We start from the raw sequence: 288358 nt of genomic DNA, 5'->3' as shown, positions 1-288358 counted from the left end.
ACAGCTAGAGGAGAGAGCTGACTCTTTTTCTTCCCTCCTCCTTGGCTTTCTCTCAAAGTCACTGTTTTGCTGCCAAAAGCTGGATGAGGAGGAGATGGGAAGGGGGAGAGTGATTGCCACTGGCTATGTACCACAAAAGCCCAGCTTCTCATTCACTTCTGGTGTCGTGCCTTTGTGTGTGATAGAAACACAGAGCAAGAAGGGTATTCTCAGCACTAAGGTCTCTGTAAACAGGACCATGTACTAGAAAACACAGAAGGCTCGAGTGAGATGCAGCCTTAGTGTCAACCATGAGGATGGGGAGACCAGAGCAGCTGTGCAGTCTCCTGGGCTCTCTCTCACCAGAGCTTGGATTAACTCCAAGTCTCCTGGCCACCAGTGCAGCGCTCTTTGAACTATTCCACTTGAGTTCCCAGGACAATCTCAATTTTTCTATTCTGTTTTATTTGCTCCCCAAACATGTATTTGTACTTGTAGTACTATGGGTGTCAATTCTGGGTTTGTGAAACAAGCAGGAACTCAGAGGGCCTGCCCCTTTGAAGAGCTGAGTTGGCTGGGAATTTTTTAAGGTAGGCATGTGTAGCCATCAGAACTAATTAGGTTGCAAGTGACAGAAACTGAGATTAAATGAGTTTAAGTAGAAAGGTAAGTTATTGGTTCAGGCAACACATAAGTTGAGACTTCAGGCATGGCTGGATCCAGGGCTCTCTTCTCTCCATCTCTCAGTTCTGCTCTCTCTGCCTGTTGGCTTCTCTCTTTTGCTGCTGTTGAGCTTCCTCTACATGAATGGGTGTGTGAGTTGAATAATAGGCCCCAAAGATGTCTGTGTCTTAATACCCGACTTGTGAATATGTTACCTTATGTGGTAAAAAGCAATGTGTGATTAAGTTAAGGATCTTATGATGGGGAGAGTATCAATGGATTATCCAGGTGAGCCCAGTGTAATCACAAGGGTCCTTATAAGAGTGAGCAGGAGGGTCACAATAGGAGATGTGATGACAGCAGAGGTGTGTGTGAGAGAGAGAGAGAGAGAGAGCGAGCGAGCGAGCGCACTTTGAAGATGTTAACTTGCTGGACTTGAAGACACAGGAAGAAGTCACAAACCTAGGAATGGAGATGGCCGCCAGAACCTGCAAAAAGTCAGGGAGTCTTGTAGTCTCCCCTAGAGCATCCAGAAGGAATGTGACCCAACTGACAGCTTGATTTTAGGACTTCTGAGCTCCAGAACCATAAGATAATAAATTTTTTTAAAATATATTTATTTATTTATTTGCCTGTACCGGGTCTTAGTTGTGGCACATGGGATATTTAGTTGTGGAATGTGGGATCTAGTTCCCTGACCAGGGTTCAAACCCAGGCCCCCTGCATTGCGAGTGTGGAGTCTTAGCCACTGGACGACCGGGAAAGTCCTATAAGATAATAAATTTATGTTCTTTTGAGCCACTAAGTTTGTGGTAATTTGTTACCACAGTAATAGGAAACTGACACAATGGGCTTACCTCCCCAGGTTTTCATCTTCTCACATATGGATCTAGTAGTCAGTCCACGGGGGTGGGGAAGTTTCTTTCTCCCAAAGTCCCCACAGGGCTCCCAGAGGAAGATTCTCTTTGGTCACAGTCAGGTCACGGGGCTGTCTGTTGTCAGTACCAATCACTGGTGCCAGAACAGGGGAGTGAGAAAGTCCGCCCAGCCTGGGTTACCTGCCTGGGTGGGGATACTGAGCAATGAGCCCTCTGAGTCACTTACAGTGGAGAGAGGAAGGCCTGCTGGACAAACTAAAAAATAACACATGTGCCCTACATTTGGGACTATTTGGAAAGTGATGTGAGGAGATGAAACCAAGGGCTGGATTAGGAGGTGCTGACCATAGCAGAGAGGTGAGTGAACAAAGTGGGGGGGACGATAGAATTGCCTGGAAGGTTCTGGACCCTTCAGAACCACATGGGAATTTTGTTGCTACGTCACAGAGTTGTCAGTGTGATAGTACTGGAAAAGAAGATTCGGGGTGTGTGTGTGTGTGTGTGTGTGTGTGTGTGTGTACACACACAGGAGGTAGCAGAGTGCAGTGGTTAAGTTCTGAAAAGTCTGGGTTCCTTATTTCAGCTCTGCTACTTACTGGCTGAGCAACCTCACACAAAGTCCTTCATCTCTCCTAAGACTCAGACTCCTCATCTACCAAATACGGACAACAGTCATCCCTACCTCGTGGGACCACTGTGAGGAGTGAAAGAGATCACGCATGTAACATGCTCAGCAGAGCGTCCAGCCACAGTAAATTCCACATTAATGGTACTTGTTATTATTATCTTAATTAAGGGGAAACACCTTCAACACATGAAAGATTTTCAGGGGACAACTTGCTTTGTGCGGTCCTGGAGGGCAGAACCAGGGCCAAAGAGTGGAAGCCATAGTTCAACACAAGGAAGCACTTTGTCTGGAGTCTTGGAAGAAGGGCCAGGCTGCCTTCGGAGATGGTGAGCATCCATCCCTGAGGTGCCCAGGTAGGGTGGAGGACCACTTAGAGGGGATGCCATGGAGGGGATGTATTTTAAGTAGGAGGTTGGTGTGGTCACCTTTTAAGGGCTCTTCTTGTTCCAAGAGCCAGCCATCCCTGAGGGGAGCCTTCCCCATGTGAGTTGGGCCTCTGTGGTTTCAGAAACCCTCCAGGATCCATTGAGTCCACACATATTTGGTTCTGACAGTCCCGGCCTGGGATTACTTCCAGGCTTTACACTTGCAGCCCCAGAACTTGACTCCATCTCCAACTTGTTCAGCTGCAGCTTAGCGAGCAGAGGAACTGATCTGTATTCAATAACCACCTCAGGAATCATGTGTGAAAGGCTTGGGAAAGTAGCTTCTGTCTTGTGGATAAGATCCCAGTACCCCCCCAGGAGAGCTGAAAATAACAGCATTAACAGTCTTTGACCACTTCTAAATTGCCTGGCACTGTGTGAACTCTGGTATCAACTAGAATTCAGCATGGCAAAAAAGCCAAATAACCATAGTTTACACATAAAAGTTTCATTTTTCTTAGGTATAGAAGAAGTATGGACACAAGCAGTTCTGGGTTGATGTGATGATGCCATGCAATTACCAGCGACCCAGAATCCTTCTACCTTTTTCTCTTTAGAGCAGCATTTCTCCAAAGGGTGTTTGCTCTGATAAATTTGGGACATACTACAAACTATAACCCTTCTTTTTTTAAAAATAATTTTAATTGGAGTATAGTTGATTTATAATGTTGTATTAGTTTCAGGTGTACAGCAAAGTGTATAACCCTTCTTTAGAAATCACAAATGAGCCCCAGAATGCTCAGGACCTGCACTGCTTCCTGGTGCTTTCTTAGTGTCTTTTTTTTTTTTTTCTTTTGGCCACACCGCATGGCATGTGGGATTTTAGTTCCCCGACCAGGGATCAAACTCGTGCCCCTTGCAGTGGAAGCTCGGAATCTTAATCACTGGACCGCCAGGGAAGTCCCTCCTGGTGTGCTTTTTTTTTTTGTGCGGTACGCTGGCCTCTCACTATTGTGGCCTCTCCCGTTGCGGAGCACGGGCTCTGGACGCGCAGGCTCAGCGGCCATGGCCCACAGGCCTAGCCGCTCCGCGGCATGTGGGATCCTCCCGGACCGGGGCACAAACCCGTGTCCCCTGCATCGGCAGGCGGACTCTCAACCACTGCGCCACCAGGGAAGCCCCTGGTGGGCTTTTTTATGAATAATTTTTTAAAAGTATTTGCTTTTTTAACCACACAGTTCATATTTGCTATAAAAAATGTTCTTAAGTATAAACAAAGCTGAAAAAAAGAATAAAAAAGAAATTGTCCATATCTTTTCACTCAGAGAGAACCCTTATTAGGAAGTTGATATGTTACCTAGATTAGATATAAAAAATATACAAACATAAATATTTACAAAAATGGGATCATTCCCACATACTATTTTATAACCTGTTTATTCTATTTAGGAAGATATCATGACCATCTTTCCATGCTGAGAATTATGGTCATAGCATCAAATTAATTCATTTGTTTATTCAACAAAATAAAAAAATTTCCACAAGCATGCACCCCCGTAACCACCACTCACATACTGAACATGTCTGGAACCCCAGAAAGTTCCTTCCTGCCCTTTCCCAGGCACACAGAACCCTCTGAATGGAAACCCCTTTTGGAGCACGTGGATTTTGTTCACGGCAGTGAGTTTTGTCTCTAGAACTAGACAGAATTTGAGCTCCTCAGCACAGCCCCTGCTGGGCTGGGCTCCCCTCTGGCCCTTAGGGACAGGGCAGGCTGGTGGGCACTACTGATGACTGCGGGTGCGCCCCCTGGGACCTCCAGACACGTACCCTCCCTGGGGGCACTGGAGGCAGAGGCGTCCTGTGCTCCCAAGTCAGAGAGCACGAAAGCTCTCCTCGCGGCGGCACCTCCTGTCCTGTCTGGCCTGGGCAGGCCTCAGTGGAGTGGGCAGGGGAAAGGGGCCCTGAGCAGGAGGCAGCAGGTGAGAAAGAAAGGATTAAAGGCCTGAGTCAGGTTCCCCAGGTGAAAGGGAGGGGCACAGGGGTAATGAGTAGAAATAATCGCCAGTTCTGAGGGGGGGGGCTGGGGGCACGACTGAGGACATTTGAATATGGACAGTATATTAAATTATGGTACTGTATCAAAGGTAAATTTCTTGATTTTGACCATTATACTGTGGTTTTGAAAGGGAAATATTCACTAACACACTGAGGGATACTGTATTTGACTTGACCTCAAATGGTTCAGATAAAAATCGGTGTGTGTGTGTGTGTGTGTGTGTGTGTGTGTATTTACAGAGCAAGAGAATGGTAAAGAAAATGGGGCAAGATATAAACAAGTGGTGAATCTGGGTAAAGGGTTTCTGGGAGTTCCCTGCACCATTCTTTCAACTTTTGTCAAGTAAGTTTAAAATTATAACACCAAGGGGCTTCCTTGGTGGTGCAGTGGTTGAGAGTCTGCCTGCCAATGCAGGGGACACGGGTTCGTGCCCCGGTCTGGGAGGATCCCACATGCCGCGGAGCGGCTGGGCCCGTGAGCCATGGCCGCTGGGCCTGCGCGTCCGGAGCCTGTGCTCCGCAACGGGAGAGGCCACAACAGTAAGAGGCCCGCATACCGCAAAAAAAAAAAAAAAAAATTATAACACCAAAATCACAGAACATAGCGGTGTCTGAGACCTGCCTGAGTTTCAGATGTTTCCATTCTGACACTGGGGAACAATGTGATCTTGGGCGGCTTCCTGTCTCTTTGGTCCTAAAGTTCTACTTTGTAGGGGTGAAACTGGACACCAGATGGTCTTTGTGTGACAGATCAGCTCTGCCTTTCTGGAAACTTAAGGCTCTGGGTTTGTACTGATAGAATCACAGGATTACCCAGGTGACCCACCAGGTGACTGATGGGTGTAGGGTCCCTCTATCTTAATCTTCCCATTTTTAGCAGATCACCTGGGGCATGGGGTTTGCTTCCTGCTGGGGAGGATGAGAGGAGAAGTGATTTTCCAGTGGTTGCCTTTCTCCCAAATTTAAAGTAACAGAAAACTTATAAGTATGGAAAATAGGGAAATGACAAGCAAGTAGCCAGGCCTCTACAATCCCACTACCCTAATGTTGGCACTTATTCGACAAGTGCAGGCTGTTAGAATAGAAGGGAATCCCTACTCGCTGTACTGCTGGGGAAACTGAGGCTCAGAGGTGGGAAGTGACTTGCTCAACATTCCATAGATGCCCCCTAGTGGCAGGGTCAGGATTAGAGACTATGTGTTGTGAATTTCAGACTAACCCAATATTGGTGTTTATTATTATCATTACTTTTTTGGCCAGGCCTCACGGCTTGCAGGACCTTATTCCCCCGACCAGGGATTGAACCCGCGCTCTTGGCAGTGAAACCACGAGTTCCTAACCACTGGACTGCCAGGGAATTCCCCCAATATTGGTGTTTGATATATGTTATTTTTTTCTAATTATGTAGGAAATATAAAATATGGAAAAGTCTGAGAGGCCACATCAGATGGATTTGCTTGCTGGCTTTCTTGCTCTAAGAATCTCCAGATTCCAGATGGAGCGTTCCTCTCTGCATTTGGGTCTCACACCTGGCCCTTCCTTCATCCAGCAGCCTGGGCGGGGTGGGGTGGGGCAGGGTGGGTCGGGTCAGGGCAGGGCAGGGCAGGACTGGGCTGGGCAGGGCAGGGCAGGGCAGGGCAGGGCTGGACTCCATTCCTCAGCAGGGTGTTAATGGCTTCCAGCTGACCATCAGTAAAACACTCAGGCCCTGAACCTTCCTTGATGGTTCCTTCTCATCTCCCCCATGGAAAGTTGGGCTGGGGCTAGCCCATGGGCTGGATGTTGTACAATATATGCCACTCACAGAGTCTGGCTTTGGGGGATCAGGAAGATAAACCATCTGTGCATCGTTCTACCTGAAATTTCACAGTTAATGTTTCATTCCTTTAACTTAAGCTTTGGCCAAATTCCTCCAGTAGCCAGGTCCACCTCTAGAGTTCATAAAATGGGGGTCATTCTGTTTGTGGGGAGAGGAGGTATCCTGCTCTTCTTTTTCTCACTCCCCAGAAACCCTTTCATGCATATTTTCAGTGAACATCTGTGTTCTGCTCTGGGGCCATCCCTGGATGGGGCTTATTGTGATCTTGAGGTTGGTCAAAGTAAGAATGCCTGAGGGCAGATCCATTTAAGTTGTTTTATAAAATAAAACAAAAATAGCGATGAACTTAATATTTATTGAGCTGTTATGTTGGGCTAGGCACTCTGCTAAGTGCTTGAAATGCATCACTTCTTTTAATGCTCACAACGGCCCTATGAAGTATATATTTTCTTCTCCCTGGTTTATTCTTGTGGAAAAACTGGCTAGAGAGATTAGATTACACACAACTGGAAACAGTAGTAGGGATGGGGTCAGGGATGCAAATCCAGGTCTGGCTCTGGGAGGAGGGGTCACCGTTGTTATTGGGGATTGGCTATCCTTCAACCTCTAGACCGTCTCTATCGCTATGTCTGGCCCTGGGCAAAGGCGCCATCCCTTCTCCCTCCCCAAAGCCCCACACCCTGCTCACACTGCTGCCAGGTGAGACTGGGAATCGCCCTCAGAGATGATCCACACCAACCCTCGTCCTCACTTTTCGTAGAGCTGAGGAAGCTGAGATGGGAGGCAAGGCCACTGGGTTGCACAACTCCAGGGGCATCCTTTCATTGTCTTCCATGTGCATGTTACTTCCTGGAACTGTGCAACACAGGGCCTGTGAGAGAGAGGCAGGGACTAGCCCAAGGCACCCGGACTAGAAGAGCCAGCCCTTGAACCCAGAGCCAAGGCCTTTCCTGGCAGTCAGGGTGGTCCTTTCGGTGTGTTTTGGGGAACGGGGAGGGTTAAGTCTTGCAGGGATGTCTGCCCTGGAGGCAGGCCTTGGAGGCTTGGTGTCCACTCCAGCCATTCCTCAGGGCAGCGGCCCCCAACCTTTTTGGCACCAGGGACTGGTTTCGTGGAAGACATTTTTCCATGGACTGGGGGTGGGGGGAGAGGGGATGGTTCAGGCGGTAATGTGAGCAATGGGCAGCGGCAGATGAAGTTTCGTGACCACCGCTCACCTCCTGCTGTGTGGCCCAGTTCCTACCAGGCCGCAGACCCGTAGCAGTCCATGGCCCGGGGGTTGGGGACCCCTGCCATAGCAGGGGAGGCCTTCTCTGCAGGAGGATCCACAGCCTCCTGTATTTGGCCCCAGAGCACAGCTGGGAGGCACAGGTGCCCGTGTGCAGCTGTGCAGCTTGACGGGGAACCCTTCTTACCCCATCCTGGCAGCTCTTCTGGAAGGCCCAGCAGACAGCAGGAAGTGGTCAGGCCTCCTCCCAGAGCCAGCCCCTGGCCTGGTGCCCATCCTTTCACTTGCTGCCAGTGAGCACAGGGCACAGCAGGTCTCTCCTCCCTTACAAAACCTTCCAGGATGCCCCACGGCCTGCAGGATGGAAGAGTCCAGACACTTCTGCCCACCTTCCAAGGTCTGCCATAACCAGGTTCTACTTTTCCAGCTGCATCTCAGGCCACAGCTTTCTTTGCACTCCATCAACCCCAGACCACTTACAACTATCACCAAGCACCTTGAACTCTCCTGTCTCCTGCCTTATCTGTTTGTCCTCAGCTCCCCAGACACCTTTCTCCTTTTTTTTTTTTGTCTTGCCTCCTACATTATTTAATAAAGGAGGTATGAACAATTTGTTCCCTATATTCAGCTTAAAAAATTCTGGAGACCAGAGTAAGCTGAAAGCATAGCTTTTTATGGGACTGCTTTTGGTCCCAGAAACTATTTGAGAGACCTTCCTTTCTCCTTTCTAATCTCTTGTTCTTACCCTGCTGAAATCTTATCCATCCCTAAAGACTCTAAGAAGTGTTATAATCAGAATTAACTTCCCTCTGGGTTCTGAAAATATTCAACTGACCACCCATCCATTCATCCATCCATCCATCCCTCCCACTGTGTCCTATGCTTAAAGATTAAGTATTTAATAAATACCGCTTGGACACGGCCGTCAATTAGCTGTAAGTCAGAAGGCAGATAACTAAGCAAGGAATGTTGTAAGTGCTGCCCTGGGGAGAGACAGGTCCTCAGCAAAAGCCTCACAAGGAGATGAGACAGTCAATTCTTCTTTAATAAGTAAAGGAGATCTACGTGGATTCAACTCCACACTACATTTGGAATTAAAAGCATAGCTGTTGGTGACAAGCAAGTTGTCCAGCATGCACTGTTTATCAGCAGCATTATTGTGTGTCCTTAATAACTCCCCATATTAATGTTTTGCTTTATTTATTTTGCTGCATGCTTTCTTATGCATTCTCATTTGGGTCCCACGATAATCCTGTTATAGATTAAGACACTGAGGGTCAAAGAGGTAAAGTGACTTGCCCACACCACACAGCTAGTAAGAGGCAGAGCTGAGACTAGAACCCAGGTGTTCTGATTCTAATCCACTGGCTTCTCATTTCCATCTCAGCTGCCTCCTCTTGAGCTTCTCGCTTATATCCACTGGCTCCATTTACCGCACAGCCAACACAATGGACATGGATGCTCCCTGCCTTTATAAATGTGGAAATTACAGCCTCTCACCTCTAGCTTATTGAGGTGGTCAGCCATACTTTGGCTGGGTGACCTTGGGCAAGTAACTTAACCTCTCTGGGCCTTGATTTCCTTATTTATAAAGGGGGAAATCCTTTCTCCATATATATGTTCCATATATATGTTCATTAACTACTTTTAACTCCCTTTGGAGGAACTAATGATTTAATATATATATATAATTAATAAATAAAATATATAAGTAATATATAAATATAAAATGATGATTTAGAGCTTAGGCTCTGGAGTCACACAGATGTAGTCACACAAATCCCAGTTCTGCCACTGACCGGCTTTGTGACTCAGAGTCACTTAACCTTTCTGTGACTGGTTTCATGTCAACAAAATGGGGATAATAACCCTGGCAACTTCCCAGGGTTTTTGAGGAGAGTAAATATTACATGAAAAGAATTTAGCTCAGTGCCTGGCATTTTATTTTATTATTATTTTTAATTTTAAATATTTATTTATTTATCTTTGGCTGTGTTGGGTCTTCGTTGCTGTGCACGGGCTTTCTCTAGTTGCGGCAAGCAGGTGCTACTCTTCATTGCAGTGCGTGGGCTTCTCATTGTGGTGGCTTCTCTTGTTTTGAGCACGGGCTCTAGGCGTGCAGTCTTCAGTAGTTGTGGCACATGGGATCAGTAGTTGTGGCCCGTGGGTTCTAGAGCGCAGGCTCAGTAGTCATGGCGCACAGGCTTTGTTGCTCTGAGGCATGTGAGATCTTCCCGGACCAGGGCTCAAACCTGTGTCCCCTGCGTTGGCAGGTGGATTCTTCACCACTGTGCCACCAGGGAGGTCTTCTGCTTAACTTTCTGTTTTAACATTTTACCATTCTCTCCTCCTCTCTCCTCTATCCCTAACATGTAATCATCTAGCAAAACTGTCCAACTTGTCTTGTTTTGGTTGGTCAATGAAAAGACATTATCCTATTTCTTCTTTTCTTCAATAAACATCCCCTAATAAGAGCCCCTACCACATCCCAGGTGCTGCAGCCAACAGAGCAAAAAAGACCAAGAGGGTCCCTGACCTAGTGGGGAAGCAATGAATAATGAAATAAGTCCATATGTAATTATAACCTGGAAGTGCTCTCTGGATGACACAGCAGAGGCAGGGGAGAGCTCAGGTATCTTAGACTGAGGTCTTATGTAGATGTGGTTTGGCCCATGAGACTGCAGATGGGGTGCATTTCACATCGGGACAAAATCAGACAGTGGAGGATCCCCATTCCAAGTGTGCCCAGGTGCCTGTAGGTGTAGCGAGTGTGGGGATGGAGGAGGGCCATGCTCAGTAGGACAGCTGCTGTGAACGGGGTCTGCTAAGTGACTGTGATGAATCACCCGGCCTCTCTGATCTGCTTAGCTTATGTAATAGGAGCAAGAAAACTGACTTCCCTCGGTCCCAAGAGGGTCTGCAGAGTCCTCTGACATGAGGGAATTATTCATGTGTACCTTCATTTATTTGTAAAAGATTCCTTGAGTGCCTACCTACTCCATGCTCTGTACAAGAAGAAGATGAACCCATGGGCTCTTTTTTTTTTTTTTTTTTTTAGATGTTGGGGGTAGGAGTTTTTATTAATTTAATTTATTTATTTTTGCTGTGTTGCATCTTCGTTTCTGTGCGAGGGCTTTCTCTAGTTGTGGCAAGCGGGGGCCACTCTTCATCGCAGTGCGCAGGCCTCTCACTATGGCGGCCTCTTGTTGCAGAGCACAGGCTCCAGACGCGCAGGCTCAGTAGTTGTGGCTCACGGGCCCAGCTGCTCCGTGGCATGTGGGATCTTCCCAGACCAAGGCTCGAACCCGTGTCCCCTGCATTAGCAGGCAGACTCTCAACCACTGCGCCACCAGGGAAGCCCCGAACCCATGGGCTCTTGAGAGGCTCATCATAACAGCAAGGATTTATTGAGCTGTTATTATGTTTCAGGCACTTTACCCATATTGTCATTTTATTGTCATAAGACTCTTATGGCAATAGTTCTTACTGTCCCATATTTTATAAGCATGGAAATTGAGGCACAGAGAGGCTGACTGACTTGTCCATCGTTCCCAAGAGTTTGGCCATAATCACTACACCAGTGATTCTCATGGAGTGGCCTGGGGAACCCTGAGGGTCCCAGAGACCTTTGTTCATGGTCCAAAAGGTCAAAATAATTTTCTTTATTAATAAGAACTTGGTTGCCGTTTTAACTCACATTTTCTCATGAGGGCACAATGCAGTTTTCCAGAATCTACATGACTTATGATATCACAGCAAGCAGCTGGGAGAATCCTGGTATCTTCTGCAGAGATGTGCAAAAATGCAGAACAATGCCACTCTCCTCACTACTTTTTTATTTATTTATTTATTTATTTATTTATTTATTTAATTTATTTTTTTGGCTGTGTTGGGTCTTTGTTGTTGTGCACGGACTTTCTCTAGTTGCAGTGAATGGGGGCTACTCTTCGTTGCGGTGTGTGGGCTTCTCATTGCGGTGACTTCTCTTGTTGCGGAGCATGGGCTCTAGGCATGTGGGCTTCAGTAGTTGTGGCATGCGGGCTCAGTAGCTGTGGCTTGCAGGCTCTAGAGCGCAGGTTCAGTAGTTGTGGTGCACGGGCTTAGTTGCTCTGCAGCATGTGGGACCTTCCCCGACCAGGGTCTGAATCCATGTTCCCTGCATTGGCAGGCAGATTCTTAACCACTGCACTACCAGGGAAATCCATTAATATTTTATCTTGAAAACATTTTTCATAAGGATACTTTTTGTGAATATGTGATGGGTTTACTGTTATTTTTAAAATAAATTACTCCAGATTGGAAGAATCAATATTGTGAAAATGATTATACTACCCAAAGCAATCTACAGATTCAATGCAATCCCTATCAAATTACCAATGGCATTTTTTACAGAACTAGAACAAAAAATCTTAAAATTTGTATGGAGACACAAAAGAACCTGAATAGCCAAAGCAGTCTTGAGGGAAAGAAATGGAGCTGGAGGAATCAGACTCCCTGAATTCAGACTATACTACAAAGCTACAGTAATAAAGACAGTATGGTACTGGCACAAAAACAGAAATATAGCTCAATGGAACAGGATAGAAAGCCCAGAGGTAAACCCACGCACCTATGGTCAACTAATCTATGACAAAGGAGGCAAGGATATACAATGGAGAAAAGACAGTCTCTTCAATAAGTGGTGCTGGGAAAACTGAACAGCTACATGTAAAAGAATGAAATTAGAACACTCCCTAACACTATACACAAAAATAAACTCAAAATGGATTAGAGACCTAAATGTAAGACCGGACACTATAAAACTCTTAGAGGAAAACATAGGAAGAACACTCTTTGACATAAATCATGGCAAGATCTTTTTTGATCCACCTCCTAGAGTAATGGAAATAAAAACAAAAATAAACAAATGGGACCTAATGAAACTTAAAAGCTTTTACAAAGCAAATGAAACTACAAACAAGACAAAAAGACAACCCTCAGAATGGGACAAAATATTTGCAAATGAATCAGTGGACAAAGGATTAATCTCCAAAATATATAAACAGCTCATGCAGCTCAATATCAAAAAAACAAACAACCCAATCAAAAAATGGACAGAAGACCTAAATAGACATTTCTCCAAAGGGGACATACAGATGGCCAAGAAGCACCTGAAAAGCTGCTCAACATCATTAATTATTAGAGAAATGCAAATCAAAACTACAATGAGGTATCACCTCACACCAGTTAGAATGGGCATCATCAGAAAATCTATAAACAACAAATGCTGGAGAGGGTGTGGAGAAAAGGGAACCCTCTTGCACTGTTGGTGGGAATGTAAATTGATACAGCCACTATGGAGAACAGTAAGAAGGTTCCTCAAAAAACTAAAAATAGAACTACCATATGACCCAGCAATCCCACTACTGGGCATATACCCTGAGAAAACCATAATTCAGAAATATACATGCACCCCAATGTTCATTGCAGCACTATTTACAATAGCCAGGTCACGGAAGCAACCTAAATGTCCATCGACAGACGAATGGATAAAGAAGGTGTGGTACATATATACATTGGAATATTACTCAGCCACAGAAAGGAATGAAATTGGGTCATTTGTAGAGACGTGGATGAATCTAGAGACTGTCATACAGAGTGAAGTAAGTCAGAAAGAGAAAAACAAATATCACATATTAACGCATATATGTGTAACCTAGAATATGGTACAGATGAACCGGTTTGCAGGGCAGAAATTGAGACACAGATGTAGAGAACAAACGTATGGACACAAAGGGGGGAAAGTTGGGGGTGGTGGTGGGATGAATTGGGAGATCGGGATTGACTTATACACACTAATATGTATAAAATGGATAACAAATAAGAACCTGCTGTATAAAAAAAAATAAATAAGTTAATTAATTACCCCATAAAGATTTAGAATATTCTTCTCAGTTTTAATTTCTAATAAATTAAGAGTATAAAGGGGCCCAGAGACCAAAAAGCTTGAGAACCACTGTACTACACTAAATAGAAATGCTCCCCAATCATTGTAACGTGGGAATAATGCTCTAAGAGAGGCCTGTTGGAGGTGTGGTTCCAGTGTTGCTTGCCAATATCATTAGCATTATTAAGAGACAGATCCCTGGATCATGCGACATGGTGTGGCCTGTGTGAGAACCAGCCCCATTCCAAATCAATGCCTGTGATTCAGAGAGTCTGCCCTTGTGACTTGCAATATGGGAATTAAATTTTAAAACCCTCTTTGTCTTTCTCTTTCTACAGCTTCCTCAGGGCTATGGCTTGTCTCTCTTGATCAGCCACCCATCCAGGGTCTAAGATGATTTCCCTACTCTTTGAGATGCCCCCCACCTGAGCCCTGCAAAATAAATTTTGTTTCCTACACAGCTTATATTTTACACAACATGCTCGCAAATATTCCCACTAAATTTGGTGACCATCCATCTAGTTGCTTTCACTTGATAAGGTGACAAATCAAAACTGAATAATAAAAATGATGACAACAGTAATATCAGGAGCTCAGTAAACATTAATGGCATGGAGACAAATGCCAGACCATGGCAGATCTGAAGAGAATTCCGTGAAAACTTTCACAAAATCTGTGTAAGTGTCCCTTGTGGGGGTATCTGGTCTTCTGATGACAATCTTGATATTATCTTTTAGATTATTCTCTCTACCTGGAACTCTGCAGGAAGCTTCTTGGAGGAATTCCAAAGGACATATATTTGAAAAGAATTTCATTCCAGAGATATTAAGTTACGATCTGACATGAACACGATTCTAACCTACAGTGTTTCCATAAAGGTTTCTTCAACAGACGAGAGCTAAGTTTTTCAGTCACACTGGTTAAATTACTACACTTGTACAGGGTGTGTTACGTCTCTATACAGACTCACCACAGGACATTCTATATCATGCCTGGCAACTTGGCTTCATCTGGCTCTGCTCTGAATTTTGTAACTCATTCAGAGGCTTGCCTAAGGGCTGATCTTGTTTTGGAAGCTTGTGATGGCACGGTGTCAAAGGAATGAGCTTCAGATTTGACCTGAAAAAATAGTGCAGACCACAGATTTCAGCTCCTGAATCAGGATATTCCTGTGTGATCCTGGCTGAACTGTTTGACATTCTAGAGCTTCAGCTCCTCAGCTGTCAAATGGAAAAAGACATCTACCCTTCTTAGCCTTACAGCTTTGTTCTGAGGATCAAATGAGGTAAAATACTTTGAAAAACAGAAAGCTCTTGTCTCTCTCCTGAGGCCTTCGCACATGCCATTCTTACCTGGAACCAGCTCCAACCCCGCCCTGTAGCTGCTCCTAAGCTATGGCTTGCTCTGGCCCAGTCATGCCGTCCTGCCCTGCAAGTCTGTCTCAGGACCTTCGTAGCTGCCATGTCCTTTGCATGGAATGCTCTTCCCTCAGGTACTGCGTGCCCGATTCCCTGATTTCCTTTAGGTCTCTGCTCAGATGTCACCTTATCAGAAAGCCCTTCTCTGGACACACTATACAAACTAACATCCAACCCCCAGGAGTTGGATGTTATTCCCCTTACACCACACCCATGTTCTTCAGAGCATGTGTGCAGTTTATAGTTGTTTACCTGTTGATTATCTGACTAAAATGTCAGTTCGATGAGAACAGGGGCTTTGCTTTGTTTGCTATAACCCTAAAGGTTAGAACCTAGCATGTATGCCCTCCTCCACCAAAAAAAAAAAAAAGAAGAAGAAGAAGAAGAAAACTCAGCAGACAGCCATATCAGGGTACGAGACGGGGTGGGCTGGGTGGAAGAGACTCCAGTGGAGCAGACCAAATAGAGTAAAGAGGAGGCCCCATGTTCCCTCCTGCTCAGACCCCCACCTCTTGGCTTAGGTGTATTAGAGCAAATCCTTAGCGTAATTATGGTTATTTCAGTTGTTTACTCCTTGTTAACCACCCTCTTTGCTCACTTAATTGGTCCAAAGCCTGTGGGAGGAGTAACTAACTGTGCAGCAATTTGGCAGGCAGTGAGCCGGCAGCGGTGTTGTGATGGCCCAGTGAGGGCTGCACTGGCACTAACCAGGCTCTGGGTGCTCCTCCTGCAGTAATGGGGTTCAGATGTAGCCCACAGCACCTCTGATGTCCTGGCAAACACCCTTAGCGGGACTTGCTCAACCCCAGCACCTTCACTCTGGGCTTCTCACGGGGGTCTGAGTGGTTGCTCAGATTCCATGTTCTCTGAGCATCCTACCCAAGTGGGCAGAGTAATTCACATCCCTGCTTCAGGGGGAATAAAACCCAAGCTGCGTATGCATGGCCTGGCTTCTGCTTGCCTGGCCACCTCACCTCACACGTCTCTCCTCCACATCCAACTCCTACTTCCTCTCCTGTACAGGTCCTGCCTCAGGCCCTTTGTGCTGGCTGTTTTCCCATATCCTCACATGGCTACCTCTTCTTATCTGTGTATCAGCTTGTGTGATTGACTGGATGACTTTGGGCAAGTCCTGGTCTCTCTCTGTATCTCCATTTCCCCATTTGATAAATGGGTAGATGGATTCAAGGTCTATGTTCCTCTCTAAAACACATGTCTGAGCACTGTGCTAGTCATCTAATGAGGCCACAAAAATTTTTGGAGACTTTACTGCGTACTGGGTTCTAGGGGCTAGGTAGATAGTGGTGAAAAAAGAAGATAGAAATCCTGCCCTAAAGGGGCATACGTTCTAGTGGGAAGAGATTGACAGACAATAAACATAGAAACAGGTAAATAAGATAACTTCAGTTATTGTAAGTGCTGTGACAATAAAAATAAAAGAATGTGATGGAGAATGAGTGATGGGGGTGGGCTTCAGTTAAAGTAGTCAAGGAGGGCCTCTTTGAGGTGGTGACTTTTGAGTTGAGACCAAGACAATAGTGAACTGGGTGAACATTCCAAGAAGGAGCAGTAATTTCAGGGGCCCAGAGAAAGGAACAAGGTGTCATCTTCTAGGAGTAGGAAGAAGCAGGGAAGATGAGCAGTAGGTAGGAGATAGAGGATGAAGGTTTTGTCTAGGGGCCGTGGTGCCTCTGCACCTCTATGTGTTTCATGCTAAGGGCCATGGGATGTCCATGGAGGGTTTTGGGAGAAGAGTGACTTACACCTTACAACCAATCATTCTGACTGCTCCTCTGAGAACAGACGACAGCAGGGAAGCAAGAGTGGAGGCGGGGGAACGGCCATCTAGGGGATAAAAGGCAGCAACAGGGTAACTCCCTGGTGGTCCAGTGGTTAAGACTCCAAGCTTCCAATGCAGGGGGCGCGGGTTCAATCCTTAGTCAGGGAACTAAGATCCCACAAGCCGCGCGGCCAAACAAAGAAAAAAAAAAAAAGGCAGCATCAACATCTAGGTCAAGGACAGAGAGGCTGGTCAAATTTGGGGTGTGTGTTTTGGAGGTAGAGCCGGGAGTGCTCACTGATGGACTGGATAAGCTCGTGAGAGAGGGAGAGGTATGTGGGATACAGTTAATACATGTCTGATGAATAATAAACATAGCTCTGTGATCCCTCCGGGATGCGAGTTTGCCAAAGACAAACTCACATCATTGGGGTTTAGGCACATCTAAAATGATGACAGAGTGAGCTTTGTATTTCCCACTTGTCATCGTCCTTGAGGGCAGGAACCATGTGGGTTTTGTTGCTTTACCCGGGGTGCCTAGCACAATGCCGGGCACAGAATGGCACTTATAATAGTTACGAATAGTCCCTGGAGCGTCTATCTTCCAGCTACTTCACAGGGAGCCTGGGCCAAGAAGGCATTCCTGGGCTCACAATCCACATGATACCTTGTAGTCCTATCGGTCCCTTGATTAACCAATTCCAGCAGGTGAGGCAACTCTGCCACATAACCACTGCCAAACACAGGTCACCCAGGGCCCTCTTCCTGTCCCAGGCTCCCAATTTTGATGCAATCTGGTTGTTTTCCCAGCTCAAAAATATGCCCACTGCTTAAAAGTCACTAATAGCCTGGACCCCCAACTTTCTTCTTACCCTGTGCGTCACACACACGTTCACAGAGGCCTTTGAGAGACCCGGGAGTCTGTTTCATACTAAGGGTGGAATTTCAACTGCATGGGGGAAATGTTAGGGGCAGGGGTACTTTGGGGAAGGGGTGATCTGTATTAATCCAGGCTTCTTTTGGCTAAGGAGCACCCCACTTTGTCTATGACTGGGGCTGGTACAGGACAAATATACTCCTTTTTCTGAAGGTCCCCCCAAGATACCTCCAGAGGGGGAGAGGGCTGCCCCAGAGAGCTTCTCAGGGAAAAAACTCCAACCCTTGCATTCTTTTTTTTTTTTTTTTTTTTTTTGTGGTACACGGGCCTCTCACTGTTGCGGCCTCTCCCGTTGCGGAGCACAGGCTCCGGATGCGCAGCCCCCGCAGCCATGGCTCACGGGCCCAGCCGCTCCGCGGCACATGGGATCCTCCCGGACCGGGGCACGAACCCGTGTCCCCTGCATCGGCAGGCGGACTCCCAACCACTGCACCACCAGGGAAGCCCAATCCTTGCATTCTTGGCTCAGCCTGACTATGCAGGCTTAGCCCTGTTCCAGGGCTAATAAGAAAGCACAGCCCCAAGGCACTGGGGCTTGGTATTAAATTTTTAATAGCCACAGTGGGTTTGATCCCATACTACTGGGAGAATTAGTCACTGCAAGTTCAGGTGAGGAATTTATGGACAGGCCTCAACAATCTGCTTCTAATTTGGGGATGGAAATTCTTTGATTCAAGAATCCCAAGAGGCAATATGGTATAGACAAGGAGGCCTAGGTTCCTACTGTTCAACAAATTTTATTCATCTATGGGTCTGGTATTGTGCTACTCCAAGCTCCTGCCTATGAGTCTAAAGCTGTGCGATCTTGGGCAAGTTCCTCCCCATCTCTGGGCCTCGGCCTCCTGACTTGCACATGATAGTGTGGGACTCTTCCCAGCTCTAATGCCCTGTGTCTGGGTCTGTGAAGGACAAATGGCATTTCTAGCTGCAGCTGATCCCTGGGAGGCCTCCCTTATGGAAAGTTGGCTTTGGAGGCAGAGAAATTCCTAGATGCCCAAGCATGTCCTGCCCTGCAGCCCTGCTTGCCCTCCTGCTGCTTGGGGAGGCATGGAAGGGGTTAAAGTTGGCTCAGCCAGGCAGCGGGAGACTCACTCAATTCCCTCCCTCTTCAGGTCCTCCCCTCTTTTTGTTCTCAGGGATTTGCTCAGCTTGCTGAGGTTAGGTAAGCCTTCTTGCTGGGCAGGAGCCATGCCCCTCTGCCTCTCTGCTGTGTGAGAGCTGAACTGTAGCAACTTGCCCTAGCTCTTCCCCCAGGCAAGAAATCTGAAGCTACCACAAGGGGTGGAGAAATGTTGGAACCTGAGCTAGTGATTCCAGCTGGAGCCAGAAGTAGCTTTAGAGATTATTGAGTCCAACTAACTCCTTTCACAGATGGGGAAACTGAGGCCCAGAGAGGGGACTTTTCTTAGGTTCACCTAGAGAGTGAGGAACAGACTCAAATGCAGGTTCCCAGACTCCCAAGCCACTGGGCTGATTTCTGGAGTTTGGTGACAGTCTTTGGGGCTGAAGGTGTCATGAACAGGTCATGTCCGGGTGGGGGGCAGGCAGAAGGAAAGCAGAGGGGGCATGATTCCAGGTGTCATGAAAGCAGGAAAAAGGGCTTCTTCGTTGATGCTTCTTGGAGCTGCCTTCTTGACACTTATCCCTGCCTCTACCAGGTTGCTCCAGGCACCCCAAATGTCTACCCCTCCAATCCTCCGATTGCAGTAGACAGGTGTGTTTTTACTAAGAACCCAGTTTGTATGGAGGTTCCTTTGTTTACGGCCCAGTTTTGTAAACAGACCCCTGCCTCAAGCCCCAGCTTCTCTTCTCATTAGCTCTGGGACCCTGGGCAAGTTGTTTAACTCTTCTGACCCTGAGCTACCTGTCTGAAAAATGGTGGTGCTAATAGTTCTTTAGCTTCACAGCATTGATGAGAAATGAACAAGATAATGTAGGGCCGGGCATAAAGTAAGCGCTGGAGAAATCACAGCGGTTACTATCACTCCTCAACTTCCTCCTCTTCTCTAGAATGGACCTATTTCTTGTCCTGCCCTTCTCACAGGATAGTGTGAAGCTCTAATAAGACAATGGAGATAAAGGAGCTTTATAAGGACAATATGCAACCAGTGGTCTCTCTTGGTGGTCCCTCTAGCTAGATTGTCCCATGGCTCTGGACAATCCCTGGGTTGACCAATTGTCAGTCAGCTCAGGATGTGGTGTAGGGGAAACACCAGGAAGCCAGATGCACTGGGATTCATCCGAATCACCTGTGAGCTAAATGGCTCTCTCAGATAGTTATGCCCACTGCAAAATGGGACCAGAATCCCTGCATTTCCTAATTCATAGGTCTATGGTAAAACTGCAAAGCTTTAGGCCTGCTCTGCATTCATCCCCCCTTCCTCTGGTTCCACATCTGATTTTCATGAAGGGTCCAGTCCACTCTAACCTCCAATTTTAACCAGTGGTTTTGGGGCAGATGACCCAACCTTTACCCCAGGGTTGGGGCTGAGACATGGCCTTGCCAATCAGAACCCTGAATTCCCTATGGTCACCATGATTGGCTTGGGGATGGGCCTGTGACCCAATCACAGCCAACCAACTTTCACCCTGGAACTTCTGCTTGTAGTGACAGGGAGAAATGACTCACTCTCTTTTCTGCTAGACCAGGGGTGGGGTGAATGAGAGCTTGGAGCTCCCAGGCACCATCAGGTGAGGAGAATTTACCTGATTATTAAGCAAATACAAAAGAAAAAAAAAAAACACAGACAGAAGGTGGAGAAGGGCAGTCTTCTGCTAATGCTGTTTGCACATTTGGTCCCAGACTTACCTAAAGCCAAACTATTCCTGGGCTTCTCAGGAAAATGAGTCAATTGATTTCTTTTATTATTTCCCTTCCTTCTTTCTTTCTATTAATTTTTCTATCTATCCATTTCTTGATTTTTGCTTAAGCCAGTCTAATTTTGGTTTCTGTCATTTTCAATCAAAATTTCCTAATTGAGACCAAAAAAAGAATGATGATAGTTACTGGGATAAACAATGTTAGCTGCTGACGCAATATCTATTTTTCCCTCTTCTTCGCTAACAGAACCCTGGATAGAGGATGGGAACAGGGAGAGATGGCATGGTAAGTCCGAGGAGAGATGTGATGTTTGGTCTAAGCTAATCATGACACCCCTGTTTCATGTTTCTCAGAATCCCTTGTACTGACAGTGGTCATGTGACCCAGTTCTAGACCATGAAACAAGGAGAACTCTGCTGGGAAAGGAAACATAGGGAAAATAGACATAGCCAGCATGACTCTATCTCCCTCTTCCTGCCTTGAAAGAGGATGTGATGGCTGGAATTGCAGCAGCCACATTGTGACCATGAGGCAGAGGCCAAAAGAACTGCAATGACACCAGTCCTAACATAATTGAGCCACTGAACTAATGCCAAGAGCTCTCTACCTGTGTTTTTCTTGTAATAAAAACAAACACCTATTTGTTTAGGATACTGTTAGTTAGATTTTCTGTTACTTGCAGCTCAAAGTGTAGGAACAAGTCATCTTAGTCATGCAGAACTCAAGCAGCTACCCAGCAATGTCACTGACCCAAAACTCAGACAGGAATACTAGTTAAGAATAAAACAAATAACCCTTATTGAGTAGCTACTATTCCCAGGCAGTGTATAAAGTGTTTTTATTGCATATAACTTTACATTTAGTTGCAGTAACCTTACAAGGCAGATACTATTATTCATCCCATTTTATAGATCAGAACTGTAGAAATATCTTTTTAGGCTCATATGGCTAATACATGCTGGGAAAAAAAAGGCTTCTGAGTAGCCACAATGAATTCTACCATGTATTTCACTCTTAGGAGAACCCCTTGCTTAGACAATATATGTTCTCATTTTCTACACAATGTAGATGTGCAGTTATCCAACAGATTCACTGTTGTAAATAGAGCGAGAAGGGTCCCTAAAATAAGTGTCAGCTGATACTTCTGCAATGAATAAAGAAAAAATATGAAAAAGAAAAGCCTGGGGATTTCCCTGGTGGTGCAGTGGTTAAGAATCAGCCTGCCAATGCAGGGGACACGGGTTCGAGCCCTGGTCTGGGAAGATCCCACATGCCACAGAGCAACTAAGCCTGTGTGCCACAACTACTGAGCCTGCGCTCTAGAGTCCACAAGCCACAACTACTCAGCCCATGCACCACAACTACTGAAGCCCATGTACCGCAACAACTGAAGCCCATGTACCGCAACTACTGAGGCTGTGCACTTAGAGCCCATGCTCTGCAACAAGAGAAGCCACCACAATGAGAAGCCTGTGCACTGCAACGAAGAGTAACCCCTGCTCACTGCAACTAGAGAAAGCCCACACACAGCAACGATGACCCAACGCAGCCAAAAACAAATCAAAAAAAAAAAAAAAAAGAAACGCCTGGCTCTTGCAATGCAGGGGCAAATAGCCTAACATACCTTCCCAGCCCTCGAAGACATTAACACTCAATTCAATCATTAATGTTTTATAATGGCCCTGAGTCATCAAGTAAAGATGAAGTCATGCTTAAGCCTCTTGTTTGGAAAGGCAGGGAAGCAGTAATACTGTACATCTAGGGAAGGTTCCCACCTGAAATACTTAAATGAAGGTTGTAGCACGTTAATCAGCAATACCTTTCCCCTCATGCCTCCCACCCCAACTCTCCCTGGAAAAATCAACTCACAGAATGCTTCCACCCCAAGAGGCCCAGAGGCCAAGGTGGTAGAGGACTGCATTTTTCATCACCATTTTCCCAAAATATTCCATTCCCAAGCCTATAAATGTCAACCAGTGGGCTTCTGGCAAAGGGGATCTTAATCATAACGTCTGGGGATTCCCGACGGGCACTCACAGCAGAGAACACAGCAATAGCGTGAAGACTCAAAGAGCAGGACTTGGTTGGGACCTCTGTTCACAGCCTGAGCTGGGATCAGAGGAAGTTGTACAAGGAGTGGGAGAAGGAACCGAGAGAGGCAATTAAATCAATCCAATGTCAGGATGGACAGGGGTCACTGAGCAAAGGGCTTGAAAGTAAAAAACACACCATGCTGGACTTCCCTGGCCGTCCAGTGGTTAAGACTCCGTGCTTCCACTGCAGGGGGCGCGGCACTGCCAACAAACAAACAAACAAACAAACACCACACCATGCTGAGACTGGATGTGGCCTCTGAGGTCCGTAAGTCCAACTTGCTCTTTTAACAGGGAAACTGAGGTCCAGAGAGGGAAAGAGACTTACTCAAGGTCACACAGCAAGGTTATAGCAGAGCTCAGAGCTTTGTTTCATGACTTTTGACCAGGGCAGAAGGGGACACTGGACAAAAGTCTGAGCGTTGGAGAGGTCAGCTGACACGTGTCCTGAGCTAGGAATGGGATCAACCTGGCTGAAGTCCTTCTCACAACCCCCTATTTGGGACTTCTGGAGCTTCTCAGGGAGCTGGGCCAGGTGGGAGCCTCTCTGAGATATTAATTCAACAAATGGTATTGAGTATCTATTATGTTCTCAAAACAGTGAGAAAAATAGGCAGTGGTGCCTGTCCTCAAGGGGCTAACAGTCAAATGCGGCGGTTGAGATTACCAGTGTAGGATCATGTGGCAGGAGCCAAGCTTGGGGTCTCTTGCTTGCTGCACTAAGACAGGTTACAGAGGGAAAGACAGACATGTAGATCCACACAACAGAGACACACTGGCACAGCTGCAGAGTGACCTACCCATTCACACACAGACGTAGACACTGCACACACACAGAGACACAAACACATAGGTGGGGGTATAGACAGGTGTGCCCAGAGACACACATGTACCTATCACACGCAGACACATGCACACATGTACACACATGAACACACACACACACACAGAGCCTTCTCATTCCCCCATAAGCATACTGCAGAATCAGCAACTCGAGAGATGACATCTACATATTTCCCTGGAAAAAGAGACTTCTTCAATGCTGCCTGACCCAAGACCAGGGGTGCCTGGTTCTCCATGCCCCCACCTCCCTGGCTGCTAAAGGTATTTGCTGAGTAGAGGCTGGAAACCAGGATCCGAGCCACTCCTGCCTGATTCACTCCTCTCGGGCTGCAGAGCTTCCTCTTGCCTGCCGCTCCCCAGGGCTCTCAGCACCTCGACTTCTGCCCCTGACTCATCCTGCCTTAGCACAGTACACAGGCCTGTGGTTTGCTCAAGTCAGGGCACAACCCAAGGTGGGAATGGGGTGATCTTGGCGGGGGCTGGGGGTCATTATTAGGTAAGGGCCCAGGAGGAGATAAGGCTGTGGGCTGTGTGCTCGCAGGGAGTACAAGGCGTGGGTATCAATCAGTCCTGCTGGAAAGCCGGCTAATGGGGCAGGGAGGGGGACCTAGCAGTAACCCTAGGATCATCTGCAGTTAGGATACCCCTCACGCTGGAGCTACGGGGCCCCACCCTGCCCCTCGTCCAGTGGCATTCTTTGCCTGGGGCCAAGAGTCTGTGGAGCCAAGGGGATGGCTTGTCCCAAGCCTGTGACTCGCCCCCCCCACCCAGTTCCCTCTGTGTCAGGCCTCTGCTAGGTGCCTTCCTCCAATGGCTGGCAGTGCATCCCTAGGGAGATCTAAGCAGGGGCCACGTTGGTGCTGTTTGCTGGGCAGGAGTTAGGGTGGTGTGGGTGGACCTGGGGCTGGGAGGTTGTAATCATCTTCCTTGTTCAGAGGGAACAGGTAAGAAGGGAGGCAGGTGGGCTGGAGCCATGGGGCCTTGCATTTGGACTATTGCTTGTCGCTCCACACTATTAAGGGTGGGCCTGAAGTTGGTCACTCCTGGTTCAGGGATGTGGAGGCCTCCCAGAAGGGGTACACCAGGCTGAATATCTATTCTAAAAGCAAGAAGCATGGGGCTTCCCTGGTGGCGCAGTGGTTGGGAGTCCGCCTGCCGATGCAGGGGACGTGGGTTCGTGCCCCAGTCCGGGAAGATCCCACATGCCGCGGAGCGGCTGGGCCTGTGAGCCGTGGCCGCTGAGCCTGCGCGTCCGGAGCCTGTGCTCTGCAACGGGAGAGGCCACAACAGTGAGAGGCCCGCGTACCACACACACACACAAAAAAAACTAAAAAAAAAAAAGAAGCATGAAGCTGAGTGTCAGAGAACCTGGGTTCTGGCCAAGTTCTGCCTAAGAGTTCCACTGGATAGGAGTAGAGGCCCTGGGGTCAGCTACTCTGGGGATTTCTAGCTGGGTGACCCCAGTCAAGATCCCCTCCACGAGCCTCAGTTTCCTTCTTTGTCACATGAAACCAATAATTGTCTCTACCTCGTGCTGACTGATTAGCATGACCATCTGTGACCTTGATAAGTCCCTTGCTTTCTCTGAGTCTCAATTCTCTTTTAGGAAAGGGGGGAGGGGTTGATGATGCTAAATTCAATGATCTTTAAAGTTCCTTCAGATGCTCTTAGTTCAGGATTAGGCCCCAGGGAGATGCCTCTCAGTGCCCTGCGCGCCCACTGACAGAGAGCAGCAAGCACACGGGACGTTCTCCAGCACCAGCTCTGTGCTCTAACGGATGGTTTGAAACCGCAGAGCTTCATCAAAGGGCTCAGAGAGGAAAGTGGTTCTCAGAGAATCATACTCCCCATCCCAGGGCCTTTGCACATGTTCATTCCTTTGCTGAGAACACTTGTTGTCTCCCACTTCTTACCAGTTAACTTCCACTTAGGTTTCAGGTTTTAGATCAAGTAACCTTGCTCAGGAAAGTTCAGACCATCTGTTACAGGTTCTCCTTGTTCTTTGGATCCATTCCCATCTATAATCATATATCTATGCAGGTGACGTTAGATGTCACTTCCTCTAAGAGGCTTCCTTTCAACCCTGTCAACGTCTAGTGCCCTCCTGCTGTGCTCCCAAAGCAGCTGCACTTTGCATTTCACGTTTCATCTTGGAATTCTTTGTATTTCATCTTTGAGGAGTGGATGAAATGTCGTCTCGTCATGGAGGCACCGGATCGAGACAGGCTCCCCTGCCGCATGTTCCCCTAGAGCTTCTTACTCTCCTTTCACAAAATGCACTGCACCTGTCAAACTTGTCATGACTTACTGAATGTCTTCTCTCACCAGAATAGGAACTTCCTGAGGCAGGAACACACTTGTCCTCTGCACAGCTGTACCCCTAACATATAGAACAGTGCTTAGCACATTGAAAGAATTAGAGCAATATGCCTACCCTTTCCCCTCTGCAAACACACACACACACACGCACACACACGCAGACCTGCTTGTATCCTCAGTGTCTATGACAATGCCTGGGAAAAAGTAAAATTCTCAGTGAGCACTTGTTGAATGAATGAATGAATGATTCTCCTTTATTGGATTAGAAGCTCTGGGAGCCAGGAATCATGTCTTCAGTGATGTTGTTTTCCATCTCCTTGTGAAAATGGGATCAAATGAGATCCCCAGAGAAATGTCCCTGTTATAGGATCAGATCTCCTGGCTTCCACTCCAGGCAGACACATCAGGGCCTCCATTTCTTCACTTCTCAACTGTTTACAACCTGCCCCATTCTCCCATCTGGTCCCAACCTTTCTTTCCAATCTTCATTTCCACAATCTCCCCTCAACCTTGGGTCTCAGCCATGGGGCCCCTCTCATGGTTCCCTGAAGCCCCCTGGTTTTCTGCATTGTCCAGTAGCTACCATGGAGAGCCTCATGAGAGAAAAGATGCACAAGTTCAATGGCATAGGGGGAAACTTCATTGAAACAGTGATATTTGATGCTGGCCTTGAAGGGTAACTAGCTAGCTAGCCAGGCTGAGACTGTGAGGGGTAGAGTAGAAAAGAGCAAGGGAGGAAAGGTATTTCAGGCAGAGAGAATGGTCAGTAAAAGCTCAAGGCAGAACCAGCTGAAATGTCCAGCAATGTGGCTACTCTCCTAAGGACGCTGGGGTCCAGTATTATGGGGGTAGCAGAATGATTGGTAGGGGCTGGAAGAGAACCCGAACCTGGTAGCATTTTACAAAAAAGTAGTATTATCATCAGCAATAGAAAAACTAAGATGTGACCTTTGCTTTTAAAGAGACCATTGTGTAACCGTCCGTGGGACCTTGCCTTTCTTAGGCCTCAGTTTCCTGATCTACCAGATTAATGTTTTGGTTGAGGTGATCTCTCCAACTCTTTCCAGCTCTGAAGTCCTGTGACTGAAACTAAAGTCTTCTCTTGGCCTCTCATTCCTGTTTTGGGCCAGCCCCAGGACTTGTGACCAGATATGAGGTCAGTCGCTGATTTCAAGACAAATGAGGCCTCAGTCTGTGCAGCTGGTGCCCATTTCCTGTGCCCAGGATTTTACTCTATGCTTCGTGCGGCCGGCTGTCATCACGTCCATGGCGTCACCTGCTCCTACCAGCCTTTCATCCTCAGGGCTCCTGGAGCATCCCTGGAACTTGGCCAGGGGGAAGGTGGCACAGCAGGTCAGGGAGGGTAGGTGGGCAAGAGGGATCCTACAGAGGGCTGGCAGGGCATTGCGGACACCCTGATGGTCCTTGGCTCGATGGCTAGGTCCCGTCTTTTTTTCCTATACCCACATATGTTTTTTGCAGCCAAAAAATGGAATGAGTCAGACCTGGCTTTGAATTCTCTTCTTGCCACTTACTAGCTGTAGGCATTTGGCCTAGTTTAGTTGTCTGTTTATTACTTATTTCATTTGTCCATTAGCTCAATTTACTTGTCGATGCATCCACACATGCATTCTTCAATAAATGTTCAATGAATGCCTACTATGTGCCCACTCAGTGCAAGTGATGCAGTGGTCAACAAGCTGACTCTGTCACTGCCCTCATGACAGTGTGACAGGAGCGTGGGCCTGTGTGTCCAACACAATAGTCACTTACCATCCATGGCCATAGAGCACTTGAAATGTGTTTACTAAGATTAAGGAACTGAATTTTTAATTTTATTTACTTTTGATTAATTTAAACTTGAAAGCACATACTTGGTTCACTTTTAAGTATGTTTGCTATAACTCAGGAATGTGAAGCTACTTTTCCAAATGTAAATTTTGTGAAATCTAAACACAGCACAAACACTGTTGATGAAAATTTAGCATTTGAATCAAGATGTGCTGGACATCTATAAGAACACATTGGATTTTAAAGTGTTAGTAAGGAAAAAAAGAAGGGAAAAATATTCCACTAGTAAATGTTTAAATGTTGATTAACGTTGGAGAGGATAACATTTGTGATATATTGAGTTAAATAAAAGTATATTACCAAAATGAATTTCATCTGCTTCTTTTTACCTTTTTAATGTGGCTCCTGGAAATTTTACATCATATATGCAGCTCACATGGTATTTCTCTTTTTTAAAAAAACAGACTATTTATTTATTTATTTACTTTTGTGCTGCCTTGGGTCTTCGTTGGTGCACGTGGACTTTCTCTAGTTGCGACGAGTTGGGGGCTACTCTTCAATGCGGTGCGCCGGTTTCTCATTGCAGTGGCTTCTCTGGTTGCAGAGCACGGGCTCTAGGCGCACCAGCTCAGTAGTTGTGGCACACAGGCTCAGTAGTTGTGGTATGCAGGCTCAGTAGTTATGGCACACAGGCTCAGTAGTTGTGGCTCGTGGGCTCTAGAGCGCAGCCTTAGTAGTTGTGGCGCACGGGCTTAGTTGCTCCATGGCATGTGGGATCTTCCTGGACCAGGGCTCGAACCCATGTCCCCTGCATTGGCAGGCAGATTCTTAACCACTGTGCTACCCGGGAAGCCCTCACATGGTATTTCTATTGGACAGTGCTGTGTTAGGCAATTAAGCAATGTGACATAAACTGACAAGACTGTGGTGAGCATTAAATGAGATGCATCTAAAGTGCTTAGTTCAGGGTAAGTACTCAGTCAATATTAGCTACTTCTGAACATCAGACATTGGGCAGTACCCCCGCATCACTGCTTTCCCTCATCTTGACACTGGTGCCTTCTTGGGGCCAAGATCTGGTTCCCCTGGTGGAGGGTGACTTTTTTCCCAGGAGTCTCTTGGGCCTTCCCTGCAAACAGTGTCTTCCAGATCCCACCTCTCAGCCCTTCAGACACTCTAAGACATACCTGTTACACCAAGGCCCCACTTGATGCCCTCTCTGTCTTCCATCTTCCTCCCCAGGAGTGCACACTCTCTGCCTTACCTCTAAATCTAACCCACTCTCCAGAACTTTCCAAGTCACTTCCAGATCTCACAGACTGATAAAATTCCCCACAATTTTGCGGGCCCAATACAGGATTTCTTTTCTTTTTTCTTTTTTGGCTAAATAAGGTCTTTAAAAATTACTGTCTTCTATCACCTTATTTCATAAAAGAAAGAACACGTCTAAAACTGAGACCTTTTTTGGGTAGAATTTGACAAGCTAATTCCAGAATTTATATGGAAATGCCAGGGACTCAGAAAGGCCAAAACAATCTTGAAAAAGAAGAGCAAAGTGGAAGGACTCATACTCTTCCATTTCAAAACTTACTACAAAACCGTAGTAATCAAGACTGTATGGTACTGGCAGAAGGACAGGCATATAGGTCAATGGAAGAAAACTGAGAGCCCAGAGATAAACCCTTATATTTATGGTCAACTGATTTTGATAAGGGCACTGAGACAATTCAATATGGACATAATAGTCTTTTCAACAAACGGTGCTGGTATAATTGGATACACAATGCAAAAGAATGAATTTGGCCCCTTATATATCATCATATATGAAACAGCTCAACATGAACCATAGACCTAAATTAAAGGGCTATAAACTCTTAGAAAATACAGGTGTGAATCTTTGCAACTCTGGATTAGGCAATGATTTACTAGATATAACACCTAAAGCATGAGCAATAAAAGAAAAAACTGATAAATTGGAGATTAAAATTTTAAACTTTTGTGTTTTAAATGACACCATCAAACAAGTGAAAAGACAACTCACAAAATGGGAGAAAAATATTTGTAAATTGTATATCCAATAAGAGACTTTTATCCAGAATATATAAAGAACGCTTATAAGTTAACAACATAAAGACAAACAACCTAATTCTAAAATGGGTAAAGGATCTGAATAGACATTTCTCCAAAAAAGATACACAAATGGTCAATAAGCATATGAAAAGGTGCTCAACATCCCTAGTCATTAGGGAAAGGCAAATCAAAACTCCAGTGCGATACCATTCACACCTACTAGGTTGGCTATAATCAAGAAGGCAAATAATAGCAAGTGTTGGCAAGGATGTAGAGAAACTGGAAACTTTATACACTGCTGGTGGGAATGCAAAATGGCCGCTTTGGGAAACAGTTTGGCAGTTCTGCAAAATGCTAAGGATAGAGTTACCATATGACCCAGTCATTCTACCCAAGAGAAATGAAAACATATGTCAAAAAAGAACCCCCCCCCATACATATGTGCATAGCAGCATTATTCCTAATTCCTAAAAAAGTAGAAAAAGCCCAAATGTCCATCAACTGGTGAAGGGATCAACAAAGTGGGGTACACCCATACAATGGAATTTTCTTTAGCCACAGAAAGGAATGAAGTACTAATACATGCTACCACATGAATGAACCTCAAAACCATTATGCTCAGTGAAAGAAGCCAGGAACAAAAGAACACATATGATTCCATCTATTTGAAATGTCCAGATTAGGCAAACCTATAGAGGCAGAAAATAGATTAGAGCTTGGCAGGGGCTGGAGGTGAGGCATGGGGATTGGGGAGTGACTACTAATGGGTATGAAATTTGGGGGTGGGGGTGATGAAAAGGTTCTAAAATTATATTAGGGCAATCGTTGCATAACGCTGTAAATAAACAAAAAGCGATTGATTTGTACACTTTAGATGGGTGAATTTTATGGCATGTAAATTGCATCTCAATAAAGCCATTAAACATAAAAGTCAGCTCTAGGACAGATGGCATATTGGTTAAGAGGGCAGAGCGCTGTGTCCCAAGGGCCTCAGTGTGTCTCAGCTCTGCCACTTTTCAGCTGTGGAACCGCAGAGAAATTAGTTGACTGTGCTAAGCCTCAATTTTCTCAATTATATGGGGGGCGTTTTGAGGATTAAACAAGAACATCTGTGTAAAATGTCCAGGACACAGCCAGTGCTCAACAATCACCAGGCATTTTTGTTCTTAGATAGGTTTTCATCTCTGATTCAAGTACAGTCCTTTAAATGAAATAAAGTAAATTTTTTGAAAATCTCACTGGCTTATCCTGCTTTTTCTCATTTTGTAAAAAACTAATGAAAGCCTCTTTACCAGCTAGCTTCTCCCCCAACACCCCAGGCAGCAGGGTGTTGCTCACCCACAGCTGCATCCCTCTCTTTGAGAAGGAGACTGCCAGGGCTGGAAGATCTTTAGGGATCATTTACTCCAGTCCTTTCCAAACATGTTTTAGAAGTGGAATCAGTCTTCACATGAAATTAAAACACTAATAACCATGATAGTAGCTAACGATTATCGAGCCTTTACCATAAGCCAAGTTCCACGTGAAGCATCTCCTGTGCATTATCTCTTTCAATAACCCTCGGGGTACTCAAGGCCTGTTAGTAAGTAGCAGAGTCCTCAACTCAAGAGCCTATTAGTTTAATACAAAACACCTGTACTCTGAATCAGGGGCCTGACCACAAGCCTTTGCCTCCTAGCTCAGATCCTAGACAGGGTACTTAACAGCTCAGAGCCTCAGTTTCCTCATCTATAAAATATATATGCTCATGATACAAATACCATGCAGGGTAACTGCAGTAAGCACTTTGCACACATTAGCACACATAATCAACCAACATCGTGGGAGGGTTCAGTGTTTCTTTTCATTATTACTACACATACTTCCTCATGAAGAAACCCAGAGTGTGAAGCAGGTTAAAGTAGGCGGTTCTGGTTGAAAACAGTGAGGGCCCACTTCTATCCGTCCTATCTTCTGCTGCCCCTGCCCCCAAGGCAGCCCTAAAAACCTCTCTCTGGGACTCCAGGGCTCCTTGAAGCATAATTTGAAACTATGCTTCTTACCACAGCCTCGTTAATTGCACCGATGAGACACCTGAGGCCCAGAGAGGGCAGGCTACCCACCCAAGTTCACACGGTCACTTGGGGCAGAGATTGGACTACAACCCTGGCTCCCTGGCTCCCGACCCAGTTGTTGCTGAGGCAGTTGGGGTCCCCAGGTCTCCCTGCTGCCTGAGAGGAGGTTGTGTGGCTGCCAGAACTCCCGGGTTGGGCTCCCTGCCCTCCCCCAGTCTCAGGGATAATCCTTTAAAGAATTAAGTGCCGTAATGACGGGGCTGAGACAGAGGTTTTGTTACCTTTTGGGAACCGAGTGGCACCTTACAGGGTCTCATTTACTGTCAGTTGCATACGCAGAGAGAAACCCTCTCGCTTTTCACACCTCCATCAGAATCTCCTCCCAACCACCTTCCCCTTCAATTCACGGCAACCCCCCCCGCCCCGCCCCGCGCCCCACCCCTCTCCTGGCGCTTCCAGCTAGCACAGCAAATGGCACCAAACAAGCAAAAACCAGAGCAAAACCCCAAGCAATAAATAGTGTCAAGCTACCTTCCAGCGTACGGCTCTCCTGTTCCGAGTGGAGGGAGGAGTTGAGTCTTGGAGGAAGCACAGAACAAGGCCTGGCTGCTGCTTTTCCTTCTGCCTGGAATGTTCCTCTTTGACCTGCGTGGCTGGCTTGTCATCACTCTTGGTCCCCTCAGGGGTCATCTGTTCAGAGCGGCCTTTGCCGGCCACCCCACCACCGGCGTGATGCCAAGCCCCTCTGGCCCTTCCTCTGCTTTATTTTCTTGAGAGCTCACAGGTAGCTCCCATCATCCAACTGATTGATTTGCTGATGTGTTAATTCTGTCTTCTCCGGCAGTGGAAGCTCCGGCAGGCAGGAAACGTGTCTATCTCACTCACTTACTGCAGGCCCAGCACCTAGAGCAGTGATTGGCATCTGGTAGGGGCTCCACAATACGTGTTAAGTGAACGGCAGGAGGAAGGAATGGGAGAGCAAAGTGCAAAGAAGTGGGAGCTGGGAAAGGATTCTAGTTCCACGTCCATCACTAACTTGCAGTGGGACCTTGGGCAAGTTTCCTAGCCTCTCTGGTTAACCTCCTTTTCTTTAATTGCAAAATTAAAGAATTAGAGGTAGCATCTCTTTCAGCTGTGTGCTCACATCTCTCTATAATGATTTTCACACTAACGTATAATCTTGCCTCTAGACATCTGTCTCACCCACTAAGCTCTATGTTCCTTGGGGGCAGAGACCAAGTTTTAGTTTCCAGTCTAACCTAGCACAGTACTAAACATACAGGGGAGCTAACAGTGTTGGATGAGTGGATGGATGGGTGGATGGATGGATGGATGGATGGATGGATGGATGGATGGATGGATGGAAGGCTCTCAGAAGTTCCTGCCAGGCCTAGAGACTTAGGGTTCTAGGGTTCCTGTAAGCATGGGCAATTAAAAGAGGAAGTAGGTATCCAGGCCTTTGTCTCCTTTGGTGTCTTAGCTTGGATGTCCTCCTCAGAGTGTTCCCAAATCCACTTCCGGGGGTTCAGGCTGTTCCTCCTCTCCCAATCCCTAAGGCAGAGAACTATCTGCCCCACCAGAGGTAAGACTGTGGAAGGAGTGGTACAAAGGTGGCATATGACACTGTCTCATTAAAGAGTACAGACAGGGCAAGTTATCTCATTATCCAAACAGCACAGCCTGTAAAGGTGATACAGCAACAATCCTGTGGACTGGGGGGACCTAGAGCACAGGCTGGCACACTTTTTCTGCGAAGAGCTGGACCGTAAATATTGATATTTTAGGCTCTGTGGGCCATACTGTCTCTGATGTAATGCCTCAACTCTGCCATTGTATCATGAGAGCAGCCATAGACGGTACCTAAATGAGTGAGCACGGCTGTGTCCCCATAAAACTAGGTATGGACACTGAGATTTGAATTTCTTTTAATTTTCACGTATCACAAAATATTATGCTTGACTCGATTTTTTTCAATTATTTACAAATCTGACACCCATTCTTAGCTTGTGGGCAGTGCAATGGGCTGCACTGGGCCATGGGCCATAGTTTACTTGCCCTTGACCTAGAAGGGAGAGGACAGTGTTAGATGGCCTATCTGGGGGGCTTTCTGGAGGAGGGGCCTAGAAGCCAGGGAAGGAGTTGGATAGGAGAGCAGTGGTGGTTCAAATCCAAGGTGAGCTAGCAGGGCACACACTCAAATGCTAGCAGAGGCCAGGGAGACCTAGGGGATGAGTGAGGCAAGCCGGGAGGGACTAGGGGAACTCACATACTTGTGTCCCATCTAAAATCTGCAGCATCTGAGCTCCAGTCCTTTGCTGCCAACATGCCCATTTTTCAGATGAACCAAAATTTCAAGAGAAGCCTGGATTTAAAAAAACTCATTGATAAAAATGAAAAAAACCTAGATTGGTTTAAAAGAATGTGAGGAGGGGTGATTGTGGCTCAGGAACCATTAGTTTGTGACTCTCGGCTTTGGATGTTTATGGAGATCATTCAAACTGGAGTGAGGGGGAAAGCTTCTTAACTTGGGAGTGTGCCTCCAAGGAGAGGGGACTGAAGTCCACTGGATAAACAAGGCCTATACTCCTGAAGAGTCCATTTTCCTGAAACATCCTGGAGGAAATCATTGTTAAAGTGCAAACATATTTGGATAGATTGCAAAAATCACATGTTTTTTCTTTTTTTTAAATTAAAACATTGTTTAAAACTTGGCATTACACACAATAAAGTTCACTTATCTTAATAAGTACAGCTCAGTGAATTCGTTTTTCCTGTTCCTGAACTTCATGTACATGGAGTCATACAGCATATGCTACTTGGGGTCTGGCTTGCCTCTCTCAGTGTGTTGTCTGAGATTCATCCATGTTACTACGTGTAGCAGTGGTCTGCTATTTTTTGTGCTCATGTACTATTGCTTAGTTTACTGATTTTACTGTTACTGGACATTTGGCTTGTTTCCAGTTTCTGGATTCTATGAATGACATCGCTATGACCATCCCTGTGTGTGTCTCTTTGTGGACATAAGCACTCACTACCCTGGGGTATGTGCCCAAAGTGGACTTCCTGGCAGTCTGTGTCTCAAAGGAAAGATATGCTTGCTGTGAGTGATTTCAGACTCTGCCCCCATGCCCTCAGGGGCCCAAGCTCTCTCTCCTTTGCAGTTAGGTGTCCCCAGTGGAAAATTTGAGAACAAATATAGGGGCAAGAGCATGGAATGAAGAGCCAGAAGACAGAAGTCAACAGATGGTACCATTATTAGCATCCTTTTGCACTGAGGCTCAGTCAGAGAAGTAAGCTGATTTGTCCGAGGTCAGGTAGATATTAAGGGGAGACCCTGGGTTTAAATCCAGATTCATCCAACTCCAGAGTCATATTTTTAATTGCTCTGCTCTTAAACCTGGGAGTGGGCACTTGTATTTTCACCCACTCAGCGTCCATTCCTCTCCTTTTGGTAACAGCGCCACAGTTATCCCTTGGGGAGGCATCCAGGGGCTATCTGATGCAGTCTTAGTGGGCTGTCATTCCAGGTACCCTCCTCCCTGGGCTAAGGTGTAGGACCAGCACTAGGGTGAGGGGAGTCAGGTGTCTAAGGCCCCCAGGGTGCAAAATTTAAGGAGGCACTCACTCTCAGGGTCACACAAGTGCAGAATCAGCCTCGCCCTCATCCCAGCCCTGCAAGGGACCCAAGCTCAGCCAGCCCAACCCACCGGCAGCAATCTGGATCTTGAGAAGACCAGCTCACGGAGAGGAGGGGCATCCTTCTGGTGGTGACGGCCTGAGTGGGTTGCCCATCCACTCCTGGCTCCTGTCTTCTGGGAGGTCTAACTGTGAACCCTACACTCTCATTTTGTGTCACTCATAACTGGGCATTAAATCCCCCTTCTGCATAAGTAAGGCAAGGTTGATTTCTGTGGCTTTTAAGGAACACACTACGCGCTCTGGGGCATGTTGCCTGACGTTTCTGAGTCTCACTCCATCTTGGAAATGGGGATTCGATGCTTAGCACTCCAGCTGGAAAACACAGCAAATCCCTGGGTAAGGGACACCTCTAGGCATTGCTTCCCAGCCTTGGCTCCACACTGGCGTCACCTACTGAGACTTAACAGTCCGACGCCCAGGGCTTGCAGACATTCAGGATCTCTGGGGTGGGCCCACATAACAATAGTTTGTAAAGTTCCACAGGTGATTCCAGGGAGCAGCAAGGGCTGAGAACAACTGCTCTCAACAACTTGGGATTTCTGTGGGTAATTAGCAGCTCTACCTCCTCTGCAATGCTCCTGTGGCTCCTTGCCTGGGACTTCAACAGCACATTAGCGTGGCCCCCATCTGGGCAGCAGGCAGATGGGAGGAGAAGCAAGAACCTCTTATCTCCATTAGGCCTCCCTTATTCCTGGGTTTTCAAGGATCCCAGCAGCAGCCTGGTGAAAGCCAGAGGGCTTAGTTCAAAATCCTCGGGCAGTTGGAGAGGCTTGTGTCTTAGAGCTGCTGAGGAGTCTGCAATCTCAGAGCCTAGGGCCATGGAGAGGTCATTTGGACCACTTCCTTGCAGGAGGCACTGGCAGGGGTGCTGGAATAGGCAGCAGGAGAGCTGGGTTCAAGTCTCAATCCTCAACATCAACCAGTGAACCTGGGCAAACAGCAACAGCTGCAAAATGAACAGATATTTCTTGAAGAATCATTGTGTGCAAGGCACCAAGCCGGTATCCTCACCGGGCACATCAAAGGACACTGATGTAGAGGATGGAAGTGGGACCCCAGAATCTGTACTTGTCAGGGGGCATCCAAGTGATTCTGATATTGGTGGGTTCTGGATACTGACCCTGAGGCTGAGTAATCCAGGTGATTCTGAAGAGGGAAGCAGAGTTGAGCGTCACAGCAGAAGGTGCTCTCTTCAGGAGGAGTGGTGGGCTTTGGATGGTGAGACAAAGTGAGTAAAGCGAGACACTGACCTCACGCAGTCCCCAAACATCAGGCCCTTAGTTTGCTCCACAGATACTTGATAGAGTAGGTCCTACAGCTGTGTAATATACATTCCAGCTCCTACATCTATTCCTCCCCCAGTCTGTTAATGTGCCAGTTCTGCATTGTCCTCTTTGTGTATCTAGGACCGAGAAATCCTTTAGATTTGCTTATAACCACATCCTCTGGCACTTACATGCAGCTTTATGCAGTTCTCCCTCTCATCTACTATTTGAGGCAATTCTTATAATTTCCTGGGGAAGGTGACAGGTTGGACCGATAATCCCTGCTTTCAGCACATATCTCTCATGGTCACATGGTCAATAAGAGTCAGTAAGCAGAAGGGCCCAAATCCAAACTTGGACATTGGACCCTACATCCAGTGAGCCTAGACTAAGATTATCTGTCTCTCTGCTTGCTTATCCATTTGTCCATCATCCATCCATCCATCCATCCATCCACGTGTCCATCCAACCATGCATGACTAACTTACTTTCATCTGCTTATTTCTGTCATCTATTTAATATACTCATATATTTATATTTATCCATTTAACACAATTTGGTATCTATTAACAATCTGTTTATTGCAAATATTTATCAAGTCTGTCATGTGTCACACTCTCCCTATCTCCTGCTTTCACTCTCCACATACCTCATTTTCCCTCTGAATGCTTTCTCCTCTGACCTCTTTGCAGGACCCTTAGTCTGTGTGACCACAATCTCCATTTGCCTGTCTCTTAACCCACACTCTTCCCTGATCACCTGTGAGCCGACCCCTTGTCCTTCCATGACTGCCCCGACCTGGTTCCATTCCTCCCCATGCTAGACTCCAGGGAAATACTGATTGACTCGATGACTGGACCCCCAGGTGGGCTGTCTGCAACTCGAGGGCAAGGACGATGTCTCTTTCAGGGTTCCCTCCCCATCAGTTCTCAGTCTAGGGCTATGCACACGCTATGCATTTTGTTCACACACTGGTTGGCTGGAATCTGCACTCCTTGGGAGTTGGAAGGGGCTTTTCAACTATTATTCATTCAACAAATCTTGCATAATTTTTCTTGCTAGATGCTCTAGCCAGGCATAGAGATTAATGAGTACAACCTTATGGACAGATGGGGACAGGGAAGCCCTGAGAAGGATAAGGGCTTCTTCATGGTCCCACAGCTGTGACAGAATCTTGAGGACAGTGAGGAAAACATCACTACTCTAGACCCAGACAGCTCCTGGGTCCCCCACAGAGCCAGATGGCATGTGCTAGAAGGTCCCCAGCGAGGAGGTATTGGGAAACCCTGGGCTGCTTCACCAAGTCAAACCAGTTAGCCTCCATCAAGAGCCATGGGGAGCTGCCTTCCGGGTGGCAGGGAGAGCCTGAGTCAGCCTTGCCTGCACAGATGACATCAGGATGACCAGGGGCTGGCAAGGGAGGGAGGGAGTGGCCCTGAGAGCTCTAAGGGAAGGGAAGTAGGGGAACTTAGCTGGATCCCAGGGTACCACACCCTTGATACGGGATATCTGAGCAATGGAGTCCAGCTCCAAGTGCCAAGGACACTCTAATTAGGCTGGACCTTCCCTCATTACTGGAAATATCCTGCTCTCCCTGCCCCTACCTTATGCTAAAATTAGACTCATAAGATGTGATGTCAGAATTCATCTAGCTCAGAGGTTCTCAAACTTGAGTGAGCCCCAGAATGAGCTCCAAGTGTGAGGTGGAGCTATGTGTACTCCACAAAAAGACCTCAATACACACCACTGACTAAAAAAGTTGCAGAAGGACACACAGCATACTGCTTTAACAACCCCCATTCCCACCCCCTTGAAACAAGTAAAATACCCAAATGCTATATATTTCCTACTGGTATGTATATACATATATATTTTAAATTAATTAATTATTTTTGGCTGTGTTGGGTCTTCATTGCTGCACATGGGCTTTCTCTAGTTGCGGCGAGCAGGGGCTACTCTTTCTTGCGGTGCACCGTTTTCTCATTGCGGTGGCTTCTCTTGTTGCGGAGCACGGGCTCTAGGCATGTGGGCTTAAGTAGTAGTGGCATGCAGGTTCAGTAGTTGTGGCTCACAGGCTCTAGAGCGCAGGCTCAGTAGTTGTGGTGCACGGGCTTAGTTACTCCATGACATGTGGGATCTTCCCAGACCAGGGCTCGAACCTGTGTCCCCTGCATTGGTAGGTGGATTCTTAACCACTGCACCACCAGGGAAGTTCCCCTACTGGTATATTTATGTGTCAATGTAAGTATCTCGAAACGTTACACACCTAAATGATTATACTGTTTGCCTTTGGAGAAGGTATTGGTGGTGGCGGCAAAGAGGGCTTTAGCCTTAAATGTAATGTTTTATTATTTTAGAAGGAAAATATACCATGTATTATTTGTGTAAATGCAACACTTTACCCATTTTACCTGGTTGGAAGTCTGAGAATCTGCATTTTAGCAAAGTTTCTGTGCTTCTGTGGAGCTGATCCATGAACTGCACTTCGAGCAAAGCTGGTCTAGTCCCATCATTGTACAAATGAGTAAGCTAAGAGTCAGAGAAGGTCAGGAATTTGCCTAAGACCACACAGCATGGTAGTGACTGAGTTGGGACTTGAGCCCAGGATGTCTTACTGTCTTGTACATGGTGACATGAGAAGGAAACGCATGAGGAGAGAGAAGATGGGGGGTGGGCATGGTTGTCCACAGGCAGAGTGTGAACAGATGGGGCTCGGTGTACCACTGAGCTGGCATCGTTAGCAGCCTCTGTGAGGGACAGGGGTACAGGGATGGCGGTGGGGAAAGATGGGGAATTATTATCCATCTTTCTAACTTTTCCGTGAGCCACCATGTTCTCAGCTCCTCTTCCTTTCTGGATTTCCCTGCTCTTGTGCATCTTGCCTCTGAGGCCCTCCTGTTTCCATCAGTGGCAGTGGCTCCCCTTTGGACAGCCTGGTTGCTAGGTAACCTTGGGCAATTCTCTTCCCTCTCTTGACTGCATCTTCTTCATCTCTCATCTATACAGTGGACGGAATCAGAGGCTCCCAAACCTGATTTTGCACCCTCTTGGAGGCTCATTTAAAAATGCAGGGGCTTCCCTGGTGGTGCAGTGGTTGAGAGTCCGCCTGCCGATGCAGGGGACACGGGTTCGTGCCCCGGTCTGGGAAGATCCCACATGCCGCGGAGTGGCTGGGCCCGTGAGCCATGGCCACTGAGCCTGTGAGTCCGGAGCCTGTGCTCCGTAACGGGAGAGGCCACAGCAGTGAGAGGCCCGCGTACCACAAAAAAAATAATAATAATAAATAAATAAATAAAAATGCAGAATGCTGGGCCCCTCCATAATGCGGGCAGTGGGACCTGGAACGTACATTTTTTAAACAACCTCATCGCTCTGTCCCTCCATGAGGCCTACAGAGTCTTAAGTTAGAAAACCGCTGTGCTGCTAGTCTTTTTCCTCATGAGCAGCTCCCCTAGCACCCCCAAAGGAGCCTTGGGCCTTGGGCGGCCTGAGGTCTGGCCTGTGAGGAGCACCTGCTGTGCTGAGGGATCCAGAGCGCCAGCAAGCCTGGTCCCCAGGAGACCTCTCTCCTTGCCACCCTCTGTCTAGTGGTTCCAGATTTCCTCCCTCGGGCTGGCCTCTTCCTCGCCTGGGCAGAATGTCTGGAATGTGGCTGCCGAGGGAGATGGGGCTGGTGGGGCTTCCAGAGCTGCCTCCGGAATTCAGGCAGCAGAGAGCAGACTCCTGCCCCTGAGGGCCCCTACCTTGCTGGCCTGGAGGTGACCCAGCAGGACCCGAGCACCTGAGCAAGCGAGGAAGAGAGGGCAGTGGGGCCCTGAACAGGCCAGGAAATCTCTCCAGGCCTCAGTTTCTGCATCCGTAATCATGTCCTACTCTCTACACGTGTGGCATTCTGGCACTCGCAAAACAATTTCACATCTATCCCTCCTCTGCACCTATCACATTTCATTAGCACTATATGAAGACCTACTGGAAATTCATAGATGAATTAGACACCAAACTGATCCAGAAAACTACCACTTTTCGCCTCAGGCACACTGCTTAGTTTTACTGATTCATTATCTTACTTAATCCTGACAATCCCTGCAAGATAAGAACCCCATTCGGCCACCCTCCATTGCCACCTCCATTTGGGAGATGAGGAAACTACTTCCCAGAGAGGTTAAGTAACTTGTCCAATGTCACACAACTGCAAGATGGCAGAGCTGGGTTTGAATCCAACTGTCTAACCTCAAGTTCAAACCGCCCCCTGTGCCCCACTCCCCTGACAAGTACAGCAAGGGGGAGGAGGACCACACAGTGGTATCCTGCCCTGACCTCACTGGCAGACCAGAACACAGCAATCTGTGCTCCACAAAGAGCACAGAAGCCCCAGCAGTTCATGGGGAGGTGTGGAGAGGGAGGTCAAGAGACGATCCTGGATTGGGCAACCTTGTGATGGATCTGGTAGGTGCGGGCGGGATGGCAATCCAGGTAGACACACAGCATGAGCCAATGGAGGGTGATGGGCTGAGGTTGGCTGATCTGCAGAACCTGCTACCTCATCTGCTTGGCCCAGTGCGAAACGACCATGGGTGAACCTCATTCAAAAGTTACTGGGGGGCTTCCCTGGTGGCGCAGTGGTTGAGAGTACGCCTGCCGATGCAAGGGACACGGGTTCATGCCCCGGTCTGGGAGGATCCCACATGCCGCGGAGCGGCTGGGCCCGTGAGCCGTGGCCGCTGAGCCTGCCCGTCCGGAGCCTGTGCTCCACAACGGGAGAGGCCACAACAATGAGAGGCCCGCGTACCGCAAAAAAAAAAAAAAAAAAAAAAGTTATTGGGGGCGAGGCTGCGGCGCACAGATCAAGGATTGAAGAATGTCCTGAGTTCCCTTGGGGACAGTACTCCTGAGGAACGTCATCCGGCACATAGACGCTCACAATAAGGCTCAGGAGGAATCAGATATGTGGAAAACAAGAGAACTGGAGAAACAGATGGAAGATGCATACCGGGGGACCAAAAGGAAAATGTTACCCAGCAGTTCAAGCCGGATGCGTAGTGATGGTTTTGATGAAGAAAGTCAAAAGAGACTATTGGGGGCCAAAGAATGAAATTTCTGGGGCACTGGATGATGATTTTCTTAAGCCTAAATCCTGGAACAAGAAGTTACATGATTATGAAGCTAACATGCCAGACAGATGGGGTCACAGTGGATATAAAGAGTTATACCCTGAAGAATTTGAAACAGTAGTGATCAGCAAGATATTACCAATGGGAAAAAAACATCTCCCCAGGTAAAAATCATCTACCCATGAATCTCACAAACACAAGAAGTCAAAGAAATCCCACAAAAAAAAGCAGAAAAAAATGTCACACAAAAAACAGAAGAAAAGCAAAAAGGAAGCCACAGATATAACGGCAGATTCCTCAAGCGTGTCCTCAGAAGAAACTGGGGCTTTTAGTACCAGGAAAAGGAAACAGCCACATAAGCGCAAGAAAAAATCCAGGAAAAAGTCTCTCAAGAAATCTGCTTTATTCTTAGAGGCAGAAAGTGACACTTCCCAGTCAGATGATTCTGCATCGGTCAGTTCTGAGGAAAGTGAGGAAAGAGACACAAAGAAAACCAAAAGGAAAAAGAGAGATTTAAAAAGCCCACATCCCTATAGTTAACAATGAAATACAGGAGAGGACAAACAAACACACAAATTGGAAAGTGGCTACAGATGGAAGGTCTGCCGAGAGTTCAGAGGATGACTTAATGAGAAAGAAACATTCTTGTTTCCTGCATGACTCTGGATATTTACAGCTCTTACATCTTGGGGATTTGCCAGTGACCCTATTGCTCAGCACAGGGGGCCTGAGGTCAGAGCTGTCCTGTGCCATCTATGTACATTCTGACAGACTTCTTGTCTTCTATTTTGGCCTGTTAAACTTGATCCTCTAATTGTTAATAGGGAATCTGTTATTTTGTTACGAAGGTTTCTTGAAGACATTATTATTTTCTTTTTTTTTGTACTTAATCACATTTAGTGTAGAGTGCATATGCAGCCAATTAAAGGACCCAGAAAGCTGAATCCAATAATGACCTGGGTATACCAACTGGAATGTTGAGTTTGGGGAAAGCAAGGGCTGGGGTCAAGAGATGGATTGGAACTAGTGCTGAATACAATGATATGATAAGGGAACATCGTGTTGCTCTTGTCTGTTTACATAGTAGGTGCCACAACTTGACTTTGTCTTTAGCCTTGGTGCTTTGACCTTTCTGTATTTCGACCCCACAGGTGTGGTCCAGTTTACTTAATGAGGAAATGAGCATAAGAACATTTTCTATTCATGATAACATCCATAGACAGCTGTTATTGGAAGAGACTAGGAGTTTTTGTCAAATTTCCCTGCTGGACAGGGTCTGTGGCTACACTCAGTATATCCCTCAACATGGTAATTGGATCATAAAAGGTTTTCTAGTTCCATTGTTCATTGCCTAAATGGACTTGTGTTCAGAATTATTTCTTCAGTTGTCTTAGGTTAAGTTCTCAACCAAATGAGGAAGAATTAGGCATTAGTTGTGCTAATGGTGCTCTGAACAGGATTCAGGGCAGCAACAGCTATTTAAGTGTTGTCTTCCTTGTTCATTTCTTAATCTGTTAATGAACTTTAGATTTTTCCTGAAACTAGGTTGAATCAGTTCCAAAATGAAACAGGCTTCTCGGGGACATATCCATTTCTTCCTAGTCTGCCTTTGGATTAAAGCACCAAGCAGAGACCTTGTTACTTCCCTTTGCCATATACTGTGATCCCTACTATGTTAATTCTTAAGAAACCAAAATATCACTGGAAGAAGGCTGGCAGAACACAAGTGAATTTTTTTCATTAAGGCAGGTCAAGTGACATTGTTTTTTTCTTGGTTGTCACTTCATGGGTGGAGTAAAAAGCTTGAGAGCTCAGACTTTTGGTCTTGGTTCTGCCATTCATTGGTTATGAGGTCCAGAGCAGGTAAGTCAACCTCCCTGGCCTTACTTTCCCTGTGTGTAATACAGAAATACTTCATGGTAGCATGACAGTGTACGACACTAGCAATAGCCTATAACTATGACCACATTCCACGAGGTGGTAATATTTTGCAGTTCTAAACTATTAAATTTGTTCTCTTTACAGAACAGATTTCCAATAAAATGCTTAGTCATAAAATTAAAAAAATTTTTTTTAAGTTATTGGGATTTGTAAGACAGAGACATCAGAGCACTGAATCAAGAGCGGGGCCTATCTAGATATAGGCAGCATGGCCATGGATCCAAATCCTGTGATTGGATTGGAGCATAACAGAGGGTGGAGGTTAAGAGCACAGGTTTTAGATCTAGATAAACTTAGTTCAAATCCGGGCTCTGCCATTTAAAGGTATGAGGACCTTGGACAAGTCCCTTTAAACTCTGAATCTCAGTTCCTTCCTCTGCAAAATGAGAATGATAATAGTAGTATCTTACTAGGAGGATCTCTTTGAGGATCAAATGAGATGATGCTTACTTAGCCTAGTACTTAATAAATTAGAACAAATATCAGTTATTCATATATTCACCACAATTGTTATTGTTGTTGTTACTATACAAGAGGGAGAAATGGGAGATGATGCTGGAAAAGTGGTTCGCGGTTGTGGAGAAGGGGACATGGGAGGGATACTGGTTCTCAGGGGGGCCAGGGCCACATCAGAGCCCCCCGTCTGGGGGCAGGTAAATGTGGGGATTACATCAGAGGTTCCATTTCCCGTCCTCAGAGTGGCCCCCCATCTCCCGGCTTCCTGTTGTGGTGACCTAACCAAAGCCATTGAACCAGCCAGCCGGGCTCTAGGAGCTCTCAGCGACACCCTACCTACCAGCACCAGCCTGAGGCAGGCTGACTGAGGGCTGGATTGGGCGGATGAGCTCATCCTTACTAGCCTCACTAACCAGGCCGGACACTTCTCCTGGTAGGAGCCTGTCAGAACTGCCAGCTGGGGGTCAGGATGAGCTGGAGGGCCTGGTGGTGCCCAGATGCCCATGGCCAGCAGGTCTGCTGAGTGTTTGATTACATTCCCGGGCACCCCAGGCAACACCAGGGCTGGCGGTTCCCACTCCTGCTGGGTCCCGTCTGTCAGCCACACAGCTGACATCCCCAGCTCGGCCCCCTCGGCCCACCTGCCTTCCACCTTCTGCTTCTTCCTCTTGGCTGCAGGCTGCAGCCCTCACGGAGCCAGGTGGCCTCATCCCCTGATGACTTCATCCTCCTTAAAGGCATCAGGTCCCTTGGACAGCCAGGCCTCTGGAGCCCTTCCTGTCCACAGGTCCACGAACCAGACTCCAGGGTCTCCGCTCCGTACCCACTCCCATCCTGCTATATGTGACTCTCCCCGGGAAGTATGACAGAAGGGACCCCAGCCCTGGAAATGACAGCTTGCGTCTCATGTTCATTGAACATGCTGTCTCATTGTAACCAGTCCATCATCCAACTGTCCCTATAAGCTGAATCTTTTCTCCAGACTGGTCCTCCAAGGTGGGCCACACTCACTCCGCACCTACTCTGGGTATGCAACTCATGTGGGCCAGTGATGTAGCAGTTCCCTTTATTAGGGTGACGGACGGTTCTCATTTCCCTGAAAGTCCTGCATCCCCGGAAGCCCCTCAGTCCCGTGCCAGCCAGGATGTTTGTCAGCCAATCCTGCACATGCGTCTGTGATGCGTTGTCTTTCATGATTCGTGTCTATGATTTTCACTGAATTAACCTGAGCCTTTAGCCTGCCCCAGAAGGAATCCGAGGGATTCAGTCTATTAGAAACGAAAATAATACTCTCTGTGCTTCCAGAATCCATGGACACCCTGAAACTTGTCATCTGGTTAGAATTTTCATCACTGCTCAAGCCCCTCATTTATACTCTCTACCCCATGGTGAACATGGACAGATTGCTCTAGGAAGGAAAACCTAGGAGGGAGGGAGGAAGCGCTCACCAGTCCCGCTTTCCTCAGGCAAGTAGGAGAGTGGACAGTGATAATTTGCCAGGTCTTTCTCTTGAAGTCTACAACATCCTATGTCAAGAATGTTAGAGCTTTAGAATACTAGAGTTAGATGTCAAAGATCAGAGTTCAACACATGCTTCAATGAGACAGGGAAACTGAGGTCCAGGCAGGGGATTCAGAATCAGATGTAATTCTTTTAATGCCTACGATGTGGCTGACACTGCGGGGAAAAACTGATGCCCGGGGCCCACTCCCAGGGAGTTTGATGTAATTGGTTTGGGGGGGTGGGGCCTGGGCACCATGATTTGTAGAAGCTTCCCAGGTGATGCCAGTGTGCAGCCTCGGTTGAGAACCCCTGGGTTAGACAGAGATCCATCCCTGAAGAGCTTAAACCAGAGTGGGGCGGGAGGTGATGTGAAAAGAGGCACCCACAAAAGTAGAACAAAGCAGAGGGGCACACAGGAGGTTCAGCCACAATGATGCGGGGAGGAAGGGGAGAGGCGGGTAGTACAGGCCGGTGGTTAAGAGGGTCCAGACAGAGCAGGGCTTGCAACTTAGCTTAGTCTAGACCAGTGACCTTGGGCAAGTAATTAAAGCTTTTCTGAGCTTCAGTTTCTTCATCTGAAAACTAGAGAATGATAACAGCGCTTAATCCATTGTGGTGGCGTTCAGAGAAACGAGATAATCCCCGCAGAGTGCTGAGATGAGTGTCTGACATAAAGATTAGCTGCTATTATTATTATTATTATTACTTCTCACTCAGGTCAGGGCCATGGTCTGGGGGAGTTCACAGAGGGGAGCTGGCATATGGGCTGTACCAAGATGAACAGGTACCATTTTTGATGTCCGGGAAGCTGTGAGCAGGGGCTCAGGAGTGAGAAGTTGCAAGCATGCTTGGGGGTCAGTGAGGCGTGCAATTTCCCTGGGGGGCTGGAGGCCAGAATGTTGCCCAGTTAGGTCCTGGGACCCACAGAGTGGGGGATCAGGGCCTGGGGCAGGAGTGGTGGAGGAACTGGGGAGGAGAGGACGGATGTCAGCAGCGTCCTGCGGTTCTGCGATCCATCCCAATCATCATTGCTCCCTTACCCCCAGGCTGCAGACATCCCTGCACTGGACAGGCTGGAGGCCAGCCTTGGCCAGGATGGGGAGCCCAAAGGCAGATAGTCACACATGACTAGCCAAAGGGGCCGCACAGCCACCTTCCTCGGGTTAATGCCTAATCGGCCCAGACTCGGAGACTTGGGTGGCTATCAGCCGAGTGGATAATTGCCCAGGTTAGCCTTCCCGTTGGCGTTGATCACAGCAGTCCCCCTCATGCTGTAAACCCCTAGGCCTCTCATGCAGCTTGTAGGAGGGAACACCTGGGAGACTCTTCCTGTTAGGGGGCCCCTCTAGGTGTCTTGGGCAACAGGTGGAAGCTGCTTGACACCTGTGGTCATCCCTGACTCCGGTGACAGATCCCTGAGGGCATGGCCCACAGTGGCTGCAGCCACTCCATGAATGGATATCTCCTGAGGGCTGGGAAACCACCAAGAGCCTCATTACTCCTCCATAAACAAGACCAGAACTTTAATGGTTCCACTTAGCCATAGGGTCCAGACTGAACTTTTAGAAAACCAAGTCCTAGCCAGAGAATCAGGCCTTAGGTTTTGTCACAGGGCAGAGGAAATAGTTCTGTTCTGAGTGGCCCCAGCAGTTTTGAGCCCATTTAACAAATGAGGAAATAGAGACAGCAAACTGACATCATTTGCCTTGAGTCATATAGTTATAATAATAGTAATAATAAAGATATGTAGACTTCTTGTTTATTAACCAGATTCAAGGGCTGCTGCTCAGCTGAACATCAGGTAGAATTGCTGAGTCAGAACTGACTGCTGGAAGAGGTAGTGAGCTCCCTATAATTAGAGGTATGCAAGCAAAGACTCATTTATTTGCCAGGGAAGCTGCAGAGGGCCTGTAAATCTGGGGGCTGGGGGAGAGCGGGGGGGAATGAACAGGATGGTAACAGAGCCATTTTCAGCTCTGTGGGGCAGGAACTATTTCATTTACCTCTATGTCACCAGTGTCCAGTACAGTACCTGGAAAAGAGATGCCAGGCACTGTGCTTTGCACTTTATACACATTATCTGTCTCACGATTCTGCACACCCTTATGAAGTAGGGATTCCTGCTACCCCCATTTCACAGCTGGGGAAACCAGAGCTCAGAGAGGTTAAGTCACTTACTGAGGAAGGCACAGCTAATAACAATGAGAAGAAGAATTACCTTTTATGTGGGACTTTCTCTGCCAAGCGCCTTCCCTCAACTGTTATCTCATTTAATCCTCATAACAACCTCATGAGGTAGCAAGTTATTAACCAGACCTTGTGGGGAGGGGTGACTGTGGTCGTTCATCCAGATCTGCAGCGTGGGGAGGAGAGAGGAGAGAACACTGGCCGGAGAGCTGAGCGACCTGTGTCCTTTCCCAGTGCCTCATGGTCTCTTTGTGTCCTCAGGCAAGTACAACCTGTCCAGGGCCTCAGTTTATCCCTCTGTAAAACCGAGAAGGGAGGTGGAGATGGGCCCGATTTCTCAGCAACTCTCCAGCCGTCATTTTCCATAACTTGATTCCCCACCGTGAGTTCTGGGCCACAACCCAGTTGGCTCCCTCCCTCCACTCCAGAGCTGGCAGGAGGGGATGATCCGCCTCAATTCTCCCACCTCCTTTTTCCTCCTCCTCCTCCTGGGCTGGGACACACCTACTCCAACTTTCTCAGCAGCCTCTTTGAGTGTGCGCCTTCCTGCTCTGAGACTCTGCACCTCCCTCCCGAGCTTGTCAGCCTGGGGCTTGTGAAAGGGGCTCCAGACCAGCAGCCCACCCCGGGGCACCCTCCCCGACCTGAAGGGCACAGGTAAGAACTGCTGGAGGATGGGAAGTTAGGGGGTGGGAGTTGCAAAGTTCATCCATTCTGGTCCCTGAGCAGGGGCTCCTGGAAGGTGGCGACAGAACCAGGAGATGGCTGGGGCAGGCACGGCAGGGGTAGGACAAGGACACCTGGGTCCTGGTCACCTAGGTACACTGAATGAAGCCAGCCCAAGCCTGGGGGCTGGGGATTGGGGCCCAGGAATGGACAAGGCTAGGGCTTTGATCTTTGGGAGAAGCCAGGTCACATTTGCATGTATGGAAAGTTGGGCTCCTTTTCTTGGAAGAATGAAATTCCCTGCTCGGGCTCTCTGGGGCTGAGCCTTCAAGGGGATGTGGAGACAATTTCCTCCTTGATTTTAGGAGGAAGGGCTGGGGCCAGGGAACCGAGAGGTGATGAGTTCGCACGGGGTCCCTAAAACAGACAAAGCCACCTGGTGAGGGGGAGGGAGGGCGGGAGGGCCCGAGGGAGAGTCAGACAATCTGGCTGGCTCTGGCTCTCGTGCGACTCTTTAGAGGCACCCAGATTAGAACCTCAGCTTTCCTGGCTGTCGGATGGGGGTGCTCACTGTCTCCAAGGGCTGCAAAAGTCAGCGAGCGAGTCTCAGAGGACAAGGGCAGCGCTGGGGTGGGTGTGGGGAATGGGAGCAGCTCTTGGGGGAAGCAGGAATCTGACGCCTATCTGTGGGGGAAGGAGAGCTGGAGTGGAACGCTGAACAGAGCCACCAGGCCAGAGTTCAGCCCTCCACTTGGTTGGGGGGGTGGTGCTATTGGCCCCGGTGTGGGAAGCAGCAGGCCATGCTGAAGTTGGCTAAGGGCTCAGAAAGGCTGCCTCTGTCCCCAGGTGCACAGCACTCAGGGGCAAGGCCTGGGCTCAGGAGAGCAGGGAGGTAGAGAAGCAGGCTCAGAACGCAGCATTTCCGATCCTTCAGCTCCTTTTAAGATTGGGGTGCTGAGCCTGGGCAGGTGAGCAGTGCCCTCCACGCAGAATCAACTAACAGTTTTTATTACAGTTGATACCCACTGGATGCTTCCTGTGTTTGGGGATGGGGCTGAGTATACACGGTCATTTGAAAATGTTGGGTTTTCAAAGCAGGCAGGGGGAAAAGAGAATTTCATTATTCACATCCCTGTAACTCAAAGGCAGTGTGGCCTGAAAGAGTTTCATACTGCTCTGGGCCTACCTATTTCCCTACATTTTCAGTAATGGTGGTTGGATTATTGTTAAGATCTGTTCTTTTTTTTAATTAATTTTTTTTATTGGAGTATAGTTGATTTACAATGTTGTGTTAGTTTCTGCTGTACAGCAAAGTGAATCAGCCATACATATGCATATATCCACTCTCTTCTAGACTTCGTTCCCATATAGGTCATTACAGAGCACCTAACAGAGTTCCCTGTAAGATCCATTCTTAATGGATTGACCCCAGCAAGGCTGCTGGGTAGGCAGAGCAGGAATGATTGCATTTTGCAGGTGAGGAAGCTGTGGAACTCAACACCCTGGTGCGGGAAGAGGCAAGCTCGGGTTCGCCCCAGGGCTCTCCACGGAGCACAGGTTACACTTCTGGCAGGAAGGGGCTGAGTCCATGAGCTGGCCAGGGTGGTGGAGCATAACAGTGAGGCCCCGTCAGCCACACGCTCTCTGGGTCTCAGTTTCCTCATCTGTAAAGTGGGGAGGAACTGGAGGGAGTCAAGGTTTCCCTAGAACTTCCCTGTCTCCATGACTCTTAGTGGTCTCCTTAAGGACTCAGAGAACCAGACCCAGAAAGACACTGACACTCTTCAGCTCCTACATGTCAGCTGTGCCTGTGCTTTCCAATGGGAGGGGCTGCCAGGCTCCCCCGCCCCAGGCCTCTGTGAGCTGGGCCACCACACTCTGCTGCCTGCACACTCTTCCCCGGGTATGAATGAACTCACCTCGGCCTGGTGGTTTTCCTTCTTGTTCTCGCCAAGTACGCGAGAACCGGGGGTAGCCTTAGTGGAAACCAGTGTGTGCTAAGGATGATGGGGTGGCATAGTTGGGGACCTTCCTGTACCTGCCGGATGGGCCCTGCCTTTGGGGTTCCGTCAGTAATGTGTGCACAGAGCCCCTGAAAGCTTCCCTTGCTTCCTGGGTCCCCAGCACAAGCTGAGCTAGCTCAGAAGCTCAATGTTACTGTTTCTATGACTAATGGAACTAAATGCTTACATTTATAATAGCGGTTTCCAGACAGGTTTAAAATGAAGAGTGTGGGTCCAAATCCTGGATACTATCGGTTGTATGACCTGGGCCTCAACTTCTTTAAACCTCAGTCTCCTCATTTGAAAAAATGGGGTGAATGGTAGTTCCTTTCTCAGAGACTGATGTGAAAATTAAATGAGATAATGCATGTAGTGCCAGGGCCTTGTTTATGCTGGTCACAGTCATCAATTATTTGCCTCCTCTCCGCTTCCCCTGGGGTGGAGATCATCTCACGGCACCCTGAAGTGTTCCTTCCTAAGTCAGATCACAATTGTAATTCTTAGTTATTTGCATATATTTTGTTTGATATGGTCTCTCCTACTAAGTGCTGCTCACTGCTCCGGAACCCGTGTCTAGCACAGCACCTGGCACGTAAAAGAAACTCACTGCATATATGTTGAGAGAGTGAATGAATCTTCACTTCTAATTCACAGATGAGAACTGCTGCTCAGAGGAACTAAGCATTAGTCCAACCCCATCATAGATAAGAGTGGAAGGGTCCCTAGAGATCATTGAATCAGACAGGTAGAGACACGGAGGCCTACTTAGAGAAGGCTGATAACTTGGCTGCGGTCACACAGCAAGTGAGTGGGGAAAGCAGGGCCACAGCGCAGGTCTTTTCACCTTCCTTTTCCTCTCTTTGCCTCGCCCAGCTCAGGAGAGAGTCCTGCTCCCTGTGTGGGTGGTCAGCCTCAGAGGCCAGTGAATGGCCCCCACACCCCCAGAGGCAATTTGGGATCAACAACAAGATTGATCCCTAAACTGTAAGATGCCTTTCAGGGGACAGGGGACATAGACCTCATCAATCAGACCCCTCCCCCAACACCTACCAACACACACACACACACACACACACACACACACCTGCACACCATTCCCTCACTATTGCCAGAGAGTCAGCAAGAATCTGCAACTGTACAAGTGGAAGGTGCTCAGGAGTTCCCTGATGTCTCCCTTCAAGAATTACTGGTTCTGGGCTTCCCTGGTGGCGCAGTGGTTGAGAGTCCGCCTGCCGATGCGGGGGACACGGGTTCGTGCCCCAGTCCAGGAAGATCCCACATGCCGCGGAGCGGCTGGGCCCGTGAGCCATGGCCGCTGAGCCTGTGCATCCGGAGCCTGTGCTCCGCAACGGGAGAGGCCACAACAGTGAGAGGCCCGCGTACCGCAAAAGAAAAAAAAAAAAAGAATTACTGGTTCCATTTTACAGATGGAATCATCGATTTGGAATTATTTGCCTAAAGTCAGTAGCCAGTTTGCAATGGTGTCCTGGGTCAATGCGCAGCCCTGAACATGGGATTTAAAGGTTGAAAAGAGAGCTCTGATGTACGGAGCCCCCCGATGTGCCTGTCACCAGGTTAGACTGTGTCACATATACCTTCTCTTCTACTCTGCACAACCGGCCTGCGGGCCTGCAGTCATGATCCCCTACCACTTCTTTTTGTTGCTGCTATTGTTGTTTTCAGTGTGGATGTGAATAGAGACTCAGAAAAGCTAAGCCACTTCCTTTCAGTCGCACAGCTTCTGTTTTCTCAACAGGTCTTAGTTCAATAGACACTTAGCACTTACGATGTGTCAGGCCCCCAGAAACTCACAGCTGGTAGAGGCAGCTAAGTGGGTGGTTTAATATGTCGAGGTAGGTGGTAAAATAGAGGCAAACTGGGGCTAGCAGTGGGGCCCATGGAGCCATACATAGATAGCCCAGTTATGAAGTTGGTGGAGGAAGGCTTCTAGGAGAATCTGAGACTGAACATCAGTTTTGAAGACTGAATGGGGCTTAAAAAAAGAAAGAAAAGTGGGAAAGGCAATTCAGAAAGAAAAAGTAGCATATGCAAAAGCATAGCAGTTAAAAGAAAATGGCATGTGTGTGCAGAAAACTATCAGCTGTGTGGGGAACATTTGGAGATGTGCTCTGAAAGGCAGGATGGGGTCAGGTCACTGAAGGCCATGTGTGCCAGGCCAAGGAGTATGACTTTAAAAAAATATATATGTATATAATTTATGTATAATTTTTTATTAATGAGAAATTATAGAAATACCAAAAGGAAGCAGAAGAGTATTAAAAAAAATCACTCAGCTTCAATAATTATGTTTCCCCTATACCTCCACCAACTCTTCCCTGATCAGATTATTTTGAAACAAATCTCGTATACATAATTGCATCTGAAAATATTTCGATATACGCCTTTAAAACGTTAGGATTTCAGGGAATCATCATAGAGGCATGGCTTTTGTTTTGTAAATATTGGAGGACCACGTTGAAGAAGCTTAATTCAAAGAGTGTCTTGGTGGAGCCAGAATTTAAGGAGGGGTCAGAGCAGAAGGTGATGATATCTTGTTGTCTCCCCCTTGGCCAATCACAGTGCCCGACTGTCCACCACTACCCAATGATTGACAAACTACCTCCTGAATGTGGTGATGCCGTAAGCATTTTCCAGTTAGGAGCTTGCAGAAGAGACAAATGCCTTCCCTGACCGCCTTTCTCCATTCCTGAGACTTGTGGGTCACTGCAAGGTGACCTGGAATGGCAGGTAAATGGCAGCTGCCCATCTTCTGGCTGAGGGCAGAGAGCCCACAACAGAGAACTCTCCAAGTTCCCGTTCAGCTCCAGTGCCCACAGCAGTTGGACTCGGTGCCAGCTGAGCAGGACTGTACATGCCAACTGTGGGGTAACGTCAGCATGTATGTGCCTGTTGGCCCACATGTGCTCACGTGTCCCAGGTCAGAGCTGCTGTCTGTCCCTGCAGCATCCCCTTCCCCCTGGGTCCTCCCAGCTAATGCAAGGTTAGACGGCACAAAATGCATCACTGAGATGCTTAGACACTTAGCCTTGGGAAGCGGCAGACCTTCATACTAGTATGGCACCATGGCTGGGCGCACCAGCTCTGGAGCCAGGGTGCTGGAGATCTGGTCCTGGCTTTGCCGCTTTCCAGCTCTGTGAGCTTGGGCACATTATTTCACCTCTCTGAGGGCTGTGGGCTGGATAATGTTATCTATCAATACCTTACAGAGCTGCTGTGAATGGATCCATACGAAGCTCTTAAGCTCTTAGCACAGCAGTCAGCACATGCCAAGAGCTCACGAAACGTTAACTACTATTACAGATTTGGGGGCTTCCTGAAGTCTTGGGAATTGACTCAGAGAATCACAGCATCTTGGAAAATTCAAATCCTAGAATCTCAAGCTCTTGGAAGCATGTAATTAGAAGAACTCTATTGCATTTCTTGTATAAATCTCTACTCTGTGTAAAGATTGCTCTTTACACGGTGTCTCTGACAGATGGTTGGCCTGACTTTTTTTTTTCCTTTTTGTAAACATTCAAAAAGAGGGTGTATCAACTGTAAGTTACAGCTTGATGAAGTTTTACAAAGTGAATGCAAACGGTGGCAAACCAGGAACCAGAGCAAAAAGCAGACATCACCAGCACCAGTGCCCCCTCACACACTCTCCAGATGCCCCTTGTCAGTCACTGCCCCCCACCCTAAGCATAGCTATTATCCAGCCAGTCCGGCTGTTCTCAAATATCTTCTGGAGGGGTTGTGGACCATTGGTTAGGAGGACTCTAATTATTAGAGAGGTTCCGTGTGTTAATCTGGAAGTTGCTAAATTAAGCTTTACCTTTAAATTATCTTGCTTTTAGTGTCTTATTTCAGTGGCAGCCTAGTTTAGAGCTGAGCATCCCAAATGCCTAGGGCTGTTTTTAAAAATACAGCTTTCTCAGCCCCATCCTGAGTCTACATCATTGGAATGTGTGGTCTGGCGGTGGAGCCAGTGAATCTGTATTTTTTTTTTTTTTTTTTTTTTGTGGTACGCAGGCCTCTCACTGTTTTGGCCTCTCCCGTTGCGGAGCACAGGCTCCGGATGCGCAGGCTCAGCGGCCATGGCTCACGGGCCCAGCTGCTCTGAGGCATGTGGGATCTTCCCGGACCGGGGCACGAACCCGTGTTCCCCGCATCGGCAGGCGGACTCTCAACCATTGTGCCACCAGGGAAGCCCGAGAACCTGTATTTTTACAAGCTCTAAGGGAACTCCAGGTGAGGTCCAACTGAATTTGGGAACCACTGGACTAGCGATTCAGAGCTTCGACTCAACTCAGACCATTTCTTCCAATCCATGCTCCACACTTACTAGGCATTGACCTTGGACAAGGCACTTGGACTTTCTGACTTTTCAGTTTTTTAATTTGTTAAAATGGAAATGATATGATAGTGCCTACCTCCTTGGGTTATTGAAGGCTCTGAGACATCCCCAGGGAAAGTGCTCACTAATTGATAGGTGCTATAATCAGCATCGCTATTACTGGGAAGAGACCATCTGCGGTGTAGCCAAGGGAGTGTTGAATTTGGTATCTGAAGCCTTGTGTTTGAGTCCTGGCTGGGCTGCTTGCTAGACCTTGCTAGCTTTGGACAAGCCTTTTGACCTCCATCTCAGGGCCTCAACTTTCCCATCTATAAAATGGAAGTACTTCTTGCTCTACACTTAGGGTCTTTGAGGGGATCAAAAAAGAAAATGGGCCAGAAAACTGCTCTGAGGACAGAAAAATGCTGCATGAAGCAAGCCCCAATGAATGCGAACTCAGCTGAACCTGGGAGTCCAGTGCAAAATGGGCTGCCATTGTCCTTGCAGTTCTGGGGAGGGCGGGCCATGTGGGGGTGGGGACAGGAACTGCTGAGGCATAGGTTTTCCACAGCCCTGGTAGGACCTGGCATGGCGCCCGAGCTCTTGGGTTCTGAGAATTGTCTCCTTCCTGGTTCCTGGGACAGGAAGAGTCCACGATCCCATAGCCATGAAATCCCATGCAATTTGCCACAGTCAGAAGTCACCTGGAGTTCCCTTTTATTATCTAAATGCTTTTCCTTTTATTAAAAGTCTTCTTTGAAGTCCTTTACTAGTACTTTTAGAAAACTTTTAAATTAAGTATAATATGAATACAGAAAAATGCGCAAATCCTAAGTGTGCAGCTCAATAAACTTTCCAGAAACTGACCAGCTCCCAGATAAAGAAACAGAACATTACCACCATTCCAGAAAACTTCTTTGTGCCCCTTCCAGTTACTAACCACCCCTCTTCCCCTGCCCAAGGGTAACTTTATCCTAATGTAATCCATAGATGAGTGTTGCCTGTTTTAAAGTTTTACATAGTTGGAATAGCACAGTATGTACTCTTTTGTATATAGCTGTTTTCACCCCACATTATGTGAGGGGGATTCACCTCTGTTGTTGCCTAGAGCAATACTTTCATTTTCTTTGATGTATAGTATTCCACTATATGACCAAGCCACAATTTACTTAGCCATCTGCTCTTGATGGACATTCAGGCTATTTCCAACAGAGGGTTATTATAAATAGTGCTGCTCTGAACATTCTCCTGTGAATCTTTCATGAACATATGTACACACTTCCGCTGTGTAAATGCCTAAGAGTGCAATTATTGGGCCCTTGAGGTATGTGTGTGTGGCTGGAACCCTTAGATTTTCAGTTCAGTTCTATTCATTGCAAGGGGAACATTGTTCACGGGGCTGTGTCTCTATCTGGGACAGACCTGTCCGCAAAAAGGTAAACAGTTGTCTCTGGGGTTTGAGATGCTAATGAGTGGAGACATTTGCAGACTCAGAGACTTCCAGACAGGAATCAGGTCTGTTGTTTCCCTCTTCTGTTTGACTTTAGAGATAAGCTTGTGGCTGCTTTGCCCGGGAGCCAGTGTTCCTCATCTACAGGGGAAAACACACCCTCCGAGTTCTACCACAGCCCTATGAAATCAAACTTCTTAAGAATGAGGCTGTGATTTTTAACACACTGACATTTGAGAAGCAGTTGTCTAGCCTAAAAGAGTCATGGAGATTTCAGTCTTTTCCTAACTTCCCCACCTGCCTCTCTCCACCAGGGCCAGGAGAAGGCCACATAGGCAACATCAACTTTGCAACAAGGCATGGTAGAACACAGGATCTTAAAGAAAGCGATTACCACCTTCAGCGGATCCCAAACACCAGTCACAAAAATCACCCCGGGAGCTTGTTAAACATCTATTCCTGAGCCCCACCCCTAAGGATTTTGTTTTTGTTTTTTTGTTTTTTTGTTTTTTTCCATTTTATTTTATTAGTTTCTGCTTTATAACAAAGTGAATCAGTCATACATATACATCTGTTCCCACATCCCCTCCCTCATGCATCTCCCTCCCTCCCACCCTCCCCATCCCTCCCCTCCAGGCAGTCACAAAGCACCGAGCTGATCTCCCTGTGCTCTGCGGCTGCTTCCCACTATCTATCTACCCTACGTTAGGATTTTGATTCAGTAGATTTGGGGTGGGGCTTGGACTATGTATTTGTAACCCCTACACCCACCTGCTTCGGGAATTCCCAAGATGTAGCCCCTGGTTCAATTCAATGGCCAGCCCTGTCTGATGAGAACACAGCAGGCCCAGCAGTTCTGTTGTGTCTGCCAGTGGCTGGGTGGAGCACAGAGTTACCATGGGTAAGAGGAACCGGTGTGGACACAGCCCAGGGGGCTTGAATGCGGGACTCTGGGCTTGAGCTGGAGTACCCGGCAGAGGTTCATTTGCATCTCATTAGTATGCATCTTGATGCTCCCAAATCATCCCTAACCCCTCTCTTGCCTCTGGCCCTACAGTTCAGGTTCAGCCAGCTCCACAGCAGGACCGCCAACCGCGGAGGGAGCTGCCTGTCTTGCCCCACCGCTAGAACCAGCTCCTCACCTGCCAAGCAAGGCCTGCCTACTTGCCAGCTTTGTCCTAAGTTGTTCTGCTCAGAGAGGATTGGACTTGGATGGACAGACAGCACTGCTGGGCTGGGTTCAGCCAGAGGGAAAGTGATGGAACTGGAGAGGAAGGCTTTGCTGAAAATCTGTGTTTGCTGGTGGGAGAGGACATATGGTTATATGATCCCTGGTGTGGGGGGAAGGATCATAAAACTCTCCCCCTCCCAAGAGCTCTTTCCAGACTGTGGGCACCGGCTGGGGGCAGGCCAGGGAACTGTTAAGACACCCAGGTGATCTGAGTTTTAATCCTGCTTTGGCCGCAAACTAGCTGTGTGAACTTGGAGCTTGGGTAACCTCTCTGAGTCTCATTTATCCCTGCTGCAAAATGAGGATAATTACAGGGTTGCTGTAAGCCAGTTTAAAAGTGATAATGCATGCCAAGTGCATACCACAGGGCCTGGTGCATAGTAAATGTTCCGTAAACATCAGCTATGACCAGGGCCTGTGCCTCTGTAAACATTTCCTACTCCCCAAATGTCACCTTCTTCAGAGCATCGTTTGACAACACCTCAGTGGAGGCAGGAGAGCAGGGACTAGTCCCAATTCCCAGATGAACAAGTGGAGGCCCCATGAAATGAGGGGGTTTGCTCAGGGGTCTCCGGCTTGATCCCCTCCCAGGCCCCCTGATATATTACTGAGGCCCCTCGGCACCAAAGGAGTGCTAAATGCTTTGCATGCATAAGCTCATTAAATCCTCCAAGTAGGTAACCGTTGCCAGCCCCATTTCACAAATGGGGAAACGGAGGCTCGGAGAAAGGAAGCCAGGCCCCCAGATGAAAGCAGAGGCCGGATGGGGGGGCAGGTCTGACCCCGAAGTCTGGCTCCTTCCCCTGCACTCTCCTGAGTAGGAGACCCTGCCTGTGTGGGTTCCTGAGGAGCCCCAGGTTGGGAGAGGAGCCGGGTTGCAGGGAGCCACTTGGCCAGTGCAAAGTGTCCAGGATGGGGAGACCGGGTTCTGGTTCCAGGTGCGCCACCAACATGTGATGTGACTTAGTACATAGCACTATGGGACTTCCCTTCTTGGGGCATAGTTTTCCGATCTCTACAAAATGGAGATTAGACTCCTAGCAGTTTGTAAACTGTGTCCTAGGGAGGCTTGGGAACTTCACAGGGATGCCTCAGAAGGTGAAGGTGGGAATGAATGGGAACGGGGCTCAGAGCAGCAGCTGGGTTTCAATCCAGTTTCCATAATGATAACGATCGTTTTTAAATAACAGCCAATATTTATTTAGCGGTTGCTAGGTATCATGCACTGTGTTAACTGCTTAATCTGAATCATCTAGTCGAAACTTCAGAACTATCTGAGGTGGGTTCAGTTAGTATCTCTCTTTTAAAGATGAGGAAAACAGAGGCTCAGAGGTTCGGTTAGTGATCCAAGTCATCCTGTTGGAACTTGATGTCTAGATGTCTGAAAACTCATCCATAGTTCCTGGAAAGACACAGGATTTCATTGGATCAAAGAGTTTCAAGGAACGCAGAAGAGGAAAGACCCCGCCAGATGAAGTCCATGAAGCAGGGACATTCTGGCCTCTGCAATCTGTTCTGCCCTCTGAAAGGAGCTTTCCGGTCCTCCGGGGGAGTCTATCTCTTGACTTCAGAACACAACCTTCCAGGCTTGCAGAGAGCCACCCCCAAACCCAGGCTTTCAGGGCAGCCTCCTCCCATACAGGGGGCCTCCTGGTCCCTGCCTGGCCAGAGGCTGCCCCACCAGGAGGAGAGACTCCAGGGTTCCCCCTGGCCTTCCCATAGGGCTGAGTTCACACTGTGCCCTGATGGATCCCAAGGCACAAACACAGAACTTAGAGGAGGTGCCCTGTTCCTCTTGCTTTGTTTCCAGAGCTTCTAAATGATAAACAGGTTCATGCCCTGCTGAACTGGAGCTGGTTTTGATCTTACAAACCTCTCTGGACAGAGAGCCCTGGAGGAAGTGGGGCAGGATTCGCCCTCCATCCAAGCCCTCTGATCCTGGGATGCCCTCTGATTTAGGGAGTTTTCAGCTCCAGATGCAAAGCTCATGGACCCATATAGGCAATCCCAAGACGAAGAGATCCCTTGCTCTCTCTGGGGCTCAGTGAGTGTCAGGGGCTCCAAACTCAAATGTCTACAGCTGGCAGGAGCCTCAGGGGTGAAGCAGGCCCAGTGTGTGAACAGGAGGCCATCCTGGATTCTATTTTCTTCACAGTTTGGAAAGAGGTGTAGGTACAGACGTGTGTCTCTTCTATTAGGAAACTACCTTGGAGATAAATGGTAGCTGAAATGGCCTCCACATCTGGGAGAGCTTGGGTGGGGGGCGGGACTAGAGAGCCTAGGCCCCATCTAAAGGGGGCAGCAACCACTCAACTCCAGCCAACCATGCCATGGGTGGACACAGACAGTGCCCTCCACTTTGGTAAACAGAAGTTGGAATCTAGATTTTTGGGTGAAGCTTCCCACTGTTCATATGGTAACTAATTAAGTAGAATACCATCAAACAACAAAACAATGTATTATAGGCCCAACAAAACTAATTGCAGCTGGACAGCTTGTATACTACCTCTTGGCCACAGGGGATGGTCTTGAAGGGCTCTAAGATTTTACGTCCAGCAGCACGACCCTCCCTCCTTCTGCTCCTTATAGAACCATCGTGTAAATCCTGTGATGGGATCCCCCCTCACTACAGGTCTTTTCTTTGGGCTGAATTGCCCTAGGCCACCTCCCTGATCTTGCAGTTACCCCTCTCTCCTTGCTCCCTCTAGTCTGTCTGCGGTCTCCTTGCTCCTGCCCCAGGGCCTTTGCACTGCCTGTTGGAACTCTTTCTCAAGATGGCTTTGTGGCCCTCCCTCTGCTCAAATGTCACCTTGTCACGTAGGATTTCCCTGACCGCCCTTTCAAAAACAGCGCCCCCTCCATCACTCTCTAACCTTGCCTTGCATGATTTTCCTTCATATCACTTTTCATCACCTGATGATAGTGTATATTTTTAAATTTATCATCTCCCTCTCTCTGCCACTAGAATCCAATCCCCACAAGAGCAGGGACCTCACCTGTCCTACTCTCTGTTCCAGAATGACCTCACAGGGTAGGCCCTCAAAAAAGAAGTATTGAGTGAGCGAGTGGATAAATGACTTTGGCAGAGGAAGTCCAATAACAAAACACTTTCTCATCATCTTCCACTTTGTCTCTTTTCTTCCTTAAAGCCCAGGTGCCTGGAAGCCCTGTGTTTCCTTCAAATGTCTATCTCCCCAGGGTCACATTCTGACTTTCAAGGGCCCTAGTCACTTTAGCTTTTGTGGGCCCCTTCCTCCATGAAAAAAATTAGAAATTATATTTAAGGACAACATTGGTATAAAGATGAATATATGGGCTAGTGGCTCCCACACTGGACAGCTCAGACATAGAACATTTCCATCATTGTAGAAAGTTCTGATGGAGAGTGCTGCTCTAGAGAATCAGTCCCAGCCACTCCAGCCCCCTCTGAGTCTCTCTTCTTGGAATATGGATTCCTGTTCTGGGTCAGTACTTGAATCCACCACCTATTAGATGGGTAAATCCAGGCAAGAGCCTTCCAATTATCTGAGCTTCAGTTTCTCATTTACAAAATGAGAATGATAATAAGTGTCACGATAAGGATGAGGTTGATACAATAACTAACTGGCACTGAGTGTTTCCTGTGCTGGAAATGTACCATGCATTGACTCCTGCAGCCTTCTCAACAGTTCCATGAGATAGCTGCTACTCTCATTTCCCTTTTTCTGGGATCAGAGAGGTTAAATAACTGCCCAAGGTCACACAGCTGTTGAGTAGGATTTGAAAGCAGGTGTATCCGATTCTAGAGACCACTTTGTTACTATTAATTCTACCCAATAATGGGTCTTCTCCCCAAAGACCAAGTGAGAAAATGCATGCAGATGTGTCTTGAAAACATATAGATTACCATCCAGATGTAAGACAGTATAATCTTTGTCATCAATAATAATAAACAGAATACTGATAAAAAAGGGGACCCCAAGTCCCAGCTCCCTTTCACCCATGCCCTAGGCGAGAACTTCCTTTTCAGTCGTTTCTCTTCCCCTAATTCCAGGCTTGGGTAGGCCTTGCTTTTACAAGCAGCTCTCCTGAGACTGCCTCTCAGTCCACTGGTGGTTCCAGCTGCCTTTTACCACGCCATTATTGGTCCTAATAAGGTGTTACTCTGCGTCTTTCCTCTCTATGCTTTCTCCTATCATATTATCTGTCTTTCCTCCAGTCCTGGGAAGTAGGTAGAAGTAGCTAATATTATCTCCATTTTACAGACAGGTAAATTGAGGCTCAGAAGAAGTTCTGTGGCCTTCCCAAGGTCACATGGCCCATCCAGGGCTCAAGCCTCTGGTCCTTTTCCTGATCGTACCCAGTTCTTTGATTTGTTTTTGTTACACGAGGACCTAGCAGCGGCTGCCTACAAACTAGCACATGACTCAGTGTTCATCCAAGTTTCTTAGAAGTAAATCAGTCCCTCCTACCAATTCCTGAATTCCAGTTGGCTTAAACCAATAGAGCTGGTGTTCAAGCCCAGTCCACACTAGAGCGGGAATCTTGAATGTGAAAATTCCCCTTTTGATCTGATGTTAGATTACTCTTCCTAGCATATAGTTCCGCTCTGGTCCTGCCTCTTCTCTAAAACTTTCAATGGCTCCCAAAGACTAAGTAGAAAAATTATTTCAGTAGCTAAAGACTTCCTAACAAGCAGGTACCTGGAAAGTCAACATTCTTTCACTTACGGTTTTAATCTGGCTCAAAGGCACAACCCCTCCTAATTCCTGCTCCCTGGTCCCACCCTCCCCAACTTCCCAGCCTTCGTCATAAACAGAATATATTTAGGATTCTTTCTTGAGAGCCATAGGAACCAGCCCTAACACTGGATGCCTGGGACAGAGATGGGGGATGGGGGTGGGAGGTCAGAAAATAAATGCTGAGGGCACCCAAATCCATGGTAAATTCACATTCAGATTTTTGGAGGAGAGTATGGACATTCTCCAATCCAGAGTGATGAATCCAGTGACTCCTTCTTTCATGAAAGACTCTCCAAACTTTGAAAAATATCTTCCCTCATTGCTTCTCCCCTCAGTCTAGGAAATCCGGAGCGCCCAACTTCAGGAAATCCGGCTCTCTGTTATCAGTACAGCCACCCGCTTCTGGGTGGCCTTGGGTGTGCCAGGCAAACCTCAGTTTGTCTTACCTGAGAAATGGGAGTAAAAGGAGAGATGCGTTTCCTAGGAGTATTCTGTGGCTATTAGTTAATGTCTGTGTTATGCCTAAGAAAAGGGAAGCTGCTGGGCCACGAGGGAGAATGTCTTTGCTGATCTGTGCCTGGGTGATGGGAGGAATTTCATCGTCAGAAACAAAGCCTGGGGACTTCCCTGGTGGCACAGCGGTTAAGAATCCACCTGCCAATGCAGGGGACACGGGTTCGATCCCTGGTCCAGGAAGATCCACATGCCGTGGAGGAACTAAGCCCGCGTGCCACAGCTACTGAGCCCGCATGCTGCAACTACTGAAGACTGCGTGCCTAGAGCCTGCGCTCTGCAACAAGCAAAGCCACTGCAATGAGAAGCCTGTGCACCGCAACGAAGAGTAGCCCCTGCTCGCCACAACTAGAGAAAGCCCGCGGGCTGCAGTGAAGACCCAACGCAGCCAAAAATAAATGAAAAAAAAAAAGAAACAAAGCCTGGCATTTTGAACAGATTCGGTAGGAGCTTCCTTAGTGGAAGTTTGACTTGGCTTTGAATTCCTTCAAGTACATCTGCTTCCCCGTGGAAGGGATAGAATTACCGACAGTGTCACAGGCTCCTAGAACTAAAGTGCCTGAGCCACTGCACATGGACCATTACGGATACAGGTCACAGAGCATCAGAATCACAGAACATCCAACCTCACCGCTTAGAACACGTAGGCAGGGCACAGGACGTTAGCATAGCAGAGCCCCCGCTTGGCAGATCTGGAGGGGCTCTTAGTCCAGTTTTTCAAACCTGTGCTTCCCAAGGGAGTGAGGGACAAACCTGGGGGCATGGTCCTAGGCCTCGAGCCCGGCTTTAATAGTGCAGCTCTGCTTGTATCTGTTTATAGGCTGTGTTTCCAAGTACAATTTCATCAGGAAAAAAGAGATTCTGCCCCTGGAAGCAATAGAGGGGTCTGAAATCACAGATCCATTCCCACCCCTTCCCCCAACATACACACATCATTTACAGATGAAGAAGGAGGTCCAGAGGGCTTAGGTGACTGATTTGACCAGTCACGGGAATAAGTGACTTTAGACCTAGGTCTCCTGAGAGCCAGGTCAGCTTACTACACTGACCACTGAATAGGCATCGGCGAATGCTTTTCCGGATCCACAGCCAGAGGCAATCCCACAGGCCTGCACAAGCCGAAGAACCTACCTGTATAAGATGGAAAGGACTTTAGAGCTCTCCTTGTTTCCCCCAAGGGCACCTATCCCGCTAGAGTAGCATATCCTTCCCGGGTGGCCACACAGAATCTGCTTGGATTCCCCCAGTGACGGGGAGCTCTCCACATTGTGAGATGAGTCGTTCCAGAATTGCACTGAGATCACTAACCAAGAAAATGAGGATAGATCTCAGAGCACTTATCCTGCCAGTTGTGTTCAAACTTTTATCAATGACTAGGATAAAGACACGGATGTTACAACCACCAAGTTTCTGAATGTTAGAATTAAGATTCTGGGATGCTGGGGCAGTGAGTGAAACACAAGGAGAAATGAATCACAGTCTCATTAAAATCCTACGTCATTTAGTTGCAGAAGATCAGCCTGCACAAGAACAGATTGGGGATGACGTGAAAAGACATCTGAGAGTTTTCATTACCCACAAACTCAACAATCAATAGTCTGAGCTGGCTGCTAAAAAGTAATAGTACTTCGTAATATTTTTCAAAAATTGTGTCACACGTCTTGTTCAGCATTTATGTACATTAACTCATTTCATTCTCAAAATGGTACTATGAAGTCAGGAAACTAAGAATCAGAGAAGGTAAGCCGCTTGCTCAAAGTCACACAGCCGGAAGCTTTGTCCTGTGAACCACCTTCTGCTGCCTTCCCCATGCATGAAATGGGGCTGGGGGTTACATGGAGACAGAGTTTGATTCACACATATGTCCTAAAAGGGTCCATTCACGAAACCCCACACCTGCACTTGCTCACACCCGTGTACACAGAAGCCCCACAACTACCAGTTTATTTACTCACACAGTACGTATTCTGCCAAGCAGGCGGACACAATTAGCATACCCACACAATTATTCAAAATTGCCTCCTGTGTGTGTGTGTGTGTGTGTGTGCTTTCTTGCAAATGTGCACATTCACCCACATGCAGATTTCTCTCTGAGTCTGGGGAGCCAAGAGCATGAGGCCCCACCCCGGACAAGCGCCTGCTCGCAGCTTCCCAGCAGAGCCTGCGGCTGGGCCAGCAAGCTTAGACTTGACCAGGGACCAGCAGATTCCTGCTCCACTGGGGCGCAGGCTGGGCCTTCTCCAGGGGGTTCAGTCTACCCCACCCTCACCCCGACCTCAGGCTTTGATTCTGCTTTGGCTTTGAGACTAATATTTATTGAGTGCTTTTCTATGGGCCAGGCACCAATGCTAAGCATATTAATGTACATGATCGTATTTCATCTTCATAAAACCCCAGGAAAGCAGTACTGTTAATAGCCCCATCTTACAGATGAGGAAACCAAGGTTCAGAGAGGTTAACTTCCCCAAGGTTTTACAGTTAGCAAGTGGTGGAGTTGGGCTCGAACCTAAACAGTTGGATTTACAGGTGAACACAGTTTCTCTTTCTGGCAGCATGGTTGGGAGGAAAGAACCTGGCTCTGGTTCTCACCCTGTCACTTTGGGCAAGTCCCTTTCTTTTTTGGGGACTTTACTTTCCAGCATCAAAAAGGAAGGAATGATCGCTAAAGGTTCTTTCAGCTTTCACTCTGTCATTGCTTTCCCTAAGTCCAGATCCTTTCATTTTTCAATTAGTATTTATTGAGCTCTGTTATGTACCAGGCACTGATCTAGGCACTGGGAATTCGTGCATGAATAAGATCAAAAAGCTCCTGTCTTCATGGAGCCTAGCATCTAGGGCAGAGGACAGTAAACAAATAAATAAGAACATATTGGGAGGTAACAAGTGCCATGGAGAAAATGGGGTGATGTGATAAAGAAGGGCTTTAGGAAGGAGGCTACATCAAACTGGGGGTTAGGCGGTGACATTAGAGGTGAGAAATGGATAATAACAAGGAGCCAGCCATGGGAGAATCTTAAACAGAGGGAAACAGCAAGTGCAAAGGCCCTGAGGCAGATCCCAGTTTAGTATGTTTGCAGAGGAGAAAGAAGGCCCTTATGGCTGCAGCTTGGTGAACAATGGGGAGAGTGGTGGGAGGTATCACTGGAGATGCAGGCAGGGCCCAGATGGTGGGGAGCCTTCCAGGCCATGATAACAAGTTCAGATTTTCATCTAAATGTTGTGGGAAGCCACTGGAAAATTTTAAGCAGGGAAGTGATAAGAATTGATCTATGTTTTCACAAGATGTTTCAAAATAGTGGTCCTAGGTGGCATGAGGTGGGAGGGTAGCCCAGGGAACCCATGTGCCCCTGCACACTGTAAGCCTGTTCACCTGCCCAGGTGTGGTGTCAGAAACAAATATCAGACACAGGCCCTTCCCCCAGCAAACCACTCACCAGGTCTATGGGTCCCACGGCTTGAACACAGCCATGGGTACCAAACCCCTACACAAGGGTGCACCCCCTTTGGCATCTTATTGCCCCCGAGGGAGATCCCATCCCTGCTCCCTTCCCTGCAGCTCATCTTAAGGACTCCGGCTCTCAAGGCGCCCCTGCAGCTGCTGAGCGGAGTGTCTTGTTGGGACCTGCCCTCCACGGGTGCTGACCTGGTGAACAGGAAGCTTTCCCCAAAGCAGAGCAGGCAGAGCTGGGAGGCTGCATGCACCCTGGGCTCGCCGGGCCAAGGAGTGAGTGTGGACCTGGGACCGGGGTAAGCACTCATTTCCCCCCTGGATCTTCAACTTCAAGAGCAATGCCATCCTGGGGGAAGGAGTGGGGTCCAAATGATTCAGGGGTGTCCTCGTGCTTGCAGGGGATTGTGTCAGGGATGGGTGAGTGTGGCTTTTGCCTGTGGCCGGGTCCTTCATGGGCTGTGGTGGCAAGCAAGGGGTGAGAGCAAGGGGGCAGGAAGGTGGGGAGTAGACAGCATCTTTTTCTGTCCCTGGCTTTAGGACCCTAAGCATAGAATCTACCTCCATCCTGCCCCCTCTCTTCTGAGGTGCTGGGTTTAGGGCGCCACCAACAGGATCTCAAGCGAGGGATGGTGGTAGGGAGGCTGGAAGGAGGAGGCCTATTCAAATTCTTTTCTGTCACTGGCTTTCAGAGGCCAAGTTAGGTTGGCTTTTCCATTTCTGCCTCCACCCTCCTTCCCATGTTGGGATGCAACCCACGAGGTCTTAAAGAACCTGCATTTGGTTCTCTCAGGACTCTGGAAAGACAAGGATCCAAGCCTCTCCCTTTCCCCCTTGCCTGGAAGTTTAACTCTTCCTTGCCTTTGAAGACCAAGGCAACTGGAAAAACAAGTTTTGCCTGTTTCCTCCAAGAATGCTCGGCACATCTGGCTGGTAGCCATGAACTCCGCGGAGTCAAGACTCCCAAGGGCAGGCTGGCCACCAGCCTGGTGTACGCAACCTCACACATTGCTTCTAGAAGACCCGGTGTGGCAACCGAACTCTGCCCTCCCCGGTGCCCCTCCCCATCCTTGGCTCTGATGAGTCTCACATTTTGACCCAGGCTGGAGTTCAGGGATGAGACATTCGGGAAGCAGCAAGGGAGAGGATGCGGAAGAGAAGCAGCTCTTAGAGGGTGAAGCGTTCACTCATGGTTAGTTCAACAATCTCCAGGGGCTGGTTCTTACCTGGCCACCCACCTTGGGACTTGGGGCAAGACCCCTCCCCCACCTGGGCCTCTTATTTCCCCATCTATGCGTGAGAAGAGGGATCTGAGCTCCATCATCTCTCAGGTCCATTTCAGCTCTGACATTCCAGGAAGGGAGGGATTTTCTCTGTTCAGGGTTACAAGACGAGTCAGAATCAGGCTCTGTCCAAAGGGACTTGTGGTGGGACAGGTGTAGGTAAGCCTGGGATGGGGGAAGCAGCCCTGGCCTGTGATGCAAGGAGCTCCAGGTCTAATTCTTGCTTTGTTTCTATCTAGCTGTAAGGCCCTGGGCAGGTCCCTTTGCTTTATGAAACTTAGATTCCTATGACTAGTAATAGCTAATATTACGTTAAAACTTACTATGTGCCAGGCACTATGCTAGGTCATTTACCTTTGTTATTTCACTTAATTTTCACAACAATCTAATGAGGTAGTTAATATCCTTATTCCTATTCTACAGAAGAGGAAATCGAGTCTCACAGAGGTGAAATTGCCTGCCTAGAAAGTCACCCAGTTAGTAAGTGGTGGAACCAGGCCTGACAGCCTAGCAGCCTGATGCCAGGCCTGTGATCGTGGTCCCTTTGCTTTTCTGCAGCCCCTACATATGCAGACACAGCTCAGTTCAACTGGAGCTGAGCCCTGATGGAGGAGTCTTGTCAGAAGTACTTAGGGCCAGACTGCTAAGCTTGGGTACCTGGTCGGAATGATTTCACCATCACTGGGGAGACATTGAAGGTTTTGGGAAAAGGAGGGAAGTGGTAAGGACAGTGTTGTATCTGCCGGATGCCCTTCAGAAAGCACTTAAACTAGTCTGTTATTCTTCAAACACAAGGTTTCGCAATCTCAGCCCTACTGACTTTGCTGTGGGGATCTGTCCCGTGCATTGTAGGATGTTCAGCAGCATCCCCGTCCTCCATCTACTAAATGCCAGTAGCACCTCCTGCACACAAGCTGGGGTAGCCAAAAATACCTTCAGACATTGCCAAATATCTCCTGAGGGGCAAAACCACCCCAGTTAAGAACCACGGCAGTAGGAACCATTTCTTTCCTAACTTGTACCCTTTCTTTTTCTGCCCAGGGTTTCGGGAGGTTTTCCATCATGATTATTGCCTTGCTGGGGTTTGCCATTTTCTTGCTCCATTGTACAACTTGTGAGAAACCCCTAGAAGGGATCATCTCCTCAGCCTGGCGCTTCACACACCCCCTTTATAATGTGACCATCTATGAAAACTCTGCTCCCAAGACCTACGTGGAAAGCTCTGAGAAAATGGGCATCTATCTCACAGACCCCCAGTGGGCAGTGAGGTACCGGATTATCTCTGGAGATGTGGCCAACGTGTTTAAAACAGAGGAGTACATGGTCGGCAACTTCTGCTTTCTGAGAATAAGGACAAAGAGCAGCAACACAGCCGTTCTGAACAGGGAGGTGCGAGATAGCTACACCCTCATCGTCCAAGCCACGGAGAAGACCTCGGAGTTAGAAGCTCTGACCCGCGTGGTGGTCCACATCCTGGACCAGAATGACCTGAAGCCCCTTTTCTCCCCGCCTTCATACCGAGTCACCATCTCTGAGGACATGCCCCTCAAGAGCCCCATCTGCAAGGTGAGCGCCACGGATGCCGACCTGGGCCAGAACGCCGAGTTCTATTACACCTTTAACACAAGGTCGGAGATGTTTGCCATCCATCCCACCAGCGGGGTGGTCACCTTGGCTGGGAAGCTCAACGTCACCTGGCGAGGGAAGTATGAGCTGCAGGTGCTGGCTGTGGACCGCATGCGGAAGATCTCAGAGGGCAATGGACTTGGCAACTTGGCAGCACTGGTCATCCACGTGGAGCCTGCCCTCAGGAAGCTCCCGGCCATTGCCTCAGTGGTCTTGGCTACACCAGAGAGCAGTGATGATGCCACCTATGCCACGGTGGTGGTAGATGCAAAGAGCTCAGGTGCTGATGTGGACTCACTGGAAATTGTTGGTGGTGACCCTGGAAAGAACTTCAAAGCCATCAAGTCTTACGCCCGGAGCAGTGAGTTCAGTTTGGTTTCCATCAAAGACATCAACTGGATGGAACACCCTCATGGATTCAACCTCAGCCTGCAGGCCAGGGGTGGGAGCAGACCTTCTTCTTATTCCCAGATCAGAGGCTTTCACCTACCCCCTTCCAAACTGGCTTCCCTCAAATTTGAGAAGGCTGTTTACAGAGTGCAGCTTAGTGAGATTTCCCCTCCTGGTAGCCGTGTGGTGATGGTGAAAGTAACCCATGCCTTCCCCAACCTGAAGTATGTTCTAAAGCCATCCTCAGAGAGTGCAGAGTTTAAACTGAATGCCCGCACGGGGCTGATCACCACCACGAAGCTCATGGACTTCCATGACCGAGCTCAGTACCAGCTACACATCAGAACCTCACTGGGCCTGGCCTCCACCACTGTGGTCATTGACATCATGGACTGTAACAATCATGCCCCCATGTTCAACAAGTCCTCCTACTACGGCACCTTTGATGAGAACATCCCTCCAGGCACCAGCATTTTGACTGTTACGGCCACAGACCAGGATCATGGAGAGAATGGATATGTCACCTACTCCATCGCTCGCCCAAACTCTGTGCCCTTTTCTATCGACCCTTACCTGGGGATCATCTCCACCTCCAAACCCATGGACTATGAGCTCATGAACAGAATTTACACCTTCCAGGTATGGGCATCAGATTGGGGATCCCCATTTCGCCAGGAAAAAGAAGTGTCTGTTTCCCTTAGGCTCAAGAACTTGAATGACAACAAGCCTTTGTTTGAGGAAGTCAATTGCACTGGGTCTATCCATGAAGACTGGCCAGTAGGAAAATCAGTAATGACCGTGTCAGCTATAGATGTGGATGAGCTTCAGAACCTAAAATATGAGTTTGTGTCAGGCAACGAACTAGACTATTTTCATCTAAATCATTTCTCTGGAGTGATATCCCTCAAACGCCCTTTAAGGAACCATACTACTGGTCAACCCATCAACTATTCCCTGAAAATTACAGCCTCAGATGGGAAAAACTATGCCTCGCCCATGACTTTGAATATTACTGTAGTGAAGGATCCTCATTTTGAGGTCCCTGTAAAGTGTGATAAAACGGGGGTATTGACACATTTCACAAAGACCATCCTGCACTCTGTTGGGCTTCAGAATCAGCAGTCCAGTGATGAGGATTTCGCTTCCTTAAGTGCATATCAGATCAATCATCATACCCCTCAGTTTGAGGACCACTTCCCACAGTCCATTGACATCCTTGAGCGTGCTCCTCTCAACACCCCCCTGGCCCACCTGGCAGCCACCGACCCTGATACTGGCTTTAACGGCAAACTGGTCTATGTGATTGCAGATGGCAATGAAGACGGCTGCTTTGACATTGAGCTGGAAACAGGGCTGCTCACTGTAGCTGCTCCCTTGGACTATGAAGCCACCAGTTTCTACAACCTCAATGTAACGGTGTATGACCTGGGCACTCCCCAGAAGTCCTCCTGGAAGCTGCTGACAGTGAATGTGGAAGACTGGAATGATAATGCACCCAGATTTCCTCCTGGTGGGTACCAGGTAACCATCTCAGAGGACACAGAAGTTGGAACCACAGTTGCAGAGCTGAAAGCAAAAGATGCTGACTCGGAGGACAATGGGAGGGTTCGCTACACCCTGCTAAGCCCCACAGAGAAGTTCTCCCTCCATCCCCTCACTGGGGAACTGGTTGTCACAGGACACCTGGACCGGGAATCAGAACCTCAATATATACTCAAGGTGGAGGCCAGGGACCAGCCCAGGAAGGGTCACCAGCTCTTCTCTGTCACTGACCTGATAGTCACATTGGAAGATGCCAATGACAACTCTCCCCAGTGCATCACAGAACTTCACAGGCTTAAGGTCCCAGAGGATCTGCCGCCAGGGACTATTCTAACATTTTTAGATGCCTCTGATCCTGACCTGGGCCCTGCGGGAGAAGTACGATATGTCCTGTTTGATGATGCCCATGGGACCTTCCATGTGAATCTCATGACGGGGGCACTCAGTCTGGAGAAAGAGCTGGACTTTGAGAGGAGGGCTGGGTATAACCTGAGCCTGTGGGTCAGTGACAGTGGGAGGCCCCTGGCCCGAAGGACCCTCTGCCGCGTGGAGGTGATCGTCCTGGATGTGAATGAGAACCTCCACCCTCCCCGCTTTGCCTCCTTTGTGTACCAGGGCCAGGTGCGGGAGAACAGCCCCTCGGGAACCTCAGTGATGGCAGTGGCTGCCCATGATGAGGACAGTGGCTTGGACGGGGAGCTCCAGTACTTCCTGCGGGCTGGCACCGACCTTGCAGCCTTTAGCATCAACCAAGACACAGGTACTGGAAGTGGGATGGGATGGGAGGGCCAGGTGCTGGGAGAGGATGGGCCTAAGGGAATCAGGCACTGTCCTGAGAGAAGTCAGGCTATAGGCTAAAAAGAACAATAAATAGGGACACTCCTTCCTGTCCCTTTTATTTTTAATTTATATACATATATATATATACTATATATATAGTATATATATGTATATATACATATGTGGGTGTATGTATGTATATCCATTTAAGTTGAATCAACCATCTCACACACACTTGTATACATACACACACACACAAAAACATATATTACATATATATGCTTATAAAAATAATGTATCATAATTATAAAATTTTTATATATAATTTAAAAATGAATGTTTCTCTGTGTCCCATCTCCCCAGATATAATCTCTATTAACAATTTGTCCTATAATCTTCTAAATTTTTCTCATTGTATCTGATATATTATCACTTTTCATTTTATTATTATGAAAACATAATACAACAGATACTAATTCTGAAACTTATTTTGTCACCAGGATATCTTATATGTCAGTACATATAAATCTTCTTCATTCTTTTTTTTTTTTTTTTTTTTTTTTTTTTTTGCTGTACGCGGGCCTCTCACTGCTGTGGCCTCTCCCGTTGCGGAGCACAGGCTCCGGACACACAGGCCCCGCGGCCATGGCTCGCGGGCCCAGCCGCTCTGCGGCATGTGGGATCCTCCGGGATCGGGGCACGAACCCGTGTCCCCTGCATCGGCAGGCGGACTCTCAACCACTGTGCCACCAGGGAGGCCCTTCATTCTTTTTTAATGGCTGCATTTGTTCATATACTTTTACCCATATGCAGTGAGTCTCCACAGGAAAAACTCTTAAAAATGGAGCTCTTGGGTCAAAAGATAATATTAATAGATATATAATATCCATATATCCATATATCCATCATCCATAGATGTATAATTAATATCAACGCTAATAGATATTTTCAAATTGTCCTCCAAAAAGGTGGCACCAACTTATTTATTCCTCTGAAGCTCCACAGAAAATAAGTGCAATTCAGCAAACACTTACTGGGCACCCTCTACTTGTGAGGTCCTGAGATAGGCACCTTGGGAGAGATCCCAGGTGAATAAAAGTAGGTCCTTCTTGATGGGATGATTTCTCTCCAGGGTAGAGGGCAGGGTGATGTGGTAGAAAGAGCATTAGATTGAGAGTCAATTCTAGACCCAGCTCTTCTGCTTACTTGCTACATGACCTTGGTCAAGCCATGCTCTTTCTCTGGGCCTCAGTTTCCCCATCTGTCAAAGGAGTAAGGTTCCTTCAGCTCTGAGATGCTATGGCTTTGAGTACAGGCTTTGCCCTCTCATCTGGGTCTTTCCAGCTGAGTGTGACCCATAAGAACTTAGGCTACAAGCCTCTTCTACTCACTCTTGGACCCTGTTCGACTTCTAGAACAGTGCTAGTTCATAATAAGCAATTTGTAGATGAGTGAACCAATGAATGAAGCCAAGTCTCTAAAATCATGAAGATGAGGAGAGGCGAACAGCAATTTATTTATCAAACCCCTACCCTTGAATTGGTATCTATAAGGACTTGAAGCTTGAAGGAACCAGTCTAAGGAAAAATGTAAGGAAATCCCACTTAGAGAATGTGAAATGAATAAACTGGACTCGGCTTGAAGTAGTCAGGAGAAAGTAGGTCAACTACCATGGTCTTCTGGAAACCCTGCATATGCCCACATGCCCAAGTCATGGGCCTATCTTAGCAGAGAAAGGCTGTGAGAGGTTCTACAATAAGGATATGAATTTCCCTGTGTTTAACTCAGCAGCTCCCATGCATATCAGCCACAGTTCCCTTTTCTCGTGGAATACTTATTAATATCCTTTCCACAGTACCATTTCAGGATTGTTAGGTAAAGTGCTTTCTAAAGCTACTTTGAGCTCTAAAATATTTTGGGTTTGGTGATTGACTATCCCTAGGAATGATTCAGACTTTCGCACCCCTGGACCGAGAATTCATGTCCTGCTACTGGCTGACAGTACTGGCAGTGGATAGGGGTTCCACCCCACTCTCTTCTGTAACTGAAGTCTACATTGAGGTTTTGGATGTCAATGACAACCCACCCCAGATGTCCAGACCCGTGTTCTACCCCTCCGTCCGGGAGGATGCACCCCTGCACACCTCGGTGCTTCAGCTGGATGCCTGGGACCCGGACTCCAGCTCCAAAGGGAAGCTGACCTTCAATATCACCAGTGGCAACCATATGGGATTCTTTGTTATTCATCCTCTCACAGGTAAGGACCTCAGAAATCTGGGAGCATAGGATTATCTACAACAGTGCTTCTCAAAGTGTGGTCCTAGAATGGCATCATGAGCATCACCTATGAACTTGCTAGAAAGTCAAGTTCTCAGGCCCCATCTTAGACCTACTCAATCAGAGATCAGGGTGGGCACCAGAAATCTGTATTTTAATATGACATCCAGAGGATTTTGATGTGTGCTAAGTTTGAGAAGTGCTGCTCAACAAAGTCCATCTCTATGCGAGAATAAGAATATGTCAGTTTTCTTTCCTTGGAGCCTAGGGAAGCTAAGCAGGTTCCCTAGGTGGTCAAGCTGGGACTATTTCAGACCTCCAAGTGCTCCCAACTGACCATTCCTGAGAATCACAAGCCACAGGTTGAATCTCTTAACTCTAGTCCCAAACTGATCTCAAGCCTGCTCACGGCACGGTGGCCATACAGATCCACTTCAGAGGAACCAACCATCTCACAAAGGTCTATCCTCAGTCCAAGGCCATCTTGGATGGTTTAGAGGAATCCAGAGGTCATTGGCTTGTAGCCGTGAACCAGATGTAGCCCACAAAGCTGTTCTGTTTGGCCTGCACAAGCTTTAAACAGTGATTTTTCAAGTTGTTGCCAACATTTAAAAAGTTGGAAATTTTGCAAAACATTCCAGATTTCTGGTTGTTCTTAAAATAACTAGAAGATCTGGCCACATGGACCGCACATCCCACGGGGCCACAACTGCCCGGAGCTGACAGCAGCTCCCTGTGTACAGCAGGTGTGTCCTCTGTGCCCACAGCCCCCTCACGCCCGACTGTGTTATTTCCGCCTGCTTCCTGCAATTACGCTGCCTGCCTGGCTCCCAGGAGAAGGTGAGAGCCATTTCCCACTGCTGCAGGTATGGCTCCAAGGCCACATGTCCCTCTTGACCATGAACAACAACCCTATTGCAGAGAAGGCTGACATTCTCTCCTTCGAACCCAACTTCCCATTCTCCAGCTCCAACTGACTCTTGTCCTGGAAGGACAGAACTCTGGCAAGATTGGAGGAAGGAGAAGGGGAGAGAGCTGGCAGCAGCTTCCTGATCCTTAAGGCAAAAGGGAGTCAGGAGGAGCGATGGGCCTGGGGATCCTGAGGCAGACAGTGGGCGGGGGATACAAGTGCCCCTTTGCCCTGTGACATCTGTTTGGAACCTTTGACCTCGGGGAGTGGATTAGTCCTCCTAGAAGGAGAATGCTTTTCTCTTGAAAAACAGGCCTAAGCTGGCTCTCTGCCTGGGCCCACTCTGTCCCTCCCTTTTTGGAAGAGGGAAGAGATCTCTCACCTAAGGCAATAGGTTCTCTACTTCTTCCAAATCCCTGCTCTGTTCACTATCAACAGTTCCCTGACACCAGGTCTGGCAAAATGCCCCAGAGGGCAGAGAGCTCTTAGTCTTCCTACAGTTGAGAAGAAATTTTTATCAGCATGAACATTTGAAAATAAAATAATAAGTCAGCAATGATTCCTCCACCCACCCACCCACCTTTCTTATCCACATTATATTGTCCTACTTCCATACTTGGATCCCTTGGATGGCTTCCCTATGCCCTTAAGATAAAGCCAGACCCTGCCGTGTCCCACAGACTTGTGCCTGACCAGGCCCCTGTTTTCCTTTCTGGCTTCATCTTGCCTCTCTTGCTCTATCACTCGCTGGATCCAGCCACATGGCCTGCCTTGGTCCATGCCCTCTCCTGGCACAGGGCCTTTGCACATGCTATTCCTTCTGCCAGGAGTCTCTTCTCTCTGTTTTCAGGCTAACTCCTGCTCTCCTTTCAGATCTTGGCCCAGCTGTTCTTTCCTTAGAAAAGTTTTTCCTGACACTATAATACATCTCCCAGCAGCATCTACTTTTTAAAAACACTTATCACTTAGAACATTATATTCATTTATGTGATTATTCCATTAATTATCCATGTCCTTCACTAGACTTCTAAGGCTTTCCAGAAAAGGAGCCTTGATTTTTTTTTTTTTTTTTGCCCACTATAATATAAAGTCCCGGCACACAGTAGGACCTCAATAATTGGGAAATGAATGAAAGAATCTCTGCCAGCATCCACAATCTTTTGTTAAGCCCAAGACTCATTTATTCAGCAAACGTTTAAAGGTGTCTGCCCTGATGAGGCATTTAAATTACGTGCTGTAGAGAGAGGGGAAGATATAAAACATAATTTCAGGCCTTGAGGAATCCAATTCATCAGGACCATGAAGATCTGGATGTAAAAAAAAGCTATAGAACCAGTGTAAAGAGTACCACATTGGGACTTCCCTGGTGGTGCAGTGGTTAAGAACCCACCTGCCAATGCAGGGGACACGGGTTCGAGCCCTGGTCCAGGAAGATCCCACATGCCACAGAGCAAGTAAGCCCGTGTGCCACAACTACTGAGCCCACGAGCCACAACTACTGAAGCTTGCGTGCCTAGAGCCTGTGCTCCGCAACAAGAGAAGCCACCGCAATGAGAAGCCCACGCACTGCAACGAAGAGCAGTCCCCGCTCGCTGCAACTAGAGAAAGCCCACGCACACAGCAACAAAGACCCAACACAGCCAAATTAATTAATTAATTGATTAATTTTTTAAAAAAATTATTAAAAAAAGAGCACCACATTGTTAAAATATGAGTAGATGTGGTGCTGTGACTGTTTAGAAGAGAGAGGAAGCTGCTCAGTGTGGTAGACCAGCAACAGCTTCATGGAACAGGGGTGGCTATGCCGAGCTGAAGGATGTGGAGGATTTGACAAGCAGCAGTCTGGCAGGGCACTTGGGCAAGGACCGTGACAGGAGAAATAGCCAGGAGGGAAAAAGACGCAGGTCTTGTTGAAGACAGAGCAAGTATGTCCATTTTCTTTTTTTCCTTTTAGTTTTTTCTTCTTTTAAAAAAATTTAATGGTGAAATAACTGTAGACCTACAGGAGAGTTGCAAAGAGAGTTCTCATACACCCATCACTCAGCTTCCCCTAATGTTAACCTAGCACATTTATCAAAACTAAGAATTAATACTGGTGCAAGGCTATTAAGGAGAATACAGACTTTACTAAGATTTCCCCAGTTTTCTCTGCTAACATCCTTATTCCCATCCAGGACCCCACACTACCTCTAGTCCTCACGTGTCCTGCCTGACCATTCCTCAGTCTTTACTAGTCTTTTATGAGCAAGTAGGCCCATTTTCTAAAGGCATATCCATTTCCACCACTTATCAAATGTAAGATCTTGGGGAAGTTACTTAACTGCTCTATGTCTGAGTTTGCTCACCAGTAAAATGGAGATAGTAATAGCTACCTCTTTGGTGGTGGGGAAGACTAAATGGGTGAGTAGATGGAGATATATAAGGAGCTTTGAAGAACGCCTGGACGTGTAAGAGCTCAGTGAGTGCTGGCTCTTATGATTCTGAGGAAGGGCAGAGGGGGGAGAGGAAGCTGGCAGGGTAGGTGGGGTAAGACCTAGATGGCAGGGTAAAAAGAGTAGAAGGATCTAGAATCCATTAGAGGTGGAATCAACAGTAGTTATAAAACCACTGGATGAGGGAAGGGAGGGAGAGGGAAGGGGCTGAGATGGGGTGATAGGGGGACATTTGTTTGGAGGAGAGAAATGATAAGAGCTGAATCAGCTGAATGCCCACCTCGTGCCAGGAAGGGTCCTTGGTGGACCCTCACACAGTCCCTTGGGGTGGTTCCACCATGTCCCCATCCTACATGGGCACTCCCTGGAAATCCTGACACCAACCTCAGAGGGGCGACGAGGCTGAGAACACGGGCAATGGCCCAGGAGGCCAGGCAGCAATTCCAGGGACACTGGCCCTGAGAAGATAGGGGGGAGGCAGTGGTGAGAGAAGGGAGAGAGAGAAAAGAAAAACCAGAGATGGAGAAAGAGTGACAGATTCCAAGATGCAAAGAGGGGGAAGGGAGAGAGGAAACTCTGGGAAGGCAGAGAGAAGGAGAATGGTGAGGGATGAACAGAGAGAGGGGAGAGGGGATGAAGAGAGAGCAGGACTGAGCCAGAAGGAAGGCTCCCAGCCAGGGCCCTCTCATCCCCACAGTCTTCCTGGGGGGCACCCGGATGCTGGGCCTTCCCCATGAGGCCCCTCAGCTTGGGGACAAGCTGGGTGGGGTAACCTGAAACAATATTCACTCTGTCCTAGAGGAATGCATCTTCCTCTGTAGCTGTGGGGCTTTCCAGGAGCCTTCCCGAGAAGGCTCCCATGCCTGCCTTCATTGAGGGAAGAAAAGGCGGGAGGACAAGAAAGCAGGCACATGGCGCAGACAGAGGTCACTCCTCACACCACACTCCCATTTCCAGCACTGGAGGCCTCATCCCCAACACCGGATGCCCGTTTCTCTCATGGAGCCCCCATCCCCACACTTCATTCCATTACTCCATCATTTAATTGCCTAAACAAGATCAAGAAACTTACTGAAAGTTTTTAGAACACCCACTGATCCCCTACCAATAGCTCTGCTTTCATTGAAAAGAGACCTCCCTACCCAGCTAGGACCTCTCAGTCTATGGGCATGGATGCCCCTCTAGGCCCCCAAAAATCTTGAGCTTGACTTTCCTGATGCTTGCAGAGAACCGGCACCTTCTCGCCTTTATGGCCTCAATTTATAGCCATAGTGTCTAGAAAATGAAAACCAGAATTACAGACCACTAAGTTCACCTTCCTGAATGTACAGAGGAGCACTCCGCTGGCTCATCTGTGCCAGCCCAGTATGGGAAGAGCCGGCCCTGGGTCTCAGATGAATAAGAGAATTACAACAAAGGAGTAAAAAGCCACCCCTCTGTGATTTCTCGTGAACTGAAGGCAGTGACTGTGATCCCTGTTATAACTCCTGATGAGCTGCCTTTTTCACTCAACAAGATACTGTGCTCAGGACCCTCCTCATGGTGAAAGCAGGAAGTAGGCGGGAACCTCCGCTCATGCCATCACCTCAGCTGTCCTCTCCCCTTCCTCTCTTCCCCTTCTTTCTCTCCAGAGTTCCATTTCCCCTTCATGCTCTTGCTCTCTAAAGATGAGAAGAATTCTGATCTAGGCTTTGAATGTAACCCTAGAATTTATCCCAGTAAAATGGCCCTGGGCAGAAGACCTACATAGACATTTCTCCAAAGAAGACATACAGATAGCCAACAAACACATGAAAGGATGCTCAACATCACTAATCATTAGAGAAATGCACATCAAAACTACAATGGGGTATCACCTCACACCAGTCAGAATGGCCATCATCAAAAAATCTACAAACAATAAATGCTGGAGAGGGTGTGGAGAAAAGGGAACCCTCATGCACTGTTGGTGGGAATGTAAATTGCTACAGCCACTATGGAGAACAGTATGGAGGTTCCTTAAAAAAGAACTACCATACGACCCAGCAATCCCACTACTGGGCATATACCCTGAGAAAACCATAATTCAAAAAGAATCAGTACCGCAATGTTCACTGCAGCTCTATTTACAACAGCCAGGACATGGAAGCAACCCAAGTGTCCATCGACAGATGGATGGATAAAGAAGATGTGGCACATATATACAATGGAATATTACTCAGCCATAAAAAGAAACAAAATTGAGTTACTTGTAGTGAGGTGGATGGACCCAGAGTCTGTCATACAGAGGGAAGTAAGCCAGGAAGAGAAAAATACCGTATGGTAACATATATCTATGGAATCCTAAAAAAAAAAAAAAGTTTTGAAGAACCTAGGGGCAGGACAGGAATAAAGATGCAGACGTAGAGAACGGACTTGAGGACACGGGGAGGGGGAAGGGTAAGCTGGGACGAAGTGAGAGAGTGGCATGGACATATATATACTACCAAATGTAAAACAGATAGCTAGGGGAAGCAGCTGCATAGCACAGGGAGATCAGCTCGGTGCTTTGTGACCACCTAGAGGGGTAGGATAGGGGTGGGAGGGAGAAGCAAGAGGGAGGGGATATGGGGATATATGTATATGTATAGCTGATTCACTTTGTTATAAAGCAGAAACTAACACACCATTGCAAAGCAATTATACTCCAATAAAGATGTTAAAAAAATAAATTAAAAAAAATAAAATGGCCCTGGGAGCCTTTGCTCCAGTCTCCCTCCAACCATCTCTCCCCCAGGTCTCCTATCCACTGCCCAGCAGCTGGACCGAGAGAACAAGGATGAACACATCCTGGAGGTGAGTGATGCAGCTGAATCCATTCACTAGATTTGAAAACCTCCTGCAGGAGGCCAGGCTGGAGCCAAGCCAGGCCTTGGGGCCACATGCACGTTTCCAGGCAGTGGCTGAGGAGGGTGCTGACTCAGAGAGGAGTTGTTACTTAAGCTGAGCCTTGCTGTGGTTAGTGGTTGAGACTCTCAGGGTCTTCGCTGGCTCTTGAGCACTGTGAAGGGAAGGAATCTGAAACCATGTGAGGGCTGGACAGGAAGCACTGATAGATTAGCAATGCCTGCAGTGGGTATAGGAAGACGGAGCAGTACACGTGGGCTATGCACTTGTCCGGTGTGCTTTCCAGTCCATCCCTGCACTCTAGAGAGAGTCGCCCAATGTCAAACACTAGGTCAGTAGCAGAGCCAGGAGGAAAACCCTGACCTTTGTCCTCTAGCTCTGTGCTCTTTCTAGGACGTCTCTGAAATCACATAAGCATCACTGATGACCATTCCAATGAGAGGTGTCGGTCTTGACCCAGAGGGGATTAAATCAGAAGGAATCTAGTTATATCCCCTCCTGCACTATCCACAACTAATGAACAGGCATCTCTTCTAGTCTTAAAGATGTCAGCTGGGAGGGACACATATTCCTCAGCAGGAATTTTGCCTTCTATGCTCCCAGGCTCTGGACGTTCCCTTTGTATGAAACAGGCATTACTAGTAAGCAGCAGCCACACAGCCCTCTAGGGACTGAGGCATTCTCCACAGTTCAATAGAGGCATTTACCTTTAAACAGCAAAATATATTAAGAACTCAGAATCATTTAAAGTGGAAATGCCCCTTCTCATACTGATGCATGGGATGATTTGCCCCTACCTGAAACAGCCCGATTCTGAAATTGTTTTCGTGCCTTTACTCTGTCTCTTGATATCATTTCATGCATTGGGTGGCATGTCTGACTCCAAAGGTACCGCCCATGCCTCCATTAACATCTCCTCAATTATTTTTTTCTAACCTCCAGTAGCTTAAGGAAAGCGAGAACAAAGCTTACCAGAATTACGAGCAAATATAAAGTAAATGGTCTCCGAGAAATGGCCATTTGCCTCCTGAGTAGAGTTCTAGCTTTTGTCTAGAGCCTCTGTGACTCTTCTTCCACTTCTTTCTGGTTTCTTTCTCTGTTCTTGCTCGCTTTCCCGTGGGCGAGGTTACCAGAGAGCTGGGTTCCAAGAAGGTAAGGTTATGATAATAAAAATCACAAGCGTATACCAAACAACAGATGGACTGGTATTTCCAGGCTTTTGAAAGCAGCGGTAGTGGCAGAACTGTGTTGGGTGGCGATACATATTCACTGCCTTGCGTTTGTCAACTCACACTGGATTCTGTCCCCAGGTGACTGTGCTGGACAACGGGGAGCCCTCCCTGAGGTCCACCTCTAGGGTGGTGGTACGCATCTTGGACATCAATGACAACCCCCCTGTCTTCTCCCACAAGCTCTTCAATGTACGCCTTCCAGAGAGGCTCAGCCCACTGACCCCTGGGGCTGTGTACAGGCTGGTGGCTTCAGACCCGGATGTGGGTCTCAATGGCAGGGTCACCTACAGTATCGAGGAGAGTGACGAGGGGGGCTTCAGTATTGACCCGGTCACAGGCGTGGTGTCGTCCAGCAGCATCTTCCCAGCTGGAGAGTACAACATCCTAACGGTGAGGGATGGATGGAGGCCGTGGAGGGGGAGTGGCGTACCTGGTCAGGGATTTTCTTTGAGGATACAGGAGGAGGGAGACAGCCTTCAGGCTTGACGGAGGTAGTACTCCCCTCCGTGGCTTTCTCCCAGAGAAATTGGGAATCCCGACTTCAGCCAAAAGATCAGAATTCTGGGCCTTTCTCTTTGAGGGCAATAAGGTCCTTGCCTGGGAAATCCACCCTATTTAGAGATAAAGATTTTAGTGAGAGGAGCAGGGCTTTGAAATCAAGATAAGCCTGGGGTCCAATCCTGGTACTGCCATTTTACAACTGTGTGGCCTTGGACAAGTCACTTAAACCTCGTGAGCCTTTGTTTCATCATCTGTAAGATGGGCATAAGAACATTTTCCTCGTAGAAAGCCAATATAGCAAGTGGCTAGGGCCTGGGCTCTCATGTCAGTAGCCTGAATCCAACCCCAGCCTCACTGCTGGCCGGGCAGACATCCCAGGCAGGTGAATTCACTATGCTGAGCCCCGGTTTCCTCCTGCAAAAGGGAGGTGATAACAGTACCTCTCTGAGGGCTGTCAAGAGGATTAAATTAGATATTGCACACAATGCTTTTAGAGCAGGGCCTGATAATAGGGAGTGCTCAGTAAATTCTAGTTTATTATGATGATGGCTGTTGGGAAGGGTAAAGGGCCCATGCATGGAAAGTCCAGTTCAGGAAGTAGCACACAAAGCCTTCAGATAATAGTGGCTTTGATTAATTTTTTACTACCTATGAGTTTCTGGAGCACAGTTCTATGTTCTGTTCACCACTGTGCCTGCTGCAACTGGCTTGGTGCCTGTTTACGTAAGCTCTCAGCTGTGTGTTGAATGGATGAACCAGTGGACGAAAGGCCAGCTCAGTCAGTCACAGGGCGCTCTGTCTCCTGGCCTGGCCACCTGGGTCTTCTTGTTTCTTAATCCCAACCCTACAGTCAAAGCCTCAACTTCTGGCCTCTTTTCAGGTCAAGGCAACAGACAGTGGGCAGCCACCGCTCTCGGCCAGTGTCCGGCTACACATTGAGTGGATCCCCCAGCCCCGGCCCTCCTCCATCCCACTGGCCTTTGATGAATCCCACTACAGCTTTACAGTCATGGAGACAGACCCCGTGAACCACATGGTGGGAGTCATCAGTGTCGAGGGCCGACCTGGTCTCTTCTGGTTCAGCATCTCAGGTGAGGGCCCAAGGGTCCCATCCTTGTAAACCAGCCCTAGTCCTTAGGACACAATCCTTCTGAGCCCTCTCAAGGTCACACTCCGTGGCAGCTGCTGTTTTGGCCATGACTGGTGATTGCCTCTTCTCTGGTCCTTTGGGGCAGTGGGTAGTCAGACCATTGCTTCTGCCAAGCTTTCCTTCACACCAGCTGTGATCTCAGGTGCAACCTCCACGGTCTCACTGGTAACCCCAGCCAGAGCCAGACAGGGCCTCAGTTATCCCGAGTTCCTGGGAGAACTAAGACAGTGGTCCAGAGAGACCCAGAGGAGAAAGCACAAGTTTTATGTTTCCTCTTCTGACTCAGTGTGAACATCAGTATAGAGCTGACTTCAGTGACCATGAGCCCAAGGCCAGCTGTACCCTGGGGCCCTGCTTAACGTTCTGGTCCCAGGTTCCATCCTCAAGATCAGGGAAAGGGTCTATTTTCTTTTTTTTAATTTTTTTGCGGTACGCGGGCCTCTCACTGTTGTGGCCTCTCCCGTTGCGGAGCACAGGCTCCGGACGCACAGGCTCAGTGGCCATGGCTCACGGGCCCAGCCGCTCCGCGGCATGTGGGATCTTCCCAGACCGGGGCACGAACCCGTGTCCCCTGCATCGGCAGGTGGACTCTCAACCACTGCGCCACCAGGGAAGCCCAAGGGTCTATGCTTGTAGTGGGAGACACTTGGGTCCAAGCTCTCATGGCCTCCTGTGAAATTCCTTTCTGTTTCTAAATCAAGATTTTGTTAAAACATCTTGGGGTGGGGCGTGGTTCATAGATTCCTTTGGGAACCTGAGGAATGTTTAGGTCCTCTTCCCAGAAAGATGCATGCGATTGCACGCGCGTGGACACACACACACACACACACACACACACCTGCATGCAAATTTAGGGGTTTTATAGATTCTCTGAAACCCATTCAGGGATTCCAGGTCAAGAATCTCTAATCTAAGAGCTTCAGTACCCCCTGAACCATGAAGTCCTATTACAGAGATTCCCAGCCTGCTTCAGAGGTTGGATACCAGCCTGTCTCAAGCTTTTTGACCTCCTAGATTCACTTCCAGTTCTGATTCACTGCTCTTTTTAAGTATCTGACTTTTTTTCTTATAGGACATTTAGAAAACACAAATGAGTACAGAGAAGAGAATAAAAATCACCTAAACTCCTACCAATCCGAAGATAATCCCCTGTTATCATTTTTATGTTTCCCTCTAGTCTTTTCCTTTATACACCCATACACTTAGGGTTATATGAAAATATTGTCATATAACCTTTTAAGATATATCATGAACATATTTCCATGCCACTAAACAAATTTCTACGAGCAGACATTTAAATAGCTGCATGCTAATTCTATATTTTGGATTCTCATAGTTGATTAAAACAATTCCCTCTTGTTGAACAGAGTTACTTCCATTTTTTCCCATGTCTAAGCTGCTTTAGACTATGCAAACTACCTGTAGGCCATGATGTAGAGCTCCATTACTCCTGCATGTTTCAATTCCAGTAGCAGAATACATTCTAGCGCAAATTTTGGTCTTCCTCTGGGACTCTTCAGTCCTTCTAAGTGTACCTCTTCCTGAATCATCACTTGGATCTTCAAAATAATTTGACAGTAAGTTGAGAGGATCAATTACCACCTCCTCTCGATCTGCCAGCCACATCCCATAGTACTTGTGCTACCTACTGCCTACATCACTGAGGTCGTGTGTGCTTTCCTCTTACCACCCATCCAGGTGGGGACAAGGACATGGACTTTGACATTGAGAAGACCACAGGCAGCATTCTCATCGCCAAGCCTCTCGACACAAGGAGGAGGTCAAGCTATAACTTGACCGTGGAGGTGACCGATGGGTCCCACACCATTGCCACCCAGGTGAGAGGCCTCACTGGGAACCCTGAGTTGAGAGGAGATGGGAGGCCTACTTGGTTGGAAGGCAGCTGTGCTCACCACTGTGCCACCATTGCACACTGGGGCCTCTTTAGTTGGGATGAGGATACAGAAGGCTCTCTGTGCATGTGGTGTACCTCAAGGAACACTGAATTTGGAATCAAGGTTCTGTGCTCTAGTCTTGTCTGATCACTCTCTATGTGATCTTGGGAGAATTCTTGTTCCCACTGTGGATCTCTAGATAATGAGGGGTTTTGTTTAAATGAGCAGGTTTTAATTAAAGGTAGAGTGCCACAGGGGCTACCATAGACATAAGGAATGATGGTAAGTGGGGCTCTGGATTTCTACTCTGGTTTCAGCCAGTTTTATTTGTTTCATATACTGGAATTGCACCCAAAAAATTGCTTCTGAAGAAAAGGCCCTTTAACAAGAATTTTGTTTTTGAAAACCACGAAACTGCATACCATCTGAAAGCCCTGTGATTTTGAAATCCTATCATTCATTCAACAAATATTTATCAAGTGACTGCTGTGTGCCAGGCCCAGTTGTTATGGTGGAGAACCAGACAGACAAGGTTCCTGACCCCCTGGAGCTTACAGTCCATCTTCTCTTTCATTCTCCTCCCTAGGTCTACATCTTCATGATTGCCAATGTTAACCACCATCGGCCCCAGTTTTTGAAGCCTCATTATGAGGTCAGAGTTCCCCAGGACACACTGCCTGGGGTTGAGCTCCTTCGAGTCCAGGCTACTGATCAAGACAAGGGCAAGGGCCTCATCTACACCATACACGGCAGCCAAGACCCGGGAAGTGCCAGTCTCTTCCAGCTGGACCCAAGTAGTGGTGTCCTCGTAACTGTGGGGAAATTGGACCTGGGCTCGGGGCCTTCCCAGCACACACTGACAGTTATGGTGAGTTAACTGAAAACTGGGTAAGGATGTGCTTGCACACGATGTGTGGGGTGGACATGCTTGGAGGTGTGCTGAAGGCTGCTGAGCCAGCTGTACTGATGCTCATAATGATAATCCATGAGATGAGTTGTGACATTTCACAGCCTGCCAGAGGCACCTTCCATAACGGATGCCTGGGAGTAAGGAAAGAGATGGGACAGCTTCCAAAGAACCCCCTGCAAACTTGGCTTTTTCTGGGCTCACTCCAAATAGCCCCCAAGAATTCTCTCCTTGCTCCATGACTGCACGATCACACAAACTCACATAGCGTCAGAGCTGGGAGGGACCCAGAGACCATCCCACCCAGAGCAAGCAGGTATATAGGGAACAAATGAAGGAGGACTTGACTCTTAGGGTCACGTGCCTGCAATTTTATGACCCTGAGAGTGAGAGCTTCCTTAAATGTATGCCCTACATGCCTCATTTGCCTCGCTCTAGTCCCAGCCCTGGTCCCACCCATTTCTCTTATCTTACACCTGAGGCCCATAGAGGAAGAGAGACTTGCTCACCATCATACAGTTCTTTACGATGGAACCCAAATCAGAGCCAAGCCTTCCCGACTCAAGGTTCTTAAGTGTTAGTTTATCATCCTCTGGGCACTTAAATATATATTAAAGGCTCTGAGAAGTCCTGCAGCAAAGAAAACTTCAACTCCATTTTAGTGCAGTGCTCCCTAAATTTATTTGACCATAGAATTTGTTTTTTTCCTGAATAACATGTTGACATCTTGAAGAACTAATATTCTCTGAGAACCAATTTGGAAACTACTGCTTCTCTGCTTATTTCTGCCTTTCTCCTGAAATGGAATTATCCTGAAAATAGCTAAGCCTAATAATCACGAATTGACAAATTTATTTAAGAAGAAAAAAGAACGTAACTGAGAGCAAAATTTAAAGGAATAGAGAGTTACAATTGTGTGCCTTTTTCACTGGCATTCTCTGTCATCGACCTAAATCTAACCGTCCCTCCTCCCATTCCACTTGCTGCTCATCCCATTGCACCCTTGGACCCACAGGTTCGCGACCAGGAGATGCCCATCAAGAGGAACTTTGTGTGGGTGTCCATTCACGTGGAGGATGGAAACCTCCACCCTCCTCGCTTCACCCAGCTCCACTATGAGATGAGTGTTTCTGACACCACAGCCCCCGGAACAGAGCTGCTCCAGATCCGAGCCATGGATGGTGACCGGGGAGCCAATGCTGAGGTCCACTACTCCCTCCTCAAAGGTGAGAGGCCTGAGTTAGGGACATGAGGGGAGGGACTTTGGCAGTAAGGGAAAGCACCAGAGGCATGGATCTGCAAGTTATTCAAGTGCCAAGCTCGCTAAGCTTTGGCAAATTATCATTCTAAGGCACTCCCTGGGACTATAGTGACCTAAGTTAATGCACTTTCAAAGGTGGAAAGAACAGTAACAAAGGATTACTCAAGTTATGGGAGAATTTACATAGAGAATACATATATATTCACCAACAACCACACATGTAAAGGATGCTTATGAAGTTCATGTGACATTTTAAAAGATAATATCTTTGTGTATGTACAATAAAAGGGACCTATAAATACTTGGTAAGATATATGGCATAGTTTTAGGAGTATTTTCTTCTAAGGCCACATCATGATTTCATATCTATTATACATATTTTTTATCTTAAAAATAGGAATATTACCTGTGCCAGAAACTAGTTGTAAAGATTAAAAGAGAAAATGTATGTTAACACATGCTGTAAACTGTAAAATATTATACAAGTGCCAGGGGTTATTACTATCATTGATATGTGTTAATTATAAGTAGTTAATAGGACAAAAATGATAATATCCAGTACCCAACTAATTAATCACGGTTAGATTAAGGTCGATGACAGAGAATGCCAGTGAAAAATACACACAACTGTAAGTCTCTGTATTCCTTTAAATTTTGCTCTCAGTTATGTAATGTCTGATAATTCATAACTGATATTTAATAATTATTGTTATCTTTAATATTCATTAATACTTCATAGAGCTAGCTGCTGCGGACAATCAAAGATGAGAGTGACTTAATCTCTGCCCTAGAGGGACATAATAATGTTCATTTATTGCTTGTCAGTATCTTATATACTTTAAGGATTCAGAACTTTTTACATTTTCTTTTTTTGAAGAAATGGAAGTTGTTATAACTTGTCATACGGCAGAAATCTATTCATCCCTGAGGAATAATAATACAAATTATAACCCATTAATTGCTTACTTTTTGTGACTTATGAAGTATAATCACATCTTTTATCTCACTGACAACCCCACTGATATTGGTATTAATTTTATTTTACAGATAGGGTTAGTTTTAAAATATTCTTCTGATTATAGAAATAACACATGCTGGTTCTTTAAAACCTGGAAAAACCAGGAATGTATGAAGAAGAAAATAACATTCAGCCATGGTTCTCATGACCTAGAGAAAATAATTTCATGTATTTCCCTCTTATTTTTTTCTATGCATCATTCTGCAGTGGTAAGATCAAAATGAATATACAATTTTGTTCCCTAATTTTTTCTCTCAGCAGTAAAATAAAAAATTATGATTATGTTAAATAGTTTACTTGGCTACTTTTAATGGAACTACTTTTAAATTGCTGTTTACTCATTAAAACCATGTTCTTTGACCGAACTTAGGATTTGTATCACAAAGGCAAATTGGGAAATCACCTTACTAGTCAGCTGGAAAAGGGCTTCCATGAGTGGGAGAATCAGATGGAAGGTTTTGTGGTAAACCTGGCTATTTACTTTGCCACTGGAATAATAAAATATCATAAAATATGATAAATGAAATAAGAATAGTAATAAGCAGTACTCCTCTGAGTGAAGGACCTGTACCCCTGAGCAAAATTACTCAGGTGTATGTCATGGTATTAAATAGGTAATGGTCTCATCACAAGAAAAAAATGTATTTGTAACTATGTCAAGTGACGGATGTTAACTAAATTTATTGTGGTAGTCATTTCACAATATATACTTATACATATATCAAATTATGTTGTACACCTTTAATGCAATGTTATATGTCAATTATATCTCAATAAAACTGGAAAGAAGTACCAGTTATGCAAGCTAAATGCGTTCTAGAGACCTCTGTATGACATTGTGCTTATAGTTAACAATACTGTACTATAACCTCTAAAGATTCAAGAGGGTAAAATCTCATGTTACCTGTTCTTACCACAGTATTAAAAAAGGAAAGGAAAAAAAGGATAGTTGCAGTCCAAGTAAGGTCAGACTCTAAAAACTGTGATAACTTCGAGCATTTTTTTTTAGGAAAATATGATTAGTTTTCAACATTATCTTTTGTGAACTATGTAATGTCACATAAACACAACTTTCCTCAAAACTTAAATTTGAAATGGTATTATGTATTTATCTAAATGAACATTAAATTTTAAAAGGATTACAAAAATGATAGGTAATCAGACATGGAGAAATTACTCCATTTTCGATTCTCATTTGGGCTTCCTCATAAGTCAAGGGAGACTCCTTTGGGTACTAGAATCTCTTCAGTTCTCTAATACTTGCTACTCTTCGCCAAAGAAAGCCTGTAGTTCTCAGGTCCAGACCCTTTTAGCAAGCAATAGATTTGATCCAGATTTTAAGAAAATATTTTCCATTGACTGGTTTTTACGGTAACCTCTGATTTATGACAAGCAATAATGGTTTTCTTTTTAAAGTACCAATATAAAGTTGCCTGTTAAAAATATTTTAAATTTAAAAAATAAACCAATTTAAAGGAAAATATCCATTAAATAATGACATAAATCATATACTATACTATTGTATAGGTAGTGGCTGAATATTAAAAAAAATTGTAAAGGCGGTGTGAGAATGCCTGAAGTTTAGGAAATCCAGGTGTGGTGGAAAGGGCATTTGATCAGGAGCCTCAAGATCTGTGTGTGCTATCCAGTCCCTCCCCACTCAACCCGTTGCCACTCACTCCTAAGCCTGACAATGGACTTTCCCACAATAGACTATACGAGGACTAGACGAGGTGGTTTTTCCAGTCCGTATCAGTTTTGACAATTTATGACTCCATATTTACAATTTTCATCTATCAAGTATATAATCAAAGCTATTACAAGTTATGTAAAGAATGGGTTAAAATTCTAAATAATGTAACTGAAGTTTGTCCTGTAAAAGTCAACACTGAAATACAGAGTGGAGTGTGCTTTTCCTACAAAGTATGTCTCCTTTCTTTGCTCCAAAAACCTACTACTGCTTTGGTTTATAGCTTAAGTTGCAGCCCAAACACTTAGTGATCATTGAAGCTTCCATTTATGGAGTACTTAATATGAGCACCACATAAGGAATTTCATAAAGTATATATCTACCCTACACATTATATCATAATTAAATCCAGGGTGGTGCAGGATGTGGATTTTGCCCTGTCCAACTTTTGTGTGATTGCCTTTTACTGATCTAGAAAGCCTAGTTGGTACCTCTTGAGGGTGTGGTAAACTTCAATTTATCTTGTCTTTTGTTTCAGGGAACAGCGAAGGTTTCTTCAACATCAATGCCCTACTAGGCATCATAACTCTAGCACAGACACTTGATCAGGCAAATCATGCCCAGTATACTCTGACAGTGAAGGCAGAAGATCAAGGCTCCCCACAATGGCATGACCTGGCTACAGTGATCATTCATGTCTACCCCTCAGATAGCAGTGCCCCCATCTTTTCAAACTCCGAGTACTTTGTAGAGATCCCTGAATCAATCCCTGTTGGTTCCCCAATCCTCCTTATCTCAGCTACAAGCTTCTCAGAAGTTACCTATGAGTTAAGAGAGGGAAACAAGAATGGTGTATTTTCCATGAACTCATATTCTGGACTCATTTCTACCCAGAAGAACTTGGACCATGAGAAAATTTCATCTTACCAGCTGAAAATCCGCGGCAGCAATATGGCGGGTGCGTTTACTGATGTCATGGTTCTTGTTTATATCATTGACGAAAATGACAATGCTCCCATGTTCTCAAAGTTGACTTTTGTGGGCCAAATTAGTGAAGCAGCTGCACTGAACAGCATGATAGTGGATGAAAACAACAACCCCCTTGTGATCCGTGCCTCTGACAGTGACAAAGAAGCTAATTCCTTGTTAGTCTATAAAATTTTGGAGCCAGAAGCTCTGAAGTTTTTAAAAATCGATCCCAGCATGGGAACCCTAACCACTGTATTAGAGATGGATTATGAGAGCATGCCCTCTTTCCAATTCAACATCTATGTCCACGACCAAGGAAGCCCTGTCTTATTTGCACCCACGGCTGCCCAGGTCATAATCAATGTCAGAAATATAAATGACTGTCCCCCCAGGTTCTCAGACCAGATATATGAAGTAGCAGTACTGAAGCCCATCCACCGGGGTATGGAGCTCCTCGTGGTGCAGGCCAGTGACGATGACTCAGAAGTCAATTATAGCATCAAAACTGGCAATGCTGATGAAGCTGTTGCCATCCATCCCATTACTGGTCGCATATCTGTGTTGAATCCTGCTTTGCTGGGACTCGCTCGGGAGCTCATCATCAAGGCTTCTGATGGCCTGTATCAAGATACTGCACTAGTAAAAATTTCTTTGACACAAGCCCTTAACACAAGCTTACAGTTTGGCCGGGATGTCTACAGGGCAACAGTGAAGGAGAATTTGCTGGACAGAAAGGCACTGGTGATTCTTGGTGCCCAGGGCAATTGTTTGAATGACACCCTATCTTACTTTCTCTTGAATGGCACAGATATGTTTCATATGGTCAAATCAGTAGGCGTGTTGCAGACAAGAGGTGTGGCATTTGACAGAGAACAGCAGGACACTCATGAGGTGGCGGTGGAATTGAGGGACAGTCGGACACCTCAGCGGGTAGCTCAGGCTCTGGTCCAAGTCTCTGTTGAGGATGTCAATGACAATAGCCCTGAATTTAAACATCTGCCCTACCACACAATCATCCAAGATGGCACAGAGCCAGGGGACGTCCTCTTTCAGGTATCTGCCACTGACCAGGACTTGGGGGTGAATGGTGCTGTCACATATGCATTTGCAGAAGATTACAGATATTTTCGAATTGACCCCTATCTTGGGGACATATCATTAAAGAAACCCTTTGATTATCAAGCTCTAAATAAGTATCACCTCAAAGTCATTGCTCGAGATGGAGGAACCCCATCCCTCCAGACTGAGGAAGAGGTACTTGTCATTGTGAGAAATAAATCCAACCCGCTGTTTCAGAGTCCTTACTACAAAGTGAGAGTACCTGAAAATATCACACTCTATACCCCAATTCTCCACACCCAGGCCCGGAGTCCAGAGGGGCTCCGGCTCATCTACAACATCATGGAGGAAGAGCCCTTGATGCTGTTCACCACTGACTTTAAGACTGGTGTCCTTACAGTGACAGGCCCTTTGGACTATGAGTCTAAGACCAAACATGTGTTCACAGTCAGAGCCACAGACACAGCTCTGGGGTCATTTTCTGAAGCCACGGTAGAAGTCCTGGTGGAGGACGTCAATGATAATCCCCCCACTTTCTCTCAATTGGTCTACACCACTTCAATCTCAGAAGGTTTGCCCGCTCAGACTCCTGTGATCCAACTGTTGGCTTCTGACCAGGATTCAGGGCAGAACTGTGATGTGTCTTACCAGATTGTAGAGGATGGCTCGGATGTTTCCAAATTCTTCCAGATCAATGGGAGCACGGGGGAGATGTCCACAGTTCAAGAGCTGGATTATGAAGCCCAACAACACTTTAATGTGAAGGTCAGGGCCATGGATAGAGGAGACCCCCCACTAACTGGTGAAACCCTTGTGGTTGTCAATGTGTCTGACATCAATGACAACCCCCCAGAGTTCAGGCAACCTCAGTATGAAGCCAATGTCAGTGAGCTAGCAACCTGTGGACACCTGGTTCTCAAAGTCCAAGCTCTTGACCCTGACAGCAGGGACACTTCCCGCCTGGAGTACCTGATTCTTTCTGGCAACCAGGACAGGCACTTCTCCATTAACAGTTCATCGGGAATCATTTCTATGTTCAACCTTTGCAAAAAGCACTTGTACTCTTCTTACAATCTGAAGGTAGGTGCTTCTGATGGGGTCTTCCGAGCAACTGTGCCTGTGTATATCAATACTACAAATGTCAACAAGTACAGCCCAGAGTTCCAGCAGCATGTTTATGAGGCAGAATTAGCTGAGAATGCAAAGGTGGGAACCAAGGTGATTGAGTTGTTAGCCATAGACAAAGACAGTGGTCCCTATGGCACTGTAGAGTATACCATCATCAATAAACTAGCAGGTGAGAAGTTCTCCATAAACCCCAGTGGCCAGATCACCACTCTGCAGAAATTGGATCGGGAAAATTCCACAGAAAGAGTCATTGCTATTAAGGTCATGGCTCAGGATGGAGGAGGACGAGTGGCCTTCTGCACTGTGAAGATCATTCTCACGGATGAAAATGACAACCCCCCACGGTTCAAAGCATCTGAGTACACTGTATCCATTCAATCCAACGTCAGTAAAGACTCCCCAGTCATCCAGGTGCTGGCCTATGATGCAGACGAAGGTCAGAATGCAGATGTCACCTACTCAGTGGACTCAGTGGAGGACCTGGAAGAAGAGGTCATTGAAGTCAACCCAACCACTGGTGTTGTCAAGGTGAAAGAGAGCCTGTTGGGATTGGAAAATCGGGCCTTTGACTTAAAAATCAAAGCCCAAGATGGGGGCCCTCCTCACTGGAACTCTCTCATGCTGTTACGACTTCAGGTGGTTCCTAATGAAGTATCCTTGCCCAAATTTTCTGAACCTCTATATACTTTTTCTGCATCAGAGGACCTTCCAGAAGGGTCTGAAATTGGTTCTGTTAAAGCAGTGGCAGCCCAAGATCCAGTCATCTATAGTTTAGTGCAGGGCACCACACCAGAGAGCAACAAGGATGGCATCTTTTCCTTGGACCAAGACACAGGGGTTCTAAAGGTGAGGAAGGCCATGGATTATGAGTCCACCAAATGGTACCAGATTGATTTGATGGCACATTGCCCCCATAATGACACTTACTTGGGTTCCTTGGTCTCTGTCAACATCCAAGTGAAGGACGTCAATGACAATAGGCCTGTATTTGAGGCTGATCCATATAAGGCTGTTCTCACTGAAAATATGCCAGTGGGGACTTCAGTCATTCAAGTGACTGCGAATGATCAGGACACTGGGAATGATGGCCAGGTAAGCTATAGGCTGCCAGTGGACCCTGGCAGCAATATCCATGAGCTCTTCGCCATTGACAGTGAAACTGGCTGGATCACCACACTCCAGGAACTTGACTGTGAGACCAGCCAGATCTACCAGTTTTATGTGGTGGCCTATGACCATGGCCGGACCATCCAGCTATCTTCTCAGGTCCTGGTTGAAGTCTCCATTACAGATGAGAATGACAATGCCCCCCGATTTGCTTCTGAAGACTACAGAGGATCTGTGGTTGAGAACAGTGAACCTGGTGAACCTGTGGCCACTCTTAAAACTTTGGATGCTGATATCTCTGAGCAGAACAGACAGGTCACCTGCTATATCACAGGTAAGTACACCTATCTTGGAACAGAGGCACTGGGGTGCGTTGAAAAAAGTCCAATAAGAGGTTCCCTAAGATGTGGCTCTGCCACTCATTAGCAATGTGACCTTGGGTAAATCACTTAACCTCCCGAGACCTCAACTGCTCCATCTGTAGACTTGGCATGCCTGTTCTCATTCAACTCACAGGGATGCTGGTAAGATCTAACTTGAAAAAGCTTTGAGAGCCCCCAGTACATTGCAAAGTGCATTGTAAAGAGGATTTCTTATTACCTTAAATGGAGTAGATAGACTAGAAGTGAGATTCTGCAACTGTTCTCAGTTAGCTTCTGGGAGACAGAGAGGGAATCAACAGTTGTGTGGTCCATGAAAACTCTGTGAGGTGACTGTCCTTGTAGAGTAGTATTCTGCCTAGGGCAAGTTGTGGATAGTAGAAAACGCTGCCTAGTCAACCATAGGACCTAAGTGTTGGAGCAAAAACACTTTCTTGGATATGATTCCAGCCCAATCCCCTCATTTCATACATGGGAGAACCAAAGCCCAGATAGGGGAAGAAACTCAACCAAGGTCACACTCCAAGCTTGCATCAGGGCTGGGATTAAAACCATACCCTACAAACTGCTTTCCCCAGTGGATACCTATTGTAAACCTACATTTCCCCAATCTCTGCCCAGTGGCTAAATGAGCCAATCAGTGGCTAAAAGAGAGTTTCTTTACTTCTCAGTGTCCCTTTCCCCATCTCCCAGGTACCATGTCATTCCATTCCCATAGTCATGGTTTCTTCTGCTACCACAGCTGTCTGGTGGAGAGTTAATGAGCCTAAAGTTCCAACCAAGAATCATAGACTCCTGGAGACAGATCCTGGATCAGAGCTGTTTGAAATATGGAGTCTTAGTGAAATAGAATCTTGTCATTTTATAATATCAGACTCTTAAAAACACAAAAGTCTTAAAATCTCTGAATAATAGAATGAGAAATGTCAATATATCATCAACTCTTGGAATAGTTTAATCTGAGGACTCTGGCATCTTAGAATCTCAAAAATCCATCTCTCCTCTCAGTGATTGGTATCAAGGAAAGATAACTCAGAAGCAAATCTAGCGATCCATCTGAATCTCCACTTAGCCTGTGTCCAGTCATAAAATAAAACCTCAGAGAGTGTATGTATGTATGTATGTATGTATGTATGTATGTATGTATGTATGTATGTATGTATTTTTGGCTGCATTGGGTCTTCGTTGCTCCGTGCGGGCTTTCTCTAGTTGCGGCGAGTGGGGGCTACTCTTCATTGTGGTGCACGGGCTTCAGTAGTTGTGGCACATGGGCTCAGTAGTTACGGCGCACGGGCTTAGTTGCTCCACAGCATGTGGGATCTTCCTGAACCAGGGCTTAAACCCATGTCCCCTGCATTGGCAAGCGGATTCTTAACCACTGCGCCACCAAGGAAGCCCCCGCAGAGAGTTTTTACTGATCATTTCCCACCCCTCCACTGTTGAACAGATACTAGATACTAGAAGGTTCTTTTCTAGAATTGCAATCTGCTTCCATTTAACTTCCTCCGATGCCTTCCAATGCACAAAAATAAAAAACCTGCCCTTCAGCCACATATTTTGGAGCAGTGTTTCTTGCAGTGATAATTCCATTTAATGGAGGCCTTTGAAGTTGGTAGAGGCTTCATAACACCAGATAAACTGACTCGTTGCAGAATTATGGGTCCTTAGCTAAGGGAGGAAATTTTTGCCTTTCCCAACAATCCTAAAAAAGAGTGTCAGGTGGGCAGCCACGTAGGGCACAAAGCCTGGTTTGTTCCTGTTGCTTGGATTCAGGAAACTCTGTCCCATCTTTTTAGAGGGAGACCCCCTGGGCCAGTTTGGCATCAGCCAAGTTGGGGATGAGTGGAGGATTTTCTCGAGGAAGACCCTGGACCGTGAGCACATGGCCAAGTACTTGCTCCGAATCACAGCTTCCGATGGCAAGTTCCAGGCTTCAGTTCTCGTGGAGATCTTTGTCCTGGACATCAATGATAACAGCCCACAGTGCTCAGAGGTGAGAGCCTGGTGAGGGTGGGGGAGGAGTAGAGGCAAGGAAGCTGGAGTGAAGGGCAAGAGGAAGGAGAAGGACTCAGGGTACCATCTCTGGGACTGGACATCATTGACCACACTTGCCCTTGCTTCTCCTTGGCTGGCCTCAGACTAGTGCCCTAGGCAAGGGCGATTCTAGGTGATTCCTCCTGCCCCCTCCAAAGGGATGTCACCAAGCTCTTTAGGACCCATGGTCCATACCTCTTCCTCTACACTCCATAAAAATATCCTTTTCTCTGCAAAACATATCCAGAAGTAAAGTAAATTCTTCATTCTCCAAACAGCCTGCTATGCCCAGTGGGAAAGCCCCTCCACTGCTCAGCTTGTTAGCATGGCTCATTGTTATCAAATACATCCAAAGAGACCTTCCCCCGAGACACCCCACACCACTCGCCATGCCTATATGGGCCTATCCCTACATATGAATAGGTTATACAGAGCAACAGAGACCCTACTCCAGGTTATATGTATAAACAAACATGCAGACAGGGCAGTTACACTTTTGATAAGGGAGATTTTCCTGAGGACTTCACGTAATTCAACACTAAATTTCCCAAGGAAAATGTTGAGTGGTGTGTGTGTGTGAGTGTGTGCACGCATGCACATGCGTAAGGAGAGGAACTGCATTCTTAGAGGGCATAAATCAACAACCACTGTCATGTAGCATTGCTTTTAAACATATTTTTTTAAACACAGTAAATAATTTTTAACTTTGGGGAGATTTGCATTACTTCAAAGTTTGCAGATAAAGTTAAACTATTAACATTTAAATTTTATAACATCAAATTAGCATAATTCAAATCTATATAAAATCCAGCTATTCAGTATATATACATAAATGCAAACTTGTACGTAGGTACTCACACACACGCATAGTCAAAGGATCATGTACAACTCTCTATAAATATGCAAATACCTATATATATACACAAAGATACACATAAGCATACACCTACATGCCCACAACATTCATCCATAAATATACCCATCCATATACACAAATGTACATCTATAACTCACACATACTTACATATGCATGTGAATATATATATACTTCAATTCTTCATACTTTGTCCACACACATATATACGGACACACACAAAAATCATATATCCTATCACCTTTTCTTCCACTGTCTTCCACGCTCCAACCTCATAGAAGCAGAGTAGAAAAAGAGAACCTGGGTTATCAAGTGGGGTGCATGGAAAAAAGTCTTTGCAGGATCCAAGATGACCACTTTTTGGGTGGTCTCAGAAGGGCAGCCTTTTGGGGGAGAATGGTAGCCACACCTTCCTCTTCTTTCCCCTCAGCATCCTGCCAACCAGCCTGCACCCTCCCCATGCTGGAAGAGGCTGGGGCCAAGTTCACCCTGGCCTTCTCAGAGGTGGTCAATAGCATCACCAGAGCCAGGGAAAGAAGGCCTGGGGGCTGTCTCCACACAGCCCCCCAGGCACAGAGCCCCCACCTGGAGCACGTACAGGTGTCCATGTTCACTCACACCATGCAGTGGAGGGACCGGTTTGCTTGGAAGTTACGCCCAGAGCCAGTAGCTGGAAGAGCACTGGGTTCTCAGGGAACTCCAGCCTCTCCCCTGTGCCACCCCTTCTGCAATGTGGCCCCTGTGGAGTAACAGATTGCAGAAGGTCCTTCTAGCCTTGAGTGTGAGCTTTCAGATGATGGAAATTCTCTCTCATTCTTTGCTTTCCTGACTATGTCTCTTGTCATCATTCTCCTTGTTTTTAATCTCCATTTTCCTTGCACGTTCCATCTTATTCTGTTCTCCTCCCTCCCTGTCTCTGCTTCTCTCCCCTACCCCCTTCCATCTCTGCTCTCTAATCTCTCTCTCTGCTTCTGTCTCCCTCTCTGTCACTCTGCCTCTCTCTGAATCTCAGCGCATCTCCCATAATCCCCCTCTTCTTTGTCTTCTATCTCCAGCTTCTCTACACTGGCAAAGTCAGTGAAGATGTACCTCTAGGACACTTCATTTTGAAAGTTTCGGCAACAGACTTGGACGCCGATACCAATGCTCAGATTACATATTCACTGCATGGTCCTGGGGCAGATGAATTTAAGCTGGATCCTCATACAGGTAGGTTTCCTGAGCTGCAGGATCAAGCATAGAACTTATACACTGAATAACCAGGGCCCAGTACCCAGGCTCCTTAGAAAAGAAACAGGAATTTACTTATCCATCCATCCATCCGCTCAGCAAACATATATTGGCACTGTGTGTCGAGCATTCACTAGATGCTAAGGACATAAACTGATAAGACAAGATCTAGGTCTTTACAATCTAGTGGGAAAGGCAGTCATTGAATCAGTGGTTTGACGTGTGCTAAGAAAAAATGAAGGATGCTAGGGGAGGTTTGACAGGAGGACTTAAATTTGGGATCAGGGTTAAATAAAACTTCTCTGAGGAAATGTAGCCAGGGGTAAGGGAGTGGTAGGGATGGATATTCAAGGCAGAAGGAGATTTTATACGAGGACCTTGTTTTGGGAAAGAGCACGCACATCTGAGGAACTGAGAGACAGCCAGAAATTGGTGCACAGAAGGTGGGGAGGGAGAGAGAGCAAAGGATGAGGCCCTCTGAGCAGGAGGGCCAAATCCCACCTTTAGAACCATTAAAGGATTCAAGCAGGTGAGAGTCATGGTCAAAGACATGATCTCAAGATTGTATGCTGCAGATTGAGATAAAATCTCATAGTGTTGTTGCAAGGATCCCAACAAATAAAGAATATAGAAATCTAGCCCAGGTCTGGCACATAATAAGAATTCCGTAGATATGGTTTCCATTGTCAATTATTATCAGTTAGGGGACAAAGCGGAGAGTGGGAAACAGAGAGCCCAGCAGAGTAGACCGCGAATACTTGGGAGAGGTTGGCCTGTGAGCATCTGGTGGAGAAGACAGGGTAGAGACTGCTTCCTTTAGAAAAGGAGGGATCCCTGTCCTGCTGCTATAAGGAAGGGTGTGGAGCCGGACAGCACAGAAGGCCCAGATGACAGAGAGCCAGCTGCTGACACTTGACTTGGAATCAGTAGCTCAAAGGATGCCTTGGAGATTCCTGAGCAGGGAGGTGGCAGGTGAGAGCTGGTATCCCAGAAAGCTGTCTGGATAGAAGGAGACAGCATTGGGACTTCCCTGGTGGCGCAGTGGTTAAGAATCCGCCTGCCAATGCAGGTGACACGGGTTCGAGCCTTGGTCCGGGAAGATCACACATGCCACGGAGCAACTAAGCCCGTGCGCCACAACTACTGAGCCTGCGCTCTAGTGCCCCCGAGTCACAACTACTGAAGCCCACGCACCTAGAGCCCGTGCTCCGCAACAAGAGAAGCCACTGCAGTGAGAAGCCCATGCACCGCAATAAAGAGTAGCCCCTGCTCGACGCAACTAGAGAAAGCCCGCGCGCAGCAACGGAGACCCAACGCAGCCATAAATAAATAGATAATAAATAAATAAATAAATAAATAAATAAAAAGGAGACAGCATTACCCTTTCTGACCCCAGCATGGGTATGCTGAGTCACCCAAGTAGGTGACCTAATCTCTGTTGCTGTTTGTCCAGCTGCAGGATGATCGGTGGGGTCTTAAAAAAAAAAAAACTCGGCGGTTTTTCTGAGTATGGAAATAATACATGCTCATTATTCAAAAATTCAAACCACGTAGGCATGTATTATACGGAAATTGGAAAGTCTTCATGATAACCAGCCTCTCCCCCAAAGATAAGCACTCTTGGTACATATTCTATCAGACCGGTTTTCCGCGCATCCCCCAAATCTCTATGTAGCATACTACATTGTGACTTTTTTCTCATAGCAATATCTTGGCGCTATTAACAAGGTAGTACATAAAGCTCTATCATAATTCTTTTTCTGTTGCATAGTATTTTACTATATGGCTAAATGATAATATATTTAACCAGTACCTTTTTGAAAGACAGGATATTTTTCAGTATGTTGCTATTTATAAAGAATGCTGCAGAGAATATCTGTATATGTATACTTTATCCTTGGGTTGATTATTCTATAGGATACATTCCTAGAAGTAAAACTGCAGGCCAAAGGATAAACCCATTTTATGTGCTGTTAGAAATTGCCTAACTGGCCTTTTAAAATGTTGTGCCTCTTTGTAGCTTGTTGGTGTGGATCTTAAATTGGGGATGTGGTGGTGGAATGTGACTAGGGAGGTGAGCAGGTGTGAGAAGCTACAAGACTGAACCCCTTTCCTAACCATTTGTACACAGGACTGACCCCTTTTCTCTGTGACAGCACACTGCATGGCTGGGTTTGTCTCACATAGACATCAGGAAGTCACATGCTGGGGTCATGGCCCCCAGAGAAAGCTCACTTGCTGTCCTTTCTCCGGCCAGGGGAGCTGACCACACTCACAGCCTTAGACCGAGAGAAGAAGGATGCGTACAGCCTTGTTGCCAAGGCGACGGATGGAGGCGGCCAATCGTGCCAGGCAGATGTGACCCTTCACGTGGAGGATGTGAATGACAACGCCCCCCGGTTCTTCCCCAGCCACTGTGCTGTGGCAGTCTTCGACAACACCACAGTGAAGACCCCTGTTGCGGTGGTATTGGCCCGGGACCCAGACCAAGGTGAGGAAGGGTAGGATTGGAGGTCATTTGCTTACAGGGTCACCCTGGGCAAGGGTCTGGCTTTCTCTGTGTTGCTCTGAGACTGGCAATACCTCACTCCTGAGCCTACAGACATGCACAAGTAGAAAATGTCCACAAACTGCATACCTAAGTGCTAGGTACGAAAGATTTTGGCAATGTTTCAAAGCTGGTATGGGGCATTTCAGCCTCATTGTTTCTCACTGCCACTTAGACCCGGAGCCCTTTCAATCCAACCATTTAACCTCAAGAACATTTGAATACAAACATTTAATATGAAATACACCAATCAGAATTATTCAACTCTGATTAACTGGCCACAAGAAAGAAACTTAGGGCACAAACTCCATTAAGTCTATCAAATTCTTGGATCAATTTTCTAGTCAATGAAGTGGAATATTTTACATTTTATTTTGCATTTTAATTTTAATGACATTGTTTTCATTAGGGTTAATTCTTTTCCTTTTACTATTTACAAGGCAAATTGGATTCATCCAGGAGTCTTCATTCCATATTATACCAATTATAGCTTCTGACATCATGAAGTGTTTCATTGTGGAGATCTCTATATCTATAGATATATGTATATATATATATATATACATGTTTATATATATATATATATATATATATATATATATATATATATATACACACATCCAATTTTCTTGAATTAAATTTTATAATTTAGGTGGGGTAAAAAAATACCCTCAGGGTCAAAGTTGCCAGAGGAACATAGGATATGACAATGATGAAGATGATGATGGTGATAAAAGAGGGATCAAAACACCCTGCTTTGTTTGACACCAACAGGGTAAACTTAAGACTTCTTAGAGGAAGTGAGTTTTAGCTTGGCATTGAGGAAGGTGAGAGATTTTGGAGGAATGCAGGGGTCCTAGGTAGGGCAAATAGCAGTGCAAAGGCATCTAACATCTAAGGCCCTGCAAATGCTCAATTAGCCAGTGCTTGCACACCTCCAGGGACAGGAAGCTCCCTACTTCCTAGGCAGCCCCTTCCTTCCATGGTACCTCAGATAATTATCAAGTGTTACCTTTTTGGAGCAGACATCTGTCAATCACGGTCCTGCCCTCTGCAGCCACACAGATCTCCCAGACCCTCGCCCATGACAGCCCTTCAGACACTAGGAGGCGGTGACTATCTGCTCCAGCCTCAAGGTTCCCTTTCTGGGTAGAAGGGCCCTAGTTTCTTCAATCTCGTGTTTCCAATCCCACCTCTCTTCTAGGATTCGTCCTCTGGCCTTGCACCAATTAACCATTAACACTTCAAAGCTGTTATTATTATTCTAACCCAAATATTCCACCTCAATATTCCAAATGTAGCCTGACCAGCACCTCTCTCTCTCTCCAGAAAATTCATACATGGGAGAATGTGCATGGTATGCACATTTATTTCATGTAAGTTCAATAAAAGGGCTGTGTGTCCCCACATGTGTATAAGACTCAATCCCTATTGGCTCAGAGCCTGTGCTTTTCCCACTGGGTAAGGCTCTCATGGCTGAGCACTAAATGTTGGTGTTCTTCAGACCCTATGGTCCCTACATGAGCCAACTGCTTCATCTGGTCCACAACCAAAGGAAATAATAGCACCTGAGTTAGAGCTGGAAAAACACTACATGCTTTGATTTACTAAGAACATTCCGTGGGTGTGTATGTTTTTTTTGGTTTGTTTTGGTTTATTTTGACATAATTATAGACTCATAGGAAGTTGCAAAAATAGTACTGAGAGGCCCAGCACCCTTCACCCAGCTTCCCCCAATGGCAGCATCTGCAGTATGATATCAAAGCCAGGAAACTGGCCCTGGGACATTACTGGTAATTGGACTCCAGTCTTATTCAGATTTCACAGTTTCTATATGCATGCATTTGAATATGCATGCAAACACCACCACAATCAAGATACAGGATTGTTGTATCACAACCAAAGAACTCACTATGGGTGCTTTTGATCTTGCACAATTTTTATTTTGTGAGCTGACACTGGACCCTAACCTCCACATAAACAGCTTCAGATGTCCTTAAGGGTTTGCAGAAAGCTCCCCTTCATAAGAACCTTTCTATGAGGCCTTGAACCCCACCCTAGTCAAGAACCCTCACATGAGAGAGTCTCACTGCTAACAGCCTAAGCATGTTAGCCTTTATGGGAACCCTGCCGGCCAGGCCCTCCTCTGGCTGAAAGCTCTGCGGCAGGCAGGGCCAGAGGAGGGTCCCTCTGTATGAATCACACGCTCTGTCTCCCCCGCCAGGCACCAATGCCCAGGTGGTTTACTCTCTCATGGACTCTGCCGAAGGCCGCTTTTCCATCGAGGCCACCACGGGCGTGATCCGCCTGGAGAAGCCACTGCGTGTCAGGCCACAGGCAGCACTGGAGCTCACCGTCCGTGCCTCTGACCTGGGCACCCCAATACCGCTGTCCACGCTGGGCACCGTCACCATCTCCGTGGTGGGCCTGGATGACTACCTGCCCGTGTTCCTGAACACCGAGCACATTGTGCAGGTGCCTGAGGACACCCAGCGTGGCACGGAGGTTCTGCGGCTGGCCACCCTCACTCGCCCGGGCGCCGAGAAGACCAGCTACCGCGTGGTCAGCGGGAACGAGCAGGGGCGGTTCCACCTGGATGCCCACACAGGTGAGGGAGCACCCCCCTACACACACACACACACACACACACACACACAGAGTGTTGGGGAACACTGGAATCCTCGCATACCATAGCCCCTCCCCAGCATCCTTCAGCCCCTTCTTCACTCTCCATCTCTCCAGGTACCAAGTCCCTTCTTGCAGCATGGGGCCAGCTTATATGGAAACATCCCTTATTCCACTACATCCCCACCAAAGACTCTGTTGAGGACTCTCTCCTCGAGTTTGCAGCTTCATAGTCCTGGCTCACACCCAGCCCCAGGGGGCTGAAGCCACCCTCCATCCTTGGCTGCCGAGGCACGAAGCACTTGCTAGAATCTGGGGCTTAAGCAGCCCAAGGCAAGGCTGCCTGCTTCCCTCCTAAAGCCTTCCCGAAACATCCAGGGACCCCCGAGTTTTCCCTGAGAGAGAGAACTAGGAAACCGGCTCTCTTCTATCTTCCTAGCCACAGAAGGATCTAAGTCAGACTCCCAGAATCCCATGGAAGGGAGGATTCAGAGGCTGCTCAGGTCCGACCAGGCTCCATGTGGATTCCTCACCACAACACCTCTGCAACGGTGCGCTCTACCTCCTAAGGCATCCGCCTTACTGTTGAGCAGTATTTTTTTAGTTTTTATTACAGAGACTTTAAACATATAAAAAATAGAGGGAACAGTATAATGGACCCCATGTTCCCATCACCCAGCTTCAGTAATTATCAATATTTGTCTAGTCTGGTTTCATCTTTGCCCCCCATATCCACCCACTGCTGAGTTATTTTAAAGCAAATCCCAGACATGATACCATTTGGTTTGTAAATTCTTTGGTGTGTATCTCTCTCTAAATGATAAGGACTCCTTGTATAAACACAACCGTAATACCATTATCACACCCAAAAGATAATAATTCCTTAATACAGTCCAATACCCAGCCAGACAATTTTTCAGATTATCTCATAAATGTCTTTTAGAAGTTGATTTGCTTGTCAGTACCCCCCAAATGTCCACATATTGCATCTGGTTGATAGGCTGTATCTTAAGCATCTTTTAACCTCTAACGTTTTCCTCTCCCTCTTTATTTCCTGCTGCCATTTATTTAATGAAATATTGGGGTCGTGTGTGAGTCAGGATTTTAAAAATAATTTTGGATTGGCTAGTTGTATCTTTATGGTGTCATATAACATATCCCTCTAGCCCCTATATTTATTATAAATGACATTTGGATCAAAGACCTTGATGCGGTTCAAGCTCAATTTTTTTGCCAACAAAGCTTCATAGATGATGCTGGGCTCTCCTTTGCACCACATGAGGAGGCACATAATGGCTGATTGGTTCTTTTTTCTGAGGTCAAGATTGATGGTGAGTTCGGGGGTTGTCAGCCTGACCCATCCAGCTCTTTTTCTAATGGTTTTAACAGCCTTTAATGATTATTTCCCAGATATATTATTTCATTAGGGGCTGCAAAATGGTGATTTTTCTAACCTTATCGTTCCTCATTCATTTACTAACTGGAATTATTTTATAAAGAAGAGTTTTCTACCATTAACTATTCAGTTATCCAGGAATGGCAGGATAAATCCTTGTTCTTTTATTTTCCAGTGTTCAGAATAATAAATCTCTGCCCTAATAATTTGTTCAACAGCTTTGGGTATTATAAAACTCTATAATCTAAGTTCTGTCATTTACTAGGTGACTGAGCTTGGGCAAGTCACGTAGATGTTAGGAGCATCAGCTGACTTACCTAGAAAATGGAAATCACACTTGTTCCTGCTCTACAGGGTTATTACAGATCTACGTGAGATAGAGTCAGTATTATAGAATTAAATGAGATTTCAATGAAATAATACAGAAATAAATGAGGGAAACACTGCTGTTGAGAATGGTAATATGGAAAATGAGAGGAGATGGAGGGGAAGGGGGAGGCTATGGGAGAGAGAAAATGAAGAGGGAGGTGAGATGATGGAGGAGATGATGCAGGAGGTCTGTCTCTCCCGACCCAGTTGAGCTGCTTCTCCCGGGGTTTGGCTCAAGACCCCCTCAGTACTCTGCCTCAATGCTCCCATCACCTCTTGTTTCCTCAGGGATCCTGTACGTCAATAAGAGCCTGGACTTTGAGACAAGCCCCAAGTACTTCTTATCCATCGAGTGCAGCCGGAAGGGCTCCTCCTCCCTCAGTGACATGACCACAATAGTGGTCAATATCACTGATGTCAACGAACATCGGCCCAGATTCTCCCAGGATCTGTACAGCACGAGGGTCTTAGAGAATGCCATCGTGGGTGATGTCGTGCTCACAGTAAGGATCTGCAATTTTGCCCTTTTGAGGGGCATGGACTCTGGGGTGGGTTCTTATCTCCCCCTCCCCCAGTCATCTATGAACATGGATTATTTTATCAATTAATACACTACAGACTTGACTCTGACTTGTAGCCACTCAACCAAACTCTCTCATGATAAAATTTCTCAGAGCCACGTTTGATAAGATCTAGATCAGGTACGGAAAGAATGGGGCATGGGAGAGGCCCCAGAGGACGGCCAGAGGGACACTGAGTGTCAGCGTGGGAAGGGAGGAAGAGAAGGGACACCAAACAACAGTTCTTTGCATTTAAACATGTAATTGCTCCCCACTTCATGGAGTGAAACCAAACTCTGTATGTCCACATTCGAGGTTCTCTTCTCCTTCCACCCCCTGATATGCACCCTGTGCTCCAACCACACAGGAAGAGGTACCTTTCCCCAAACATCCTCTGTACTTTCCTACCTCTGGGCTCATATTGTTTCTTCTGCCTGGAATGCTGGCTCCACTCCCAGAAGCCTTCAAGGCTTCATGAAGCCTCTTCTAATCTCCCCAGGTGAAATTTATCACCATAAAGTTGATCATACTTTGCCCCAAATTAGACTTGTCCATAAAACTAGACATTAAGCTTCCTGAGGGCTTATTCATTTTGGCACATTCCTCAACTCCTAGCACAGGACCCTAGCACCCTGTCAGTTATGAGTGAATGAGTGAATGAATGAATGAATGGATAAACGAATGAACCATGCACGCTGACATCCACACTAGGATGTAAATGAGGAGATTCCCTTGGCAAGGACGACTATGGTCCAAGGATTGTCAGCCCAAGGGCAGTCTATGGGGCAGGGACATATCTGTGCCCCCTACACTCTCAGGGGCCAAGATTCCTTTCTGTTCCTTCTTGCCTCTCCAATCACAACTGTCACCCACCTCTATTGCAGGTGTCAGCGACTGACGAAGATGGACCCCTAAATAGTGCCATCACCTACAGCCTCATAGGAGGGAACCAGCTCAGGCACTTTGCCATCCACCCCAAGAAAGGGGAGCTACAGGTGGCCAAGGCCCTGGATTGGGAACAGGTGAATCATGTGGGAGGGGCCCAATCTGAGCTCATCAGAGCAGAATATAGCCCTGCTGCAGGTCCAGAGGGTGAACTGCGTTCAACACCCCATCCTGACACTTCTCCAGACCTGCCCTCAGGGTCTCCCACTCCTTTTCTCTGTGGGTCCCCTGTGACCTGTGAGGCCAGCATCAAGAGAGGGGCTGAGTAACCCTTAACCTTTCTGAAAGAGCTCAGGCCAGCTTCTCACTATTAACCAGGGATCATTAGATCATTACAACAAATTATCACTTATTGAGCACCTGCTCTGTGCCAGGAACTTTGCTAAGTGATGTACATACATTACGCCATTTGGTCCTTAAAGTAATCCTAGGAGGTAGGTCCTAATACCATCCTCACATAAGTTTAGTCACTTTCCCAAGGTCTCACAGCTAGTAAATGGTTAAACTGGAAGTCAAACCTACTTCTGCCTGACTCTAGAACCTGAGCCCTAAAAGGCTATGGGAGAGTAATGGGGGCAGGCACAGGGGAGTGTCTTCAACTTATTTTTCTAAAAACATTAGTCATGAATCAGGGGGCAGAACTGAGTGGTCTTGTTGCTAACTCTCCCCTGGGCATCTTGTTGTAGATTTCTAGCTACTCCCTGAGGCTCCGAGCCACAGACAGTGGGAAGCCCCCACTGCATGAGGACACAGACATTGCTATCCAAGTGGCTGATGTCAATGACAACCCACCAAGATTCTTCCAGCTCAACTACAGTACTTCCATCCAGGTATGCTCAAGCTTCCCAAAGCATCCTGAATCCATCTTCCCTTCATATCCCTCCTAGTGGAGAGCACTCAGCACTGATACCAGTCCACCCAAACAGTGACTGTGACCTTACATTGATATCCCTAATGGCAACACGGTCTGCTGAAGGGGATTATGGATTACACACTTAAAAATTATCAGGCACTGTGCTAGGCACATCCACATCCATTATCTCATAGGGGACTCACACAGCCATATGGAAGTAGACAGTACCCATTTTATAGATTTTTTTAAATGGAGGTATAGAAATGTGCCACAGTCAAAATGTGGCGAATTTGGGATTTGAACCCAGAAGAGCTTCCAGATCCCAAGCTATTTTCCACCATACTAATGGTTTATGAATGGGATTTGGAGAGAGTCTTAAAATTCTGTGGGGAATTGTGACCACAAGGGGTGAGGGAGGTGAGGAAGTAGGTAGAGAACAGAGTTCTGTGTCGCACTATGCATCAACCACGGTCACCCCACTTTCACCTGTTTTGTATCATGAGTATGAGTTAGGATGCTTTGGCTGCAAATAACAGATCACCTGACTAAAAGCTTATTAAATAATAAGGCCTTATTATTTCACATAACAAAAGGTCTGCTAGTGGGAAATTCTATTCCAGAATTGGTTATTTCAGCAGGAAACTGATATCACAAATTTGGGTTACCTTCTTCAAAATTCCTGTACCTTCTCCCTCATGGTAACAAAATGGCTGCTGCAGCTCCAGCATCACATACTTGCTAAACCATCTTCAAAGGCAAACAGATGGGGACTTCTTTTGCAGAATCTGTTTTTATCAAAGAAGAAGACTTTTCAGAACCCCCACCTGGTAGGCTCCTCCAATGATCAGAAATGGATTACATGATTGCCCTTAAATCCAAAAACTTGCACAGGGACTCAGATTATTGTAACTGACTTAAACCAATCATAGTTCATCTCCTCTTAGGAGGGGTATATCTTTGCTAAGGATATTGCCGCCCAACACCTGAACTAAAGTCGGGTTTTGTAAGAAAGGAAGGAAAGAATACCTGTTGGATAGGCAATTACCAGTTTCTGCTCATAAGATCCTGTTTGTAGATAAGGTTTTGATGCTAAAAAAGACAGTTAACAACCACTGTGTTACAGCATACTGAATTCCCGTGCTATAGAACAATGACTGGAACAATATCCAGGGGATCAATTTTTCTCTGTTAATTCCTAATCATCTTTGAATTTTCTCATTGGTCCTCTAATCAGAAAACCATTTATAGGTTTTCAATGGACCTATGAATCACAAAGTTCCCACATGGACCCCAGGCACTAATTTATATACATGAGTCATCAGCTATGTGACTTCGGCAAGTCACCTCTATAGGATAAAGGGACTCTAAAGACCCTTCCAGCCCCAATGGGCTTTGTTTCTAAAAACCAGCACTGCCCTCAGGAAGTTCAAAAGTCAACAACTAATTCACAGATGGGCAGAATGAATGAATGACATCTCAAGATGCAGACATGACCTGGGAGCAGCCAGAGTGCTGAGGACTCATCCCAGAGAAGGGGACCCAGAAAGATGTGAAAGAAAGGACTGGGACTCATTTTGCTCTTTGATTTCCTGTCTCTCTTGGTCTCAGGAAAACTCCCCCATTGGCAGCAAAGTCCTGCAACTGATCCTGAGTGACCCGGACTCCCCAGAGAATGGTCCCCCCTACTCATTCCGAATCACCAAGGGGAACAATGGCTCTGCCTTCCAAGTGACCCCGGACGGATGGCTGGTGACCACTGCAGGCCTGAGCAAGAGAGTCCAGGAAAGGTATCAGCTTCAGATTGAGGTGAGAGCTGTGTTGGGCCACTGGTGGTGACCATGGGGACAGAAAATGTGCTGATAAAAGTACCACCAGTGCTTCTTGTTAGAAAAAACAATATACAGAACTCTTCCTTTGTGCCAGGCACTGGCCTAAGTGCTTCACGGGCATCACTGCATTAAATCCCCACAACATGCTTTATAGTGAGTATGGTTATTACCCCCAGTTTACAAATGTGGTAACTGAGGTACCCAGAGGTTAAGTTACTGGCTGAAAGTAATGCTACTAATAAGTGGTAGAGCTGGGCTGCTTCAAACCCAAGCATTCTGACTCCAAGCTCTTAATTCCTCCCCTACTCCCAGACAGAACAAAAACTCCCTCACCCTGGCTCTAACTCCTTGAGTTTGGCCAGGACAGCTCTCTGAACCGCAAGTCTTTTTAAAGACCTACCTCAGAGAATTGGTGCTGTTATCGAATCAGGTTCGGTTTGTCCAACTGCGCAGCAAACTGAAATGCTGAGATGCCGAAGTCTGCAGTAAAGAGAGGGTTTATTAGCAAGGCAGCCAAGCAAGGAGATAGAACAAGTCTCAGAACCGCCTCCCAAAAGGCAAGGGACTTGGGGCATTTATGGAATAAAAAATAAAGGAGCAGGGCAGTCTGAGGCGTGGAGAGCATGGGGAAAGGTGACTGGAAAAAGGTGCAGTAATCATAGTTCTGCCGCAGGTGTAACTAAGCTACATGCCTCTGCACGTTCAAAAATGGAGGCAGTTAGCACTATCTGAGGGTTTTCTGCCCTCTAACGTCAAGGTCACCAAGCAGACCCTTGGGCATGCCCAGTTAAAGGGTCGGTGGTCCTACCCAGTCTTAACCAGCTCAACTCCAACTAGTCACGGTTGACTCCAAGTCCTGGAAAATAACTCTGGCAAACATGTTATTGTTTAGGACATGTGCAGATGCAAGTCTTTAAATGACCTTGTTTAGTGAAGGCAGGTGAAATGAATTTGACTAATCCATGGATCCACTAATCCATGATTACCCACAGTTTCAGTGCAGGGGTCAAATGAGAGAACATATACATACATGGAGAGAATTATAGTGATATTATATGGGTTGTATGAGAACTGCCCAAGGAAAAGTGGCCAAGATGGTGATCAAACATTTCCCCCTCATTTCATTCCCCCAAATCCCTTTCCTAAATCTCAAATCTAGTGGATCCTACTGTTCTGTGAACTTCTCTGGGCTCACAATGATGTAGTCATCCATTTAGCCAGCCAACCAGCCAGCCAGCCATTCATCATTCAACAAACATTTATGAGTACTTATCATCATTCAACAAACAGTTATGAGTACTTATCACATACTTAACATTTATGAGTACTTATCATATGGCATGCTACCTGCTATTAATATAGCAGGGGAAAGAAGGGGATGATCCCCATCCCCATGGGCTTTTGATCCTAATTATGGAGATAAGCAATAAGCAGATGAAGAAAGTGACAGGGGGCTCATAAGGCACAAGAGAGACACTTTCAGAGGGTGGCTGTCCTTGTGAGGAGGGGGCATTTGAGCAGAGATCTGAGGAGATGTCCATGTGGAAAGTGGGCAGGAGAGCATCACAGGCAGGAAGAGCATGATGAGACCAAGTCCCAGGGTGGGAAAGAGCCTGAAGTGACCTGAGGTTTCGTCACGTGATCAGTGCATGGTGAGCACTGGTAGGAATGAAATTGAAGAGATGGGTTGGGTGGGGGCTTCCCCGGTGCCGCAGTGGTTGAGAGTCCGCCTGCCGATGCCGGGGACACGGGTTCGTGCCCCGGTCCAGGAAGATCCCACATGCCACGGAGCAGCTGGGCCTGTGAGCCATGGCTGCTGAGCCTGTGCGTCCGGAGCCTGTGCTCCGCAACGGGAGAGGCCACAACAATGAGAGGCCCGCGTACCGCAAAAAAAAAAAAAAAAAAAAAAAAAAAAAAAAAGAGATAGGTTGGGTGGATCATGGGGGTCTCATAGCTTGGATGACCGTGTTATTTGAGGCCCAAACTGTGATGCTCTTGAGAGTGAGAGAGGCACTAAAAATAGTTAATTGGTGATAAGTGATCCACAAAGGTGAAAATCAAGACTGTCCTGGGCTAACCAGGAAGTAGAGTCATCCTAATGATAAGCCTTGATAATACTTTTAGATTCTAATCGAAGTGCAGTTAGAAGTGATTGAAGGGTTTCAAAGAGAGAAGTGAGCCTTCTTGTGTCTCAGGAGGCTTGTTTTTGAAGCTCTAGAGAAAGTCAGTTGAAGGGGGCAGGAGTGGTTGAGGGAGACCAGTGAGAATTCATCTAAGCTGGAGGTAGTGGTGATGAGATCTTGAGGTGATGGTGAAGATGAACAAGTGGACATATCTGCGACAGGTTTTGCTTGGAAATAAATGGGAGTCGGTGGTGGATTGGATATGAGCAGAGAGAGAAAAGAGAAGAATCAGGACCACTCCCAGGTTCCTGGCTCCAGTAACGTCTGGATGGTAGGGCCATTTATGAGACTGGAAAGACTTGAGGTGGGGGAGGGACAGGTTTATGGGGTAAAATGAGGGCTCTGCTTAGCATATGTTACCTTTCAGGTGTCCATGAAATATCTAAGTAGAGGTGTCCAATAGGCAGCTGGGAATGGGAGTCTGCAGCTCAGAGGACAGGTGTGGGCTAATGCAGAGGGTCCTCAAAGCCAAGGGCATGGGTGTGAATGTCTAGGGAGGCAACAGCTTCCTGACCTCTGTATACTGGCCCAGACAATCACTCAGTAACTATTGGCATCATCACTCTCTCTTGCATTTGTCCTGTATTTCCGCTTCCGTTCACTGGGAGGCACTATAGGCCAGCAAAGAAACAGGCTATGAACACAAGAAGTTCAGATTCTGCTCTGGCCTTACCTGCTGTATGACCTTGGGCACGTCACTTGACCTCTCTGAGACTCAGTTATATCTTTCGTAAAATAGGACACTTCAGGGTACTTACCTCATAAGAAAGATAAACTATGATCATGCATTTAAAGCATTCAAAAGTGACTGGCACACAGTTTGTACTCAGTTAATATTAGTTATATATTATTCTTAGTAGTAATATTAATTATTACTGTTGCTATTTATATCTCATCAGTATTATGCACAATTCCCAGCAGTAGGTGTAATATTGCACCTTTCTCCCGCACTCAAAGTGAATCCACATGAACAAGATATTACCGTAGGGAAAACCGTGAAGACCCTGCTGACAGCTGAGAAAGTGATAACATTACTGAGGAGAGGAAGGAAAGCTTCCTCCTTGCTAAGTCCAGACAGAAAGTTCAGAGATGCTTGGTGAAATGTGCAAGGGAAAGGCATTTCTAATTTACAATCTTTCCTTGCTTAAGTGAGATCACGTTGCTTCAAGCCTGCAGTGGCTTTTCGGGCCTGACTTAAATCCAACCTCGTGCTCCTCAGCCCATCAGCGACAGCCTGGGCTTCCCTCTCTGCTCACCTCTGGCCCTCAGCCCTGCCCGCTCCTCCAGCAGCAGTGGTCCCTTCCTGCTGTGTTGAGCATTCTTTCCCACCAGAGGACCTGACGCTTGCTGTTTCCTGTCTGTCACCTCTTCTCCTCACCTCTCTTTTCTCCTGATCATAGCGAAGGGCCTGGCCCATACAAGGCACTCAATAAATATTTCTTGGCTGAGCTGAAGAAGACATGCCCACCCTGACCCTGACCCCAGTCACATAGTAAAGAGGTGTAAGAGAACCTCCTTAGGCTCACAGGAGCCATGAAGGGTGTACCCTAGAATCACTAGGAGACCTTTGATGACCCTCCTAAGGAAAGAGACAGAATGAGAGAAGCTCAAGAGGTAGGAGGCCGCGTGTGGCTGGAGAGGCTTAGGACGGGCTCAGAGAAGTGTCAGATGGAAGGTGGAGTTAAATTTTACCACCCACGGACCTCCCTGGTGGCGCAGTGGTTGGGAGTCCGCCTGCCGATGCAGGGGACGCGGGTTCGTGCCCCGATCCCGGAGGATCCCACATGCCACGGAGCGGCTGGGCCCGCGAGCCATGGCCGCGGAGCCTGTGTGTCCGGAGCCTGTGCTCCGCAACGGGAGAGGCCACAGCAGTGAGAGGCCCGCGTACAGCAAAAAAAAAAAAAAAAAAAATTTTACCACCCACACCAGTGATGAAGTTTTACCACCCACACCAGTGATGTAACTCCCTCCACAGAGCCCTCAGCGCTTTTGGAGTTACGATTTTCCCTTTCAAATGCGACAACACGCTGAGCCTGCCCTGGAGCAGAGGGACGTGGCTCCCCGGGGAGGCCCCGACAGCCCCAGTCCTATGGTAATTCGGTGCCCGCTTTGCCCACAGGTGTCAGACAGCGGCACCCCGCCCCTCTCATCTTCCACATCAGTCAGCGTCCACGTCAGGGAGCAGAGCCACTACCCACCCTCCGCCCTCCCACTGGAGATCTTCATCACCATCGGGGAGGAGGAGTTCCAGGGCGGCATGGTGGGCAAAATCCACGCCACAGACCGAGACCCACAGGACACGCTGACCTACAGCCTGGCAGAAGAGGAGAGCCTGGGCAGGCACTTCACAGTGGGTGCGTCTGATGGCAAGATCATCGCTGCCCAGGGGCTGCCTCGGGGCCGCTACACGTTCAACGTCATGGTCAGTGATGGGACCTTCTCCACCACTGCCGGGGTCCACGTCCACGTGTGGCATGTGGGGCGGGAGGCTCTGCAGCAGACCGTGTGGATGGGCTTCCACCAGCTCACCCCAGAGGAGCTGGTGAGTGACCATTGGAGGAACCTGCAGAGGTTCCTCAGCAACAGGCTGGACATCAAACGAGCCAACATCCACCTGGCCAGCCTGCAGCCTGCAGAGGCCATGGCTGGGGTGGACGTGCTCCTGGTCTTTGAGGGGCATTCGGGGACCTTCTCCAAGCTCCAGGAGCTAGCATCCATCATCACTCACTCAGCCAAGGAGATGGAACACTCGGTGGGAATTCAGATGAGGTCAGCCATGGCTGTGGTGCCCTGCCAGGGGCCAACCTGCCAGGGACAAATCTGCCAAGAGACCGTGCACCTGGACCCCAGCGTTGGGCCCACGTACAGCACAGCCAGGCTCAGCATCCTGACCCCGCGACACCGCCTGGAGAGGAACTGCTCCTGTAACGGTGAGGAATGGGACTTCCCCAGGACAACCAGTGCTGATGGCCTAGCCAGACTGACTCCAGGGATGGAGATCCCAGCAGGGGGCTCTCTGGGGTAGTTAGAGGGACATTTTAACAGGGTTAAAGACCAGGGACCACCACAAGACAGGTGCGGCCTCACCAAATCTAGTCATGGAATAGTACCCTAGTTCTGGTCACTTTTTGGAACTTTGAAAATAATGGTAAGAATTCAAGAGGCAGTTCAGCATCACAGCTGAAAGCATAGACTCTGGCATCAAGTTGCCTAGGTTCAAATCCCAGCTATGCCACTAGCTAGCCAGGTAACCCTAAGAAAATTATTTAACCTCTCTGTGCCTTTGCACTGTTGTAGGGATTAAATGAGAATTAAATATCAAGTGCTTGCTTAGAAAAGTGCCTGACCTACAGAAGGTGGTCAATTAACCCAAGTTACTAGCACTACTACTATTATTACTATAGCCTGATAGTTTTAACCTCAACGTTTAGACTAAGCAGCTCAGGTTCAAACCCCAGCTCTGTCATTTATGAGCTGTGTAACTTTGGGTGGATTACTAAAACCCTCTGAGCTTTTTCCTCATCTTTGAAATAATGAAGATAGTATCATCTGCCTCCTTGAGTTGGTTTGGGGAGTAAATTATTTAATGGATATGAAAGCATTTTAACCCCTAGCTGTCTCATACTAAGCACCCCACCAGTGGTGGCTGCCATTCACATGGTGGTAGTTGTTGCTATAAGGATTCTGCTATGTGCCAGTCTCTGTGTGTATGTTACCTAAACTCAACACCACAACCTTAGGAAGCAGGATCATTAGCTCCATCTACAGTTGAAACAGGTATGGGGATTGTATTGGTTTGCTTGAAACTGTACAGCCTCCAGTGAAAGGCTGGTTATTCAAATACCTGTGTCCCACTCTAAAGCCTGAGCTCTTCACCAAACTCTTTAGGAACTTCGTGTTCTGACAGGACTTACCCCAGTGCCCCTGGCATTAGGACCAATGCCCTGGATCAGCTCAGGTGCATTTGCAAAAGGGGAATGACATCAGCCCTGCCCCCTTGCCCCCTGCCTGGCCTGGCCTAGGGGTCCATCCAGATTGCATTAGGGAAATTCTAGGAAGATGTGTGGACTTTCTCCAGGGCCCTCTGGATTTAGGCTAGGTGAGTTACTCTAGGGGTATGGGGTGGGCTGGGGCGGCAGGTGTTCCCTTCTCGTGTCTCTTACCCTGGAGTCGGCTGCAGGGAAAGCTGTGATGGCTGAAGGTTCTCTCCTGACCCCCTGGCATCAGATAGCAGAGGTTCTAAAATTCAAGATTATGCAAAATCGCCTGGGGAGCATGTTTATAAAGTGACCTGCTCCTGGCTGTCACCTGCGGAGTTTTTTATTTAGAAGGTCTTGGGTGACGCCTGGAATTGGCATTTTTAGCCAGCATCTCAAGCATTTCTGAAGCTGGTGGGCCAAGGACTGCACTTTGAGAAATACTAGGTAGGCTGGCTCACCTAACACCAGAATCACTTGGAAAGAAGTTTGGTTTCTGTTTGTTTGTTTGAACATTTTAGTGAAACAGGACATACAGAAAGATCCATGTATCATAAGTGTACAGCTCAACAAGTGTTCACAAATCAAATACACCGGTGTAATGAGCCTAGATCAAGGTAATCACCTAGATCAAGGACCAGAATACGATCAGCATCTCAGAAACCTCCCTCGGGCTCTCTTCCAGTTGCTACACCCATCATGGGGAGATTTTTAAAATACAGATACCCAAGTGCCACCAGAAGTACAGAATCTTACTCACTAAGGGTAGAGCCTAGCATTCTGTATTTTAAAAGATTCTTCAGCTGATGCTGATACTCAGCCAGGTTTGGGGATTCTTGATCTAGATCATCTGCAATATCCCATCCAACAATGACCTACTGGAATGGAATTGCCAGCATCAGAGTGTTTTAGACGTACGGTATGACAGCATCTTAGCATCTTGTAATCCCATGGGTCTCACTTTCTGGTTCTTTCTCCTCCTTTTGGCCTGTGTTCCCTCTCTTCAATCCTCTTCCCTAGGAATCTGGAGTCTGTACTGCTCATCCCTTCTCCTGACAACTGATAAGCTTACACTTAAGCTTATATAAGCTTCACACTGAGGTTTTAGGGATTTAATAACTGAACTCACTTCTGAGGAGGGTGGATTTAAAAAAAAAATCTGGGGTGGGCATGGCTTAATATAACACAGCATGTCCCAAAGGAGTTTCCACAGAATGCTATTTCCAAGGGCTAAGGGTACGTAGTCCACACTAGAGGGTCCCATGTTCAAATAAGCTTGAAAAACTCAAGTTTAGGTGAAGTCTCAGAATCCTCACTGTGAAATTCTGCATTAGCAATTGCTATGGAGGATGGAGCATGCTACGGAGGATGCAGCATATGGAAGTTTTGGCCACACAATTTATCACTACCTTCTTCCTTTACCACAGAAGTCTCTCGACTTCTCAGCAGCATTTCGTGTGGGAAGTGCTTACCCAAATGATTACACTCCTGATGATGAAGAAGATGTCTTGAGGCAAAAGCCCTCATGGTGTCCCTGAAATCACACATATATGCAAAATCCTCTCCAACTCGACCTCCTTCTTCCCCAAGTGATGTCAGAAATCACATGGAAAATATGGAGGATAGAAGTTTTGACTTCTGCACACTTGATTGATGACCTTTCTGGCTTGATTCTTGCTTTCTTGATGGTTTGAGTTCATAGTTTCTGATTCAGGCCAGGACCCGAGGCGAGGGTCCCTGGGGCCAGAGGAAGGTGTGCAGGGTGATGGCCCCTGTCTAACTGTGTGACCCTGGATAAGTAACCCCACAGCCTCATTTCATCTGTAAAATGGAAGCAATGACCTTGCTTGCCACCCAAGGGTTGAATGAGACAAAGTCAGTTCCAGGGCTCCGTGGGGACCACTTTGTGTGGAGGTGACGGTGCTCTGGTTGCTTTCACAGGTACTGCCGTGAGGTTCAGCGGTCAGAGCTTTGGGCGGTACAGTCTCCCAGAGGCTCAGAACTGGCACATCCGTTTCCGCCTGAAAACACTCCAGTCACAGGCCATTCTCTTGTTCAGCAATAAGACAGTGTGTCTCTCCCTGAAGGTAAGGCACTGCCAGCCTGAGAGATTTCCTGTGGGCGTGCCAGGCTGGAGAGGTGGGGAGGCATGGGGGTGGCCAAGAAGGGTCACTTCTGCAAAGAAACCCCTGCATGGTTTTCAGGGATACTGGGTGTGACTCTTAGGTAGAACACGAGACTTTCCAGCCATGATAGCCAAAGCCACCCCACCTGGCAATACATGTCCGAGTACAACAGAGGTCAGGCTGTTCTGTGGGATGACAGAGAGCCTCTGAAGATAGAGAGATGGGTAAGGCCACCTAGACCTGGTTGATGCTTTTATCATTTTTGCTGAGTAATAGACCAGTGTTTCCCAAGATGGGTGGAAGGCTGGGGTACATCAAGGTACGTGGAATCCACATGGAGGAAAATGAATTTCCTTTCAAGGGTCTTTTAGTCCTTCTGATTATGTCTTGTAGAAAGTCTCAGAGTACCTGCCTGATTTTAACATCTCTATCACAGGTGTCCATCTCCCATTTTGACAAAGAGAAAGCAGACTTTGGCAGCTAGTTAGAATTTAATCCATTCAACAAATATTTATGGAGCATATACTATGCAACAGGCACTCTTCCAGGTGCTTGGGTCTCATCAGTGAAAAAGACAAAAACTCCTCCTAGAGCTTTCATCCTATGGTGGGAGACTGACAATAAACATAAAAATAATAAATCAGAAAATTATAGAGTTTGTCCAAATGTGATAAGTGCTTTGGGTTAAAAGGAAAAAAAAAGGTTAAGGGGGATCAGGAATGTGGGAAGTTGCAATTTTATTATTATTATTTTTTAAACAAAAGAGAGAATTTTATTGGCTCATGTAATGGAAGAGTCCAAGGGTTGACCTCAGGCTTGGGTAGATCCAGGTGTTCAAAGTATATCAACAGGATCCTTTTCCTTCCTGCTGTCAGATCTGCTTTTGCTCAGAAGACCACAGATATCCCCCCAAGTGATGGCAAAGGTGGCCCCAGCAGCCCAGGCTTTCATTCTGCCACCAAGCCAGCCCAGCAGAAAGGGAGCATCTCTTTCCAACAGCGGTAAAAGTCCCACCTCAGACCTTGATTGGCAGGTCTGAGTCATGTGACTATCCCCAAGGCTGCCAGGGAGAGGGGCCAGCCTTTCCAGAATAACGTAGACTCAGTTGAGAAGGAGGCAGAATGTCCCAAAAGGAAAAGAAGAATGAGGGGCACAGTAACAACTATTGTCCACCCCTACCCTTGTGTACCTGTCCACCTGCAACATGGAACCCTGCAGCAGCAACTTCGCAGAGGTCAGCTGCTCAGAGAGCAGGGTGGTGTGCAGGAGAGGCAGGCTGCAGAATATTTCTCTTCTACAGTCACAGTCCTTTTGTGCTTTTAAAGATCTCAAATAAATCATAAGCCTGGAGGTTATGATTTTCATGGACAGTCTTCTTTATATTTTTCCTTTCCTGCTATATTATTCTAAATTCTGAAAATAGCTTTATGGGTTTTTTAAAAATAAAAATGACAGATACTTATTGTAATAAATTAAAATGCTATAGGGAAATATACTGAAGAGAGCCAGTTGTTCATGTCAGGCTCCTGTGACTAGCACATGTGCATGGCTGAGCTTCCATTTTCGAATCTTTGCTCAGGCACTCGGTCCTTTGGGCCAGAGCCTCAATCTCACTACATCTCGATTTACTCATCTATGAAAATGGGACTCATCCTTGTAGAGTGGTCATAAGAAAGTACTGAGCCCTTGTTGTGCCAGACACCTTATAGCCTGTGTTGTAGCATTTAGTCCTCGAAAGAGCCTTGTAAGGTGGTGACTGTCATTATCCTTGTCCTATAGATGAAGAAATTGAGGCTTGGGGGGATTAAATAATTTGCTTATGACCGCACAGGCAGTAAATGCTGAGGACTGGGCCAGTCCAACCTGCTCCAACACCCGAGCTCTTACCCATTGCGCTGTGCTCCGTGAGAATTACATAATGATTCAAGGAAAGCTTTTGGCACAGTGCCTAAAACAGAGCACGCACTCAAATAATTGTGTTCATTTTTTAAAAAGTAATGATACTGATGACATAGTGCAGTTTTATACAAAAGGATGACACATTTGGTACAGTCTGTCTTTTTTTTTTTTGTAACATCTTTATTGGAGTTAAACTGTTTTACAATGGTGTGTTAGTTTCTGCTGTATGACAAAGTGAATCAGCTATACATATACATATATCCCCATATCTCCTCCCTCTTGCGTCTCCCTCCCACCCTCCTTATCCCACCCCTTTAGGTGGACACAAAGCACCGAGCTGATCTCCCTGTGCTATGCAGCTGCTTCCCACTAGCTATCTATTTTACGTTTGGTAGTGTATATATATATGTCCATGCCACTCTCTCACTTCATCCCAGCTTACCCTTCCCCCTCCCTTTGTCCTCAAGTCCATTCTCCACATCAGCGTCTTTATTCCTGTCCTGCCCTTAGGTTCTCCAGAACCATTTTTTTTTTAAGATTCCATATATATGTATTAGCATACGGTCTTTTTCTCTTTCTGACTTTCTTCACTCTGTATGACAGTCTCTAGGTCCATCCACCTCACTACAAATAATTCAGTTTCGTTTTATGGCTAATCCATTGTATATATGTGCCACATCTTCTTTATCCATTCATCTGTTGATGGACACTTGGGTTGCTTCCATGTCCTGGCTATTGTAAATAGAGCTGCAATGAACATTGTGATAATGACTCTTTTTGAATTATGGTTTTCTCAGGGTATATGCCCAGTAGTGGGATTGCTGGGTCATATGGTAGTTCTATTTTTAGTTTATTAAGGAACCTCCATACTGTTCTCCATAGTGGCTGTATCAATTTACATTCCCCCCAACAGTGCAAGAGGGTTCCCTTTTCTCCGCACCCTCTCCAGCATTTATTTTTTGTAGATTTTTTGATGATAGCCATTCTGACTGGTGTGAGGTGATACCTCATTGTAGTTTTGATTTGCATTTCTCTAATGATTAGTGATGTTGAGCATCCTTTCATATGTTTGTTGGCTATCTGTATATCTTCTTTGGAGAAATGTCTATTTAGGTCTTCTGCCCATTTTTGGATTGGGTTTTTTGTTGTTTGATATTGAGCTGCATGAGCTGCTTGTATAGTAGTTTTCTGGTAGCACCTTTAGGATTCTCTATGTACAGTATCATGTCATCTGCAAACAGTGACAGTTTTACTTCTTCTCTGCCAGTTTGGATTCCTTTTATTTCTTTTTCATCTCTGATTGCTGTGGCTAAAACTTCCAAAACTATGTTGAGTAATTGTGGGGAGAGTGGGCAACCTTGCCTTGTTCCTGATCTTGGTGGAAATGGTTTCAGTTTTTCACCACTGAGAACGATGTTGGCTGTGGGTTTGTCATATATGGACTTTATTATGTTGAGGTAAGTTCCCTCTATGCTTACTTTCTGGAGGGTTTTTATCATAAATGGGTGTTGAATATTGTCAAAAGCTTTTTCTGCATCTATTGAGATGATCATATGATTTTTATCCTTCCATTTGTTAATACGGTTTATAACATTGATTGATTTGTGTATATTGAAGAATCCTTGCATTCCTGGGATAAACCCCACTTGATCATGCTGTATGATCCTTTTAATGTGCTGTTGGATTCTGTTTGCTAGTATTTTGTTGAGGATTTTTGCATATTCATCAGTGATATCGGCCTGTAGTTTTCTTTTTGGGTGACGTCTTTGTCGGGTTTTGGTATCAGGGTGATGGTAGTCTCATAGAATGAGTTTGGGAGTGTTCCTCCCTCTGTTATATTTTGGAAGATTTGCGAAGGATAGGTGTTAGCTCTTCTCTAAATGTTTGATAGAATTTGCCTGTGAAGCCATCTAGTCCTGGGCTTTTGTCTGCTGGAAGATTTTTAATCACAGTTTCAATTTCAGTGTTTGTGATTAGTCTGTTTATATTTTCTATTTCTTCCTGGTTCAGTCTTGGCAGGTTGTGCTTTTCTAAGAATTTGTCCATTTCTTCCAGGTTGTCCATTTTATTGGCATATAGTTGCCTGTAGGAATCTTTCATGATCCTTTGTATTTCTGCAGTGTCAGTTTTTACTTCTCTTTTTTCATTTCTAATTCTGTTGATTTGAGTCTTCTCCCTTTTTTTCTTGATGAGTCTGGCTAATGGTTTATTAATTTTGTTTATCTTCTCAAAGAATCAGCTTTTAGTTTTATTGATCTTTGCTATCATTTCATTAATTTCTTCTTCATTTATTTCTGATCTGATCTTTATGATTTCTTTCCTTCTGCTAACTTTGGGGTCTTTTTTTGCTCTTCTTTCTCTAATTTCTTTAGGTGTAAGGTTAGGTTGTTTATTTGAGATGTTTCTTGTTTCTTGAGGTAGGATTTTATTGCTATATATTTCCCTCTTAGAACTGCTTTTGCTGCATCCCACAGGTTTTGGGTCATTGTGTTTTCGTTGTCATTTGTTTCTAGGTATTTTTTTATTTCCTCAGTGATCTCTTGCTTATTCAATAGTGTATTGTTTAGCCTCCATGTGTTTGTATTTTTTACAGATTTTTTCCTGTAATTGATATCTAGTCTCTTAGCGTTGTAGTCAGAAAAGATACTTGATACGATTTCAATTTTCTTAAATTTACTAAGGCTTGATTTGTGACGCAAAATATGATCTATCCTGGAGATGTTCCATGAGCACTTGAGAAGAAAGTGTATTCTGCTGTTTTTGGATGGAATGTCCTATAAATATCAATTAAGTCCTTCTTGTTTAATGTATCATTTAAAGCTTGTGTTTCCTTATTTATTTTCATTTTGGATGATCTGTCCATTGGCGAAAGTGGGGTGTTAAAGTCCCCTACTATGATTGTGTTTCTGTCGATTTCTCCTTTTATGGCTGTTAGCATTTGCCTTATGTATTGAGGTGCTCCTATGTTGGGTGCATAAATATTTACAATTGTTATATCTTCTTGTTGGATTGATCCCTTGATCATTATGTAGTGTCCTTCTTTGTCTCTTGTAATAGTCTTTATTTTAAAGTCTATTTTGTCTGATATGAGAATTGCTACTCCAGCTTTCCTTTGATTTCCATTTGCATGGAGTATCTTTTTCCATCCCCTCACTTTCAGTCTGTATGTGTCTCTAGGTCTGAAGTGGGTCTCTTGTAGCCAGCATATATATGGATCTTGGTTTTGTACGCATTCAGCTAGTCTATGTATTTTGGTTGGAGCATTTAATCCATTTACATTTAAGGTAGTTATCGATATGTATGTTCCTATTACCACTTTCTTAATTGTTTTGGGTTTATTATTGTAGATCTTTTCCTTCTCTTGGGTTTCCTTCCTAAAGAAGTTCCTTTAGCATTTGTTGTAAAGCTGGTTTGGTGGTGCTGAATTCTCTTAACTTTTGCTTGTCTGTAAAGGTTTTAATTTCTCTGTCGAATCTGAATGAGAATCTTGCTGGGTAGAGTAATCTTGGTTGTAGGTTTTCCCTTTCATCACTTTAAATATGTCCTGCCACTCCCTTCTGGCTTGCAGAGTTTCTGATGAAAGATCAGCTGTTAACCTCCTGGGGATTCCCTTGTATGTTATTTGTTGCTTTTCCCTTGCTGCTTTTAATATTTTTTCTTTGTATTTAATTTTGGATAGTTTGATTAATATGTGTCTTGGCGTGTTTCTCCTTGGATTTATTCTGTATGGGACTCTCTGCTCTTCCTCGACTTGATTGACTATTTCCTTTCCCATATGAGGGAAGTTTTCAGCTATAATCTCTTAAAATATTTTCTCAGTCCCTTTTTTTCTTCTTCTTCTTTTGGGACCCCTATAATTCGAATGTTGGTGCATTTAATGTTGTCCCAGAAGTCTCTGAGACTGTCCTCAATTCTTTTCATTCTTTTTTCTTTATTCTGCTCTGTGGTAGTTATTTCCCCTATTTTACCTTCCAGGTCACTTATCCGTTCTTCTGCCTCAGTTATTCTGCTATTGATTCCTTCTAGAGAACTTTTAATTTCATTTATTGTCTTGTTTATCATTGTTTGTTTGCTCTTTACCTCTTCTAGGTCCTTGTTAAACGTGTCTTTTATTTTCTCCATTCTATTTTCAAGATTTTGGATCATCTTTACTATCATTACTCTAAATTCTTTTTCTGGTAGACTGCATATTTCCTCTTCATTTGTTTGGTCCAGTGTGTTTTTACCTTGCTCCTTCATCTGCTGTGTATTTCTCTGTCTTCTCAATTTGCTTAACTTACTGTGTTTGGTGTCTCCTTTTCTCAGGCTGCAGGTTCGTAGTTCCTGTTGTTTTGGGTGTCTTCTCCCAGTGGGTAAGGTTGGTTCAGGGGGTTGTGTAGGCTTCCTGGTGGAGGGGACTGGTGCCTGTGTTCTGGTGGATGAGACTGGATCTTGTCTTTCTGGTGGGTAGGACCACGTCCGGTGGTGTGTTTTGGGGGGTGTCTGTGACCTTATTATGATTTTTAGGCTGCCTCTCTGCTAATGGGTGGGGTTGTGTTCCTGTCTTGCTAGTTGTTTGACACAGGGTGTCCAGCACTGTAGACTGCTGGACGTTGAGCGCAGCTGGGTCTTAGTGTTGAGATGGAGATGTCTGGGAGAGATTTTGCCATTTGATATTACGTGGGGCTGGGAGGTCTCTGGTGGACCAATGTCCTGAACTCACCTCTCCCACCTCAGAGGCTCAGGCCTGACACCCGGCCAGAGCAGCAAGACCCTGTCAGCCACATGGCTCAGAAGAAAAGGGAGGAAAAAGAACGAAAGAAAGAAGCCCCCCAAAAAGAAAGAAGCCCAAAGAGCTTTTGTTAACATGAGTTATATCTAGTGATGTTTACCCTGTTAGAAATTAAAACCATGAAACATTTAAAATAGCTGTTTGTTAATCCATTTAGAAAAGAGTAATAAGCCCAATTCATGTTCACATAAATAACATAATTTTTGAAAAGCAGTATTTTAAAAATTACTGATAATGGCATTGTTTTACATCTTTGCAAATGTCTTTCATGTCTGGCTTAATAAAATATAGCTGGATTCTCCTAAATGCTTCTACATTCAAAAAAAAGAAAAAGTAATAAAATAAAGTTATTAAAATAAAAAAAATTATTAAAAATAAAAAACTGTAAAAGTAAAAAAAGAAAGAGAGCAACCAACCAAAAAACAAATCCACCAATGATAACAAGCCCTAAAAACTATACTATAAAAAACAACAACAACAACAACAACAAAAAACAGACAGAGAGAACCCTAAGACAAAGGCAAAAGCAAAGGTTTTGGGAAGTCTGAGGTCTTCTGCCAGTGTTCTGTAGGAGTTGTTCCACATGTAGATGTAGTTTTGATGTATTTGTGGGGAGGAAGGTGATCTCCACGTCTTACTCCTCCACCATCTTAAAGGTGCCTGGTACATTCTGTATTATAGCTTCTTTTCTCCCTCAATAAAGATGAGCCTCTAACTGCTATGTTGTCTACCAAGCCAGAGTGGAGGAGATGATGCTTGTATTCTGCCCTTTTGTGGGAAGTAGCAATTTTAAGTAAGGTGGTTAGGGAAGGCTTCATTGAGGTGATAATTGAACAATAATTTGAAGGGGGTGAGGTAGTTAGCCATGTAGACTTCTGGGGGAACAGCATTCTAGGTAGAGGGTATAGTCATTGGCAGGAGATTGCTTGGCATGTTTAAGGAACAGCTCAGACGTCAATATGGCTTGAGTGAAGTGAGCAAGGGGACAGTAGTAGCAGGAGTTGAGTTCAGAGATGTAATAGGATGGGCTCATATCTATAAAGGTCTCATAGGCTATTTAAGGACTTTGAGTTTTATTCTGAGCAAAGTGGGGGGCATTAGAAGGTTTTGAGCAGAGAATTAACATGGTGTGACATATGCAAAAAGGGTCCTCGTGGCTACTGTGTTAAGAATAGATTTTAGAGGAACAAAGAAGGAAGTGGAGAGACCCAGCCAAAAGGCAGTAATTCTGGTGAGAGCTGATGGCAGTTTAGATCAGGGGAATGACAGTGGAACTGGGAAAAAGAGTTCAGATTCTGGAGAGATATTGAAGGTAAGGTCAACAGGACTTCCTGATGAACTGAATGAGGGCTGGGAGAGAAATCAAGGAGTAAGATGTTGACCTGAGCAAGCTGAAGGAATGGAGTCACTGCCAACAGACGCGGGCAAGGATACAGGTGGAGTAGGTTGGGGAAGGGGGATGACCAGGAGTTCCGTTTTGGACATATGAGCTTGAGAAGACTATTAGACCTACTAGTGGAGCTGGACAAACAAAATTTAGCAGGAAAGGTCTGGCTGGAGATGAAGATCTGGGATTCTTCCACATATATATTCAAAGCCATGAGACTGGGGAGATCACCAAAGAGTGTATACTGAAAAGAGAGTAGACTAAGGATTTATCCCTGAGATACTCCAACACTGAGAGGTTGGGGAAGAGGAGGATCCAATAAAGGAGAATGAAAAGATACAACCAGTGATGTTGGAGAAAAACCAAGAGAGTATTGTATCTGGGAAGCCAAATGAGGGATGTGTATCAAGAAGGAAGCAGTGATCAGCTGCATAATATGCTGCTGAGAGGTCAAGTAAGATGGGAAGTGATATCAATCATTGAATTTGGCAACACAAAGGACGCTGAGTACCCTGACACCAGTGGTTTCAGTGTCATGATGGGTGAGGGTAGAATTTTGCTGCAAAGGGAAAGCAAAGAAAGAAAGTGCTATCTGGCAGGAAAAGTGGGTTCAAGAAAACTTTTTTTTTTTAAGATTAGAACAATAACAGCATGTTTGTATATGACTGGGATGATCCAGTAGAGAGTGAACAAAGATGTAGGAAGGAGAAAGGAAAGTCAGTGGCATCTTGTCCTTTAGGAGGTAAGGGGGTGGGGTGGATGAATGGAGAGATTGGCTTTGGAAAACGTGGACAGATATGATGGTGAGAGTGCCTGGAAGTTTCCATCTGATTGCTGAGAGCGAGGATGGGGAGAGAGGCATTAAGGGTCTGAGGAGAGAGAAGTTGTGAAAATAGTCATCTGAGAGAGTGAGGGGACTAAGCAAGATAGTATGATCGTTGGGTAGCATGAAGGGCTCATTTGAGACTCATGGTCATGAAATTAAAGGGAGGCCAATAAGCAAAAGTTGTGTGTTTTTCTCCAGCCATGTTCAGCTCCATGATACTTATATATAGAGGGAGAGTTGGATTTTACCGGATTTGTGTATTTGCCAAGTGAGTTCTACCAAGTAAAAGAGGGACAGGAATTTGGCTATGGAATTTAAGATTGGTAAGGAGAGGAATAAGGACATTACAGAGGGGAGAGACAGTGAAAAGATGGAGGGATCAACAGATCTGTGATCCTAGGTAAATGAAAGGAGTGATTTAATGACAATGTTTTGTATAAGTTGTACTTATTTTTGTCATTGTCTTTTCTTAATGGCAAGTTATATTGGTTTTCTATTTACTGTACTAATACTGTTTTCTTTTTAAGGAAATAAAGGTATAGGTAGAATTCAACCAGGGCAAAAATCAGGAAGATGGTGTACAAATGTCCAACTTCTGGAAAACACTGGGTTTGATCTTCACATTTCACCCAGAGAAAGCGCTACCTAACCCAGAGTGACAGGAAAACTATTTGGCCACAAGTAGTCCCACTTCTTGAGGGTGAGGGGAACTAAAATGTTCTAACCCAGTGATTCTCAGACTTTTTGATTTTGGGACTTTTTATACTCTTAAAAATAATCGAGGATCATAGGGAAGTTTTGTTTATGTGGGTAACAGCTATTGGCATTTTCATTATTAGAAATTAAAACTGAGAAGTTTTAAAATAACAAGAAACCCATTACATGTTAACATAAATACCATATTTTTAGGAAAAATTGTTCCATTTTCCATAATTAAAAAGAGTGGCAATGTTACACATTGTTATACATTTTTGCAAATTTCTCTTACATCTGGCTTAATAGAAGCTAGCTGGCTCGTACCTACTTCTGCCTTTATCTGTTGTGATAGCGCATGTCTAAAGATCACCACTGTATATTTGTGACAGAATCAGAGTAGAAGAGGCAAATAATGTCTTGGATTATTATGAAAATAGTTTCACCTTGTAGATGCCCTGAAATCGTCTTAGAGACCCACTTCAAGAACTGTTGAACTGTTGAGTAAGGGAGTGGGGGTGAGAGGGAGGTTTTTGGTATCCCTGAAGGCTGAGGAGTATAGAATACTGGAGGGGCCTGTGAAGAAGAATCCAAAAGACAGGGTCTTGATCAGCAAGGCATCTCTGGGCCTCGGTTTCCTCATCTCTGAAATGGAGATATCATCCCTGCCCAGGCCATCCCATGGAGAGCAGCGAGGGCCAAATGAGACCATAGAAGAGCACTTTGAGGGTTTCTGTACTCTACAAATACAATGTCTAAAACAGCCTTGAAAATCACCAAACACTATCCCTCCTACTTGTGAAAATAAACTAAAATTCTTTGCACTGGCAGCTTCTGAGCAGGGATTTTTATAAGTACTTCTTGGCTTTGCTGATGGCCATTTGGATTTTCTTTACAGCTGGTCGATGGAGTTCTCCAGCTGGAATACCATTGCCCAGGTGGCTTCTACAGAAATCTTTCCTCCCGGTCTCGTGTGAATGACCAAGAGTGGCACTCCGTTCTGGTGGAGGAGACAGATACTTCCGTTCACCTGTTGGTTGACAGTGCAGCCAACGTCTCCCTTGCGCTCCCAGAGAACTGCTGGAGTCTGAGGCCTGAAAGGGACCTCTTTCTGGGTGGCCTCGTCCTCTTGCATTCTTTCCCAAATGTCTCCCAGGGCTTCGAAGGCTGCCTGGATGCTGTCATGATCAACGGAGAGGCGCTGGAGCTGCTGGCCCATGGCAAGAAAGTGGCGGGCATGCTGGAGAGGCAGGCCCTCACCCAGTGCTGCCTCCACAGTGACCAGTGCAGCCAGAACCCGTGTCTCAACGGTGGAAAGTGCTCACAGACCCGCGGGGCAGGTAAGGCTAGGGCTGACCCTGAGGCTCATCCCAGGAGGCTCTGCAGAGGACCCCGCCAGGTTGAACTAGCAATCGTGTATCACCATAGAGTTTATCAAGCCAATTCCTCCACCACAGTCCCATGAGGGAGGGAGCAGGGGGGTGGGGCGGGCAGAGAAGAGAGCCATTAAAGCTCCATTTTACTGCTCAGGAAACCACTGGGCTATGTAAGGGATACCCAGAGAGGTAAAGGAACTCACCCAAGGTCACAGGGCTGTTAAGCGAGAGGCATGCTCAGGGTGCAGATCTCAGTGAAAATATCCCCCTCTTCCCCTTACTGTCTGCTGAGTAATGAGCTGGGATCTGCTAGGTCTACTGGCCCCCTACCAGGGGAGGCCGGTAGTCTTCTTTCTCCCTCAACAAGAACTATCTTTCTTTCTCCTTTTTTTTTGGATGGGGGAAGGGTACGAATGGGGACCTCTGGTGTAGAAGGCTGAAGTCATCACACATCTCAGTGCCATCATTGGTGCACGCTAAGTTTCTCTCTCCCTTTTTTAAAAAAATTTTATTTATTTATTTATTTATTTATTGGCTGTGTTGGGTCTTCGTTGCTGTGAGCGGGCTTTCTCTAGTGGTGACAAGCGGGGGCTACTCCTCGTTGCAGTGCGCGGGCTTCTCATTGCGGTGGCTTCTCTTGTTGCGGAGCAGAGGGTCTAGGCATGCAGGCCTCGGTAGTTGTGGCTCATGGGCTCTAGAACGCAGGCTCCGGTAATTGTGGCAAATGGGCTTAGTTGCTCCGCGGCATGTGGGATCCTCCCGGACCGGGGCACGAACCCATGTCCCCTGCATTGGCAGGCGGACTCTTAACCACTGCACCACCAGGGAAGCCCAGTTTCTCTTTCTTATTGCCCTTTATACTCCACTGCCTTCTCCCTTCCTCAAACCCATAGGCAAACATTTAAAGTTTTAAAATGAGTTCTTCCAAAATGTAAGAACTGTTTTTCACATGCTTGAATTTCTAACTTATATATATTTTACACTTTTCCATCCACGCTGCCACGAGTAATTCTTATTCATTGCTTTTAATTGTGGCTCAATACTCCAAGGTGTGCACACGCTCACCTTTCCCCTCTGGACTGTCCCAGCAATGGACATCCCACCTCCATCAACAATGCTGCACTGAACATCCTCCCACATCATCTTACAAACCTATGTGAGAACTTTTCACACATACACACATACATACACACCACCCAGAGATGGAATTCACATACCCAGAGTATGCAAATAGTTACTTTGACTAAATCGGGTCAGACTGCTGTCCAGCATGGCTGCAGCAGTCTGTACTTCCACCAGCAAGTGCATGAGATTCCTAGGCATCTACATCTCTGTCAACACTTGGCATTCTCCCATTTTCTAATCTTTGCCTGACAAATAATACTGTCAGTTCTACCTAAGATACCCAAGGAGTCCATCACTTCTGCATCCCCACCGCCACTGGTCTGACCCCAGCCCCCATCACCTCTCTTCTTTTCTTCTGCACCAGCCACCTCCCTGCTCTCCTGCTTCTCTCCCTCCACTAGCATCTTCCAGCAGGGCACCAGAGAGATCTTTATACAATGTAGATATGAGCACATCGCTTTCCTGCTTGGAATCTTGCAGTGGCTTCCCCTTGCCGTTCAGATGGAGTCCCAATTCCTAATTCCTGCCTGTGGCTCCTATGCCCTGGCCCCTCTCACCTGCTGGTCCACCCTGGTGACGTGCCACACCCTCTCCTCCAAACCTTTGCACACGTTCTCCTCTGCCTGAAACATCTTCCTCTTTGCCCCTTTATCTTTTTGCCTGGCTAATTTTTACTCAACCTTCAGGTCTCAACTAAAATATCACCTCCTCCAGGAAACCTCCCCTGGTGCCTAGTTTAGGCTAACTCCTTCCCCCAATGCTTCCCTTCAATAAAACTAATTTTTATGATAATGACTAATATACTGATATTATCTATAACTGTCTCAGTTTGAACCCCCAAATTGCCATTTGCTTGCTGTGTGACCTTGAGCAAATGTCATGCATTCCCTGAGCCTCATTCCCTTACCTGCCATCAACTTGTACCTGTCCCTGATGAGGACAATACCAGTAACCAATCTCAGGGCTGTCGGGAGGATCAAATGAGCTAATACATGAAGATTCTGAGAACAAATATTACAATAAATGGTGTTGTCTAGGATGACGATACCCATTATTATCCTTTAGATGCCTGTTCTCTGTAGTCTGTAAGTTGTTTGAGGGCAGGGATCCAGTCTTCTTGTCCAGCAGGGCACCGGTGCCTACCACGGTGCGTGTGGCAGAGAGAGGCACTCAATAACTATGTGTGAACACTGGGATCTGCAAACACACGAGGTCCCCCTCCATCCTGGAGGACCTGTCCCCTGGGGCTACTGGACCAGAGTGCTCTCTCACGGCCCTGCCCTTCTCCCCAGGCTATGTCTGCACGTGCCCCTCACAGTTCTCCGGGAGGCACTGTGAACAAAGGAAGGAGAACTGCACTTCGATGCCCTGCCTGGAAGGTGGAACTTGCATCTCTTCCCCCGAAGGAGCCCCCTGTATCTGCCCTCACCCCTACATGGGAGACAGGTAAGCACAGGAGGGGTCCCCTGCCATTGGTTCCTCTCCCTGAGTGTGGCACCACTGGGGGATGACCTCTGCACTCTGACCCCTAGAGAGGCCAATGGGCAGCCAGGGGCTGAGTGCTCTGGTTACCTGCCTTCTTGGTCTTTTCCACATGTCAAGGCTTCTCCCTCCCACCACCTGCATCAGAACACGCTGGGAGGGGAGGTGCTCGTTAAAAAGACAGATTTCCCAAGCCCTATTCTGAACCTACTGAATTGGACTCACTAGGCTGGGGCCAAGGAATCTGCTATTCCTACCAGATCTTCGGGCAGTTCTGATCTTTGCTGAAGTCTGAAAGTAGCTAAAGTTCTTATTCTCTTGCTCTGGACTGTGACTTTCCAGAAAGCAGCCTGGGGGTAATGATTCCACTTGATACAGGCACTGCTGTGGGTCTCAAACCCCACCACTAGTTACCTGTGCCTTGTATTATACTGGCCTGAGGGGTTGTAAGGGAAGAAGAATCATCCCTAGGATCCTAGGTGTAAAGAGGTTTTGGCAATTCTCTGGTTTTATGGCTCCCCAACTTGGAAACCTTTAAAAATCATGAGGGAGACTTGTGAAAAATACAGATTCCTGGACCAACTAAACTGGAATCTCCAAGGAAGGAGGCCAAGGATTCTATTTACAACAAGCTCCCAAGGTACCCCCTTGCTGTCAGTGGGTGCATAAGAGATCCAATGATATAGTCCATCCACCCAATTTACAGATGAGGAAACTGAGGCCCAGAGAAGGAAAGGGCTTGTCCAAGGCTCCCCCGTGTGTTTAAGATCCAAGTCCTTTCTCTCAGCACCTGGCATTTCCAGCCCCACTGTGCGCCTCACTCTGCAGCAGGGGATTCTCTCCATCCAGTAGATGTGTTAGGGCAGGGGTCCCCAACACTCGGCCAAGGACCGGTCCGAGGCCTGTTAGGAACCGGGCCGCACAGCAGGAGGTGAGTGGCGAGTGAGTGAGCGGAGCTTCATCTGCTGCTCCCGATCACTCCCCATCGCTCACATTACTGCCTGAACCATACCCTCCCCGCACAGGTCCATGGAAAAACTGTCTTCCATGAAACTGGTCCCTGGTGCCTAAAAGGTTGGGGACCATTGTGTTAGGAGACACTTCCTGGCTGAAAGTGGTGTTTGCATTTTAAAAGAGAATTTGGGGAGGCCAACGTATAACCCAAAGGACAAACTGTTGGTGGTGAAATTTCAGGCACTGGGACTCACGTGGGATGGGGGGAGCCTTTCCCAATGTCCCTCAAAAGTATGCTAATGCATATATATGGAATCTAAAAAAAACAACAACAAATGGTACTGATGAACCTAGTTGCAGGGCAGGAACAAAGAGGTAGACATAGAAAATGGACTTGAAGACACGGGGTGGGAGGGCGAAGCTGGGGCGAAATGAGAGTATCATCGACATAGATACACTAGCGAATGTAAAATAGTTGGCTGGTGGGAAGCAGCAGCATAGCACAGGGCGATCGGCTCGGTGCTTTGCGATGACCTAGAGGGGTGGGATAGGGGGGAGGGAGGCTCAAGAGGGAGGGGATATGGGGACATGTATAAGCATATGACTGATTCGCTTTGTTGCGCCACAGAAACTAACACAGTACTGTGAAGCAATTATACTCCAATAAAGATCTATTTTAAAAAAAGTAGGTAAAGCTGACTATAGAAGTCTCCTAGGAGCCTCACACCAATGAAAGCCAAGCTGAAGGTGACCTGAGAGGTCCTATGGTTCTAGGTGTTCTCTCTGAGAAAGCTGTCCCGTGTGAGGGCTGTGTGGAGCCATGCTGGGTTCCTGCAACCTCCTGGTGAGGGACGGAGGGAACACTGGCGCCTGGTTGCCATTGCTGGGTGACTGCTGACTTGTATCTGGGACTCTGACCCAAAGGACAGCTAGGTTGCTGGCTGCCTCTACCGCAGTATATGATTGGAAATTTGACCTCAGTTGTAGGCAGTGTATCCAATGCCTAGATCTCACGGGTGGAACATAATGGACTTGCCCAGAGCCTAGATTCAAATGGTCATGAACAAGGGTATTGCTGAGTCTCATGCCTCACTGGTAGAGGATGATGTGAAACTGAAGTTGATGTGTTGATATGTGTGATAATTACTTTTTTTTTTTTTTTTTGGTGGGAAATTGGAGAGGCAGGCTTGAGTGCAGGGGTTTTTATCCCATACATCTTTTAAGAGGGGACATGGAAAGGGCAGTATAGTGACTCAGTCCCCTGACTACTTCTCTGTGTCTGCAGGTGTGAAATGGAATCAAGGGGCTGCTCAGAAGGACACTGTCTTGTCACCCCTGAGATCAAAAGGGGGGACTGGGGACAGCAGGAGATTCTGATCATCATAGTGGTCCTACTGGTCATCGTCATAATCTCTGCTGGGCTTCTCTTCTACTGCCGCCGTTGCAAGTCCCACAAGCCGGTGGCCATGGAGGACCCAGACCTCCTGGCCAGGAGTGTTGGTGTTGACACCCAAGCCACACCTGCCATTGAGCTCAACCCCCTGAGCACAAGCACCTGCAACAACCTGAACCAAGTGGAGCCCAGCAAGACCTCAGCTCCAAATGAATTCGGCACTTTTGGACCCAGCTCTAAGCAACGACCAGTGGTCTGCAGCGTGCCTCCCAGACTCCCGCCGGTGGCGGTCTCCTCCCACTCTGACAATGAGGCCATCATTAAGAGGACCTGGTCAGGCGAGGAGATGGGTCAGTACAGCCACAGGCCTTTAGTTAGCCTCTGGGATTGATGGAACAGGGTAATAGACTGAAACACTCCGTTATCTGAGCCACCATGCAGTCCATGAAGGGATGTGGTCAAGGTCACGGTGCACTACTGGGCTGCACCAGATCCCAGGCCTCTGGACTCAGAGGCTGTGCCTCATTCCACTGTACTATGATCTACTCCTCTAAATTCCAAGACATTCCACAGGATTGATGGCCATGGCAGAAACCTGTAGACCCTGGATGGGGTGGGTAGGATCCCTGAGGTGAAAAGGGGGCTTCTGTATATTTATGCTTTTCTGGAAAGGGAAAGAGAGGAAGTCGTCCAAGCTTCTGGTTGCCCAGTCTAGAGGTACACAGCAGCCTTGGGCCAGACCTGGCTGACCCAGAGGAGGGACCTTCACCCCCTCTCATCTTCGGCTCAAAAGGAGGTGAATTTGTAAAGCACTTTATATTTTCTGGCTTATTCAGTAATAGTTAAAACAAGTATTTGCTCTTTCTGCCAGTAGGGTAATTGGGACCCATAAAGACACAGTGACTTATTCTAACTCACCCAACTATTCAGTAGCAGGGACAGAGGTAGGACCAAGGATGCCTGATCTCCAACCTTCCAAGCCACATCTCATTTAATCACCCTCTGTGATAGATGCCATCACACCTCCTAGTCCAAAATATATGTTTGTTTCCTTCAAGTAAGGAGACAAAACTCACCAGTAGGACTTGGGATAGAGCTGCTGTCTCCAGGAATGGGGGTGGGATGCATGGAGCCATGCAGATTCTTCCCTAATTCACTGACCCTTGGATCAGTGGCACAAATTTACAAGATGGGCTGGCTTTGAGTTAAACCTCTGGCTTTGAACTTGGCCCCACTGGATTCTAGATATTAATATTACCCACCGACTCCTCGGCCCATCTGTACCACATGCTAAGTCATGTAGAGCAGCTCTAAGGCCAGCTGGAACTTTCACCAGGGAAACTCAGAGCTCACCCTATCTTGCTGTTCCCTTTCAGTGTACCCAGGTGGAGCCACAGTCCGGCCCCCAACTTACTCCAGGAAGGAACGCTGGGAATATCCCCACTCCGAAGGGACCCCCGGCCCTCTGCCGCCATCACCTCGCTGCCACCGGAACCCAGCTGTGATGCCGGACCCCACTGGCCTCTACGGGGGCTTCCCCTTCCCACTGGAGATGGAAAACAAGCGAGCACCCCTCCCACCCCGTTACAGCAACCAGAACCTGGAAGATCTGATCCCCCGACGGCCCCCCAGTCCCCGGGAGCACCTGCTGGCCCCCTGTCTCAATGAGTACACAGCTATCAGCTACTACCACTCGCAGTTCCAGCAGGGAGCAGGAGGGCCAGGGCCCTGCCTGGCAGAAGGGGGCTACAAGGGGGTGAGCATGCGCCTCAGCCGGGCCGGGCCCTCTTACGCCGACTGCGAGGTAGGGGGCGGGCATCCCATGGGCCGGAGCCAGCCCCAGGCCCCCCCCAACTATGAGGGCTCTGACATGGTGGAGAGTGATTATGGGAGCTGTGAGGAGGTCATGTTCTAGCTGCCCTCAGACGGAGGCACGGGGGAGGCCGAGGACTTGGCGCCTTCCCCTGTCTGGCAGGGAGCGAGTTGAGCATGGCTGGGGAAGTGGGAGGGAAGCCCCCATAACCAGTCCGGGCTGCCACATCTTGAAATGTGCTCTTCCAGACCCCCAGCTAGTCCCTGAAGATGGAGGGAAGCTGAGGGTAAGAGCTCCAGAAATAGCACTAGGGCCCCCAGCAGAAAGGGTGTGCACAGAGCCGTTACCCTGGAAACCCAGGAAAAACTGACTCCTGGGATGGGTAAGAGGCAGTGTGCATCTCCCTGACAATCCCCAGGGAGTCAGGGCCTGAACGGGCCTGTCGGGCGCATTCTTAGACCTGCCCATTGCTGCACACTCTGCAGGCCGAGGTGGGATCATGCCTCACAGGCAAGCACCACAGCTGCTGAGAGACAAGGTCCAAGGTCACCGACCCTGCAAGGCAACAGGGTGTGCTCCTAGGGGCTGAGAGGTGAGCAGCAGGGGAGCAGCTACCACATGTCACTCGTGCGCCCTGTCTGCCTCGCTGCAGAGTCTGCTCCACGTCAGGCACTGAGCTAGGCATCAGGCATAAGACAGTGAACTATGGCGACAAGGGTTCCCGAGGAGCATCACTTGGCCTCAGTCTCCTGGAGGTCCCACTCCTCTAATCTAATTCCAAGCACCTTGAGCCTCCTCTTTAAGTCTGACTTAAAGCCTGACTTTCTACCAGCCAGGGCCTGCCAGGATCTGTGCAGCCCCTGAACCGTCTTTGTTAAAGACTTCAGACCTCATGGAACTCTGGGTTCGTCAGCCCAAGTTTCGCAAGCACTTTGGGCCAAAGGCAAGAAGGACATCATTCTTCATTTTAAAAAAAATTCTTAGGCACTTTTCAACCTTGCTGTCTGGATGAGTTGCCCCAAAGGGATTTTTCTTCCCCAGACACAAGGAAGTCAGAACTCCTATGCGAGGAAGGGTGGAAGCAGGGAGCCGGACATCAGGAGTGTCCTTTCCTACCCCTCTGTTTCAGAGGCCTGCCAATCCAAGTGTTACCTGCAGCGACTCAACCCTATGCATGGAGGGTCATTGTGGGCACGTGTCTGCACATGTGGGCGCTCATGTATAGTATGTGTGTGCACATGTGAAGAACATATGTAGCCAGGAGTGGTAGGGACCAGAGACTTCTGGTGGCCTTGCCACTCCCTCGCCTGCCAATCCCTGTCTCCGGTCCACTGCCTTTTCATGTGTGTTGCTTCTGGAGACAAAAGTCTAAAGGAAGAGCAATAGCCACTCTTACCCACAGGGCTGCTGCCTCCAGCAAGAGGGGGCTGTGTGGGTGACAGGGTGTTTGCGTGCATGGTTCATGGCTGTGCGGGCGACTGTGAGCGTGAGTGACAGGATGCCTGGTTTCACTGGTCATTTGTGGTTGTTGGTTTTTTTTTAACAATAAAATATCTTTTTTACTGTTATTTTCCATGTCACTTAGGCTGTTTGGTCAGGGGAAGGTCACAAGGGTCTACAGGCCCTTCCAAGCTGAGGTTCGTGGGATTTGGGGGCTGGAAGGGACCCCAGAGGTCATTAAGCACCATGATTCTCAAACCTTGCAAAATGGCTAAAATACAGATCTCTGAGGCCCACACATACAAAATCAGAACCTCTGGGAGAAGGGCCCAGGACACTATTTGGAAAAAAGGCCTCTAGTTCTGATACAACTGTGCATAGTTAGTGGACAAGTCTGCTAAGCAGCAGGTGAATGAAAGGCCCTGGACAAGACTTCAGGACTGCTGACCGCCCCCCCGCCCCGGCCAGCACCCTTGGCCACATGTCGCACTGGTCAGGGAGAAGGGACGATATTGCAGGTCTTGGGAGGCCAGCCTCCTGATGCCCAGAGTCAGCCTGTGGCGCTGCTCCACAGCTCGCCCCAAAGCCCAGCTGGACGTGAATGTCACCAGGCAACCTGGTCCGTGCGGGCCTTGAGGGTACAACACCAAGACTGGACAGTCCAGTCCCTGCCGACAGGCTCCCAGTGCAGGTGGGCAGAGAAGGCACGTCCATGGGAGGCACCACAGCAGACCACGGCTCTGGGTCCGATGGGCTCGGTTCCAAACCTGCTGTGCCACACACTAACGTGGTCTCAGGCAGGTATGACCGGGCCTCTCACTGTTCAGTAAAATGAAGAGTAAATAATATCCCTATTCTCAGGGATAAGTTCAAAGACCTTATAGCAGCATAAACAATAACTGGTGACCATGATGCTAGGGAACAATACTGGGTGGTATACAAGTAGGATTAATTTTTCAGAACTGTGCGGGAAATCACAAATAATCTAGTCCAGTGTTGCCCAAATTTCTGTTGCTTTGCTTACCACTTTTATGATTTTTGTCCTGATAGAATAACACCTGTACTATTATTTACTTAATTTTTTTTAGGGTATTTAGATTTTAAAAAATGTTTTTATTCACCTTAAAAGGATAATATCCATAAAAGAAAAGATCTGAAAATTCCTATTTTTTGTAGCGCACATGAAGATACATAAACATTCTGGTTTTCAAAATGACTGTCTAAGGCCCTCTAAATCATCTCTGGGAAACACGGATCTAGTCCATCTTTGTTCTCAATGTTCCTCACCCTGAGGCCTGCAGAGGAGAAGGGGTTTGTGTGAAGTTCCACAGGTAGAACTTCACAGCAGTGAGACCACATTGACATCAGCCCTGGCATCTCCCTAAAATACCACATGCTCTTCTCCTGGATGGGGAGCCTCTCTCCACCCAGCCCACCTCTGTCCCCACCTGTCCCCTCCTTCCCTTTGTCCTCCTGAGCCTGCACCTTCATGGATCAGCCACTAGAGGGCTCTCTGGGACCAAGAAGCAGAGCCGCAGAAGAGAAGGTTTTCAGGGAAATCCTCGCATCTCAAGGCACTGGGGTTCTGATTCCAAATGTCCTGAGTCTGACACAGTGTGACAGTGGCAGAGAAAGGCAGAGACCCAGACCTAGGCCTCCTGACTTGACCCAGGTGAAAACACAGTTCACCATAATCATCCTCACCACCACTACTGGCACTTGCTATATGACAGGTGCTGTGCAAGCACTTGGCATGTCTTATCTCATTTAATCCTCACCAAAAACCCATCATGTAAGTACTGTCATCTCTGTTTTACAGATGAAGGAACAGGGAGCATCCAGAAATTAAGTGGCTTGTAACTTACAGTAGTGACTCAAAGTGAAGTCACCCAGGTCATGAGTGACAGGGTCAGGATTCAATCCAGGGCTGCCGGACTCCAGAACTATGCCTTACATTTGGGTTCATGAAACCAGTTATAAATACAGGATATCAGAAGACTGAAGAACAGCAGAAACTAGTCCAAGGATCCAACTGAGTTCAGAGGCCAAGAACGTCACTATAATTCTAAGTGGTGTTAACAGCTGGAATGTCTGCTCAACCCCAGGGCTCAACTCCAGACCACCCTTGTAAACCTGCATCCAGTTCTGAGGCTGGGCCTTAAGAGTGACACGGTAACCTTGGGCATTGCTAGAGGAGGGCAGCTAGGAAGGGGGCGGGGCTGGGGGGGGCGGCGAGGGCTCACAACCATGTCCCACGAGGAAGGGCACCTGTAATCCACCAGGACCAATGGCAAGGGAATTATGAGACAGCTCCTCGGATGGACAGCCTGCACTGCTGCACCATCACACGGAGTTTCTCAAGGCCTTATCGAGAAGGTAGATACATCTTCCAGGAATCAGAGCAGTGCTCTGGAGGGACACACATCAGGTCTTGGGGGGACAGCCGCAAAAAGTGAGATTCTGGGGGTAGAAGAAGGGCAGACAGAGCCAAACCACTCTCATGTGGACTGAAGATTACGGAGATTCATAAGATAGAGGGGGAAAATAGATACAGTATGTAAAGTTTTGAGATACGGAGTGACTTGCCCAGGGCCCATGCTGGTTCCGTAGAGAACAGCTGCCCCATCCTCCTGGTGTCACACCATGAATGGGTGAAATGCCTGCCTGCGAAGACACTGGGCCCAGGTGCAGAACAACAGCCCACGCTGCAGCATCTGAGGACAGGCTTTGGGAGTTCTCGGTGACTCTGCCAGCTCCACCTTGAGGAGAGGCACAGGCTGTGGCACCAAAAGAAGAGCAGGATCATTCTCAAGGACAGGGCTGGGGAATGACAAGCCTTTAGAATTTTCTCATGATTCCTCAACAGACCTACAAGGTCCAACCAAGGAAAGTGCTCGGTTAGATCGATAGGAAACTCAAAATAAATAGAGTGATGTCAGCTCCTCACAGGCCGGGACACCGTTCTCTCCTGAAGGAGATGACACTAAATTTAGTAACCAGCCAATTCCAGATACACGATTAGCCCCACAGACTGGCACTCAGCCTGATCCGATCAACACCACAATCAACTCATGATCTGGGGAAGTGGCCAAGTAGTCACGTCTCTCTAGCATCAGTAGCGAGGAGGTTAACCAGAGAAGCAGTGTTACAGCATCACTGAGAAGGAAGCCATAAATTCTGACAGAAGCGGCCAGGGAAGGTTCTAGAGAGCAGCAGCCACTGGAGCGGGGTCCTAAAGTTGAGTTTCAGATTGAGCACAGGGAGAAGGGCCAGCTGGGCTAAGAAAACAGCCCAAAAGGAAGGCCTGAAGGCTTTCAGTATTTCAGCAGTGCTGGGTGGTTCTGATGGGTGGGAGTGGAGGGACTGTGGAGCACAGGGTGGGGAAAGCAACCTGGGGTCAGAATGTGGGAGGAGCTAGGTGCCCAGACCAGGGTCTGGAGATATACTGTGTCTACCCAGGGATGTGAGGGGAGGAGTGACAGAATCAGGTAGCAGGGAAGTGAATCCTACGGGCAAAAACATGAGGTCTGGAGTCAGACAGACCTGGGTCCACCATTTAGAAAATGTGTGATCTTGGGGACTTCCCTGGAGGTTCAGTGGTTAGGGCTCTGCGCTTCTGCTGCAGGGAGCATGGGTTCAATCCCTGGACAGGGACCTGAGATCCCGCATGCCATGTGGTGTGGCCAAAAATAATAATAATAGAAAATGTGTTATCTTGGGCAAGTCATTTAACCTTTTATGCCTCAGTCTGAAAAGTGGGGATATTACCAGCACCTTCCCTCACTGGATCTGAGCACCAAAGAAAATAATATAGGTAAAGTGCATAGCACGGTTGGCACAGTAAATGTTTAGAAGATGTTAGATATTTTATCACTGCTATTAAAGAGGCAGATCTTTTCATAGTATCCATGACCACACACCTTTGTTCCACAGCCAAGACAAAAAGACATCCCCCCAGGGGCTTCCCTGGTGGCGCAGTGGTTGAGAGTCCACTTGCTGATGCAGGGGACACGGGTTCGTGGCCCGGTCCGGGAAGATCCCACATGCCACAGAGTGGCTGGGCCCGTGAGCCGTGGTCGCTGAGCCTGCGTGTCCGGAGCCTGTGCTCCGCAATGGGAGAGGCCACAACAGTGAGAGGCCCACGTACCGCAAAAAAAAAAAAAAAAGACATCCCCCCAGCTTGGGGTAGTTAGGGGCTAAGTGTATTAAGGCAGTGGTTCTTGATGGAGAGGGTGTTGATTTCCAAACATACCCCTGCCCCAACACAGACACACACACACACACACACACACACACACACACAGACCTGTGACAATGTCTAGAGACACTTTGGGTTGTCATAACTGGCAGGGTGCAAGTGGCATCTAGTGGGTAGACTAGGGATGCTGCTAATCACCCTACAGTGCACAAGACAGTCCCCACAGCAAAGAATGATCCAGCCCAAAATGAACATAATATCAAGGCTGAGGAACTCTGTCCTAAGGAAACATATGTGGCCTTTAAGTAACACAGTATCAGCTGGGAACCTGGACTGAGGCAAAAATACACGTAGGCCAAGAATTGCAGTTACGGCATATGGTTTGCTCATTTATAAAAAGGCACCATTCTGGATCCTACATTTGTCAGAGTAAATATCAGGGTGAGTAACAAACAAAAAACAATCCATGTATATATTATATATAATATATATATATATATAATATAAATATTCCATGACCAAGTGGGATTTATTCTAGGTAAGCTAGGCTGGTTCAATATTCAAAGATGAACCCATTTAATCTACCATATTGACCAGTGAAAACAGAAAAAATTTAAGATTATAGCAATTGATGCAGAAAAAGCATTCAATAAAATTAAGCTATTCAATGTTTTCAAGAAAAATCTCTCAGTACAGGAATAGAGGGGAACTTCTATAAAAATCTTACAGTTGGCATCATATTGAAAGGTGAAAGACTGAAGGCTTTCCCTGTAAGATCAGGGACAAGGCTAGGATGTTACTGGAACCACTCTTTTTTAACACAGTACTGAAAGTTCTAGCTAGTGCAATAAGACAAAAAAAAAAAAGGTATACAGATCAGAAAAGAAGTACAACTACTTCTATTTGTAGACAACATGTGCTATCTACACAGAAAATCCCAAGAATTTTAACCAAAAACTCACAGAACTACAAAGTGAGTGCAGAAAAGTCATAAGACAGGTTTAACACTCAAAAATAAATTTCATTTCTATATACTACCAATGAGCATGTGGAAACTGAAATAAAAAACACATTACCATTTACAATTGCTCCAAAGAAAATTAAATACTTAGGTATAAATCTAACAAAACATTTACAAGATCTGATAAATGGCTAAAATAAAAAATAACATCACCAAATACTGGCAAGAATGCAAAGAAACTGGATCGTTCACACATTGCTGACAGAAATGTAAAATGGTACAGCCACTCTGGAAAATGGTTTGCAAAATACTTTTAAAACTAAAAACGGGCTTGCCATACAACCCAGCAATTGTACTGACATAACATCCCAGAGAAATCAAAACTTATCTTCATAAAGAAACCTGTACATGAGTATTCACAGCAGCTTTATTTGTAATAGCCAGACCTGGAAGCTATGCAAATTTCCTTCAATGGGTAAATGGATAAACAAACTCTGGTACATCCATACCATGGAATACTACTCAGCAATGAAAAGGAATGAACGCTTCATACATGCACCAACATGAATGATCCTCAAGGAAATTACACTGAGTGAAAGAAGCCAAACTCAAAAGGACACATAAGAGTATAATTACATTTATAGAACATTCATGAAATAACAATGACAGAGATGAAGAACAAACAGACTAGTGGTTGCCAGGGGTTAGGGGATGTTGGGAAGCTGCAGGGCATGGATGTGTCTGTAAAGGGGTAGCATGAAGGAGTCTTGTGGTGATGGTACAGTTAAGCATCTTGATTGCGGTAAAAGAAGCCACACATGATAAAACTGCTGAGCTACACACACAAACACACATACACGAACATGCACACACTCAAACGAGTGCATATATAACTGGAGAAATAAGAATGAGCTCTATGGATTGTGCCAATGTCAATTTCCTGGTTTTGATAATGTACTATAGTTATGCAAGCTGTCAACACTGGAAGAGACTGGGTGAAAGGTGCACTGGATCTCCCTATTTCTCTGCACCTTCCTGTGAATCTATAATTACTTCAAAATAAAAAGCTTAATTTTTTTTAAAACCAAATTTTAAAGGAGGAAAATTATTTGAATGAATACCTTACTAAAGAAGATAGACCAGGGGGCCAGAGAACCAAGGAATCAGGGAACTTGGGAACCAAGAAAAGAAGGAAAATGGTCAGCTTGATGAAGAGGAAGGTGAAGGAGGAGGAGACAAGGTGATCAAGATGCTGGTTACATCGAGTAACAAAACCAAGAAACAGAAAACAGCCTCGTGCTTGCTGCTGGGGATTGAAATACTGATGTATACTACAACATGGACCTTGACAACATTATGCAAAGTGAAAGAAGCCAGAAAAAAAGGTCACATATTGCATGGTACCATTTATATGAAATATCCAGAATAGGCAAATCCATAGAGACAGAAAGCAGATTAGTAGTTGCCAGGGGTTAGGAGGAGGGGGTGTGTTAATCATGTTTCCTGTTTTCTGTATTTTATGATGCTTTGACATCTTGGGGCCTTGTGGACCCAGAGAGGGATTGCCCCTCCCATAGGCAGTTAACTCCTGTAGAAAGCAAACAGCTTGCCTGAGGACATCCCTTTGAAATGCCAATCAATCAGTCCTGAGTGCAAACCCCAACCCAACTCATTTAATCAGTCTGGAACACGGTCTCTGCCCTCAATCACCCCAGGACCAGTTATGGACAACTAGGGACCACCTCTACAGCCCAGACTGCTCAAAGTGTTTACCTATCTAACCCTAAGTCTGCTCAGCTTGCTAACCCTGCCCTGCCTTGCCTTTCCCACAAAAACCTCAATAAAGGCTCCTGCCCACATTTCCCCCTCTCTTCTTCTGCCCCCGGACCACCCCTGGCACTTCCCCATGTGGCTCTGCCTCCTGTTTCTATGGATCTGTGAGTATAAAAACTTCATCCTTTGTGACAGTCATATCTGTTTCTCTGTGCCTTACCATACCTAATTAAAACAAATCCCAGGTACATTTTAAAACAGGCGGGAATAGGAAGTGTTTCATGTGTATATGGTTGTCATTTGGGATGATAAAAATATTCTGGAATTAGCTGGTGGTAATGGCTGCACAGCACTGTGAATGAGCTAATTGTCTCTAGCGGTAAATTTTATTCTGTATTTCTGTACTTTGCGTTTCTACATAGACAATCATGTTGTCTAAGAATAAAAGCTTTTCTTTCAAAAAAAAGGCCAATGGTAAATAAGCCCAGGAAAAGATGCACAGCATCAGTAGTCATTAGGCAAATGCAAATTAAAATCACAATGAGGTACTACTACATATCCACTAAGATGGGTAAAATTTTAAAAACCACAATATGAAGGAATGGTGAGGATATGGAGCAAAAGGAACTTTCACAAACTGTTGGTAAGAATCCAAAATGGTACATCCACTTTGGAAAACAATTTTCCAGTTTCTTATAGAGTTAGTATACACTTAACCATACAACCTCACAATTCCACTCCAAGGTATTTACCAAAGAGTAATAAATACATATGTCCACACAAATATCTGTACATGAATACTTATAGCAGCTTTATTCATAACACCCCAAACTGGAAGCAACCCAAATGTCCAAAGACTGGTAAATAAATAAACAAACTATGGTTCAGCCACACAACAGAATATTATTCTGCAATAAAAACAAACTCCTGATACATGTCACAACAGAGGTGAATATAAAAAGCATTATGCAAAGTGAAAGAAGTCAGACAGAAAGGACCATACTTAACGTTCCATTTGTATGACATTCTAGAAAAGGCAAAACTACAGACAGTCAGTTCAGTTGTTTCCAAGGGCCGAGTGGCATGGGGATGGGATTGCAGAGGGGCACAAGGGACCTTTGGGTGGTAAAGGAAACATTCTGATCTTCATAGAAATGGTGGTCGGCTGACTGCATGCATTTGCCCAAACTCATCAAATTGTGCACTTAAAAAACAGGTGACTTAGGTAAATTATACCTCAATTTTTTAAAAAAGAGGTGGGGGAGACCAAAGGCCAAGAGTCTAGTAAAGGGTACCAGTTGAAGACACACAGTTTCTTGGCACATGTCTGCAATGGGCTGGGTCTGAGGAAGCCAGCCTACTTGGCAAAATGCCCTAGCTAGACTTAGGACCCAAATCCAGTCCCTGACACTCAATTTATGTACGTGCAAGTGCAGTGGGCTTACCTTGAGGGACTTGGTTACCTGGAAGGGGGGATTATGGCATTATGTACAGACATGAGCAGGAATAAAAACATGAAGAGGTGAACAGTCTAAGAAGGGTTGAATGCTCTGCCCAAAGCCAGTGAGCAAGACAAGATTATAATGAATGCATAACCAAAAAAAAAGAAAAAAAACAAGTAAAACTGCTTTTCTCTAAGTCTTGGTTTTCTTCAATTCAGCTAACGTTTCAAAAAATGTTTCATAAGCCCTTCATGCCAGGTACTTTATAACATTATAACCCTCTGAACAGTCCCTAAGGGTGGCCCTCCCTCCTGAGGCTGCAACAAAGAGGGCAAGGCAGCCACTGCCTTGGGAAGGGCTTGGGTTCTGCAACCACAGGGCTCGCATACGTATCCCAACTCTGCCCCTTGCTGGCTGGTGTCCTGGAACAGGTCACTGAATGCCTTTGACCCCCCTATCCACCCACAGCCAGTTCCAGTAATAACTCTGATCGTAGAAAACAGTCATCATACTTACCCCACCTTCCTCTGTCAGTAAAGTTTTACACCTCAACAGTGTTCCTTGAGGGCTCTGCTTTTAGACAAGTCTAATCTAGTCAGCCAATGAAGATCGGTATTCACATCATCTCAGGGGCAGCTTGGATGGCCTTGTTTTTCCTCTTAAATGTGACAAAAAGGGAGTCATCTCTTACATGTCCTGAAATCTATCTTGTCACTTCAAGAAAGGTAGGTGTTACCTCTTGTATCAGTCAGGTTCTTCAGAGAAACAGAAACAGTAAGATGGAGATATTCATACTTAAATAAATACAGAAGGTGGTGGGGAAGAGAGAGAGGGGGAAACAGAGAGAAAGAGAGACACAGACAGGCAGACAGACATTTCAAGGATTTCAGTGATTGTGCAGGCTGGCAAGTTCAGAATTTACAGGGCCAGCTAGCAGCTGGAAACTCTCGGGCAGGAGTCGATGCTGCAGTCTTGAGGCAGAATTTCTTCTTTCTCAGTGAAACCTCAGTTTTGCTCTTAAGGCCCTTTAGCTGATTGGACAAAGCCCACCCACATTTTGAGGGTAATCTTTTTATTTAAACGCAACTGACTGTGGACATTAACCACATCTACAAAACATCTTCACGGCAACACCTAGGTTAGTGTTTGACTGAATAACTGGGTTATTCAATACAATCGCCCAACCACCTTGACACTTAAAACTGACCATCACACCTGTCCTGGGTGGTCATCTGACACACACAGAGGGGGCTGAGAATTCCTACTCAAGTTTTTGAGAGAAGCAGGAGCACACTTAGGAAGGGCAGGATTGTCTAACAGAAAAATAACTACCGCCCTTTCTTGGGGACTCTCCATCCACATATGGTTCTGCTGTTCCCACTACACCCCTGAATGAGCTCTGTGACATAAACCAGAAACATTTTGACATAAGATCTAGTAAAGGGATCTGAGTGACCAAAAAAAAAAAAAAAGAAAAAGAAAAAAAAGTGAAAACAAGGACACAGACTGCAACCTCTCAAAAATCAAAAATAAAATTCATTTATTAAGGAAAAGTTTAACACATGATCCGTGTGCAGAACCCAAAATAAGATCTTCCATGAGCTCCAGCATGATCCACATCTCTATACATACCATGCGGGAAACACACATCCAACGCAGGCACATAACATACACAGGACTGTCTTGTTATCAAGACCTGCTAGACGGTAGTTTTTAATATTCCTCTTATTCACACGTGCACTGACATGTTCTACAACAGAGCCACATAATTTTATTTTTCAGTAAAACAAAATCACTTCTACAGCACCACCTTGATTGAAACAAAAGAACACGGCTGACAAAAGGCACCCTCACCCTCACTCCCCACTGCAACTCTGGCAACCTTAGATCAGCACCATTTATGTCTCCTGGCCAGGAAAGGACCCAGTGGTACAATAACAGGGAAGAAATGCCACAGGAAGATGCTGTGAGAGCAAACAGCCTTGCAACCAGCAGGACTGTCTAAGAGTATTGACAGTGATTTCAAAGACAAACCACTCTCCTTTCCCCTTGGAGACGTGTAATGTACTTTGAAAAATTTAATTCTAAGGCAGACTTCGAGCCGACTCCTGTACACCAAGTCATGCCACTTACATTTTTTATTTCCACTGTGACAAAGCAGCTTTGTGTTCTGACCGGGGCCCATGCTGGGTCTCACCTTAACATCCAATCGGCTATGAAATAAACTGATACAGACCCCCTTGAGGTGAATAGTGAATAGAGGGAACTGTAAACAGACATAAACTGAGATTCTGCACTTCCAAAAAGCATGAGGTGAACATGTAGTATTAAACAGAGATGATGTTCTACAATTTAGGAAGGGAGAAATTTTAGAAAAAAGAGACAGGAGAACAGGGAGGGGGAAAAGATTTTCCTAATGTACCTGTTTGCCTGGGGGTAGAGAGTGAATGGTGAGCATCAGCCTGTGAATTCGGCTGGAGAGGTGAGTGACAGAGAAGGAGGGTATAAGCGGCAGGTTCTAGGCTAAGACATGCCACACAGTCACATACCTCTGGCCAGGGTCTGTGCAGATGATGGGCTCCTAGCAGCTGGACAACAGCACAACATAAATATAAATAATGCCACTTGTGAATGGTACAACTTCTAGGAAAAAGGGAATAGTAGATGCCAGGTCATGCTGTTCCCAGCAAGAACCTACATTTAAGGAGAGGTATACTGCCTGCAGGGAGTTGGAAACCTGCTCCCAATAGCTGCATTTGCAGGACAGAACAAGGGGCTCTGAGAAGCTACCTCTGGGCTGATGGAATCTGGGGTTGCCCTGGGGAGACTGGAGAAGGACACAGAGCCGAACAGCACTGGGCCAGAAAGCCCCACGGTTTGGTCTGGTCTGGCAGATGTGGCCTCACACTCCTGAAAGCCTTTGCTCTGTTGCTCCCCGATCAGTCTCTTACTGATGCTGGGGCTTTCTCACCAGAGACTAAAGCAGGGCCCAGGAAAGAGGCTGGGCAGCTGGTTCCTAAGAGCACTGGGAGGAAAGCAGGGAGGGCTTCCTGACTGAGAAGACCTGTGGGCAGCAGAGGAGTAAGCTTCCCCGAGCTGGCCCCGCGGGCTGCTTCCAGAAGAGGAAGGGCTTCCTCCATTACGACCTCTGGCCGACCCCTTACTCGACAACTCATTGCTGTGCAGCTGCACTAGCCGGTAGGTCCCCATGGGGTCCGCCTTGCCTAGGTCTCTTGAAGCAGCCATGCAATCGGGCTGTCAAAGCAGCAAAAGCATGGGAAAGCAATTGAACAGGACGAAGGCCAGGCCAAACTAGCTTCCCGAAGCCCCAAGGCTAGAGCTGCCTCTCCTATGCACCACCTTCCCTGGGCAGGGGCCCTGAAGTGAGAGACCTGGGGCCAGAGGACCTCAGTATTGTGCCACCCAGTCCTCAGGTCCCAGCATCACAGTCCGGGTCTCAAGACCCACCTGGAGAGGACTGCCTCTAGCAGTGCCCAGAGCCTCCGCCGTGGAAGCTGTGGGTGGGATACACATCTGATCCTCTTCTACTGGCCTGCACCTTCTCGCCGAAAACAACTCTCAGAACCGCTCTGGAAAGACTGCTGGAACCGGGGCTTGCAAAGAGAAGCTGACAGTTCTTGAAGTTACATTTTGGTACTAGAAGTTACTTAGAAAGCCCAAGGGCAGGGAAATCCTTCAGAGGGCAGGGCTGCTGCCATCTCCAGCTAGAACCCTGGTCATGTAAGCACCTGTGAGTGACCACCAAAGAGCAGAAAGGATGGAGCAAAGTGTCATTTTCCTAAGGGAGACCAAATCACCACTGATTGCATCTTCCTAAGTGAATAAATTATTAGGTAGGTCAGGAGTCACTGCAATGAGAGAATCTGGCTTTGGAACAGAAGAGAAAGAAAAAGCTGGGGCTGTGAGGGCGAGTCACAGGCCCTAGGAGCTTTGGTGAAATACAAAAACAAAACCCCTGATAAAGTGGTGCTGTTCTCCCCACTTTCAGGCAAGAGCCTGGTAGCAGGGGTGGAGGACAGCAAAACCCTGTTATATATGCAGGGGAGCGTGCGTGCGCGTGCGCGCGTGCGCACACACGCACACACACACACACAGCTCAAGAGATGGAGAGTCAATGAACACACTTCTGCAACACTTCTCACACCAAGAGGGAAGACGGGGCAGCCGAAAGCAAGGCAAGGGAACTTCCCCTGCCTTCTCGGCAGTTTGTTCCCAAACCTGAAGGCCGACCTTAGGGTGAGTCAGCCCTGAAGCTGTTTCTTTTCTGATACCCAGGGATGCATGCATACGGGTGGGGGGGAGGACAAGGGCATGATTAGTGTTTAGAACACAGGAGACCGAAGTCCCAACCAAGTGGTTCCTTTAGAAGTCCACGTCCTGGAGGCAGCTTGGGGCAGGGCACTGTTTCTGCCCATCCTCCTCATCCTCCGGGGATTGTAAACAACTGAGCACCACTCGTAGTGTCAGACCAGCTGCTGCAAACTCTAGGAACTGAATCTCACATGCTCTGGGCACACTGGCCTCATCTTCTTGTCCATGGCAAGAGTCTGGGTGTCTTCCTGGATGCTGCCGTGCCACTTGTCTGTCAGGGGCTGAGGCTGGGAAACAGGCCTGAATGAACAAAGCAGCCATTTTCTAAGCCTCCTATGGAGAGAAACACACCCCACGTGGCCATTCTTCCCCTCAGCCTTGTGCACCGGCAAACATCTCCTGAGTCCTTCATGTCTTCTCAGTAGGAAATCTGGCTGGTCAACGGGAGGCAAAGTCCATGGTGTCCCACAAAGGTCCACACTCTGATGATCCTGATGAAAATCTCTGGGGTCCTTGGCCAAGGGTGCTGAGGGTCTAAGCAGACATCTCCTGAACTAAGCTTCTTCTCAGCGGGAGAAGCTGAGTAAGAGTTTACTGAAGAAGGAATGATTCACAATAGTCCCAGATCCAGAGACGGAGTCTAAAAACAAAGGCTGATTTTAAATAAAATATAAATATTTTCAATTTTGGCAGCACTTGATACCTTCCAGGAGTTCAAGCAACTAAGATAATAACAGTATCGTGACCCACACGAGGAAACCGGAGAAGAGGAGGTGTCACCGAGGATGACAGCACACCAGAGACAGTGAAGGCTAAAAACTCCAGCTCTGGGCAGCTGGTTTTAAACTACTTGGTAGGCTCCACTACGAGGTGGAGACTTGAACAGGTAGGAAAATATTGAGGTAAAATATTTGGGAGAGAGATAAGAGATGGGCCCGGCAAGGGCATAAAGAAGGGCATTCCCACTGACTTCATCTAGGCCTGGCCCGGGCGAGGAGAAAACATGAGGTGAGAGACAGTAAAATTTTTAAATAAAGTGAGCTGTGCAACAGGAATAATTTGGATGAGGTGGGTCAGAAGGAGAAGGGCAGGCAGTAAGGGAGGAGGCGTGATCAGGGAAAAGAGTTGAAAAGTTCCGGGTTAAAATAAGTACAAATGGGGCTTCCCTGGTGGCGCAGTGGTTGACAGTCCGCCTGCCGATGCAGGGGACACGGGTTTGTGCCCCGGTCCGGGAAGATCCCACATGCCGCAGAGCGGCTGGGCCCATGAGCCATGGCCACTGAGCCTGCGCATCCAGATCCTGTGCTCCACAACGGGAGAGGCCACAACAGTGAGAGGCCCGCGTACCGCAGAAAAAAAAAAAGCAAAAATAAGTACAAATGAACAGAGATGGCACTGCCCCTAGAGGTACCTCCCACATATCTGCTGCTGACCCTCTACCTTGCCCTCATCCCTGTCTGGCTCAGGGAACCCAGGTGCCAGGTAAGGGTACGTGGATGGCAACCTTGCCTCTCCCCAGAGCCTGCACCCTACCTGAGGCTCTGGGGCCAGCTGCTGGGGAACATACAGGGCAGAGTGGGCCGGTGCAGGGAACGCACCCAGCCCGCTATACAAAGGCACTGGTGGAGTTGACGAAGATGGGAGTGCTGCTGGGCTGGATCAGCTCGTAGAGGGTCACACACGTCCCCACCACAAAGCCCACGAAGCCCAGGAGGCTGATCAGGGCGTCCTTGATGATGGTGATGGGGCTCATGCCCTCTGAGTAGTAGGTGGAGATCTCCAGGAGGGGCGGGATGATGAGGGCCAGGGCACTGCTGCTCACGGAGCCCACCAGGGAGATGACCAGGTCCAGGCGGGGGATGAGGATGGCCAAGACGCCTGTGGGAGAGAGGACACGCCTGTTGATGACTGCCCAGAGCTGAGAGAGACCGCTTCACTGTTCAGCAAATTTAGCAAGTGTTCTTCTCATGGTATGGAGAGCTCCAAGGAAGCTGAGACATCGTCCAGTCCAATCTCTCATTCCACAGATGAGAAAACTGATGCCCGGAGATGTGGCATGACCCGGGACTCACAGCAAGGATGGCAGAACCGGGACTGGAAACCAGATTTCCCAGCTTCACCTGCCACAGTCCTTGACTTCCACCTTTCTGAGGAAAAGGAACCAAATTACATTCCACGGTAACCTGGTCCTACCAAAGGAGAGCGAGTGGAGAGAAGAAGAGGAGGTGAACCTTTTCTGAGTGACTGCTCATCTTCTTACCACTGAGGGTACCTCCAACACAAACCACTCTACTTGAATGACAAGAAACGAAACGGGGAGAAAACCCTCCTTCTTCTGGATCGATCCCATGTCAGCCCCATTGCACAGAGCGTTTTCATACAGGGAAAGGAGAAGCAGGTCCGTGTGCAGGCCAACCTCAGAAGCAAGGCCCCCCATGATGACTGCGTCCCTGTGCCAGGACAAACCAGTGGCTCCCACACCTGAAACTCAGCCCAGGTGTACACGAGGAAGGTGCAACTGATGATAAAGGTGAATGGGGGGGACTTCTCTGGTGGTCCAGTGGGTAAGACTCAGCGCTCCCAATGCAGAGGGCCCGGGTTCGATCCCTGGTCAGGGAACTAGTTCTCGCATACCGCAACTAAGAGCCCACATGCTGCAACTTAGGAGTCTACATGCTGCAGCTAAGAGGTCTGCATGCCGCAACTAAAGATCATGCGTGCTGCAACTAACACCCAGTGCAGCCAAAATTAAATAAATAAATACATATTTTTAAAAAGAAGGGCTTCCCTGGTGGTGCAGTGGTTGAGAGGCTGCCTGCCAATGCAGGGGACATGGGTTTGAGCCCTGGTCTGGTAGGATCCCACATGCCGCGGAGCAACTGGGCCCGTGAGCCACAACTACTGAGCCTGCGCATCTGGAGCCTGTGCTCCGCAACGAGAGGCCGCGACAGTGAGAGGCCCGCACACTGCAATGAAGAGTGGCCCCCGCTCGCCGCAACTGGAGAAAGCCCTCGCGCAGCAACAAAGACCCAACACAGCCCCCCCCAAAAAATAAATAAATAAATTTATGGGGGGGAAAAAAAAGAAACTGAATTGCCATTGCCATCCGGATTTATTGCTTGAAACACAAAAAAAGCTCCTGATGTGTTTTGCTAAAAAAAAAAAAAGATGAGTGGGGGCTGCACGATGAAACGCCATCGGCTTCCAGAGCACACCAGCAGCACCTGTACCACCAGCCAGCTTGGGGGTGAAGGCCAATGTTTCACAGGTTTATTGAGGATTATGGCCTCTGGAATTAGGCACTTGTGTGTGAACCCTGGCTCTGCCTTGAGTGACACATGGCTCCTTTCTATTTTCCAGTGTTCTTGTTGGCAAAACAGGGATACAGAAAGCTCTTACATCACAGAGATGTTGCGATGATCAAAGGAGATTACACAGGCACTTAACTAGACTCCTGGTGTACAACAGGCACATAATACCATTAATATTATTCATCACTAGTATATATCTTGTTGCTTATGGAAAGTGCATTGTTAACTCGTTAGTCATCGAATGTATTTTGATGGATTGTCTTCCCCGCTGCGGGGCTCCAGCCGGAGGTCCTGGGCATTGAGACAGCGATCCAGGGCACATCTGTTACCTCACTGATCCCTATGAGAGACTCACACTAGACACGGGGGTTTCAGTTCTAACTTCACTTCATAAAGCAGAAATGTAGTTAAATTGCTCTAAGGAAGGCATCACAGTGGTGAGAGGCCAGAACGTCTGTATTGGCCGGAGTCCAATACAGCCTTTTTACCCTCCAGATGGATTGTCTGAATCGATCACTGCTTCTTTGGCTGAGCACCAGACGAAAGCAGTGGGCTGCATTTAGAGGCCAGGCTTTATGAGAAACACCTACTTCTTAACTGGAATACCACTCCATGCAGTAAAGGGAGAGGCATGCTGGGAGCCGGGATTTAGCAGGGGAGGAGCAGGGTCACATCACCTGTCTTACACTCACTCTGCAGCTGTGCTGTCCGATAACGCCGCGGTCACTAGCTATCTAAATCTAAATGAATTCAGTTCCCCAATCACACTGGCCACATTGCAAGGACTCAACTGCCACCTGTGCCTAGTGGCTACTGTCCTGGAGAGCACACCCAGAACACTCCCATCACACAGACCGCCTAGTGTCTAGTAGACAGCACTGGGAAGCATCCACTCACTGAGCTGAATTTCCCTCCGCTCCACGGGTACAGAACTCCACAACATTATTATGGTTGCTGTGGAAGGAAAGGTCCGAAGAATTTAAATGATAGAAAGTGACAGAGCTGGGACAGAGTCCAGGACCTCAAGCCCCTGCTACAGTCACATCATAGACCTGATGATCAAGAAAATACAGAATGGGACTTCCCTGGTGGTGCAGTGGTTAAGAATCTGCCTGCCAATGCAGGGGACACGGGTTCGAGTCCTGGTCTGGGAAGATCCCACATGCCACAGAGCAACTAAGCCCATGTGCCATGACTACTGAGCCTGCGCTCTAGAGCCCGCAAGCCACAACTACTGAGCCCAAGCACCACAACTACTGAAGCCCACGCGCTCTAGGGCCCGCATATTGCAACCACTGAGCCTGCGTGCTGCAACTACTGAAGCCCGTGCACCTAGAGCCTGTGCTCCGCAACAAGAGAAGCCACCGCAGTGAGAAGCCCGCGCACCGCAATGAAGTAGCCCCCGCTCAGTGCAACTAGAGAAAGCCCATGCACAGCAACGAAGACCCAATGCAGCCAACAAAGAAAATACAGAATGATACATTCAGCAGGAGGGAGAACAGGGGATCTGGCTGATCGGCGGAAAGATCCTGTCTGTGAAGAACTGGGGGAGTCTGATATCAGGTTAGCTTTCCCAGGGATGCACCACAATCGTGTGGTAGAGAATCCGGGAAAGGTCAGCCCTGACCTCTCTCTGCTTTGTAGAGGACACCAGACAAGGATTTTGAAGCTTGGATAACAAAAGGGGGTGCAAGGAAAATGAGTTTCAGATCTGCCTCTGCCGCCCAGGGTTTTATAGCCCTGGGGCAATCCCTTCCTCTTTCTTTCTTCTATATTCAACCATCATGGCAATTATCCATGAATACCCTCACTGTTCTGAAGGCTTCAGAAAGTCTAAAAAAAGGATAAGCTTTTAACTTGCTCTGCAAGTTAATAATAGTCTGTTTCAGCCTTTAGTTATTTCTAAATAGAGTTGGTGATGTCCCTCAAACCTTCAGGGTTGAATATGGAGGAAAGTTGGAAGTGAAGTGTCTGTAGGCTGATGACAAAATGGCATTCTCATCATGGATAACCTGACGCTCAACAAATGCTGATCTGCTGTGTGACCTGGAATAAGACACTTGCCCTCTCTGGGGTCTGGGTCTCTCTCTGCCTAATGTTTAACCACACAGTGGTGGCTCCAGGTGTTCCAGTTTGGGTGAGCAGTGGGGTGGAAACAGCTGAGGCAGCCATCAGACCTAAGCCTGGGTGTGGTTAAGGGTCTGGATTCAGAACCTAGGCTCCAATCCACCAATGACCAGCCAGTTTCTTAACCTGTTTAAGACTCATCTCCCAGTACTGCTAAAAAGGGATGGTCAAATGAGATCATTCACGTAAAGAACTTAGAGTACTACACACATAACAAGTGCTTCATACATGTTAGCTAATAGCATCACCCGTCTCTGCTCAGTAGTAGGCTGTGTGTGACCTGGGGGGAAATCAGTTCCCATTCTGAGCCTCAGTTCATTTACCCATGAAGTATGGTGATTGTATTAATATTGGATGATCACTCAAGTCACACTCGACTCTGAAATTTTAAGGAACTGTGCAATGCAGATTTAGTCACGTAGGAATGTGTTCTGGGATATGTCCCTCAATTCACCGTCAACTGGGAAGCAACGTGCGCTGCTCCAGAGTGGCAGAGCAGAGAGACGGGATTCCCCTCTAAGAACACATGGTTGGGCCGAAAACGTAGCTTCTAGCCTGCCTGCTTTTGTACTGTTAAAGGAAGTGTGAGTTACTCCTCCTGGTCCCCAGGATGCTCCAGCCCACTCAAGAGAAGGGAGGGTTTTAGCAGAGACAATGAGCCCCTGGAGGAGATAAGTCAGAGGATCCGACCAGCCCTTCCAGCTCTGACAGTCTGTCCTCTCCCTTCCCTCTCTCGTATTAGCCTGGAGGACAGATGGGTACTTCATGATACGAGTTAAGTGAAGTCACTCGTGCTCCACTCTGATAAGAATTAAGTGAAAACAGAAACAGAAGCTTGTGAGATCAGCATCTTTTCTGATTGGATGGAGATGTTCCATTTCATCATGACTTTAAAAAGCAATCTAAACACTTGTTCTTGTTTTTACTACAACAGATATACAAGATAAGTATGTTTAGCAAAAATATCCTTAAGAGAAATCTTTTTAAAAGGGCAAAACTTTTCTTTTAAAGCCAGGACCACAGGGTTGCAAACGGAGCACTGTCTTCCTGTCCTAGCTGGACTGGATATTTAGCTGAACCAAAATACAGCCTGACATTGGAGAAAGATAATGGGGGAAGAAGGCGGGAAGAGTGAGCCTCCCACTAATACACTGGGGGAAGAGGGAGAGAAAGGGACCCAAACTGAGGGCTCACTAGCCAAGGCATCTGTTTACCGCAAGGTAAAATGTGGCAAACTAGTTTTCACTAATTCCAGAGATGGGAATCAGTACTTGGGAAAGATACAGGAGCAACTAAAACCTCTTCTAGCACTGAATGTCTTTACTCCATGAGTTATAATAAAGCCCTCTAGAAAGAGAAACTCAAGAAGGCAGAGATCTCAGGAAGCAGCCAACTGGGAATACCCTATCCCTACTCCCCCACGAAAAGAGCACCCCATGCAAAGAGGAAGACCACAAACTCCCAACTGGCAGTTGCCAGACCTCTGCATTAGCCTAGCTGTGGCATGAACAGAAAGGGGGCCCTGAGGACAACCAGACCACATGATTAGTGAAGAGGGCTCCAGTGGTATTACAAAACATCTTCCCTTTGGGTTAAGAAACACTGAAAATGTGATTTTAACTGCTGAAGCAGCAGGAGGCCAATGGCCATGTTCAGAGAAGGAACTGATTGGGATTCTGGAGCCTGTGGTTGTAGACCAGCAGCAGACAGAGTTGGCTTATGCACAAGAGGAGAGAAAGCACTTTAGAGACAAACACGCACTGACAGAAATCCCTTGGACACTTACAGCTCCTGTGTCCAGAAGTGCTTACTGCTATTTATTATGATCAACGCTGGTGAGGCCCACCTGTGTGACTCTTAAATTGCTAGAAATCTGCCTTTAAAATTAATAGCAATATGGGGAGGGGGAAGGGTAAGCTGTGACAAAGTGAAAGAGCGGCATGGACATATATACACTACCAAACGTAAGGTAGATAGCTAGTGGGAAGCAGCCGCATAGCACAGGGACATCAGCTCGGTTCTTTGTGACTGCCTGGAGGGGTGGGATAGGGAGGGTGGGAGGGAGACGCAAAAGGGAGGGGATATGGGAACATATGTATATGTATAACTGATTAAATTTGTAAAATAAAAATAAATAAATTTAAAAAATAAATAAATAAATAAATAAATAAATAAAATAAAATTAATAGCAGCCTTGGACAGGATATACAATTTCATTTAGTGGGAGTATAAATTTTAAAAATAATACAAAAGCACGGGAAACAACTTACATGTCCAACATTAATGGAATAGTTTAGTAAATACAATTCATCAATAAAATGGAATACCATGCAGTCATAAAAATATTTATGAAGGATATGTATATTCATGATGTAATTTTAAACAAAATGCAAAGGGGAAAGTTATATGTACACTAGGATTGCAACTTTTTGTAAAAAGCGCCCATGACGGACTTCCCTAGTGGCGCAGTGGTTAAGAATCCACCTGCCAATGCAGGGGACACAGGTTCGAGCCCTGGTCCGGGAAGATCCCACATGCCACAGAGCAACTAAGCCCGTGCACCATAACTACTAAGCCTGTGCTCTAGAGCCTGCGAGCCACAACTACTGAGCCCACGTGCTGCAACTACTGAAGCCCGTGCGCCCAGAGCCGGTTCTCCACAAGAGAAGCCACTGCAATGAGAAGCCTGCGCACCACAACAAAGAGCAGCCCCCACTCGCCGCAACTGGAGAAAGCCCACGTGCAGTAATGAAGACCCAACGCAGCCAAAAATAAATAAAATTTTAAAAAAGAAAAAAAAAGCGCCCATGAGGATTAACACAGAAGATAAAATGCAAGAAAAATTATTTTAAGTCACTGGGATATTGAGTCATTTTTACTTACTCCAGATCTAGACAGTCTTCACGTGTTTTTACATTAACTTTCTTTTTTCGAGCAATACTTTGGTAGAAATTTAAAATCAGGCTCAAAGTAGTTGTGCAGCATCACAGAATTTTAGACATGAGGCGATCAGATACACTTTATATCTTACAGATGAAGAAGCTGAAGCCTTGCGACCGTCCCCGCAGTGGGGACAGGGGGCACGGTGTACAGGTATTAATGCTGCTGCCCTTTTTCTTTATAGCTGCAAGACTGAGACGTGTGAAAGGCCAAAAGGCATTGAAAAACCGCTTTGTTTGGACCTGGAAGCTTCATGCTCTAAAGGGTCTGGCTGCTTGGAATGTTTTACATTCTAGTCTAAACAGGCTTCTTAATTGAGATGGTTTTGTTGTTATTCTATCTTCAATAACAGGTTTGTGACATTCTCATACCTAACTGAAATAAAATGCTTCAAGTGGCAAATGCCACAGAGAATCAGTTCGAACCACTGAAGGACAGGTTAGGGTCTCAAGGAATCCAAAGAAACTACTCTTCGTACAGCCCTGGTTGCCCTCAGGTGGAGCCAGCCTCTTCCGGCCTCTTGTTCTACACAAGTTCTGTACATAAGGTGGCCTGCTAAGTCTGCATGTCCAAACATACAGGCTGGAAGTAACTACTGTCCCACATGAAATCATAAGAAAATGAGCACCAGTCTCTGACGTGTGTTATTTTCCTTTCCTCTCCTCTCCAACAGTGTGAAATTAAGCATCAAAAAGTAGACACAGGGCTTCCCTGGTGGCACAGTGGTTAAGAATCCGCCTGCCAATGCAGGGAACACGGGTTCGATCCCTGGTACGGTAAGATCCCATATGCTGCAGAGTAATTAAGCCCGTGCACCACAACTACTGAGCCTGCGCTCTAGAGCCCATGAGCCACAACTCCTGAGCCCACGAGCCACAACTACTGAAGCCCACGCGCCTAGAGCCCAAGCTCTGTGACGAGAGAAGCCACCACAATGAGAAGCCCGCGCACCGCAATGAAGAGTAGCCCCCGCTCGCCGTAACTAGAGAAAGCCCACGTGCAGCAGTGAAGACCCAACACAGCCAAAATTAAATAAATAAATAAATCTATTTTTTAAAAAAAGTAGACACAGCCATCTTTGGTGGATGGGGAAGAGTGGTGAGAAGGTTGAATTCCAAGTGGAAAAAAAAAATGAGGCTGGACCAAATGCTCCTGCTTTCCTTGGGGACGAGGGTGAGGAAGAGGAGAGAAAGTTGAGAAAATGACAAGAAAATACCCAAAATAGCAAAAATTTGAGCTGCCATTAAAATTTATAGGTATAATTGAAAACAATCAGTTATATCAAAGATCTAAAATCATATACCAATTAACCTTCTGCAAAAGGATCTGAAGGTACAGAGAAACAAAAACAAATGAACTCAGATAAATGCAATTAAGTTGGTGCTACAGTAAAATGCCTCTCCTGAATCCCACAATTACTTCACAGTCTCCAGGGAAAGCAAGAGAAGCCTAGGGCTGGGAGATGAAGGGGTTGCCCCCTTTAATAGGATGACAATGTAAGGCTAAGTTACAAGCGACCACAGAAGAAGGGAAAAACAACCCAATGTGCTTGAAGATCAAAAGCGGCTCATGTCATCTGAGAGTCACGCTGTAGAAGGGAGGTGAGACCCACAGACAGTGCCAGGAAAAGCAAAGCGAAAACCAAGAGGCATCTAAGGATAGTATGAGGTCTGTGAATCAGAGACTGCTGGATCCTGCGGGGCGCAGCAGAGAGGAACCTGGCAGGAAGCGCGACATATGGTAGCGGAGACTAAGCCAGGCTTGAGAAGAAAATGGGGCGGTGAGAGGAGTCAGGGCCAGCTCAGTGCCCCAGCTCTTCCGGCAGGGACAGCACATTGTACCCAGACAGACCTACCTTCTCTCAAGGAACCACTCTGAAACAAAGCCCATTATTTGAGCTATCCCTATCCTTTCTTCCAAAGCCCCTTGGATTCAAGAATCAGGGCCCTGAGAGTTGACATTATGAACACTTTTCACGTGGAAGCTGTCTCCTACACACTCAGAGCTAATCCATCCATAGAGGAAACATACATATTTGATCAAAGCCTCCAGAGTTGCCAGCAGGAGACAGGAGTAAAATCTAGAAGAGTCCAAGCATCCCATTTATCACACATTAAGGCAATTTACTGGAAAAGCAAGCTATATCACATTCCTTCCTTTCAGTCGCTTTGGGGCAGCAGTGGCCTGCAGACAGTGGGTTGTTTCTCTAGGCTGGTCTAGGAGAGAGCTGGAAGGGCTACCAAATAAAGGCTACAAGAAGTCAGATTCTTGGTTGCCATCAGCTCTCTGGGGCTGGGGAATCCAAGGTACCCACGATCCTACCCAGGTCCACCCTATAAGAAATCTTCAGCAGGAGAGCTGCCCAAGATTAAGGTCAAGGGACAGTCTTTAGTTCCTCAGCTCCAGTGAGTTTTTTCCATGCAGATCCAGGATGCTGAGCTTCCACCCACTGTCCTAGAAGTAATATCAGTAAGACAACTGCAGGTGGCTTGAGGAGGTCCATTCCAGGATGGGCACTAGTCTGATCCCCACATTTGCTTGGGTAAGGATGGACAGCCTCTTCCCTGTCCTCCTCTTGCTAACAGTTAACCAATAAAGTCATTTCTGACTTTCCATACTATGAGTGCATGCTAGACAACATTCACATCATTCATCCCTAAAACATTCCATTCTGGTCTAATTAAAAAATCACATAGACCTATCTTTACTCCAGAGACAGAGGCTTGGACTGGATAATTTAAAGGAAGTCCCAGGGAAGTCTCAATATAATAAGGAAAGACGTTTCTTTTCCAAAAAAGAAAAAAAGAAAAAAAAAAAAAAACTTAAACACAGCCAAAAAGAGAAATCTATGATTCAAGCATTCAATTTGGAAAGAAACTGCTAATTGCCTAGAAATTTAAATTAGATATCACAGACCAATTTATTCAAGGATTCTCTATTCTATCAATTCACAGAATCTTCCAAAAAAAAAGAATTTATTTTTATTTTTGAACTTATACCAGTTTTAACCAAGAGCGAATAGGGTGATATCTCGTCTCTCAACTCATGCTCCTGGGTGTGTGGTCAGGGAAGAGGAATAAAACACAAAGTGATAAGTCACACACCTAGGTTAATCAACAGAAATTTTCTAAGAAACATATTTTAGTTAAGACCACCATCCAAAAGTGTCTAGAATAGTATCAAAGCAGTCTCAAAATGAAATCCAAGGAATAGACTGTCACATTGGAAACACAATTATTTGAAAAAACAAACAAACATACACCTGCTATCAAAGTAACCTATAGTACTCATTATGCATATGGGTTAAATGGCTCTTTTAAACTTTTGTCATATTTCATACGGAATAGTAATAGCACATGTTTAGCATGAGTTATGATCATTACCATTGCATTTTAGGCCATATCTATAAATAAAGCACCGTTTCCATTCCCGTGTCCTTTAGAGCACATCTATATTCAATTCACTCCCTTCATGGATGTGCCTCAACTCTGAAGCTGACACTGCACCCCAAGTTCTCTGCTCACACAGCACTGGCCATTTCACTGAGATACAAGTTCTCTCTCATGAAAGGCCTGGGGACTCGATGCCCTCTGGAAGAAAGAAAACAGACAAGGCAATGATCTTGTCCTCTACTCACACGTCAGGCAGACCAGCATGGTGCGCACGGACAGGTCTATCACCAGCTTGCAATGCTCAGGCGCACGGGCCACGAAGAAGGGGATGATGATCTCGGCCGGGACATAGAACTGGAGGGCATAGGTGAAGAAGATGCCGATGGAATAGAGCAGCTTAACTGACTGGTACAGCCTGCAGAGAGAGCCGAGACACGTTCAGAGCCGGCTCTGCACACTCATACACCAGCAATGAGAGTGCAAAACAGTCCCAAGGTGATTTGGCCATATCTCTCCAAGTTATAAGCACATGTGTCCTTTGGACAAGCAATTTCAGGTCTAGGGATTTATCTTGTAGATACACTTACACATGCGCACATAAACTTACATAAAAAATATGTCGTTGCAGCATTATTTAAGTCTGAAAGACTGAAAAGCATTTAAATGTTAATCAGTGGGGAATTGGTTAAATAGATCATGGCACCCCCATATAACTGTTAAAAAGTAGGAGATAAAACTCCAGGCGCTGATATGGTATGAGCTCCACGATATATGAGGAAGTGAAAAAAGCATGAAGCAGAACAGTGTCAACAGTATGGTACCAACTGTCTAAAAAAGGAAAAAGAGGGAAAAACACTCCCCTTCACACACACATACATGTGACATTCTTACATACACCAAACATCTTCAGGAGGAAACATAAGAAACTGGTAATATGGTTGTCCCTGAAATGGAAAATTGTAAAACTGGGGTCCTGGAGAGGCAAGTGGAAACTTAACATTTTCTGTATGCCCTTTGAACATTTGGAGTCTTTTCCACAGGCATATATCCTTTCAAAAATAAAAACAATTAAAAATACAATGTGGAGGAGCTTCAAGATGGCAGAAGAGTAAGACGCGGAGATCACCTCCCTCTCCACAAATACGTCAGAAATACATCTACACGTGGAACAACTCCTACAGAACATCTACTGAACGCTGGCAGAAGACCTCAGACTTCCCAAAAGGCAAGAAACTCCCCACGTACCTGGGTAAGGCAAAAGAAAAAAGAGACAAAAGAATAGGGACAGGACCTGTACCTCTGGGAGGGAGCTGTGAAGGAGGAAAGGTTTCCACACACTAGGAAGCTTCGGAGCCACGGAAGAGAGCACAAGCAACAGGGGTGCGGAGGGCAAAGCGGAGAGATTCCCGCACAGACCATCGGTGCTGACCAGCGCTCACCAGCCCGAGAGGCTTGTCTGCTCGCCCGCCCGGGAGGGCAGGGGCTGGGAGCTGAAGCTCGGGCTTTGGAGTGCAGGGAGAGGACTGGCGGCGTGAACACAGCCTGAAGGGGTTAGTGAACAACGGCTAGCCGGGAGGGAGACCAGGGAAAGGTCTGGAACTGCCTAACACGCAAGTGGCTTTTTCTTCCCTCAGTTTCCTGGTGCAGGAGGAGAGGGGATTAAGAGCACTGCTTAAAGGAGCTCCAGAGACGGGTGCAAGCCGCGGCTACCAGCGCGGACCCCAGAGACGGGCATGAGATGCTAAGGCTGCTGCTGCAGCCACCAAGAAGCCTATGTGCGAGCACAGGTCACTATCCACACCTCCCCTTCCGGGAACCTGTGCAGCCCGCCAGTGCCAGGGTCCCGGGATCCAGGGAAAACTTCCCCGGGAGAACACACGGCGCACCTCAGGCTTCTGCAACGTCACGGCAGGCTCTGCCGCCGCAGGCTCGCCCCGCATCCGTACCCCTCCCTCCCTCCGGCCTGAGTGAGCCAGAGCCCCCGAAGCAGCGGCTCCTTTAACCCCGTCCTGTCTGAGTGAAGAACAGACGCACTTAGGCGACCTACACGCAGAGGCGGGGCCAAATCCAAAGCTGAGCCACAGCTGTGAGCACAAAGAAGAGAAAGGGAAATCTCTCCCAGCAGCCTCAGGAGCAGCAGATTAAATCTCCACAATCAACTTGATGTACCCTGCATCTGTGGAATACCTGAATAGACAACAAATCATACCAAATTGAGGAGGTGGACTTTGAGAGCAAGATTTATTACTTTTCCCCCTTTTCCTCTTTTTGTGAGTGTGTATGTGTATGCTTCTGTGTGTGATTTTGTCTGTATAGCTTTGCTTTTACCATTTGTCCTAGGGTTCTGTCTGTGCGTTTTTTTTTTCTTACTTTTAAAAAATTTTTTCTTAATAATTTTTTATTTTAATAACTTTATTTTACTTTATTTTATTTTATTTTATCTTCTTTCTATCTTTCTTTCTACTTTTTCTCCCTTTTATTCTGAGCCGTGTGGATGAAAGGTTCTTGGTGCTCCAGCCAGGAGTCAGTGCTGTGCCTCTGAGGTGGGAGAGCCAACTTCAGGACACTGGTCCACAAGAGACCTCCAAGCTCCACGTAATATCAAATGGCAAAAATCTCCCAGAGATCTCCATCTCAACGCCAAGACCCAGCTTCAATCAGTGACCAGCAAGCTATAGTGCTGGACACCCTATGCCAAACAACTAGCAAGACAGGAACACAACCCCATCCATTAGCAGAGAGGCTGCCTAAAATCATAATAAGTCCACAGACACCCCAAAACACACCACCAGACGTGGACCTGCCCACCAGAAAGACAAGATCCAGCCTCATCCACCAGAACACAGGCACTAGTCCCCTCCACCAGAAAGCCTACACAACCCACTGAACCAACCTTAGCCACTGGGAGCAGACACCAAAAACAATGGGAACTACGAACCTGCAGCCTGCAAAAGGGAGACCCTAAACACAGTAAGATAAGCAAAATGAGAAGACAGAAAAACACACAGCAGGAGAAGGAGCAACGTAAAAACACATCAGACCTAACGAATGAAGAGGAAATAGGCAGTCTACCTGAAAAAGAATTCAGAATAATGATAGTAAAGATGATCCAAAATCTTGGAAATAGAATAGAGAAAATACAAGAAACGTTTAACAAGGACCTAGAAGAACTAAAGAGCAAACAAACAATGATGAACAACACAATAAATGAAATTTAAAATTTTCTAGAAGGGATTAATAGCAGAATAACTGAGGCAGAAAAACGGATAAGTGACCTGCAAGATAAAATAGTGGAAATAACTACTGCAGAGCAGCATAAAGAAAAAAGAATGAAAAGAATGGAGGACAGTCTCAGAGACCTCTGGGACATTAAACACACCAACATTCGAATTATAGGGGGCCCAGAAGAAGAAGAGAAAAAGAAAGGGACTGAGAAAATATGTGAAGAGATTATAGTTTAAAACTTCCCTAATATGGGAAAGGAAATAGTTAATCAAGTCCAGGAAGCACAGAGAGTCCCATACAGGATAAAACCAAGGAGAAACACGCCAAGACACATATTAATCAAACTATCCAAAATTAAATACAAAGAACAAATATTAAAAGCAGCAAGGGAAAAACAACAAATATCACACAAGGGAATCCCCATAAGGTTAACAGCTGATCTTTCAGCAGAAACTCTGCAAGCCAGAAGGGACTGGCAGGACATATTTAAAGTGATGAAGGAGAAAAACCTACAACCAAGATTACTCTACCCAGCAAGGGTCTCATTCAGATTTGATGGAGGAATTAAAACCTTTATAGACAAGCAAAGCTAAGAGAATTCAGCACCACCAAACCAGCTTTACAACAAATGCTAAAGGAACTTCCCTAGGCAGGAAACACAAGAGAAGGAGAAGACCTAGAAAAACAAACCCAAAACAATTAAGAAAATGGGAATAGGAACATACATATCAATAATTACTTTAAATGTAAATGGATTAAATGCTCCAGCCAAAAGACATAGACTGGCTGAATGGATACAAAAACAAGACCCGTATATATGCTGTCTACGAGAGACCCACTTCAGGCCTAGGGACACATATAGACTGAAAGTGAGGAGATGGAAAAAGATATTCCATGTAAATGGAAATCAAAAGAAAGCTGGAGTAGCAATTCTCATATCAGACAAAATAGACTTTAAAATAAAGACTATTACAAGAAACCAAGGACACTACATCATGATCAATGGATCGATCCAAGAAGAAGATATAACAATTGTAAATATTTATGCACCCAACAGAGGAGCACCTCAATACATAAGGCAAATACTAACAGCCATAAAAGGGGAAATCGACAGAAACACATTCATAGTAGGGGACTTTAACACCCCACTTTCACCAATGGACAGATCATCCAAAATGAAAATAAATAAGGAAACACAAGCTTTAAATGATACATTAAACAAGAAGGACTTAATTGATATTTAAAGGACTTTCCATCCAAAAACAACAGAATACACATTCTTCTCAAGTGCTCATGGAACATTCTCCAGGATAGATCATACCCTGGGTCACAAATCAAGCCTCAGTAAATTTAAGAACATTGAAATTGTATCAAGTATCTTTTCTGACCACAATGCATTGAGACTAGATATCAATTACAGGAAAAAATCTGTAAAAAATACAAGCACATGGAGGCTAAACAATACACTACTTAATAACTAAGAGATCACTGAAGAAATCAAAGAGGAAATCAAAAACTACCTAGAAACAAATGACAATGAAAACATGACAACCCAAAACCTATGGGATGCAGCAAAAGCAGTTCTAAGAGGGAAGTTTACAGAAATACAATCCTACCTTAAGAAACAAGAAACATCTCAAATAAACAACCTAACCTTACACCTAAAGCAATCAGAGAAAGAAGAACAAAAAACCCCCAAAGTTAGTAGAAGTAAAGAAATCATAAAGATCAGATCAGAAATAAATGAAAAAGAAATGAAGGAAACGATAGCAAAGATCAATAAAACTAAAAGCTGGTTCTTTGAGAAGATATACAAAATTGATAAACCATTAGCCAGACTCATCAAGAAAAAAAGGGAGAAGACTCAAATCAATAGAATTAGAAATGAAAAAGGAGAAGTAACAAGTGACACTGCAGAAATACAAAGGATCATGAGAGATTACTACAAGCAACTCTATGCCAATAAAATGGACAACCTGGAAGAAATGGACAAATTCTTAGAAATGCACAACCTGCGGAGACTGAACCAGTAAGAAATAGAAAATATGAACAGACCAATCACAAGCACTGAAATTGAAACTGTGATTAAAAATCTTCCAACAGGGCTTCCCTGGTGGTGCAGTGGTTGAGAGTCCGCCTGCCGGTGGAGGGGACGCAGGTTCGTGCCCCGGTCCAGGAAGATCCCACATGCCATGGAGCGGCTGGGCCTGTGAGCCATGGCTGCTGAGCCTGCGCGTCCAGAGCCTGTGCTCCGCAATGGGAGAGGCCACAACAGTGAGAGGCTCGTGTACCGCAAAAAAAAAAAAAAAAAAAAAAAAAAAAAAAATCTTCCAACAAACAAAAGCCCAGGACCAGATGCCTTCACAGGCAAATTCTATCAAACATTTAGAGAAGAGCTAACACCTATCCTTCTCAAACTCTTCCAAAATATAGCAGAGGGAGGAACACTCCCAAACTCATTCTACGAGGCCACCATCACCCTGATACCAAAACCAGACAAAGATGTCACAAAGAAAGAAAACTACAGGCCAATATCACTGATGAACATAGATGCAAATATCCGCAAGAAAACACTAGCAAACAGAATCCAACAGCACATTAAAAGGATCATACACCATGGTCAGGTGGGGTTTTATCCCAGGAATGCAAGGATTCTTCAATATATGCAAATCAATCAATGTGATATACCATATTAACAAATTGAAAGAGAAAAACCATATGATCATCTCAATCGATGCAGAGAAAGCTTTCAACAAATTCAACACTCATTTATGATAAAAACCCTGCAGAAAGTAAGCATAGAGGGAAGTTTCCTCAACATAATAAAGGCCATATATGACAAACCCAGAGCCAACATTGTCCTCAATGGTGAAAAACAGAAATCATTTCCACTAAGATCAGGAACAAGACAAGGTTGCCCACTCTCACCACTCTTATTCAACATAGTTTTGGAAGTTTTAGCCACAGCAATCAGAGAAGAAAAAGAAATAAAAGGAATCCAAATCGGAAAAGAAGAAGTAAAGCTGTCACTGTTGGCAGATGACATGATACTATACATAGAGAATCCTAAAGATGCTACCAGAAAACTACTAGAGCTAATCAATGGATTTGGTAAAGTAACAGGATACAAAATCAATGCACAGAAATCTCTAGCATTCCTATACATTAATGATGAAAAATCTGAAAGTGAAATTAAGAAAACACTCCCATTTACCATTGCAAGAAAAACAATAAAATATCTAGGAATAAACCTACCTAAGGAGACAAAAGACCTGTATGCAGAAAATTATAAGACACTGATGAAAGAAATTAAAGATAATACAAGTAGATGGAGAGATATACCATGTTCTTGGATTGGAAGAATCAACATTGTGAAAATGAATCTACTACCCAAAGCAGTCTACAGATTCAATGCAATCCCTATCAAACTACCGGTGGCATTTTTCACAGAACTAGAACAAAAAGTTTCACAATTTGTATGGAAACACAAAAGACCCCGACTAGCCAAAGCAATCTTGAGAAAGAAAAATGGAGCTGGAGGAATCAGGCTCCCTGACTTCAGACTATAGTACAAAGCTACAGTAATCGAGACAGTATGGTACTGTCACAAAAACAGAAATATAGATCAATGGAATAGGAGAGAAAGCCCAGAGATAAGCCCACATACATATGGTCACCTTATCTTTGATAAAGGAGGCAAGAATACACAGTGGAGAAAAGACAGCCTCTTCAATAACGTGGTGCTGGGAAAACTGGACACGTTCATGTAAAAGTATGAAATTAGAACACTCCCTAACACCATACACAAAAATAAGCTCAAAATGGATTAAAGACCAGACACTATCAAACTGTTAGAGGAAAACATAGGCAGAACATTCTATGACATAAATCACAGCAAGATCCTTTTTGACCCACCTCCTAGAGAAATGGAAATAAAAACAAAAATAAACAAATGGGAAATAATGAAACTTCAAAGCTTTTGCACAGCAAAGGAAACCACAAACAAGATGAAAAGACGACCCTCAGAATGGGAGAAAATATTTGCAAATGAAGCAACTGACAAAGGATTGATCTCCAAAATTTACAAGCAGCTCATGCAGCTCAATATCAGAAAAACAAACAACCCAATCCAAAAATGGGCAGAAGACCTAAATAGACATTTCTCCAAAGAAGATACATAGATTGCCAACAAACATATGAAAGAATGCTCAACATCATTAATCATTAGAGAAATACAAATCAAAACTACAATGAGATATCATCTCACACCGGTCAGAATGGCCATCATCAAGAAATCTACAAACAATAAATACTGGAGAGGGTGTGGAGAAAAGGGAACCCTCTTGCACTGTTGGGGGGAATGTAAATTGATACAGCCACTATGGAGAACAGTATGGAGGTTCCTTAAAAAACTGAAAATAGAACTACCATACGACCCAGCAATCCCACTACTAGGCATATACCCTGAGAAAACTATAACTTAAAAAGAGTCATGTACCAAAATGTTCATTGCAGCTCTATTTACAGTAGTCAGGACATGGAAGCAACCTAAATGTCCATCAACAGATGAATGGATAAAGAAGATATGGCACATATATACAATGGAATATTACTCAGCCATAAAAAGAAACTAAATTGAGTTATTTGTAGTGAGGTGGATGGACCTAGAGTCTGTCCTACAGAGTGAAGTAAGTCAGAAAGAGAAAAACAAATACCATACGCCAACACATATATATGGAATCTAAGAAAACAAAAAAGGTCAGGAAGAACCTAGGGGCAAGACGGGAATAAAGACACAGACCTACTAGAGAATGGACTTGAGGATACGGGGAGGGGGAAGGGTTAGCTGTGACAAAGTGAGAGAGTGGCATGGACATGTATACACTACCAAACGTAAAATAGATAGCTAGTGGGAAGCAGCCGCATAGCATAGGGAGATCAGCTCGATGCTTTGTGACCACCTAGAGGGGTGGGATAGGGAGGGTGGGAGGGAGGGAGACACAAGAGGGAAGAGATATGGGAACATATGTATATGTATAACTGATTCACTTTGTTATAAAGCAGAAACTGTAAAGCAATTATACTCCAATAAAGATGTTATTTTAAAAAATGCAATGTAACTCCAACAAGCCTATTTATATCCTTCCCATCCAACTCAGTGCTCCCTAGAATCAGACAGTGACCACACAGGGCAAGAGGCAGGAGCAAAATCCATCTTTCCATTCCACTAGGGTTACTATCCTACTACTGCTTCATGGGTAGCTTCTCAGGGAGACTGCTAACTCACCATGGGACATCTCTATCTTATCCCAGGCCTAGGACTGTGCAGAGGAGTAAAAAGGTTTGATCAGTAAGTATTCACAGAACTGACTTGATCATTAAAGGGAAGGACACTGCCCGTAAGCAAAGCTCCACTTCAAATAAGACCCTCATGCATTATGAAGCGAGAAACACGGACCTCCCTCCCTTGGAAATCTATTTAAAAGTGGTGATTATATTATGCATGATGCATACGGAATTCCTCTGTGGTCGAAATTAATACCTAGAAGATGTTCTAATGCTATGAGCAGAACACTCTGGGAGAAACTGAGATTGCCAAAACATCTTACTTGCTCCAAGAAGAGATGATAAAAATCCTTGGGGAAAAAACCAGCTAGTGGCTCTATAATTAAACTCAGTGCAGCACCAAAGCCTTCTGGAGTGCTGACAAGTCTAGAATCAGGATAGTCACCTGCTGGGATGGCCAAATAAATCACACCCGAATGGAGGCAGAAAGATTAGGGTAGCTGGGTTTGAAACATCAGAGGAAAGAAGACAGATGCTCAGCTATGGCTTCAGATTATGTGGGCTGCTTCTGCGGCTCCTGATCCATTTATTTTCACTTATGCGAGCTACCACCCGACTCTTCCCTCTTGAAAGGGCAGGAACATTTGGAAATTTAAAAGCAGGCATCAGAGGGAAAGAGAAAGACTTTCAGAAAACAAAAGCCCATTTCAGGGCTACCACTTGGCTGGCCATACAACTAACCTAGTCCCCAGAGCCCTGCTGACTGGGGTGTCCTGTGTGAAACACTGATACTCCTGAAAAAATGTTTTTCTCAATCTTCTCAATCTGTCCTTGTACAATGCCTCACTGATCAGAGCTCTAAAACCAGACTGGCTTGAAAATCCCTAGGGCATTCAACAAGCTTCTCAGAATCTGCTCATGGCTGCTCTTTGCAATGAAACTAATCTTCCGAAAAGAACTGCTGCTTAAGACACACCCTGTGACATCTACCTTTTTAGGAAGCATTTCAGTATGTCTCAGTGCTTCTCTACAATACACCAACCATGACTTAGGGAAAATGAGATACAGAAAGGTTCCCAAGCATCCCGGGCCCACGGTGAGAGGCTCCATCTGCACCTGCACATGCAGCAGGTGACAGCCATGGGACAGGCACAGCAGAAGCTGGGAAGCAGGCAGGTTTGCCTTCCTCTTTCTCCATCTATTTACTATGGTTCAAGGTCAATGGACTGGATGTTTGACCCTTCTGGGCTCAGATCTCCAGGGAGAAATGGCACCATCAGTCAGGGGATCAACCAATCCATGCAGCATCCATTTCCATCAGAATGACTCACCCAAAGCATAAAGCTCTTGCAGCATCCTACTTCTCCATAGTGCCAGTACAGTATTAGAAAGCTCACACACATCTTTTTTTTTTTTTTTTTTTTGCGGTATGTGGGCCTCTCACTGCCGTGGCCTCTCCCGTTGCGGAGCACAGGCTCCGGACGCGCAGGCTCAGAGGCCATGGCTCACAGGCCCAGCCGCTCCGTGGCACGTGGGATCTTCCCGGACCGAACCCGTGTCCCCTGCATCGGCAGGCGGACTCTCAACCACTGCACCACCAGGGAAGCCCTCACACACATCTTTTGATCTTCATGACAATCCTGGCAGAAATGACTATTCTTATTTCCCAGAAAGGGGAACTGAGGCAGTGAGAAGCTGTGATCTGTCCAAGGCCATAGACCTGGGACATGGCAGATCACCTCTATCCTCTGTGCCCCACTGGCTTCCTGGTAACCTCTCCTCATTTATAAATGCCTCACAGTCTCAGCGCTTAGTCCTCCTTTTCAATCAAAAACTTTTCACTGGGTTTTGATCGTATGCCAAGCATTGTGCCAGGGGCTTGGAGTAAAATGAAGAACTGGACAGTTGCTGCCCTCAGAGCTTACAATGTAGGGAGATCACAGTACAGGTAAACGGACAACTACAACACAATGGGAGAAGAATTAGGACAGGATCCTCATGGGACTCCAGGGCAACAGAGAGGAGGGCCACTGACCTAGACTTGAAGTTGCTGTGGCTGAGACATCAGAGAAGTTTCTCAGAGTGACGCCCAGGCTGAGTCCTCCTCACTGAGAAGGAATAAGGTAGGGGTGGGGCTAGAGCCTGAGTGGCCCTGACTGTACCTGAAGGTTTCCTCTTTATCATAAGAACTAAAGGAAGCCTTTGAGCCTTCTCAGTGGGGAAGTGCATGACTGCACTAAGGGTTAGATGGCTCACACGGGTAACAGGAGGAGAACAGATTTGGAGAGAGAGTCAGACCCAGGCAGGGAAACCAGCCAAAAGGCTTACTGGGCAGCCAAGGAGGGATGGTGCTAGGCTGGGGGCTGGTGGCAAGTAAGAGCTAAAGTGAAGTGGGCTGGGGCTTCCCTGGTGGCGCAGTGGCTAAGAATCCGCCTGCCAGTGCAGGGGACATAGATTCGAGCCCTGGTCTGCGAAGATCCCACATCCCATGGAGCAACTAAGCCCGTGCACCACAACTACGGAGCCTGTGCTCTGGAGCCCGCGAGCCACAACTACTGAGCCCACGTGCCACAACTACAGAAGCCCGTGTGCGTAGAGCCCATGCTCCGCAGCAAGAGAAGCCACCGCAGTGAGAAGACTGTGCACCGCAATGAAGAGTAGCCCCCGCTTGCCGCACCTAGAGAAAGCCTGCCCGCAGCAACGAAGACCCAACGCAGCCAAAAATAAATAAATAAAATGAAAAAAAAATTTTTTAAGTGGGCTGATTTAAGAGATAGGGAGGAGGAAAAATACACATTCTGACTCTTATTAATTTTTAGAGAACCCAGTGCTCCCCGGTTTCCATCCTCCTCCACATACCAACAGTTGGGCAGGTTGAGGGTTATGCTCCCTTGGATGTTAGCTCCAAATTGCAGGTACCCCAGACTCCCCAGGCTGATGTAGAGGACAGTGATGATAGCCATTCCCACATAGAGGATGAGCGAGAACTTCCGGGGATCCTTCATTTTGTTTTCAAGGGGCAGAACCTAGGAGAGTAGTGAGAGAAAAGAAAGCATAGAATAAAGCAACATTAATGGCCAATGACAACAACAAAGTAATATTCTCAGAAAAAAGTAACTTCTCTATCCCCAAATTCTCCCAAAGCACATCTGCCCTTGACTAGACAGACAAACGCAAGCTTTTCCTCATCAGTTACACTTGCCGAGCTGGAGGAGCTCTGGAGCCTGCTGTCTAAGCAGGAAGTCCCAGGAGGTAAGGGCGGGCAGGCCCGGAAGCCAGGACTCCTGGCACAGTCTGGCTCTTTGCCTCCGGCTACAAGATCCCTGTGGGCTAGGAGTGCTGTTTGCTTCTCAAATGCAGGTGGCAAGGCACCCAGCAGGCCCTCTCGCATCATGCCCACCCAGCGCAACAAGGAAGAGACACCGATGGTGGCCCAAGCCAGCTGTACCTCACCTGAAGTCACAGCTCTGCTAAGCTGTCCCAAGAATGCAAAATGCACGTCAGGGAAAACTGCCACTCCAGTTCCCAGAAACTGTCTCCTTACCTCAAAAGGGGTGGGCACTAGCAGTGACAAGTGAGATCTCCAAGTTAGAGAAACCGAGAGGACCCTGGAGATTGAGGCTCGTGGAGATGTATAACAAAACCCAGTTTCCAGACTCCTATTTCAAACCACTGATCCTCACGGCCTTCTCCCTCACAGCAGAGGACTTTCTTTCTTTTTTTTTAAAAATTAAATTTATTTATTTTATTTTTGCTTGCATTGGGTCCTTGCCACTGCACGCGGGCTCTCCCCAGCCGCGGTGCATGGGCCTCTCATTGTGGTGGCCTCCCCCGTTGTGGAGCATGGGCTCCAGGTGCATAGGCTGCAGTAGTTGTGGCATGCAGGCTCAGTAGCTGTGGCTCGCGGGCTCTGGAGCGCAGGCTCAGTAGCTGTGGCGCCCGGGCCTAGTTGCTCCACAGCATGTGGAATCCTCCCGAACCAGGGCTCAAACCCGTGTCCCCTGCATTGGTAGGCAGACTCCCAACCACTGCACCACCAGGGAAGTCCAGGACTTTCTTTAACATTAGCCAAAGCCAAGGAAAGGCCCCTTTTTCTTTTTTTAATACTTAAATTTTTATTATGAAAATTTTCTTTTAAAACATTTTATTTAAGTATAGTTGACTTACAATGTTGTGTTTAATTTCTGCTGCACAGCAAAGTAACTCAGTCATACATATATATATTTTTTCATATTCTTTTCCGTTATGATTTATCACAGGATATTGAATACAGTTCCCTGTGCTATACAGTAGGACCTTGTTGTTTATCCATCCTATATGTAATAGTTTGCATTTGCTAATCCCAAGCTCTCAATCCTTCCCTACCCCCGACCCCCTGGCAACCACAAGTCTGTTCTCTCTATTTGTGAGTCTGTTCTTGTTTTGTAGATATGTTTGTTTGGGTCGTATTTTAGATTCTACATATAAGTGATATCAGATGATACTTGTCTTTCTCTTTCTTACTTCATTTAGTGTGATAATCTCTAGTTGCATCCACATTGCTGCAAATGGCATTATTTCATTCTTTTCAATGGCTGAGTAATATTCCATTGTGTGTGTGTTTGTGTGTGTGTGTGTGTGTGTGTGTGTGTGTGCGTGCCACATCTCCTTTTTTTAAAATTAATTTATTTTTATTTATTTTTGGCTGTGTTGGGTCTTCGTTTCTCTGCAAGGGCTTTCTCTAGTTGTGGCGAGCGGGGGCCATTCTTCATCTCAGTGCACGGGCCTCTCACTATCGTGGCCTCTTGTTGCGGAGCACAGGCTCCAGACGCGCAGGCTCAGTAGTTGTGGCTCACGGGCCTAGTCGCTCCGCGGCATGTGGGATCTTCCCAGACCAGGGCTCGAACCCGTGTCCCCTGCATTGGCAGGCAGACTCTCAACCACTGAGCCACCAGGGAAGCCCCGCCACATCTTCTTTATTCATTCATCCGTCAGTGAACATTTAGCTTGCTTCCACGTCTTGGCTATTGTGAATGGTGCTGCTATGAACACAGGGGTGCATGTATCTTTTCAAATTATAGTTTTGTCTGGGTAGATGCCCAGGAGTGGAATTGCTGGATCACATGGCAACTCTATTTTTAGGTTTTTGTTTCAATAAATTTATTTTTATTTATTATTTATTTATTTATTTAGGCTGTGCTGGGTCTTCGTTGCAGCATGTGGGCTTCTCTAGGTGTGGCGCACCGACTCTAGAGTGCGCAGGCTCAGTAGTTGCAGCGTGTGGGCTTAGTTGTGGTATGTGGGATGTTAGTTCCCTAACCAGGGATCAAACCCGCATTGGAAGCGAGGAGTCTTAACCACTGGACTACCAGGGAAGTCCCTACTTTTAGTTTTTTGAGGAACCTCCATACTGTTAGGAAAGGCCCTTAATGAAGGTTGGTTCGTCTAGGCACAGGGAAAATAGCAAGCGTGACTGTGACAACCTTCATGATCTGCTGTCAACTGCCCCTGGCTGGTCTGACTCCCGAAACGTGACTCAGGGCAACATCAAACTGCCCGCGCCCACCCCCCTCCCCCGCCCCCGTCCCCAACTGTCTTTGATCTTGTCATTACGCTCATTTTCCTTGAAGGCCTGCGGCCACCAGGCAGAGCAGATCTGAGCCAGACACACCCAGCGAGCCTGGTGCAGGCCTGGGGCTCTGGGGCGTATCACTGCTCTGTATCTCCAACTGGCCCTCAGCAACACCCGCCCCCCCCCACCGGCTCAAGGGGTTCAAGCTTCAGTTGATCCACATCCAATGAGAAACAGTTTCTAAGCTTTCCTTCAGTTTCTTTCTATGGAGAGTCTCAGGAGCCAGAGGGCAGGGTGCCCATCTCCTCCAGCCCGGCCAGCCCAGGCCAAATGGTGCAGAAACAGAGAGAACACGGGAAGCCCCAGTGAGTCCACTGCTCTTATCGGTCATGCCCAACAGCACTCAGATCCAAACTAAGAGTCAAAACAGCAGTGTCTCTATTGTAAAAAGAGAAAACATGGACAAATCTTGAAGTAACAGATAATGACGATTACAGAATCACTCCGTATCCAAGTCTCAGCTAATGAAATGAAGCAAAGAGCAATTTCTGCCCTGTGCTGGTAGGGGAAACTGACAAATGCAGTACAACGTTCCTAAAGAAACCCGGGCTTCTTTCTGTACTCACTCAGCCTCTTCTTTCCAGTCCTGAGTGCTTGGGACCTCTTTCTCCTGCTATAATACAGGCCCTTCAGGCCTCTGCCCCAGCAGCAGGGAAACCATATATGTCTGTGAATCAAGATGAGACATTCTGGGGCTTCCCTGGTGGTGCAGGGGTTAAGAATCTGCCTGCCAATGCAGGGGAAATGGGTTCGAGCCCTGGTCTGGGAAGATCCCACATGCCACGGAACAACTAGGCCCACGAGCCACACTACTGAGCCCGCGCTCTAGAGCCCGCGGGCCACAACTACTGAGTCCGCTCTCTAGAGCCCGCGAGCCACAACTACTGAAGCCCATGCACCTAGAGTCCGTGCTCTGCAACAAGAGAAGTCACCGCAGTGAGAAACCCGCGCACCGCAACGAAGAGTAGCCCCCGCTTGCCGCAACTAGAGAAAGCTAGCCCACACACAGCAACGAAGACCCAACGCAAAAATAAAATAAATAAATAAATTTATTTAAAAAATTTTTTTAAAAATGAGACATTCTTCTTGGGCGATGAGAAGCCCCAAGAGCAAGCACAGGGAAAGGTTCAAAACCTCAGGACAACCACATACACACAATCACTCGAAAAGCCTCCCCCATGTTGTTAGAGCCTCACGTTCCATGGACACCACCTGGGCAATTCCTCAAATTGTGACAAAAAATGTCCAGCTTCTAGGTTTTCTTAAAAGTGTATAAGGTGACAGGACAATCAAATGGGGACAAAAAGATATTCCACGAAAGAAGTGTCTTCCCATTTCCTAAGCCCTAGGCCAGCAGAGCTAGTAACTTTCTTCAGAGAATTCTGGACCTTTATTATGAAAAACACAAATAAAAACCAAAATAGGTACACCTGAGTGACAGATTCCTCCCTTTAGGAGAAGAATTTGGTGAAATCACAGCACCAACACGGGGAAGCTGAGCTGGGAGTAAAGGCTACTCATTTATACAAGGAAAATACAGCTCAACAGTGTTCCAGGGCAGAGAATTCATTCATATGTTTATTGACTTAACAATAAAATCAATAGTATTATTAATGAAAAGAAAAAGTACTTAATGCTCACCATATGTCAGGGACCGTACAAAGCACTTTACACATATCTCATTTAATCCTAACAACTACTAAACATTAAGCCCACTTTTCAGAAGCAAACAATGAAGGCTCTGAGAAGGCGAGTCCTTGCACAAGGTCACACAGCTACTCTCTGGCAGAGCCGGGACTCACCCCAAGTCAGTCTGAATCTAGACCCTGTGTTCAGAATTGCCCTGCACTGCTGCTTACTGCACACACAGGAGATGAGTGTGCAACAGAGAGGGCTTGAAGGGAAACATTCTCAAATTACATACAACTTACTTCCAAGTAAGCTGGAGCTGGGAAACTTCAGTGGAGTCTTTGAAACGCTGTTCACTAACTGGCCAATAAGACTCAGAAGATAATTTCTAATAGCATTTCCTCAGCATTCCTTAAAGCAGACCTCAAGGACACTGAGGGCACCAGAGAATCACAGTGCAATTCTTACCATCCCGATGCCTTCAAATGCAAAAATGGCCGTGCCGAAGAACAGAGGGTAGGTCCGCCAGGATGCCACCAAGGGGAGGAATCTGGGGTCTGGGATATCCTGAAAGAGAGAAAATAAAACAGAGCAAAGGCTATATAGAGATTCATGATTTCAACCACAGCATCAGACAGGTCAAACCTTTCCTAAGTTTGGGACGGATGATTTGGGGTCATTTATAGCCTTTCTTTTTTTTTTTTTTTTTTTTTCCATCAAGCTGAGAAAACCCTACTTGCTTTGGGGAAAGACTAGCCCAAAGTACCATTAAAAACTCAAATGTTGGGACTTCCCTGGTGGCGCAGTGGTTAAGAATCCGCCTGCCAACGCAGCGGGCGTGGGTTCAATCCCTGGTCCGGGAAGATCTCACATGCCACGAGCAACTAAACCCATGCGCCACAACTACTGAGCCTGCGCTCTAGAGCCTGCGAACCACAACTACTGAAGCCCATGCACCTAGAGTCCGTGCTCCGCAGCAAGAGAAGCCACTGCGATGAGAAGCCCGCACACCACAACGAAGAGTAGCCCTTGCTTGCCGCAACTAGAGAAAGCCCACACACAGCAACAAAGACCCAACGCAGCCAAAACTAAAAAAATAAATTTATTATAAAAACCCTCAAATGTTAGAGACTGCATAAAAAGAATCATGTTCTTTCAGTAGGTAATCCCATCCCCAGAAATATAATCTAAGTAGAAAAAAAATGATGAAAATATGAAAAAAGTTGAGCAAGGCTGGTTTTTTTTTGGTACGCGGGCCTCTCAACTGCTGTGGCCTCTCCCATTGCGGAGCACGGGCTCCGGATGCCCAGGCTCAGAGGCCATGGCTCACGGGCCCAGCCGCTCCGCGGCATGTGGGATCTTCCCGGACCGGGGCACGAACCCGTGTCCCCTGCATCGGCAGGTGGACTCTCAACCACTGCGCCACCAGGGAAGCCCCGAGTAAGGCTTTTTAACAGTAAGTGATAACAACCTAAATGCTCCCAAACATCTGAACAGTTAGTTTACTGCACATCCAATAAACCCCAGAATATTATGCACTATTTAAAAAGTAAAGAGTGGGATAACTAAGTAGTACATGAAAATTGCTTATGAAATAGTAATGAGAAAAATATTTTTAAAATTTATATATTCACCATGATATAACTACATAAACACTCCACACAGATAGAGCTGGAGGGAAAGGTGGTAGATCTTTAGATGAACACTTTCTCTTTTTTTCTCTACTTCCCTTTCTCTCTTTTTTCAAAAATTCTGTAAATCAACACTTGGAAAATATTTTTGATAGGCACACAACAGGTGTATCGGCACATATGGGGAAAAAATAGCAAAAAAAGCATTTTAAAAAGAAGGCAAGGGGCTTCCCGGGTGGTGCAGTGGTTGAGAGTCCGCCTGCCGATGAAGGGGACGCGGGTTCGTGCCCCGGTCCGGGAAGATCCCACGTGCCACGAAGCAGCTGGGCCCGTGAGCCATGGCCGCTGAGCCTGCGTGTCTGGAGCCTGTGCTCCGCAACGGGAGAGGCCACAACAGTGAGAGGCCCGTGTACCGCAAAAAAAAAAAAAAAAAAAAAAAAAAGAAGGCAAATAAAGACCAAGGCACTTGATAACTGCAGGTACAATGTAAGTATGTACCCACCTGGCTGACCAATGGGCAAGAGTCCTCAGTGATGGACAGTATCGAAGGAGCAGGACTCAGAGGAGACAGAAGCTGCCATCCTTTCAGAATTTGGCCTTTAGATTAAAAAATGACTTTAAAACTGCCTTTTACAATCTTTTAAAACTGATTTCACTAAAGAGATCTCTAGAGAGATATGGGGCATGTTCTAACAGTGTGATGGAAAAATATCAGAGAGCAAAAAGAGATCTACTATTCCTCTCTGTAACAGGCTTCTCTTTGAAAGATTTCAAAGCAATTATATTATAGTCTTCCTAAGATAAAAAGGATCTTTTAAATGCTTTCTTTCTTTTTTTTTTTTTTTCTTCTGAGCCCCTGCTAAGAAATCAGTTAGATCTCTCATAAGAAGCACTTCAGGGACTTCCCTGGTGGCACAGTGGTTGAGAGTTCACCTGCCAGGGGACACAGGTTCGATCCCTCGTCCAGGAAGATCCCACATGCCGCGGAGCAATTAAGCCCGTGTGCCACACCTACTGAGCCTGTGCTCTAGAGCCTGTGCTCCACAACTACTGAAGCCTGCCTGCCCTAGAGCCCATGTGCCGCAACTACTGAAGCCTGCACGCTCTAGGGCCTGCGTGCTACAACAACTTAGCCTGCGTGCTGCAACTACTGAAGCCCGTGCACCTAGAGCCTGTGCTCCGCAACGAGAAGCCACCGCAATGAGAAGCCCGCACACCACAAAGAAGAGTAGCCCCTGCTTGCCACAACTAGAGAAAGCCTGCACGCAGCAATGAAGACCCAACGCAGCCAAAAGATAAAAAATAAAAAAGAAGCACTTCAGTTCCTAGAATGAAGACAAGACTCGTAAATATTTTTGTTCTTTGATGAAATATGAGGGGGAGATCACCCTGTAATTATCCCTGAGTCACAGTGTAACTGAAGTTCCTGAAAACAGGAGGTTAGTGGATCTGTTGGTTAATGGATGACTACTGCCCAGAGTCATATATCAGATCGGGCTGAGATATCAGAGGGGGAATTTCAAAATACATGTCTGGGGATACTGGTGTGAATGAGACCAGCAGAAGGAATTTATAATTCTACATACATAATGACTGCTACTGCCTTACACTCTAACGAATTAAACTTGGGGAAAAACTTTCATTTACAAAGAAATGTACAAATTAAAATCGGCTCACTTGCAACATATTATCTCCTCATTTGTACCACATTATGTAATTGTAACAGCTTTTTGAAAAAATGCTGTTAAATGTACATAAGGATTGCCAGATGTACTCCAATTTTGGAAACGTTATTAACTGTGAAAAAATACATATCAGAATCAAGGATATCCCTGGCAGGCCAGTGGTTAGGACTCCGAGCTCTCACTGCCATGGCCCGGGTTCAGTCCCTGGTCAGGAGACCTAAGATCCCACAAGCTGTGAGATGCGGCCAAAAAAAAAGAATTAAGGATATGCAGTGATAACACATTTATTGGATTTATTAGGAGCCCTTGTGGGCAAGGCACTCTGCTTAGAACTGTGCCATTTGTCATGAACATGATGAAGACAGCTGCTCAGGTGGAAGGCATCAGGCGACTTCCTACAATGGCATGAGCCTGAGGCGCAAGAGCACCGGTCATGTACAGGCTTGGGTTTAGGTGAAAATTCAGGAACTTTGGACAGCAGGAGGAAATATCAAGGTAAAGAGGGCAAAATGCCAAGATGGGACAGAACTAACAGCAACAACAAAAACAACCCAGAGGGACATCTTTAGCTGTGTACCACATCAAAATGAAGCTCCTGGACACACAGCCAGACCCGGGCAGATAGCACTATCAGATCACAACCCACCTCCTGGCTGAGCCCAGAGACAGGCTCAGAATCGCTCTCGGGAAGTCAGCAGGGCTGCCTCATCCAGAAGCGCAGGTTGTACGAGGCACAGACAATGCCCTGGATGGACACTACTTTCACGGGGGGACTATGGAACCCATATTCCCATCCCAGCCCTCGGATCACAGCAACGATCACAGTCCAACCACCTGCAGTGGTTTGAGATTAAATGCGGTGTCTCCGTGAGCTGGCATCACCCGTTTTTGTCTTTAGCGTTCACCGCAGTGTGTCCGAGGCACTGACTGAGATCTCTAATTACAAAGTGAAATCATACATTTATTTACCCTTGCTTGTTTTAACTTAATTGGCCAGATAGGGAAAGAAACTCTCTGGAAATTGTCATTCACGCGTTCACAGGTCCTCTTTCCAGTCCCATAAAAAAATGGGACATGGACAGCTGTCTATTTTATGCATTAGAAAATAGTTCTGCTTAGATGCTTGGCTAGTTTGATTTGGCATTCTTGCACCTTGACTGCTAGTAAGAATACTGCAAGGCTTTTTATAAAGGATATCACTTACATTACTAGAACCATAAAAGATACTAAAATAAAGCTATAAACAAAATTATGAATAAAATATATATAATGAAGACATATACTTACATGATTATTATATGTAAATTATATATTTTAAATCTTTTTGTATTGTTTTTGCAATATGTTTTTTTTGTTGTTTGTTTGTCTTTTGCTATTTATGATGTTTGAAATGGTAAAAAGCACCCAGAATAAAAAATTTGTATTCAAAAAAAAAAAAGAAAATAGTTCTGCAGGAGAAGAGTCCATCTCTGCCATCCACCTGACTTACTGGGAGAAGGAAATACCAGTGAATGCTCACTGACTACACTGTTAGTGTAAATTCATTATGTCATTTCCTCAGTACAGGAAGTCCTTGTATTTTACGACCCACTGTTCTCCTAGAAACCTCATCAGGGGGTAACCAGGTCACTGTTAAGCAGACTGTGAAAATGAGGTAATGTTCACCTGTCAGACTGAGCCAAATTTAAAAGATTGATACAGTGTGGCTAGAAGGGGTTGCTTACAAACTGTGGAAGGGAGTCAACGTGAAATTGGTAAATAGCTTTTGGAAAAAGCAACTTGGCAATATAAAAAATTCTACAGTGCACACTGTCTAGCAATTGCGTCTCTAGCACCTCTAGATGCTTATCTTGGAGAAGTATTTATACATGTCCACAAAAAGGAAGGCATACGAATATTCACTGTCATAATACTAAATGACACTACAGATGATACATGACTTGACAGGCTATGAAACTACAACACGTCTATTCTCTGAGATACTGTTTAGCAATTAAAAAGAATGAGATAAATAGGTATATCAGCATGGAAGGCTTTCTGAGACATTGTCAAAGAAAAAAAGCAAAGCAGATGAACACTACATATAATAATTTTTTAATTATGTTAAAAAACCCCACAAAACCAATTTTTGCTTTATATATTTCTCTACATAGGAATACAGTGTGTAAATGCATTCGCAGGACCTAGAAACACACACAGAGGGTCCCAGAGTGGAGGAGACTCAGGGTGGAGACGGAGTGTTCAAAAGGTACTTGTGTTGTCTGTATTTTCATAAGTATGTATTGATGAGTTATTTGGGGAATTAAATGTACATACCTTTTTTTAAAAGTTATTCTTTTATTCACATGCTTTCATTTTTTTCCTTTTCTCAAGTCTTGGCAAATGTCTATAATCAACCAGTGTTTAAGGGCACATTTTCCTCAGCCTGATCTTCTACCCATCTATATACAGATGTCCTCTCCTGCACCTCCCCACAGACCTGCCCACATGGGCTATGTGAGGTGGAATAATCACCGGATTTACAATTCTGACAAATAAACATAAAACTGGAGTGGTAGGGCTTCCCTGGTGGCGCAGTGGTTGAGAGTCCGCCTGCCGATGCAGGGGACGCGGGTTCGTGCCCCGGTCCGGGAAGATCCCACATGCCGCGGAGCAGCTGGGCCCGTGAGCCATGGCCGCTGAGCCTGCGCGTCCGGAGCCTGTGCTCCGCAACGGGAGAGGCCACAACAGTGAGAGGCCCGCGTACCGCAAAAAAAAACCAAAAAACAAAACTGGAGTGGTAAAATAATAATATAGTATTCCTTATTACAATATATTATATAATAAGATGATTCTTATATTATTTAATATAAGAATATAAATGTTATAAGTTAATATAAGAATCATCTTAATATTTTTCTCTCTTTTCCAATCTTATATAATGATCATGTCTTAATTATCTAACTGGGAAAAAGTCTAAACCAGTGATCTCAGTGGGGGTGATTTTGCCCCCCTGGGGACATTTGGCAACGTCTGGAGACACTTTTGGTTGTCATAACTTGGGGAGCGGTTGCTACTGGCACCTAGTGGGTGGAGACCAGGATGCTGCTAAACATCCTGCGATGCACAGAACAGCCCCACAACAAACGGTTATCCGGCCCAAACGTCAACAGTGCCCATGCTGAGAAGCCCTAACCTAACTAAGTACACTGCTCATAAGTAACAAACCCCTACTTATGTTCCACTTACTCACTTTCTTTGTTTCTCTGATTATTTAATAGGTGGAGCGGGGAGCCTGGGGTCATACCTGAACAATGAACTGGTAGATCATAACCAGGCTGACCACCATGGTGATGTTGGCCAACAGGGAGAAGATGGACAGGGCTCGGAGGTTTCTGATGAACACCAGAAGCACCAGGAAGGGCAGGAAGGCGAGCATGTAGAGTCTCGAGTCCATGGTAGGCGTCAGGATCACCGTCTCGTTGTTGCGGCAGTTGGTGGTGGTCCCATTGGCTGCTTCTATCACCTAGAATGAGGGGAAGAAAAGCAGCAGAGAAAGCCTCTCAAATGACAAAGGCCAGTGGCCCTTCCACCGGAAGGGGTTCTTGGCTAAAGGCTCAGTGTGTGAAGAAGGCCACATAGAAAGTTAGTGGTCGGTGAACTGCCTTTGGAGATCTTCATGATTGTTAGCCACATGAATGTCTGAGCTGGGTTTGATCACATCTTACCTAAAGACAGGAGGACAGCAAGACATCCTGAGGTTTCTCGACGCCCTGGGTCTCTATAAAGTTTTTTTTTCTTTTAATTTTCATTTATTTATTTATTATTTATTTATTTATTTTTTGCCATGCCACGCAGCATGCAGGATCTTAGTTCCCTGAGCAGGGATCGAACCTGTGCCCCCTGCAGTGGAACTGCTGAGTCGTAACTGCTGGACTGCCAGGGAAGTCCCATGCCCTGGGTCTTTAGATAAAATCAAACGACACTGACACTGTTTTACATAAAGTGTTAAGATCTCAATTCTTGTGTTGAACAAAACTGGCTTGGAAGAGACCCTAAACAGAAAGTCCACTCATCTCTTGCCAGTCTCTCTTTTTACCAGGGCTTACCTGTTTGAAGTTGTCAGCCAGAAAGACAAAATAGACACAGCAGAATCCCAGCTGCGTGACGATTAGGAAGAAGTCCACAGTGTGCCTGCAGGTGGGGAAGGAAGGAAGACAAAGATCGTAATGATAGCAAGCAAGACTGCCAGAGAGACAGGTGTTTGAACAGCACTTATTCCCAAGTCATCACAGACCCTTCCCATCAGGTGACAAGGATGAGTGTTGCCCAGGAAAGAGGAGAAAATGTGCCACATGCCACTGGTCTAGAGCCTTGGAGGAAGGTGAAGAAGGTGCTATCTGTGTGGTTCCCGAGGTCCCCTTCCTGGCTTCGTGTCAGGAATGCTGCATGCGGTCAGGCAGACTCGAGACAGTCCTGAGACTGCACTGCCCGGGGCAGAGCACATACACCAGGACCACTACCCAGCCCCTTGGCTACCCCCTTCCCATGGCCCGCCTATCCCCTCTCACACTGTTTGTCCTAAAGCTACAGGGAACCCTCAGTATAAAAGCCCAAGAAGTGGACCCCTTCACGGATCTCTTTCTATAACTTGGATCGATGAACCAACTCTCACATAAGGACACAGAAATTGATGTACCAAAAGAGGCTGCTGGTTGAAGCACTGTTACAACAACAGCTGGTAACAACCTAAGGGGTCATCAAAAGGAAAATGATTAAATTATAGGCCATTATGAGATGAAACAGAATACAGCAGATAAAAAGAATATGTTAAATCTACATGTGCTGATAAAGAAACGTCTAAGACCTCTAAGGGAAAAAAACAAAACAAAACAAGTTTCCAATCAGTATGCGTAGTATGGTAATTAGTGTAAAAAATGTTAAGAATGTGTGTATGTTTGTATATATTCAGAAAATTCCAAAAGAAAACCCATGCAACTGTGACCGGGATATACTTTTACTCTTCACTTTATGTTCTCCTAACTTGTTCCCCCCCCAATTTTTTTTTTTTAACCACAAGCACACGTTAATTTTATTAAAGGAAGGAAGGGAGGGAGGGAGTAAGGAAGGAGGGGGAAGGTATGGGGCCAGAGGGAAAGAGAGGAGGAGGAGAGAGGAAAAAACAGAGATGAAGAAAGGAAGAGGAGAGAAGAAGAGAGGAGAAGAAAGAATCAACTAACAACCAACCAACCAACAGTGGTCACTTGGCAATCTGGCTTCTCCCAGGCACAGAAAATGACTTTGCTGAAAGAATTACATAATCCTGCATCACAGGAAGAAGCTGACTATGTGTGAAGGTAAAAGTCTCCCTATGACCACAACAAGGAGTTTTTCTGGAGAACATAACTTTAATGTGATTCAACTTTTTGAAAAAAAAAGGATTCAGCCCTTGATGTTATCAATTTTCTACATCTACATGTACCGTTTCCTCAAATAGGAAACAAACACTAGAATATTTCTCTTCAGGCATCTGAAAAGTTACCATAAGGAGAAACTTCCAAACACCTCCCAACCCAGCTCCTGAAACGTCTCTTTCCCTAACAAACCCATTTGTTCTGGTTCACCTCACCTCCTCCTTGAAGCCTTCCTCCTCCCGCCCAGTGCCCTGCCCTGAAAGCTCCTATCATGTGCGCTTCTCATCTGCCACGGCGGACAAGAGCGTCTTTAGGGCTCCTCCCTCTCAGGGCTCCTGCGGTGTATTTCTAGCTCATGACTCTCTCTACTGGTATATCCTATTCCTGATCTCTTGTTCTCAAGATTCCCATGCATCTTTCTCCATCCATTGGAGGGCCAGGACTACATAATATCCCTCAGGGAAACCCTCCTCCCTATACCTAAAATTGTTTTGTACCACTTATAAGAGCGTGCTTAAATATATCTGTTGACCAAACAAGGGGATGAAATATAATCACTGGTCACAGGCTGTCAAAGCTGGGAGAGCCCTTCAATATCTTTCAGGCCAGGTCCCAGGTTTTACCAATGAGGAAACTGAGGCCCAGGGAAGGGAGGGGTCACATAGCCCAGGGTCACACAAATGACCACTGGCAGAGCTAAGCTAGAACTCAAGTCCGCAGACCCAAGCAATGTTCTTCCCATTAGCTGCACTGTCTCCCACACCTCACCTCCCTACCTGAAGGCCTCCACACCGGGCGGCCACAGCCACAAAGAAAAAGGAAACCCATTACCTTCCCCAGTGGGCGTTGTTCCGGAGCCAGGAGATGGGACTGGCTTCCAGGCCGTACATCACCGTATCCCCATAGTCCACAAAGGGCTTGTTCAGTCTGGGAGGAGGGGAGGGAGAGGAAGGGCAGAGTGCAGGGGTCAGACAACGACAACGACAGAACAAACATAGCTCACGGAGACCTGGGCCGGTTCCCCATCAGCCACCCTAGACATACCACTGAGTCCTGGGTCTGATGCTTTCAAGGAGCAGAAGTCTTAGGTCAATGGGACGGTTACTTCCCTTATAATTAACAACCATCTGGTAAACCTTTTCAGTGGGGTAAATATTACAAAGCACGTAAAACCAGAATGTGGTCTCTGTCCACTGGATATAAGTAAGTGCGACAGATGACAACAAGCTAAAAAAGAACACAAAAATCGCCAGGGAAAGGCAGTGTGGTGATGACTAGCAGCCACCTTCAGCCGGCACAGAGTCCAGAGTGATCTGTGTTAAGTGATCACTTCCAGTGTTGGCAACGGAACCCCAAAGGACAATCTGTCACTCGAGAAGTGCTCTCACCTGTGGCAGAAGTGGTGAGCGCACTTCACCAGGATACCCATGCAGTGCACAGCCACGAGGCCTATCAGCAGCAGGCTGATGGGACCCATCTGCAGACAGGTGTTGTGGGTAAGAGGGGGAGAGACAAGCAGACAGAATTAGAATTGGATTTGCAAATGATCAAAACTTTACTAGGGAACCTTCCAATGACAGAACTTCCGGCAGAGCTTTCAAGAGACAAATGTGCTCGCAGAGATGAGCTGAGTTAGGACGGGCACCATCTGAACCTCAGCAGGCCTTCTAGAGAATTAATCTCCAGGAGGAGAATGACACAAGATAAGGCTATTCCGAGACTGTTGCCAATCAGCAGAATAGAAGGCTCCTGGGACTGTCTGGGAAGAAGAGACAGGCTAAGGGGTGGTGGAAGGGGGAGAGTTCTCTCTAGAGCAATGCCACAGGACCGTCCTTAGTGGAGGACAATCCCCGTCTCTGAGCTTCTCCAGCTTTAAAAGAAACCAGAACGGCTTTGGACAGGCAGCCTATAGGGGGAGAATCATGAAAGACAAAAATAAGATTCTCAGAGTTGGCCATCTAAGGGTAGGGCATGGAAGGACTGTGTAGAAAATGGACAGACTTCTGTTACTAACTCATTAGCTAATATTATTGATAGAAACTGCCAGAAACTTTTCAAGTACCTCCTCCTTGCCTCAAAGTAAGCTCCACGAGGGAAGGAATCGTTGTCTGTTTTTATTCACTGATAATATTCTAAGAGTCTAGAACAGTGCCCGGCACACAGAAGATCCTCAATAAATATCTTTAGATGAATGAACACCTGAACTTTGCTTTTTCTCAACTGAATTTGAAAAAGAAAATATTCCCATTTTAAAATGTTTCCATGAAGTAAATTTAAAAAAAAAACAAAACACTGTCTCCTAAAATTTGTCACAATATTTCCTTGCACCGACGCAGACCCTTACCAAGATGCCTGCATTTTTCACGGCCAGAGGCAGCCCCAGGAGTCCTGTGCCAATGTTGCATTTTAATAGGTGGATCAGGGTCTGGAACCATCTGAAGTGGGAAGAAGGCAGACAAGGGCATGTTAACAATAATGAGAGCTAGCCTTTACCGAGCACTTAGCACTGTGCTAAGTGCCTTCATGAGTTATCTCATTCAATTTCCAGAACAACCCTATGAGGTAGGCATTAACTTCACCTTATGCATGAGGGAGCAACTTGCTCAAGGCCATGTACCTTGAGTGTGAGCCTAGATTCAAACCCAGGCTGTCTAGCCCCTGAGCCCACTCTCTTAGTCATTGGGCTATAAACTCTGTTCCCTGAAGCATCTGAAAAGTCCACCTCTCTTGGAGATTAGATCAGAGGGACAGTGGGGGTCTGCAGTCCCTGGTGTACTTTTTATTTAAAAAAAAGAGTCAAATGCCTAAGATTGGAGAAGCCCTCTTCACACAGTCACCTAGTTTATCCTTCTGCCTTGAGGACACAGTTTTCCCTCATCTGTTGTACAGACTGTCTGCCTAAAGCTGCAACTGTAAAGTCTCTCAATGTCCTCATTATTTTTTCACTCAACAAACACCATCTATAATGTGTAAAACATTGTGTTAATGCAGTGGTGGAAATTAGCATGAACCAGATACGGACCTCAGTCTCTAGAAACTAATAAAAGTCTCCAAGGAGATAAGGCAGACACATTAACAACCACCCAAGGTAGAAAGATCCCTGTCCTAGGAAGAGCCCAGGAACAATGCCTAGGGAGGGGCAGGGAGGTGAGGGTTTGTAGCGTGCAGAGACCTGGGCTGAGCCCAGCTGGGCCCTACGCAGGGCTCTGTGTGTGTGCCAACAGGGAAGAAGAGCCTGGGAACACACGCCCAGACACAGGCGTGAGCACCAACACAGAGGAGCGCGTCAGCTCTGTGGCCACTCAGGTTGGGTGAGGATGGGCATTCCATACGGAATGGGAGCTCCTCAAAGGACTGACCTCAGTGGCCTCATCTTTAGCATTTTCCATCCTCTGTTACTCCAGCAGGATACGGAAAAGATCAAACATGGTACCACAGACTTAATCAGGATTTGGCCCCTGGCACCGTCTGGAAATTCTTCTGCGCAAATAACCTAAATACCTCCTAAATGATGCTTTCACATATTTCTTCAAATCTGCAATTCAGTAGAAACTGAAAGCAAATCATGTGTTAACTTGTAAAGACCGTAATAAATAAGACCCATCTACACTCTCTGGAAAGGAATTTTACTTTCGGTGACCTTTCTCCCTCTACCTCCAGGAAGAAAATCTCTTGACCTTTCTACTGTCTCCCAAGCTTCTCAGGCAAGATGAAGAAAACTGCTTCAAGTCTGAATGAGAAGAGACAAGTGCTCTCCTGGATTAAACTAAAGGACTGTAAGGGTCCAGGGGTGACTCATTCATTATCAGTGGCCAGTAACCAGGAGATTAAGTGCAGGATGATGGACTAAGCAAATTTCTATCTTGGCAAATGTTTAATCCACTTAAGGGCAAAGATAAGCACTGTATCAAAACCACCTGCCTACCAGAGGCCTCCCCAAAACGCCTGAGCTGGGTTTCATGGGAGATCAGGTCCCTCCAGCCCTGGCTCTGCCATTAACTCCATATGGCAATTCCCTTCCCTTCTCTGGGACTGTTCTCTCATCTGTAGAGTGCGGGGACTGGACCAGAACAGCATACTTCAGCTCTGAAACAGCAGGATTCCAGGCAATTGACCAAAATCATGTTTTTTAATCAATGGCCATGAGCTGGGATTACCCAAACCCATATGACCTATCACAAAATCAACTCCATGGACTGCAGAGTCTTAACTGCGGGGGGTGGGAGGGAGAAATAAGCCTCACAAATCTCTGTCATCTCTTTACGCTCCAAATCTGTTCTTATACTTGTTTGGTCTTAGGTCCCCTTTATACACTTACAAATTATTGAGGATCCCAAACAGTTTTTGCTTATATGGATTATGTCTGCTGACATATATTATATTATAAATTACACCAAGAAATGTTAAAACATTTATTAATTTTAAATAACAATAAACCTATTACATGTTAATAACCAATTTTTAACAAAAAGTAACTCTATTTTCCAAAAAGTATAATGTGAGAAGAAGGACACTATTTTACTTCTTTGCAAATCCTTTAATGTCTTGTTTGACAGCTGGACTAACTACTTCTGCATTCAAGCTGTTGTGATATGTTGTTTTGGTGGAAGTACCTGAAGAAAATCTGTTCTCACACAGACATGTAGTTAGAATGTATCTTAATAGCCTCTTCTGACAATTGTGATAATTTTTCTTTGATACTACACCAAAACTCGACACATGTACTTTCTTAGAAGTTAGCTGTAATGTGGAATCTGACCTTTTCACCCTCTATTACATGAAAACCCACTGGTGATCTTGCTCTTGGATGGATCTTTTACCCACGCACAATTTTCTAACATCACCCTCTGGTCATCTGGGAAGATACTGATTCCCTGAGCTATGTGGATCTTCCAAATGCTGGCACATTTCATTATACGATATCAAAAAAATCACATTCATTAATATCATCCCTAATCTCATCAGAAAAGTCTTTGAGTAGAGGGAAGCTGTCAAGGTCACAGTGTTGGATACGAGTTTTTTTTTTTTTCTGATTTTGCTCGAAAGCTCAAATTTCATTGTGGGCAACAAATACTACTGATTGTTTTTCTTGAGGTGATGGTCTCATTACTGTCATTTTCAAGAAAATGTCTGCCAAGTACTCAGGTCTGAATGACCTATAGTTTGTTAGTTGTTCAGTAGAAGTATTGCATGTGTACCTTCCATTTTGTCACACAGAATATTAAAAGACCTGTACTGAAGGGTCAAGATTTAACAAAATTAGTAACTTGACTGCTTCATCAAGGACGTGCTTAAGTGAAACCAGTTTATTCTTTGTATATGTATATGTGTGACAGTGAAAAATACGATGACAAGCATAATTTGGTGCCACCGCCTTGATTTACACTAAGGCGCCAGCAATTTTACCCATCATTTCTTCTGAACTATGAGTGCAAATGTCAACACAGTGAAAAAACAAATCACATCTTAGTATTATTATGAAAACAGTTTTGACTTCGTGGGCTTCTTAAGATGGTCTTGGGAGCCCTAAAGGGTCTGAAGACCATACTTTGCAAGTGGCTGCTCCAGATAACCTACAGAAGACCAGTTTCAGTCAACTGGTTTCTCAGCCTGCCAGCCTGGAGAAAAAGTATCAAAGCCTGATCAAGAGCAGTATAATGTAGCTCAATAGGGCAACAAGAAAACTTTGCCCAAAAGAGTAAAAAATGAGGCTGTCATCAAAGCAGTCGACAGCTTGATAACATTCAAGTGTTAGGAAATACCCTCACCAAACACATCATCATGGAAGCATCTGGGGTTCCTATTTGCACCCCTGATTAGGGATTTTTACTGAGCCCTAAACCCTTAGAAGAGCCTGGTGTGTACATGCTTTTTGTACATGGAACGAAGTACATATACTTTGCTTCTTGTACTTTGTTCCATGTACTTTTTCCATATTCCCTGGCGGTCCAGTGGTTAGGACTCTGCACTTTCACTGCCAGAGCCCGGATTCAATCCCTAGCTGGGGAACTAAGATCCTGCAAGCCTCGCGGCCAAAAAAAATAATGACAAAAAAAAGTAAAGAAAAAAATAAAAATGAAAATCTAGACCCCATAGGGCAAGCACTGCATAGACAAGCTGATGCCTAAGAACAAGGAGCAAAAACTGGAAAGGAAACTAGAGAGAGACAAGCTTGGAAGAAGTATTTCACAGTAACAAGAGTGACTTCTGAAGGGAAGCTATCAAATGTCATTGGCTGCATCTGACACTCCTTCCACCTGGGGGAAGCCAATTAGGTAGGTAAGGTTAGGGAGAAAAGAGGAAAGACAGTCCTCACTGCTGCCAGTTGTGGTCTAAGCAATATTTTCCACCAGCTAACACTGCAAGCAAATGGGGGAATCTACAATAGCATGCCACAGGAGAAAGAAGTTATGGAGACTGAATCTTTATGAGCAGAAAACCAACTAGAGGTGGAGAGGGGCTTATAATGTGGGCCGGCCATCTCCTCTAGTTCTGAGTTCACTAGGGAAAATGCCCTGCACTAGGAGAGATTGCAGCTAGGCGGAGCTTCACCAGTAATGAACTCCAAGAGAAGCTTCCATGGTCTCCTTGGGCAGTCACAGTGGGACAGTGTGAGTCAAGGACATAATGGATCCCTCAGTAAGTCACACCCAACCCACAAGGGAACACAGAGCAGGTGATGGCAAAGCTTGAGGAATAAACAGAAGGGCTGCAAAAGATGGAATGCTGGGTTCCAGAGAAAATGTCGGGGCTCTGCTGACTTTCAGAACTGAGCCAGACAACTCAGTGGAGTAGAAAACCCTCCTTTGAATCTTTTCATTTGAACGGTGAGTCGGTATAGCTTCATGGTACGGGGGGGTCCTCAATTTTCTCTTACATTTGGAAAACTGAGGCCCATAGAGGGCCAAACTCACCCAGATGAGACTTGGAATTCAGTTTCCAGGGGTAAGACTTAAGCCCCCCCAAGGGCACGCAAAGCAGATCACCTTTAGCAACCCCTTGAATCTTTTAAGGGCAGGAGAAGTTATTCCTCCCTCTTCCTACTTCTTCCGCCAAATATCCCAGTTGATTGGTGATGGGGACAGAAGTCTGGGGGAGACTTTGCAAAGGAGGCTTCCAATTGGACTTGGAGGCATTTAAGGTTCTAGCACAGACAACTCATGGTTCTAAATTAAGAGAATGTTCTCTCTAGAAGTTTTTCTGATGTTCAGGCTCTTACTCGGCACCAGCCTTCTGGGACCACACAGGTGAAATGAACAAAGAATAAGAAACAGTCTAGAGGGTGGCAGACAAGGAGCGCAAATCTCAGCACCATTACTCACTCAATCTCTTTACCTCTTACTTTCATCTGTAAAGTAGGGAATTGATAAAATAGGGGAGCAAAAATAACTCTAATGGAGATTATGTTACTAATACAGAATTTAGGAATATGAACCCCACCCAGGAGGGTAGACAGGAACAGCTACTTACGTTGTGCTGTTGCTTTCCCCAAACCGCTCGTAGGATCCCGGGGAAGAGAAGTTGTTCAGGCCTTCGGACGGACTCTCCTCCGGGCTCACGTCGGTGGAGCTGTAGTCACGGTAGTCCTCGCTCCGAAGTCTCTGCGTGGACATGGTAACTGAGGGGACAGGGGCAGTGCTAAGACCTCCAGTGGCTGGGGCCTTTAGCTCCAAGCCTGGAGTCGGCTCTGGGGCAGAAGCAGCCATTGCCACAGTAGCTCAGTGACAGCTGCACTATGGATTAAATACAGTGAGGTTGCCTGATACCAAGAGAAATGAAAAAGGTACAAAGTACACATGGGCGGGCTGAGCCCTCTTGGCTTCTCCCTCGCAACCTATCTAGTCGGTGTCACACTCACAAGTTTCTAAATTTGCCTGCACACCTGGACAGAGCAAAGGTGAGGCACGGCTTGGGAGGGATGGGGGAAGATGCAGACAGGCACTTCTAGGCAGCCTTTCCCATTCCTTAGGTTGGGATTAACGACCCCTTCCTTTGAGCTAATTTCTTGGACCTTGAACAATACTGACATTGTATCTACATCCATCTTCCCCAAGAGCAAGCTCTCAGAGGATGGGAACCTAAATATTCCTAGCTGTATTCTATTTTTCCTCTGCATTCAGTCCAGAAAGAGCCTTCTGCATTCCAGAAATCCCTTCTAGATCATCTAATTCTGCTCAAACTCGCCACCAGGTCCCAGAGCCACAGATGACCTTCTCTTTCTCTCTGCCATGACTTCTGGTATGTCCTATACTCTTTGGAGGTCATCAGTGATGCTCATTCCCTCATCCTAGGACTCTTTTCTTGCAACCAGCCTGCATACTGAGAAATGGCAGCTGAAAGCAGCACAAAGGAAGACCAGGAGCATGAGAGGTGCTCACCACTGGCCCTTGTAGCAACATCTCCCCGCCGCAACCCTTCTCCCTTTTTGCCAATTTTTCAAAAGCTGGTGAAAGAAGAAACCCTTCCTATTGTGTGCTGAGGAAGGATGGTGAGGGTGGTGTCCCATGAGTGGAGTTTTTTAATAATTATACACCAGAAAAGAGAAATACAAGGACTTTGCTAAAATACACTATAAGGATACATTTTGAGAGCTGTGTAGGCTCCCAGAATCCTAGAGACGGTTGCTAAAAGAGCCTTCGGAGGTCACTCCAAACTACTCATTTCACAGATGAAGAATCGTTCCCCCAAAAGATGAAGGGACCTGCTCTGCTACAGCCAGGTAGCACCAAGCCGTAAACATACATCCTGACGCCCTGCCTAAATCTGGAAATACCTACTGAATACACTGCCAGTTGCAGTGATGGAATATCGTAATGAAAGAGAGTCAACTTTCTCCAAGAATCCACAATCAAGTAAGGAAGAGAAGGCCCATGAACATTAAAAATTACCAATAAAAATCCTTCTGACACTTGGCAGACTGGCACAACCAGCTGCCTATAAGGGGCTCTCCCTCAGCACGTGGCTGGATGCCCATCCTTAGTCTGATGTGCTATCTCAGATGCCTGGTGAAGAGACAGGACCTCTGATGGCCATCACAACACGCCATCCCACCCAACACCCATCACTACCTGCCAGAGAATAGACAGCTCTGTGTCAAGTGCTCCCAGAGGTCCAGTCCCAAGGGACTCTTTGGAAACTGACCCCACCTAGCACCTGAGTGATCCAAGGGTGATCTCATTTTCTCCCACCAACTATAATGGAGGAAGGACCCCATGTAATCTCACGAGGAAAGTGCTTGACAGAAAGCCAGTGAAGGGCTTGGAAGTCCCAGAGAGGATCCTGCCTCATTTCACCACCAGAGCCGACTTTGCTAGATATCTAAGTCTGCATCATTTACTCACATGGTGGAGGAATTCAAGGAAGTCATCTAAGCTCTGGGGCAATGAAATTCATAAGAGGGCCAGGAAACAAAAAATCTATTTAGTATCTCAATATGAACAGTTGAAAGCTGCTATTCAGGCAAAAGCAATTAAATTAATTTCTATGAATGTCAGAAGGCCTGGGTGCTAAATCTGCCTCTAACACCAGTTTGCTCAGTAGCCTGGAGCAAATCTCCTTATTTGTCTCGAGTCTTAGTTCCACATGCTCAAAAAGGCGGGGGTGGGGGGTACGGTGTACTAAACTATTGCTCTAATATTCCAGGAATCAATTAATGCAATTCTTTATGCAAACAGCAGCTAATTTCTAGTCTCTTCCAATATACCAAAAGCATCTGAGGAACAGAGCCTTCCAGGTGAACCCTGCATATTACTGAGGGAGAGGGACAGAAAACAGGCACTGACAAGTTCCCCAATCCCTCCCCATCAACCAAAAACCACTCTTGCTTACTTGGTACAGACGCTCAATTTATTTCAAACACTGTAAAGAGGCCTCTTTATGTTGTGACCCACAGCAGATTATCACTAAGAAAACTGCTCAGAAAGAAGCTGAAATTTATAGATCAAAAGTCCAATGAACAACTGCAGGATGTGGAAGATGTGGCTTGGCAATTGTGTGCATGTTGAAAAAGGAAAAAAAATGCTACTTATGGGTTTTACTTGTTGATAAGCTCAACAGAAATCAATGATATTATCATAATAGATGCCAATTCAACTAATGCAATTCTTGGTTGCACTACAACAAGAGAGAACCCCAGGGAGATGACAGTCTGTTCTTTTTTGCCATACCTTGTACTCTGTTCCAGCAGCACACTATAAAGGGGATAATGATAAACTGCGGTATAGCCAGGGGTCAGCACCAAGGTCATGAGGGGGAAGAAAACCAGCCAAATGAAGAACAGTTGGAAGCCCTGAGAAGTTTCAACCTGGAGAACTGGCAACTCGGGAGGTAAAAAAACTGTCTTTAAAATCTGTCCTAGGGATCAGATTTGTTCTGTGGAGCCTCAAAGATTACTCAGAAACAGGATCAGTAGGTGGAAAGTAAAGGGAGGCAGGTCCTTGGCTAGACATAAGGAAGACAACTGTCAAAAGGAGTTGTCCAGGGCTTCCCTGGTGGCACAGTGGTTAAGAATCCACCTGCCAATGCAGGAGACGTGGGTTTGAGCCCTGGTCCGGGAAGATCCCACATGCTGTGGAGCAACGAAGCCCGTGCACCACAACCACTGAGCCTGCGCTCTAGAGCCCACGAGCCACAACTACTGAGCTCACATGCCACAACTACTGAAGCCCGTGCGCCTAGAGCCCATGCTCTGCAACAAGAGAAGCCACCGCAATGAGAAGCCTGCGTACCGCAATGAAGAGTAGCCCCCGCTCACAGCAACTAGAGAAAAGCCCATGTGCGGCAACAAAGACCCAATGCAGCCAAAAATAAATAAATAAATTTATTTTAAGAAAAGAGAGTTGTCCAAATGGATCACTCTAGGAGATAGTTCCTTATCCCTGGAAAGAGCCAAGCAGAAGCCCCTCTCAGAGCTGTTAAGCAGGAATTGAAGCACTGTAGACGGTGAGTGCAGTCACTCCCTGGAGTGCCTTCTAGGGCTCTTTCTGGCAACCAAGGCCTCCTCCTCTTCTCTCTAGCTGTCCCCACTGAGTGCAAGCCTCCATGGCCACCTTGCCCTGGGCTCTCTGTGATGAAACCTGGTTTCTACCGTCTAGTGCTATAATTGCCATTTCCTGCCCTGTGGGAGAGTTTATTAGATCCTGTTAACTGTCCAAATGAGGGATGTAATATTTAAGAGTTCAAGACCAGCTCTTCCTTCAGCTTCTTGAGGACAATGAACAGTTTATAGAATATGTGTGGCCCATCAACACAAAGTAAAAATCTCCATAAGATATTTAGACTCGAAAGAGTGTACTAAGGGACTTCCCTGGCAGTCCAGTGGTTAAGACTCCACACTTCCAGTGTAGAGGGCGCGGGTTCGATCCCTGGTCAAGAAACTGAGATCCCACATGCCACGTGGCACAGCCAAAAAAAAAAGTGTACTACATAAGAAAAGTCTGCATGTTTACTGGCAAACATATATATGTATATATTGTTTTTTTCAAGTGTATATTCAACCAAAATTGCATTGAAATACCAACTATTTTTATAACCCTGATAAATTTCCTTATTTTTCCTTATATAAACTATTTTTAATTAATCGATATGCTCATTATTTTAAGGTTTTTTCCCACTTATTTTATATCTACTCTTCCTTGAATCTACACAGTACACACACTGATGATCTTTAGTTGTAATATAGTAATATAATGGTCCATCATTATATTAATAAAATAATTTGCTTCACTAGCTCCCAACTGTTGGCTTTTGAGCTTTTTTTTTTTTTTTGGACTATCTTACATCATAGCTAAAAAAATTCCTACAAATAGTTTTTAATTTTCAAGTCATATCCTTGGAGTAGAGCTAGATGAATAGGCTTTTCTATGGTTCTCACCATACAAATGACTGAACTAACATGCAGTGTCACTAGCAATATATGGACATGCCTATCTTTTCATAACCCTGCCAACTTTGGATTTTATCTTTTTTTGGGGGGGGGGCATGCTGTGCACGCAGGTTGTGGGATCTCAGTTCCCCGACCACGGATTGAACCTGGGCCCCAGCAGTGAAAGCACTGAGTCTTAACCACTGGACTGCTGGGGAATTCCTGGATTTTATCATTTTTATTTTTGCTATTTCTGATGAATGGGTGGCTCCTTGTATTTATTTTATTTTACTTTTTTTTTTTAATATTTTGCGTGTATTTGTTTATATTTCACCTCCAGAAATTGATTGGTTTTAGGGGCTTCTTTTTTTTTAAAGATGTTGGGGGTAGAAGCTTATTAATTTATTTATTTTTGCTGTTGGGTCTTCGTTTCTGCGCGGGGGCCATCTCCAGTTGCGGCAAGCAGGGGCCACTCTTCATCGCGGTGCGCGGGCCTCTCACTATCGCAGCCTCTCCCGTTGAGTAACACAGGCTCCAGACGCGCAGGCTCAGCAGTTGTGGCTCACGGGCCCCGTTGCTCCGCGGCATGCGGGATCCTCCCAGACCAGGGCTCGAACCCGCGTCCCCCGCACTAGCAGGCAGACTCCCAACCACCGCGCCACCAGGGAAGCCCTTATTTTACGTTTTTTAATTTCCAACAAAGACCACTGATAATAAAAACTGTAAGAGCATCTTTCCCCCACCTATCAGACTCATACTTTTGGAAATACTAAACTCATTTTTGAACTTACTTTTGAAAATACTAAAATGTTCTCAAGACAGCTATTTAAGACTTAGTGATTAAATTCTATTCCAAATTCAGTACAATAAACAAGATAAATTCCAATAACGGAAGGAGAATCCGTCTGTACGAGTTTGTAGGTCTCTTTCAGGGCACACGGGAAGGTCGGGGAGAGGAAAAGAGAGGAGGGAGGGAGAGGCAGTACTAAAGTGTTAGCTTCATTACTAAAATTTAAACAATACTTCTAAGGGTGACTTGTAAGTACATAAAAAATTATCCTCTAAAAACCATTAGAACTAATAAGTTCAGCAAAGTTGCAGGATATAAGATCAATATACAAAAATCAGTTGTATTTCTTTGTACTTTCAGTGAACAATTTGAAAACAAAATTGAGAAAACAGTTCTATTTACAATAGCATCAAAAAGAATCAAATATTTAGGAAGAAATTTAGCCAAGTAGGTGTAAGACTTGTACGTGAAAACTATAAAACATCATTGAAAGAAATTAAAGAAGACCTAAATAAATGAAAAACATCCTAATATTCATGAATTAGAAGATTTAATACTGTTAAGATGGCAATATTCCCTAAATTGATCCACAGATTCAATTGAATCCCTATCAAAATCCCAACTGCCTTTCTGCAGAAATTAACAAGTCAATTCTAAAATTCATACGGAAATTCAAGAGGCCCAAATTAGCCAAAACAATTTTGGAGAAAAAGAACAAAGCTGGAGGACTTCCCAATTGCTACACAAAGCTACAGTGACCCCAAGACAATACAGTATTGGCATAAGGACAGACAGATAGATCATAGAATAGAATTTAGAGTCCAGAAATAAACTCTCATACCTACGGTCAATTGATTTTTGACAAAGGTGCCAAGACAATTCAATGGAGGAAAAAATAGTCTTTTCAACAATTGACACTGGGACAACTGGATATCCACGTGCAAAAGAATGAAGTTGTAACTCTACCTCACACCATATATAAAAATTAACTCAAAATAGGTGAAAGAGCAACATGTAGGGGCTAAAACTATAAAAACTCTTATTAGAAAACATAGGTATAAACTTTTGTGACCATGGATTAACCAGAGTTTCTTATATACGACAGCAGAAGCACAAGAAAAAATAGGTAAATTAGACCTAATCAAAATTTAAAATGTATATGCCTCAAAGGATACCACCAAGAAAGTGAAAAACAACCCACAGAATGGGAAAAATTTTCTGCAAATATATTACACTTCAATAATAAAATGAAAACCCAATTAAAAAATGGGCAAAGGATCTGAATAATATTTCACCGAAGATGTGAAAAAAGCCAATAATCATCTGCAAAAATACTCAATATCCTTAGCCATCAGGTAAATGAGAAACAAATATCACAATGAGATACCACTTCACACCCACCAGGATGGCTAGACTCAAAGACAGATAATAATAAGTATCCGCAAGGATGTAGACAAATGTAGAGGGTTCCCTCTTACACTGCTGGTGGGAATGTAAAATGGTGCAATCACTTTGGAAAACAGTCTGGCAGTTCCTCAGAAGGCTAAACATAGTTACCATATGATCCAGCAATGATTCCACTGCTAGGTACATACCAAAATGAAAATGTATGTCCATAGAAAAACACACACAAATGTTCATAGCAGCATTATTCCTAGTAGCCAAAAAATGGGGGGAAAAAACCCTTGATAAATGGATAAATGAAATGTGGAATATTCATTCAATGGAATATTATTCAGCAATAAAAAGAAATGAAATACTGATAGATGCTACAGCACAGATGAACCTTGAAGACATTATTCTAAGGGAAAGAAGTCAGTCACAGAGGATCATATAGTATATGATTTCATTCATATGAAAGTCCAGAATAGGGAAACCTATAGACAAAAAGTAGATTAGTAGTTGCCTAGAGTTTGCGGTAGGGAGTTGGGAGGGATTAGGGGGTGACAGCTAAAGGGTTCAGAGTTTCTTTTGGGTGATGAAATGTTCTAAAATTGATTGTGTTGATGGTTGCACAACTTTGTGAGTTCAGTGGAAAAGCTATTGAATTGTACACTTTAAATGGATGAATAGTATGCTATGTGAATTATATCTCAATAAAACTGCTAAAAAAAAAACCAAAACAGATTTCTGGGCCCAATCTGATTCAGCCTGAGCATTTTAATTTTAACAGGCTTCTTAGATGATCCTGATTACAGGCAGATTTATATAAAGCACTATGAAAAAAAACATATATATACGATCTTATGATAGGTATACCGCAGGTCTCCCCTCCTACCAAAGTTCATGGATTGGTGATATACGCAGACTAAAAGTGCTACCTATTATTCTGAAACAATTATATTCTCTGGAACCCAGAGAAACAGCGAATTCTCTAGATATACGTTCTCTTCTCTGTTGCTGGAATTCCAAAAACATGAATAAGGACACAGACTGTGTTCCTATATGTGGTCTACAGGGAGGGAAGTGAAAATTTCTGACATCCACAAGATTTATTTTAGAGGACATCAGATAGGACGCCATCTGATCTACCAAAAAAGTACATTTCCTAACTCGAGACTCCTGCCTGAGAGGGTCTGGTGCAAGGACAGCCGCAAAACAGCTGCTGATATCAGCAGGCTCTGCACGGAAGCAGCTGAAAGAGCAAACACACTCACTTTTTACCCACAATTATAAAAATCTCTAAATGTTAGGACCAGGCATGACTGACAGGTAACCAAGCTCCAGTTTCCCATTTATAGGTGAGAAAACCAAGGCCCCAGCTGGTTAACAGTTTGGGATTAGAATACAGCATATCAGATTCCTAGTCCAGTGTTCTTTCTAACACACCATCTACTCTCCCTAAAATCTCCCTGGGAACAAAACTGGGGCAGGATTAGGTCTACAGGGGGAATCCTGAATAATAAAAAGTACATGAGTTCAGAGCCTAGTTGTGTGACCCTGATCTCCCTTTGTCTCAGTTTCCTCATCTGAAAAATGTCATTAAGAATGCTTACATCACAATATTGTTATGAAGGTAGAAGGAAAAGATGTTAATTATGTTACCTGGTACATAATGGACCCTCATTAATGGCAGCAACTGTGTTATTACTAGAGAGAAGTTCAAGGCCAGAAGTCAGAAGTTCAAGTCAGGAAGTCACTACACAAATAAAGCGCTGCAGGGCTTCCTCCATTCCATCACTCTGGAGAGCTGAGCCAGGTCTCCATCTCGGAAACAGTGATCTATGTGCCAAGAGCATCCCAGTAACCCATGTAGACAGATTCCTGAACTTCACGGAAAAGGGAAGCACAGAGGAGTCTTTCCTACTAGAGAGGGTCATTGAGAACCGGCCCTGGGTGTCAAGGATTCCAAGAGAAATGTATGGAAGGAAAAAGAAGAGACAGCAACAAATACAGCATCAGGAGGTTTCTCTTTTGGCATCTGCAGAATATCCTACCCACTGGACCCCACACTCATTAAATAGAGACTAGCTTTGTGTGCTCAGACCCAGTAAGGCCCGGCCAAAGGAAGGAGGTACAAGATTCTGCCAAGATCTGGGTTAAGACAATGTGAGCTTCCTCTATGGGAAAAAGAGAAAGTTAGCCTAGGACTCAGTGGGTAGTCACACACCTCTGGAAGAAAGTATGAGGACCAGTCAGCAAAAGTAGAAACCAAAGTCCACTCACTCAGCCCAGCTCTAGGATCTCACTTCAGGTCAGGATGGAAAGAAGGAATATACCATTAACAGCAATGACTCTTCAGCATCTGACCCTGGAAGAGGTATCAAGAACTTAAAGAACTGAGACACTCACTGGGGAAGAGAGGAGGGATAAAAAGAAAGAAAAAGTGGAATATTTAACATGAGAATTGTTATCTGAGCAAAGTGGAAAAATAAAGCATTCACAAAAGTGGACCTCGGTTCCACCTACCTTACCTCACATCCCACATGCTAACAAGTCCAGTCCTAGAATTTCAAAGAACTTCTGAGTTAGAAGAAAACTGAAGATTTTATCTAGTCTGACCCTCTACCCAACACAATGACCTAATCTACAACATTCCCAAAAGTAATTGCCCAGTGACAATGACCTCCAGCGACAGGGAATGCCATGCTCTGTGTTGCAACATGCTAGAGCGCTAATTCTTTTAAAGTTCTTATGCTCACCCAAAAACCACTTCCTTTATGGCACTTCCATCCACCGGTCCCAGTTGTGGTCTCTGGAACATTACAAAAGAAATGGAATCCGCCTCCTTACACTGCCTTTAAAATAGACAAAGCTCTGAGCACTTCAAGCTGCCACAGGGATGAGGCCAAATGAACAGATACATGCTTTAAAGGGAAAACAAGGACTCAAGAGCAGACATTTATAAATGGCTCAATCAGAAAACAAGGGGAGAGAGACTTAATATGATCATCAGAGCAGGCTCTGTTGCATAAGGCCTCCACCCCAAACAGTCTCAAACCCAGAGTGAATGGTCAAGTCTTTTGTGTCCTCTTGACTTCAAGAACATCTTTTAAAAAAACACACTCTAAACATACAATCACGTCAATTACTGTAGACTAGCCTCTCAATAAGAATCAAAGAGGGCCTTGATCATATTTAAAATAATAAAAGTCAAAACCATTTTCAGCTATCAGCATTTAGCTTAGATATAATACAGAGATAGATAGAAAGAGGAGGTGGATTTCATGGTAACCTAGAAATAAGTAGAGAAACTGCTTCCTGGACAACTGAATTAAACCTTTTTGCAAGGGAAATGCTAATATATAGGAGAAAAAATCTCTCTGAATAGGAAACAAACAGACTGAGATGCAGAGAATGTCACAGCAGGAGACCTTAGGGATTCCACCCCATCACTCTTCAGACTGGGAAACCTAAACCCAAGCAAGGATGGGAGTCACCCAAGGTTGCAAAGCAAGTGTCAGAACTAGAACAAAATCTCCTGATTCCCCGGTCTCAGTTCTTTCCATTACACCACGCTGCTATCTTCTTTCGGCAAGCCTCAAATAACTGCAAAACATCCATCCGAATGACCAGCATTCCCCAAATCTAACAAGCTATATTAAAAATAAAGCAAAGGTCTTGACATTCTTCAAGTTAATATTAGGGCTCTCCACCACCTCAGCTGGGAGCCACCTACCCTCCCAGGAGTATATTCTGCTTCTTATTTCATATTTTGGTATGACTTACACAAAATTGCAGAACGGTTAGAAACAAAACCTACAGAATGATGAGTTTGCAGAAAAATCGGTGAACACTGAATCAGGGAACCACACCCAGAGCCAAGCCGATCCCGGCGGCGATGGAGAATGCAGAGCTAAAAAAGAGAGAGGAATGAAAGAAAAGAGGACAGGAAAAGCGTGCTTTTTCACCTGTCAAGTTTTCTGCAGGAGGCAGTGTGGTGAAAAGCAAAGAGCCACTGGAGCTCAGGGAGACTTGGATTCTAGTCGCAGGGTTGCGACTAACTCACTGGATGACCTTAGGCAACCCCTACCGCTTCTTGGACCTCGATTTCCCCACAGCTCTAGAAAGGGGTTGCCAAAGGTAATTTCGCAGAATCCTGGTAGTTTCGGTATTCTATGACCCAAAGACCCGCTATTAGCAAGTCCCAAGCAGGGTTCCCGCAGCCGGCGGGTCACCTGCCCGCGATGTCCGGACCCCTTTAGAAAGCGCAACAGAAGCCCTAGCTGGTCATTTCGGTGATTCTTCCCGTCTCGGGACCTCAGCTTCTATACCTGTCAAACAGGTCGGGGAGGTCAAGGGAGGCAGCGCGAAGGACTAGGGATTCTTCACCTCCCCTCATCCAGGAGGAGTGCCCGCATCGCACCGCAGCTGCGGCCGGGAAACCGAGGAGAATCGGACCCGCAGCCTAAGCCGGTCGGTGCCTGACCCGGAGCATCCGCTGAGCCCGGAGGAAGGAGACGTGGGTACAGCAGAAGGCGACGACCCGCCGCCAGCCCCAGGCCATCAGCGCGCGGACTCACCGCTCGGGTTCCGACTCCGGCTCTGGCTCCAGCTTCAGCGCAGCAGCCCACCACTCCCTGCCTCAGCTCGGAGCCCTAGCCATCCCCACCCTCCGCTGCCCTGGCAGCCGCTTCCGGGCGCCATCACGTGATACAGGCTCCCAAACCCGAGGCCCGGGTCACATGCTCCCGCGCGCGGCTGCTCCTCCCCTATCGCTAGGCTCGGGGGCTCGGCTTCGCAGCACCACCTGGCGACGGGAGCTGCCTCTGCGGGAAGGACGGTTCTCGCGGGAGCTGGGCCTGAGCCGGGCGTCGAAGATTCAGGCGCGGCCGCGAGTTCAGAGTTGGAGAGCGCGGTCCCCTGAGCTGTGGGCTTGTGAAAGGTGGCTCAGTTTTACGCTAGCCGTACGATAACACGTCTCACCGAGCATATGTTGCGCTTAATAATCGAGAAATAATGCATCTTTTCAAAACTTTCGTCATACTTTTAAACGTTTGCCCAGACGTGTGGTTGCGACCGGAAATGGTGCAGTGAGGTAAGTCAATACCCTCTTTTTAATATGTTTTAAAAATGTAAATGACATTTTTTAATGGCAACAGGGGGTGTATGTCTTATCTACGCTCCTCTTACCTCCTCCTAGCAGATTTTACTTTTAAAAATTACGCAGCGGGCTTCCCTGGTGGCGCAGTGGTTGAGAGTCCGCCTGCCAATTGACACGGGTTTGTGCCCCGGTCTGGGAGAATCCCACATGCCGCGGAGCGGCTGGGCCCGTGAGCCATGGCCGCTGAGCCTGCGCCTCCGGAGCCTGTGCTCCGCAGCGGAAGAGGCCACAACAGTGAGAGGCCCGCGTACCGCAAAAAAAAAAAAAAAATTACACAGCAAAAAAAAAAAAAGCTATTGAAACAGGTACAGAATGGATACATCTTAATTATGCTGAGTGAAAGAAGCCAGAAAAAAAATTCTTGTTTATATAATATTCTAGAAATTTTAAAATAATCTACACCGACAGAAAACACATCAGTGGTTGTCTGGGAATGGCTGTGGAGATCAGGAGAGGAGAGAGTGATTATAAAGGGACATAAGGAAACTTTAAAGGTGACAAATATATTCATTATCTTTTTAAAATTTTTTTAAAATATAACTTTATTTATTTATTTTTGTCTGTGTTGGGTCTTTATTGCTGCACACCAGCTTTCTCTAGTTGCCGCGAGCGGGGGAGGCTAATCCTCGTTGTGGTGTGCGGGCTTTTACTTGCTGTGGCTGCTCTTGTTGCAGAGCATGGGCTCTAGGCGTTCAGGCTTCAGTAGTTGTGGCTCACAGGCTCCAGAGCGCAGACTCAGTAGTTGTGGCGCACGGGCTTACTTGCTCCGTGGCCTGTGGGATCTTCCTGGACCAGGGATTGAACCCATGTCCCCTGCATTGGCAGGCCAACTCTTAACCACTGTGCCACCAGGGAGATTCTTGTGTAACATTTCTAATAGGAATATGTTATTGCATTATATAATTTTTACAGCTTTATTGTGGTTTAATTTATATACAATAAACTACACATAATTAAAGTGTATAATTTGATAACTTTCAACATATATATTCACCTGTGAAACCATCACCACAATCAAGATAATGAACATGGACTTCCCTGGTGGTGCAGTGGTTAAGAATCCACCTGCCAATGCAGGGGACACGAGTTCGAGCTCTGGTCTGGGAAGATGCCACATGCCGCAGAGCAACTAAGCCCGCAAGCCACAACTACTGAGCCCACGTGCCACAACTACTGAAGCCCGTGCACCGCAACAAAGAGTAGCCCCCACTCACTGCAACTAGAGAAAGCCCGCACACAGCAACAAAAACCCAACGCAGCAAGAAAAAAAAAATGTTAGGCAATATATAAATATTATAAACAGTGAAAATTTCTCCCAAATTCACTCTCCTCTCCAAAGATTTACAGTTACCAGCATTTGAGTATTGTTTTCCAAACCCTATGCCATGTATTTATAGAAGTATCTATATATAAGCATGTACAGATGTGTGGTGTTAAAATTTAGAATCATGAATACCAGTACTTACTGTTTTGCTTAAGACTTTTATTCTTCACTGTCTGTACTGTTTAAATTATTTCATAAACATACATTACTTTATGTATATATGTTTAAAATCTCTATATGTTCCATAACCTATATATATATATTTAAAAATCTACTCCAGTTGATTCATTTCAGCAGGGAAAGAGGAAAGAAGGTAGATTCATGCTCAGTCAAAATATGAGGATGAATGAATTCATCCCATCCCTTGTAGAAGTCCCCAGTTCATTGACTGCTCAGTGCCAGGAGCTGTGCTTGGAATGCTGCTGAGTCGAAGTCCAGGAATGCCCCCTTTAGGTCACCTCCTGACCTCAAATTTCATTGATTCTGTGGCTCCTCCTAATGTTTTACCCCAGAAAGGCAGAGCTTGTGAGAACCACATAGCTCTCTATTGGAATTACTGATGCAGGTGGGATTTTGCCTTCCCCATCTGCCCCTGGGATGCACTGATGTTCTTACTTCTGTGGTGACCACTACACCTTTATTAGAGAGACCCTTGAAAAAAGGCTGCACAATTTTCAGATACTGTTAGGACTCTATCAGCCTTATCATTTTGCAGCCCTAATTAGAAACTAGCATACAATAACATCTCCTTATCTTTCCCAGATAACTTTTCCCCAATATGCAGATCTCCACCTCTGCTCCCACTATTTACTCAGAAATATAAAGATTTCTAGTGCAAAATGGTTGTGTAAATAACCACTTTGACTTTTACTCTTAGAAACTATACAAAAGCAAAAAGGAAAAAACTGCAAATTCTATTTACAGCAAAGCCAGAAGAGAAATATAATCCATAGTTACCAAAATACGTGTAAGGACCAACAAAAGCAGCTGAGATCAGACAAGCTGTGCAGGAGAAAGGAGAAGAAACTCAGAGAGGAGTGAGGGGACCCAGGGTGGGGGGTTAGGGGAGAGGGCAGATCTCAGAAAAGCATCAATAAAAACTCTTTCTGAAGGTGAAGAGCTCACTCAGAGCTGCACAGCTTATATTGCCTTTGTTTGAAACAGCGCTCATGGATGGTTCAGCAAGACTAACAACAAAAACTCTCCTGAATCTCATTTGGATCAGGAAAGCCAAAGAGATGAGGATGACAGAAAGAACTGCATGGGTGAGCCATATTTGCAGCAGTCCATCTGTGGCAACAGAGAAGAAAATAGTGGAAATACATGTGTTGGTGAGGATGTGGAGCAACTGGGACTCTCATCCCTTGCTGGTGGGAGTGTACAATGGTGCAGCCACTTTGGAAAACTCATTGGCAGTTTTTTATGAAGTTAAATGCATACCTATCCTATGATGGAGCAATTTCACTCTTTACCCAAGAAAAATAGAAGTATATCCACACCAGGCCCAGAGCCTGGTGCCTTGGGTGGAAAATTTAAGGAAGGGCTCCCTATCAGGGTTGTGCAAGTGCACCGTTGGCACTTATAGGTACACAAGAGTGAGGGCCTTCTTAAATTTTGTGAACTAGGTTTCCCGGCTTGCCTCACCCTAGTCCTGGCTGTGATCCATACAAAGACTTGTACTCACAGGTTCACAGCAAGCAGCTTAATAAAGCTAAATTAGTAACAACTCAAATATTCATCAACAGATGAATTGATAAACAAATCGTGGCATATATAGCAGGAAGGAACTACTGATAAGGATGAATCTCATTATGCTAAGTGAAAGAAGCTAGACACAAGAGGCTACATGCTACATGATTCAATTAATACAAATATATAGAATGAGCAAAAACTAATCTAGTGACAGAAAACTGATCAGTGGTTGCTTGGGATGTGTGGGGTGTGGACTTACAGCAAAGGGACTTGAGAGCTTTCCAGGGCAGTGCTAAAATGCTACATCTTGATTGGGATGATGGCTACATAGGCTTAAACTTAAAAGCCATTACCTGGACAATTAAAATATATGAACTTTATTGTATTTAAAAGGTTAATTTTAAAATTTTAAAGAGATTACCAGACATCTGAGAAAAGCCTCTAAGAAGAAGAATCAAATGCACAAACACATGAAAGCACCTTGGAATGCACAAACACATGAAAGCACCTTGGACGAAACTATGCAAAACATAAAAAAACAAACTGGGGTCCCTGGGCCAGCAGTATCAGCATCCCCTGGGAACTTACTGGAAATGCAGATTCTGAGGTCCCACTCCAGAATCTGCATCAGAAACTCCAGGGGTGGGGCCCAGCAATCTGTTTCAATAAACCTCCAGGTGATTCTGATGTTCCCTCATGTTGGAGAAACGCTGCCCTAAGAAACCTCAGAGAGATAAGATGTTGCAATCATGAAATAAAAACAATATGCTTTAAAAAAGAATATTCTGAGGAAAAATAAAAATTATAAATTTTATATTTTAAAATTAATTTTTTTTTTTTTTTTTTTTTTTTTTTTTTTTTTTGCTGTACGCGGGCCTCTCACTGCTGTGGCCTCTCCCGTTGCGGAGCACAGGCTCCGGACACACAGGCCCCGCGGCCATGGCTCGCGGGCCCAGCCGCTCCGCGGCATGTGGGATCCTCCGGGATCGGGGCACGAACCCGCGTCCCCTGCATCGGCAGGCGGACTCTCAACCACTGCGCCACCAGGGAGGCCCTAAAATTAATTTTAAATGAAAATTTGGAAATTTAAAATATAATAACAAATTAAGAATCAAATAGAACAGTAAGAAGATAAGGATGAGGAAATGTGTTCATATTTTTATCAATAAGTATTTATTGAGTATCATTGTGCCAGGCTCTAGGGTTACAACAGTGAACAAAATAGACAAAAACCCCTGCTCTTGTGCAGTTTATATTTTAGTGGGAGGAGACAGGCAACAGAAATAACTAAGAATAACTAAGTAATATACATATGTCAGCGGTGTATCTACTATGGAGAAAAATAAATCAGGAAAGTGGAAGAGGGAGTCTGGAGGCAGAGGGAAGGGATTGAAACCTTTTTAAATAGTCAAGAAAGTTCTCACTGAGAAGGTGAAATGTAAATAAAGACCTGAAATAGGTGAAGAAACAGGCCATGTGAACACTGGGAAGAGCATTCTGGGCAGAGGGAATAGCATATGCTAAGGTCCTGGGGTGGGATTGCGCCTCATCCGTTTGAGGAATGACAAGGAGGTCACTGTGGCTGGAGCAAAGAGAGCTAGGGAAAGAGAAGTAGATTAGGTCAGAGCAACAATAAATGGGTGAAAATTGTATAGTGCTCTGTGAGCCACTTTAAGGGCTTTGGCTTTTATTCTGAGTGAGATGGGAAGATCCTGGAGAAGTTTCAGCAGAGGAGTGCCATGATCTGATTAGGGTTTAAAAGGATGCTTTGTCTATTGGGTTGATATACGCAAGGGCAGAAACAGTGAGACCTGTTGGGAGGCAGTTGTAGTAAGCCAGGATAAGATTGTGATGACTTGACAAGAGTGACAGCAGTGAAGGTGGTCAGTTTCTGAAAATAATTTTATCGTAGGTTGGACACATTGATGGACTGGAAGTGGAGTATGAGAGGGAGGAGCCAAACACTTTGGCCTGAGCAACAGGAAAGATAGAGTTGCCTTTTACTAGAACAGAAAGACAATGGCAGGGGCAGGTTTTGGTGGGGAGCAAGGGGAGACTGTTGTGTGTGAAGCGCCTGTTAGACATCCAAGGGAAGAGGTCAGGTAGGCATTGGGATGATTGTGGAGAGGAGAGAGGTCCAGCCTAGAGATTAAAAATTGGCCATTGTCAGCATATTTATGGTAGTTAAGCAAAGAGACTAGATGAGATCACCAGGGAAGTGAGTGCAGAAAACTATGGGAGGAAATCCAAAAATCAAGCCTAGGAGAGCATAGAAAGATGACTAGGAATGAGCAGAAGGAACCATGAAGGCATGGTCACTGAGCTAGGAGGCAAACCAGAAGTGGTGGTGTCCTGGAAGCCAAGTGAAGAAAGTTTTTCAAGGAGGGGAGAGACTACCCATGTCAAATGCTACTGCTTGTTCACATAAGAAGAGGACTGAAAACAGACTATTGTGTTTAGTAAAGAATGACCATTGATGGTGTTCAAAAGAGCAGATTTGATTGGCTGCTGGGAGTGAAACCAACTCTGTTTGGAGAGAGTTCTTGGCCAACATTATTTATCTGTATCCCAACCCAGTACCATCACCACCACCACCACCACCCCGATTATCTATTCCCACCTAATGCCCCTTCACCCTAAATTATTTTGAAGCAAATTCCAGTTATATTCCTAAGGGAAAAAATGAAGAGAATGGTGATACAGCCTTTTGTATAAAAAGGAGAGGGTATATGTTTATTGATTGTGTATGTCATATGAGTCCTGCTCAATCTCCCCTTTTTCTCTCCATCTCTTCTTTCAGGATCCCTTGTGTTCCCGATCCATTTCCTTCACACTCTATGACAGATGGGGGAAGTGCAGTCCACAGCCAATTACTTAAGGGGGATAGGAACCAAAGATCAGTCCCCTGACTTTAAGGTGGGATCAGCTTATGATGCAACTTGTGCTCCAGAGCTCCCTGTGGGATCAGGCTGAAGCTAGTCTCCACCTGAGACTGCATCCTCACTTAGCTTTTCCCTTTTTCTTCCCTTCTGCTTCCCTCACACCCCTTCTCCTGAGAACACTCCCTTAGTAAATCACTTTCTCAAGAAACCCTGTCTCAGCTTCTCATTCTAGGCATAAGGCATTATCCCCATTTTGCAGATGAGGAAAGTGGGCTTTAGAAAGATTTAAAACACTCAAGGTCGCGCGGCTCATCATTGCTGAAGCCAGAATGCCAGTGACCACATACTTGACCATCTCACCACACCCACCACTCAGCAGCACCCACAGTTAGTGAAGCAGGAGGGTGGGGAATGCCATCAAAGGGCAGAGAACACACAGGAGCCCAGCCTCCCCGGAGAAGCTGAGCGAACGCCTCCCCAGGTTATGGGTACTGGGGCAAAAGTGTTGAGATACAGCTTCCCAGCCTCCTATACCCCTGGACACATGACGTGACCTCTTGGGACTTAACCTCCCTGAGCCTCTGCCTCCTCATCTCTCAGCCAGAAGAGGGTCTGATGGGTTTCAGAGCACTTGGCACACTGTACTGATCAATATACCCACACAAGAGGTGATTCTCATTACTCTCACTGTCCACATCCAGTGGAGGGACAGACCTGGTTAGCATGGGGGGAACAGGCCTGCTTCGCCTCTCTGGGTTCTTCACTCAGGAACTGGGAGTTGTTTGGCCTCATGAGGATGGGAGGGGGAAGGGCGACCTACAGACACCTTAAAGGAAGGAGAATTCCTGTCCCCGCTGTCTCAGGGGGACTCCAGGAAGAGTGATGACAATGACAGTAAGATCTCTGATTCACTGAGTGCTATGTGCTTTACAAACTCATTTACTCCCCCCTGAGATCCTATGAGGTCGTTATTTTTCATTCCACTTAATAGATGAAACTGAGGCAAGGAGACAGGAAAACTATGCCCAAAGTCACGCAAGAATAAGTGATATAAGTGACAAAGCCAGGAGTCAAACTCTATAACTCCACAGCCAGTGTTCTTAAAAAACATTGTGAATTGAAACCTATTTTTTAATAAATGAAGTCCATACTCACACTTTGTGAGTCTAGGAATCTTGCTGCTGCTTTCCTTTTCCCTTCTTTTACCAACACGTATCTGTTCCTTTCCGGTTTTTTCTTGTAGCTGTTTCTTTTCCTTCCCCTTTGTTCTCTTTTTCTTCTATTTACATCCCTAGACATAAAGAGAATGAGGGGTTCTTCTAGGGAGCCTCCTTTAACTCTAGATTATTAGAGCTGGAAAGCCCCTCTTGGGTCAGTGAGTCCAACCTCTCATCCTTAGTGGAGAAACTGAGGCCTAGAGAGGAGGGGCAACGTACCCAGAGTCACACACGTCATGTATCTCTTGGTTCTGGCTTCCCAGCCCTTGGCCCCCACATACATGGAGGTTACAAAATAGCACACGTAAAATGAGCACATTTGGTTAAGGAAAAAACAAAAACACCCAGGGTACACAACACGGTCTCTGCATACATAGCTGCATTACATGTATTTAAGATGGTGTGATATAAAAATGTTAATGAAGTCCTACTTTGTATGCAGAATTTAGAGTATTTAGAATCCTACCCAAATTTAAACTTTCACGAGGTATCTCATAATAGCCTGACTGATGTTCAAAAGAGTGAACTGTAAAGTGTGCTACGCTTTGGCTGAGACACAGAAGTGCCCACTTTTGTGGTTTTTTGTCAGAAACCAGGGAGAAATGCCGTTGTTCACATGGAACTTCTATGGGTGGATTGAGTAATTATCTGTAGTATAAGCATTCTTTGTTAGTGTAATTTAAAATATTCTGTAAGCCATAACAGTATAATTCAAGAATTCATTAAGTGGCACAGTGCCAAAATTCACTTAAAAATTCTTAATTTGGGGGCTTCCCTGGTGGCGCAGTGGTTGAGAGTCCGCCTGCCGATGCAGGGGACACGGGTTTGTGCCCTGGTCTGGGAAGATCCCACATGCTGCGGAGCAGCTGGGCCTCTGAGCCATGGCTGCTGAGCCTGTGCCTCCAGAGCCTGTGCTCTGCGACGGGAGAGGCCACAACAGTGAGAGGCCCGCCTGCGCAAAAAAAAAAAAAAATTCTTAATTTGGGAATGGAAATTAGAAATGGCTATAGAAATTACAAATTGTTATAAAGAAAGCCAAACACCATCATTACGTAACATGCTGATGACCAAGGAAGGTGCATCCTGTTCAGTAAATTAGCAACGTGGTTGAAATGAAAAGCAGCCGTTAAAGCAAGGACCCCACTAAGGGAACAAACAGCAGCTCAGATACTAGGAAAAGTGCTGGTGCCGTATCTACACTATAATGTGCCTCTGAGCCAAGCTCTTGTGACTTTTGATGATTAGAAAGGAGGTAATGATGCTAAAATGTTTTACCACTAACGGCTTTGTGGTAAACGAAGTATGTTTAAAGAAAAAAAAATGTGTTACAAAGTTAAGAGACATATGCACTCTGAAGACCCAGAGAAGAATTTTGCAAGCTGTCTAAAAAGCCCATCCAGAGAATCCAATGGGACCTCTCTGCCACCAACACCAACACTCTTGATGCCTGCGAGAATGCACGAGGGATGGGGAATTCTGCAGGGACACAGAACCAGAAGGCATATGGGAAAAGATGCCAGCAGTCTGACAACCTGAACTAACCTGCAGGCAGGACTGCAATGACAGGAGCGTCAGGGCATGTGTATGAGAACCCGGGTACACTCCTTGGAATTAAATGCTGCTCACACAGGAGCATATCAGAAGAACAGGCTTTAAAACATACTATATTGCTTTAGTGTAAGGAAGACTTTCCAATGGTATGCAGTGGCCAATGGCGTACCATAAGTTGGTTATAGGGGTGCTGAGATGTTGATACTTTTGCCCCTTGGAGCAGCCAGCTGGGTCCTAACGTGGCCAGAGCTTCTGAAACAATTACCTCTAGTCATGAATAGGCTTGTTCTTTTATCTTAAGGATCTATAAAATGTTATCATTTTCCACATGTGTTATGGTATAAAAGAGATTGGGAAACATTGGATAAGTGGGGTGTTATAATTTTTTGTTCAAGTGGAGACACTTTTGAGAATAAAAGGGGCTGTATTAATTTTTTTTAAACATCTTTATTGGAGTATAATTGCTTTACAATGGGAGCTGTGTTAATAGTTACACCAGGACACCAGGCATATAGTGGGACTGTTCCAGGTAAACTGGGATGTATGGTGGAGTAGGCAGAATAATGGCCCCCAAAGTTCTCCAGGTCCTAATCCCCACAGCCTGTGAACATGTTACCTTAGATGGCCAAAGAGACTTTGCAGATGTGATTAAGTTAAAGATACTGACAAGAGAAGATTATACTGGATTATCCCAGTCGGGCCTAATGTAATCACAAGGGTTCTTATAGGAGGGAAGCAGAAAGGTCAGAGAAGAGAAGATGCTACTCTACTGGCTTTGGAGATGGAGAAGGATCCACAAGCCAAGGGAGTGCGGGAGGCCTTTAGAAGCTGGAAAAGCAAGGAAGAGGATTCTCCCTAGAGCCTCCAGAAAAAAACACAGCCCTGCCAACATCTTGATTTTAGGACTTCTGACCTCCAGCACTGTAAGATAACAAATTTCTCTTGTTTTATCCACAAAATGTGTGGTAATTTGCTAAAGCAGCAATAGGAAACTAACACAAATACTCTTTAAAATTTATAAGAAGTTTATCTTTATGCTTATATAATTTTTAAAAGTACAAAGATAAGTAAAAAAAAACTAAAAGTGAAATAATTATATTGACAGGAGGAGTGGGGGAGATTGACAGGTACAAATTTTCATCTAACAACATGTTGATTAGTTGAGAAATATCATTAAAGTGTATTATACAAAGAGATGGAGAACTGAGAACTAAAACAAAAAACCAATTTAAAAAAAAAAGGCTAGCCCCAGAAAGAGGAATGGAGAGGGTCAGATAAGGAGACTCTAGCTTTAATTATAAATCCTTTGATTAAAAAAATTAAGGATTTAACTATGGATGTCTTTTTTTAAATGTGCATATTAATTTTATTTTTTTTTTTTTGGCTGCGTTGGGTCTTTGTTGCTGTGCACGGGCTTTCTCTAGTTGTGAGCGGGGGCTACTCTGTGTTGCGGTGCACAGACTTCTCCCTGTGGTGGGTTCTCTTGTTGGCGGAGCACGGGCTCTAGGCACGCGGGCTTCATTAGTTGTGGCTCGCGGGCTCTAGAGCACAGGCTCAGTAGTTGTGGCGCACGGGCTTAGCTGCTCCGCGGCATGTGGGGTCTTCCTGGACCAGGGCTCAAACCCGTGTCCCCTGCACTGGCAGGTGGATTCTTAACCACTGTGCCACCCGGGAAGCCCCGTGAATATTAATTTTTTAAGTAAGAGTGTGTGGCAGGAAGCCTCCGAGAGCTTACTGGGCTCAGGTTCTCCAAAGCTCTAGCTTCCAATCTACCTGAAACCAACTTACAGCTTCCATCGTACCCACAGATCCTCCCCTAACCTCTTACTCAGCCAACAGCTTCCTTGATCTCAGTCTCGGCATAAGACAGCGCCAACTGGTAGGTCCTCCTGAAATAAGGCAGGAAAAGGCAGCATTGGGTGAGGAATATTCCTAGGATTGGGACCAAGCCCTCTAAGAGATCGGGAGCAAACCCACTAAGCCCCTGTAAGGCAGGCAGACCTTGGGTTTACCTCACAACGGTAACAAAGGACCTGGGAGAGCTTAGAAGAGAGAAGTGCCTCCTGTTGCCAAAAAAACACTGATGTAGGAGCCCAAAGGAAAGGGCTGAGGCTAGCTCTGCCATGTACTAGCAAGTCCCTTTCTTCCGGGCTTCAGTTTCTCACCGATGAAATTAATAGGGGAAGAAATTCATCTCCCAAATCTTTCAGCTCTGTGAGTCCTTCTTTTCCCTGCTTCAGCAACATCCCTCCCTCCAAAGAAGACTGGATAGGCCCTCAGTCAGCCACAGAATCATTATATATTACACTTTACAGTTTCTTTGAGATGGTCTGCTGCAACCCATTCATTTTTTTTTTCTTTTTCTTTCTTTTTTTCTTAGCCACACCACTTGGCTTGCGGGATCTTAGTTCCCTGACCAGGGATTGAACCCCAGGCCACGGCAGTGCAAGTCCTAACCACTGGACTGCCAGGGAAATCTCCCATACATTTTATATATGGGAAATTGAACCTCAGAGAGACAAAGGTGTTTGGTCAGGGTCACACTTGGTAAGAAGTGTGAGAACCTTTGGATTCTCTTCTGACCCCTCACTTAGACCCTAGGGTTCCGTGGTCACGATTTGCCATATGAAGGTACAGAATGGTACCTGTTTAATATGCAAATAACTTGTGTCTGAGTTTTTAAAAATACAGTATAAGATGCCACTATGGAAAAAACATAACCATATAAAAGAAGATGAGTGGTTATATTAGTTTCCTATTGCTGTGTAATAAATTACCACAGGGACTTCCCTGGTGGTGCAGTGGTTGGGAGTCCGCCTGCCAGTGCAGGGGACATGTGTTCCAGTCCTGGTCCGGGAGGATCCCACATGCCGCGGAGCAACTGGGCCCGTGCACCACAACTGCTGAGCCTGCGCCCTAGAGCCTCCTGGCCACAACTACTGAGCCTGCGTGCTGCAACTACTGAAGCCCATGCACCTGGAGGCCGTGCTCTGTAACGAGAGAGGCCACCGCAGTGAGAGGCACATGCACCAAAACAAAGAGTGGCCCACCCCGCTCGCCGCAGCTAGGGAGAGCCCGTGCACAGCAACGAAGACCCAATGCAGCCTAAATAAATAAATAAATAAATTTAAAAATAAATAAATTACCACAAACTTAGTGGCTTAAAGTGACATACATTTATTTTCTCACAGTTTCTCTGTGTCAGAAGTTCAGGCATGGCTTAACTGGGTCCTGAGCTTATAGGGGCTCACAGGCTGCAACTATGTGTTGGCTGAGCTATAGTCTCATCTGGAGGCACAACTGGAAAATAATATTCCTCCAAGCTCACTCAGGTTTCTGGCACAACTAATTCCTTTGCTGTTGTAGGACTGAGGGCCCCAGCTTCTTGCTGGCTGTCAGCTTCTTTCTGGCCCTCAGCTCCTAACCATATGGGCCTCCTAACATGACCACTTACTTCTTTAAAGCCAACTAACTTTGAAGTGTCTAGAGTCTGCTAGTAAAACAAGAGCTTATATGACGATGTAATCATGAAAGTGACATTACATCATCTTTGCCACATTCTATTGGTTAGAAGCAAGCATAGGTCCCACCCACATACAAGAGGAGGAGATAAGCAAGGGCATGAATACCATAAATATCAAAGGAGGTGGAATCTTAGAGTCTATCACCACAGCGGTGAAAATAGTGAGTGTAAAAAGGCCTGAGGACTTCCCTGGTGGTCCAGGGGTTAAGACTCTGCGCTTCCACTGCAGGGTGCGTAGGTTTGATCCCTGATCCCTGGTTGGGGAACTAAGATCCCACATGACGTGTGGCATGGCCAAAAGAAAAGGGGGGTGGGGACTGAAATGTCTACTCCTGTCAAGACAAGTGAGAAGAGGGCTAAGTTTTAGCCATTGGATTTGGCGACAGGAACCATCGTTGCCACTGGCAAGAGCAGTTTCAGTTAAATAATAAGGATGAAAGTCAGCTGAGGTAGATTCAAGAGAATGGAAAATGAGAAATTGGAGAGAGTGAATAGAGACAACTCTTTTAAGGAGTTTTGCTATGAAAGGGAGCAGAGAGATGAGAGATTAAAGGTGCTATGGTATGTTTATATGTTCATGGGAATGATGCAGTAGAAAGGGAAGGGCTGATGATGCAAGAGAGAGGGAAGGATCATTGCAGGAGGAAGGCTCTTGAGTAGGTGAAGGAAAGGGGATGAGATCCAGTGCTCAAGATAAAGGGACTTAGGATGAGGATGGCTCAGCCACTTTCATGGGAGAAAAAGCCTAGTATATGGATTCAGACACAGGTCAGTGGATAGATTTAGTGGCTGGAGGATAAGGAACTTCTCTTTTGATTGCTTCTGTTTTCTCAATGAAATGAGAACAATGCCATCCGCTGACAGTGAAAAGGGGAGAGTAATGGAGGTTTGAATAGAGAGAAGAGGTAGGAAATAGTCCTCTTAAAGAGTGGAAGAACAACATAAATAAGACAAAGAGTAGATTTTCCCTGCGGTGCTAGGACCCACCTGAGGTTTTCATAAATTTAAAATGTGACGGGTTGGCAAATCCGGCTCTTGTTCTCTAGCCACATTCAGCTACTTAGGTGTAGTCTCAAAGTAGAGGCAAAGGTGCATCCGGTCAGCGTTGTGGCTTTGGAAGGTGGATACAATACAGGGAGAGGGACAAGAGGGATGAGAGTGTATGGCAGGGAGACTCTACAACTGACCAGTCACTGGGTAAAAAGGGGAATGAAGCTATGAGGGGGCGAAGAGCAGTGGATGGGTCTCAGAGCAGCATCAGTGGACTGGAGGACCTGACGTGGTCAAAGACCTAGTAGGGTCTGCAAATTAGTGGATGTGAGATGGACCAGTAGGTGTTGGTGAGGCACCCAGAGAATGGGATGCTTGAAATAGAGACTTTGAAAGTGGTGTAGGAACACAACACTGTAAATCAACCATACTTCAGTAAAACTTTTTTAAAATAGTGGTGCAGGTTTTGATAATGACAGGGTCTGGGGTATGATGGTGGGAGTCGGTGTGTGGAGGACAGACTGGAAGAAAAGGTGGTCAAGGACGTAAGAGGCTGGAGTACAAGTGATTCCTTTATGTGGTTGAACTAATCAAGAATGACCATAGGGAAATGGTGGAGGGAGAGAGAGAGGGCAAGAAAGGGAGAAAGAAAGAGGGTGTTAAGTGGAAGAGGGGGCGGCCCTGAGGGCTGTGCATGCCGCAACAAGTAGAGGTGCTGCGGACTGCTGCCATGTGTTCCAAGGGAGCTGTCTTAGAGAGGAGAGAGGAAAGCAGCCCTCTCTTAGAGGCCTGCAGAGGAAGCAGTGACCCCAGGGGGAAGCCACATGTTGTTAGAGCAGCAAGGCGAAGAGAACATTGCTGTGCAGGGGACTTTCCTCTTCCTCAGGAAAACCTTCCTGATCCCCTTTATAAGAGTAACTGCTTTTGTTACACTCAGCCTTGCTGAATTTTCCTTCAGAGCGCTTATCACAGTTGAAATTTTTTTAGTTTTATTTATGGGAAACCCTGATTGATATTCATGATTTCCAGCTAAGCTCATGGAAGGCAGGGACTGCACCCTGGCCCGGGTGGGTCCCTAGCACCCAGCGGAGTGGCCAGCATGGGGGTACTTTATCAGTATTTGTGGCCAGAAGCAGGAAGTGAAAGAACAGACTTGTAGAGCAACTGTGAGGCGTCTCTGTGTTGAGGGCGGGAGAAGCCCATCTATCCATCCATTCATGCTTTTGGCCATTTGTTCTTCCCAAGGAGCAGAGCCTGCATCACAACAGGAGAGGTAGGAAGTGCAGTATTTAAGCTCCTGAGCCTTCTATGGCTCAAGCAGCTGAGAGCTGGCCTTGCAGCTCCTACATGCCAAACCTGTGCTTGCTTAACCCCTGCCAAAGCCATGACCACTCCCAGCCCCTCCTCACCCACACGGTGCTTGAGCGCCAGAGTGAGGTGTCTGCCTGCCTTGGGCGGGAGGCACCTCCTTCAGCTGCCAGGCCCTGGATGGTGCAGCCCAGGGAATGCTCCAGTGGCCCCCAGGAAGGGTCTAGCAGCATCTCCACCAGGTCTCCTCCTGCCTGGAGGAGGTCAGCGGGATCTCATAAGTTTCCTTACCTCCCTGACAGGAGCTCCTGGGCCTGAGATCTTGCACCTGGAGACTTTTATGGGAACTTTTTCCTTCTTCTTTCCAGTAACTTCAGGAGCTAAATCTTGACAGACAGGCAAAGTGAGGTTTAGAGAAGTTGTGTTGGTGGCAAAAAATAATGCTCCTTAAAGATAATTTTTAAATCCTAAGCATAACTCTTTAGGGGTCCATTTACTCAACATTACTGAGCACCTGGGCATCGTGGGGCTACAGCAGTGAGCACGTGACATCATTCACGTCCCTGCCTCTAAGGCTCTCGCAGCCCAGGGAGGAAGAGATGTGCACACAAAACTGAAATAACAGAATGACTTGGGTGAAGTCAGTGTTCTATAAGGGTTTAGAAGAGGAAGGTGTTCTTTCCAGATGGAGAAAACAGGGAAGGCTTGTGTTAGAGGTGACATCTGAGTTAGTCCTTGGAGAAAGGACATTGCCAGTGAGGACACCTGTAAAGCATTATCCACCTCCACTGAAGAATGCAGATCAAGCCCTTGCCAGCAGAATCAAAGAATCCCAGGTTTGACATTGACCTGGTCAGTAGAACATTGTGGAAACAAGCACTGGTTTTGGAGTCAGATAGACCTGAGTTAAAATCCCAGTGCTACAACTTACTAGCTGTGTACGTAGCATGGGACAAGTTACTGACCCTGTCTTAGCTTCAAATTTCTCATCCGTATAATGGGGATAATAGTATTTACCTCAGGTGATTATTGTTAAGGATCAGTTGAGGTAATCCATGCAAAGCACTTAACACGTGATAATTGTTACCTGGCACATGGTAATTGCTCAGTAAAAAAGTTAGCTAATTCTAGCCTGCATCAGCCGAGCTGCCCAGACTGTGAGCAACCCGAGGACAATGACCAGGCCTCATTCAACTCTGTATCTTCCCAAGCCTGACACCGAGCCTGGGCACCAGGGGCTTAGTGAAGGTTTGCAAAAGGAGTGAATGAACAAAAGAGGCATTCACTTTATCAGCCTCTTAAATGTCACAGGAGGGAAGGGGCTTTTTTTTTTTTTTTTGGAGAATGAGTATGGTTGAATCTTAGAAGGTATTTCTAAAGAAGTCTGTGTTATTGACAAAGGTCTTTTAAGAAGATAAACTGCCATCTGTCCTTAAAGATTTAAGGGGCCGCACTATTTACAATAGCCAGGACATGGAAGCAACCTAAGTGTCCATCGACAGATGAATGGATAAAGAAGATGTGGCACATATATACAATGGAATATTACTCAGCCATAAAAAGAAACAAAATTGAGTTATTTGTAGTGAGGTGGATGGACCTAGAGTCTTTCATACAGAGTGAAGTAAGTCAGAAGGAGAAAAACACCGTATGCTAACACATATATATGGAATCTTAAAAAAAAATGGTTCTGAAGAACCTAGGGGCAGGACAGGAATGAAGATGGAGACATAGAAAATGGACTTGAGGACACGGGGAGGGGGAAGGGTAAGCTGGGACGAAGTGAGAGAGTAACACTGACATATATACACTACCAAATGTAAAATTGATAGCTAGTGGGAAGCAGCCAGATAGCCCAGGGAGATCAGCCTGGGGCTTTGTGTCCACCTAGAGAGGTGGGATAGGGAGGGTGGGAGGCAGACTGAAGAGGGAGGAGATACGGGGATATATGTATACTTATAGTTGATTCACTTTGTTATACAGCAGCAACTAACACAACAATGTAAAGCAATTATACTCCAGTAAAGATGTTAAAAAAAAAAAAAGGTTTAAGGGGCTGCACTGCAAGGCTTGCGTGATCTTAGTTCCCAACCCCAGGGATCGAACCCATTGCCCCTGCGGTGGAAGCACAGAGTTCTAACCACTGGACTGCCAGGGAAGTCCCAGGGGGCCAGTCTTTTTTTTTGAACATTTTTCCTATTAAATTGGTTTATTGTACCCAAACAAGCACATACATATATCATTTTATATGAATGAAATACAATGAAATACAATATTAATGCCTCAAACATAGTTGATACTCAGTAACTGATGGACAAATTAATTTTTGAAAAACCTGAATTTTCATATCAATTAATTTCAGTATATAGTACCATGTATAACTGAATACCATTCAGTTGGATAAATGTATCATCATTAATTTCCCTAGCATTATGACTTGACAAATAGCTTGCTTATAATTTTACAAGTATAACTAAGGCTGTAATGAGTACCCTTGAGTTTACATACATGTTTGAAAACTCCCTATTATATCCTATAGGTAAACTTCTAAATATAAAATTGTTAGTCAAAATGTGCTAATTTCCATCTAATACCTATTTTCCACTGTCTGTTGGAAAGATTGTAACACACAAGGAAGAGGAAACCTTCAAGCATTTTATGGGAGGGGAGAGAACGTTGAACTAGGTGGCTTCTAGGATGCTGGACAACCTGTAGTTAAGATCACAGAAAAACACACTCATTCCCATCCTGCTTTTGTGACTTCCATGTTAGCTGTGTGACCTTGGGCAAGCTCTCCCCACCTCTGAGCCATAGATAAAATGGTGAGAATAAGTCCTATTGCTTAGAGTTGTTGAGAGGGTTAAAGGAGACAATGGTTATCAAGCACAGTGTGGGTAGCACTTATAACAGAGATTTCTCCCTCAGTTTGTGGGCAGGCCTAAGTCTGGTTCTGGCATCCTGTGAATTTTCTGTCACAACTTTACCCATTTCATGGGGAGCTTTCTCCTCAAGAGCCCACAAGGCAGCAGAGGAAGGAAATGTTCTTTATCACTTATCCCCAGAAAACCCCCAAGTTAAGGTCAGGCCACCTGTCCTGGAACCCTGAGTACAGCTAGGGCCAGACTTAGCATTAGTTTTTTCTATGTTTTCTATTGTTGAGTTGTATGAGCCATTTGTATATTTTGGAAATTAAGCTCTTGTCAGTTGTATCATTTGCAAATATGTTCTCCTATTCCACAGGTTGTCTTTTTGTTTTGTTGATGGTTTTCTTTGCCATGCAAAAGCTTATAAGTTTGATCAGGTCCCATTTGTTTATTTTTGCTTTTATTTCTATTGCCTTGGGAGACTGACCTAAGAAAGCATTGGTATGATTTATGTCAGAGAATGTTTTGCCTGTGTTCTCTTCTAGGAGTTTTATGGTGTCATGTCTTATATTTAAGTCTTTAAGCCATTTTGAGTTCATTTTTGTATATGGTGAGAGGGTGTGTTCTAACTTCACTGATTTACATGCGGCTGTCCAACTTTCCCAACACCACTTGCTGAAGAGACTGTCTTTTTCCCATTGTATATTCTTGTAAAGGAGGCTAGTTTTTTGTTTGTTTGTTTGTTTGTTTTGCGGTACGCGGGCCTCTCACTGTTGTGGCCTCTCCCGTTGCGAAGCACAGGCTCCGGACGCGCAGGCTCAGCGGCCATGGCTCACGGGCCCAGCCGCTCCGCGGCATGTGGGATCCTCCCAGACCGGGGCACGAACCCGTGTCCCCTGCGTCGGCAGGCGGACTCCCAACCACTGCGCCACCAGGGAAGCGCGAAGCTGAGCTCTTGGACTGGAATGACCCTTCAGAGAGGGTCTGTGTTGGGCTACGATGGCCTGACCTTCACACTCCACATCAATCAGTTCTTGCCATGCACCTCGGGTGAGGAACCCAGGCAGTTTCCAAACTCACTGCCAGCTGAAGGCTTTCTGTGGGAAGCACCCCCAGCAGCTGGGGCCACAAGTCCTTCATTGAAGAAATGTCCACCCCACGTGGATATTTCAAATGGAACAGTGTCTTTCAAAACATACCCTCCAATCTCCTCATTATATAGATCCTGTGGCCAAAAATAGGAAGTAACATAAAGTCCATAAAGCCACCAGGGGGCATCCAAGAGGCAGCACCTGACAGAAGGAGGTGCAGCCAGCTAAGGCTGATGGTGGTTTGGTAGACAAACGGTGTCCTCTTTTCCAGATCTGTTTAAAGAGCAAAGATTAAGAGTGGGGACATAATCCATAATCCAGCAAGGTGTGCAGAGCTCCAGCGTCAAGATGGATAGGATCCACAGGTCCATGGTGACCTGCAACTCTTAGACAGAAAGGAACCACCATATTTAAGTCAAGGGCAATAAACTTTCTAAACAACTGGATAAAGTTTTGGCCCAGTTCAAAGATCTCAACAAAGGACAGTCGTCACAGAAATGGATGTGCCAGTGGCGGGGAGTGGGGGGTAGGGTGGGGATGGACAATGATTATTTCATTATTTATCTCTCTCTTTTTTTTTTTTTTCTTTTTTTTTGCGGCACATGGGCCTCTCACTGTTGTGGTCTCTCCCGTTGCGGAGCACAGGCTCTGGACGTGCAGGCTCAGCGGCCATGGCTCACGGGCCCAGCTGCCCCACGGCATGTGGGATCTTCCCAGACCGGGGCACAAACCCGTGTCCCCTGCATCAACAGGTGGACTCCCAACCTCTGCGCCACCAGGGAAGCCCTCATTTATCTCTTGATTCTTTTTTTTCTTTAACCTCTTGATTCTTGCAACAAGCGTTCTTTCTTACCTACCACACACCAAGCATAGTTCAAAGTTCTTGTAATAGTTTGCAAAAATGGCGACAAATTCCTCTTGACAATGTGACGTTGCAGCTCCCATCAAGAAGTGAAATCTATATCTCTACCCCTTGAATCTTGTCTTGGCCTTGTAGCTTGCTTTGGCCAATGGCACATTAGTAAATGTGACGCAAGCAGAGGTTTCGTGATGGCTAATGCATTGGAACTTTCATCGTGATGCTCTGTGTAGATATGAGCACCAAGTGAAGAAGCCGGTGCTAGCCTGCTGGAGGAGAGACCGTGTGGAGCAGAAATGAATCATCCCAGTTGAGCCCCATCTCTCAGAACAGCCAGCCTGCCGACTTCCAGACACGTGAGTGAAGTATCCTAGACTATATACAGCCCCAGTCAAACTGGCCCGGACCATAAATATTGCTCAGATGATCCACAGAATTATGAGAAATAATAAATGTTTTTAGTTTTAAGCCATAAGATGTGGAAGTTTTTATGCAGCAAAAGCTAACTGATACATTGCTCTAAAGGGGATACACTAATGAGTGAGAAAAGAATCTCCATCCTCCAGCTAGTCTGCTCTCCACTGGGGAATAATGACAGGTCATCAACTAAGTTAATACCATCATAGGTCCTTTTGAGGGCAGGGGGACACTAACTGCTCTGGAGTACTGAGCATGTCTTTCCACCTGACTTTCCACCAGTGGCACCATTAGAGCTGGATTTTGAGTAGAACTTGGGTCTCCCAACACTGAATCTGACCCTTCTTCCACTCAATCCTGCTGCCTTGACATTCCCGTGCCTTTTGTCATGTCTGACCTTGGCTGACAGCCAGGGGCCCCTCAACCCAACAAAGCACTTCACCCTTCTTGGTGGTGACAGCTCCCTCCCTCCTCCCTAAAATCACTAAAATTGGGGAAAGGTATATAGATAAATGAGATGTTGTAGGCAGATCTGTAGTTCAGTGGGGGGGTAAGGATGATTCTTATTACACTCTCTATGGTGTTGGAAAGTGACTCATGCTTGTTTCAGCCTCAGTTTTAAGATACCATTTTAAAAAGCCCTTTCCTGCTTATTTTTATCCATCATCCTCCCTTTGCAGCCTAGGGAAGTTACGGAGGGGTAAGGGGCGTGTCTGCCCCAATTCCCAAGTCCTGGTCTCCTGTTTTTGTGTGTTACTTTCTACCTGCTGGATTCCAGAAGGTACTTCATGAACACAAGCTCCACAGCCAGATCCCATAGTCTGCAGAGTACCTGCTGGGAGATGGAACACTCATAGCCTCTGCAGTGGTCCACAGCCTACCTGGCCAGAGAGCTGGGTCATCATTTCTACATCAGAAATGTAAAGACCCAAAGGACTTCCACTGATTGGTTCAGAGCCTTGGCAAAGCGGTCTTCCTCTCTCTGAACCTGTATCCTCCACCTGGCTCAACTGTCACCCCCCCCCCCACCTTGCTAAGTTTAAGATTGTTTCCTCTGTTATTAAAAAATGGTCACTCTCGGGCTTCCCTGGTGGCGCAGTGGTTGAGAGCCCGCCTGCAGGTGCGGGGGACACGGGTTCGTGCCCCAGTCCGGGAGGATCCCACATGCTGCAGAGCGGCTGGGCCCGTGAGCCATGGCTGCTGAGCCTGTGCTCCGCAACGGGAGAGGCCACAACAGTGAGAGGCCCGCATACCGCAAAAAAAATAATAATAATAAAATAAAAAAATAAAAAATAAATAAATAATGGTCACTCTCATTCTCCAAGGACAAGTCCCTACTGTGTAAGATGATCAGGTTAATTTTATCATTTAGACCAGTCTGGCTAAAGTTAAATCTTGGAAAGAAAAAAATAAATTTAGCAACGTGGATATAAGCAATAAAAGCAATCTGGGGAGACTCATTAGTAATTGTCAGCAACACTAAAGATACCAGCTATTAGAATTGTGTGAGTGTTGGGGGTATTAAAATATTTTAATTGTTCGATACTGGGTTTTTACACACACACACAGAGCCTTCCCCCTCCCTACCCCCTACTGATTCTTTAACTTTGGGAGCTTGCTTTTGAATCAAGAAGCAGAGAAAATCATTCCATCCCTCAGCACTTTTTAAGTGTTTTGCATGTGATCATCTCAATTAATCCTTACAGTGAAACCATGAGGTATGTAGTGTCATTGTGCTCATTTTCAGATAAGGAAATAGGCTTAGAGATATTGAGTAACTTGCTGACAATCAAACATGTAGTGACAAATGGGTTCAGGACTGAAGACTTTCCACACCAACACTCCTCACTGCTTTGTAGAGAGCCCAGGAGAGACCTTTGAATGATGGTGGTTAAAGTAAAAATGGGAAAAATGTGTTCAGTGGATTACACGTTTTACAAAATTAGAAACCCCACAGCCTCTCTTTATGAGTAATAAATCAGCTGTGAACTGAGGAGGGGGTTTCTGGAGAACTGAGGAGGGGGTTTCTGGAGACTGTATGGTGAATCAGGAGCAAAGCAGGATTTCCTTGCCACCCTTCAAGTCTGCCTGATGCTATTTAAACTCTTTTCAGGCCTAGAGAGAGAAGAAAGTCTTCCCTACTTTTTATACAAAGATATTCTGATTCTGATACCAAAATCTGACAAAGCACACAGAAAAACCATGACCAATAAACATAAATACAAGCATCTTTGGGACTTCCCTGGTGGCGCAATGGTTAAGAATCCACCTGCCAACGCAGGGGACACTGGTTCAAGCCCTGGTCCGGGAAGATCCCACATGCCGCGGAGCAACTAAGCCCATGCACCACAACTACTGAGCCTGCGCTCTAGAGCCTGTGAGCCACAACTGCTGAGCCCACATGCCACAACTACTGAAGCCCACACACCTAGGGCCTGTGCTCCGCAATAAGAGAAGCCACCACAATGAGAAGCCCGTGCACCACAATGAAGAGTAGCCCTCGCTCGCCGCAACTAGAGGAAGCCTGCATGCGGCAATGAAGACCCAACACAGCCAAAGATTGATTAATTAATTAATTTAAAACTAATCTGCAAAATCATTATCTTTCCTACATACTAACTGTCATCAAAAAAACAAAATGAGTGGAATGATATCAGCAACATGGAGTGAAGAGCTACCTCTCTCTCTCCCCCTTCAATCTACAATCAGTCAAACATCCACAACTCAACAAAGGCACCTCTGTCCAACACACCAGGACACTAGAGAATTCTAAACATCTGTATACCTAAAGGTGGGTAGACTGAAACACATAAAGGAGGCAGAACTGAGGAACCAGCAGAGTTGGTGCCTGCAATCCCAGCCCTTTGACCGTGGCAGCTAAGCTGCAGCTTCAGAGAACCCAAGAGCAGAAGGGGAGGTGGAGCACACAACTCCGGCCTCCTGACCACACCTGTGCCTGAGGCCACAGGTAACTGGGCAGCAGTAGCAGCGGGGCCTGGGACCCTGTCCCTCGAGCCACTGAGGCACACGTGACCCCAGCCTGCCCCCTTCATCTGCAGTGGTGGAGCCCTCAAACCTTACAACACCAGACCCAGTAGAGGCACCTGCAGGACCCCAGCTCACCATCCCCTCACCGTTCCCCTCCCACCACGGCAGCAGAGCCTGCAACTCAGGATCACAGATGCTAGGGAAGAGCCAACCATCCGGGTGACAACAGTGGCTCTGGCAGAAGCGATGCAGCAAGGACGCCAGAGGCACCAGAAGCAATAACAAAGGCACGGAGCCACACCTCTTACAGAGACAGCAGAGGCTGGAAAGTGCCAACTCTCAAATATAACCAGGGGCAGCTCAGGTAAGAGAAACCAAAACCTTGTGTTCTGGCGCCACCTACCTGAAAACAAAAGAAAGGACTCTAACTTCTAACCTGTCATTAGCTTCAAATGTGCCTATAGAGGGACAATTCATGGAGATCCATGAAGAACCATGGTAACATTATACCACCAAAAGAGAGAGAGAGAGACAGTTCTTCATAGACAAGTGATGGAATATTGCAATCTAACTGATAGAGAGTTCAAAATAGCTGTCATGTAGAAACTCAACGAGCTACAAGAAAACACGGAAAGGTAGTTAAATGAACTCAGGAATAAAATTAATGAACAGAAGGAATACTTTACCAAAGAGATTGAAACTCTGAAAAAGAACAAAACATAAACCCTGGAGCTGAGGAACTCAGTAAATGAGATGAAAAATGCATTAGAAAGCACTGGAAATAGAGCAGACCTTATGGAAGAGAACGTCAGAGAGCTCAAAGATAGAAATCTAGTAATGATACCAGTAGAAGAAGAAAGAAATAAGATATCTAAAATGAGGAAATTCTATGAGAGCTCTCCGATGCTTTTAGGGAAGGTAATATTAGGATAACGGGTATCTCAGGAGGAGAAGGGAGCAGAGAGTTTATTAAAGAAATAATAGGGGCTTCCCTGGTGGCTCAGTGGTTGAGAGTCCGCCTGCCGATGCAGGGGACACGGGTTCATGCCCCTGTCCGGGAAGATCCCACATGCCACGGAGTGGCTGGGCCCGTGAGCCATGGCCACTGAGGCTGCGCGTCCGGAGCCTGTGCTCCACAACGGGAGAGGCCACAACAGTGAGAGGCCCGCGTACCGCACACAAAAAAATAATAATAATAATAGCTGGAACTTCCCAAACATGGGGAAGGAATTGGATATACAAGTCCACGAAGTTAAGAGAAAACCTAATTACTTCAATGCAAAAAGACCTTCTCCAAGACACATAATAACTATATATCAAAAGGATTATACACCATAATCAAGTGGGATTTATTCCAGGGATGCAAGGATGGCTCAATGCCTGCAAATCAATCAACATGCTACGCCACATTAACAAAATAGAGGATAAAAACCATATGATTGGGCTTCCCTGGTGGCGCAGTGGTTGAGAGTCCGCCTGCCGATACAGGGGATACGGGTTCGTGCCCCGGTCTGGGAAGATCCCACATGCCGCGGAGAGGCTGGGCCCGTGAGCCATGGCCGCTGGGCCTGTGCGTCCGGAGCCTGTGCTCCGCAATGGGAGAGGCCACAACAGTGAGAGGCCCGCGTACAGCAAAAAAAAAAAAAAAAAAAACCATATGATCATCTCAATAGATGCAGAAAAAGCATTTGACAAGACTACACCTACTTATGATAAAAATTCTCAATTAAGGTGGATAGAGAAGAGACGTACCTAAACATAATAAAAGCCATATATGACAACCCCACAGCTAACATCATACTCAATGGTAAAAACCTGAAAGCTATCCCTCTAAGATCAGGAACAAGACAAGGATTCCCACTCTCACCACTCTTATTCAACAGAGGATTGGAAGTCCTAACCAGAGCAACTAGGCAAGAAAAAAAATAAGGCACCGAAATTGGAAAGGAAGAAGTAAAACTGTCACTATTTGCAGATGACATGATTTTTTTAATATAATTTATTTTTGGCTGTGTTGGATCTTCGTTGCTGTGCGTGGGCTTCCTCTAGTTGCAGCTAGTGGGGGCTACTCTCGTTGAGGTGTGCAGGCTTCTCATTGCGGTGGCTTCTCGTTGCGGAACATGGGCTCTAGGCGTGCAGGCTTCAGTAGTTGCGGCATGCGGGCTCAGTACTTGTGGCTTGCGGGCTCTAGAGTGCAGGCTCAGTAGTTTGTGGAGCATGGGCTTAGTTGCTCTGTGGCATGTGGAATCTTCCCGGACTGGATCTCGAACCTGTGTCCCCTTCATTGGCAGGCGGATTCTTAACCACTGTGCCATCAGGGAAGCCCAGCAGATGACATGATTTTATATATAGAAAACCTAAAGGCTCAACCAAAAACTATTAGAAATAGTAAATACAGTAAAGTTGCAGGATACAAAACCAATGTACAAAAATCTGTTGCATTTGTATACCCTAACAAAGAGCTAACAAAGCAAAATTAAGAAAACAATCCCATTTTCAATCTCAACAAAAAGAATAAAATACCTAGGAATAAATTTAACCAAGGAGGTGAAAGACCTGTACATTGAAAACTATCACACATTATTAAAAGAAATTGAAGGGCTTCCCTGGTGGCGCAGTGGTTGAGAGTCCGCCTGCCGATGCAGGGGACACGGGTTCGTGCCCCGATCCCGGAAGATCCCACATGCCGCGGAGCGGCTGGGCCCGCGAGCCATGGCCGCGGAGCCTGTGTGTCCGGAGCCTGTGCTCCGCAACGGGAGAGGCCACAGCAGTGAGAGGCCCGCGTACAACAACAACAACAACAAAAAAAAAAAAAAAAAAAAAGAAATTGAAAATACAAATAAATGGAAAATATTCCATGCTCATAGATTGGAAGAATTAACATTGTTAAAATGTCCATATTACCTAAAGCAATCTACATATTCAATGCAATCTCTATAAAAATTTCAACATTTTTTACAGAAAAGGAAAAAATTCTAAAATTTATATGGAACCACAAAACACTCTGGATAGCCAAAGCAATCCTGAAAAAAAAGAACAAACCTGGAGGTATCACACTCCCTAATTTCAAACTGTATGACAAAGCTATAGTAATCAAAACGGCATGGTACTGGCAGAAAAACAGATACATAGATCAATGAAACAGAATTGACAGCCTAGAAATAAACTCACACATACATGCACAATTAATTTACAGCAAAGGAGCAAAAAACATACAATAGAGAAAGGATAATCTCTTCAATAAATAGTCACATGCAAAGAAATGAAACTAGACCATTATCTTACACCATACCCAAAAATCAACTCAAAGTGCATTAAAGACTTGAATATAAGACATGAAACCATAAAACTCCTAGAAGAAAACATAGGCAGTATACTCCTTGACATCAGTCTTAGCAATATCTTTCTAGATACGTCTCTTCAGGCAAGAGAAACAAAAGCAAAAGTAAATGGGACTACATAAAACTAAAAAGCTTTTGCACAACAAAGGAAACAATCAATAAAAGGAAAAGACAACCAACTAAATGGGAGAAAATACTTGGAAATGATATATTCAATAAGGGATTAATATCCAAAATATATAAAGAACTCATACAACTCAACAACAACAACAAAACCCAAACAACCCATTTAAAAAATAGGCAGAGAAGCTGAATAGACATTTTTCCAAAGAAGACATACAAATGACCAATAGGCACATGGAAAGATGCTCAACATCACTAATTATAAGGAAAATACAAATCAAAACCACAATGAGATATCACCTCACACTGGTAAGAATGACTGTTATCAAAAGGACAAGAAATAACAAGTGTTGGTGAAGAAGTAGAGAAAAGGGAACTCTTGTTCACTGTTGGTGGGAATGTAAATTGGTGCAGCCACTATGGAAAACAGTATGCAGATTCTTCAGAATTCTCCAAGATCTTCAGATTCTCCAAGAACAGACCTACCATATGGTCCATCTATCCCACTTCTGGTCATTTATCCAAATAATGTAAAAACACCAATTTGAAAAGATAAATGAACCCCTGTGTTCACTGTGTTACTATTTACAAGAGCCAAGATACGGAAACAGTGGATAAGGAATAAGTGGTATATATATATACAACGGAATACTACTAAGCCACTAAAAAAGATAAAATCTTGCCATTTGTGACAATATGGATGGAACTTGAGGGTATTATGCTAAGTGAAATAAGTCAGACAGGGACTTGCCTGGTGGCGCAGTGGTTAAGAATCTGCTTGCCGATGCAGGGGACAGGGTTCAAGCCCTGGTCCAGGAAGATCCCACATGCCGTGGAGCAGCTAAGGCCATGAGCCACAACTGCACTACAGAGCCCACGAGCTACAACTACGGAGCCCACGTGCCACAACTACTGAAACCCACGTGCCTAGACCCTGTGCTCCGCAACAAGAGAAGCCACCGCAATGAGAAGCTCATGCACCGCAACGAAGAGTAACCCCCGCTCGCTGCAACTAGAGAAAGCCTGCACACAGCAACGAAGACCCAACACAGCCAAAAATTAATTAATTAATTAATTTTTAAAAAAGAAATAAGTCAAAGACAAATACCCTATGATTTCACTTATATGTGGAATATTAAAAACTAATAAACAAACAAAAACAAAATAAATGAACAAACCAAACTGGACAAAAACAAACACATAAATATAGAGAACAGAGCAGTAGTTTCCAGAGGGGGAGTGATGGGGGACGGCAAAATGGGTAAAGGGCGTCAACTGTATGGTGATGGATGGAAACTAAACTTATGGTGGTGAGCATACTGTAGTGTATAGAGAAGTAGAAATTTAATATTGTACACATGAAACATAATGTTATAATATTGTACACATGAAACATATAATGTTATAAATCAGAATTACCTCAATTCAAAAATAATAATAAAAATAAATAAAAGGGGAGTTATTAGAAATCCTACACGTAACAATAGGAAACAAAAGCACCTAGAAACAAACTTTTAAAATGTGCTATATCTATGTGAAGAAAAAGTCTATTAAGGCATAAATTAAGATTTCCATAAATAGAGTCATAATGCATGCTTTAGAAAACTCAGATTGTAAATATGACCATTTTGCCCAATATAATCTATCAATCTAACTTACTCTAAATAAAAATGCCCAACTAGATTTCAGTAGGGGGTTGAGGGGCTTAGGAGATTCTTAAAGTTATCTAGAAGGATTAATGGGGGGGGATAAAATCATGAAAAAGGTAAAGTGAGTGGCCCTTTCTTATCAGATATTAAATATGCTACATAATTAAAACAATTTGGTACTAGCATTAGAAAAGACTAACCAATGGAAAAGGAGAATACAAAAAAACAGATCCAAGCCTACAGAGAAATTTGATTAATATGAGGGAAACCTTTCAAATAAAATGAGGAAAAGATAGATTATTCAATATATGGTGTTGGAAAAACTAGCTAGCCATTTAGAAAAATGTATTAGCAACAGTAATAACTTATTGGTGCTTACCAGATGCTGAGCACTGTTCTAAATGCTGTACACATGTTAATTCATTTAATCTTCCTAACAATGCTCTGACATTGGTATTACTATCATACTCATTTTACAGATGAGGAATATAAGGCACAGAAAGGTTAAGTGACTTGGCCATGCCACACAACTAGTAAGTGGCAAACCCAGGATTCTATTAAGAATTAAAAATTAGATATTTAAAGGCAAAAAATTAATAGCCATTAAAAATATACATCTTTATTTTTCCAAAGAAGACATACAGATGGCCAGCAGGCACATGAAAAGATGTTCAACATTGCTAATCATCAGAGAAATGCAAGTCAAAACCACAATCAGGGACTTCCCTGGGGGCGCAGTGGATAAGACTCCATGCTCCCAAAGCAGGGAGCCCAGGTTCGATCCCTGGTCAGGGAACTAGATCCCACATGCGTGCCACAACTTAAGAGTTCACATGCCACAACTAAGGAGCTCACACACCACAACTAAGGAGCCCACGAGTCACAATTAAGGAGCCCGCCTGCTGCAACTGAGACCCAGCATGACCAAATAAATAAATACTTTTTTTAAAAACCACAATGAGATATCACCTCACACCTGTCAGAATGGCTATCATCAATAAGACCACAAATAACAAGTGCTGTGAGGGTGTGGAGAAAAGGGAACCTTTGTACACTGTTGGTGGGGATGTAAATTGGTGCAGCCACTATAGAAGACAGTACGGAGCTTCCTCAAAAAACTAAAAGCAGAATTACCATATGATCCAGCAATTCCACTCCTGGGTATATATCTGAAGAAAACAAAAACACTAATTCGAAAAAATACATACACCCCAATGTTCACAGCAGCATTATTTACAAATACCAAGAGATGGAAGCAACCTAAGTGCACATCAGCAGATGAATGGACAAAGAAGATGTGGTGTATATACAATGGACTATTAATCATAAGAGAGAATGAAAATTTGCAACAGCATGGATGGACCTGGAGGGTATTATGCTTAGTGCAATAAGTCAGACAGAGAAAGACAAATTCTGTATGTTATCACTTATATGTGGAATCTAAAAAATAAAACAAACAAATGACTATAACAGACTGTGAGGAAAGAGACTCACAGATACAGGGAACAAACTAGTGGATACCAATGGGGAGAGGGGAAGGGGGAGGGATCAGACGGCTAGGGGATTAAGAGGTAAAAACTAGGGCCTCCCTGGTGGCGCAGTGGTTAAGAGTCTGCCTGCCGATGCAGGGGATATGGGTTTGTGCCCCGGTCTGGGAGGATCCCATATGCCGCGGAGCGGCTGGGCCCGTGAGCCATGGCCGCTGGGCCTGCGCATCCGGAGCCTGTGCTCCGCAACGGGAGAGGCCACAACAGTGAGAGGCCCGCATACCGCAAAAAGAAAAAAAAAAAAAAAAAAAAAAAAAGAGGTAAAAACTACTATGTATAAAATAAATAATATACTGTACAGCACAGGGAAATATGGCCATTATTTTATAATAACTTCAGAGGCTAATCTATAGAAATTTTGAATCACTATATTGTACACCTGGAACTAATATAATGTAAATCAACTTAAAAAACAAAGCCACTCCACCCCCATGCAGGGAAGGCTGCAACCAGATTACCCTCTATTGAGCCATACCTGCGTCCTGCGATTCAGCAGCACCTTATTGGCCGGGCAGCCTCCATTGTGAGGTAGTTCTGGTTTCCTCCTTACCAAAGACAGACAAGCCCTGAGCCTGGCCCTACATCCAGGTACCAGAACCTCCAGTCCAATGGTGTCTTCTTCCTCCCAGTCACACAGTTCACTTTGCCCTAAAGCACTAAGGGCTAAACTGGGAGGGGCTGAAAGCCCGGGAGAGTCCCAGCGTGTGGCGGGGCAATCACAAGGAGCCCTGAGGATCATCCTGAGATGAGACTCTCGTAAGTCCCCAAAGCCAAGTGAGGCATATAATCGACATCAGCGTCCCCCTCTCACCAGCGCCAGGGCCAGGCACCCTTGGGAATTAGGAGTCAGCGTCTCAGTGCTGCAGCCTTGGTTCCTCTGGAGAAAAACCCATGGGAGGCTAGTTCAAGGCTGTTACAGTCCTTAACCCTGAGCCACCACCACCTATCCACCATGCTGAAGATCTCATTGCTTGCAAGGGACAAGAACAGCGAGCCCAAGTACTTGGATGATGGGTCCAAGTCACTCTCAGAGAGTAGAAGTAGCATCACTTCAGAGAGTGTCCATCCTGAAGAGGAAGCCAATGGATTATCGTAAGTGGCTGCACGGCCCTCCTCTATCTGAGGTCAGGCACTGCTGCCTTCACAGAGCTGGGCCACAACTTCCTACTTCTCTCTTCTTAACATATTTATTCCCATTGAACAGGAGACATGTGGATTAGACGAAACCTTCAGAATCTAAGAAGTTTGACCCATGTGGCTCTGGGTATTACACCTGTTTCACAGGTTTTGCAAAATCGCAGATAGTCATCCCCAACATGAGCTTTTTTTTTTTTAATTAAGTAATTTATTTATTTAACCTGTGCCAGGTCTTAGTTGCGGCACTCCGGGATCTTAGTTGTGGCATGCGGACTTCTTAGTTGTGGCATGTAAACTCTTAGTTGCAACATGCGGGATCTAGTTCCCTGACCAGGGATGAAACCCGGGCCCCCTGCGTTGGGAGCGTGACGTCTTACCCACTGGGCCACCAGGGAAGTCCCTAAAGTGAGCTTCTCAATTCCCAGAACAATTTTCTATCTCAGGCTGGCTGTTCTTTCTTCAGCAGTTTCAAGCTGCTTTCCTCTCTGTCGACTTCTGCTATCATTCATACTCTCTCTCCCTCTCCCTCTCTCCATCTCTCCCCGCCCACCAGCCTCCCTCTCGCTTCCTCATACAAACCCATCCAGGAAATAGAAGTTCACCTCCTAACCCCATGTCCCTACTTTTACTCCCATAAACTCAGACACGTGGCTCTTTTCCTCAGGGCTTTATTGCCAATCAGACTATTATTTAGTAATCAGATCAGATAATATCCATGGTATAGAGAGACTGTAAATGACAATACCCAGTGTTGAAAGGATGTCAGGAAACGCCCTCTCTCATGTCCTTTTGGGAAGAATTAAACTGGTACCTTTCTAGATGGCAATGTTGTAATATATGTCGAATCCTAACACATTTATATAAAACATACAAATACTTACTTGGCCTATGCTTTCTTTTAAAGTACACGCACACACACACACACACACACACAACTGGCCGTAGTGGCTGCTTCTGGCTAAGAGAATTGGGAGACTGAGGCAGAGATAGAAGACATTTATGTTAACTACATAAGGTTTTTTGGGGTTCTTTTTTAGTTTGTTTTACCTTTTGAATTTCATACGGTGTTACTTTGGGCTTTTGTTTGTTTGTTTTGTTTTTTGGCTGCGTTGGGTCTCATTTCTGCACACGGGCTTTCTCTAGTTGCAGCAAGCCAGGGCTACTCTTCGTTGCGGTGCGCATGCTTCTCATTGCAGTGGCTTCTCTTGTTGCGGAGCACGGGCTCTAGGCGCATGGGCTTCAGTAGTTGTGGCACGCGGGCTCAGTAATGGTGGCGCACGGGCTTAGTTGCTCTGTGGCATGTGGAATCTTCCCGGACCAGGGATCAAACCTGTGTCCCCTGCATTGGCAGGTGGATTCTTAACCACTGCGCCACCAGGGAATTCCTCTACTTAGGGCTTTTTAAGCATAAGTAAATATAAATAAATAAATCCTTTGATCAATAATACCACTTCCAGGAATTTTTCCTAAGGAGATAATAATGCAGGTATGCATGATAATTTTATTGAAGCCAGATCTTAACCTCAGATCTGGTTGTAATACTGACAATTGAGAAACAATGAGAGATTATTTAAAGTATGATACACATAGTGGGATACAGTACAGCCATTAGAAGTGATGAAGGAAATCTATGGTTGTGGGAAAATATGTAGGACATACTAGTCATAAAGAAAATTAAAATACAGTATTATAATGGTTCTCCTTGTGTAAAATTTGTGTGCATTTAAAGACAAGGATGCCTAGAGGAATGTTAAAGTGTTAAAAGTAGTTTTTTCCAATTGGTGGAATTTGAGTATTTCCTTTTATAATGACAATGTATCATTTTTCAAGGAAAAAAAATAGAAACTTTTTTTTAAGTCCCTGGGAGCTCCCAACATGTGTTTTACTCCTCACAGCCCTGATCTATGATGCTGTTAACTAAGGTGCAATGTTTTCTCCAAACCCTTATCTCACCCTTCCCAAGAGATTTGATCAGGTTGGGCAAGACGCTGCTGTAGGAAAGAAATGAGAGATGGAGGGATGGAGAACAGGAAGGGGGCACATCTTTTGGAGAAATTACTATCAAATAATTGACAAAAGATTTTTTTAAATAGGGTGGGTTTTTTGTTTTTTGGGTTTTTTTTTTTTGGCTTTGACATATTTTTCAATAATTGCAGTTACCAAGAAATATCAATTACTGTTGGAAGTGAAGGGACAGCTTGTACCGCCCCCCCACCTCCCCCCATTGCTTAGGTGAAAAGTCTGAACTCACAGAGATGCAGGAAGTCACTCTCTTCTCTCAGCCCCGGCCCTCTCCCTGGGCAATACTGAAATGCCAAAACCTGACCCAGCCCTGACACCCTAACCAACAGGACAAGACCAGGAGACGTGAGCACTGACTCGCCATGTGACCTTGGTCAGTGTATTTCCACCCTCCGGGCTGCCTCCAGACAGTCCAAAGGCTGCACAAGGAGGTGCCTCCAATGACCTCCTCCAGGTACCTTTTGATACAGGAGGAGGGGGCCCCACTACCTGCTTAAACCAGCCCTTGCTTGCCTTTTTTCTATCACCCCAGCTCTGCCTCCTCTTTAGGAAGCCGTTTCAAACAGGTGAGCACTGTAAGGCCAAACCAAAGGTGGTGGTGGTAATGAGGAGGATGATGATGATGATAATGATGTTGATGGTGATGATGCCTCACATCTGTGAAGCACTTCACAATTCCAAGATTCATTATGTCATTACCTCTTCTGATTCTTATTATATCCTTGGGAGGTAGGCAGGTCAGGATGAATAAACAGAAGATGTAAGCAGCCAAGGGCCTTCCCAAAATAGTGACCAAAAACAGTCAGTTAATGGCAGAGCTAGAACTCAGAATCCAGTGGTCGTACCGCAGTTCAGTCCTTTGCAGTCAACTTTTCATTTCAATTCCTTTTTGATTCTCTTCTCATGATCCTGTTCCACATTCCCCCTCCCCAGTGGACTGGTGGTGCCTGAGCAGGTGCTGCCAGCACTGGTGTGGAGAACATTTAGAACCCTGGTACCTAGCACCCTGCCAGGCACATAGTAAGTGTTCTATATGCACGTTTAGCAACTGTTATTAAATGGTATCCAATGCATAGCATGGAATAAGTTTGCAGTGAATATTGTTGAGTAAATGGATGAAAGAGTGAACTAGAACCAATAAATACTCCATATGTGGTGGCAGACTTTTTTTTTCTAGTGAATGAATTAATAAATGACTGGGCAGTGATAATTACCTGTAAATTGAGAAAATTCTTATTATTTTTTCCATTGTCTATCTAAATGCCAAACTTCTAGTAGGTCTCAATAAATTTTGAGTGAATGTATCATGAAACAAATTGTTGAATGCATTAATGAATAAACTGGTACTAGGAAGTTATCCAGAATAGTAGCAATGGTTATTAACTTTTTCTTTAGAGCCTAGTGTGTGTTAAATATTTGTTGAGTCACCTGAACTAGCACCAGCCCTTGATCAGAGGTTCCAGAACAGATCCTGGGAACTGAGAGTTAAACCAGAGTCCCCTTCATCTGGTTTTGTCTTCCCACCACATGGTGCCTGGAGAGGCTGAAAGAAGCCTGAGCATTGGGTCTCCTTTCCCTCCTCTAACATACCCTTTTGTTGCCTTATGCTCCCCCTACAGGATTATGCAAACCTTGATTCACTTATTGAAATGCAACATTGGCACAGGGCTCCTGGGACTTCCTCTGGCCATGAAAAATGCCGGCTTATTGGTAAGATGGACCTGTGCAATGGGGACCAGGTCTACCCATTTGGGAGAAAGGGTTGGCGGGTCCCTAAGTCCTTAGTACTGTTTATCAATGGGCAATAAGCCTATTGCTTAGGGGGGCACCCTTTGGAATAGGAAATGAGCCTATTGGCATCAATCCACTGGAGCCAACCCAGAGCTAAATGGAGCATGCTTGGAGGAGACAAGCCATTCTTTTTTTTTTTTTTCCAGTTTTATTGAGATATAGTCGACATACAGCTTTGTATAAATTTAAGGTGTACCGCATAATGACTTGACATACATATACTACAAAATGATTGCCACAATAAATTTAGTTAACATCCATCTCCCCATATAGTTACAAAAATAGATGTTTTTTCCTTGTGATGAAAACTTTTAGGATCTACTCTCTTTGCAACTCTCAAATATACCATATAGCAGTGTTAACTACAGTCATTGTGTTGTACAATATACCCCCAGTACCTTTTATCTCATAACTGGAAGTTTGTACCTTTTGACCACCTCCATCCAGTTCCCTCTCCCCATCATTGTTCTTAAAGACTCACCATACTCGCATACTGATGCAGAATCTACTTTGCTACAGTTCTCCCAACTCCCTAGGATTATATCCTTGTTATTTCATTCATTTATATCAGCAGCCTGGCCCCTTCAGGCATTTGAGTTTGTGACTACTGTTTGTGATTGATTGTGAGAAAGTGGCTTGGAAGATGAGGTTAACAAATTCTCTACCAATCCCCTGACACTTCCTGTGCCCTCCCACCTCTGTCTTCTTGCTTATGCTGTTACCTTCTCCCTTATTTCTGTCTTTTGAACTCCACCTCCTCTGTAAAATTTGACTGTTTCCTATTAAAATTCCTTCACCTTGTGTTTTTCTAGAACTTTTATCTACCTAACCTGGAATCCTTCCAGCACTTACAAAGATGAAACGTGCTTATTTTTAAAAATACCTATCTTCCTCACTGAAAGCTCTGAGGGCAGGTACTCTCTAATTCATCTTTACACCTCCCCACAATACCTGCTATAGAGACTGGCACACTGGAAGTCCCAATTTGTGTCCATGGAATTGAATAGATAGATTATTTCCATTTAGTTGAAACGAATTTCTCCTTCTCTCCAGGCCTGCAAAGTGGCCCTCATGTCTAAAAAAGTCACATTGAGACCCCTTTAGAATTCTCAGGGTTCTAGAACTTCTGAAGAGCATTATTACCACATGGCCCTCAACCAAACTCTCTTTGCCAGTGTGGTCTTTGCTTTTTAAGATAACTCTTTTATCCTTTGATTTTTGGTTCCTAAGAGTTATTGGGTGATTTCTTTACCCTCCATCTCCCATCAGAACCTGTAATCATGATTCATTTGAGAAATATATATTGAACACCTACTATTCTTAAGCCCTGGGAATATAGATTTAAACAAGACAAAAGAGTCTCTGCTATACGGAGGCTACATCCTGGTGCAATCTAGTGGTGCTTTTCATCTCAAATTTCTTTGTGATGTTAGCACAGGTCACATCTATAAAGGCACAGGTGTCCAGCACAAACAGGATGAGAGAGTCCCTCTTCGCTCTGTGCCGTTGTGATCACATCTGGGAGATAATGATTAATAATGAGCCCTGCTTTTTAATATCATCACACATAAAAAAATGGAGACTGTGTGAGGAGGAGACGTGTTCATTATCTTGACTCTAGTCATCATTTCTCTGTGTATGTATATCAAATGTTGTTCACGTTAAATACATACAATTTTTAGTTAAAAAAATAAAAGGGACATTGAAAGTACACATACGAGAGCAGTGATTCTCAACTGAGGGTAATTTTGCACCCCCCTCACCCAAAGACATTTACAATGTCTGGAGACATTCTTGGTTGCCACAACTTGGAGAGGAGGGGGAGGGAGTGCTTCTGAAATGCAGTGGGTGGAAGCCAGTGATGCTGCTAAATATCCCACAATGTATAGGACAGCCCCCTGCAACAAAAAAAAATTAGCTGGCCCAAAATATCAGTAGTGCCCCTTTTGATAACTTTGTACTAAAGGAAGGAAGCCAATCCCTAAGAGGAACCTTGGTCTTCAAGCATCTTGGAGGAGGTAAGGGCTGGGATGTGAGAAGGAATGAGAGATCTAGAAGCGGAACTAAAGGCCAATGAGGAAAGGCATGGGCTGCCTGGGAGGTAGTGAGCTCTCTGTTACTAGAAGTATTGTAGCACAGGTTGGGCAGCCACTTTGCAGTGATGCCAAGAAGGGCATTCAGGCCAGAGCATCTGGGGGCACAAGGACATTCAGGCAGGGGCTCTCATCCCCAAATCTCTATTATGAGAGGGACCCTAGCACCCAGGCAGGGAGAGGGCCAGGTATGGGAGCAATCCACCTGTGGCTCCCTGTGCCCACATCTCCTTTCCCCTCCAGGTCGGTCCTTTCAGCCTGCTTGCCATCGGGATCCTCACCGTGCACTGCATGGTCATCCTGTTGAACTGTGCTCATCACCTAAGTCAGAGGTGAGAGTCCTGCTTCTCTGTCACTTGGTGCCAGGTTCTATCTCAGGGTGTGCTAAGTTTCCCTGGATGGCTGACCCAGTTAGCTGGCCCCCTCTCCAGGCCACCACCCCTGCTCCTCTAGATACTGCAGAGGCAGTGGAGGGAGTGATTAAAATCCCAACTGGGAACTCCTAGGTCTGGACCCAACTCTGCTGCTAACTAGCTGGACAACTTTGCCAAGCTCCTGCACTCTCTGAGCCCAAATATCTCTATCTAGAGAAATCAAAAGGGATAAAGGATGCAAATGTGCTCATACATATCCATGAATATGCGAGATACTTAAGATGTCTTTCTTTTCCTCTTAATCTCCCCACCCCCATCTCCCCCCAACTCCAATACATACACCTTCGAAGGGGAATTTTTTCCAGGTAAACCCTTCTTGGGACAAGTTAGTAACAGTAAAAAAAACATAGCAATGAGATGAATAGCTCACAGGGATATTAGAGATATCCCAAATACAGGGATAGTTCACCTCAATCCCTAATAAAGTATACATACAACACTCAACGTTTATATATTTAAAACTGTAAGGCAAAGCAAAATTCCAGAAGAAAAAGACAAATGCAGTGAAAATAAGCAATGCTGAGAATTTCATATTCATAAACTAGCAATTCATGGTGATTAGCAATTCTTTACAGCCAATAGCCTTATGGCTTCCTGTCCACAGGGCTCAGCTTCTCCCAAGGCAGGCAAATCTAAATATGTCCTCATAGATGTGGAGAAGGTCCTCATGAGTCAAAGTAGGGATATTAAATGAAGCTCCTCATAAACTCAAATTATCATAACCCAAATAGGTGCATCTGGAGTATATATTAATCACACCTAACTTGTGTGGTACTTTCCAGCCCACGAAACACTGTTAAGAGCATTTACTCATTCAGCAATTAAATTTATTGCACAGTTACACTGTGCCAGGTACATGGCAAGAGCTTTGCAAGTCTTCTTTTATTTACTCCTTACAGTAAAATTTTATGGTAGGCACTATTTTTCCCATTTTATAGATGATTAAACTGAAGCTTAGGTGAGTTAAATGCCTTGCTGAAGGTCACACAGCTAGGAAGTGGCAGAGCCAGTGTTCTAAGACCTGTCTGACTCTACCCCTTAACCTATCTGCAAATCTTTTTCTTCCCTCAAGCCTGCCAGGGCCATTTTATCACCGTGCAGGTTTCCAACATCTCTGTCATTTATGACAACCTTTCCCTGATGTTTGCTTTTGATTATTTGTTTTTCCTTTTTTTTTTTCTCTAATACAGAGGTTATAGACCCATGGCCTAAGAGTTGACAATGGTTTTCAGATATATTTGGGAGGACTTCTACTGGGTTTTTTAAATTATTTATTTATTTATTTGGCTGTGCTGGGTCTTAGTTGCAGCAGGTGGGCTCCTCAGTTGCGTCTCATGGGCTCCTTAGTTGTGGCATGTGAACTCCCAGTTACAGCATGCATGTGGGACCCAGTTTCCCGATGAGGGATCGAACCCAGGCCCCCTGCATTGGGAGCGCAGAGTCCTAACCACTGTGCCACCAGGGAAGTCCCTTGGCTTTTTGTTTTTCACCAGCATTTAAAAACCTGAAGATTTCACATAAAAAAAATCTGTACCTTCTTGCCAGTCAGACACTCTGCCACCTTTGCGGCTTCATTCCTTCATCATGCAGCTGGAGCCACATCCTGATCAACCCCTTTTGGAGCAAGACCTGTACCAGAGCCTAGGACACTGTCTCCACTATCCCCTATTCTGTCTCATATCCAGCCCTTCTCACCACATTACTGATACCTTTCTGATCCCCGTTGCTTTTGAATTTGCAATCCTCAGAGTAATGTATTTGCCAGTCCTATGCAATGTGACCTCGTCTATATTTCATATGCCAAGCGCATTGAGTAATAATAAAAACAGAAGCATCATGCCGTGTTCTCAGTGCATCACCATATTCATCTCTTACTGGCTCCTCCCCAAAACCCAGACTGCATGTAAAAACACTGAAGCCTGGAAGTATCAAGAGACTTGCTCAAGGTCTCCCAGCCATCTAAGGGGGTGTGTTGGGACTTAAACCCTAGTCCCTGACAAGTCTGGGGCCCTTTCCCTCTCCAAGCTACTCCCCTGAGTCATGCAATTAACCCCAGGGACCTGGGCAACTTGCTCCCACTTGCTCTGTTGACAGTCCTCAGCAGGGCCTCCCTGTCCCTTAGGAAGGGCTGCCTAGGGAAGGAGGGATGAGGGAAGAGGGATAGGCTGGAACTGGGGTGTCACATCCTACAGGGGTGCTGGGCAGGAGGCTAAAGATTACCTTTGCATGGTGTCTGGTCTGGGGCAAGCATCCCAAATGTTCCAACACCCTCAACAGTGGGAAGAAGGGAATGTAAGTCCAGAAAAGACAGAACCACTGTCTTGGCCATACTCATACCCCATCCCCCTCCCTTCTCCTCCCTCTAACCCGGTGTGCACACCTCACAACTTTCGTATCCTCTCTGCCCTTGTTTGCAGACCTAATCAATTCACAGCTACTGTCTACCTAAATAATAATAATAATATCCACTTAAATATTAGTGTTAAAAAAGACAACTACAAAAAAGAGGCAGAATTCTGAAACTTTTAAAAGTATACCATTATAAAATATCTCAATAATACTGTTGCTAGAAAATTACCAGAATGTCCCATATTAATACATGAATATATAATAATTACTCACTTCAGAAGTACATTGTACTTAAAAAAAATGTTTTAAGTTATTCATTGCTTGTCCTTTCCCTAGACTGCAAAGAACTTTTGTGGACTATGGAGAGGCCATGATGTACAGCCTTGAAACCTGCCCAAACGCCTGGCTGAGGACCCACTCAGTGTGGGGAAGGTAGTAGTCATAGAACACTGCCTGTTCTTTCTTTATTTCTAGTAACACAAGTTTTAAATGAATATGTTCTTGTTTAAAACTATTGAACAATATAGAGAATCTCCTCTGATAGCTCCATCCCCCATCCCACTCTTCACCCAAGAAGTAATCACTGATATCTAGTTAGTAAACATTCCTCTAGACTTTTTCTCTGCATGTACTTTTTCTCTGTATATATGTGTACAAATGGAAATATATATTTTGTTTTGTATTTTCTTGCATATTATATATATATTTTGTTTTTTATTTTCTTGTATATTAATTGGAATATTTTTTGCAAATTTGCTCTTTCATCTAATAATATGATTAATTTCTTTCCACATTGGGACATAGAGATTGACCTCATTATTTTGTAAGGCTCACAATGTTCCCCAGTATAGATGGATCCTGTGGTTTTATTTAATCCTTCCCCTAATGGTGAACATTTAGGTTGTAACCCTCACTGGATAAAAAGTTTATGGTGTACAGAATGCTCTTCTCTGTCTGATCTCCTCTGATCATCTCAATGACCTTGTGAGGTAGGCAGGTGTATCTTTATTGGGAGGAAATATGGTGATAAAGGCTCACAGAGACAGAATAATGTGTCCAAGATCACAGGTATAGATACTGGTGAAGCAGAGTTTTGACCAAGCACCTAACATGGTAGCGTTTCCCAGCAGAGCCCCTCAGGAGTTAGTCCCTCACCTGCCAAGATCCTTCCTGCAGCTCCTCTCTTGGGAATGTCAGTAGGTCACTGATCTCCCAATCAGGAGTCACTCTGATTTTCAGACAGGAAAGGCACGGGGCAGTAATAATGGAGATCTCGCAATTGTCCATCCTCTCTCACGAAGATTTATCAGCTTCTGATGACATCCTGAATAAAACTTTCAGGCAGGAAGGCTCCTTGGAGATCACTATATCCATGCCTATTCAAGTGGAGGAGAATGAAGACCATATAGAACAATAAGGCTGCTCAGGTTACCCAGGGATCAGAGCAACAACTGAAATCTAGAACATTCAGCTCTCATCCACTATACTGTGCCATTTCTCTGGAGGCCCAGCAGCTGAGAAAGAATTGGGAAACTATTTTATTTAAACAAATGATTTGTAATTTTTAGTATGCTAAGAAATACCTGGGGAGTTTGATTAAAAATTACCTATTCCACATAAGCAACAGTCATCAATTGATGCTCATTGTGAAAGGTCATTGGAAAACTATAAAGGAAGAATAGACTGGCATCACCTGACCCCATGTAGTCATCAACTCATGTCTAGACATGGGACAACTGGACATGGTGTGTCTTATAATAGGATACAGTAGGGAGTACAGAGGACCACCTCTGAAGTACCCTTGCCAGAAAGATAAATGAAGAACCTCAGTCTTATCAAACCACTAGATCTAATATCAGTTTACAGGAAACACAGGGGATAGAAGAACAAGATAAATGACATTATGAATTCATCATCTGAATCTAGAAAGTGAAACGTACTACAGGGCAATTTTCTGGTATCTTCAGCACCAACCAAAAAAACTAAAGTTGCAAGGGAAAAAAAAAATAAGGCAAGGGGAATATAGCAGATTAAAAAACTTGAGACTTGGAGCTTCCCTGGTGGTGCAGTGATTGAGAGTCCGCCTGCCAATGCAGGGGACATGGGTTTGTGCCCCGGTCCGGGAAGATCCCACATGCCATGGAGTGGCTGGTCCTGTGATCCATGGCTGCTGAGCCTGCGCGTCCAGAGCCTGTGCTCCGCAACGGGAGAGGCCACGGCAGTGAGAGGCCCATGTACCGCAAAAAAAAACAAACAAAAAAACAAAAAAACTTGAGACTTAATTACAAAATGCAATGAATAGACTTGTTTAGAAACCAACTGTGAAATAGACATTTTTGAAAAAATTGGAAAAATCTGACTATGGATGGACTATTAAGTGATATAAGAAATTAGTGTTAGTTTTGTAAGGGGCGATTAAGGACATGATGGTTATATTTTATTTAAATTCTTGTCCATTAAAGCTGCATACTGAATTATTTACAGGTGGAATGACTTGACATCTCCAGTTCGCTTCAGATACACCAACAAAATAAGCTTGTGTTCAGTGGGGGTGAAGGAATAGATGGAAGAGGATTGGCAAAAAGTTAATTGTTGAACCTGGGATGAGCACACGAGGAGTCATTGAATTATTATCATTGTTTTCATGTATGTTTGAAAATCTCAACAGTAAAGAGAAAAAACATCTCTATTCTGAAGTCTCACATGACACTGCCAAGCTTCTGACTCAGTAGGCTGATATGAGAGCCAGGACTCTGTATTCTTACCATAAACCTCAGATGATTCTGATGCAATGGTTACTACAACCCAGTCTTGAAAAACATGGATCTAAACCTTAGAACCTAAGTAGAGGAACATATTTTTGTTCTCTTAAAAAATAAATGCAGGGCTTCCCTGGTGGTGCAGTGGTTAAGAATCCGCCTGCCAATGCAGGGGACATGGGTTCGAGCCCTGGTCTGGAAGGATCCCACATGCCACGGAGCAACTAAGCCCATGCACCACAACTACTGAGCCCATGTGCCTAGAGCCCATGCTCCACAACAAGAGAAGCCACTGCAATGAGAAGCCTGTGCACCACAACTAGAGAAAGCCTGCTCACAGCAAGGAAGACCCAACGCAGCGAAAAATAAATAAATAAAATAAATAAATTTATTAAAGTAAATAAATGCATCTCCAAATATGGGACAATATAAGAATCCAAAAGAATAATGACAATAGCAGAGTTTAATATATTAAATAGAGAATAATTAATGTGAATTTACTGTGATAAAAAAAGAGGAAAGGAGAATATATCTTTCTTAGACATTAGCTAATAGACTTAGATAAAATGACAGAACTAGAAAATCACCACCTTGCAACCACCAGTGAAATAACTGATTCAGCAAGGATCATCAATGAATGTTAAAACCCTTGGGTTGAGGATAGGCTATTTGTGGCATCTCAAAGTTTTTACCTCCAGGTTGCAAAGTAGGAAATGTACACTTTCAATAGAGAGGCCGAGCATTCGCCATCACAGTGGACATCCTGTGCCTCCCAATATGATGAAACACAAGTATAGAGTATCACCTACGTGTGTGCTTGCTTCTCTGAATCACGAGGAAACAGTCACGTAAGTCCACGATGTGGGACATTCTACAAGACAGATGGCTTAGACTCTTCCCAAAAAGCCAATGTCACGGGAAACAAAAAAGGTATGTACAGGGCAGCTCTACCTGAAAAAAAATGCTAAACAAACATAGCCGAATGCCACATATGAAGCATGATTAGATCCTGAATCAAAAAAAAATTTTAAACAGCTATAAAAGATACTTTGGAGAGAATTGGGTTATTTAAAATATAGACTATATATCTGAGTATACTGAAGTTGATTTTCTGGACATCATAGTCCTAAGGGAGGACTATGTTATGGTCTTTAGGGTTGACGTGTTATAATATCTGCAATTTTCAAGTAGTTCTGAAAAAATGCATGTGTGTGTGTGTGTGTGTGTGTGTGTGTGTATGGATAAACACATTCATCCATACATATTTAATGCAGTTAGGGCTAAACTTTAGCAATCAGTGTATCTAGTTAAACTGTATATGGATGTTAATTACACTAGTCTTTCAACTTTTACTGTGGACTTCAAATTTTTCAAAATTAAAAAATGAGGAAATACTAGAAATAATAAAAGAAATAATTGTCTCAAAAAATGCATTTAAAAATAATTTGTTTCTCCCTCTGTCTGCCTCTTGTTTTCCTTCTCAGGTACACTGTCAGCTTTTTATTAATCATCACCCAGTTGGGCTTCTGCAGTGTTTATTTTATGTTTATGGCAGACAATTTACAACAGGTAAAGAGGCCCCTTTTGGGCAGAGTGGGGGAAAGCAGACCTCCTGCTGCTAGGGTTGCATTAGCAAAATTATAGTTTTTGGATCATGGGAAGAGAGGGCTTCATTTCTACTCCCTAGTCAGACTACACTTGGGAGTTCTTTCAGTCCTGGGAATCACTCTTTAAATGGATCACAGGGAAGCCGAAGCAACATCTGAGGAGTGTAACCAGGATGGAAAGAGAGGCTTGCAATCCTGTCCAATCAGAAATAATTGAGAATTTTTAGCCTGAAAAGTGTTGGTGAGCTTTTCTTTAGGCAGCTCAAGGTTGTCATGTAGAAGACTTAAATTAAGGCAAACAAGTTGCAACATTGCCCTCATTGCATTCCTAACAGGCATTATAAATCAACCATAACATTCTTTCTTGGTTTCATGGAATAAAGGAAGCATACTTGTTTTCGTGCACTCAAACAGCCAGAACTATGACAGGCATTATAGATGGAATATTCAAACAGACAGATTTTGCTCAATATTCAGAACTTTCTAACTTTTAGGGCTATCTAAAGTTCAAGAAGATATTCCTGTGTAATCAATTCCTATTCTCTGGGTGATTGAAAGAAAACCATTTGGTACGGAAGAAGAGCTTTGGCTAGATGACAAAAGGACCCTTCAGGCTTGAGATTTGATGATTCTAAGGGTTTCTGGTTGTCACAGTCATGGGTACTATGGTTTAGGGTTACCAGATTTGGCAAATAAAAATATATGACACCCAGTTAAATTGGAATTTCAGATAAGCAGCATATTTTTTTTTTTACTACAGGTATGTCCTTATGTAATATTTGGGACATACTTTTACTAAAATGTTATGTGTTAATTATCTGAAATTGAAACTTAATGGCATCCTGTGTTAATGTGTCACCTCTAACTACACTGCCCTTCCTTGTGCTCCACATCAGATGGTGGAAGAAGCCTACGTGACCTCCAACACCTGCCAACCCAGGAAGATCCTGGTGCTGACCTCCACCCTGGACATTCGTTTCTACATGCTGACAATCCTGCCCTTTCTGATCCTGCTGGTGTTTATCCAGAACCTCAGGGTGCTGTCCGTCTTCTCAACACTGGCCAGTATCACCACCCTGGGGAGCATGGCTCTGATCTTTGAGTATATCGTGCAGGTCTGTGCCCAAAACCACCACAGAAGGGGGTCAATGTCCAGGGCTTCTGAGACCCTTGGGGAGGGTCACTGGTGTCATGGGCAGATGAGAGTGAGGAAGGTGACCTCCTGCTCTGAGCAGCCCCTGCCAAAGTGATGTCCGTGAACACCTGCCCGACAAGCTATAAAAGCTAGTCACCATCATCATCATTATCGTCACACTGGACAATGGGTCATTCAACAAATAGTCATTGATAGCTTCTATGACCCAGGCATTGTGCAAGGGGTGGGGATTCAGTAGTAAGTAAAATTGATGGGGTGTCTGCTTTCATGGAGGTTACAATCACTTGGGGTAATAAATCTCAATCAAATAACCAACCAAAATTGTAGCAGTGATAGGTTGACAAGGGATACATGGATGATAAAGGAATTCGATTTACTTTGTGCCAAGTTCTTTACATAGATTAACTCATTAAATCTTCACAATGATGCTATTTTGGAAGTAATACTACTTTATCCTCAGTCCACAGACAAGAAAACTGATAAACAGAAAGTAATTTTTCCACTAATTACAGTCACTTTGCCTCCCAAGCCCATGCTTTGCTATCATTACAGGCCCTGAAATTTCACCATTATAGTTTCATTTCTTTGAAAGTCTCTGGGGTTGTATTAGTTTCCTGCTGCTGCTACGACAAATTACCATAAATCTGGTGACTTAAAACAACACAAAATTATCTCAGAGTTCTGGAGGTCTCACTGGGCAGGATTGCATTTCTTTCTGGAGGCTTGTGGGGGGAATCTGTTTCTTTGCTTTTTCTGGCTTCTAGAAGCTTCATGCCTTGGCTCATGGCCCACTTCCCTCTTCAAAACCAGCAATGTCAGGCCAAGTCTTTCTCATGCTGCCATCTCTCTGGTTCTCTCTTCTGATTCTCTCTTCCACTTTTTAAGTCCCTTGTGATTACGTTGAATCTACCCAGGTAATCCAGGATAACCTCGTTATTTTAAAATTAGCATCAGGGGAAGTATAAAGCATTATGCACCTGTGCATCTCACCTCTCAGTTGTCTCCTTATTTTATTGCACAGGCGTAGGAGTGTACAGTAGCTCTGCTGCTGCTCACAGCTCACATTCAAGTGCAGTAGCCTCAGTGATGTATGCTGTGATCACACCCATGCTGAATCCCTCCATCTAGTCTGAGAAATAAAGACTTAAAGAGGGGCCTGAAATTGCTCTTTGGAAAGGAAACTATAAAAGGTCCTATTGTCCTAAGGGCTTGAGAAGTGCCTGTGATAGCAGAGCTCAAAGCCTGAGCCCAGTGTTGCCAGTCTTTGATCAGATTGTGGAAGTAGGACATGCCTCTTCTATTTTTCTTGAAATTTCTACTTTGATTTTGACTCTATACAGTTCACGTAACTCACCTTTAAGTTTTGTGATAACTCTGATATCCAAGAGTTTTTCCCTTTGTCATTTTCGTACTCTCCCAATTGTATTCCCAAACTTGGATTTGAAATATTTGGGAATTCCCATTTATCTCAAGGATGACATGAATCTCTTAGGAATAATTTCTTCTCAAATATAATATATAATACTGTGAAATAAATAAATAAAATTAGCTTGATTAGCCACCTTAATTCAGTCTGAAAACTTAATTCTCCTTTGCCATGTAATGTAACATATTCAGGGTTCCAGGGATTAGGATGTAGACATTATTCTTCCCACAGGAGTCTATTAAAATAATCATTCCATCTAGATCTGTGATAGCTACTGTGCCAGCCAGAAGACCACGGCTCTGAGAGAAGTGATGGGAAAGAGGTATTAGAGAAGTGGAAAACAGAAGACCTGAATTCTTATCTGGGCTGTGCCACTCACTTGCAGAGTGGCCTTGGACAGTTCCCTTCGTCTCCCTGGGTTCCATTTTCACCACATGTAAAGATGTGGTAAATCAAAATGTAAATATATACAATGTATTCCTTAAGAAGGAATGAAATTCTGATTTATGCTACAACATGATGAACCTTGAGAACATTATGCTTAGTGAAATAAGCCAGCCACAAAAAGACAAATATTATATGATTTCACTTGTAAGAGGTACCTAGCATAGTCAAATTCATAAAGACAGAAAGTCGAATAGGGGTTACCAGTGGGCTGGGTAATAGGGAGTTATTATTTAATGGGTGCAGAGTTTCGGCTGGGGATGATGATAAAGTTCTGGAGATGGAATGTGGTGATGGTTGTACAACAATGTGAAGGCTCTTAATGCCACTGAATTATACACTTAAAAGTGTTTAAAATGGTAACTTTTATGCCATGTATATTTTATCACAATAAAAATAAGTAACTTGTTTAAAAGTTGAGAAGGCTGACTCAGCTGTTGATATCTCATGGGTGCTTCTAACACTGTCTCTGTTGATGTCGGGCAAGCCCAGCTCTCTACCAGATTTGGGGTGACTTCTCCACCTTGGCACAATGAATGCCCTTCTTGTACTTCCTTTCAGGAGATTCCAGATCCCAGGAACCTACCCTTGATGGCAAGCTGGAAGACTTTCTTGCTGTTCTTCGGTACAGCCATCTTCACGTTTGAAGGCGTCGGTATGGTAAGATGGGTGTAGGGTTTGAGGGAATGGTCCCTAGTGCTCTCTATGACAGCCAGTCATTGTTCTAGGTGTCTAAATAGTAGTATTTATGAAAAATGCAGAATATGATCTTCTCCTGGTGGAAGGGAAAGTCAGTACCCATTTACAGGGTGCCACCTGCCCCATACACCACACCAAGCCTTGAAAACTGAGTGAGAATTTACCATCAGCCCAGATGGAGTGGGGCACTCCTGGCTGTAGAAAATGTGGGAGAAGATGAAAGGGGGTGTGGCCCCTTCCTGACTCTGGGCTTCCTGGAGAAGGATGTCTGTGCTTGTGGGGGAACCTGCTAGCTTTCTTTCTATCTTTTCTTTCTCAACCTCCTTTCATCTCTAGGTTCTGTCTCTCAAAAACCAGATGAAGCATCCACAGCAGTTTTCTTTTGTTCTGTACTTGGGCATGTCCCTTGTCATCGTCCTCTACATCTGCCTGGGGACACTGGGCTACATGAAGTTTGGGTCGAACACCCAGGCCAGCATCACCCTCAACTTGCCCAATTGCTGGTAAGTCCCTGCCCATCTGGGCTTGGGGGGAAGGGGAGGGGAGTCACAGGGTCTGAGTCTTAGCAACAGAATGTGGCATCCCTGAGTTACCATTAGCAACAAATACTAACTGCTAGTATTAGTAGTATAATAACAGGTATGTTTAATAACCCAGGCATTGTATATTATCTTATTTAATTCTCTCAACAGCCCTATGGTTAGCATTATTATTATCAACTCCATTGAATGGATAAGAAAGTTGATATGTGGAGAGGCTGTAAGTAACTTGCCCAGCTCACACTGTTCATGAGAATTTGAAACTTGAAACTGAATCTGTCTGACTCTGTGGTTCACAGGCTATCAAACAGGAATGATCTGGGAGTGTCTATGAAACAGAAATAGCAACAACGAAAAGTATAACTCCAGAGTAATGATTGAGGGGCCTGCATGTGGGCTGCTACTCAGGACCCCAATTCCAGAAATGGGCCTAAGCTGCCATTGCTATGCCCCACTTGGTTCTTGGACTGGAGTTCTTGCATTCAGTCGTTGATTCACTTATTCATTCATTCATTCATCCAGGAAGCATTTTGGGGACTAGCATGTAGCATTCATCGAGTATTAGCTATTGTCATTATTCTGGCAGTATTGGGTGCAGAATGACTAAGCAGTCAGTAGAACCAAGTGTTTAAGAGCAGATTCTACACCTGAGCAATGGGATTTGATCCTGGTTCTCACATGACCTTGGATAAGCTAACCTAATCTTGCAGACCTCATTTCCATCCTCCATAAAGTAAGGATAATACTCTCGCCTATTTGTGTCAAGTCAGGATAGGTTATGCTCTGGTAATAAAATAAACCACTCCAAAATCTCAATGGCTGAACACACAAATGCTTAATTGTATGTTCATGCTACATGTCCGTTATGGGATGGCTGGGGCTCAACTCTGCACCATCCCCACTCCAAGACCCAGACTGATGGAATAACCACTCCCTGAAACATTGGTAGTTTCCATGGCAAAGGGCACATTGAATCATACCCTTTACCATGAAGCTGCTAAAGCTTCTCTAGGAAGTGACATATGTCTCTTCTGCTCACACTTCATCAGTCAAAGCAAGTGGCCACGCCTCACTCCAAGAGGCAGGGAAGTGAAATTCTACCATGTGTCTGGAAGACTAGGAGGTATTTGGCGAGCAGCGCAAATGACCGCCATGCTATCTCAGGGAGTGACTGTGAGGGTGAATTGGCTTAATATACATAAAATGCTTAGAAAATTGTCTGGCACACAGTAAGTGCTCATTGCATGTTAGCTATTATCACTGCTATGTCTCCCCACAGCCTCGGTCTTTTGGAAGTGAGTAGGATGGTGGGGCATTCATTTCCCATAAGGCCACAGCTGTAAAATGAGAAAAATGTGACCAGTCCCACCCACTTCACTGTGTTGTGGTAATGACGAGATGAGATAATAAACATGGAATTTCTTTGAAGTTGTGACGTATTTTACACGAATAAGATATCAGCCTAATATGCTGTTCTTATTCTGGGTAATTCGGGCTGCCACTAGCTACCTTGGGCAGGGCGGGTGCTTTCCTTCTGGGATATCAGCTGGAAAAAAACGGGCATCAGGTGCCGTGAGGACCTCACAGCTTCTCTGAACCTGGCTGGTTATGAGATTCTCCAGAAGAGCCTTAAAGAAGGAATGAACAGGGCTTCCTTGGTGGCGCAGTGGTTAAGAATCTGCCTGCCAATGCAGGGGACACGGGTTCAAGCCCTGGCCCAGGAAGATCCCACATACCGCAGAGCAACTAAGCTCCTGCGCCACAACTACTGAGCCTGCGCTCTAGAGCCCGTGAGCCACAACTACTGAGGCCACGTGCCACAACTACTGAAGTCCGCGCGCCTAGAGTCCGTGCTCCACAACAAGAGAAGCCACAGCAATGAAAGCCCGCACACTGCAACAAAGAGTAGCCCTCGCTCGCCACAACTAGAGAAAGCCCACGCACAGCAACGAAGACCCAACGCAGCCAAAAATAAATAAATTAAATATCATTAAAAAAGAATAAACATAGTTATATCTTTTTAAAAAAGGAATGAACAAATATCCCCTCCCAATAACCAAAGACCAACAACCCAAGGAGAAATGGGCCTGAGCAAACAGTTCACAGGCAACTCAGAAAGTGACATTTTATATATTTGAAAAGCTACTCTGTCTCCCTCATAATCATAGAAATGCCAAGTTTACAAAATACAACGGCACAAACCAGCATGTGTTCACATACCGTGTTTTGCCAAGGATGGAGGGAAGCAAGCACTCCATTATGCTGGGACAACAAATGTGCAATATGTCAAGAGCTATCAAACTTTTATTTTTTATTTTATTTCTTTTTATTGAGGTATAGTTGATGTATAATGTTATATAATTTACAAGTGTACAACAAAGTGATTCACAATTTTCAAAGATTATATTCCATTTATAGTTATTATAAAATATTGGCTATATTCTCTGTGTTGTACAATATATCCTGTAGCTCATTTATTTTATACACAGTAGTTTGTATCTCTTAATCCCCTACCCCTATCTTGCCCCTCCCCCATCCCTCTCCCCACTGGTAATCACTAGTTGGTTCTCTATATCTGTGAATGTGCTTCTTTTTTGTTATATTCGTTAGTTTGTTTTATTTTTTAGATTCCACGTATAAGTGACATCATACAGTATTTGTCTTTCTCTGTCTGACTTATTTCACCTACCATAATACCCTCCAAGTCCATCCATGTTTTTGCAAATGGTAAAATTTCATTCTTGTTTATGACTGAGTAGTATTTCATTGTGTGTATCTGTGTGTGTATGTGTGTGTATACATACATATATATGTATATACACACTGCGTTGAACATGGGGGTACATGTATTTTTTTGAATTAGTGTTTTAATTTTTTTTTTCAGTTACATACCCAGGAGTAGAACTGCTGGGTCATATGGTAGTTTTGTTTTTAGTTTTTTGAGGAACATCCATACTGTTTTCCACAGTGGCTGCACTAATTTACAACAGTGTATGACAGTACCCTTTTCTGAGAGCTATCAAAATATTAAATCACATATACTTTTACCCAACATTTTTACTTCTGGGGTTGTATACTGTATGTGCATAGGTATATGTACAAGCGTATTCTTTACTGCATTGTTTACTGGCAAAAGACTAGGAATAATCTAAATATCCATTAATTGGAGACTGGTTAAAAAATTATAGTGTATCCATGCAATTGGAATATCAAGCAGCTATTAAATAGAAGAGCCAGATCTATGTATCTGTGTGTACTGATAGGGAACAATCTCTAAGAAATATTTAATGACTAAAAACAGAGATCTATGGTGTGTAGAGGATGCTTCTGTGTGTTTGTGTGTGTGTGTGTGTGTGTGTGTGTGTGTGTACCTACATTCTGTGTAAGTTTGTATCTACACTATTTCTGGAAGGGCTTCAAGAAAATTGTTCGAAGAGTTGCCTGTGGAGAGAGGAACTGGAGACTGGGAATCAAAGGTGAGAGGGAGTCCTGGTATGACCTTTGTACTGTGAATTTTACTCCATACAGGTATACCTTTTTTAAAAAGTAAAAGAAAAAAAAAAAAGGCACAGATTCCTGAGTCACAGGCCTATTGAATGAGAATCTCCAAGAATGTACACTTTTAGTAAGCTTCCCAGGTGGCTCTGGTGGCGGGTCAGGCTGAGTCAATGGAAGTTAGGCAGTTCTATAACTCAACAAGTCCCAGCTTCCAAGCAGTGGATGAGTCCTGTGCGGCCCTGCCCAGGAGCCACGTCGAATTTCACGTGCTGTCCCTCTCTCTGCAGGTTGTACCAGTCAGTCAAGCTGAGGTACTCCATCGGCATCTTCTTCACTTATGCCCTCCAGTTCCACGCGCCAGCTGAGATCATCATCTCCGTCGTCATTTCCCAGGTGTCAGAGAGCTGGGTGCTGTTTGCAGACCTGTCTGTCCGCACGGCCTTGGTCTGTCTGATCTGTGAGTAAGATAAAAGGGCTCTCTTTGCCCAAAGCTGTGGCCGGGAGCCACATTGACAGCTACCCCCATCACTGGCTCGGCCACTAGCCAAGCAAGATATTTCACTTCCTGGAACCGCAACTTTCCAACTGAAAAATGGGCTTAACAGAACTGTCACATAGTAAATGTTATAGTAATCTCTACTGTCTACACATGGAAAGAATACATTGACTGGTTTGAGGGAGAAAGAAGTGTCATTTATTCATTCCTATATGCCTCCTATATGTCAGGCACAGCACTGACATTATCTAATACTCATGACAGCCTAACTATGTAATATTACCAATTGAAGGAACTATGACCCATGAAATTAAGTAACATGCTCACATCATAAACAGCTGCTAAGCGACAGAGCTGCGATTTGAATGCAGGTTGTGTAGCACCAAAGTCTGTGTTTTGCATTGTGCCATATTCCTTCCTATCATAAATTAAGGTCAAGTCTCCTTAAAGTGGTGTTTAACTATAGAGAAAAACCCCAAGGGGCTAATTTGTTACAGTCTTGGAAGTCATTTTCTCCTCCCTTCCTCTGTCCCTCCCTTTCTTCCTTCCTGCTTCCTTCCATTCATTCATCCATTCATTACCTCATTCATTCTACATCAGGTGCCATTGTAGATGTTTGGGAAACATTGTGAACAGGGCTGGGACACTCTTTCTCTGAAGCATATTCAGAGAAAGAAGATCAAAACAGGTGTCCCATGAAGAATGAGGGAAAGAACTATGGAGGTTTTGCCTGGAGAAGCAAAGGCTTGGGGAAATTCTATATCTGTTCTCAAACACCTGTGGGATTATTGTGCAAGAGAGAGAGCAAATTTCATTTTAAAGTCTCCAGGAGTCAGCATTTAAAGTTGAGGGAATCCCATCTCAGTTCAGGGTCAGGAGAAAGTGTGTAAATCTTGGAGCAGACCAGCAGAACAATATATTACCAGATGCTATATTCCACATAACTGGAGTTCTATAAGCAGAAACAGCATGCCTGCTTGGCTTAAGGTGTTGTTACAGAGAGTTCCCAGTCTGTACCAAGACATAAATATATTGTTTTGAAATCATTCCCAATAGGAAGGGTGTACATTGAAGAGAAACGCTGAGTAGTTCAGGCCACTTGGTATCAGGGAGAGAGCATCACTAGAGACAGCTGACTTTCAATGACATGTCCTGCTTCTGTTCTGTGCTGAATGACCACTTCTTCCTCTTTTATTCATCTGTCAATTCTGTTATCCTTCATTCAGTAATCATTTGTTGAACACCTACTATGTGCCTGACATTGTGCTAGGTGCTAGGGATACAATAATGAATCATGAAAAAGACATGGCTCCTGCTCTCATGAGGCTTATAGTTTGAGTGGGAAATATATGCAGGCAAATAATTATAGCACATTGTGATGAATGTTAAGATGGTACACAGTGATGTACCAGAGGATAGTTAAGACTGTAAGAAGAGGCTACCCTAAGAGCACCTGAGAAGGTCCTATAACTTAGCCTGGGCCAAGTCAGGAAGTCCTCTCCACTGGATTGATGTTTCAGTTAAGATCTAAAAGATAATTAGGAGGCAGGTGGAGCAGTGGAGAATGTACCACGTGCAGTGAGCAGGCTCTGCACAGATTGGAGGCAAGTGCTTACATATGGCCTCTCTGGAGAACTGAAAGCATAATGAGTGATAAGACACGAAGCCAGAGGATTTGGCGGGACCCAAGTCCTAAGGGACCTTGTGCTAAGGAGATCAGGCAGTGGGGAAGGGCCCACAGCAATGGGTTAGCATGACCAGATCTGACCCTTCTAGAGCACTCCTCCAGTCCACCTTGCATTATAGCTTTTCCTTGAGCGTGTCTTCTCTCTGCCCTGCCTGCATGAGCTCTCCTAAAGAACAGACACTGAATTTTCTCCGTACTTCCTCCAGTAAGCAATTTATTAAATATCTGATAAAGGAAAGCTGTGGACGAGGATCATCCCATCAGAGAGGTGATGGATTCTCAACCGTGAGAGTCTATGAGTCTCTCTTGTTCTCTGATTAGATGTGCTGGAGCAATTTCAGAAAGAGGTGATGTTTTCTTCAAGACCCAGAAAGCTAGTCTGAGTGCTTTCCAGAACTGGTTTTCCCTAATTTATTCATAGGAAAATCATATGGCTGTATAAAGTTGTCACATAATTTATGTCTATTCATTCAAATATTATCAAAATTGGACTCCCCTCGAAATCCATGATATATGTTCATTGTATATATAAAAGGTGGAAATCTAAGAGTGTCTATGGAAGAGAAGAGGTGGTGAGTGAGCTGCCTAATGCTGTCTGCATGTTTTATATTCTCCGTAATTACCAGTTTCCTTCTAAGAGTAGGAAAACCAGTGGTTGAGAGACTGAGAGCAGCAGAGCCATCTCTCATTGTTTATCCATCCTTGCTTCTAGACAGCGACTATATTGCATAGATTAGTACATATTCACTGTAGATGCAGTGCCTGGGCAAGAGTCAAGCATTTATCAAGCACCTACTGTATATCAAGTTCTTTCACGTACATTAGAGGCAACCTAGTAGGGTGGAAAGGGCCTTAGATTGGACATTTCAGTGGCTTCTCATCTCAGCTCTGTGTGACCTTGGGCACAACCCATTCCCTCTAGAGCTCTAGATTTCCCCAGCTCTGTGATGACAAGGTTGTAATAGATAGGTAGTAGAGGATCCTTTTCAATAAATATTATATGTGAAAAACCCAATAGATAAAACAGAAAAGGAGAGCATGTTTTGGCAGCTAAAACAGAGGTGGGAGTCCAGAGCCACAGTGCCTGTTCTGCTCCAGTTCACAATGGGCTCCTTTCCTACCTCTCCAACGGTCTGTCAGGCACCTGTAGAATTACACAAGTCTCCAAAGAAATGGTTTGTTTCTGGGCTCCCTTCCTGCAGGAACGTTCAGCAATTCTAAACTTCTTTTTTCCCTGCAGGTGTCTCAGCCATCCTCATCCCCCGCCTGGACCTGGTCATCTCCCTGGTGGGCTCCATGAGCAGCAGTGCCCTGGCCCTCATCATCCCGCCTTTCCTGGAGCTCATCACCTTTTACCCTGAAGACATGAGCTGTGTCACCATTGCAAAAGACATCATGATCAGCATCCTGGGCCTTTTGGGGTGTGTATTTGGAACATACCAAGCCCTCTATGAGTTGATCCAACCCATCAACTATTCCATAGCCAACTCCACAGCTGTCTATACATAATTATCTATTTTTATTCTGATAGTTCTTCCTTACTCCCATCCCCAATTTGACTTCTATTGTGGATGTTATATAGATTCATCAAACCCCAACATCTCTATATTAATTAGTGGCTTCTTTATCTTTCCAGGAGAAAGGTAGGTGACACAAGTCAGTACTGATACCTCTCAGGCTATGTCTTTTCTGGTTTTTGGATTTCTCTGGAGACCTTTTGTACCTCTGAACCAAAACCACATTCAACCATTTGTATTATCAGCCTCATTTAATGGGAAAAAGGATGCCATTTGCCCATGATATCCCTGGAAACAGAGACCAAGCAAAAATATAAATGCAAAAGGAGTTGTTTTCTCTATTCTGCAGTAACTACCCTTAAAGCATCAGGTTTAGAAAAGTGTATGTTGAGGGAAGAGGAGTTTCTATTTTAGGTATGGTTCTAAGTGGAAGAGTCACAGAACAAAAATAGTACTTAGCAGTAATTTTTCTAACCAATAGCTCTGACACTGATTTCCTCTGGGATCTTTTTTTTTTTTTTTTTTTTTTAATTTTTATCCTGTGGGATCTTGGACAAGTTTCTCTCCCTGTCCATCTCACTTTCCCATTCTATGAATTGAAGGATTGGATTAATTGGCTGTTACAGGCTCTTCCAGCTTTGACATTCTGAAAGTGAAAAAAAAAAGAAAAGAAATGAATTTATCCTTTAACACGTGTGAAAATCGAAGGGTTTTCTGTCAGCAAGTTACCCTGTTGCCCTGGAGACACAAGCATACCAGAAGCAGGTTAAGGGATAAAAACATTTCTTAGCAATCTTTCATTATGGTGACCTCCCTACTGAGAAGGACATCACCTCTCTCTCTCTTTCTTTTTCTCTCTCCCCCCACCCAACCCCCATCTTCTCGGATATCTTAAGGCCACTTAGGGCTGATTTAGGCTAAAGGGGATGAGCAGTTTGTGTGAGGGAAAGGATTTCATCATGTGCAAGGACTACTGACCTTTTTAAAAATAATACTTAGTTTTGGTAAGGGTTTGGAAAAACAATCTTATACTCTGCAGATGGCAGAATACATTTTTATGGCTTTTCTGAAGGACAATTTTTATAATACATAAGTTTTAAAATGCATAGCCCTCAGATCCAGTTTCACTTCTGGGAGTTTATCCTAAGAATCTTCTATGTTTGCAAAATTGTATGCATTATTTATGTTGGAAACAAATATCCAACATTAAGTTGAATTATGATTCATCCAGAATAGAATTCTGTGATGACCCCAAGTACTGCAAAACTGTACCTATTGATATGCAAATATATTTGTGATTTATCAATGGAAAAAAAAAAACTGGTTTAAAACACTCTGTGAACCAAAACTAGGCAAAGACATTACAAGAAAATAGAGCTACAAACCAAAATCCTTCATGGACATAGATGTGAAAATTCTAAACAAAATTTTAGCAAATCAATATAATCAATGTAATTCACCATATTAACAAACTAAAAAGAGAAAAATGTATGATCATCCCAATATATACAGAAAAGCATTTGGCAAAATCTAATGTCTATTCCTAGAATAAAACTCTTGGCAACTAGGAATAGTAGGGAACTTTTACAACTGGTAAAAAACATCTGTGAAAAATCTATAGCTAACATCATACTTGATAAGGAAAGACTGAAGATCAAAAACAAAATACAGATGTGCATTCTCACCACTTCTATTCAATCTTGTACCAGATGTCTAGACAGTGAAATAAGGCAACAAAAAGAAATAAAGTCATCCAGAATGGAAAGGAAAAAGTAAAACTGTCTTTATATGAAGTTGATATGATCATCAATGTAGAAAATCCAATGGAACCTACAAAAAAACTACTACTAATTGATTTTACAAAGTTTCAGGATATAAGATCAATGTATAAAATCCAGTTGTGTTTCTCTGTACTAGCTGGGAACAACCAGAAATTGCACTTAGAATAGCACCAAAAACATGCAATAATTTGGGATAAATCTGATGAAAGATATGAAACATGTACAATAAAGACTATAATATATTGCTAAAAGAAATTAAGATGTAAATAAATGGAGAGATACACCTTGTTCATGGCTCAGAAGACACATTATAGTTAAGATGTCAATCCTCATCAATTCAGCAAGGTTTTTTTTTTTTTTTAAATTGACCAGCTGATTCTAAAATTCATATGGAAATGCTGCAAAGGACCTAGAATGCCAAAATATTCTTTGGAAAAGAACAAAGTTGAAGAGCTAACACTACCTGATTTCAAGAACTATAACAAAGCTACCATAATCAAAATTGCATGGTGTTGGTGCCAGAATTGACACATAATTCAATGGACAGAATAGAGTCCAGAAATAACTCTACACACATGTGAGCAACTTATTTTTGACAAAGGTGCAGAGGCAAAGGCAAGGTAATGGAGAAAGAATCACCTTTTCAAGGCAGTTGTGCTGCAAAAATTGGAAATCCTTATGCTCTCCCCAACCCCCATCAAAAAAAGAACTTGGATCCATATTTTACATCACATACAAAAAAAATCAATTTAAAATGTATCTTAGGCCTAAATGTAAAATCTAAAGCTATAAAACTGTTAGAAGAAAATATAGGAGATAAAAACGTTGTGACCCTTGGACTAGGCAAAGATTTCTTAGATATAACACCTAAAGCACAATCCATAAAAGAAGAAATTGCTATAATGGATTCCATTAAAATTAAAACCTTTATTCTTCAAAAGGCACTGTTAAGAGGATGGAAGGAAAAGCCACCAAGTGGGAGAAAATCTTTGTGAAGTTTGTGTCTAATGAGATACTCATATCCAGAATACATAAAGCACTCTCAAAGTCCAACAATTAGAAAACAACTTATTTTTTTTAACGGGCAAAAAAATATGAATGCACTCTTCACCAAAGAAGATATATGGATGGTAAATAAGCATGTGAAGAGATGTCCCAACATCATTAGTATTCAGGGAAATTCAAATTAAAACCACGATGAGATATTACTCTATGCCTATTAGAATGACTAAAATTTTAAAGACTGACCATACTGGTGTTGGCAAGGATGTGGAGAAACTGGAACTCCCATATGCTGCTATTGTGGATGGATATGGTGAAACCACTTTGATAAACAGTTTGGTAGTTTCTTTAAAAGTTCAACACACACCTGTCATGATCCACCTATTCTACCTCAAGATATTTACCTCAAAGAAAAGGAATTTTCTACCTATAAAAAGACTTGTACAGGGAATTCCCTGGTGGTCCAGTGGTTAGGACTCCAAGCTTTCATTGCTGAGGGCATGGGTTCAATCCCTGGTTGAAGAACTAAGATCCCACAAACTGGTGTGGCCAAAAAAAAAAAAGACTTGTACATACATGTTTATGGTAACTTTATTTACAGTAGCAAAAAGTGGGAAACAACCAAAATGCCCATCAACAGGTGAATGGATAAACAAACTGTGGTATATCCAAGCAGTGGAATACAACTCAGTGATAAATAGGATCAAACTGTTGGTGCACACAATAACATGGATGAATCTTAAAATAATTATATTGAGTGACAGAATCCAGATTAAAAAAAAACAGGTACAAATTGTATCATTCTATTCATATAAAAGTTTAGAAAATGCAACCTAGTCTGTAGGGACAGAAAGCAAATCTGTTTGCTTGAAGGTGAGAGAGGTGAGAAGAGGCATGAGGAAACTTTCATAAATGATCGATAATATGTTCACTATTTTGATTGTGAGGATGGTTTCCCAGGTGTGTATATATATGTCAAATTTTATTCAATTGTACAGTATGTACAGTTTTATTATATAACAATTATAACTCGAAGCTGTGAAAAATAGAAAGTGAAGCATGATGCCATTTTGGTTCCTTTTAAAAAAGCAGTCATATGCATATAGCCAAACAGTTTTGAAGGATATGCACAACATAAAATGTTACAGGAATTTTCTCCAAGTGGGTTCAGTTATGAGTGAAATTTTATGGGGTTTTTTTTTTTGGTTTTTTTTGTTTCTTTTGCTTACCTGTGTTGTTGCAATTTTCACAATAATGTGTTGATTTTATTATTTATTTATTTTTGGCTGCATTGGGTCTTTGTTGCTGCATGCGGGCTTTCTCTAGTTGCGATGAGCGGGGGCTACTCTTTGTTGCGGTGCGCAGGCTTCTCACTGCAGTGGCTTCTCTTGTTGTGGAGCACGGGCTCTAGGCACGCGGACTTCAGTAGTTGTGGCACGTGGGCTCAGTAGTTGCAGCACACAGGCTTCAGTAGTGTGGCGCACGGGCTTACTTGCTCCACGGCATGTGGAATCTTCCCAGACCAGAGATCGAACACATGTCCCCTGCATTGGCAGGCAGATTCTCAACCACTGCACCACCAGGGAAGACCCTGTGTTGATTTTATAACTAAAGAAACTTCATGTGAGGGAAAATTTTAATGATGTTTCACTCTAATGGAAGCACCACTTTTAAAAAACATTTTATAGTGAACTATAATTCCCATACAGGAAAGTAGGCAAAGCATAAATTTACAGTATAATGAGTATTTCTAGGTAACATCGCTTTTCAACCTCACCTTCTATTTGATGATTGGTTCTATGGCCTAAAATAACAGGAATCCCAGCTGGGGTTAGCAGAGTTCTCATCCTGCAATGCGTCTTCATTCATTTACTGATGGTCAGATGTCAAGCAACAACCTCTCAGAAGAGATGTGAAGTAGCCACGGCATCATGAAGGAAAGGGCGGTGGAGAGGAGCATCTTATCACTACATAAGAAAGCTATATGCCAATATTAAGATCTTTGCTCTTTGGGGACCCAGACCATGAGCCTGGAGCAGGTTAGGCTTTAGGGAATATATGGAAGCCTTACTATAGAATATATAACAATAAAAGGCATATAAGACAGTGGTTTATAACTTTTGGAGGGGTCATACACCTTGTTGATTCTAATGAAATCCATGGATCCTCCTTCCTTAAAATTCACATATATGCATACACACTAAATTTTGCATGCAACTTTAGGAGCAATCATAAACCCAATGAAACAAATAGACCCTGGGTTGCAAAAGAACCTCTGGAAAAAGGAAGGCAAGACTATTTGCTTCTTGTGGCATTGAACAATCTGCAGATGGTGGATAGACAGCCCTGGCACTAAGGTTTGAATGCAGAATGGGGCAATATGCAAAATCAGATGAGGGAGGTAAGCTACCAGACAGGGAAACGCAGGCCGCCACATGACTGGTACAGAACACACTTACTGACTGCAGCCAGCACTGACAGGACCCAAATTGGCCTTTACAGTTTCATCAATGTATACTGAATTTTCTGCTGCCATGTGCTTCTTTGGCAAAAACTGGGACCTGGTAGTTGGAATAGAGATGTCTGGGAGGATACAGAGGCTGTAGGGGGATTCCTGACCCCCAGAACCTTCAGAATCATCTCCCACTGCATTTCTTGGCTCCACGAATGTGATCTGTCTCAACATGACTGAGATGGACTGTGGTTGGGGCATTGAGGGGAATGATATACAAAATCACTTTAAAGGGAGGCTGAATTCGGATCTTCAACAACCCATCGAAAGAAAGAGGAATGAGAGAGTTGAGATTGCTAAGCAACACAAGCCCTGCGTGGGGGTGGCAGCAGAAGTTGTCCATGAGAAACTGAGGCATTAAGAGTTGGCTACAAAGTGGACACAAGTGACATGAGTGGTGTATAAGCCACCATGACCCTGGGAAAGAAACTGACAGAGAACTCTCTAAAGATTCACAAGATTTGTGACTAGCAAACAATGTCCAGACAGTGCCTGACTCAAACCCATGAAGGAGTGCCTCAAGCAATACCCTGATCTGAGCTCTTAAGGTTATAAAAAGTGGGGAGGGGGAGCGCAGAACCTCTCCCTGGCATCTGACACCACTTGGAAGGGAAATTGCACTGCTATGAAATTGCACTGAAAATTTTCTTAAGGGAAAATTTTCAGGTGGACCATAACTTAGGAAGTTGGACTTGCCGGTCAGGGAGATTCACACGTGAACCACAGGCCCTGTGATCTGGTCCTTCCCCACCTCTCTCGCTGCTTCTGGCACCAATAGCACCTTTTCCCTCCAGCCTCACCAGCCTTTGTCCAGTTTCCAAAAAGCAGCTCCTCCTCCCTGCAAGGCCTCGGCATATGCTATTTCCTCCACTTTGAACTCTTTCCCCCCTCTCTCTACCTACTTAATTCCTACTCATTTGTCAGATCTCAGTTATCAATTCCTCAGGAAAACCCTCCCTGACTTCACCCACTGACCCAGGCTCTGCCATTCCCGATAAGCTTCTATATCATAACACTTCTCAGTTGTCATAGAGAAACTTCAGTATATTTTTACAAGTTTTTATTTTTTTTTAAATTTTTTTGGGGGGGGTCGTTTGTGTCTCCATACAAATTTTAAGATTTTTTTGTTCTAGTTCCATAAAAAATGCCATTGGTAATTTGATAGGGATTGCATTGAATCTGTAGATTGCTTTGGGTAGTAGAGTCATTTTCACAATATTGATTCTTGCAATCCAAGAACATGGTATATCTCTCCATCTGTTGGTATCATCTTTAATTTCCTTCATCAGTGTCTTATAGTTTTCTGCATACAGGTCTTTTGTCTCCCTAGGTAGGTTTATTCCTAAGTATTTTATTTTTTTTGTTGCAGTGGTAAATGGGAATGTTTCCTTAATTTCTCTTTCAGATTTTTCATCATTAGTGTATAGGAATGCAAGAGATTTCTGTGCATTAATTTTGTACCCTGCAACTTTACCAAATTCATTGATTAGCTCCAGTAGTTTTCTGATGGCATTTTTAGGATTCTCTATGTATAGTATCATGTCATCTGCAAACAGTGACAGTTTTGGCTAGGACTTCCAAAACTATGTTGAATAATAGTGGTGAGAGTGGACATCCTTGTCTTGTCCCTGACCTTAGAGGAAATGCTTTCAGTTTTTCACCATTGAGAATGATGTTTGCTTTGGGTTTGTCATATATGGCCTTTATTATGTTGAGGTAGGTTCCCTCTGTGCCCACTTTCTGGAGAGTTTTTATCATAAATGGGTGTTGAATATTGTCAAAAGCTTTTTCTGCATCTATTGAGATTATCATACGGTTTTTATTCAGTTTGTTAATATGGTGTATCACATTGATTGATTTGTGTATATTGAAGAATCCTTGCATCCCTGGGATAAATCACACTTGATCATGGTGTATGATCCTTTTAATGTGTTGTTGGATTCCGTTTGCTAGTATTTTGTTGAGGATTTTTGCATCTATATTCATCAGTGATGTTGGTCTGTAATTTTCTTTTTTTGTAGTATCTTTGTCTGGTTTTGATATCAGGGTGATGGTGGCCTCATAGAATGAGTTTGGGAATGTTCCTTCCTCTGCAATTTTTTGGAAGAGTTTGAGAAGGATGGGTGTTAGCTCTTCCCTAAATGTTTGATAGAATTCACCTGTGAAGCCATCTGGTCCTGGACTTCTGTTTGTTGGAAGATTTTTTTTTTTTTTTTTCGGTACGCAGGCCTCTCACTGTTGTGACCTCTCCCGTTGCAGAGCACAGGCTCCGGATGCACAGGCTCAGCGGCCATGGCTCACGGGCCTAGCCGCTCCACGGCATGTGGGATCTTCCCAGACCGGGGCACAAACCCGTGTCCCCTGCGTCGGCAGGCGGACTCTCAACCACTGTGCCACCAGGGAAGCCTGTAGGAAGATTTTTAATCACAGTTTCAATTACATTACTTGTGATTGGTCTGTTCATATTTTCTATTTCTTTCTGGTTCAGTCTTGGAAGGTTATACCTTTCTAAGAATTTGTCCATTTCTTCCAGGTTGTCCATTTTATTGGCATAGAGTTGCTTGTAGTAGTCTCTTAGGAAGCTTTGTATTTCTGCGGTGTCTGTTGTACCTTCTCCTTTTTCATTTCTAATTTTATTGATTTGAGTCCTCTCCCTCTTTTTCTTGATGAGTCTGGCTAAGGGTTTATCAATTTTGTTTATCTTCTCAAAGAACCAGCTTTTAGTTTTATTGATCTTTGCTATTGTTTTCTTTGTTTCTATTTCATTTATTTCTGCTCTGATCTTTATGATTTCTTTCCTTCTGCTAACTTTGCATTTTGTTTGTTCTTCTTTCTCTAGTTCCTTTAGGTGTAAGGTTAGATTGTTTGAGATTTTTCTTGTTTCTTGAGGTAGGCTTGTATAGCTATAAACTTCCCTCTTAGAACTGCTTTTGCTGCATCCCATAGGTTTTGGATTGTCGTGTTTTCATTGTCATTTGTCTCTAGGTATTTTTTGATTTCCTCTTTGATTTCTTCAGTGATCTCTTGGTTATTTAGTAACGTATTGTTTAGCCTCCATGTGTTTGTGTCTTTTACAATTTTTTCCCTGTAATTCATTTCTAATCTCATAGCATTGTGGTCAGAAAGGATGCTTGATATGAGTTGTTTTCTTAAATTTACTGAGGCTTGATTTGTGACCCAAGATGTGATCTATCCTGGAGAATATTCTGTGCGCACTTGAGAAGAAAGTGTAATCTGCTGTTTTTGGATGGAATGTCCTATAAATATCAATTAAATCTGTGTGGTCTAGTGTGTCATTTAAAGCTTCTGTTTCCTTATTTATTTTCATGTTGGGTGATCTGTCCATTGGTGTAAGTGAGGTCTTAAAGTCCCCCACTATTATTGTGTTACTGTCGATTTCCTCTTTTATAGCTGTTAGCAGTTGCCTTATGTATTGAGGTGCTCCTATGTTGGGTGCATATATATTTATAATTGTTATATCTTCTTCTTGGATTGATCCCTTGATCATTATGTAGTGTCCTTCCTTGTCTCTTGTAAACTTCTTTATTTTAAAGTCTATTTTATCTGATATGAGCATAGCTACTCCAGCTTTCTTTTGATTTCCATTTGCATGGAATATCTTTTTCCATCCCCTCACTTTCCGTCTGTATGTGTCCCTAGGTCTGAAATGTGTCTCTTGTAGACAGCATATATATGGGTCTTGTTTTTGTATCCATTCAGCGAGCCTGTGTCTTTTGGTTGGAGCATTTAATCCATTCACGTTTAAGGTAATTATCGATATATATGTTCCTATTACCATTTTCTTAATTGTCATGGGTTTTTTTTTGTAGGTCCTTTTCTTTTGTGTTTCCCACTTAGAGAAGTTCCTTTAGCATTTGTTATAGAGCTGGTTTGGTGGTGCTGAATTCTCTTAGCTTTTGCTTATCTGTAAAGCTTTTGATTTCTCCATGGAATCTGAATGAGATCCTTGACAGGTAGAGTAATCTTGGTTGTAGGTTCTTCCCTTTCATCACTTTAAGTATATCATGCCACTCCCCTCTGGCTTGTAGAGTTTCTGCTGAGAAATCAGCTGTTAACCTTATGGGAGTTCCCTTGTATGTTATTTGTCATTTTTCCCTTGCTGCTTTCAATAATTTTTCTTTGCCTTTAATTTTCGTCAATTTGATTACTATGTGTCTCAGCGTGTTTCTCCTTGGATTTATCCTGTATGGGACTTGCTGCGCTTCCTGGACTTGGGTGGCTATTTCCTTTCCCATGTTAAGGAAGTTTTCGACTATAATATTTTCAAATATTTTCTTGGGTCCTTTCTCTCTCTCTTCTCCTTCTGGGACCCCTGTAATGCGAATGTTGTTGCATTTAATGTTGTCCCAGAGATCTCTTAGGCTGTCTTCATTTCTTTTCATTCTTTTTTCTTTATTCTGTTCCACAGCAGTGAATTCCACCATTCTGTCTTCCCGGTCACTTATGTGTTCTTCTGCCTCAGTTATTCTGCTATTTATTCCTTCTAGAGTAGTTTTCGTTTCAGTTATTGTATTGTTCATCTCTGTTTTTTTGTTCTTTAATTCTTCTAGGTCTTTGTTAAACATTTCTTGCATCTTCTTGATCTTTGTCTCCATTCTTTTTCCAAGGTCCTGGATCATCTTCACTATCATTATTCTGAATTCTTTTTCTGGAAGGTTGCCTATCTCCACTTCATTTAGTTGTTTTTCTGGGGCTTTATCTTGTTCCTTCATCTGGTACATAGCCCTCTGCCTTTTTATCTTGTCTGTCTTTCTGTGAATGTGGTTTTTGTTCCACAGGCTGCAGGATTGTAGTTCTTCTTGCTTCTCTATAACTTTTTATTTTGAAAAAACTTCAAAGTAGCAAAAATAATAGAGTCCCCATATACCCTTCACCCAGCTTTCAATAATGTTAACATCTTACCCAAACAGAGCACAGTGATCAAAACTAAGTAATTAACACTGGTGAAATCCTATTTCTGGTCCTTTTTCTAATACAGCATCCAATCCAAGTTCTCAAAATTTCTATATTCTCTTCTAATCTGTGACTGTTCCTCAGTCTTCCCTTACTGTTCATGGCCCTGATGCTTTTGAAGACAACTAGCCAGTTATTTTGTATTCTTTCTCAATTTAGGTTTGTGTGATCTTTCTTGTGATGAAATTGAGATTATATGTTTTGGGCAATACCAGAGAAGTGTCACTGTCCTTTATCAGTGCACCATATTGGGAGGGGCACGATGTCAGTATGTCTTATTACTGGTGATGTTAAATGTGATCACTTGGTTAAGTGGTGTCTGCTAGGTTTCTCCACTATATTTTCCCCTTTGTAATTGTATCCTGTAAGGAGATATCTTGAGACCATGCAAAATCCTGTTTCTCCTCATACATTTATCCAATAATTTTAGCACACATAGATGTTTCTTGTCTGCAACAATTCTTACAATGGCATTTGCCTAATGATGTTGTTTTTTTCCCATTTTTTGCCATTTCTTCTACATTTAATTGGGATTCTGTTGTGTATGGACTCAAGGATGTTTATTCAATGGATTATAACCTATTACTGTCAATATTTCTTTTCTTGCTCAAGTTGTCCAAGATTTGGCCACTGAGAGCTCAGGTCGGTTCCTGTGTCCTTTCAATATGCCCCTATGCTCTCAGTGTCCATAATACACTTATTCATTTTCTCAATCCTCACATACACATGAAATACTTTCAAAATTGCTAACTGCTACTCCTGTGAAAAAACTAATTGACTCATTAGAGCACATTCAGTATTTGTGTGCAGTTCCTTTTTTCTGTTGCTTTATAGTACCCCATCAAAATACTGTAATTTTATTTTTTTCCCCACCCACTTCAGTGTGGTTGTATTATTTGAAATAGGTTTTCATTTGAAATAGGTTTTGTTAGTTTGTATTCCATGTTAAATTTCCCTTATCTCCTGGTTGATTTTAATGATGATTTGGGAATCAGAAACATTATATGGTTCTAAGAGTCAGATACACAAAAAGATATACTCAGAAGTATCCCATCCTCTTCATCCTTTATATCCTGTTATCATTTCCCTCTTCTTTCTACTCTCTGTAAACAATCAATTCATTAATTTCTGTCTCATTTTTCCTTATGTACAAATGAGCAGATACATGTCTATTTTTCTTACACTCTTTTCTTACATGACAGGTAACTGACAAATTACATGACAAGTAACACTGACAAATTCCCCTCAAGGACTGAATCAGTTTGCTTTCCTACCAGCTGTGTATGAGAGGACCTGTTTCCACACAGCCTTGCCTGTTGAGTTGTGGTGGCGTACTTATTTTTTACCAACCCAAGAAATGACAAATGTTATGTCAATATTGTTTCAATTTACATTTTTCTGATCTTGAAATGAGTTTCAACATTTTTTTCATGTTTAAGGGTCATTTTTATACCTTTGTGTGAGAGTTTGTCTGTTCAATTCTTTTCCCAGTTTTTCTACCAGGTTTTTGATCCCTTGACAATTCTTTAGAGTAGGAATATTATTAACCTTTTGTCTATGATATGTGCTGTAAATATCTTCTTCCAGTCTTTTGACTGGTGTTTCTTGCCAAGCAATTTTTTCATATGTAGTCAAATTTATCAGTCTTTATTGCCTCTGGATGTTTCACCCATGTTTCCTTTTAGTATTTGTATGGTTTCATTTTTAACACTTAGACCCTGGATTCACTTGGAGTTTATTCTTGCATATGGCATTAAGTATAGATCTAATTTCAACTTTCTCCAAATGGCTTTCCATTTGGCTCAGCACCATTTATTAAAAAGTTCACTTTTCCCTGTGATTTGAGATTCTCACCATCTCCCCACACAACCTCTCACTGCCCCCCATCAAGACTTGGAGGAGCATCTGAGCCGAGAGCATGGCATGGCACACAAAGACTAACCAAACTGCCAAGCTTCTTTCGGTGCAAGGATGCGACTGGGAGAATAATGCTCAACTCAGAGATCCAGGAGGGGGAAAAAAGGGCTGGAGAGGTCACAGTGCAATGGGAAGGCAAAAAAACAACCAAGGAAGCTGGATGGTGATGAGACAGAATGAAGCTGAGATAACAAGCAGCACAGGAGACAGAAACAGAAGAGTCAGTCCCTGGCATCGCCTCAGCTCGCCTGTCCCACTGCCACAAACTCTTCTGGCAGAAACAGCCCAGAAAAGAAGCTCCAGAAATCCTGAGATGTTACTCCAGTCAGAATGGGCACCATCAAAAAATCTACAAACAATAAATGCTGGAGAGGGTGTGGAGAAAAGGGAACCCTCTTGGACTGCTGGTGGGAATGTAGATTGACACAGCCACTATGGAGAACAGTATGGAGGTTCCTTAAAAAAAAAAAACTAAAAATAGAACTACCATACAACCCAGCAATCCCACTACTGGGCATATACCCTGAGAAAACCATAATTCAAAAAGAGACATGTACCACAATGTTCATTGCAGCACTATTTACAATCGCCAGGACATGGAAGCAACCTAAGTGTCCATCAACAGATGAATGGATAAAGAAGATGTGGCACATATATACAATGGAATATTACTAAGCCATAACAAGAAACAAAATTAAGTTATTTGTAGTGAGGTGGATGGACCTAGAGTCTGTCATACAGTGAAGTAAGAAAGAGAAAAACAAATACCATATGCTAACACATATATATGGAATCTAAAAAAAAAAAAGGTTCTGAAGAACCTAGGGGCAGGACAGGAATAAAGACGCAGATGTAGAGAATGGACTTGAGGACACGGGAAGGGGGAAGGGTAAGCTGGGATGAAGTGAGAGAGTGGCATGGACATATATACACTACCAAGTGTAAAATAGATAGCTAGTGGGAAGCAGCCACGGAGCACAGGGAGATCAGCTCGGTGCTTTGTGACCACCTAGAGGGGTGGAATAGGGAGGATGGGAGGGAGGGAGACACAAGAGGGAAGAGATATGGGGATATATGTATATGTATAGCTGATTCACTATAAAACAGAAACTAACACACCATTATATAGCAATTATACTCCAATAGAGATGTTTAAAAAAAAATCCTGAGATGTGATCAATGAGAAAATATGCAGCCACAACAAAGGAGGAATTCTCCTCAAGTTAAAAAGATTTATTACCATTCCAGCCTTCATGTGAGCCCAGAACATGGGGCTGGTCATTGGTGATTAAGTTGTCATGAGAGGACAGGAAAGTGAACAAAGCCAAGCATGTGACATGAGTCCACCTCTCTTCGCTGGATCCCTGCTCCACAGAGTGGCTGCTGGCGGGTCCACCTGTTCATCCTCTGCCCCACTCACCCTGACAGTGCTCCAAGGCCAGGGCAGGCAGCCTCGTGATCCCTGAGCTCACAGCTCTGAGGCCGCCTCTACTCCCCCAGCACTGGAGGAGCATTCTAGGGTCAGGCACTATGGCTTTGACCCGATGGAGGGAGACACAGTGGTGGAGGAGTTGTCTCAAGGTTAAAAGGACAAGGCATGCATATTCTTATATCCAAGGCCATGAACTGGCCACCCATGAGCCAACCAGATTTCCCCAGTGACAAGTCTGTTTGGCCCCTTCTGCCTGCTCAGTATTTAAAAAAATAATTTGTTGCCAATATTTAAAAATTGATTTCATATAAAAGTCTGGATTTCTGGCTTCTCGAGGGAAAAAGATATTGAGAATATTTGGCAATGCTGGGCCCATACTCTCCTGTGGTACTCACTGGCTATAGCTAGATAGCAGCTGTCCCTACGGACCAGATTTGCCCTTCCCAACTCACCCCAGTCCCCACATCCCTGACTATACCCCCAGCTCGAGACTGGGCAGCAGCTGCCTCGGATCAGTTATGTTATACAAAGGAAAAAGTGGAAGATGTGCCCGCAAACAACACGTTCCTCGTGGTCCTCATCACTTACTGATGTCTTGCGCTTTGCCCTGCAGATACCTGAGTTCGCAGACTGTCTTAAACACATAGAGCATTCTCAGATCTCTCTCCCATCACATGCCCTGCCTCTCCAGGATACACTGTGCCCCACTGTTAACTGGGCAAGTCTAGAAAAGAACACTAAATCATAGACGTTGATGGAGGAACAGACTGAGATCGACTCCTTCAGACCCTTCGTTGTAAAAGGGGGTGGGAGTAAAATGAAAACTGTTAGTACTCTCACTCTGCTTTTAGGTCAGCGACGCACACAAAAAATCAATGAGAAAAATCATAAAGGTACTTCAGGAGACCAAGACTGGGTCAGCCTGAACGTGGGGTCACAAAACGTGTTAGCCCCCTTCCTTGACCGTTTAGAAAATGAGTTGAGCTCTTAGGGAGAAAGCCATGGGGGTGAGGAGGAAAATGCAGTGGCCAGCCCAGTAGATGTCCTGGGCTGTCAAAAACCACCAGGCTCATCCTCCTTTAGGTTAGGGCTGCTGGCCCACACCTAAAAATTTTGTAGGTGGGGGCTTCCCTGGTGGTGCAGTGGTTGAGAATCCGCCTGCCAATGCAGGGGACACGGGTTCGTGTCCCGGTCCGGGAAGATCCCACATGCCGTGGAGCGGTTAGGCCCGTGAGCCATGGCCGCTGATCCTGTGCAGCATCCGGAGCCTGTGCTCCACAACGGGAGAGGCCACAACAGTGAGAGGCCTGCATACCGAAAAAAAAAAAAAAAAATTCTGTAGGTGGCATAAAATGACTTTCAGCGGGGGAGTGTCATCATTGTAGAAGGGGGCTTGAGAAAGGACAGAGAGTAGAATCTGGCCTTGGCCAACAAAAGAAGAGGATGCCTTCCTCACATCCCCTTCATTCTGCTGTGGCAGGTGCCACCTTATTTGCTCTTTAGGGAGGCGGAGATTTTGACACAGCCCAGATGCTTCCCGTTGATGCTTAGGATGATCTTCGAGCGGTAGTTCCCACTGCTGAGCCAGCTGGGCAGCTCCAGGTCAGGCAGGAAGAAGTCAGACTTGGGCAGTGAGTAGGTACCCTGTGGGAAAGGCAGTGGACCACAGGTCAGTGAGAGCCTACAGATGGGACTCTCTCCTGGAGTGACCTCTAGGATTGTAGCTGCAAACTGCCCCTCCCACTCTCCTAAGAGCCATGTAGAGCATAGAATGTGATAGCAAAAGGACACCAGTGGTCAGATCGAGCTTCAGGTCTCCCATTCACAGTTGGATAAACCGAGGCCCCCAAAAGATAAGTGATTCAGGATAGATCATATCAATTTACACCCACAGACATCCAGGTCTGCAAGAGAATGTCTCCAAACCCCATGTCTCTACTCTAGTCACGGGGGGAATGCTCTCCCCTCCCTATACTTACTTGTTTGAAGGGACAGTGACAGGGAAGCCCATAGGTGTGCAGGGGTTCTGGGCAGGGATTCTCATGGGGAATTAACACTTCAAGCACATTACAGAAGTTCTCGTAGGTGCAGCTGCCAACTTGCTCCATACATGGGACTTTGACCCAAAAGCCAGCCACTTCCTTCTCCAGAGTTAGTACCACCTGGTGAGAGAGTTGGAGAAAGTGTAAAATTCCAAGGCAAACATACCAGTTCCTCTGCCTCTTTAAAAGGTCAGCATTTTATTTTAACAGAGTTTTTAATTGGATGGGATCTGGGAGATATTCTGATCAAGAAATGACAATATTGTGGCACATGCTCCAACACTATACTTTCCTGTGCCCATGGCAGACATTAATAATCAAATGTAACTCTTTTTCCCCCTGCACTGAACCACACAGTCTTATAATTCTTTAGGTCGTCACTATCCATTGGTTGAAATTGAAATGCACTTGTCATCTAACTGCTAATTGGCTAACTGTGGCACTGCTTCTAGACTTTCCTTCTCAGCCCAGTCTTGGCTTCAGAACCTTTTCCTTCAGAGGACTTCAGGCAGCTACCACCAACTGATTGGAGTTGGTTACCAAGATCAAACCCATCTGCTATTCTTGGATCCTATTTTCTCTGTACAGCCATAGAAGACAGAACTGAAAACGACAGGAATTTACAGAGGGATCATTCTGGGATTGCTATCAGGAAGATCTTAACAATCATAGTGAGGTTACAACAGATGGAACTACCTCAAGAAGAGATGGGCTGCCTGGACCCTGTTGGGGAAGCTTCAGAAGGACTCCTGCACCCAGAGAGAAGCTGGATGGGGAGATCTGTGAGTACTTCGCACCTCTATGCTGCCACGATTCTGCTCCTGTTCTGGAGGTGGGGGCTGACCAGTTGTGTCTGGCACGGGCTAAGCATTCACTAAGTATTAGCTGCCTAAGAGCCAAATGAGTGGTGCCTTAGGGACCATGATCGTATCCCCCCAAAGGTGTCAGGGAAAAGTGTCGGGAAAGGGCAGGAGGAAGTCTGATTCTCTGTGGGTGTAATGGCAGGAAACCACTCTCGGCTGTAACATCACAGCATCCTATGAATCTCAGCCCCCAAGCTCACTTGATTCAGGGCTTTTGTTTCTAAGAGACAAATCCTGGATGGGCACTTATTGCCCTTGAGCCTGCTGGGCTCAGGCTGGCTCCCCAGGCTGTGGACTCAGTCTTCTAACTGCCCCAGGTGTCAGGATCCAGGTCCAGGAGGAAGGGATAAGTCCGCACAGCCTGTATCCTGAGTGGACAAACTCAAATTTGCCTCATCCCACTCTGCTGACCCACACGTTATTCCCCACCCCGAGTCATGCACGGTCCCCTCCCAGCCCTCCTGTCTCCTCTCCTGCCAAGCCTGCTTCAACCCCTTTGCCTAGAAAGAGCTGAGGGCCTGGAGTGGAATGCTACTTCGGCCACTTCCTACTCTTGTGCCCTTGGGGAATTTCTTCTGTCTCCATTCCCTTATCTCCAAAATGGGATATTTTAAGAGTGTCTGCCTTTCTCACAAGGTCCCACTCAGTGAGACAATGCCTGTCAAACACTTAGCATAGTGCCTAAAATCCAAAAATTACTTCCTGCTGGACTTCTCCCCTCCGTACCCCTCCTTGTTTTGCTAACACCCCAATGAAAATGGTTGAGCCAGTTCTACCCTGAACAAGAAAGAACACCCAGCTGAGGGGACCAGCGGGGACCAAGTCCTGCCTGGGCTCCTCCCACCACACTGGAAGCCTGTGGGGCTGCATCCACCAGGAACCAGGCCTCCCCCAGCCAGGACAAGCACAGCACAGGAGGTACTCAGCGGGGCACCCCAAACTTAAGGCAACAGCCATGCCTGCCGTTTGGGGATTACAAACCATGGCTGATTTTCCAGTCCTTGTTCTCAGTCTACTTCTTCATATGGCTCAGAAGAGCAAGCAGGGGGAGTTCCCTGGGCAGTCCAGTGGTTAGGACTTGGTGCTTTCACTGCCATGGGCCCGAGTTCAATCCCTGGTTGGGGAACTAAGATCCCACAAGACGTGCGGCGTGGCCAAAAAAAAATCAAGCAAAGCTGAGTAATAAGGGACCATCAATCCCTCTACTCCAGGACTACCTTAGCGCCTCCACAGCTCAACCTAAATAAACCCCTGTGTCATGGGACCTGGTTCCACAAGACAGACAGAGTCACTGACAGGTAATGGAATCACGATCCCTGTACCCACCAGGGCGCTTGGGCAAGTCCCTTCCCCCCTCAGGCCTCTGCTCCTCCATCTTGACCATGGAGTATTTGGATCTCATGATCCTGAAGAGACCTACCAGTTCTGACCTCCTAAGAGTCCAAGTTTCTTGCAAGTTGAAAACAATGACTTTTCTCTTGGCCTCTAGCTCAGGGCTAGGCACACAAGGCTCTAGATAAAGACCCACTGATAGGGGCTTCCTTGGTGGTGTAGTGGTTAAGAATCCGCCTGCCAGTGCAGGGGACACGGGTTCAAGCCCTGGTCCGGGAAGATCCCACATGCCGTGGGGCAACTAAGCCCGTGCACCACAACTACTGAGCCTGCGCTCTAGAGCCCACGAGCCACAACTGCTGAGCCTGTATGCCACAACTATTGAAGCCCACGTTCCTAGAAGCCACTGCAATGAGAAGCACATGCACTGCAACGAAGAGTAGCCCCGCTTGCCACAACTAGAGAAAGCCTGCACACAGCAACAAAGACCCAATGCAGCCAAAAATAAAATTAATTAATTAAAAAAAAAAGGACCCACTGTTAGCAACTGACTTGAAGGGGAGACATTTGATGAGATCAGGGAAGGGGCAGTTATATCTCAATCACAGGGCGCAGGCAGGGGCATTGCAGGTACAGGACTTTAGAGGGGGAAAATAAGGTAAACCATCAGGGCTGAAATCTGCGTGTCTAAAAGCCTGAAATAAGTGTAAATGCCAAATGTGGTAGCAATTTACGATTCCTGAGGATGGGGAAACGAAGGTCTCAGAGGCTGGAACTTGAGAGCTCAGAGAAGGGAGTTCTAAATTATGCCAAATCCTGTGGAACACATCAAAAGAAGAAAAAGGCATTCCTGGATAGACTCTAACCTTGCCCATGGCTCACAGAATCTCGCGCATCCAACTTCTAAAAATTGTAGCTGGCATCAAGTCCATCCAGGTTCCAAATGGGACTTTTTTTCCCTTAATTTTTTGTTTTATTTATTTAATTTATTTATTTTTGGCTGCGTTGAGTCTTCATTGCTGCGCGTGGGCTTTCTCTAGTTGCGGCGAGCCAGGGCTACTCTTCGTTGCAGAGCCCGGGCTTCTCACTGCGGTGGCTTCTCTTGTTGCAGAGCTCAGGCTCCAGGCATGCGGATTCTTAACCACTGTGCCACCAGGGAAGCCCCAAATGGGACTTCTGATTGAAGAAATTTCACTTCAGCAAGGTCAGAAGAGGAGGAGGTTTCTCTCCTGCCACTAACAGGTGCGTGGCCTGGACCAGTCACTCCTCTCTGGGCCCCAGTAACAAGGGGAGAAGCCATTAACCTTAACAGCCCTTCAGGCTCATACAGTGCTTGCGTCCTAGCAGCTCTCCTGGGGGGCGGGGGTCTTGCTGTCAAGGGGAAAGTCCTGGCATACTCCCCTGCTAAAACTCCAAGCACTAATTCACCTCCCCACCAGAAAGTGCTCAGGAATAGGAAACATTAGCCAGATAAGGACACCAGCCTTGAATGCTGACCTGGGGCAAGTTGCATTCTTCTCTGAGCTTCAGTGTCCCTTATCTGTAAAAGAAGACTCATCATCTTTTCTCCTACCCAAGTGGTGAGAGGCTTTCATTTAATAGCTAGTATGCATATACCCTGAAAAGATAAAGGAACCAAATCAAAACTACATACATAAGAGATATGCAGGAGGAATCTGAGTCCTACAGTGGGAATCTGAGTCCAATTTTAAAAAGCTCAATGGCCCAAATTTATGACAGGTAATAAAGTACAGACTGACGATGGTTCAACTTACAATTTTTCAACTTTACGATGGTACAGAAGCAGTACACATTCAGTAGAAACTGTACTTCCTGTTATGAATTGTGATCTTTTTCAGGGCTAGCAATATGCAGTACCAATCTCTCTGGTGATGCTGGGCAGTGACAGGAAGCCACAGCTCCCAATCAGCCATGCGATCACGAGGGTAAACAACTTAAACCATTCTGTACCCAGACAACCATTCTGGTTTTCACGTTCAGTACTGTACTCAATATTCAACACCTTATCATAAAATAGGCTTTGTGTTAAATGATTTTGCCCAACTGTAGGCTAATGTACATGTTCTGAGTGTGGTTAACGTAGGCGAGGCTAAGCTGTGATGTTTGGTAGGTTAAGTGTATTAAATGCACTTTCGACTTAACGAGATTTTTCAACTTATGCTAGGTTCACTGGGACGTTGAGGAAGTTGAGGAAGATCTATAATAGAAAATGGGTGGGGGGAACCCATTTTAATGGCCTATAAAGAAGCCAGGAAAAGGCTGGGGGAAGAAAAAGGAGTTCACCAGCTTTTTCCTTCCAAGTCAGTTGTACTGCATCAGTGTTCTTGGAAACATCTGCAGTTTGCATGGCAGTGGCAGAAGAGCAAGCATGATGGCCAGCTCGCTAAAGAGCTCTTTGCTCCAGACTCAGTGCAGGTAGTGTAGAAATGTGACCCTGGTAGAAAATCACTTGAAGAACAGCTAAAGAAAATGCAGTGGCCTAGCCTGGAGAAGACTTGGGAAGAGGTGCTGGACAAAGCAAAGCCTGAGAGCTGTTTGCGTGTACAGGACTCTGTCTGGGTCAAAGAAGCCACAGGAAGAGATTGATACTAATGGAAATATTAACAAGGGCTAACATGTACCGAGCTAGTCTTGTGTGCCAGGCCCTGTGCAAGGAACTCTCCATGTTATTAACTCAGTAATCACTCAGAGAAATGTATGAGGTAGGGGCTGTGATTAACCAAGTCAAAGGGTAGTTTCAGGTACACAGATTCCAAATCAGAAATCCTTTTAAAGAGTCAAAAGGAAACTGGTGCCAGAAGAGATCTGCACCAGGACAGGCTGAAGGTATACAAGAATACAGTATATGTCGCAACTACTAAGCCCACATGCTCTGGAGCCCGCGCGCCACAACTAGAGAGAAGCCCCGTGCCCTGCAATGAAGAGCCTGCATGCTGCAACTAAGACCTGATGCAGCCAAATAAACAAATAAATACTAAAAAAATAATAATATGGTATAAAGGTAGCAATGCAAACCAGTGAGGAAAGGACTACAATATATGGAGTTGCAATGGATACACAGAAAGTTTCTATTGTTCTGTATGAAAACATGCAAATATCCACCCCTAAAACAGGCAACAGGCATGAATGAACTGGTTATTCCTAAACAAAAATACAAAGGGCAAATAAACTTATGAAAGGACATTTAACAAATCTGCTTCTTTTGCTGCTCTGGGATTCCAGGATTCCAAAATTATTCAGTTCCCTGAGCATACATGCCTCAGGGGCCTCCCTCTGGCCCACAGCACCTTCCCTCCAGCACCTCCCTGACCCTGCCCACCCCTGGGCTCACCTTCAGAGGATCTTTGAGGTACGCAGTGGTCCTGACCTCAGCACTGACGGTCATGTTCCCAGGAATGACAATGGGGTCAGGTTCCACAGTCAGGCTGTTGATCACCACAGGGTCCTTCCCCTCATCGCAGTTATCCCAGGAAAAGCTACCGAGCTGGAAGAGCTGAGGACAATAAGGCAGCAAGAAAAGAAGAGAAAAGAAAAGTTGACAAAAGGAACTCTCACAGGTTAGAAGGATTAACAGAGCAGTTTACTGACAGTGTGCCCGTGGGCGAGGTACCTGCCCTTTATGAGCTTCATCTGCAACTCCACACCTGTAAACCTGGAATAACACCAGTCCTACCCATTTCATAGGCAGGACTAAACTAAAAGACAATCTCCCCAAAGTGTGCCGTGAACTACAGAGCACAGAATCACAGACCTTGAACTTCAAAATAGGAGACTAACCATATCCACCTTTGGTAGATACCTTCTCTGATCTCTCACCTCCCTGCTCCCCACTCCTCTCCAACTAGTCTTGGCATCTCCTTAGAGGGAGGCTTTTGGAGGATTCGGCTTTGCAGCCCATGCCCAGAACCTTATTCACGTCCCACCCCAGGCCCAATCCAGGGCCAGGAACAATAGGGAACACAAAACACAGTGGGAAACATAACAATATCTAACACCCTACCCTCAAGGAGGCACAGTTAGCCCAGGGAGGGACTAGGACACACCTGCAAAGATCCCCAGCGGGCCATCTGTTGATGAACAATCCCTAGTGAACAAACTTGCGCAATCCTAACCGGTGCTTTCTTAACTCCCGTTGCGCATGCCCTGCCCTGTCCCGCACCCCATATCCGTCCTTCCCCTCCCCTCTGCTGAGCCATATCTCCTCCTCTTCCTCCACATCCCCCAAGAGGTCTCCTGATTCCTGATTTCACCATCGTGTCCAACTACACATGACCACTGACTCCCCACTCCCACAGAACCCTGTCTATGATCTTTAACACTTCCTATACCATGCAGACTCTGCCCACCCACTCACACCTTTCCCAGCCCCCTGAAGGCCACCTACGAGAGGCTTTCAGCATTCCCACCACACACATCCCATCTTAGAAGGAAAACCTGCCAGTCCCACGTCCCCAAGTTGACCCCCATCATCAACACAGCCACAGGTAGGTGGGCCAAAAGAGAATACTTAACCCAGGCCAGGCGGACAGATTCTCTCTGCCTCCAATTTGGGAAGTGAGACAGAGGCAAAATCATTCAGAGGACTTTGGGCTTTGAGCTGTCACGGGGTCATAAGCTTTAAGACAGAGCCAGAACACCTAGACTCATGACCAAGCCAAAGGGACAAGAACTAAGGGCTCTGCTGGTCTGTGGAAAAGAGAACAGAGTCGCCCCCTGCCTCCGGCCCCCTATCTAAATAGGCAGCGGGGGGAACAGCCAAGGGCATGGTTTTAGACAAAGATATAGGTAAATCAAGGCTTTAGTTGGTAGACATGGCTTGAAATCATAGCTTGACCACCATATGTTACAGGCCAGTTTCCCCTTTGGAGCTGCAATTTCCACATCTTTTAAGTGGAGTCATTTCTATTCTGCTCCCAGACCTGTTGCGGGGGTGAGAGCATGTACATAAAGCTCATAACACAATGCCAGGCACAAAGCATGAGCTGGCTCCCTAAATGATAGCCATTAGACATCCCAGCCGCCACTTCCTGCCATTAGTTCCATGAGATTCCTTGTATACCTGGAATAAACTTCCCTTTACTTGAGCTTCTTGGAATGGGTTTCTGTCCCTTGGAATGAAGCATTGGGCCATGACTAAGAAAGGCCTGATTCATCCCTGCATTCCCCACAGCCCCTTAGGCAGGGTAGGTACCAACAAATGTTTCCTTCAACATTCATTCCGCAGATATTTATGAAGCAGTGATCACAGGCCCGGGGCCAGGGGCTGTTCATAGAGGTAAACAATTAGAAATGTGCCTGCCCTTTGGTGAGGAGCTTACAGTCCAATGTAAATAAATATTACCCACTATGATCTCTGGGTGCCATAAAAGAAACAAACAGAGGGTCGTGTTGAGAGTAACAAAAGACTCACTTAAATAGGGTGATGAGGAAGTTATAATCCTGCAAGATGAGGAGTCAGCCATGCACGTACTGAAAGAATGTTCAGGCAGAGGGAACACGGGCAAAGGCCCCGCACTGGGAAGATGCTCAGCTGCTCTAGGCCCTACAAGGCCAGTGGGCTAGATGTAGTGGATGAGGCACCCAAGTAAGCTTAGAGGGGTGGCAGGGTCATTTAATTCATGCCAGACCTCATAGGTCATCATCGGGAGGCTGGATTTCCTATAAGTGCAGTGGAACGCCATTGCAGGAGAGGGCCATGCTCTGGTTTATGGTTGAGAATGGACTGCAGAGGGTCAAGTTTAGAACACGGGAGGTCAATTAGAAGGCCACTATCAAATGAAAGCATGCCTGGGATTAAGAGTTGGGCTGGAGGGTGGGTAGGAGGACTAGCCATTTTCTAGAGCTGCTTTCACAAATTCCAAGGCAGCCTGATTCACAGCGAGGATTGATTCCAGGCTGGAGGAAGTGTCCAGAGTACCCCACTCTTCCTTCCCTCAGGCTCTGGGGAGACTTAACAAGGTGGTTTCTCGATGGCTGACTAGAGGCTTCTGTCGCAATGAATTCTGCAGCTGAGTCCAGTCTCATCCGGAAAAGGAAGCATGATGTGTTAGCAGTGCCCACTAAGGGCAGGCCTGACACCAGATATTTGTCATCGCAGCCTAGGCTAACATGTGGGAAGAGGCAACGTATGGCAGAGGGCAAAGGCACAGCTGTGGAGGCAGAAATATGGGTCCAAATCACAGACCTAGATTAAAACCATACCTCAGCCACTCTCACTAGCTGAGAACATGCATCAGTTGACCCCTCTTGAGGCTCAATTTCCTCATATATTAAATGGGCATAACTATATCTTCTCACAGGGCTACTGTAAGAGTGAGAAGTTTGCATACAGAAAGTACAGGTCACAACTCCTCAACACTGTCACGGCCATGAAAACACAAGTCTGAGAAACTGTCACAGACCAGAGGAGACTGGGGAGACAGGACAATACATGCAATGTGGTGCCCGAGATTGGATCCTGGAACAGAAAGAGGACGTTAATGGGAAAACTGGTAGAATCCAAATAAAGTCTAGAGTTTAGCTAGTGGTAATGTACCTATGTTGGTTTCTCAGTCTTGACAAATGTAGCATGGTAATACAAGATGTTAACATTAGGGGAAACTGAGTGAGGAGTGTGTGGGAACTCTGTACTGTCTTTGCAACTTTTCTGTAAGTCTAAAATTACTCCCCTAAAAAAGTTTATTAGGGAAATAAAGAGCAAAGCACCTGGCTCAACACATAGCACATAGTATGTGCACAATAAATGACATTAGACAGTTACCAGAGAGTCTATTAAGTACCTATTTTGCACCCAGCCTGGGGCTAGACATTCTCCCCTTTTATCTAAGGATCACTACAGCCCAGGGTCATGAGACCGGGTTAATGCTATTAGAGGAACTGGAACTCCCGGTTTCCCAATGCTCACTCACTATCACCCCACAGCCTTCATGTGGCCCAGGGTTTCAGGGTAAGGGTTCCGAATCACATGAGCCCAGAAAAGACCCGGATGATAGCAGATAAGAATGGAAAGTGCCCCTTGCTGTGTAATCTCAGATGAGTCCCCTATCCTCTATGGGGCTGGGTAAGGTGGGTGAACTCCCTGATGTCTCATGGCCTCTCTAAAACTGCCAGCATAAGACCGTCTGGTCTGGGACGGCATCCACAGCCAAGACATGTAGGAGAGTGGGGATGTAGGACTGGTTCCAGACTTAGCCACACCACCTCATAGTGGTCAGACCTGGAGCCAAGAGAAACATTCTCAACCTACACTCAGGGACTAACTGTGAACCCTCCGGGCCAGTAAGGCCAAAAGTTCTTTGCTCCTCCATTCAATAGGCCAAATAGACTCCTTGCCCCTGGGGCAGGGTGAGGCCGAGCCCACTGGCTTCTATCACTTTACGAGTTTAAGATATAAGAGCTTTTCCATCCTGGAAGCATTTCCCTTCACCCACAGCCATCAAAGAAAGGCAGGTTGGTACTATCGAGCCCATTGTACAGATAAGGAGACCAAGGCTTAAGGAGCCCAAATGCCACTCCCATGGATTAGAGACAGAGGAGGAATCAGAAGCCAAGGCTTCTAGTCCTATCCTACTTTCCCTCACACTGCCCTGTTCCTGGCTCTGACAAATATTTCCAAGGAGGTTGGCAGGAGGGGACCTAGGCTGGGCCTCTCTCTTTAACTGCTGACAGAGATACTAAGTGTCTGACCCCCAGGTATGCAGCAAAGAGGCCATGGAACTAGGCTTCTCTACTTCTCAGAATGACAGAACTTCCCCTTCTCCAGGGTCTGGAGCACAGGGTGACTGAGAAGATAAGGGAGAAGCTTGTAGGCTGTTGCTTCTCCATGCCTCACACCCAGGAGCAGGGCTGCACCTTTGTCGCCAGAGGAGCAAGTATGGATCTTCTGGCGTGAAGAGCCTCTCAAACCCACCCACCCACGAGGAGGAGCAGCGCCTCAGAGCAGTACAGAGGGGAGGGGAAGGGTACCAGGCATTTTCATGGCGGAAAAAGAAGGCACGTAAACGGGGCTGCATCTCTGGGCCTGGGATTAGAGCCTTGGTCTTGCAGTTCCGTAAAATTTCACTCAGACGTTTGGAAAGAGGACAGGAGTACAGACGGGACTGAGATTAACCCTTCCAACCCTGCTGGAGCAGAGCAAAGCCTTACAGCCCACCCCTCTGTACAGATGGGGAAACTGAAACCCGCCGAGAGCAAAGGACCCACTCAGAGTCCCACAGTGAGTGACTTTGGGAAGCTCTGCTGCAAAGAAGTAATTCTAGAGACCGGAGAGGCCACCCCCATATCCCACCCCAGCCCGCACATCCCGAGCTGGGCTGGGATGCTGGAAGCAGCCTCCTAAAGGACAGGATGCTCACCTGGTTCGAGAAGATGCGTGTAGCAGCCGCTGGGCCGGCGAGAAGCAAGCCCAGGGAGATGAGGAGAGGAGCCTGCATCAGGGGGTTCATCACAAAGGGTGGGTCCCCACCGGGTTAACTACAAGGTTCGTGGAGGCGACGACGCCTTTAAATGCCTGCCTGTATTGGTTATGCAAAGCTGTGCATTGCTATGCAAAGCTGAGTGCGGCCACTTCCCCGTGCGTCCCGCCCCCTCCGGATCTGAGATTTCGGGGCCGGGGATTGGACAGAGCTCTCCAGGCTCCGCCCCCCAAAGGTTCCTCCTTTAGCCTCGCACTTCGCCCGTGGGCGACAGGCCCCACCTTCAGTGGCGAAGGCAGAGAATGAGGAGAAAAGGGGCGGGTCGACTACGGGGCGGGGCGGGGCCGGAGTGCGAGGGAGGGGCGGGCCTGTTGTTTCTGAACTTAACGCTGTGAACCGTCACTGCTGGAAGGGTAGTCATGTTTTCGTTCGCCCAAGTCCTTCTTGACAAAAATATCATGCTCTCTGTCGATACTACGCTTCCCCTTAGCTGTGTTACAAATCACTGTGTCTTTTAAATAATTATTATAATGATAATGATAACTTTTATAAGTACTTTAATGCATGCCAAGCGCTGTTAAGCATTTACGAGGGAATCCATTTTTTTGCCCCACTTTACCACAGAGGAAACATACATGATAAGGCAGGTTAGCGTTGCCAAGGTCACACAGCTAAGAAGTGATAGAGCAAGGATTCTGCTTATATATACCTCATCAGCCAAGATTTCCCTAAGCTACTGCACTTTGTAGTTGAGGTTTAATTTTTTAAAAAGCAATAGGGACCCTATTCCTGCCAAATTACCGCTAGATTGTAAACCCCACAAGGGGTGGAACCATGACTTCTGGTCACTAGTAATGTGACACATAATAGGCAATCTTTGTTGAGTAAATGAACGCATTAATAGAATTTAAAACAACCTAATCTTTTAAAAGAAATTTTTAATTTTGGAATTAATTTTAGATTACAGAAAAGTTGCAAAAATAGTGCAAAACTCTCTCCTAGTTTCCCCCATTGTTAACATTAAGATATAAGGGTATTTTTTTTAATAAAGACTAAGAACCAGCAGCATTGATGTTTTAACTAAGCTCCAGACTTTACCTGATCTTTTAATATGCTTTTCTAATTGCACACCTTCCTCCCATTCTGATAATCCCCTCTCTCATCTAGCACAACCTCTTCATTATACACAAGTGCAATTTCAGGCCCCCTGAGTGAGAGGACTTGTCCAATGTCACAGAGCAGAAGCAAAACTAGAACTCACTTCTCCTGAGGCTGTTCCCTCAGAGGTATAAGAAGTGTCAAACTAATGAAAGGGTTCATGCAGTCAAGCACACATCTCGGTAGAAGGTTGCTGCTAGTCACAAAGAACAAATATCTTAGTCAATGGTTTTAGTGCTTTTCTAATTACCAGAAGATGCAAGAATCAGGTTCATAAAAATTCTTCCTGAACATATCTAAATATCTAAGGCCTGTTCTGTCAGTTTTCCCAGAGCACAGAGTGTCTCATTCTAATCTTCTCCCTGAACCCCTTTCAGGCTGTACTGTAGGTAGAACTGGATGGTGGGCAACATTCTTTGTTTTACTCTTTACTTGCTGATTGCTTTT

General features: G+C 45.4%; 4 protein-coding genes and 1 pseudogene across 16 annotated transcripts; 3 read left to right on the top strand and 2 right to left on the bottom strand.

The window, feature by feature from the left end:
• The first annotated feature begins 41492 nt into the window (after positions 1–41492).
• On the top strand, positions 41493–42559 carry LOC132486871 (uncharacterized protein NKAPD1-like; annotated as a pseudogene).
• A 25986-nt stretch (positions 42560–68545) lies between these two features.
• On the top strand, positions 68546–135972 carry FAT2 (FAT atypical cadherin 2). The gene is made up of 23 exons (XM_060093686.1): positions 68546–71801; positions 73764–74078; positions 80196–80254; positions 81616–81927; positions 82919–83129; positions 84887–85026; positions 85670–85951; positions 87006–87216; positions 90498–94556; positions 96399–96595; positions 98566–98719; positions 100998–101231; positions 103513–103896; positions 105967–106181; positions 107123–107260; positions 107870–108013; positions 109645–109842; positions 114168–114978; positions 117967–118112; positions 128626–129067; positions 131521–131674; positions 133950–134407; positions 135434–135972. The coding sequence occupies exons 1-23, from the start codon at positions 68546–68548 to the stop codon at positions 135970–135972; spliced, it is 13059 nt and encodes a 4352-aa protein (XP_059949669.1).
• Positions 108610–205004, bottom strand: SLC36A1 (solute carrier family 36 member 1). Of its 4 annotated transcripts, XM_060093690.1 has the most exons (12): positions 204863–205004; positions 193717–193864; positions 188591–188681; positions 187635–187723; positions 187078–187173; positions 184942–185026; positions 184140–184358; positions 178006–178104; positions 173157–173323; positions 162032–162201; positions 110266–110345; positions 108610–108821 (listed from the first exon to the last, which is right to left on the bottom strand). In XM_060093690.1, exons 2-11 carry the CDS (start codon positions 193857–193859, stop codon positions 110284–110286), a joined length of 1221 nt encoding a protein of 406 aa, XP_059949673.1. In that variant the 5' UTR covers positions 193860–193864; positions 204863–205004; the 3' UTR covers positions 108610–108821; positions 110266–110283. The 4 variants fall into 4 exon arrangements, with proteins under 4 accessions (XP_059949673.1, XP_059949670.1, XP_059949671.1 ...); XM_060093687.1 differs by lacking the exons at positions 108610–108821; positions 110266–110345 and adding an exon at positions 147201–151894 and having other exon boundaries at positions 204863–205003; XM_060093688.1 differs by lacking the exons at positions 108610–108821; positions 110266–110345; positions 204863–205004 and adding exons at positions 147201–151894; positions 204614–204798.
• A 129-nt stretch (positions 205005–205133) lies between these two features.
• On the top strand, positions 205134–262469 carry SLC36A3 (solute carrier family 36 member 3). Of its 10 annotated transcripts, XM_060093677.1 has the most exons (13): positions 205134–205377; positions 207932–208032; positions 211260–211375; positions 224978–225100; positions 239588–239678; positions 242096–242184; positions 244972–245067; positions 248879–248963; positions 249898–250116; positions 252589–252687; positions 253063–253229; positions 257051–257220; positions 260187–262469. In XM_060093677.1, exons 5-13 carry the CDS (start codon positions 239592–239594, stop codon positions 260453–260455), a joined length of 1281 nt encoding a protein of 426 aa, XP_059949660.1. In that variant the 5' UTR covers positions 205134–205377; positions 207932–208032; positions 211260–211375; positions 224978–225100; positions 239588–239591; the 3' UTR covers positions 260456–262469. The 10 variants fall into 10 exon arrangements, with proteins under 10 accessions (XP_059949660.1, XP_059949659.1, XP_059949658.1 ...); XM_060093676.1 differs by lacking the exon at positions 207932–208032; XM_060093675.1 differs by lacking the exons at positions 207932–208032; positions 211260–211375.
• An 11389-nt stretch (positions 262470–273858) lies between these two features.
• On the bottom strand, positions 273859–286917 carry GM2A (ganglioside GM2 activator). The gene is made up of 4 exons (XM_060092066.1): positions 286694–286917; positions 281671–281832; positions 276061–276243; positions 273859–275725 (listed from the first exon to the last, which is right to left on the bottom strand). The coding sequence occupies exons 1-4, from the start codon at positions 286781–286783 to the stop codon at positions 275570–275572; spliced, it is 591 nt and encodes a 196-aa protein (XP_059948049.1). The 5' UTR covers positions 286784–286917; the 3' UTR covers positions 273859–275569.
• Positions 286918–288358: the final 1441 nt, after the last annotated feature.

This window comes from Mesoplodon densirostris, chromosome 3 (genome assembly GCF_025265405.1).
Source record: "Mesoplodon densirostris isolate mMesDen1 chromosome 3, mMesDen1 primary haplotype, whole genome shotgun sequence".
Classification (NCBI taxonomy): domain Eukaryota; kingdom Metazoa; phylum Chordata; class Mammalia; order Artiodactyla; family Ziphiidae; genus Mesoplodon; species Mesoplodon densirostris.
Note: the sequence above shows the minus strand (reverse complement) of the source record. Positions and strands in the feature narration are given on the sequence as shown.

What these genes read in the sequence shown, in the direction of transcription:
- FAT2 (XM_060093686.1), top strand. Translation starts at nt 68,546, where the DNA reads ATGATTATTGCCTTGCTGGGGTTTGCCATTTTCTTGCTCCATTGTACA. An exon ending in TAGCATCAACCAAGACACAG is followed by an intron (nt 71,802 to 73,763) that starts GTACTGGAAGTG and finishes GACTATCCCTAG; the next exon opens with GAATGATTCAGACTTTCGCA. An exon ending in AGCACACACTGACAGTTATG is followed by an intron (nt 85,952 to 87,005) that starts GTGAGTTAACTG and finishes TTGGACCCACAG; the next exon opens with GTTCGCGACCAGGAGATGCC.
- SLC36A1 (XM_060093687.1), bottom strand. Translation starts at nt 193,859, where the DNA reads ATGTCCACGCAGAGACTTCGGAGCGAGGACTACCGTGACTACAGCTCC. An exon ending in GCTCACCACTTCTGCCACAG is followed by an intron (nt 187,174 to 187,634) that starts GTGAGAGCACTT and finishes CCCTCCTCCCAG; the next exon opens with ACTGAACAAGCCCTTTGTGG. An exon ending in CTCAACCTGCCCAACTGTTG is followed by an intron (nt 162,202 to 173,156) that starts GTATGTGGAGGA and finishes CTCTCTCTGCAG; the next exon opens with GCTGTACCAGTCAGTTAAGC.
- SLC36A3 (XM_060093680.1), top strand. Translation starts at nt 239,592, where the DNA reads ATGCAAACCTTGATTCACTTATTGAAATGCAACATTGGCACAGGGCTC. An exon ending in GCTCATCACCTAAGTCAGAG is followed by an intron (nt 242,185 to 244,971) that starts GTGAGAGTCCTG and finishes TCCTTTCCCTAG; the next exon opens with ACTGCAAAGAACTTTTGTGG. An exon ending in CGTTTGAAGGCGTCGGTATG is followed by an intron (nt 252,688 to 253,062) that starts GTAAGATGGGTG and finishes TTTCATCTCTAG; the next exon opens with GTTCTGTCTCTCAAAAACCA.
- GM2A (XM_060092066.1), bottom strand. Translation starts at nt 286,783, where the DNA reads ATGAACCCCCTGATGCAGGCTCCTCTCCTCATCTCCCTGGGCTTGCTT. An exon ending in CACGCATCTTCTCGAACCAG is followed by an intron (nt 281,833 to 286,693) that starts GTGAGCATCCTG and finishes TATTGTCCTCAG; the next exon opens with CTCTTCCAGCTCGGTAGCTT. An exon ending in ACCTCAAAGATCCTCTGAAG is followed by an intron (nt 276,244 to 281,670) that starts GTGAGCCCAGGG and finishes CTCTCTCACCAG; the next exon opens with GTGGTACTAACTCTGGAGAA.